This window comes from Balaenoptera acutorostrata, chromosome 7, assembly GCF_949987535.1.
Source record: "Balaenoptera acutorostrata chromosome 7, mBalAcu1.1, whole genome shotgun sequence".
NCBI lineage: Eukaryota > Metazoa > Chordata > Mammalia > Artiodactyla > Balaenopteridae > Balaenoptera > Balaenoptera acutorostrata.
This window is the reverse complement of record NC_080070.1, coordinates 111,350,592-111,638,949: the sequence shown is the minus strand read 5'-3', so window position 1 is coordinate 111,638,949 and position 288,358 is coordinate 111,350,592. Positions and strand designations below refer to the sequence as shown.

At 45.6% G+C, this 288,358-nt stretch overlaps 1 protein-coding gene across 3 annotated transcripts; it reads left to right on the top strand.

Annotated features, from left to right (window-relative positions):
• Positions 1-50,194: 50,194 nt before the first annotated feature.
• EGFR (epidermal growth factor receptor) lies at positions 50,195-246,292 on the top strand. Of its 3 annotated transcripts, XM_057549505.1 has the most exons (29): positions 50,226-50,452; positions 178,695-178,778; positions 181,991-182,142; positions 183,008-183,191; positions 185,893-186,027; positions 190,707-190,775; positions 191,596-191,714; positions 193,022-193,163; positions 194,552-194,668; positions 198,045-198,171; positions 198,267-198,340; positions 199,113-199,203; positions 201,456-201,655; positions 202,639-202,771; positions 204,867-204,957; positions 206,420-206,577; positions 211,366-211,404; positions 213,423-213,564; positions 214,322-214,444; positions 215,079-215,177; positions 220,364-220,549; positions 230,349-230,504; positions 231,337-231,412; positions 234,358-234,504; positions 235,932-236,029; positions 237,506-237,673; positions 238,051-238,098; positions 238,802-238,907; positions 239,556-246,292. In XM_057549505.1, the coding sequence occupies exons 3-29, from the start codon at positions 182,062-182,064 to the stop codon at positions 239,915-239,917; spliced, it is 3,471 nt and encodes a 1,156-aa protein (XP_057405488.1). In that variant the 5' UTR covers positions 50,226-50,452; positions 178,695-178,778; positions 181,991-182,061; the 3' UTR covers positions 239,918-246,292. The 3 variants fall into 3 exon arrangements, with proteins under 3 accessions (XP_057405487.1, XP_057405486.1, XP_057405488.1); XM_057549504.1 differs by lacking the exon at positions 178,695-178,778 and having other exon boundaries at positions 50,195-50,452; positions 238,805-238,907; XM_057549503.1 differs by lacking the exon at positions 178,695-178,778 and having other exon boundaries at positions 50,195-50,452.
• The last annotated feature ends 42,066 nt before the right edge of the window (positions 246,293-288,358 follow it).

The window sequence follows — 288,358 nt, the reverse complement described above, 5'->3', positions numbered from 1 at the left end:
GTGGTGAGACACTGAATATAGAAACAGTCAATGCAAGACCGTATGTAAAAATAGAGCTCTGACCCCCCACCTGCTGCAGCCTGCACAGGGAACCGACCTCTCATCCACAGTCCTCCACAGGAACCAGCCCAGGAATCAGCCTGCTGTCTCTAGTGACAATGCAGAAAGTCAAACAGTAACCCCTGCAACATTCAGCCCCAAACGCCCAGGACCTGATGAACGACTGATAGCATACTTTTGTCCCTACTAACGACTTAGGACCAACCAGAGGAAGCCAAATATGTCCCTCTGACAAATCGCATAGGATGCCCCCGTCTAGTAGCCGCCTCCAGCCAGGGCATGACTGAAACCTCCCTTTTTTTTTCCAGCATGAAGCTTTCCCACTCCTCTGCTTGCCTTTGAGTCTCTGACCAACCAAGTGATGGTGGTCGCCGCCCTTGCTGCAGCTGGCTCTGCATAAATAGCCTTTGCCTGTTCTCACGTGAGTGGTCTTCCTTTATTCCCACAGTCAATGGTGGAGGCCCCACCAAAATCCAGTCTGCACTGCGTGTCATCACGGATCCTGGTCTTCAATCAGGTGTGGTACCCACAGAGGCTTCTCTTGCCCTGCTCCTCATGCACGGGCTGTTCAGTATGAAGACGTGGTAAGTCAGCACTGGGGGAGTCTGCTGTCTTTGTGGTTGAGTTCCTCAACTACATATTCTTAATTTGGTACCTGGATTTTTTTTTTTTTTTTTTGGCCACCCCACATGGCTTGTGGGATTTTAGTTCCCCAACCAGGGATTGAAACTGGACCCTTGGCAGTGAGAGCACAGAGTCCTAACCACTGGACCACCAGTGAATTCCCGGTACCTGGATTTTGTCATTGGTTCCATTTTGCTTAGCATCCTTGGTGGAATCAAGCCATTCTTCTTTTTTCCATCTGTAGCGTTACTATTTTGTGCTGTGCTGTCTTAAGAAGGAGAACCATAATACAGAACACAGGTAGAGGCCCTATAAGTCTCTTGTTAAGTCAGCCTCACAGACCAGTGGGTTTTCGGAAACCGGCATCCACTTAGACAAACGTTGCTGTAGATCAGTAATAATGCTGGATGACTCCTCCTTCCATCCTAATTGTGTGTTCTGTGAGGTTGGCTTTGATTCAGAGATAGCAGTCTCTCTGGATTTCCACCTGCCAAGGGACACAGATTGTCAGGTCTGGGGTGAGGGTGGCCAGCTGTCAGTCAGGTGCGAGCCCTGAGACACAGGTACGTGGGTTTCCCTTCCTACTGACCCTCGCCAGCCCTCCTGGGCTTGTGTAAATGCAAATCCTCTCCTCTACCAGGAAACACTCCTGCTTCTTATGTTTCTGTCATTACAATCCTAATTCTTGTGCTTATCTTTCCAAATGCATAACTTCACCAAGGATGATGTGACCCTTCATTGGCCACTCTGGGGAACATTTGAAATTGGTCATTTGAGAGGTGCCTTAGAAAAGAAAGGACATAACATTTTGCAAGTCCAGTAAGCATCATTTTTGATTGGTATGTGAGGACTCCAAATAAAATCCTGAGTCAAAAAGTGCTTTACTAAAAGACCCTTTGGCCAATGTTAGTGAACCCGTTCACAAATTAAACAAGAACAAACTAGACTCGTTTCCTTCTTTGTCCTCCAGGTGCTCCTATATCCAGCTGTCCTTCTTCCCCCTTATCCTTCTGATTGCTCTCCTTCTGCACCTCCTCTCACGTCTTCCCCTTGTCCAGACCCCCTACATGTCCCCAACAACTCTCTTGAAATACCAAAATGCCAGTTGCCTCTAAGGACCCATACCGCTCATGAGCCAGGTAGGCAGACAACTATAGAAGTTAAATCTTGGACCCAAACTGAATTAAGGTCTATAATTAAAGATTTCCCTAAGCCCAAATAAGACCCACAAACATTCATGGAAGATTTTAGAATCCTTTTGGGTACATATAACCCATAGTTACCTGACATATGTCAACTTGTACACGTGTTGGTCTGAACCTCAGATGCTAAATCTTGGAGAGCAAAAACTGATTGTACTGACCCAGAAAGGGACCCACAGGACCCCTCGTTCCACAATAAAGCTGAGGGTCAAAAAAAGGCTATATGAGTAGGCCAAGGTGTCCTAAAACCATACATGAAAATTTTCCAATAAAAAATAAATTGGATCATCGCTCAATCATGAAAAAAGAAAAACATGAAAAAATAAGAGATTTTCAGGATAGACTAGACAACTTCTGAAGGTAGTTAAGGAAGTTAAGGAAGGCACTGATGTAACAACAGTCCTCTCATCTCCTTTTGTCAAAGGAGTTAAACCTGAAAGTGGAGACCTAATTTGAAAACAGAAATTAGAATAAGTAATAGCACGTTTAGCTGAACTACAACATCTGGCAGAACATTTTGAAAGGACTTTAGAACAAAAACAAGACAGGACAGAAAGTAAACTTTGGCCCTGCAGACCAAACATGCTCACTCCCCGACAAAACACCTTCAGTCTGCAAGGACGCTTGTAGATATTGTAAACAGAAGGGACACTGGAAAAAATATTGCCCCATCTTAGGAAAGAAAAACAGAGACAAAGATCTATTCAGATCAATAAGGGTGTTCTGAGAAAGGGAAAAGTGCCCAATGTCCCAACATACCCTTAAACACTCAAAGGTGAGTTAACTGTAAATGTAGATGGTCAACTTCATCAATTTTTGGTGGATACAGTGCTTTCTGCATTAAACCTTGCCACCTTTGCTCAGCCTCTTCCTTGGAATAAACATACTGCACAGGTGGAAGTTATTTCAAGTAACCCACAGATGTTTCCCTATGTCCCAGACCTTAACCATAACCCTTGGGCCCTTGACTGTACAGCATTCCTTCCTGCTCTGTGATACCACCCCTATGAATTTAAAATACTTTGCAATGCAGCTGTAATATTAAATGCACAACAGAAGGACTATATCTTGAGGTCCCAGAGAACTCCTCCATTCACAATGTAGTTGTGTCTGCCATGGATAAACTTTTGCCTGCTCCTTTATATTTAATACATACCCCAAATAAAGATCTTTAAACAGTACCTGACTATGAGCTAAAATTTCTACTGATACAGGCAAAACATTGGGCTGGCCAAAAAGTTTGTTCGGGTTTTTCATGTTACGAAAAACCTGAACGAAATTTTTGGCCAACCTAATAATTGTAGCCAAACCTATAAAAGTTCAGCTAGATCTTATCAAACCACTACCTAACCTTCTCCAATATCCCTTGAAGCCACAAGCAAAGGGAGGGATCCCACCTATAGTTGAAAGTCTTATATTCAAAGACTTCCCATGTCCTGCACTAGCCCTTGTAACACTCCTGTCCTGCCAGTAAATGAACCAAATAGATGAGGATATTCACTAGTTTAAGACTTCAGGACTATCAGCAAAATTGGTAACACTCACTACTCGGTGGTACCCAACCCAAATACCATCCTGCCATCAATTCCCTCTGAAGCCGCTTGCTTCACTCTAGAGGATCTTTGCTCTGCCTTTTCTGTGCCTCTAGACCAAGAGAATTAATATCTTTCTGCCTTTACCTGAGGAGAACAATAGTGCACCTGGACAATTGTGCCCCAGGATTCACTGAAGACCCTCCTACTTTTCCTAAGTCCTCAATCAAGACTTTAAAGATCTAAATTTCCTTTGTGATTCAGTTCTGACACTGAATGTGGATGATCTCCTACTTTGCTCAGAAAACGAGGAAGCCTATAAAAAAGATTCCATTTACTTGCTCTCAGCCTTAGCAGGAAAAGGACATGCAGTTTTAAAAGATAATTACCATGTTTCCAATATACAGTCCATTATTTAGGGTTGACCTATCTACAGAGGGAAAAACACTCTCTCCGAATAGACTAAAAGCTTTCCAAGCTTATCCCAGACCCATGGCAAGATGACATTTGAGAGGATTTCTAGGCTTATCTGGATATGGCAGACACTGGGGGCCAAACTTTTCTGAGGTTGCAGTGAATTCACTAAGTCCTCAGTCCTAAGAGACCCTCTGCTCTGGGAACCAAACATGAACAGGCCTCTGGAATCTGAAAGAAGCTCTTCAACAGTCTCCTTCCCCAGGCATCCCTGCAAAAAGCCCTTTCGTCTATTTCTGCATGAGAGATCAGACAGTTCCTTGGGGTTTGAACTCAGCTTCATGGGAACATCAACAACCCATTGCTTGCCCCTAACCCTTGACCCACTGGCAAAGGCTTATCCCCTCGTCTTAGGGCAAGAGCTGGCCCTTCATAACTCGTTGATGCTTCAGCTGAACTAGGTCTGGGCTCCCCGCTTCACCTCATGGATTCATCCATCACGGCATGAATCTTGCCTCTCTCCCTGCCCCTGACAGAATGAGGGGACCTCATGACTGTCTTACTCGCTCACTCATATAGAGACTCTCCTTTAGAATACAGTCCTCCACCTGAGGTAAAATCAGCCCAGATGGCGGAACTTATTGTGCTTCCTAGAGGATGTCAACCAGCCAAAGACCAGAGAGTAATCACGTATGCAGATGGCAGGTATGCTTTGGGGGAAGTACTCGACTTTGGGATGCTTTGGAAACAAAGATGATTTCTCACCTCTGCTGCAAACCCCATCAAAAATGGACAGTAAGGGACTTCTCTGGTGGCGCAGTGGTTAAGAATCCGTCTGCCAATGCAGGGGGACACGGGTTTGATCCCTGGACCTGGAAGATCCCACATGCCGCGGAGCAACTAAGCCCGTGCGCCACAACTACTGAGCCTGCACTCTAGAGCCCGCAAGCCACAACTACTGAAACCTGCATGCCTAGAGCCCGTGCTCCGCAACAAGAGAAGCCACCGTGATGAGAAGCCCGTGCACCACAAAGAAGAGTAGCCCCCGCTCACCACAACTAGAGAAAGCCCGTTCACAGCAATGAAGACCCAATGCAGCCATAAATAAATAAATAAATAAATACTAACCTTAAGTCAACATTGTTGGGCAACCTTTAAAAAGATAGTTGAGGTTAGTTTTCAGGTCATATGTCACCCACCTGTCAACAACATAATCCTGGAAAAACTGTAAAGGTGAGACACAGCCCAAAACCAAAGCCTCGAGGCCTTTTGAACACCTTCAGCTGGATTTTACCCAGCTCCCAGCCTCCGTGGAATCTGAATCTATTTCAGTTATTGTGTGTCTGTTTTCAGGATGGCCTGAAGCATTTAGTTGCCAAAAAGTTTCAGTCCTTACAGTTGCTAAAAGGCGGCTTGATTTTTGTGTTTCTTTTATATCAAGTGATTGAGGCACAATTTTATGGGAACCATATAAGAGAATTCTGTAAAATATTATCCCTTACTCAGACACTACGCTGTACTTAAGACATGCAACCTGGAAAAGTTGAAAGGACCAAAGACATCCTTAAGTCAAAATTACCAATAATTTCAGAAAGCTTTGAGTACCCTTGCCCAAAGATATTCCCTCTAACACTTATGGCCATACAGCCCACACTCTGGGGGACACATTGGTTATCCATCTATGAATTAGTGGCTAGAAGGTCCATGAGTCTAGGGATTTCACCTCCCACACCAGACTCTGCTCTGCTGCATGCAGACATGGCAAAATATTGCAAGGGACTCATGTCCTATATCCAGTTCTCTCATCAACAGTTAAGGCCACCTTTCTATGTCTCTTTATGATCTTCAAAAGGAGATTTGTTATTGGAACAGACATCAGAGAAAAATTGCTCTTGAACCTTGCTGGGAGGGACTCTATCAGGCACTGTTATCAATAAATATCGCATTGAAAGTCTGAGGCAAATGTGAAATGTGAATCTTTGGATCCACATTTCACAACTAAAGAAGAAATTCAGAACCCCACACAACTGGAAGACTATTCCAATAGGGGATTTCAAACTAAGGATTGTCAGAGATCCTTCAAAAGCAGCCAATCTTCAGAAGCAAACAGCTGACCCAAGACCTTCAGAACAAATAGATGACAATGGATAGTGGACAGTTTCTGCCTAAGACCCCATATAATTCCTGTTTTGTTGCTTATCTACTCACTGATAATCATTCTTCTTCTCATTTGCTATAGATTCCTGTCACCATCCACCCATAATGAACTTTTTACTCTTTTCTTCCCTCCTTGTAATAAGTGTTAAGTCAGAACATACTCATTCTGAAGCCATCCTTACATGATCCCAAATAGTAATCACTGCCTTCATTCTTACTGAATGCTGTGTATGCCATCCCTCACCAGTCCTCCATGATCAAAACCTCTGGGCAATTCCACATTTGTGAAATGAGACCATAGACAATCATAGCTGATGGCATTTCCACTTGCACCTGCATGTACAATTGACGCTACATAAATCAGTCTATTACTTTGCTAGTGACCCTCTCTCCCAGAAGAGGAACCAAGTATTCAAATCTATTGATCAGACCTTAGATAATTCTAAATATGAATTCAAAAATCTTTGTAGGGACTTCCCTGGTGGCGCAGTGGTTGAGAATCCGCCTGCCAATGCAGGGGACACGGGTTCGAACCCTGGTCTGGGAAGATCCCACATGCTGCGGAGCAACTAGGCCTGTGAGCCACAACTACTGAGCCTGTGCATCTGGAGCCTGTGCTCCGCAACAAGAGAGGCCGTGACAGTGAGAGGCCCGCGCACCGCGATGAAGAGTGGCCCCCACTTGCCGCAACTAGAGAAAGCCCTCGCACAGAGACGAAGACCCAACGCAGCCAATAAATAAATAAATAAATAAATAAAAATTACATTAAAAAAAAAAAGAATATAATGACAATTTGGAATGGAAAACCTAAAATGTTAAAAAAAAAAAAAAATCTTTGTAGAACAATGGGCCAAATACTACCTGGCAGAGACTAATAGAGATTCGAATATGTAACCCAGCTCACATAAGATCTTGGTTCCAACCTCATGCTGTGAACAGCTCCTTTTTTCTTGGATGTCCATGTGTCTCAACTGGATACTATTTCCTTTGTGTCCAAGATGCCTGGTCCTGTTTGTCTCAAACGAATACTTCATTCACTTTGGGAATAATATTCTGAGACTTGTTTTTATATAGAGACTCTAATTCTGTAACTCAAAAAGCTTGGAAATTCAGATTCAGATGTGAGTTCCAAAATGAGGCTACGGTTGATTATTTCAGGTACACTACTTGAGAAAATTACTGACTCATTATTTATGCAAGCAATTAGAGCAGTGCTCCCATCACTGGGATCATACAAATAGAAAAGGCTAGAGGAAACCTACCGCTAAATATAATGACACTATCTCTGCTCTAAATGGATCCATCTCAACTCATTGGCACAAGTAGTGATGAACAATTGCATTGCTCTAGATTTCTTGTTCCTTAGTCATTGTAGGTCTGTACCATTGCCAATACTCCTTATTGTTCTTGGGACAATGAAACAAGCAAATCTGAACATTGTTTTAAGGAAAAAGCTATTTGGCTAACTAAGGTTGATCCTTGAGGCCCATGGGATTTGTTCTCCTGGCCTGGGTTGGGCAATTGGAGTTCCTGGTTTTGAAGAATCTTACAAGAACTATTAATCATTCTCATTTTTGCCACAGCAGTTATGAAAGTACTCTGCCTTATTTTCTCTGGAGTCTTAAATGCTTCTAGGTAGCAGCTCTCTCATCAGATGATTGCCATGATGATACAACAAAAGGATCAGGAAGATCTTGCAACACAAGTGATTATGAAGACAACTGGACAATCTCCAAGTGGCGAAGATCTGGATCTCTAGTTCTTCCTGAATTGGTGGTCAACCTCTTGCAAGTAAAAGAATGACCAAAGGGGAACTGAGAAACTGAATATAGAAATGACAATGACCTATATATAAAAATAGAGCTCTGACCCACCTGCTGCAGCCCACACAGGGAGCCAACCTCTCATCTACAGTAACCAGCCCAGGAATCAGCCTGCTGTCTCTAATGACAATGCAGAAAGCCAACCAGTAACCCCTGCAACATTCAGCCCAAAATGCCCAGGACCTGATGAACGAGCGACAGCATACTTTTATCCCTACTTCCAACTTAGGACCAACCAGAGGAAGCCAAATATGTCCCTCTGACAAATCGCATAGGATGCCCCCATCTAGTAGCCTCCTCCAGCCAGGGCACCTTCTATTTCTGAAACCTTCTATTTCTTCCACTATAGAGCTTTCCCCTTCCTCTGCCTGCCTTTGAGTCTCTGACAAAACGTAAGGGAAGATCGTTGACTCTCTTGCTGCAGCCAGCTCTGCATAAATAGCCTTTGCCTGTTCTCACGTGGGTGGTCTTCATATATTTTCACGGTGGGAGACATCAGTTCCTTGACACATGGCCCTCTCCACAGGCAGCTCGCAATATGGCAGCTGGCTTTCCTCAGAGCAAGTGACCAGAAGAACAAGAGAGGGCAGGCCAAGACAGAAACCACAGTCTTTTTGTAACCTAATCTCCAAAGTGACATCCAACCACTTCTATTCTTAGAAACAAGTCACTTGGTCCAGCCCACATTAAGAGGAGGAGATTACACAAATATGTGAACACCAAGATGCAAGGGTCATTGGGGTCCATTTAGAGGATGCCCACACCTAGTGCAGTCACTGAAGTACTTAATACCATCCCGTAAATCATTTTATATTATTCTTTTTGTTTTTGTCTTTTTTTATGTTTTTAATACCATTTCCACATGATTGTTCTGAATTTTCACTGTACAGTTCCATTTCATTAATTGTAGTTTTCCTTTCTATGTTCTCAGAGATACATACGATGCTATTTTTTAAAAACAAGGGACCAGCTATTTCCCTCCATGAAATTCTATTTCATCACTATCTCGTCACAGAAGAATGAGGGTTCCTTTAAAATAGATTCACTTCCTCACCCCTTAAGTCTCATCCTATTGTGACCTTTACAACATGGTGGGGGGTGGGGATGAAATGGGAGATTGAGATTGACATATAAACACTATTGATACTATGTATAAAATAGATAACTAATGAGAACCAACTGTACAGCACCGGGAACTCTACTCAGTGCTCTGTGGTGACCTAAATGGGAAGGAAATCCAAAAAAGAGGGGTTATATGTATACATATGGCTGATTCACTTTGCTGTACAGTGTAAACTAACACAACATTGTAAAGCAACTATACCCCAATAAAAATTAAAATAATGATAATAAGAATAAAACATGGTCATATGCCCCTCTCTCTGCCCCACCCCCAGGCAACTCTAGTGTGTTGCTAGTATAATTTAGTACTTATTCGGGTTTCCCTCAGGGGTTGTCTCTTTGTTTCAAGAGTTGTCATTTATGCCTCTATTTCCTCTTCCTAAGATGCATAATCTTATCCACTTACACATACACAAATACACACACACACATACACATAATTGCCAGGTTTATTTTCCACTGCTCTTTCCCGTTTTTGCAATCTCCCATCTGAAAGTCTCTGTTCTGATGGTTTGCTTTTATAGGTTTTCAACTTTTCATTGAGGTATGTGACACATACAGCAGAGCACACAGATCAAAAGTGAACAATCTGATGACTGATCACAAAGTTTACATACTCACATCGCCTTCACCCAGGTCAGGAAATAAGATTTTGCTGGCACTCCAGAAGCTCCACCCAGGCCCTGCCGGTCACTACCCTCTCCATCCACTCAAAAGGAACCACCATGCTGACTTCTAACACCAGAGATTTGTTTTACCTGGTTTTGAATGTATATCAAAGGAACAATGCAATATTTATTCCTCTGAGCCTGGTCTCTTTCACTCAACATTATGTTTGTGAGATTGACCCATGTGGCTCTAGTCCTTCATTCATTTAAATGAATAGATAGCATTTCCTCATATGAATTACCACAATGTATTTATCCATCCTACTCTTGATGAACAATTTGGTTGTTTCTAATTTGGAGCTATTACAAACAATGCTGCTATACTTTGTGTCTGTCTTCTGGTGCACACGGGCATGAATTTCTGTCAGGGCTATATCTAGAAGTTAAATTTCTGGTTCACAGGGAATGCATTTTTCACCTTCAATAGATAGTTCCCATTTCCAACTGTTGTACCACTTCAATTCCCACCAACATTGTGCAAAAGTTCCTTGGTTAATTTGTTTTGTTTTGTTTTAGTTAACATGTGTTAAGTTTAATAAACACATTGAATATTTGCACCTAAGACAAAAGGATTTCAGAACATAATTCTACACTTTGCAATTATTTACCATGATTTTACCAGTATCCTCAAAAACCAAGACCACTGCTATTGTACCTTGTGTGCCCAGCCCAGTTAAACACAAAGAATAGGGTCAATCAGAAAACCCAAAGAACCTGATGTTATGGTGGTCAGATTATTTTTGCCACCTGGAATTTCTTTTATTTCTTCTTCCCCATGAAATTTCAATAGTAATTACAATAGTTAAAATCTGGCAGCCCTAGAAGCTTAATGAAGATAGCTATATTCTTAAAACCAAAATTACTGGACTATAATGATCCATTCATTTCAGCAATTTGCACAGTGAAAAGAGATTATTAGTGGTTCACTTACTTGATTTATATATGAGCAATTCAGGAAATGATGAAAACATCAAATAAATTCTTTAATGGGTCACTCAGCCATGGTTGTCAGAGCCAGTCTTGGTTATTCTTTTAGCTGATTGCAGCCACTATCATTTTCTGAGACTTCTGCTTAGTAAAGAAAATAATTTATTTGTTAAGTTACTCATTTGTTCAGTCATTGAGGAAATGCTGTCTGCCCATAAGTGGACCTGAACTTCAAACCCACGTTGTTCAAGGGTCAACTCTATTTGACTATGTAGATTAACCCAAAATAAACACATTCAGGAAAATCCACAGCAAGATACAGCCAGTGAAATGACTGTATTTCAATAATAAAGAATTATGAAAGTATTCAGGTAGGAAAAACAAGTTACGTTGGGCGAGTTTCTATAATAACTAGAAATGCCAGAAGACAATGAAGCAATGCCCATCAGAATTGAGGCCAAAAATATTCTCAACCATGTAAGACTATAGGAACTACTACACCGATATGATTTTTCTTAAATAAGATTTTTAAACACAAGGCACAACGGCAAAAGTGCTTAACAAAATCCATCCACCTATCTAAATGCAGCATTCATTGGTGTTGAGTTTTCAGTCTATTGAAGAATACAACTATAGGAAGAAATAATTGTGGTGAATAGTGATTATAAGAAAAGATATAAATATTATTGCCATGGACATCCAAAAATAATATATGATAATAACAAATGCTTGCAAGGATGCAAAGAAACTGAATCACTCACATATTGTGAATGGGAATATAAAATGGTACAGCCACTCTGGAATATGGCAGTTTCTTACAAAACTAAGACATGTTGCTTACCATACAACCAAGAAATTCATTCTCAGGTGATTTCCCAGAGAAATGAAAACATGTTCACTGAAAAACCTGTACATGAATGTGCATAGAATTTTAATTTGTGATAGTCTAAAACTGGAAATAACCCAAATATTCTTCAGTGGGTGACTGGTTAAATAAACTGGAGTCCATTCATACTATGGGTAGTAGTGATAAAGAGAATAAACTATGATACACACAACAAGTTGGAAGGATGTCAAGGGGATTATACTGAGTGGAAAAAAAAAAGGCAACATCAAAAGTGTACACAATGTATGGGTCCATCTATGTAATATTCTTGAAATGACAAAATTACAGATATGGAGAACAGATTCTTGGTGCAGGAGTTTGAGGGATACTTGTGGTGGAATTATTCTGTGTCTTGACTGTTTTGGTGGTCACACAAATTTACACATGTGATAAAATTACATAAAACTAAACACACACACACAAGGGCATGTAAAGCTGGTGAACTCTGAATAAGATTGATGGATTGAATCAATTTTGATTTCCTGGTTGGGATAGTGTATATATGTGAGATGTTATCTTTGAGGGAAACTGGATAAAGGGTAGACAGGATCTCTCTGTATTGTTTCTTACATTTCTTTGTAGATGTGAATCTACTATTATCTCGAAATGAAAGTTTTCAAAATTTAAATAATAAGAAAAATAAGAAAAATTTGGAGTGTGGTAGAATAAATAACTAAAACCTAATGTTGAAACATTTATTTAACTCAAATAATCACTTTGATCTTTTAAGGCTTTTTACAACCTTTTTTTAAATGTAAAGAGATTATTTAGAATTATTAGAATTTAGACAAAAATAAATTTCAGTTCTTTCAATTTCACTTAGTTTCTTTTAAGTTCAAATAAAATTGAATGTAATGTAATTTATTTTGAAATAGAATAGGTAATTTGATTCTATTTTTCTAAAATTATTTCTGTTCAATTTTTCTATCTTTATATCTGCAACTACATATTGAGATGTTTAGAAAAATGTGCATCTAGTGCCAGAAATCGCTACTTCTCATTAATGGTAAGTTTTTTAAAATTTCTTTTTGTATTTTTGTATGATTTTTAAATTGTGGATATGTGCCATTTTTAATCCTAAACAAATAGCAACCAAAAAAAATTTTTCAAGAAGAACAATAAAAGCGCAGTTCCTGAGCTTGAAGAGGTTATCGTCTTGTAGGATGACAAGCAAGTAAACGAAAGATTTAGAAGGAGGGTCAAAGTCTCCATGAGAGACACCAAAGGACGAAACAAAAGCTGCCTTAGCTCCAGAATGAAAGAAGACTGCCCAGGAGTGATGAAGCATTTTATAACATTGTTTTTTAAAACCTTCATTTCTTGGTAATTTTACAAGTTCTGCCTGGAAAAGGCACACCGTGGTAAAAACTGTTTCAAGTCAGACTTTCCACTGTAAAATCCCCTTTGGTTAGTTTTGATAGTTTATTGACATGACTGTGTAAAAGGTGAGAAACTGCAAGTGGAAGAGCATGGATTTGGAGGCCAAGGTGTTGTTTATTTATTTTAATGAAGAATAGTCTAATAATTAGAACCTCACTTGAATTTTTACTTTTTCAAAAATTCATTTTCACCATTTAAACCATCATTGTCTTTTTATCTTTGTAAAAGATGCTATTAAAGCCAAACACTGCAATGTGCTAGTAACCTACTTTTTTCATTTATATATGAAGTGAAAAAGAGCATTCAGATGTTTAATTTTCATAATTAGTTGGGAATTTTCCCAATAATTAAGGAGCTGGTATTAATTTGTCACTTGATTTTAATCTCTGAACATACAACTCGTGTATTTTTACTCTGGCCTTGGTGCCGCACCAAGAACTCTTGTAGTAGCAGGGAGACAGGCTGTCCATCTTTCACTGAATCTATGTCTAATATTTGTACAGTTGACTGTGCATATCACCATCTATTTACATGTCTTAATTGTGTAATAACATAATTGGCCATCATAAAGTCATGGAGTAGGGCACTCGTCAGGCCAATCTTGCCCACAAGCCTAGCTACCCTGACATATGGTCACTCAGCTCCTGCCTAAACACCTCCAGCTTCAGGAAACTCACCATCCACCAGGTGCTCAATTTGCACGGTTGCAAAGTTCTTCACAATCTAAATAAAAGATGTTTGTGGTGTTACTCATTACTCTATAGGCAGACCTTGTATATTTTATACTATTGTGTGTAATTTAATCTTGCTAATTCAATTGATTTTCCCTTTTCCACTGTTGCCTAGTGGACTATTGGCCAGACACAACCATTGCTTGTAAGCTGCTCGCTGGCAACGCCTGTATTAGACTCACAATTCTCGGTCAACACAGTGCACATGTAGTCACTTCATGCCATTTTGTATAACAATGAAAATGTGGTCTGAATCACTTTCACAAGTTAATAACACACGAGCAACATATAATTGCAAAATTGTCTACATACCACATAAAAGAACTGTCATTGTGAAGACCAGATGTGATGATGTTTGTGGAGTACTTAACTCAGAATACATATCATGCGGCCGAGCAGTGTTTATGAAAGCCTCATGTTGTATTTCCCAACGTGTGTATGTAAATGTGTCTGTGTTTTGGAACGTACATGTTTTCATTTCTTTTATGGATTTATAAAAAATAAATAGCGTGGGGTAGGGACAGAAACAAGGACCTATTTCACCGTATAGTGACTGGTTGATGAAAACCACATTTTAATACAAATATTATTATAGAAACTTAATGTGTTTGTTCATTAAGGAACAATATTTGAATTTCACCATCACAAGGGGCACCCAGACGTGCTCAAGAACAAGCACAGGTCACCTCAGTGTCAACTTTTCCATGTCCCTGGCAGCCTCTGCTGTTTTTCCTGGGTACTCACTCACTCACTCCCCCACCTCCCTGGGTCTCACAGCTCCTGCCTCCTAGGTCCCTTCTCCTCTGAAAGAATGTAGCCCTGACCAGGGCATTTCCCCAGGACTTCCAAAGCCACAAACCATTTCAATACACTCAACCATTTTTACTCACTTCATTCATTTCTTTCTGCTTGCCCATGCTCCACACTGCCAGGGAATTATTTTATAGAGTTACCTTTTAGAGTTAGAGTCAATCTCTCTCTTATTTCTTGCAGTGACAGAACTCACAGAATATATACAAGTTCCTTAGAAAGGATATGCACGCCCATCAGGACACAACCGTTGTCTTCCTCTCTAGCTGTATCTCCTGCAACTTCCCCATCCCTAGAAACTTATGGTCTAACAATACCAAAAACCTTGCAGGTGCTTCCATCCCTCTTTCCTTTGTGCATGCTACCCTTGCCCTATCTCCAACTCTGTTCCAAAGGAAGGGCTGGACGTTCACCTCCTCTATGAAGACTGAGAGGATCTTGGAGGAAGATTTAATCTTTCCTTCCTCTGGACCCTACGGTTTGTCTATGGTACCTAATCAATTGCATTGTTTATTTTGCTTTGTTTTTAATTTAGATCTTTCATACTAGCCTTCTCTTCATATGCTCAGCCAATTTTAAAATTCCTTTGGAAATCCCTACCACCTTGCAGAGTGCCTGACACGTAACTGACATTCCATGAACAATTGAATGAATGAATGAACAAATGACATTCATCAAAAGAGCTTGGTCTGGAGGTGCCCATCACCATGGGGCTCTGTGTGGATTGAGCTGAGGTTGCCCTTTAGACCAGCATTGAGATCTCTGGGCATCATGGATGTCACAAATGACTTAAGAGGTAAGAGTGCCTGGAGAGGCACAAAGAGCAGTGTCACGGGAGCCGGTCATCAGCCTCCGTCCTCTCAGTGCTTACTCATTGCAGGTGCAGCTGCTCACGACCTAGTTTCATTTGTGCTTCCATCCTCAGTGGTCTCATTAGCTCCTGGCAGCGGTCATACCCCAGAGCATCTCTTTCTCCAAATGCTCTAATGAGAAGGCCCAGCAGATCTCATCATTTGGAACTTAACAGAAGCATTGGACAGAGAGCAAGTGCCCACCCCCTCCCCAAAGACATCACCTCAGCCATCCCTCAGGGAAAAGAGAGAAGGTTTTCAATATACTCCCCATCAGAGAGAGAGAAGAAACATTTCCCCACCAGCAAACCAGGGAGCAAGAAAGTCTCACTGGGGCGTTCAGCGGGCAGTTGAAAACTTGAAATGAAATCCAGCCTTCATATTTTGGTGGTGGGCAGTAGCAGGAAAAGGGTTAGAGCTAAAATTAGAATAACAAAAACTAACTTTATTTGAAATATAGAGTGAAAGAAGTATTGAATAAGAACCACTGTAAATAACAAAAAATGAGGAATTTCAAACCAAAATGAGAGTTTAATGACCCTTTTACTGCTAAAAAGAACTGAGTCTTTTTTTCCAATTTCTTGTCCTACAAAAGAAACAAGTATGTGGAATATCCAATGCCAAAATTCCAGCAAATCATTTTAACTGCTGAGTTTTCTAAGTGTAGAGGATATCTTTTCCAAAAGGCAATTTCATAAATTCTGCTAAATAGAAGAGTTTTCTTATTTTCGCTTCCTGTTACCACTGTGGCCTATGAAATTCAAATAACTCACCTAGATTAAAATATTTCTGAAAAGACTACAAAACTGAATCTTGCCTTTGCCTCAGATTTTTCTGTTAAAAGCAAGTTTTTGCATAGAAATTAAATATCTAATGCAAATTTTTAGGGATAGATGTGAAACAGTTTTCAGGATTCCTTAATTTGGCCCAGACGCCACAGTAATTTTGCTGCTATTAATGTTGGGCATAAAAGATATTCACCTTGTGCTTCAGTACAATATGTTTCAAAATACTAATCACGGGGATAGCTTCAAGATGGCAGAGGAGTAAGACATGGAGATCACCTTCCTCCTCACAAATACATCAGAAATACATCTACATGTGGAACAACTCCTACAGAACACCTACTGAACGCTGGCAGAAGACCTCAGACTTCCCAAAAAGCAAGAAACTCCCCACGTACCTGGGTAGGGCAAAAGAAAAAAGAAACAACAGAGACAAAAGAATAGGGACAGGACCTGCACCTCTGGGAGGGAGCTGTGAAGGAGGAAAGGTGTCCACACACTAGGAAGCCCCTTCACGGGTGGAGACTGCGGGTGGCGGAGGGGGGAGCTTCGGAGCCACGGAGGAGAGCACAGCCACAGGGGTGCGGAGGGCAAAGCGGAGAGATTCCCGCACAGAGGCTCGGTGCCGAGCAGCACTCACCAGCCCGAGAGGCTTGTCTGCTCCCCCGCCAGGGCGGGTGAATTAGTCCCAGGGTCAACCATTGCCACTGGGCCTCTTGATTGCTCTCTGCATTGCCCTTCCACAGCACTCACTGCCTGTCAATCATTTGTCACCAAAATTAGTGTCCAGAGGGTGAGGGTCCCTGAAGCTCTCCCAGTCTCCCACACCTCTTTCTCAGTTCTTGGGCTAGGTTGGCTTTTCAGAGAGTTGTTACAGAAAGAGTACATAAATACTACATTTCTGTCTTGAATTCACAGATAGTTTCTGCAGACTTGTCCTGTAACTCTTGAGCCCTCTCTGGGGATGAACTCTTCATTTTCTGAGAGGGAGACATACTCTGTAATTCAACTACAAAATCAAGAAATTCATTCCAATAGTGAGAATAAAATCCCAAAATTGGATCTATCCTTTGTTCTTCTGTCTCTCTCATTGGCCCTGACTTGAAGTTATCTGAAGAAGGGCTGGTATTCTTGGAGTAGAAGAGATTCTAAAAATAAGAAAACACTATCCTGCATGGGAGATATTGTAACAAAGGAGCAAGAAACATAGTCATTCCCATTTCTCTTTAAGGTTAGAAAATCATTTTAGGACTTGCTTCCCTTTTTCTCACCTCCCCATCACCAAGCTCTCCTGTAGGAGGGGAAAGTTAATGCCATGTGAAACTGTACACCCTGGAAGAGAGGGTGCTAAGAAAACACTCCTTCTAAGACTTTTCTCCAAAGAAGACATACAGATGGCCAATAAGCATACAAAAATATGCTCGTCATCACTAATTATTAGAGAAATGCAAATCAAAACTACAATGAGGTACCACCTTACACTAGTCAGAACGGCCATCATTAAAAAGTCTACAAACAACAAGTGCTGGAGGGGGTGTGGAGAAAAGGAAATTCCTACACTATTGGTGGGAATGTAAATTGGTGCAGCCACCTTGGAAAAAGGTATGGATGTTCCTCAAAAAACAAAAAATAGAGTTGCCATGTGATCCAGAAATCCCACCCCTGAGCATATATGCAGACAAAACTATAATTTGAAAAGATAGATGCACCCCTGTGTTCATAGCAGCACTATTTACAATAGCCAAGACATGGAAGCAACCTAAATGTCCATTGACCGATAAATAGATAAAGATGTAGTATATATATATATATATATAAAATGGAATATTACTCACCCTTAAAAGAAGAATGAAATAATGCCTTTTACAGCAACATGGATGGACCTAGAGATTATCATACTAAACGAAGTAAGTCAGACAGAGAAAGACAAATACCATATGACATGACTTATATGTGGAATGTAAAATACAATACAAATGAACATATCTATGAAACAGAAACAGACATAGCGAACAGACTTGTGGCTGCCAAGGGAGAGGGGGTGGGGGAGGGAAGGATTGGGAGTTTGGGATTAGCAGATGCAAACAATTATATATAGGATGGATAAACAACAAGGTCCTACTGTACAGCACAGGGAACTATATCCAATATCTTGTGATAAACCACAGTGGAAAAGAATATGAAAAAGAATATATATATATATATATATATATATATATATATATATATATATATAACTGAATCACTTTTGCTGTACAGCAGAAATTAATAAATCAACTATATTTCAATAATTTTTTTTAAAAACAGCACTCCTTCTATTCTCTCTTCTATGTGCCTTTTCAGACTCAAGTTCAAATATATAACAGGCAACTCTGAGCTTCTGAAGCAACCCCTAGGGTCTTCCCTGGTGGTGCAGTGGTTAAGAATCCGCCTGCCAACGCAGGGGACACGGGTTCGAGCCCTGGTCCGGGAAGATCCCACATGCCGCGGAGCAACTAAGCCCATGCGCCACAACTACTGAGCCTGTGCACTAGAGCCCGCAATCCCCAACTACTGAGGCCCACGTGCCTAGAGCCTGTGCTCCGCAACAGAAGAAGTCACCGCAATGAGAAGCCCACGCACCGCAACGAAGAAAGCCCATGCGCAGCAACAAAGACCCAATGCAGCCAAAAAATAAAATAAATAAATAAATAAGTTTATTAAAATAATAATAATAATAAAAATAAAACAACCCCTAATGATCAGCCTTGACCGTGACTTAGGAGGTGAGGCACTTGGGCATTCCTCTCTCATCCTTTTTCCTCTCACTCCAAACACAGTTCTAAACTAAGCTGTCTGTCCAGAGGAATGCAAAGATAGAGGTCCTAATGAGAGGACACCTTATCATGTGGCGGAAGTGACAGCCATTAATGGAGGGACCGAAAACCACAAAATCAGAAAGGTAACTAGTCATTCTATTTACCCAGGGCCCTCCCAGGTTTACAGTTAATCCTTTGCACGCTAGGGCTCTATGCAGATTCAACTGGTCCCCTAATTTACAAAGATAACATGTCATAATTGCTTATGTTTGCACAGCATCACCTTTCTTGCCCAGAAGTCACCTACTCTGAACCCTGCTTGTCAGAACTTAGCCAAGACGCCAGAAGCAAAACTGGCCGCCAAGACACTTGATGAGTTGGTGCAAAGTTAAGGCTCTGAAGTTTAGGTACTTTACTCGTAAGAGAGGACTCATCCAAAACCAATTTCATTTTCATCTTTGTGTGTCTCTAACCAGCATGATTCTAAAATTTCTCAGCCCACAAATAGATTAGAAACAGCATATATTTAAAAGGTGATTGACTTGATCAACTGACAGATGGTGAAGGAGAAAGAAAAATACTACAAGTTAATAAGGCATAGCCGCCTAGATGTGGATTCCGTGTAGAGGCTAATGTACCAACACACTTCATTAGTTCCTCAGGGATCTCTGTGTTATAACCCAGGCTCTCAGTGAAGGTCAGAATGACAAATGTCCTTCGTTCCTTCATGTCCTTCAGATGGCAGCTTACACATCAAATGCTAAGAAAAACCTTCTTCCAATGACTCCACTTGAAGCAGCCCTAACCCATCATTCTGTTTCTCAGCGCCTTTTATATTTCCTTCCCAGCACCTATCAAAATTTACAATCATGTTATTTATGACTTTACTTTCTTGTTACATTGTCTACCTGCTGCACTAGATGATGAGTTTCATGTGGCAAAGAGCCATGTCCTTTTTGATCATTATTGACTGCCCAAATCCTGGCTCTGTGCTTGTCACATAAAAGGGTCTTGGGCTTCCCTGGTGGCGCAGTGGTTGGGAATCTGCCTGCCAATGCAGGGGACACGGGTTCGAGCCCCTCTGGGAGGATCCCACATGCCGCGGAGCAACTGGGCCCGTGGGCCACAATTGCTGAGCCTGCGCATCTGGAGCCTGTGCTCCGCAACAAGAGAGGCCGCGATAGTGAGAGGCCCGCGCACTGCGATGAAGAGTGGCCCCCACTTGCCACAACTAGAGAAAGCCCTCGCACAGAAACGAAGACCCAACACAGCCATAAATAAATAAATAAATAAAATTTAAAAAAAAAATCTTAAAAAAAGGGTCTTGACAAGTAAATGTTGGGTGAAGAAAGCAATGTCACCAGGGAAGCACCTACATTCCCTGATTACAATATATCACTTTAGAAACATTTCTTTAAATTTAGGAATGCTCCTTAGAAAGATGCTTAAAGAGATGTTATTTCCTGAAAGGACAGAAAAGTTGGGGGAATGTAACTACCATTTCTTGAGCAACCATCATGTACCAGGAATGCTAATCTTCACAATGACACAGTAGAATAGGTATGATTAGTCCTCACTTCACTGATAAGGAAACTGAAGTTAAGCAACTTTCCAATTCTGTGCAATTAGTGGTAAAACCTGGATTCAAGCCTGAGGTCCACATCTCATTACTTTGATGGGTAAAGCTTTAATTATCTTCACTTAAGGAGTCGCTTATGTGTTGTCTGGGATGCTGGCTGGACGAGAACCAAGAATTGGGTTCCAAAGGGACAATTAGGAAAGAAGGAAGGTCTTGTAGATTGGGGCTGAGTCAAGTCTGATAGTCAAGACAGGGAGACCAGGTTCAAAGGGCAGACAAGGAATTATAAAAGGACAGAATCAAAAGTCAGGAGTCCTATGAAAACAGGATCTGAGTCATGCTTCAGCCCACTTAAATCTGGCATCCACCCCCCACCCCCAGACTTTCCCAAAACAGCTCTCACTAATGTTACCAATGACTTTGACATCACCAAATCCAATGGGTAATATTTATTCTTTATCATGCCTGGCTTCTCCGTAGCATTTGGCATTCTGATCATTTCCTCCTCTGTGAATCATTGTTTACCTTTGGCTTCCCCACCACACTCTCTCCTGGTCCTTCTCTTACGTATCTGTCTGCTCCACGTCTGTCTCATTTGCCACTTCACCCTCCTCCACCTTGACAATAAATGTGGGGTTTTTTCAAGATCAAGACAAGACTTCCTTCTCTTTTGTCTCTCGGTCTTTACTGTCTTCTCCCTGGGTAAACTCACGAATTGCCATGGCTTTAAATATTATTGATAGGTTGACAACTCTTCAGGCATTTATTTCCCATTCTACACTACATTTCTGAACTTCAGGCTTGATGTCCAAATTTGCCTACTTGGCATTGCCGTTTGGATATTTTAAAAGTAGCTCAAATGTAATATATTCAAATACAGATTCATCAGCTCAGTCCCGATGATTGAACCCATGCATCCACTCAAGCAATGCAGAAACTTGGTATGATTCTTCTTATCTCCCTCCCCCTCAACCCTCACATATAAACCTACTAGTTATCTTTTTTTTTTTTTTCCTAGAACCACAGCTAATTGGTCTCTCCACCTCCACTCTTGTTCTCCTCCAATTCATTCTCCATGTTGCCACCAGAGACATCTTTTTAAAATACAAATCTCACTACATCATACCACTAACCAGGGTAAAACTCCATGCTTATACGGGGTCTGTATATCCTTGAATAACCAGACTTCTGCCCGCCTTTCCTGGCCCACGTGAATCTATACCAATTCTCTATTTCTGGGTTTCAGCCACCAAGGACCTTCTTTCAGTTTGTAGAATCCACGATGCTCCCTTTGGCCTCAGAGCTTTGATGTATTCTATCCTTCTTTCTGGAACATTCTCAGCCCTGCGATCACCCCTCATCTGGTCATCCTAAGGTCACAACTCACATGTGACTTCCTCAGGAATCCCTGTACCTTTTGGATCCCACCCCACCCCCCTCACACACGCACACGCCAACACACTGGATCAAGTTCCCCTAATACCTAATATTCTTATTCACCAGTACCTACACATTGTATAATTTGATTAATGTCTCTCTTTCTCAATGAAATGTAGGTTCTGAGGGGGCAGGGGCTGTGGAGATGGCTCATCACTGAAGGCCAGGGGCCAACACAGTGCTTTGCACAAAGATGATTTACAAGTATTGGTAAAATGCAGGAAGGGAGAAAGCAGGGAAGTAGTCCTGAGAGGACCTGAGAGCATTCATAGCTCACATATATCAGGCAGTCCCTAGGCAGCATCCAGGTATGTCCGGCTTAAAGTAAAGGTGATTTGGTGTTATCAGCGGAGAATTCATGTAATTTATTTATAAGGCAGTAAACATTTTACTTCATCTTTAGATTGTTTTGACTTTACGACGTTGAATTATGGCTAACACATTTTTATTGTTGAGACTGTTGCTGTTTTGCTAAATCATATTTCTCCATTAACTTTTAATTCCGAATTTAAGATATATTTCCATTAGAGCAGTTTGCAATAAATTTTTCATTTTTTAATTTTTTTCAGGATGCATTTTATTTATTTCTTTACCTATTCATTTACTTTTAATTGAAATACAGCTGCTTTACAATATTATATTAGTTTCAGGTGTACAATATAGTGATTCAATATTTTTACAGATTATACTCCATTTAAAGTTATTATAAAATATTGGCTACATTCCCTGTGCTGTATCCTTGTAGCTTATTTATTTTATACATAGTAGTTTGTACCTCTTAATCCCCTACCCCAATCTTGCCCCTCCCCCATTCCCTCTCCCCACTGGTAACCACTAGTTCGTTCTCTCTGTATGTGAATCTGTTTCTTTTTTGTTATATTTATTCATTTGTTTTATTTTTTTAGATTCCACAGATAAGTGAAAACATACAATATTTGTCTTTGTCTGATTATCTCACTAAGCATAAAAACCTCCAGGTTCATCCATGTTGTTGCAAATGGCAAAATTTCATTCTTTTTCATGGCTGAGTAAGAGTCCATTGTTTACATCTACCACATCTTTTTTTTGGCCACACCACACAGCTTGTGGGATCTTAGTTCCCCACTCAGGGATCAAACCCACGCCCCCTGCAGTGGAAGTGCAGAGTCTTAACCACTGGACCACCAGGGAAGTCCTATACCACATGTCCTTTATCCATTCATCTATTCATGGACACTTAGGTTGTTTCCATATCTTGGTTATTGTAAATAGGGCTGGTATGAACATTGGGGTGCATGTATCATTTCTAATTAGTGTTTTCGTTTTCTTCAGATGTTCACCCAGGAGTGGAATTGCTAGATCATATGGTAGTTCTATTTATAGTTTTTTCAGGAACCTCCATACTGTTCTCCACAGTAGCTGCACCAATTTACATGCACATCAACTGTGTACAAGGGTTCCCTTTTCTCCACATTCTCACCAACATTTGTTATTTGTGGTCTTGCTGATAATAGCCATTCTGAAAGATGTGAGGTGATATCTCACTGTGGTTTTGAAAAACCACAATGATTTCTTTCCTAAAAACCAATTCTTGGTTTCATTGATCTTTTCTATTTTGGGTTTTTGGTGTGGTTTTTTTTTTTTTTTTTTGGTCTCTATTTTATTTATTTCCTCTTTTATCTTTATTATTTCCTTCCTTCTGTTGACTTTAGGCTTCTTTTTTCTTCTTTTTCTATTTCCATTAGATTGTAAATTAGGTTGCTTATTTGAGATTTTTCTTGTTTCTTGAGGTGGCTTGGATCACTATAAACTTCCTTCCTAGAACTGCTTTTGCTGTGTCCCATAGATTTTGGAAAGTCGTATTTTAACTTTTATTTATCTCAAGGTATTTTCTCATTTCCTCTTTTCTTTCTGCATTGACCCACTGGGTCTTTTTTAGAACTATGTTTTTTAGTCTTCACATGTGTTTTTCCCATTTTTCTTCCTGTAATTGATTTCTAGTTTCATACTGTTGTGGTCAGAAAAAATGCTTGATATAAGTTCTATCCTCTTAAATTTGTTGACACTTATATCATGGTCTAACATGTGATCCATCCTGGATAACCTCCTATGTGCACTTGAAAAGAACGTGTATTTTGCTGGTTTTGGATAGAATGTCCTGTAGATATCTAATAAGCCCAACTGGTCTAATGTGTCATTTAAGACTACCATTTCCTTATTGATTTTCAGTCTGGATGATCTGTCCATTGATATAAATGGATGTTAAAGACCCCTACTATTGTGTTATTGTCAATTTCTCCCTTTATGTCTGGTAATATTTGCTTTATATACTTAGGTGCTCCTGTATTAGGGACATATATGTTAGCAAATGCTATAGCCTCTTCTTTTATTGATCTCTTTATCATTATATGATGTCCTTCTTTGTCTTTTGTTATAGACTTTGTTTTAAAGTCTAATTTGTCTGATGTGAGTATGGCTACTTCAGCTTTCTTGTTGTTTCCATTTGCATGAAATACCTTTTTCCATTCTCTCACTTTCAGTCTGCATGTGTCTTTAGCTCTAAGGTGAGTCTCTTGTAAGAAGCATATAGATGGGTCTTGGTTTTTTTATCCATTCAGCCACCCTATGTGTTTTGTTTGGAGCATTTAGTCCAATGACATTGAAGGTGATTATTGATAGGTATGTACTTATTACCATTTTGTTACTTCTTTTCTGTTTGTTTTTGTAGTTCTTCTCTGTTCTTTTTTTTTAATTTTATTTTAACATCTTTATTGGAGTATAATTGCTTTACAGTGGTGTGTTACTTTCTGCTTTATACAAAGTGAATCAGCTATGTGTACACGTATATCCCCATATCTCCTCCCTCTTGCGTCTCCCTCCCACCCTCCCTATCCCGCCCCTGTAGGTGGTCACAAAGCACCAAGCTGATCTCCCTGTGCTATGCAGCTGCTTCCCACTAGCTATCTATTTTACATTTGGTAGTGTATATATGTCCATGCCATTCTCTCACTTCATCCCAGCTTACCCTTCCCCCTCCCCGTGCCCTCAAGTCCATTCTCTAAGTCTGCGTCTTTATTCCTATCCTGCCCCAGGTTCTTCAGATCAACTTTTTTTCTTTTTTCTTTTTTTTTTTAGATTCCATAAATATGTGTTAGCATACAGTACTTGTTTTTCTCTTTCTGACTTGCTTCACTCTGTATGACAGTCTCTAGGTTCATCCACCTCACTACAAATAACTCAGTTTCATTCCTTTTTATGGTTGAGTAATATTCCATTGTATATATGTGCCACACTTTCTTTATCCATTCATCTGTTGATGGACACTTAGGTTGCTTCCATGTCCTGGCTATTGTAAATAGAACATTTACAATGAACAATGAATATTGTGGTACATGACTCTTTTTGAATTATGGTTTTCTCAGGGTATATGCCCAGTAGTGGGATTGCTGGGTCGTATGGTAGTTCTATTTTTAGTTTTTTAAGGAACCTCCATACTGTTCTCCATAGTGGCTGTATCAATTGACATTCCCACCAACAGTGCAAGAGGGGTCCCTTTTCTCCACACCCTCTCCAGCATTTATTGTTTGTAGATTTTTTGATGATGGCCATTCTGACCAGTGTGAGGTGATACCTCATTGTACTTTTTTTTTTTTTTTTTTTTTTAATATATTTATTTATTTATTTATTTTGGCTGTGTTGGGTCTTCGTTTCTGTGCAAGGGCTTTCTCCAGTTGTGGCGAGCGGGGGCCACTCTTCATCGCGGTGCGCGGGCCTCTCACTGTCGCCGCCTCTCCCATTGCAGAGCACAGGCTCCAGACGCGCAGGCTCAGTAGTTGTGGCTCACGGGCCTAGCTGCTCTGCAGCATGTGGGATCTTCCCGGACCGGGACACGAACCCGTGTCCCGTGCATTGGCAGGCGGACTCCCAACCACTGCGCCACCAGGGAAGCCCCCTCATTGTACTTTTGATTTGCATTTCTCTAATGATTAATGATGTCGAGCATTCTTTCAAGTGTTTGTTGGCAATCTGTATATCTTCTTTGGAGAAATGTCTATTTAGGTCTTCTGCCCATTTTTGGATTGGGTTGTTTGTTTTTTTGTTATTGAGCTGCATGAGTTGCTTGTATGTTTTGGAGATTAATCCTTTGTCAGTTGCTTCATTTGCAAATATTTTCTCCCATTCTGAGGGTTGTCTTTTCATCCTGTTTATGGTTTCCTTTGCTGTGCAAAAGCTTTTAAGTTTCATTAGGTCTCAATTGTTTATTTTTGCTTTTATTTCCATTTCTCTAGGAGGTGGGTCAAGAAGGATCTTGCTGTGATTTATGTCATAGAGTGTTCTGCCTATGTTTTCCTCTAAGAGTTTTACAGTGTCTGGCCTTACATTTAGGTCTTTAATCCATTTTGAGTTTGTTTTTGTGTATGGTGTTAGGGAGTGTTCTAATTTCATTCTTTTACATGTAGCTGTCCAATTTTCCTAGCACCACTTATTGAAGAGGCTGTCTTTTCTCCACTGTACATTCTTGCCTCCCTTATCAAAGATATGGTGACCATATGTGCGTGGGTTTATCTCTGGGCTTTCTATCCTGTTCCATTGATCTATATTTCTGTTTTTGTGCCAGTACCATACTGTCTTGATTACTGTAGTTTTGTAGTATAGTCTGAAGTCAGGGAGCCTGATTCCTCCAGCTCCATTTTTCTTTCTCAAGATTGCTTTGGCTATTCTGGGTCTTTTGGTTTTCCATACAAATTGTGAATTTTTTGTTCTAGTTCTGTGAAAAATGCCAGTGGTAGTTTGATAGGGATTGCATTGAATCTGTAGATTGCTTTGGGTAGTAGAGTCATTTTCACAGTGTTGATCCTACAAGCAACTATATGCCAATAAAATGGACAACCTGGAAGAAATGGACAAATTCTTAGAAAAACACACTATTCCGAGACTGAACCAGGAAGAAATAGAAAATATGAACAGACCAATCACAAACACTGACTGAAATTGAAACTGTGATTAAAAATCTTCCAACAAACAAAAGCCCAGGACCAGATGGCTTCATAGGCGAATTCTATCAAACATTTAGAGAAGAGCTAACACCTATCCTTCTCAAGTTCTTCCAAAATATAGCAGACGGAGGAACACTCCCAAACTCATTCTACGAGGCCACCATCACTCTGATACCAAAACCAGACAAAGATGTCACAAAGAAAGAAAACTACAGGCCAATATCACTGATGAACATAGATGCAAAAATCCTCAACAAAATACTAGCAAACAGAATCCAACAGCACATTAAAAGGATCATACACCATGATCAAGTGGGGTTTATCCCAGGAATGCAAGGATTCTTCAATAGATGCAAATCAATCAATGTGATACACCATATTAACAAATTGAAGGAGAAAAACCATATGATCGTCTCAATAGATGCAGAGAAAGCTTTCGACAAAATTCAACACCTATTTATGATAAAAACCCTCCAGAAAGTAGGCATAGAGGGAACTTTCCTCAACATAATAAAGGCCGTATATGACAAATTCACAGCCAACATCGTCCTCAATGGTGAAAAACTGAAACCATTTCCACTAAGATCAGGAACAAGACAAGGTTGCCCACTCTCACCACTATTATTCAACATAGTTTTGGAAGTTTTAGCCACAGTAATCAGAGAAGAAAAAGAAATAAAAGGAATCCAAATTGGAAAAGAAGAAGTAAAGCTGTCACTGTTTGCAGATGACATGATACTATACATAGAGAATCCTAAAGATGCTACCAGAAAACCACTAGAGCTAATCAATGAATTTGGTAAAGTAGCAGGATACAAAATTAATGCACAGTAATCTCTTGCATTCCTATACACTAAGGATGAAAAATCTGAAAGTGAAATTAAGAAAACACTCCCATTTACCATTGCAACAAAAAGAATAAAATGTCTAGGAATAAACCTACCTAAGGAGACAGAAGACCTGTATGCAGAAAATTATAAGACAATGATGAAAGAAATTAAAGATGATACACATAGATGGAGAGATATACCATGTTCTTGGATTGGAAGAATCAACATTGTGAAAATGACTCTACTACCCAAAGCAATCTACAGATTCAATGCAATCCCTATCAATCTTCTCTGTTCTTTTCTTCTTCTTTTAGTTTCTCCCATACGGTTTGATGATTTTCTTTAGTGGTATGCTTGTGTTCCTTTCTCTCTTTTTTTTGTTTATCTACTGTAGGTTTTTGATTTGTAGTTACCATGGGGTTCATAGGTGTTGAGCTAAAACTATAACTACTTGTTTTAAACTGATAGTCATTTAAGTTCAAACACATTCTAAAATATCTACATTTTTTACTCCCTTCCCCCACATTTTGTGTTTTTATGTCATATTTTATGTTTTTGTGTTTATCCCTTAACTGTTTGTTGTAGATATAGTTGATTTTGCATTTTTCTTTTTTAATCTTTATATGTGCTTATTGAAGTGGTTAATCCACAGCCTTTATTATATATTTGCCTTTTCTAGTGGGATTTTTCCTTTCCTATGGATTCTTATATCTTGTTGTAGCCTTTTCTTTTCAACTTAGAGAGGATTTTTTAACATTTCTTTTAGGGTTGATTTAGCATTGATGAATTTGGTTTTTGCTTGTCTGAGAAGTTCTTTATCTGTCTTTCAATTCTGAGTGATAATCTTGCTGGATAGATTATCCAAGTTTGTAGTTTTTTTCCTTTCACCACTTTAAATATGTCATATTAAATATAGCATGCCACTCGCTTCTGGCCTGCAACGTTTCTGCAGAAAAATCAGCTTATAGTTTTATTGGGGTTCCCTTGTATGTGACTCTTTGTTTTTCTCTTGCTGCCTTTAGGATTCTTTCTTTACCTTTTCCCATTTTATTTATGATATGTCTTGGTGCAGGTCTCTTTGGGTTCATCTTGTTTGGGACTCTCTGTGCTTCCTATACATGGATATCTGTTTCCTTCTTCAGGTTCAGGAGGTTTTCAGCCATAATTTCATCAAGTACATTTTCACCCCCCTTCTCTTTCTCTTCTCCTGCTGGGACCCCTCTAATCCAAATGTTAGTATGCTTGAAGTTGTCCCAGAGTTTCTTTCAACTGTTCTCATTTTTTAATTTATTTTTCTTTTTTGCTGTTCTGATTGGGTCATTTGCATTATTCTATCTTCCAGATCACTGATGCATTCTTTTGTATCACCTAGTCGGCTCTTAATTCCTTCTAGTGTGTCTTTCATCTCAATTATTGTATTCTTCAGCTCTGACTGGTTCTTTTTTATATTTTCTAGTTCCTTGTTAAAATTCTCACTGTGTTCATCTATTCTTTTCCCAAGTTCAGTTAGCATTCTTATTACTAATGCTTTCAACTCTTTATTTGGTGAATCATTTATCTCTGTTTCATTAGTTATTTTTTCAGGGCTTTTTCCTTGCTATTTCATTTGAAAAAAAATTCCTCCATCTTCTCATTTTGTTTAACTTTCTCTGTCTCTATGAAACTCGGTGAAACAGTTACCTATCTTGGTCTTGAAAGGGTGTCCTTATGTGGCAGCATCCTTATACAGACTGCATGTGCCCAGTGGCTTTGGTGGGAAAGCTGGATCTGAAGTGGGCACAGGTCACATTTTTCCCCAGGGTGTCACCATGGTGGGAGGTGGCCCTTGAGATGGAAGGACTGGAGCCCGAGCCAGGAGCTGGGGCTTCTGCTATGCTCAGTGCTGTCACTGCCCTATCAGGAGTGGAGTGAGTCCCTAGGTGCTGGAGCAGAAGCCCTGAGGGTCAAGTCCAAGCTGATTCTGTTCCTTCTAAGTGTGTGCTCTTCCCCAGCAAATGCACCTTTGCCCCAGTTGAAGCTGTGCTAAAACAAGTGGGGCTGGAGTGGGTGCCCAGTGCCGGCTAGGGTGTGAGCACTGGGACAGTCCCAGGATGCCAGTCAGAGCTCAAGCCAGCTCCCCATCCAGCACCTCTGCAAACGCCAACAAGGTGCTTACAACTGGGTCAACACAACCGTGCTCTCTCCACAGCAACAGCAGTTTCACCCTCGTGGGGAGCTGCGCCGGAGCTGGAGGGGCCAGGGCAGGTGCTCAGCACAGGCAGGGGGCACACTGGGACAGTCGTGGGAAACAGGCCAGAGCCCCAGGCAGTTTCAATCAGCTTCCTCTGCCTTGTTTCAGGAGTGAGCAGGTGTGCGCACTCTTCACAAGTGGAGTTTTGGTTTCCTACAGCCTTCCTGTAAGCCCCACTGGTTTTCAAACCAGCTAAGGGGGCTCACCTTCCTGGTGTTGGATGCCAGAGATGGGGTGCCCAATATATGGCTCGAACCCCTTGCCCAGGGAGGATCCCCAAGCCTGTATAATCCCCTCTTCTTCTGTGTCCCCTCCTGGGGTGTGGGTTCCAACCTCATCACTTCTCTTCCCTTCCTACTGAGTCCATGTGGATCTTTCTTACAGCCTTGGTTGTAGCAGAGACTTCCTGCCGGCCTTCAGGTTGCTTCAGTGAGAACTGTCCCACGTGTAGATGGATTTGGTGTGTGCACGGGGGGAGGGGAGCTCAGCATCCCCCTACTCCACACTCTTGATCTCCTCCAACTTTTAAATTTTTTTAATTTGGGCAAGAGTGGAGTTAAAACGTCTGACAATTGTGCACTAGATGTAGGGCTGGAAGCAATTTTGTGTAGATCTAAGATGGATAATTTGATCAGCTCCTGACTGTCTTTCCTATTCTTGCCCCTACCTTTTCCTTCCCCCATAAGAGAAGTTTCTTCCAGACCTGAAGACCACCTGCAGTGGATTCAGATTGGTCCAGTATCCAATGCCCTTTCTGATAATAGCACCTAAACACACTGTCTCAGCATACCAGCTCTACTCGATCTACGCGCTTGGGGTGGGGCAGATCCACCCCAGCTCCACGGGTGGGCAAGTGACCCAAGTCTGGGCAGTCAGAGCACATCCCCTGGCCAAGATGACTGGCACACAGATGGGCACAGTCAGGCCAGTGGGAGTCAATCTGGTTCACTGGACTGCATGAGAAAAAGAAACTCTTCTTCCTCTTTCCCTGGCTGAGAGAATAGGAAGTAAGTGTGCTTGGCTTTCTGCCCTTTGTCCTCACAAGAGGAAAACGTAGCCACACACAGAACAGAAATAGTGGGAGATAGTGAGATGACGTCAGTAGAATAATTTGAGTGCTGGGGCCATCGTGCTTCCAGGGCAGGAGTGAAAACTTCTGGAAAAGGGCTAACTAGTAAATAAGTTAGGCTTAGTGGGCCTGTGGACTGTACTGTGACTACTCAGCTGCCCTCACAGCACAAAAGCAGCCAAGGACAACATGTAAGCTACTGGGCAGAGCTATGTTTCAAGACACTTTTATTTACAGACACTGAAATGAGAATTTCATTTTTTTTTGGCTGCATTGGGTCTTCATTGCTGGTAAGGGCTTTCTCTACTTGCGGCGAGCGGGGGCTACTCTTCGCTGCAGTGCGCGGGCTTCTCATTGCGGTGGCTTCTCTTGTTGTGGAGCACAGGCTGCAGGCACGCGGGCTTCAGTAGTTGCAGCACATGGGCCCTAGAGTGCATGGGCTTCAGTAGTTGTGACATGTGGGCTCAGTAGTTGTGGCTCACAGGCTCTAGACACACGGGTTTCAGTAGTTGTGGCACGCGGGCTCAGTAGTGGTGGCTCACAGGCTCTATAGCACACACTCAGTAGTTGTGGCGCACGGGCTTAGTTGCTCCATGGCATGTGGGATCTTCCCGGGCCAGGGATTGAACCCATGTCCCCTGCATTAGGAGGCAGATTCTTAACCACTGCGCCACCAGAGAAGTCCCTCATATAATTTTTATGTGCCCCGAAATATTATTCTCTTTTGATTTTTTCCAACCATTTAAAAAGAGCAGAAACTGTTCTTAGCTTGCTGGCTTTACAACAGGCCATCGGCCAGAGTTGGTCTAGACTACATTTGCCAACACGCACTCAGTTTTTCAGTAACCCAGCCTGTAAATTCTCTTTTTTGCCTTGAATTATTCCAGGTTTGAGGGGTTTTTGTTTTTTGGGTTTTTTTTTTTCCCTGACATTTGCAAGTGAAAGAGTCTTGAATGTCTTATCCCTTGTTTGGTACCTGGGCTTTAGTTTCTCTCCTTCTGAGCCTGAACAACTGAGAGGTCTGAAAAAGCTAATAGAAGTGCTGTCTGAGAAAGTCTTTTCACATTTGCTAAGGCAGAAAAAAATGTTTGATAACGTCTTAGTCATAGTAAAGCTGGGACTGAATGCATTGCTTTGACATCAATACAAAAAATTCATTAATAAAAATAACCAAACAGTTATAAATTTACTAATTTCAAAGTCTGACATTTAATGAAAAGAAATTAGTTGAGAATGGCATATTAGTGTTTGACTCTTCCAGATTGATCTCCCATGACTAGAAAATATCATATTAGACTTTAATATTTTTTGTCATTGCCTCAGGTGGAATTTATTACCAACCCAGAATATAGTGTTTTTAGCAATACCTCATGCGTTTATTCCTCACTTAAGTTATCTAAGTCAACCCTCCATTTGTCTCTCTTTCTGCTTGTTACCTCTTTATTAGTCATTAAGTTCATTCTTAGTGTTTTAAAAACTGATCTTTAAATTTAAAGGAAAGTAGCAACAAAGAGAGATGAACAAATAATTCTAATAAGCTGATCTCTATGCCACTAATTAACCCAATATTACTCTACAAGCTTGAAATACTTGCTTATAATTACCTTTGAGAAGAGGAGGTTGACTTTGTGGCCACAATGCACACCTTAAAGTTGACACTTTACTCAGACGTGCAAACTAATGATCAAAGGAGATTTGAATCATGCGCTGAAACACTGAGGAAGTCTTAACTTTTTAAAAAACATCTAATAATGATATGGTACTCTCTGTTCCTCTACCCTAACAAAATCACTACTTACATGTTTGCATGTTATCTCCTAAGAAGATAACTTTTACTCTTACGTTATTGTAATCATTGCATCCAAATTGCCCTGTATGTTTCTATTTTAACTGACACTGAAATTTTGCATTGCCTTATGTTTCTACACAGTCTCCATAGTGACCATTTTATTGGCAACATTATATTATAGCACAAAATATTGCAGTTCCTTTATATACCAGGCAGAAAGATTGTATTTCCTCGATGCTATAGAAAGTGCATCACTGAATATTCACATGTGTGTATTTCTTGGGGTGTCTGAATCCATTCAGTCTCTGAAGACCACTAAAGAGTTCCTTTCCCATTTCCTTTCTGGATATTAAACATTTCCTTCTTGATTTAGTAACTGCCTTATTCTCTCCCTTCTAGATCATATAGGTTTGTTCATCCACTTTAGGTGTATACCAAAAACAAAAGTAGTAATTCCATATCCCTTAGCTAAACATAGACTTTGCTTTCAACTGAGTGCATTTGTTACAGCCAGAGTAGCGGGTGCACAGGGAAGACGGCCTCCAGTTTGTGGGAAACTGAGAGCTCTGTGACTTTGCAAGTGCATCCTCTTCTCCCTTTCTCTCCCCTGCCCTGCAGTCCAGGCTGTTCAGACGTCCAGCCGGGAGGCCAGCCACTGAAGCAGCAGCAGCCTTGCTGATCTGATGTCTGGAACCAGAGTCCCTGAACCTCATAAATACCACGGTTTCTTTCACTGGGTCACTTGTAAACGTTTCTGTGGAACTAGAACACTGTTCAAGCTCCTCTAGCCTCTAAACAGTCAGAAAGGAGTTGTGAACAGGCTCTAAGCATCAGGGGAATGAGACTGAGGCTTCATCCCACACCAGGAAGGACAATCAAGGCCCTCCCCACATCTCTGCATAAAGGCCAGCTTACTACACTGCAGACTGACGCTTCTCCCTGAGAGGTTAGAAGGCAGAGGGAGGGCGTTGGAGTGTCTATTTGTCCATACCTTGGAGGTAGCATTTGGATGACTGCTACAGAATGAATTCCTTTAAGAGTAAACATGGCAGCCCTACCAAAATACATCAGCTTTATGGTGAACATGACTCAGCAGCAGAAGGGAAATAAAAAGCAGGACAACGTGCATTTGCCCTTCAACTCAGCATTCTCCTCCTGGGTATTCACCCAAGTGAGATAAACACATATGTCCATCCAAGGACTTGTACGTGAATATTCATAGCAATTTTATTGATATTGATAATAGCCCCAAATTGGAAACACTTCAACGTCCAACAACTGGTGAATGGATAAACAAAACGTGGTATGTCCATATAATGGAGCACTAACTACTAACTCAGCAATAAAAGGAGCTACTGATAAAACCAACAGCATGGATGAATCTCAAAATCAATAAGCTAAGTGAAAAAGCCAGACACAGAATACAGGTGACCCTTGAACGTTGAGAATGGACTTGAGGACACAGGGCGGGGGAAGGGGAGGCTGGGATGTAGTGAGAGAGTAGCATTAACATACATACACTAGCAAATGTAAAATGGATGGCTAGTGAGAAGCTGCCGCATAGCACAGGGAGATCGGCTTGGTGCTCTGTGACCACCTAGAGGGGCAGGATAGGGAGGGTGGGAGGGAAGTTCAAGAAGGAGGGCATATGGAGATATATGTACGCATATAGCTGATTCACTTTGTCGTACGGCAGAAACTAACTCAACATTGTGAAGCAATTATACTCCAATAAAGATGTATAAAAAAAAAAAGAACAACACAGGGGTTGAAAATTCACATATAACTTTTGACCCCCCAGAAATGTAATGACTAATAGACTACGGTTGACCAGAGGCCTTACTGATAACATAAACAGTTAATTAACACATATTATGTATGTTATATGTATTATATACTGTAGTTTTAAAATAAATTAAGCCTCTAGCTTAATATAAAATCTTAAAATAAAATCTTATTAAGAAAAAAAATCTTATTAAGAAAACCATAAGGAAGAGAAAATACATTTACAGCAGTGTACTGCATTTATCGATACCATAAGTTTACATTGCCTGTTTACAAGATGAATCATCTGTCTGTCAGTACCTACATGATATTGGCTTATGCAATAAAAAACACTGTAGATATTTTACATACCACTAACACTAGACATCAAAAATTAAAAGATAATGTAGAAAAGAAATTCATATGTATTTACAGGTATAATGATTCATGCATTGATAATGAAACAGCAGCAGTATGACTGCTTCATGGTCGCCTAGTGTAATCAATGGCAATTGCTTCATGGTAACCTAGTCTATACACTAATGAATAAGTTGTTACAAAACTTTTATGGCATACAGTAGTACAGTCATATTCATAATGCAATATTGGAAATGTTGTTACATTTTTTTAAAAAGACCCTTACCTGTGATGATAGGCTGATACATAGTTTCTCCGATTATAAGAGAGAGAGGCATGCTGTATGGTAATGTAATTCTTTGAAAGCAATGTTATAAAACTGCAAGAAAACCAACACATCATTAATTTTGTATTCATTATCTCTCACCTTCTGCTTAGGTAAGGATAGCCTATCCACTTCATTACAAGTCTTGCACATGATGTTCTACACGATGAATACTCAGGCGATAATGATGATGACACAATAAAAGTCTCATATAGTTCTTGCCGTACAGTTCTTAGATTTTCACACAATGACACTCACACGCATACATAGTTAATAAAAAGATAAGTTTATTAACTGTATGATACGATGATGATTTACTATTCATTAAGTGGAAGTGGGTCATCATAAAGGTCTTCATCCTTTCCGTCTTCACATCGAGTAGGCTGAGGAGGGGGAGGAGGAAGAAGAGGGTTGGTCCTGCTGTCTCTCGGGGGTGGCAGAGGCTGAAAAGGTGGAGGAATTGGAAGGGGAGGCTGAGAGGCAGGTGCGCTCGGTGTAGCTTCATGGAAATTCATCTTAATTTCTGTCTGGCTTTTTTGCTTTTCCACTTCTCAAAACATGTTTCTGTATAATACCAATCCTTCTTTCACCATTTGCTTTAGTTTCGGTGCCCGTATCATAGAGGGTCCAGGCTGTAAAGGTGTTGAAATCAGTCCTGAGTAATCAGAGCCCTTCTGCCAGGTTGTCCAACATCAACTTGTTTCCGGGTGCTGCTTCTTCCACGTCTTCTTCCTCACCGTCTGGCCCAGGTTGGGAAGTGCTCTTCTCCATCTAGTTGTCTTCTGTCAATACCTCTCATGTGGTGTCTATTATCTCTTGAATTTCTCTAGGATCCGTATCTTGAAACCTTCCGCCTCCCACCCTTTTTGCCATATCCACAATCTCTTTCATGATTTCCTTGACTGGCTCTGTCGTAAATCCTGTGAAGTCATGCACAACATCTGAACGTGGTTTTCTCCAGCAGAAATTTATTGTTTTAGGCTTGATAGCTTTCGTGGCTTTTTCTATAACAATGATGGCATCTTCAGTAGTGTAATCCTTCCAGACTCTCATGACGTTCTTTCTGTTGGGTTTCTCTTCCATAGCTTGACGATCCTTTCCATAGAGTACCATGTGTAATAAGCCTTAAGGGTCGTTATGACCTCCTGACCTATAGGCTGAATTAGAGACATTGTGTTTGGGGGCAAGTAGACCACCTTAATGTCTTTGGTGTTGAACTCATGGAGTTCTTGGTTGTCAGGGACATTGTCCTATATCAAAAGAACTTTAAAAAACAGTCCCTTACTGGCAAGGTACTTTGTGACTTCAGGGTCAAAGCATCAATGGAACCAATCCAGAAAAAGTGTTCCCACCACCCAGGCCTTCTTGTTGTACAACCAAAAGCCTGGCAGCTGGTGTTTACCTTTTCCTTCAAGGCTCAGGGGTCAGCAGATTTACAGATAAGGGCCGTCCTGATCTTACTTCCAACCGCATTTGCACAAAACAGTTGAGTTAACCTATCCCTTCCTGCCTTAAACCCTGGTGCTGGCTTCTCTTCCTTACTAAGAAATGTTCTTTGTGGCATCTTTTTTTCCAGAATAGGGCACTTTCCTCTGCATTACAAACCTGTTCAGGCAGATATCCTTTCTCCTCAGTGATTTTCTTAAAAGCATCTGGTAACTCATCTGCTGCCTCTTGGTGGCAGATGATAGGCTTTTCCTATTATCTTGACATTTTTAAAGCCAAACTTCTTTCTAAAATTATCAAGCCATCCTTTGCTGACATTAAATTCTCCAGCTTTAGATCCTTCACCCTCCTTTTGCTTTAAGTTTTCATATGACTTCGCTTTCTCTAGAACATATTAGAGTCTATAGGTATGCTTTTTTAATAGCAATCCTGCACCCACAGAAAAGCTGCATTTTTCAGTACAAGATAAAAAGGTATTCCACAAAAAGTGCAAGGTTTTTGAGCCTGCTGGAATAGCAGCAGTGAGAGTTTCACACATTTTTGTTCTCCTTCTTCTTTTTCTTTTTTTTCCCACAATGGTCCTTACACTGGATTCATTTGTCTTGAAATGGTAGCAACTGCAGCTGCAGACATCAACCTACAGTACATATCAAGCAATTCAACTCTTTCTCTATGTCCAGCATCACTAGTGGCACTTCATGGGTCCCCATTGTGTTGTTTAAGGTTTACGGCATTGCACTAAACATGATGAAAAACACAGGAGAACCCTGAGAGATCACTTTTTACTGAGATACCCAGTTTACTGGAGAGACAAACTGCTCAGGGGGAGCTAATGGGCGTCACAGGGAGTTTTAAGCAGATACAACACTTGAGCTCACGTGAAAGCAACAGAAGGCGCTCCAAAGTATCACAGTAGTACAGTGTGTACTACAGTTAATTTTATGCAGCTTTGATTTAATGCTGCATCTTTACATTTGTTTACGTTTCTCTTAACTGCGAATGGTGCCTGTGTGTGCATACATTGTGTTAGATTTTAACAACATTTTTTATAATAGATTTGCTTATATTTCATGGTAGTAAATGATAAAATAGACTAGCATCTACATATATTTTATGCATTCATGGCATATCTTTTTCTTAATTTCTTTGATTTCTCTAGGCTACTTGGTTTGTCTGCAAGTTTTTACAAATTGTTGCAAATCTCAAAAAAATTTTCTGATGTATGTACTGAAAAAAATCTATGTAATATAAGTGGACCCACAAATTTCAAACCAGTGTTGTTCAAGGATCAAGTGTACTTCATATGGTATAATTCCTTTTGAAATTCTAGAAAATGCAAACTAGTCTATAGTGCTGTAGGGGTAGATCAGTAGTTGAGTGGGGCAAGGGGCAGAGAGCTGGGGTTTGCCAAGGAGCATGAGAAACCTTTCGGGGTGATAAAAAAGTCTGCATCTTGACTGTGGTGGTGATTCACAGGGCTTGTATTGTACACTTTGAACAGATGCAGTTTATTATATGTAAACAATACCTCAATCAAGTTGATAACACTTTTTTCCTTTTTAAAAAATCTTATTGGAGTATAGTTGACTTACAATGTTGTGTTAGTTTCAGGTGTACAGCAAAGTGAATCAGTTATACATATAGATAATACATTTTTTTTCATTGGCAAGAGACTTAAAACAGATACTTCACAAATGGCCAATAAATACATGAAAAAAAGCTCAATACCATTAGACAATAGAGAAAGGCAAATTTAAACCATATAAAACCATAAAAACATGCATTTCATTTCATGTAAATTATATGTTTTGTTTTTTTTTTGAATTACAAATTGATCTTTAATAGATTAAAATATGCTAGGTATCATTCATAACCTGAGAAACATGAATTAGAATTATACTGAGATGTCATTTTTCACTATGAGATTGTCAAAGATAAAAGATAAAACTTTGAGAGCACACTGTGTTGACAAGGGAAACTGGAGTTTTCACACACTGGTTGTGAGAATGCAAATTTTTTTTTTTTTTTCCACACACACACACTGTATTTTATTTTTACAAGAGATAGATAGACTGACACCAAGCATTGTACATGGATGACCACAACAAAAGCAACAATGATTGCAATTACCAAACATGAAACACACTTATACTATGTCATAACATTGACATTCAGTCCAGTAATCCTCCACTGTAACAGCTCCTTTACTTTGCAGTGAAAATTGATTTGTATATTCTTTTCCTCTAAGTCCTTGTGGGATTTTTTTTTTTTTAATTCAGACAGAAAGTCACAAAAATTATACTCATCCTCATCAGTTCACTCAGTCCCATGTAATTAACATGTAAATTATATGTTAATTTTTAAAATGCAGATCTTAAAAAGAGAATAAAAATAAATTTTATTTTTAAATCAGAAACAAAACACTCAGAAATTCCACTTGCAAATGCATAAAACCAGTGCTATAGGTTATTCATTGTTTGGAAATATTCTAAATGTCCTTCAATAGGGAACTAGGTAAATGAATTATAGTACAAACATAAAAGGAAATACTCTACTATGGAAAGAAAGAATGAGATGTTAAATACTGATGTGAAATAGTTCCACAATGTATTATTACATATACTTTTTAAGTTAAGAAAGAACACTGTGTATATTGAGAGTACTGGAAGAACCATTCCTGGAAGGAAAACCACCTGATTGGGAGAACAGGGGTGGGACAGAAGATTTTCACTCTACACATTTTTAATCCTATTTATTTAATTTATTTTTTTTATTTTAGGCTGCGCCAGGTCTTTAGTTGCGGCAGGTGGGATCTTTGTTGCAGCACGCGGGATCTTTCATTGCGGCGCGGGCTTCTCTCTAGTTGTGACATGCAGGTTTTCTCTCTGTAGTTGCGGTGCACAGGCTCCAGAGCGCATGGGCTCTGTAGTTTGTGGCAAGCGGGGCTCTCTAGTTGAGGCACACAGGCTCAGTAGTTGTGGCTCGCAGGCTTAGTAGTTGTGGCTCACGGGCTTAGTAGTTGTGGCTCGCGGGCTTAGTTGCCCCATGGCATGTGGGATCTTAGTTCCCCGACCAGAGATTGAGAACCCGCGTCCCCTGCATTGCAGGATGGATTCTTTACCACTGGACCACCAGGGAAGTCCCTAATCCTATTTAATTTTGAACCATGTGAATTTATTTACTCAAAGTTTAAATTAAGTTCACTTAATAAGTGGACACAAACAGCCCACCAATCTTCACACCTAAGTGTATCAAAATCCATTGCCTTTTATCAAGGGTCCTTGGAACTCTCACCTCCTTCCAAGCCAAGCCAGTGAGCAGACCTCACCCGCCCCCCTCCTTTCTCCTTCCCCCTCCCAGCTCCTTCTGATGCTTGGATCTGACACTTGTTCTCTCCCAGACCTTCTGGCTTCCATTCCCTCCAGTAGTTGCCCTGAAGGAGTAGCCCGGGCCCTCCCTCTGCCCTCCTTCCACAGATACCTTTCAGATCCCAGCACAGCAAAATCGTCACTTGATGTCTGCCTATGAAATAAAGGGGGGAAAAAAAGACATACGAGTGGGAAAACGTTATTTTTCTGAATGTGAAGGGTTAATATTATCAGCAGGTGGATAAAGTATTTTAAAGAGGTCAGTACTTCTTAAATATTCCTATAAATTTAACAAAATTTCAATCAAAACCCCACTCCAATCAGACTCTCGCCCCACCACTCTAGTGAAACTTCTTCTTGACAAGGACACCAATGACATTCTGGTGCCAGATTCCACTGAGGGATCTGCAGCTTTTGATGCAGCTGATTAAAGCCTCCTCTTTGAAGCCCCACTTGCCTCCAGGACAGTAGATCAGGCCACTCCTCAGTCTCCTTGACTTCTTCCTCCTTATCTCCTGTGTCTCTTCACAATGGAGGCCCCAGGGCTCAGGACTCTAATCACTTCTCCTTGCCGTTTATATTTTCTTCTAATCCCTTTATGACCTTATTCAATCTCGAGACTTTAAGTAGCATCTGGACATGGATGATCACAATTTTTATCTCTTGCCTGGATCTCTCTCCTGAAGCTCACACTCATAAATCCAACTACTTCTCCAGTATCTAAAAGTATCTCAGACACAGCAAGTCCCAAATCAGACTCTCAGATGTTCCCTTCTAAAACTCCCCTCCCATCTCAGTAAAGACTACCATCAACCCCTCGCTGACCAAGACCTTGCGGTCATCCTTGGCTCTTGCCTTTCTCTCACACCCAGATTCATCATTATTTTGTGCCAGCTCTTACTGCCTGCCTCTCCTCCGTGCACTCAGAGGGTCCCTTTTCAGGGAGCACACCCCACCCTACCCCCACCCCACCCCGGTCACCACCACCATCTCATTTCAAATCCATTGATCTTCCTGCTCCTTCCTTCCTCCCTTCATTGTTCTGCACAGCACTTATCCTAGAATGCCCATGTTGACTGGCAGCCTTCCACCCACTGCAATATGTGCTGAGTCCGGTCCTAACAATTGGGAGATTGAGCAGTAAGCAGTGCCCAGCACACAGCAGTCTCTCAAATAATGCATGCACGCAAGTATGGTGACTGAGGAGTTTACTACACAAACTAGACAACTTCACATTTCATTGGGGCTAGCTGAAGGCCATCTTCCACTCACTTTTCTCCTTAACCCCAAACAAGTTGTGGGAACAAGGGCAAAGGTCAAATCTTCCTACCTCCATGTCCCACATCTGGTGAAGAAGTGACAAATCAATGGGCTGTCTTGGAAGGTGACCAGAAGCACATTCTGGTTACTGCTGGAGAGAAAGAACTTGGTGATTCTATAAACTGCCTTGGAGAAGGCACAGCCTGCTGGAGCTGGTCCTGGGTTAATCCAACAGTCTCTTTGGTTAGCAGAGGCATAATTCCCTGACTCAGGGTCAAGTAACATTTCCTAGCTGGAATCCTATGCCCAGGAATGCCTGCAGGGGCCACGAGCAGCTGGAACTTGACACGAAGCAGAGGATCTGCTTTTTCCAGAATATTTTATACCCCTGGAGGCCCCCTTAGGTTCAGGAGAAGGTAATCACTGACCAGATTGGTGCATGAAAGCTGATGCCACAGAATCTATCTTACTCTTTATCTAGAACTTGAGGTCATTAGGTGTCCTAAGGCTAGGTAAAAGTATCCCATCCAGTAAAGACACTGTCAGCTGACCTGTGGGAGGGCTTGCAGTGTGGGAACTGCCCCGATTAGATGACAAGGAGCAGGTGAGAGCTTCTGCTCTCACCAGGTTCACTACAGGGGTGTTTGCTTCCTTCAGAAGACATGGATCTCTTCAAGGTAGCTCCAGCCTTGGTCAAATAGCAGTCGGTTTAGAGGGATTGTGCATGGGGGTGACCAGGATACTAAGACAGGAGGGAAGAAGGCAGGGCACAACCTTTAAAAGAATGACAAAGCCATTAAAGATATGACACAAACTGGTTAGAACCAACTAGGTCCAAGATGCTGGGAGATTCGACTTCCAGTGGACCTTGAGCCTCATTATACACTCATTGTAATACATCAGCATCTAAATGACACACCCACAGGTGCCATGACAGTCCCAGGGAAGACCGCGAAAGGCCAAAAAGTGGGCAAAGGCCCAATTCCTGGAAATCCCCACCCTTTCTCCAAGATAGCTGTAATAGCCCTCCCTCTTGTTAGCCTATGAATTGCCCAGCCCATAAAAACTAATCACCTCCACACCTCCTGCTTTTCGCCTTTTGAGACAGACCATGTTCTGTCCATGGACCGTGCATCCCCCAGGGCCGCCTCTCGCCTTCTGAGCAGGCCCACACTCTGTGGAGCGAGTATCCCTCTAAATAAACCTGTTTTCACGTTACTATGTCTCCCTTTTGAATTCTTTCCTGCGCAAAGCCGAGGACCCTCACTTGGCGCCCGTCCCAGAGACCTGGTACAGGAACATTCTCTTGAGCCCCATTCTTTCCTGCAACACTACCACGTGGCACTTCCGTTGACAGGACTACGTCCAAAGGACCAGGTCTGTCCCATCACACCTCTAGGAGAAGGAGGTGAATTCGCTCCGCCCGGCGGGGCTGGCCGCTCAGCGCCGCGCCTTCCTTCCCAGCTGCCGGCAGAGCGAGTCCAGCCAGCCTCCCCAGACCTCGGCGGGTCCGGGCGGGGGTCGGGGGTCTCTGTGGCAGGCGCCGGGCACAAGACATCGCGGGAGACCTAGCTCACTGTTTGAAAAACAAACTTGAGAAATATCCGCAAATCCCAGAAAAGAAGGGATAAGAAAAGCCGCCAATATTGCCCTCCCTCGTCCTGCTGAAATCATGGAAAACCCCATTCTCACGCTAGCCCCGCTTCCAAGCCCGCATTTAAAAGTTAAATTTTTTTTTTAAGCACACAAAAGTTAGGATAAGGGTGGGGTGGGGGGAGGCGAGAGGGCAGAATAGTAAAAACACGCAGTTACAAAGAAATCCTTACGCGCAAAATCACAATAAACGGTCAGACCATCATCTCTGGTCAAATCAAAGAGCGCCGCACGGGCAGCGCATCCCAAAGCCTCCCAGACGCGGGGCCGGGAGAAGCCGGAACAACCCCAAGGGCGGCCCGCCCCGCCGCGCGCTCCCGAGCTCCGCGCGGCCTCCCCTGCCCGAGCCAGGCCGCCGCTGGGAGGCCGCGCGGGGCTGCAGTCGGACGGCCCTCGGCGCCGCCACCGCGAAGGGGGAAGCGGGGCGCGGGGCGCCCGGGAAGGGAGGCGAGGGGAGCCGCTGAGCGCCGCGGGCGCCGGTGCACCTGCAGAGCCGGCCGAGCGCACGGCGGGCGCTAGCTCGGAGGGTCATTGCCCGTTTCCCCCTGCACCTGCCGCGACAAATAGCAGTTCTTCTGAAGGCAAGGAACACCACTGGTCCTCCAAGTTCATAATTAGAAATCTCAGGGGAAAAAAAAAATCATTGTTGCCAACTTGTGCCATGGGGAGGCTGAAGGGGTCTTTTTTTTTTAACTTTTAATGACGAATTCTATGTTTAGATTGTTTATATGACCATGAAGACTAGCTGAAGGGTAAATCTAATGCGCTGCGCTCCACCGACTGGGCCCAGAGCTGAGCCAATTAACTGTGTTTGTTTATGGCTCTGTCTGCATATGAGGAAGGCTTAGAAAATCTCCAGGGAAATGAAAGAATGTTATACATACAGCCCATAGCTCTGAGAAACACATGCACACAGTATATTCTTTGTCATTTGCTATCTGCTAGGTGCCTTACCTACATGAATTCAAGTCATAATAATCCTATGTGGCAAGCATTAATGACAATTTACGGAGACAAAAACTAAGGATTTTGGTTGGAAAGACTGAATAAATAAAACATGCTCAAAGTCACATTTAGTTAATGGCAATTTTTAGATCACTGTTCATTTGGTTACTTCACACTCCCCCCACCGCCCCATCCAGTATATATATATGTGTGTGTGTGTAAGTGCATGTATAATATACATTATACAAAACACACATGTATAATATATATGTATGAATACTTATGTATCAAATGTAAAATAAATAATTTAATATAAATTATTCATAAAATATATCATTTAAATATTTAACTAGGGGTTGAAGTCCTTCTTGTATAAATTAAGTAATGCCAGGGTATAACGGAGTAAGAAACAACCTGAACATCCAGGTAGCCGAACAAAGGTGAGTGTCTCTTCCACTCTTCCTGTCCATCGTGTAGATGTGACCAGCTGAAGGGTCTGCTCCCTGCCGTCGACCTTACTCCAGGCCCAGCCTGAGAAGCAAGCCACTCTCTGGACCATTACCAACCAAGGTAGAGGAAAGGGTGTCACAGGGAAGTGTACCCCACTTTTGAGAGTCTGCCCAGAAGTGACATGAATCCCTCCATTAACATGTTATACAAGTCGAAGGCTGATTTCCAGGGGACCAGAAAGTACCATCCTCCCAGGGGGGTGAGGGCAGGCAGATCCTGCGGGACACACTACTTTTCTCCACTGGGCTACAGTGAACTGGTCTCAAGTGAGACTACTAAAGAGGAAAGGCAGCAATGCACTTGCCAAATGATCTTAGCATGTGACAAAACTAAATGCCACCATCAGAACAACTCACTAATCTCTAGTGACACAACAGTAACTTCCCTAAATGCAGGCATTGAGAATTCTAGTTATGTTTGACATTTATTTTTATAGTGGAATAGTAAAACATCCTATTTTTTTGGTGGCATTGAGAAATCAGTGAAATTGGTGAAAAAGAAAGAATAGAAAGGTTCCTATTCTTACACACACGCAAACACACACACACACACACACACACCCCTAGTTAGTCTAGCTAATCTTTTACAGGCTGACTGTAAGTTCTAGGAGGGCAGGAACTGGTAGCTGACCTCTGTCTCCCAGCCACTTTGTACTCAAGAAGTGAGTATTTAGTAAATGCCACTTATTCCAACTCTGAATTTTAATAAAATTGCTAACAACCCTGAAAACATCTATGTGTTTTATTTTATTAACAAAGTATTTTTTATTATTCCTTTCTCTCTCCCTGAAACAATTCTTTCAGACAAGGTGCTTACCTGTCACCTAGAAAATGGCAGGGCCATATCTCCAAGGTCCCTCTCACTTCTAAGTTTCAACCTCAGGCTTTCTTGTGGCTCAGTTCTACAAAATTAACACGTGCAAGAATTTCTGATTTTCCATTCCATTGCAGAAATAGAAAAGCAATTTACCTTGGATTTCTCTAGCCCTGGTAATCATTTTTAACCTACAATATTCTCCCCCTTGCAGACCCTCTAGATCTACCACCATCTAAAATGCCACTTTGAATCTAACTTCTGGGGACTTTCTCAAAAGTGGTCTGCTCCCTTTCATAGTACTTCTCTTACTTAAAGACAACAACCTAAAGGAAGTAGTTTTCCTGGCCATTTTGAACTCTTTGTACACAGTGTCAATTTGTTTGAAAGTTGGGGGTGGGGGGAAAATCTCAACTAAAACATGAGAGAACACTTTAAGACTTTCAAAAAATTTCCCTGCATCTATATTCTTTGTGAAGAAAGATAAACTGATACCATTCTCTCTCTTTAGTCTCTTTAGTTGTTTCCTAAGAAAGCACACATTCTGTCATTTGTTACCGTTTACTATAGACAAACTAGTCAGACAAAACTTGCTGACCTGCTAATCCTCCACGTCCTTCCCTGGGCTTTTCCTCCATCACCAGCTCAGGGTCTGCTTGTGCTCATCACACACGTCCCATCACCGAGAGGTAGAGCCTTCTTTCTCGGCTCTACGACAGGGCTGCATTTCTCCCCAGCAGTTTTTAATTGGGTTCAATTAAATTCTATGCCTCAAGAATGTCAACCATAATAATGATAGGGTATAATCATGAGCTGTGATAAACATCTGTCCTTTTACATTAGTCCATATTTGAAATATACTCATTTAAAGTAAGGTCTGTCACGGTATTCAATGCATCATGACCTCTGGACCAAAATCTCTCAACAAATAGATATGCACACACAGGAGATGAGCCAGAATGAGTTGGAGAGAGAAAGGAAGGGAGAGGTGAGAGGAAACCACACCTAAAAAGTGGCAGTAGCACTATTTAACCAGGAAGGCTGAGGCTGCAAACGCTCATGCCTATAGTAGCCACGCGGGCCCCATAAACTGGTGGGTCAGGCTCAGTGGTGTCGGTGTGAGCTGGAAACCCAGTGTCCTTTCCGAAGGGGACCGTTATCACCCCACCAAATGCCAGCTCGCATGAAAGCACACCCAGTTGGCGAGCACTTTCCATTTTTCAAAAGAAACACAAAATTCACATTTTATATACGAAATCTCCTGATTTTTAAATGCTGCTATTAATTCAATTAGAAGAAATATTAAATAAGCCCCACAAAACCACATCTGTATCCTGAACTTGGTCTGCCGGCCACCAGTTGAAACCTCCAGGCTAGTGTTTCTAGTTATAACTATTCCCTGAGACAAGTGGTGACACCCTGGACAAAATATTTAGTGTCAGTTTGAAACCCTTAACATGGGCAAGGCATTGTACAGAGTCCAGAAACCTCCTACAAGATCCCTGTGCAAAGTAATTAACAAACATCACAACAATGCCAGAAACTAGCATTCAAATCGCGATCCTGCTTTTTGAGCATTACGTAACCCTCAACCCTAGAGATAAGGAAGAATACTAATAACATATAATACTACTAAGAATACTAATGATAAATGAAGGCCTCAGCACTTTGGTGTCAGCATATGATCCCTGAAAAAGAAGCTGCTTTTTTCTATTCTGCCAGAGATAGGTCTCAACTCAGAGTCAAATGCAAATAACTCGACTCAAAGGGAGAGGAAACCCGGAAAGCCTGCCACCAGCACCGCCCAGGAACCTCGGCAGGGTTTCTGAGTGCACTGACTCTTACCTCTCAGGAGCAGGTGATGCCTGCTCACAGTGTAAAATTGTAAGTGTGTAAAAGGACAGACATTTGAAAAGCAAGTCTCCCTCTAACTCCTGACCCCCAGCTACCTAGCTCTCCTCCCCAGTGACAATTCTTGTGTCTTCTTAAAATATATCTTTAGAAGAGCTGTTGAGTGCGTGTACATTGAAATGGGAACCTGTTTTAGACATGCACGTTCTTAGAGAATTTTAGGATTGGAAACGATCTGGTTCAGCCCTTAATTCACAGCTTCCCCTCGTGCTCTTTCTGCACACAAACCTCTCTGTGGATGGAGAAACACTTTCCACTTGGAGGCAGCTCAACCCACTTTTAGATAACTCCAGTAGTTTACAAAAGATATTTTTTTTAATTCTGAAATCTGCCACTCTGGTGTTTCATCCTCTTCAATTCCTGCTTTGACCTCAAAGGCCAGAGAAAACAGGTGGTCAAATGCCTTTTGCCTAAAATGGAACTTAAAATATTTGAAGCCCTCCCACTGTCACCCTGCCAAATAACCCTGGCTTCTCCTCCCCTTCCACAGGGTGTGTGGTTTCAGGGGATTCACTGCCATGTTCCTTCCAGAAAGGATTAAAGTCTTATTTAAAATACTCAGAAACTTCTTCAAAGAGGAGAACTGCTCATTAGAGGAGGGGAAAAAATTTCTGATCTATCGCTGGCAAAGTCATGAACAGCCTGTGTTATGAAAATGGATGGACCACAGAAGATTTAATGTGGGATGTACTACAGTCTCAGTGCATACTTGGTGTGCACGGATGCTTTATGTAGGAATTTTGGGGCCAAGTAGAAATTTTTGGTTGTACCTTCTCTAAAAAGTTTCCAAGATCTTCTGAAATAGAATTTGGGGGCCTGAAGTCTCCATGTGTCTCAGGTCTGGAAAAGTGGCAGTATGAGAGTGATGAAGGACATGGCCAAGGTTTGAGTTCAAGGCTGGCCTCATGACTAGCAAGGATGCTTTGGGACTTTGGGCAAGTTATTTACTTAACCTTTCCCAGCCACGGCATCATCTTGCTATAAAAGGCAGACAAAAGCGTAACCTAGCTCATGGGTGGTCAGATAAGCTAATTTCTGATCAGTACTTAATACAGTAGAGTCAAGGTTGCTCCTGCTATTCCTGTGGTGGTGGTAGGGGCAGCTTTTGCTTGGGATATGGCCCGGGATGTGACGTGGGATCACTTCTTGCAGAGGCTGGGTGCCCGAGCATCCTGTCTACAGGGCCCAGTCTGGGCAAAGCTCCGTTCTCTCAAGAGGATGTCATTTCTGTTAGATCAGCCACACAGTTTTTTTCTTAACAAGTAACACATTCATAAATACACTCCACTCCACGTACCTGTCAAAGAGCATAAAATCATCCTGAATGTCACCCCTCACATCACAAGCTCAGAGGAGAAACTGAACCTTCACATACATGTCCCAAGAGGATGCTGAGCTTTCCCGTTCCTCTCCAGTCACTGGGACCAATCCCGTATTGGTTCGTGTGCCTGAAGTGTCACCCTGCCTCTTCAAGTAATTGTTCTCACAAAGCTCTGCTTCTTGAGATGCCATCAGGTCGTATGGAATGATGCACTATGAAGGTAGTTGCTCTCTCCTTTTGGGAGAGTCATGGGAGAAATCCCTGTGCAGTCTTAAATATTTGATGTAGCTTGAATAGCTTGGTGTTTTAATGGACAGTATATTCGTGCTACCACACAAACGTTTCCTTGACAATGGCTTAGGGCCCAGTCTGTGGCCCTTGTTGAGTAAATGCACAGAATTTCTGTGAGCAGATCTCTGCTACGAGACGCACCCTTTGCTGCATTCTGTGCCCCCACTGCTGTGTGCCTTGGTGTCCTTCTCTAGCAGGTTGTCCTTTCCTGAGGTTGTTTCTTTACAAAACCACTTTAAGTCCTTGTTTGGAGTGTGTGGAGGGGACCGAAGCCACAGACTGCAGAACGTACACAGCCCCCTTCATCCAGGGGCTGGATGAGTTCAGCAGGCTCAGTGGTCGTCCTGATTCATTAAAACAAAGAAACAAACACAGATGACTCTAAATTTAAAGAAGTCCCAGGTTCCATGGACTTGCTGCCTGGGAAGGAAAGATGTAAAGTTCTGCTCCTCCAACCATAGGAAAGGTCCTGCTTTAACTCTGCTTACTGTAGGTTTGTGATTCCTCTTAAACAGCAGGGAGACCAGAGCTGAACCGCCTGAATGTCACAGTGGACCTGGTGAGGAGAGGGAATCCGGCTGTAGACAGGCGGAAGACGTCTGTCCTGTAGGAGTTGGAGCAGTAGAGTAAGGCGGCCTTTGCTGAAGGAATTTAGCTAAAACGTTCCTGCAGCCCGAGAAAGCCTAATTACTTCTAGCTGAGTCCTTAGTGGGTTTCCCTGGCTTTTCTCCTGCTTGAGTTACAGCGTGGTTGTCTCTGGGCAGAGGGGCACCTAGCTAGTGTTTGTGCTGAGCCTTTATTCTCAGCGCTTGACTCTTTTAAGTGATTTACTGCATGTATTTGCTCTTCAAGTACTCCTGGCACATGAAATGCTGCGGGCTCCTTCGGTGCCCATGCACTCGTTCAACACACATTTTTCCAAGGCTAGTCTCTGTGTCAGGAGTTGGGTGCCCTTATTTCAGACGACTTCGAGGGTGCCTGACGGGATCCGAAGGACCCTCGGACTTGAGAGCGCATCTCAGAGGCCAGGCACCCACCGCATCCACGCGGGCGCGGCTAACTACCTTCTTGGAGGCCAGGCCGCCGATGACCCCCCACTGGGATCCCGGGGTGCTCAGAGGAGTTGGGGGCCAGAATAAATTGGTGGTTTCCCCCTAAGTACCATCATCCGGCCTTGGCCTAAGGCTCGGCCAGTTTGCCCGGAGCTAGAACAAGTTTGCTCCGCAAGTTGGAGGGAGGAAGAAGGGAAACGGGAACCCTGGCACATAAGTGGCTCGCAGTAGGCTGGGTCAACGAGACCGCAGGGAAGTCCGCGAGGACCCGTCCCGAGGGACAGCGCGGGGAACGCCCGGCTCCGCAATGAACTCCCAAGGCCTCGCTCGGCTCCGCACGCCCCCTTCCCAGGCGCCGGGCTCCCGGGGCCGCCGCTGTCCGCCTCCCCCTGTCCCGCCGGCCGACGCTCCTCCCGCCGGTTCCTCCTCCGCGAGGCGCGCCGTCCGCCCCTCCTCCCGGTCCCTCCTCCTTCGGCTCGGCCTCCCAGCGCCCCCGCCCCCGCCCCAGAGAGCTAGACATCCTGGCGGCCGGCGCAGCGCGCAGCCTCCGCCCCGGCTCGGTGCGCACGCCCGCGGCCCCGCGCGAGCCCCGTCCGCCCCGCGCCGCCGAGTCCCGCGCCCCGTGCACGGCCGCCGCTGCGTCCCGACCGAGTGCGGAGCCCGGCGCGATGCGACGCTCCGAGGCGGGCCGCGCCGTGCTCCTGGCGCTGCTGGCCGCGCACTTCCAGGCGAGTCCGGCGCTGTTGGAGAAGAAAGGTAAGGCTGCCCGCGCCGCCGTCTTTCCCGTCCTGGGCGGCCGCGATTCTGCCGGGCCGCCGAGGAACGCGCGCCTCGGTTCCGGGCGGCGGGGCACCTCGGGCGCGAGGCGCGGCGGGCCGAGGAGCCCGGAGCGCGGCTTTCCCGTCCGCTGTCCTGCCCTCCGCCGGGTGGACGCCCCGGCGAGCGCTTGGTGCGGGGCGGGTGCGTCCCGGCACGTGCGTCAGCAGTCAGCCCGGGCCCGGGGGCCGAAGAGAGGCGCGGGGTCCATCCCGCCCCCTCGGACCTCCGGAACGGGAGCGGCCCTCCGCACCCGCGCCCCGCCCCCGGGCCGGCTCTCCGACCCCGCGAGCCCTCCTCCCGGCGCACCCTTGACCCGGAGGCTCGGGAGCTCGTCCCGGACACCAGCCACCTGTGCTGCGCGGCTGGGAGGGCCGCCCCTCCCTTCGGCACGGCCCGTCCGCTGCCCCCCTGCCGCCGCGAGCTGCCCCCGGCCGTCTGCGCCTTCCCAGACGGTGGTCTCTCGTGAGTGGTGGCTTCCCGGGACTGCCGAGACTCGCCCCCACCTGCAGCCTTTGGGCCGCGTGTCCGGGCTGCGCGGTGGAGTGGACAGAGCGGTGGGACCGGCCCCGGCGCGACAGCCGGGTCCTGGTGCGAACGCCCCAGGGGCGGAACCCATCCTGGCCGGGGCCCCGCGGTTTCAAAACAGGACTCACAGCAAGCTTTCCTCCTTAAAATCCAGAGATTTTTCTCTTTGGGATGTGTCTTCTAGCTTTTTGAAGAATTTGACATTAGGCCAACCAAAATATTAAACTTAACTAAAAAAAAAAAAAAAAAATGGATTGATGTCCATGGTTCACGTGTGCCCTGTCCAGACCTAACATGAGCGAGTCTGGCTTCGTGACTACCGACCATAAACCCACTTGACACGAGAAACATGCCTCAGAAGGTTTAATTGCACAATTTCAAGATCGAGCAGCCCGGGTTCCGAGAGTCAGGTCTGTACTTGCTGTTGATGTCATTGGCACAGGGAGTTGGGTTTGGGGCTGAGCGCCTTTCCTGTGGGAGTGCTAAGGCATAAAGCAGTGGTTCCCAAACTTTGCTGCAAATTAGAATCACTTGGACTTTACAACAAAACAAAACAAAACAAAAAAATGACGTCTGGCTCCCACCCGCAGACTTTCTCATTTCTCTGGTCTGGGGTGAGATCTGGCATCTGTATTTTAAAAAGCTCTTCCGGTACTTTTGTTGGGCAGCTGGGTTTGGGAATCACTGGCAATAGAGGTAAAATCTCTGGAGAGATTATCTGCCAATTTAAAAAGCTCTTTTGGAACATCTGGAGTTTTAACAATCTTGCAAAAGTACGGGAAAGAGGACGTGGGGGTGATTTCAGTAATAAGAGATTAGTCTTTTCACTGAAAGCTTCTCCTCCTCCGAGTCTGACGGGCTTCCCTACTCTGGCTGTGAACCCAGGAGGCTGTGGTCCTGCTCCTGAATCAGTTGACAGTAGGGTTCTTTTAGGCAGGTGACAAGGGGACCCCATCCTTATTTTAAATTAAACTCTTGGAGTGCCTCCAAATCATCACTTTTCTCACTGCAGAAATGTTCCCAGCTCCTCGCTGTTAACCCCTTTGAACACTACTGTTAGTGCTTGGAGATTTGTTTCTAAGAAATATATAACTACCACTGAATTTGCCTGTTAGTCCCGTGTTTGTTTAAAACAGAATCCTCCTGAATAGAATAGTGAGAGTAGGTGAGCAAACGTCATTGGGTTAAAGTAACATAAAAAGACCAAAGTGTAAGGGGCAGATTATTAACAAAAAGTGTGAAAGACCCATCTCAGTCAAATGTGGTCAGTTTTGTTCTAGAAAATTTACTCATTTTAGAGAGATTTGTTTGGTTCTAAGATACGGTGTCTTTTGTTCTTACTGCACTTGGTCCTGTCAGACACCGTTTTAAGTGTCCTCTTAATCCTTACATCAACCATACGAGGTGGGTCCTCTCATTATATATGGGGAAACTGAGGTACAGGGAAGTGACTTTCCCACAGCTAGCAAGAGGCAGAACCTGGATTCAAAGTCAGGCCTTCTGGCCCCAGAGCTTCCCCCCGCCCCTGCCTGTGCTGTCTTGTGTGAGTTCTGGTTTTGGGGGAGCCCTGTGGGTGTGTGTGATGTAGGAAGCTGGCAAGGGAGGAGGAGGACCGGGGATGGGGAACCCGCCCGGCCCGTGGTCTGGACTCCTGCTCCCGGTACTCAGGGAGCACCTTTTGTGGAGGAGCTCCATCACCAAGCGAGCCGTGACCATGGAGATTGCTGGAGGGATGTTGAGCAAGCCCCTTGCTCTTGTAAAACGGAAAGGTGAAGGCGCTACTCCGGAAGTGATCCTGGGTGGTATTCCCAGCCAAGCCAGCCTGCCTGGCCCCTCCTCTGAGGACATCCTTGGTTCAGTAGGTCTGGGCTGTATTGACGAGGACAAACTCGGGGATTCCAGATTGTATCCAGAGCGAACCCTCCTTCCTCTAAGGAGACCAGAGGACTCCCACTCAGTACTGGCCCAGAGGCCAGGAGCCTGTGTCCTTATTCCCGCTCTGTGTGAAGGTGGACATGTCCCTTGCCAGCTCCAGCTTCTTGAGTCCTCATTTCTCAATTCAACGAATATTTATGGAGTGCACAGAATGTGTCAGACATTATGAATTCAAAGGGGCAGGGGTAATCTTAATGGTTTCTGTTGTTGCTTCCGGAGTGGTTCTTTGGGCCACTAATTAAGTATGAGTAGATTGCTTTTCAGATCTGAAAAGGAAACCAGCGTCTGTGTGTCTGTCATCTGTCCACACCCGGGTAGCTCCATCTAGCAGTAACAGGCTGATAGCTCCCATCGGCTTTGGACTGCCATTTCAGGCTTCATATATTTAGTTTTATAGTCCATAGATTTTCAAAAACTTATTCTGAAGTTTGAAGAAGCCGATTGCCAGAATCCATTGTGCTATGTAATTAGACTCGGTCCATGTGATGGCACTAACATGTTTTTAAATGTTTTTAGAGGTGGTGTTAGTAAAGAGGAAGAATTCTGCCCTGTTTAAAAAGAAAATACTCTTTGTTTTTCCTTTGATCAAAGCTCCAGGACCAGCAGCTAGTATCTGAAACTTTCTTGACAGGAGTGGCAAGCCAGCTCTAACATTAAATTGATGATCATGGTGTCTAAGAGAAGATAGCCCCATGCTGGTGCCCCAAGCCCTGATACGGGGGCAGAATCAGAGCGTTGCGGACACACGGCTTGTTGAAGGACACCTAAGAAATCGGCTTGCACTCGCCCTGTGGCTTGCTGTGAAAGTTGTGCTTGTGTGTGTGTTTGTGTTTCCATTTGGACTTAGTATAGTAGAAACGGGCTTACGGTTTTACTAATAGAGGTATGTTTTGAGAAAAGGTCCAAGTTCTAGAACATGGCTCACCCATGTGTTGTTTCCTTGTAGACACAATTTAAAAATTATATTATGCCCCTCAGATTTCTACTGAACAAATCCCATTTTAGTTTTCTTCTGTCACTTGTGGACATTCGAAATTATGATAAGAAACATTTTTGGTCTCAGTTAATTATTACTGGTTTATTTCTGAACCATCAACACCCATGGAACAGAACTTACATCTTAGCTTGTTCTCGTAGGTCATTCCCATTTGCATCGGAGCTTCTGCCCATACCTTCTTTTTCATCTCCCTTCTAAAAGCTTGTCTTTTTTGAGAAAATTCCTACAGTTGTCTCTTTGCACAGCATCTAAGGATAGTCTGCCATCCAGCCCATGGGCGTAAGCAGGTGAGCTTGAATTCGGGCAAGGATCCAGGCTTTGAGACTTAATGCCAAATAACCGGTTTGACTGAAATTTTCACATTTTCAGAGTCATCAGGTCCAGCTTCCTTACAACAGGCTTAGATACAAACACTCGATTCAGTTGTCTAGAAAGTTCCCTGAGCCAGCTGGTGCAGGAGGGGTAGCTGGGGCCGGCGAGCAGTGGTGGCTTGTTTACTTAGCCTCATTAGGAGCTAAGAACTGGATTTGACGTTTTAATCTCTGAAGACGCTGAAGTATAAGATCAAATGTCTGACCCTGCTGACTGAGCATCTGTGAGTTGCATATGCTTAAAATAAACTTTACTCCTACCAAATTTCAGCAGCTTGCTTAAGAAAGTCGTCTGTGAAAGCTTGAGTGTGGGGTAGAGTTTCCTTCTTTGCCCCACATTATATCCCATTTTGGTGGTTTCTCATGGAAAAACCCAGAGTCCAAGTATCTCTTCTGGCTATATCTGGAACTTGTCATTATCAAGAGTCTCAAATTGCAATTTAGTGGACTAATGGTTAGGTGAGAATGCCTTGTACATAGTTCTTGTTATAGCCACAATTGCACCTGTTACTAGGGGGCCAGCAAACATGGCCTTGATTTAGTTCATTTAATTTAGTTTATTTAATTATTATTACATAAGGTAACCACTATTGTTCTTCCTTCGAATAAAAGGATGAGTATTACTGTGTATTACAGCCTTGGCTTTTATTTGCATTTTTTTCTTTACGTTCAAGCCATGGTGACAGTGTGTGCTGTTCCATCCACATTTTGAACTCTAGGAATGAATCTGACTTGATACTTGCCCTTAAGTGTCTAGAAGTCAAGTATGGGAAGAGAGATCTATAGATAACAAGTGTGAAAATGTCACAGAAGCGATGATAGAATTCCATGCAGGATAAAGAAGTCTTCTGGTATTTAGTCCTTGCTTTGAATTCTACCTGGAGAGGGGGCCAGGTATAGCCCCAAATGGAAGGGATTACTCATTTGAGCCTGCAGAGAGCTATGGGTATTTCCCCAGAGACTATGACGTATGATGTGAAGGGCATTCCGAGAGAAGTGCCAAGAGTAGCAGAGTCCCGAAGAGCACTGGTTATTCAGTGTGATGGGAGGAGAAGGGAGAGTTGATGAGCCTGCAGTTCGTGGGGAGCTGTGTGTGAAGGGAGGGGCACCGTGGAGTTCGAAGCTAGGAACTGGCGTGATGTGTTTGGTGTTTCGGAAAGATGACTCCAGCAGGATTGTGGGGGATGGATTATAGAGGCAACAGTAGCACTAGGGAGATGGGTGACTCCTGCGGGTGAAATGATGTCTCAGGACCAGTGAGGTTGCAGAACAAGAGACTCAGGCAGATCTGGAGGTAGAGCTGATTGATAGTTGTGTGTAATGAGTATGAGAAATGGAGAACCCCAGGATGCCACACAGGAAGCCTGGACAAATATAAATCCATTCACGGAGGCTGCAAACGCTCCAGGAGGGATGGAGTCGATTGGTGGGATTTGCAGCGCTCAGACGGAAAAGTCCAGGAGGCAGTAGAGCGTACAGGTCTGGAGCCCAAGAGAGCCGTGTGGCCTTGAATTGTTGTTCTATTAGACGTTTCAATGGCAGGCGTTGTTTCTGGCTGTAGGACAACTCGCCCCAGCCTGTTTTATGCTCACTGCACTGCCGCCATCCATACTGAGCCTGGCCAGGTTGTAGATCACCAGCTGCTTTTCGGACTCGGCTGCTGTGGTGAGCAGCCCGATGAGGTGCAGTTATCGGCAACTGATGAATAATATATCGTGGATCGAAGTACGCTGGGAACTGTATTGGTGTACTGCTGTGCACGTCCTCAGATGGGAATCTGCCGTGTCTTATTTAGGACAGCATCGGATTACTTGGTTTTGTACACTAGTGACTGAACCGAAAAGACCAGGAGGTGACTCCTTTTTTTAAAAAAAACAGCAGCCTTTCCACTTTGAACATTCCTTAGAATCACCAAGAAGCTTCTGAAAAACAGGATGCCTTGCTGCACCCTAGGCCAGTCCAGTCCAAATTTCTGGAGGATGGAACACCGGCACATACTTTTGAAAACTCCCTGGGGGGTTGTGATGAGTGGAGTAAGTGGTGTGTATAGCTTGTGGCAGAGAAGAAATGTTGTCTTTGTTCTCTGATTCCCGTGTTTTACTCATTGCATGGGCTTCCTCAAGAGTGAGGGGCTGGTTTATATTTCATTAATAAATGAGTCTCAGAGTTGCATGTTTTTCATGAACTGATACATGAGAAGTCTACTACAGTGGCTCTCAGAGTATGTCCCAAGACAGCAGTAGTAGCACCTTGAACTTAAGAGAAATGCGCATTCCTGAATCCCCAGCCCGGACCTCTGAATAAGGCACTGGGGGTTGGGGCCAGGGTTCGAGAACTGCTAAGATGCTGCCCGCAGGCCTCGAGCTGGGTTCTGGGTACACACTAGAGGAACGCGGGAATTGTGCTCGGCCTTACTGGATGCACAGTTTGCAGGGCTGAGCGGGGGGAGGGACACGTGTAGCACAACATCTCGTGATAGATGTGATGGGGGTTTCGGTGGGAGCCCAGAAAAGGGGCTGCGTCTATCTCTGGGACAGCGGCAGCGTCTCAGAAAGAGGACATTTAGCTGGACCTCAGAGAATGAGGTTTTGCCTGGTCTCCATGCGAAGGGAAAAGAGGGACATGATACTGTGGCTGGTAGTCCTGCAACAGCCCCGCCATGGCTGGCCACTTCCTAAAGGCACAGGTGAAGGCTTTAGCATTTCCTGCTTCCTTTTCTAAATGAGCATAAGGAAACTTACCATGTCAAAAGCAAAATGCCCGAGAGCTGATGCATTTTATATTTAAAAAATAAAATGGTCATTTGGTCATCTTCTTAAAAATTAACCAGATACGAAGGATTGAACTAGCATCTGGATTATAGTTCATAGTTTTAACATTCTCCCCAGTAGCAAGATTTGTCCCTAAAACTTGTTGTGAATAAGAAAAATAACTTCGTCCGATACTTTATTTAACTCCTACTACAGAAAGCAAGGAGAAAATGGCAACAAAAGTCTGCATGATTCTAGACACAATAAATACATGTTGAATCACATTGAACTCAGAAAATCTCTCAAGTTAATCGAGCCACTATCACTTATGAATTAGAAGACATCTATTTCCTGATTCACTGTTGAAAATTGCACAGGTTTACCTGTTTATTTGCAGAGGTCATTTGGAAACAACCAGGCGGATTTGTAACAGGGGATTAATGACTGCAGATGCTCCCTTGTGCACTCATTCCTGCCTTTAAGTGGAAGGAAATATGGAAGTGGTTCTAGACCACTGTTTACTTAGCAGTTGTTTTAAGAGCATTTATGAAGGATTTTATTTTAATCGCAGAAATGTGATACCTGAAGGTTTTACTACTGTAGACATGCAGGCCTGCACATGGTGTATGATGTCATGATGGCCTTAGCAGTTGTAGGCCTTTGCACATGCTATCATTATGACCACTTGCGGAAGTTCCTTTCTTTTACTCTAAGTTTTGGAGAAAACTGATGCACTGCATATAGTCTCTCCAGTTTGACAAACTGAATGTATGTGACAAACTGCATGTTGTAGTTTCTTTGCCCTCACTCATAAATTCATCTCTACTTTAGTGTCTGGAATAAAAACAAATCATTTATTGAATCTGTGCAAGTCCTTAAGGACAGGCAAGTGTTCCCAGAAATCTCTTAAAATTGTAAATGGGATTTCAGAAAGTTTTGCAAAAAAATTTTTTTATATCACAAACCTGGTTTTACTTATTTACCAGCAAATGTGGAATACCTGAAGTCTGTAGGGAGATTTTATTGCCATACCCTTTCTGCATTTACACAGTATCTCTTAGTTCATTTGTATGCATCATAAGCTAGAGTAGATGGCTAAAATTGTGCTGAACAAGATAAACTATTTTAAGTTTCTTCTAGTACTAACTTGTAAGATCCTTTCTTTTTTTTTAACTAAAGTATACTTTAACATAATATTAGAAAGTTAAAAAATTATCACCTCTTTCACAAGAAAAGAAAAAAACACCCCACTACTTTTGATTAAGTCCAGATGAATGACAGAAAAGCAAAAGGTGGTAGTCTAGTCGAAGCATTATTGTATCACCTGTTGGTATTTAAGGTATTGATTTTTAAATACAATGCATTTCAGAACTTTTTGTTGGCTTTGATTTGCTACAGAGTTAATAGAGAATCAGAAACCTTTCCATATAGTTACTTCCTGATTTTTGTCTCTTGCCATTTCCTGATACTTTAATAGACTTCATGCATGGAACATATTTATGAGTGAGAATAATGTATTAACTTAATCTGTCCTCCCTCCCTTGCCTTCTTTGCGTCCTTCCTTTCCTCCTTCCTTTCTCTCTTTCTTTTTGGAAGCTGTTATGAATAAGCGTTTGCAGAGAAAGAAAATTTCCACAAAAGATTGCAGTGAAAACCTTTGACGAGTGACTGCAATAATATACTATGTAATTTTTTTAAGTTAGAAAGTATCAAAGACATTCAGTATTTATGATTATTTTTTGTACAAATAAGCATATTCTTATATCATTCCTTAAAAGTGGTGTTGCTAAAGTTTTCCTTAGTATGTAGCTTAATGTATTTTTCCCCCAGTAATCTGTTGTTAGTTACAATAGGAAGAGAAAACAGATTAGAATCTACCTTCCTAGTTTCAACTTCCAAAAAACAACTAAACCAGATGGTTCTGAGCCTCCTGCCAGCTGGAACTGTCTCTGAAATTAAAAGCAAATCTAAATGCATGCAAGATATATATTTAAACATGTCGATAATAAATGTATTGTCCCTATAATTTAAATGCTAAAACATTGATGTCATAATAATAATAACACGTTGCATTTATACAGCACTTCACAGTTTACAAAATGCCCTAATATCCATCTTTCCCAGGCTCCCAACAACCCAATGGGATGGAGATAATTATCCACATTTGGAGGTGCGGGACCCAGGCTCACAGGGGTTCTGCAGTTTGCCCATGGTTACTGGGCTAGTCAACACTTAGGTGCCGAGAGCTTTTCCTGCTTCACAACACACGCTGTCTCCCGACACGTGTGACAAATCTGACACAGGTGACGCATCTAACATGGGTCACACATCTGACATGGGTGATGCATCTGGCACGGGTGACACATCTGGCACGGGTGACACATCTGGCACGGGTGACACATGACACGGGTGACTCATCTGACATGGGTGACACATCTGACACCTGTGACACATCTGACACGGGTGACATCTGACACAGGTGATGCATCCGACACATCTAACGGGTGACACATCTGACACCTGTGACACATCTGACATGGGTGACACATCTGACACAGGTGACACATATGACACCTGTGACACGTGTCACACGGGTGCTGCATCTGACACCTGTGACACATCTGACACGGGTGACGCATCTGACACCTGTGACGCATCTGACATGGGTGACACGCTGTCACCCGTGTCAGATGTCCTGCACACTCTCCATACCCCTCCTCTGAGATGTCCCTGGTTCTTCGCTGTTGATGCTTCCTATCATTTTTAGTCCTGTTTGTGAATCAAAAAACTAACATAGGGCTTCCCTGGTGGCGCAGTGGTTGAGAATCTGCCTGCCAATGCAGGGGACACGGGTTCGAGCCCTGGTCTGGGAAGATCCCACATGCCGCGGAGCAACTGGGCCCGTGAGCCACAACTACTGAGCCTGAGCGTCTGGAGCCTCTGCTCCGCAACAAGAGAGGCCGCGATAGTGACAGGCCCGCGCACCACGATGAAGAGTGGCCCCCACTCGCCGCAACTGGAGAAAGCCCTCACACAGAAACGAAGACCCAACACAGCCAAAAAAATAAACATAATAAATAAATAATAAATAAAAATTAAAAAAAAAAAAAACTAACATAGAGCATTCCTCAACATTTCTGTTATACATCTATTACTTGTTTTTAATGCCCCTCAGAATTCCTGCTCTGTATTGTTCCTTTCCCACTTTTCCTCTTGTTACGAAGTATTTTTTGAGAGTTGTGTCTTATATATGTGTTGTAATAGCCTGTTTCATAAGATACAGGCATTGAATTTATGAGCCTTGAAGACATTTACTTTAGAAATTAAAAGTATAACTTTATTTTAAAGAGTCATAAGCTTATGTAAATTTGCCAGACCTGTAAATACTTGAAGAAAAAATGAGGGGAGAAAGCACCTTGATGTAGCAGTTGGGTCAGTTCACAATGCGTGTGGCAAAGTGTGCTAATTTACTTACACAGTTGTGCAAAGCATCATATGCTGTGATTTAAATGAAGCATATACTTCAGTTCATTAGGGTGTGTAAACAGCTATGATGAAAAGAGACACACTTAACAAACAGTGTGCTTTCCAGGGATGCTCACGTCTACGTCACACCCTTTAGACAAAGCCATTCTGGCAAGTATCATCCTTGGAAGTGTGGACTTTGAGGAGAATTTATTACAAAAGTGAAGTTGTCGCACTTTGAGGAGCTTTGTCGGTTAAATGGATGGAACAAGGAACATGACAGTGGGTGGGCCCCTCATTGATGGAGAGACACCTTTCCTCAAAGAATCTCCAGATACACTGTTCATTCTCCTCCATTACAAAGGAAAGAGCTTTTTTCAGTTATTGTTTATTCCTAACATAGTGGAAACTTTTAGTACTCCAGCAGAAATTCCCCAAGAGCATGTTTATATTTCATAATTATCAAGTGAAATAGGGAAAAGTTCTGTATGTAAGCTGAATAATTTTGTTTTACTTTTTAATATTTATTTATTTAGGCTGTGCCGGGTCTTAGTTGCAGCACACGGGATCTTCGCTGCAGCGTGTTTAGTTGCGGCACGCGTGTGGGATCTAGTTCCCTGACCAGGGATCGAACCCAGGCCCCCTGCATTGGGAGTGCGGATTCTTACTCACTGGACCACCAGGGAAGTCCCTGTAGGCTGACTAACTGATCTGCAGTTGCAGCCTGTGTACTCAGATGTAGGGGCTGTCACTGAGAACGTGATTTTTTGCAGCCTGAGGTGGCACAAATCCTTACAGTGAACAGGCAGCTAGTATATTGATCTCAGGGCCACTTTAGTAACTGAGCCTCTAAGTCTTGCAGAAGTTACTTGGGCAAAAACTATGCCATTTCACCTTCAATCAGCAAAGTCTGCCCAGCCAAGGCAGAACAGACAGTTAAGCAATTTGGTGAAACGGGACGATGTAAAGAGTCAGTCAGATGAGTTGCTCAGATTTTCACTTCACTTTCGGCCTCCAGAGACTTTCTCTTGTTTAAATGCAAATTTAATGATGTCCCTGGCTGGGGGAGGGCATTAAGTGAGAAAGCCCCAGGTTGATGGAGGACGTGGGTGGGTATCTGAGTCCATGTTCCCTCGTGACATAGGGATTGTCCTTAAAGTCTTGGCTAGAAAAGCTAGGTTTTTAGATTGTTGAGCAACAGCTACTAAATAGTCATAATGTTGCCCAGTTGCAAAAACAAAACATTCAAACTATAGCCAGGGAAATAAGTAGTCAAAAATTCAAGGTCTGAACCATGCTAGGAGCCAATGAGAATGGGGTGTTTGATGCCACGGCGGGGACAGTTCTCCGGAGTGCATTCTTCTGTTGCAGTTTTTCTTTCTTCCTTGGACTTCATTTTGGGGAGAGGTTGGACTTTATTCCCCTTCTAGACTTGCATCCTCTCATCTAGCTGACAAGGGAGAGGTGGACCGAGGCGGCAACCGCAGTGCAATGCAACGGTGGTGAGCGCAGGGATGCCGAGTGCGTGTTTCTTGAAGTTCCACAGGCTGGGTGGCTTCTGGACACTATGTACAAGGTTGCTTTTTAATTGAGAGAGAACCACTGGGTACCACATAATGTAGTAACAGTATGCAGTCCTGATCTCATGACCGTCACATGTCCTGTTCACGAGGTGTTCCGTCGAGCCAGAAAAGGCCCAGGCTGAGTTTAAAAGGAGCTTTAAAAGTAACAGACGATAATTAATTAACACCCAGTGGTTTTGAAATGAGCCATCAAAATGCCAACTCAGCAGCGTCTCTCAGAGATGGGGAGAGGGTGGGACGATGAAGTCCGTCTCTGTCTGAGGAAATGGCTTCGTGCAGTGAGCTGGAAGCTGAGTGTGGTCTCGGGGGAAGAGCGTGTCTATAGATGAGTTTCCCCAGCGTTTGATCGGTGAAGTTTCGTTCTGCGTAGAGCTCCGCGTGCACACACCTCTGCCTCCTGGTGTGGCTTGGCTGGCCCTGACAGGTGGGAGTCGTGTGCATCCTGACACACGCGGCTGGGCTGTTTGCAGGTCGGTACGTGTGTGCCACCTCCAGAGACGTGCGACCACTGCCCTCTGGCCGCCTGTGACTGTCCTCGCTCTGTTGTTGGTGTCATTTTGCCGCAGATCTTCTGGTCACTTATCAGTTTGCTGTGCCCACTGGTTGGTATAGAATTGATTCTCCTGAAGAATGTGTATCCGTTTATATTTTGGGCGCTGTAAAGTGGAATGTGTATGTCATTTATTAAAAGGTCATTATTAAATGGGGAAAATGTTCTGGGGTTTCTTGACTCAAACAGGGAAAGAGGACACTTCCTCAGCCAAGAATTGACTACATTTGTGGGGTGAAGAGGACTCACCAAACCAGAGGTCGAAAAAGCCACACGTGCCAATCGTTCAGGGCTCTTGGAGTAACTGCCCCCAAAACAAAGGCTTCCATTAGGTGGATGTTTGTGAATTTCACTGGTTCTGTGTCCAAAATGATCATGTCTATGAGTAATTTTTCCAATCTAAACGTTATTATAATAAGCTAAAGAATGCATTCGACCAGTGATTCTAGGACTAATCATCACCAACATTTGACGGATGACTTTTTCATTCTAGAAAAGGCGATAATAACGTTCGTATCGCTATCATCTGTTTGATGTTAAATTTTTTGTAAACAGGAAAAATAAAATGTGTACATGGGACTAAAATATAAATATACAAAACAAGGAATATATCAGAAAACCTCTAGATCTGCTGTGTGGTTCTTTTTCTGGACAAAAGTTACTTACAGAGGCTCTGCATCCTGCACGCTCACAGGACGGTGTGGGGTCTGGATCCGTCTCCCCTTGGTTGCTGGGCACGTTGGCCAAGTTGAGTAACCCCGTGAGTCCTGTTTTCCTCATCTGTGGAATGGAGACAGTAATGGTGCTTATCTCCTGGGGCTGCCCAGAGGATGAAAGGAGATGGTTTGTTTAGAGGATGGAGTCCGTTCCGGAAGAGCCCACTGTTATCACTGTGTGAAGTGCTGCTGACTTGCACTCTGACCTCTGACCCTCACCACGACCTTTATGATCCCTGTTGTAGATGGGCAACCTGGGGTGGGGCAATGTCACACCACTTACGGAGCTCATCCGCCCAGGCAGCGTGGCCCTGGCGCCTGCCCGGGAGCTGGTGTCCTCAGCAGTTGCAGGTCTCTGACCCAGATGCCCACCCTGGCTCGGGGTCCTCAGGAGGCCATGGGGTCCAGGCAGGGAAGGCTCAGTGCACCCACTCAGGGCCTCAGTTTCCCTCGGAAGAGCACTGTTGCTGTTTTGTTCCTGTACAGCCCTGGGCCGGTTTTCAGAATGCTCCTGATTTCATTGTACAACCTGATGATTTATTTCTGTGCTGTTTTCGCGTTAGCACGTTTATCACAGCCACTGTGAAGGCCCATTTCTCGTCTGTTTTGCCTGCTGACCCTCCTTTCATCACTGCAGCGCCCATGGCACTGATGGCCACACACGTTTCCCCAGCCTTTATGTCTTCATGGTCCCCTGGACAGATGCCCTGCCAGGAGCCCTTGGCCCTTTCAGCCACAGTTCAGTTTCTAAAGAAAGACAAAAATGGGTCTGTGTTCCCCCTTTCAATTATCATTTGCTCTGAAATTAAGCTGTTTCAGGTAGTGCTTAGTGCACGTGTGGTGGGTCCCGAGCTTCTGCAGATGTCCTGCCCAGGGGCCGCTGCCTTCATCTGGGGCACCAGCCTCAGAGCTTCCTTCGCTTTCCGGTTCTTCACCAGGTTTGTACTAAGGCCTGCAGGTGCTCTTGTGGAACCAGGAAAATGTACCAATTCTCTATCTGTCTATCATTTTATTTACCATTGTTTTTGAATTTGCAAGATAACAGACTGGTCATGAATGAACATGCTAGAGACTTGCTATTTCCTAGCAGCAGCCTATAAAAGTTATTTTTAAAGTTGTTTTAAATCTGTGCGTAAAAATAAATTGCTTTTGCTGCAAGAAACACCAAAAATGGAAAAGCTTAACGGTCCAGAGACGATAATTTATCTCATAGGCATTGTTAACAGCGTAGCTGCTTTAAACAGTGAGAAGATTTATGAGACGCTTGATTTACAACTGGGTTGAAGGGCGTTCTAACCTTCGTGCCAGGTCTCGCCATCCTTGAGCTTTTTGGAGGCACACGGCACAGTCGTGGAGACGTGGCTTGCCTGTGAGCGGGCCATTTGAAAACAGGCAGGACACACAGGGAAGCAGTGAGCGCTCCTGACACGTAAGCCTTTGGGAAACAAACATTTATTTTCTTAGAAAATTAACTTTATGGTTAGCTCTTTTTTTTTTTTTTTTAAGCATGGGAGAAACGAAAATGTGCAGTTAGGAAGGTTAGGATTAAGGAAGTAAACTGCTGTACCTTCCCTAGATAACGTTTGAGAGAATAAGTTCTTCACTTTCAAGACACACTTTAGGGCTTCCCTGGTGGTGCAGTGGTTAGGAATCCACCTGCCAATGCAGGGGACACGGGTTCGAGCCCTGGTCCGGGAAGATCCCACATGCCGTGGAGTAACTAAGCCCATGCGCCACAACTACTGAGCCTGCACTCTAGAGCCCGCGAGCCACAACTACTGAGCCCGTGAGCCACAACTACTGAAGCCCATGTGCCACAACTACTGAAGCCCACGCACCTAGAGCCCGAGCTCTGCAACAAGAGAAGCCACCGCAATGAGAAGCCCGCGCACCACAACAAAGAGTAGCCCCCGCTTTCCGCAGCTAGAGAAAGCCCACGCACAGCAATGAAGACCCAATGCAGCCAAAAATAAATAAATTAAACAAATAAATTTTTTTTAAAAAACACACTTTAGAGTAGGTATTTGTCTGAACTTAGTATTTGGATCTTATTTTTTTCTCAATAATTTTTTTTTTTTTTTTTTTTTTTTTTTACTTAATAGAGATGTTCAGAAGACTTTTGAAATTGTTGTAGTCCTTAGACTAAAAATAAAACACTGACCACCTTATGTAAATATGAATGGTGGTTTGCTGCAACAGCAAAGCTTTTTGTTGTTAACTTTTTATTTTTCAAGAATTACAGATTCACGGGAAGTTGCAAAATAGGCACAGGGAGGTCCTCTGCACCCACCCACCCCCAACTGCCCCCAGTGGAACATCTTAGCAAAGTTTTAAATATTTAGTTTGATGTCTTTATCTAAGCTAGGCTAAATGCTCACTATTTTAATTAGCTAGTAAGGTGATAATATAGAAATCATAGCCTTCACAGTACTATTTAGAAGTTAATTTTTTTTTTTAAATTTATTTCTGGCTGTGTTGGGTCTTCGTTTCTGTGCGAGGGCTTTCTCTAGTTGCGGCAAGCGGGGGCCACTCTTCATCGCGGTGCGCGGGCCTCTCACTATCGCGGCCTCTCTTGTTGCGGAGCACAGGCTCCAGACGCGCAGGCTCAGCAATTGTGGCTCACGGGCCCAGTTGCTCCGCGGCATGTGGGATCCTCCCAGACCAGGGCTCGAACCCGTGTCCCCTGCATTGGCAGGCAGATTCGCAACCACTGCACCACCAGGGAAGCCCTAATTTTTTTTTTTTAAGAAAATTTTTGGTCTTTAAATTTGGAAGCCATGGAGGCATGAGGAAGGAAATGGAATGAGGGATGGAGGGAGAACATAGACAGACAGAAAAACAGAGAAACAGAGAGAGAGAGATAGAGAGATAGATTGCTTTCTTGCTTGATTGATTGGACAAGCCAAACATTCTCTTCTAGTTTTTGGGTTAATTTGCCAAGTTTATATTGTGTTCAGATCATAAGTGGTTGGGTTTTTGTGTGTGTACCGTTACGTCCATCCCATGTTTATTTTCCTCTGTTTGGTCTATTTTGCCTTCTTTAATTATCGGTGCCCTAGATGAGGGTCTTCTGGATCGCTGGTGATGTCATGTTTCTTGATTCACATGCTGATTCCACAGATGGAATCACTCAGTGAGGGATTCATGGACCTGCATAGTTTTGATTTGTACACTTTTCTACATGTACGTTATACTGTACTAAGTTTAAAATACTGGCCTCACAGTCACTAGGTAGAGAAGATAAAAAACCTATAGGGAAAGCCAAGATTTTATTAGAAAATTCAGGATCTCAAAGACAGTATTGGACTTCCAAGTCAAGGCATTGCATCTGTTCTTTCTTTTGGTATAAATAGCAAAAAGATCTCTTCAACTCAAAGTGAGACTGCTCCTCCTGTTACTTCACTTTAAGTTAATTACAAATCATTTTAAATGTAGGGTTGGAAAAGGATAGCATCAGAGTGGCATACTCCTTCTTCTTACACATATATAAAATCCCCCCCCAGGAGAAAGCCTCTTTTAACAGGTACTCACCAACTGCAGAATCCTCACAGAAAGACAGTGTCATTGGAGGGTAACCACATCTTCCTTCCCTGTCTGTTACCTCCCAGTGTCAGGGTCTCATGGAGCTATATTTAGACCCACACAGGGAAAGAGAAGAGAAAACCAATCCCATGGTAAAGACAGCTAGCTCCCAGTGTACATAACAAACGCATTCCCATACCGCAGATCCTCTTGTGGGAGTCTCTAGAGATTCCCAGATCTCCAAGCACGCCGAGCCCTGGTTCTTACACCTATTCCATTGCACAGCCGCAAACTGTGCTCGCAGTACAGCAGGGGCGCTTTATCTTAATAGATCGGTATAATTTAGCAGAATCATATTCATGTTTCATTTCCAACTTTTCAGTTCAGTTCAACTCAGTAGGCATGCATTAAATGTTTACTGCGTATATTGTATACCAAAAAGCTGCTGGGGCCGGGTCCCATAGTCAGAAAATGTAGTCTCTGCCCAAACGAGCCTGCAGTCCAGAAGCCCATTCCTTCCGTCAGGTTTCCGAAAGTGAGAATTTGGTCTCATGTCGTTTGTGAGTTCTTCAGAACTGGAGTGGCAGTCGCAGGAAACCTGAATGGGTTCGCTGGGATGCTGGTGTGTGGCTGTGAATCAGGACGTAGCTTTCAGAGCCCCTCACAGCTTTCTCAGAGCCTTTGACACACTTTATCTTGTTTGAATAATCATGCAAGAATAGCCTCATTTCGGGGACTTCCCTGGTGGTGCAGTGGTTAAGAATCCGCCTGCCAGTGCAGGGGACACGGGTTCGAGCCCTGGTCCGGGAAGATCCCACATGCCGCGGAGCAGCTAAGCCTGTGCACCACAATTACTGAGCCTGCACTCTAGAGCCCGTGAGCCACAACTACTGAGCCCACGTGCCACAACTACTGAAGCCTGAGCACCTAGAGCCCGTGCTCCACAACAAGAGAAGCCACTGCGATGGGAAGCACATGCACCGCAACAAAGAGTAGCCCCTGCTTGCCACAACTAGAGAAAGCCCACGCGCAGCAACGAAGACCCAACACAGCCAAAAATTAATTAATTTTTTTAAAAGTAGCCTCATTTCCCTTTTTGATCTCTTTGTGAGGGTGATCCAGTAGATTACAAGCCCCAGCTTCGGTGTTCACAGAACCGAATTGGTTCAGAAAATCTCTGAACTCTTTTCACGTTTCTAAGTTGACATCTAAAATTGTTTCCCATAAGCTTAGTAGTTGTAAGAGGTAAAATTTCAATCCTTTGGTGACGCTGCCAGAAAGATGCTGACGTCTGTTTCCTGGTCAAAACACTTGTTAATACTTTCCTTAAAAGACCTATCTCAGTTCTGAATGCCGATTCTAAGATGGATATTTTGACACTTGATGGGAAGTTGGGGCAAGGAGCCGTCAGGGACCGGCTGCCGGGAGGGAGTCGGCCAGGCTGTCTGCAGCATTTCAGTGCTGGGTCCAGCACCGTGCACGCGGCCGTCCTTTCATGTGGCAACCTGGAAGGGATTTTACAAACGGGGCCTGAGATGGGCCAGGAGGGTGGTTGTGAACGGAGAACCTGGGTTCAGGTGGGTTGGCTTTAGGAAAGAGCATACACAGGCGGGGAGACCCTGGGAAGTCCGGGTACCATGGGGGCCACCACCCCGGTGTCAGACTAAGGACAGAGCAGGCAGGAGTGTGAAAGTGACAGTCAGGAAACTGGAGGAAACACACGTGCCTGCAGCCTTTTCCTAAACAGTGAACCTTCCTCCAGAGGGAGGGAGGGGGCTGTGAACAGCACGACCGTTCGCAGGAAGACGGCTGAGCAAACCCATCACAGCGCAGGTGCGCTGGTCCCTATGACAACGTTGAGCCCACTGTGCGTCCCCGCCTGGGGCTCCTGGGGAGCAAACCTGCCCTCTGTCTTGAGCTTAGTAAGTAGTGGCGGCAATTCCGAAGCTGCTCTAAAGTTGCTTTCTCAAACTTGGGGGCCACAGATGTACCCTTTGGGGGAAGTGCCTGTGGACTTTATGAGATTTTTAAATCTCGTCTATTCATTTTGAGGATAATCTACATTCCTTTGAACTTATGTGCAGACTGAACCATTTTGTAGCAATAAATCACAACCCGATGGTACGCATGTGTGTAGGTAAACCTCACCCTCCAGTGATATCTTAACAGTCACTTGTATATTAAGGAAATTAAGAGGAGAAAAGGAAAGCCGTTATTTTATACTGACCCACCCCATTTACCATGCGTTTCCCTTCTCTTCTGTCGTTCAGGCTTGCACTGACCAGTGGCTATTGCCTGACAACAGTTGCCTCCACTATTTCACTCCGTTTTCTGGTTGTTTATAGCAGGAGGACAGTCTAGTACCAGTTACCCAGAAGTGGCCAGAAGCAGAGGTGTGTGGATGGAATTTTTATAATTTCAGTGTTTCTCCAATTGGGGTCCAGTGGAAATTGTTTTTCTGTAAAAAAAAGGCCCATACAGTATTAAATGTGAGAAACCTCACTGTAAATGAAGGAAGCTGAGAGGAACGAACAGGTAGGTGTCTTGTTCAACGTCCTGTACTGGGGACCTGATCGCCAAACACTCGGCCGATGCTGGGTAGCAGACCTACGCCAAGTATCAGAAGTTCTGTTTGTACACGCCACGCTTTAGGGGGAACCTAGAAAACAGGTGTGAGGGGCAGTAGAGACGGCAGGAGAGTGTGGAAGCCTGAAGAACAGTTATAACAACCGAGGCTATGTAATGGGAAGGAGAGGAACTTGTAGGGGCCACACCTGCCTCTTCAGGTTGACAGGGAGAAGAGAGAGCAGGGATGAGAAGGGACAGCAGAGGCCCACAGAGGCACAAGTCATTTCAGCTCTGTCCAGAGAGGAATGTGCTTGGTTGAGGCAGAGCCCCTCTGTCCTGGGGGTGGTCGGAGACCGAGCAGTCATTTGTGGGGTTAGTACTGAGGTGTTCGTTTATAGAGAGAGTCTAGGAATGCTTGAGTGTGTAGATACTTAAGAAATAAATTCTGCACATCCCATGTCTTTTCCATACTCTGTCATGCTGTCACAGTGGTTGCAAAGGAAGCACTGCCTGACATGAGCCCCCCAAGGCCTGGGAGCAAGGAACTGTCCCTAAACTACTGAGAATGAAGGAAAGAGATGTGTCCTCTGTGGGTTTGCTCCCAGCTGATACCTTTCTCTTTCTTAGGCCAACTGATTAAGCTCTGACATATGACTGTCCTCTTAACTAATACACTGAGAGTGAAGCAGAAATTCAGAGCTCCCTGAGGGTCACAGGGAGTTTTTAAACAAGTTTTGTATGTGGTAGGTCCAGCCTTGTGTCCACTGGCTCTTGTTACAACAAAGAAAGCTGCTTATCAAAAAGTTGTGTTGTAAGGATGCCTTTCTGCATCAAGCTTGGAATCTGGCCACGTGGAGGTGGGAGGAATGAGTCCCCTAGGGAGGTATAAAAGACGGATTATGCCTCTATAGCCATAGTACCTGTAAGATTTCTTCTGCACAGAACTACTGTATATGTATATACTGCATTTCTTCAGAGAAATATTAATCCTGAGACCCGCAGTCAAGTAGGATCCAGAGAGGCTTAAGAAGACGGTGAGCTCGGAAGATCTGCGTGGTTACCTCTTCTGTGTGCTGTGACAATGTGCTCCATCAGGGAAAAGCTTTGGTAAATACAAAATGGGTGAATCAGACCTTTGCGATGCCTTTTACTTACGCATTGCTATTTTTATTTCAAGGCCGGTTTGAACTATTACAAAGTAATGTTTAAAAGTGCTTTCCTCACTCTTCTTTGCTCTGCGTTTCCCCATCGGATCACTACATAACTGGAGAGAGATGTTTCTTTGTTTTTGTTTTTCAGTGTCTACTTATAAAACATGTTTTTTGAACAACTGTGTTTTAGGGACAGCATGCCTTTTCCCAGAAAATACCAGGTTAACATTAAATAGGCACTGGATGTTTATCTGATCTTGTTTATGGGAGCATGAGAAATTCGGTAACCTTTGTATATACTTTACGCTATTAACTAGGTAGGAGGTCATTGGAACGTTTAGAATTCCACTGTAAACTTCTAAAATTATCAGGTGATAATTTTATTTGCATTGCATCTATATCAGAAGATGTTTGTTATTCATCCAGGAATGAAATTAGCTATGTGAGAAAGAATATGTGTGGTTCTGTTTGGAAATCTACATTCAGTGACCAGCAACTGCATGTCCTTCAGGAGTTCACAAGGCCATTCTGCACCGTCCACCATGGTGGACGCCTTAGTAAATTAGCCTGGGCCTCTGTGGTGGGAAGTGTCATAACTACACCCATGGAGTCAGACACTGATGATGGAAGAAGTTACATATAAAACCATAGAGTGAGCCTGAGGTAACCTGCACTTCTTTTATGACATTCTAGATTATTTATGTTCTGGTACAAATTTCTCACTAGATTGTCAGCTCTGTGTGACAAGCAGCTTCTGGTTCATTCAGCCCATAACTCCCAGCACCATGCCAGGTACATAGTGAGCAGTAAATAAATACTGGCTGCAATGCATTGAACATATCTAGGGTACGATTGCATTTCAAGTAAACTTCTGAAATCTGAACACATCTTTTTTCACTAAGAAGCACGAATATATTTTTTAAAAACGGGGGAGAGCTTTTTAAACCAGTAAATGATTAGATTATAGTGATCTCAATTCGTAAAATTTCTCACTGGCCTTCTTTATACTTAATTTGGAGTACATAGAAAAACAAGCATGTCTGAAGGAGAGTACCAAGTGTTTTCTTATTTTACTTTTCAGAGCATTCATCTCTAAAGTAAAGAACATACATTGGTTTAAAAGTATTTTTAAGGAATTAGTAGTTGGATTAAAATTGAGTTATCAAGGAAGAACATATCTTAACTTCATGCATTCATGATTAGACCTCTTCATATAGAAGGGTCTGAGATTTATGTGCTGTATTCACCATCATCCAAAGAACTCAGGGGCATAGATTTTTTTTTTAATTAAAATTAGTAGAAATTGGCAGGCAGTTAGAGTAATATCTGATCTTCAAAGCTCCCTTAGCAATTAAAAGAAAACTAATTATTTTTGCATGGAATACGATAAGGTGACTTTAAGTGCATATTAAAAGGTCATAACCATGACAACTCTTAAATATTACATCCAAGAAAAATAAGTTTGACTTTCATTTATTTTGGAAATAGCTATTAACTGTAACCCAAGAAACATTATGAACAGTGAGTTTGCTTCACGCCAGAGTGTTGTGAAAGTCAAGTGGCTAGTGGTTATTTATTACTGACAAGAGGCAGAAGTCATGTCCTGTCTGTCTATGTGTCTGGATCTGCCCAGAGTTGGTACACTGATGAGAAGACCACAGGTACTAAATGAGGGGCTTCAATGAAATAAAATTGAATTTCAAGGACAGGGAAAGCAAAGTTCATTGAATTCTGTGACTCATATCCCAAGTGTCATATGCTTTCTTACACTCAGTGCAGGATTCCTCTGTTGCATTTTATATTTCCATGTAGCGTGGATGTGGGTGAGAGTCTCCTTTACAAAGGCGGTTCATGTAATTTACTCTATGTAAGTGTATGAGGAGATTATAAAATTTTGAACCATCAACCAGATAAATTTTTGAATCTTCAAACCGGAAGACATAAAATAGAGGGAATCAGAAGAACTATGTAAACAAAATAATGATAGCAGGTCAAACTTTGCTGCCACACATGAGTCTGGGGAGGCGCATTGGTCTTGACTTTGCATGTACACGCTTCACAAATAGTTCTTTCTTCCTTCCCATTTACCTCTGGAAATGGAAATTAGCGTCGTCAGTGACTTTACTGGGAAGTAGAAGCTGTCTGTGAACTTCCTTTTGTTGTTTTTAAAACAGACTATCACATTTAAATGTCAAATATGATAAGCTGGCATCCTTTAGGAGTACCTGTTTCAAATCAAATGGTATCTATCCTTCAAACTGCCATTTAATGACTGACTACTATACACAAGGTGTTACCTTCAAACTTAGGACTTAAGCTGCAAATCAAGTTAACAGATTTCAGCAATATGCAGATCCAGACCAGTGGTTCTCTACCGGGAACGGTTTTGCTCCCTGCAACCCTCAGTCCCCTTCAGGGAACATTTGGCAATGTCTGAAGCAGTTGTTGGTTTTCACACTGGGGTGTGTTATAGGCATCTAGTGGGCAGAGGCCAGGGCCAGACCCCGCCATAAAGAACAGTCCCCAGCCCAAAACGATAGTGGTGCCAAGGTGGGGAAACCCTGGGCTAGGCCAAGCCAACCGTATTCAGCTCTTACTCATCCCTCTTTTTCATATCACACCAGCACACACTCACGGGCTTTATTCCTGCTGGCTTTGGAGCTGATTCTGCCTTCGCCTGGGTTTTCTGTGCGCCCGCAGTGCAGCAGCCGGCTTGGAGTCTGGCGTTCCTGACGGTTGCACTCGAGCCAGCATCCCACCTCCACCTGCAAAAGCCTGTCCAACCTGAAAGCCTAGCGAGTGAAAGCAGGAGTCATGTGAAGACGCCTTCATTATACCCACCCATAAACTTGCTTAGGAAGGAATCCATGAGGTCCTGGAGTCAGAAATTGGCTCGGGCTTCCCTGGTGGCACAGTGGCTGGGAGTCTGCCTGCCAATGCAGGGGACACGGGTTCGAGCCCTGGTCTGGGAAGATCCCACATGCCACGGAGCAACTGGGCCCGTGAGCCACAACTACTGAGCCTGCGCGTCTGGAGCCTGTGCCCCGCAACGGGAAAGGCCCGCGCACCGTGATGAAGAGCGGCCCCCGCACCGCGATGAAGAGTGGCCCCCACTTGCCGCAACTAGAGAAAGCCCTCACACGAAAACTAAGAGACCCAACACAGTCATAAATAAATAAATAAAATAAATAAATAAAGTATTAAAAACTATTAAAAAAAAAAACTTATAAAAAAAAAAAAAAAAAAGAAATTGGCTCTATCCCTGTTGTCGAAACAACAGAAATTGAACAGAAAACACGTGCTTTTTCTTTTCCCTTCTTCTGTCCCCCTCCTGGCAGTGCAAGAGCGCCATTAGGTGAAGAAATCTCTCCCCACGCCACTCCCCAGAACCAGAAGAAAACCCAGCTTGTTCTAGCCCAGCTTTGTCATGGAGAGAAGGCAGCTGCTGCATTCTGAAATAGCCTTTCTCTGATAGCAGCCTGCCCGAGGATGAAATGCGTTTAAGAGTTTGAATTACACAATGCGCAGTGAATGCGTGCCTGTTTCTGCTTTATGGTACTTGCAAGTGAGGCTGTGTGCGCTGAGGTTTTAGATCACGACACCTAATGGCCTAGCAGAGGGGGAGGAAACCTTCTGCCAGGCAGGGGTCACTGCATCAGTATCAGGGTGCTGGCCCACCAGCTGCCTGAGACTCCCGAAAGGGCTAAGTCACCGAGCTCTTGGCCGTGCCTAAAGGGAGTTACTAGAGTCTTGGAACAGGGCCACACACCTGTGGGGTGTTCCCTGGGCATTTGGGCAGGGCAGGTGACCAAGGGTCCTGTTGGAGTTGGAAGCCAACTTGAAAGCACATCTGGCTGTGAGCTCAAGTTCAGTAACACTCCCCCCCCCACCCCATAATTCATGTGTGTCATAAAACACAGTAATTTCTTGAACTTTAAAGTCATGCCTGTAATAGTGCCTGGCATACAACAGGGGATCCATAAGTATCTGTTGAGTGAACGAATGAGTTCAGAACTGACGGGCTCTTGGTCCAGCTCTCACTTCACAGAGAAAGAAACTTGAGGTCCACAGAGATTCTACGATTGCCAAGTGAAAAGGTTGCTTTCGCGGGCATGGTTTGCAGGGCCCTGTGGGTTATGTGCTAATACAGACCCCCAGGAAAACACCCACTCAGCAGACAGTGCTGCCTTGGGCACCCTCCCGCTCCTGCTCCCAGCTTTCTTAAAAAGAGCCTCCAGGATTGCTTAGGCTTCGAGCTCCCCCAAATCTGCATCACCCTAGTTGAGAAAAATCAAAGAATAAATAGAATAGGGCTGAAGGCCTCGCCATAACTATTCGTTCTAAAACAATGAAATAGATATTTTCAAATGTAAGACTTTTTAAAAATGTTTATTATATATATTAGTTCTTTTTTTTTTTTTAAGTCTCTAGTCAGGAGAGTTTTGTCTTTTTTTTTTTTTTTAAAGAAATTCACATTCTTTTATTTATTTATTTATTTATTTATGACTGTGTTGGGTCTTCGTTTCTGTGCGAGGGCTTTCTCTAGTTGTGGCAAGTGGGGACCACTCTTCATCGTGGTGCGCGGGCCTCTCACCATCGCGGTCTCTCTTGTTGCGGAGCACAGGCTCCAGACGCGCAGGCTCAGTAGTTGTGGCTCACGGGCCCAGTTGCTCCGTGGCATGTGGGATCTTCCCAGACCAGGGCTCGAACCTGTGTCCCCTGCATTGGCAGGCAGATTCTCAACCACTGCGCCACCAGGGAAGCCCCTATATTAGTTCTTGCTCTCTCTATATGAATGTAATACAAGTGTCGCTCTTAATAAATTAATAAATTTTAGAGAACCAAACTGATAGTTTTTTATAAATTAGACACATTTAATCAAATTTAGTGTGACTACACCCAGCTACATAACTGATTGAACGTAATTTGAATTTCTGTATTATATGTTTTTTCCCAATAATTGACCCCAGTTTTCCCATCTGTAAAAAGGGGTCAGACCTCACGGTAGCTAAGGTACCTGCCGAGTTTAAGGGAAATGGCCCAAAGGGAGGACTCCGGACCATGTCCACAGAGGGTCCTGCGGCCCCAGAGTCAGCACCATCGCTTAGTGACTGTGTGACCTTGAGAGGCACCTCTTTGTGCCTCAGTTTCCTCACCTGCCAAACACCAACACAATGGCAGCCAGGGCTTAGGGCCATGATGAGAATCCAGGGAAGTGATGCATGAAAAGTGCCTGCCATGTAGAAAGTGCTCAACAAAAATTAACTATTTTATTGCTGCTGCTGCCGCCGCTGTGGTTATTAATGTGGTTTCTAGACCTTTGCCATCCAATAAGGTAACCGTGAGCCCCATTCAGTGGCTTTTGGGTGCTTGAAATGTGGTGGCTTGTCCGAACTAAGAAGTGCTATGTGTCTAAAGCACGTACTGGATTTTTCAAAATTTTAAAACTAAGATTTTTCACATACTTTTCCTTGTACTAAGTCAGGACAAGAAAAAGTATGTGAAAAATCTTAACACTTTTTAAAATTAAGTACACATTGAAACAAAAATATTTGGGGTATATTGCGTGAAATAAAATACATTATTAAAATGTATTTCAGCTGTTTCTTTTTACTTTTTAATTACTGTGGCTACGAGAAAGTTGTAAGTGACGTATGTGGTTCGAATGACAGTACTGGGCGGTGCTGTGGGTACTGTGGGCGGCCAGGGTCCCAGGACGATGCGGCAGGTTTTGTCACAACTTGACCGTAGCTTCTGGTCTCCTCCACCCGAGCCCTCGCAGTGTGGGCCTGAATTTTCAGATTGGTAGGCTTTATCTCTCGGAAGGGTTGGCCCAAATAGATTGAAAAGAATAAGCATCTAAGCCACTGTGAATTTAATTTGCTCTCTGACTGTTCTGCTCTGGCCAAGGGGAGGCCCTCTTTAAGCATCAATCTACCCCCAGTAAATGAAGGGTGATCTTGTCCCTTGCTCCTGAGAGGGTCCACTGAGAAAGCGTCACTGACCTTGCTTACGGCTCTGCTTTCAAGGGCAGCACGTGGCCTGGTGCTTCTTTAGTCTATGGTTCCCGGCTTTGTTCCTTAGACACATGTTAGTGTTAATAGTTCTTGGAAAAAAGTCTTCAGTGGAAGGCCCTGCATGTACCAGGCCACTTACTGTGCACATTTGATGTTAAGGACTCTGGGTAGTCCTGCAGTAAGGAGGCCTGTCTGATGTTGTCATGACCCGTGGTCACTCAAGTTTATTTGACCGCAGAATCCTTTTCAAAGAACACCTGTGAGACACACCCCACCTGTAAGGCACACCCCAGACTGAGACAGTTTCAAAAACACTCTCTTAATGAAAAGGGTCCTTTCACCTGAACAATGTTTTCAGGGAAGGCAGGCTGAAACGGTCCCCCTGGAAATGTGAGACTGCTGCTTACTGATCGCCTTTGGCTGGAAGAAATCGCCGGTAACTGTGCGTCTCTAGAAAGAGTGAAGGGGGGAAAAGTAATTGCTCTTTTACTAGTGTGTCAACCTGTGATTAATACCTTTCTTATTTTTGGTTTCTCAAACAATATTGAAAGAACGCCTTGTTTAGATCAATAAAATAAGGGAAAAGTTACAAAAGGTTTGCCTTAAATTTATATGTATTTATCATTAGTCTATTTCCTGAAAGTAGCTGAGACATGAGAGTTGCAAAAATAGGGCCATTCCAGCGAAACTGTAAAGTAAAAAGAACACAGCCGTACAGGCAGGAGGCGACCCGGCCGGAGACTGCAGGCTAGTGGGAGTCATGCAGCCGGGCACGAGCACCAGCTCGGAGCCTCTTGGCTGCAGGGAAGGCCTTTGCAGCTTCATGGTCCCAACCCCAGGCCTGGTAGACGGCTGCCTAAGTCATAGCAGCAAGGCCAGCTCTGGTCGGGGGATCTCCAACATCTGGTTACTGCAGATGTCAGTTTAGAGGATTATGCGTTATTGGAGTGTTGGTATACAGAAAAACTTCTTTATAAAAAGGCCTGAAAAGAGAAAACCTAATGTAGTCAATCCAAATGTTTTTTAAATGAAAAAAATGTATTTGTGTCCTTGATCTGGCTTGCTGCTTTTAAAAGATTAGAATTGGGGTGAAAGAAGTCTGTGTGCAACCATATGTCTGATAAAGGGTTAATTTCCAAAATATATAAGGAATTCATACAACTAACTCAATAGCAAAAAAAACAAGTAATCCACTTTAAAAATGGACCCAAATAGATATTTTTCCAAAGAAGATATACAAATGGCTGACAGGTACATAGAAATGCAAATTGAAACCACAACGAGTATCACCTCATACCTGTCAGAATGGCTATTATCAAAAAGACAGGAAGTAACAAGTGTTGGCAAGAATGTGGAAAAAAGGGAACCCTCGTGCACTGCTGGTGGGAATGTGAATTGGTGCAGTCATTATGGAAAACAGTATGGAGGTTCCTCAAAAAACTAAAAATAGAACTATCACATGATCCAGCAATTCCACTCCTGGATGTATACCCAAAGAAAACTAAATCAGTATCTCAAAGAGATATCTGCACCCTCGTGTTCATAGCAGCATTATTCACGAGAGCTAGGTTGTGGAAACAATCTAAATGTCCATCGATGAATGAATGGATGAAGAAAATGTGATACAGTGGAATATTATTCAGCAATAAAAAAAGAAGGCAAGCCTGCCATTTGCAACAACATGGATGAACTTAGAGGACATTATCCTAAGTGAAATAGGCCAGACCGGGAAAGACAAATGCTGCATGATCTCACTTATGTGTGGGATCAAAAAAAAACAAAACCAAACACTGAGTTCGTAGGACCAGAGAGGAGAATGGTGGTTGCCGGGAGCTGCGAGGAGGGGAAAGTGGGGAGATGCTGGTGAAAGGGTACAGACTTTCAGTTGTAAGATGAATAAGTTCTGAGGATCTAGTGTACAGCATGGTGACTATAGTTAATAACATTCTATTGTCTACTAGAAATGTACTCAGAGAGTGAATCTTAAACTTTCTCACTACACACACAAAAAAGGTAACTGTGAGGTGAAAGAAGGGTTAAAAAAAAATCATCTGAATACATATTATGCATATTATCACAGGGCTAGAAAATAATCAGTCAAATAAAAATTCATTAACTAGGAAAATCGTCCAATGAGGAGCAGAAACTTCTATTTAATTTTTATCTCATCATTTTCTGTTTCTTAATACGTAACATGTTTTAGTACAACTATCTATGTGCATTGTAATTAAATAATCATTTATTATGGGGATGTTCTCAATGCGTATTTTGCTAACAGGGATGCTGATCCAAACTATTTTAGGCCTTCCTGCTCTAGCCTCGTCCACTGGTTTTCCAGCAGTAATGAGGGGTATTTAAAATAATTTTTTGTAATGACACATGGCTTCTCTGGGCCAGCGTGTGCGTAGTGGGTGACAGCCGTGTGCCTTGTCAAGCTGTGTAAGCTGGCTCCAGGGCCCTGCGTGGAATTTGAGTTACAAGTGCTGATGAAGTTGGTGAAGTTTAGGTAAACACAGCTGGGACTGCCCGATGGCCTTTGCGTGACCTCGGACATCGCTGTAATTTACCTTTGGAGATGTGCATGTGCATCTTCCCTGGCACGATAGGACCTTCCATGATGCTTTTAAAGTGGTTTGGTCTGTGTTTTCTTGGTTACCAGACTTTCATGGAGCCAATAGAAGACAGTGGTTAAAGGCATCTCTTTATAGACAGAGTGGGCTCAAACTGGCCGTGGGACCGTGGGCACGATCCCGCGTCAGAGTCCTCGCTTGGGACTGAGGGTAGAGTCTCCACCTCTGTCAGAGCACCGAATGGGACACTGCATGCCGAGTAGGTAGGCACTCACAGCAATAACTCAGTGCCATCTGGGGCACAGGTGAAATATGGTAGCAGCTGATCCAGAATTCATACAAGGAGAAAAGTAAACTAAATGACCTGGAACGGATTTTCTTCTTTTGAATGTCTCTATAGCATAAAATGCCGGTGATTCTCAGGAAGGAGCTATATACATGAAATACAAGCTGTCTCTTAGTTAAAGGAAATCCAGACTATTAGCACAAATGGTGTGAACAAGCCGTTAATACACAGTAAACCACGGCCCAGCAAGGCTCTCCTTTTTCTGTTAGTATTTCCCAGACTTTCCACTCTGATTTTTGGTGCAGACACCAAGTAACCCTGGTTGGTCTGCCCTGCTTTCAGAATACTTTGTAAGGATCCACACCAAGAAGGGAATCATTGGTTTTATGAGCTGGGTGTTTGGATTGCACTATAACGTGGAAATAAAATCATCAGACCTTTGTTGCCTGAAGTTGGAGCCACTACAGGTAAATCTTTCCCACGAGTATTTTGCTGATGCTGGTTATAGCCTGGCTGTTGATGCAGTGTCTGTGGAACATACAAAGGGTGACTCTGTATTGAAAATCAACCCCAAACAAGTTTTTGTTATCCTTGTCCTTGGAGGCCCCTTATCCTCTGAATGGTGTCACGGTAGGGGGTGTCGTCTTTTTTTTTTTTTTTTTAACATCTTTATTAGAGTATAATTGCTTAACAATGGTGTGTCAGTTTCTGCTTTATAACAAAGTGAATCAGTTATACATATACATATATCCCCATATCTCCTCCCTCTTGCGTCTCCCTCCCTCCCACCCTCCCTATCCCACCCCTCTAGGTGGTCACAAAGCACAGAGCTGATCTCCCTGTGTTATGCCGTTGCTTCCCACTAGCTATCTATTTTACATTTGGTAGTGTATATATGTCCATGCCACTCTCTCACTTTGTCCCAGCTTACCCTTCCCCCTCTCCGTATCCTCAAGTCCATTCTCTAGTAGGTCTGCATCTTTATTCCTGTCTTGCCCCCAGGTTCTTCTGACCATTTTCTTTTTTTTTTTTTTTTTTAGATTCCATATATATGTGTTAGCATGTGGTATTTGTTTTTCTCTTTCTGACTTACTTCACTCTGTATGACAGACTCTAGGTCCATCCACCTCACTACAAATAACTCAATTTCGTTTCTTTTTATGGCTGAGTAATATTCCATTGTATACATGTGCCACATCTTCTTTATCCATTCATCCGATGATGGACACTTAGGTTGCTTGCATGTCCTGGCTATTGTAAATAGAGCTGCAATGAACATTGTGGTACATGACTCTTTTTGAATTATGGTTTTCTCAGGGTATATGCCCAGTAGTGGGATTGCTGGGTCGTATGGTAGTTCTATTTTTAGTTTTTTAAGGAACCTCCATACTGTTCTCCATAGTGACTGTATCAATTTACATTCCCACCAACAGTGCAAGAGGGTTCCCTTTTCTCCACACCCTCTCCAGCATTTATTGCTTGTAGATTTTTTGATGATGGCCATTCTGACCTGTGTGAGATGACTTGTGCTCTAATTGATCCAACGCTTAAAATTGTTCTCTGAGATTAAATTTTACAGGAGTCATATCACACCTTTCCAAATGCTTACTGTGTCAGTTTTAAACAGCATACCTTTCTGGAAAATTTAATCTATATTTAATATTTTTTAAAAAATGAAAGTACTCTGTTACGAGTGTTTGTTATGTCTAAGACTTATTCGCCTCACCCCCCCTCCCCATGGTGTTAAAAGTAAGCAAGCGTGGTTATGCCTGTGATATGAGAGATATTCAACAAGTCCCAACTATTATCCACACACACGCTTGCAATTCACCAAGAATAGTAAGTCTGAGAAGCAGTTTGAAATTCTCGTATTAGAAAAAAAGTGCTGTGTCAATATTTTAATTCCCTGTGAATGATCGGTGGAGGTGTGTAGACAGAACCACCAATGCTTTCAGAGCTTTTATAGAACTGGGTGCTGTCTGAGGCACTGGTGTCCATAGGTAGCATGGTCGGAGGACCATGTGACCAGTTAATGGAGCGTTGGAACCTACCCGGATCTTTCAACCTCAGTTGCTTCTGTAACACCAGAAGGAAGAAAGCCAGGCTAGAAGGTTAACAGGAAACAGAAACCAGCTAGCTTAATTCTCACCAAGAAGATGTTGAAATGGGACAGATGCCTGAAGTGGCTGTGCTTTAATAACTGGGAACACAAGTGTCCTACAGTACAATGAAGATAGAACTCGAAACTCAAAATGCTATTTTAAAATAATATTTTCAACCCTTTAAAATAAGTGGAAGTGTTACTTACTTTTAGTATGTATGCTTTAGCCACATGAAGTATTTTGATGCCGTTGATGCAATACAATATTCCATGACTTTTTCTACCCAAATTAGCTAAGTATGAATTCCATCCTCATTATCTCAATAAACTTTAATACGATCTTTACTGACTGTAGCAATACGTGGGGATGATCATTGATATGTGTATAGAAAGTTCCACCCCAGCTTCACAACCCCCAGTGGGAGGCCCGAAGAGAGAATAATTTTAATGTACCTTCTATTAGGGAAAACCTGGACCCACCACTCCCTCCCGGCCCGTGGACCCGTGAGCGCTCAGCCCCTTGTCGCTGTTTCACAGGACACACCACAGGCCACCGCTGCACGGGCAGACCTGTCAGCCCTTAGACGGCTCTGGGGAAGGAAATCTGATACTTGACCCACAGGTCACGTTTGACAGTTGGGGATTAGCTAGCTGTTCTCCTTGCTTCACGCGTCCTCCTGCAGACCTTCCCCTGGCAGCCTGGCCGCGGGCCCCTGGCCATCCCTTGTGGCCTTTCCCGGGGCCGCAGGTGCAAGGCTCTGCACGGCGTGGAGCCGACGGGACGGGGTCCAGCAGGGCCATCTCAGGAACAGGCCCGCAGGGAGCCAGGGGCTCTTTCACATATGGAATGATAAACTCAAACAAAATCAGGACTGTGTGTCCACAAGCTCAGAGGAGTGCAAACCCCTTGCTTACGTGCATCATGGTGGCAGATTCTAAGTCAGCCCGAGTGGGAATCTGCCCATCTTACCTGCAGAATTCCCACACGCCCTCACGCCCATAGACTCCCACGTGGCCTCTGAAAATGCTGCTTGAATCGCCCCTTCACCTGCTCCCACCCCGACCCAGCTGTCACTGCGGGCGAGCGATGGACAACCTCCCCAGTCGTGGGCCACGTGTAGGGGGTCCAGGCATGATCAGGTCCACCCTGCTCCCTCTCTCTCTCTCCAACTATTTCTAACTGTGACAAAACATACATAACACATTTACCACCATAACCATTTTTAAGTGTGCAGTTCAGTGGCATTAACTACATTCACATTGCTGTGCAATCATCGCCACCATCCATCCCCAGAACTCTTTTCATCTTGCAAAACTGAAACTGTGTCCCCAGTAAACAACTCTTCATTCTTCCCTTTCCCCAGCCCCTGGCAACCACCATTCTGCTTTCTGTGTCTATGAATTTGGCTACCCTAGAAGTCTCATATAAGTGTAATCATACAATATTTGGCTTTTTGTGACTGGCTTATTTCACTTAGCATATCTTTAAGGTTCGTCCATGTCATAGCATATTGCAGAATTCTCCTCCTTTTTAAGGCTAATAATATTTTATTGTACATATTTACATTTTGTTCATCCATTCATTCATCAGTTGACACTTGGATTGCTTCCACCTTTTGGCTGTTGTGAATAATGCTGCTATGAACATGGGTGTCAACTGTTCTCTTCTAAAGCCCAAATCTGATGAAGTCACTCCCCAGCTTAAAGTATTCCCCAGCTCCCTGTGCCCGTGGGGTAAAGGCCAGGGTCTCCTGTAGTTTTCTCCTGCCAGCCCTGCCCTGGGTTGTCTGGCCCATCACTGTGGCTGGGCCTTGCATCTCCATAGTCCTCTGCCTGTGTCCATACTCTGCCCTCCATCTACAATGTGGTCTCAACATCTCTACCTGCTGAAATCTTGTTTCCTCTTTCAAAAAAAAATCCAAACCCCAAAATCCAAAGAGCTCAAGTGTCCTGGCCTCTGCCTGGGGTTCGGCACATGCCTGCTCCCCTTCCCTTCTCCTGTGTGTGTCTGTGTGTCTGTGTCACCTGTAGGATCTGAGCCCCTAGAGGGTGGGCACTCCGTCTGGTTCAGTTTGGAAATCCTGGTCTTCCCTAAGTGCCTAACTTGCTGGAAATGTCCCTTGAGCAGTGTGACAGCTCCTGACCCTCAGGAGAGCCCTGCTAAGTCATTCCTTTGCAGATTGCTGATGCTACCCAGGTCACAGCTCTTTGCGTGAGTGTATCTGGTCCCCAGAGAGTGACCTGTGGGGCAGGCACAGCCCTAGGAAGCCTTTACACAGAGATGAGGCTCAGCCTTCTTTGGTCCAGTTAGGGTCACGACCCTCTGAAGTCTGCGTGTCCAAGGTTAAAGGGTGCTTATGGAGAGCTGCGCTCATGCACATGTCCCCACCTATTCCCCAGTGTCATGTTAACCCACTGTCCCCCGGCTCTCTCGGCTCCAGCCTCACTGGCCACTGCTTAGTTTCTCAAACTGAAGCTCTTACTCCCCCGGGGCCTCTGCACAAGCTGTTCCCGCTGCCTGGACAGCTCGTTCCGGATCTTCCATTGTAACCTCCTTCTCACCTTGTGGAGTATTTGTTTGCTCTTTAAATGTCTCTCCAGCTGGACCACGAGGGCAGAGCTCTCACCTGCTTCCTTCACCTGTGTACTCACAGATCCCAGCACCACTGTACGTTGACTGACACAAAATGCACTGAGAGCGAAAAAAACCTGAATCCCAGCTCCGCAGCGCTTGCTTCAGCTGAGTAGGTTTGCTCAAGTCCCGTGTCCTCCCTGGGCCTTAGTTTTCTCTCCTGTAATACGATGAAGTTTCCCCTTGCTGGCGTGTCTCGGGGGACTACACAGACAGGCACTGAGCCAGCGCCTGCCCACTGACGATGAGAAACAGCTCCGAGCCTTGCAAAAGAGACTTACACACCGTCCTTCCTCGGGCACAGTTTATTCATCATTCATTCATTGTGTTGAGAAATGGGTTCTGGGGGAGCGATATGGTGTCCACAGCCCTGATCGTGCACCTTGGTCTCTGATGGCCTGGCCTGGACCCTCACATTTAAGCCCTTTCTATTCTTCAAAAATTAGACTTCTTTCGATAGTTTCAGTAATCAATTAATCAGTAGTAGTAGTAATAATAATAACGATAATGAGTAATCCTGCCCCACGCAGGCCGTGCTCCACTGAAAGCAAGCTAAATGCTGCTCTCCCCAGAAACCTCGGGGGTCTGTCCCGCCCAGGAATGCGGCTCTGTGATGGAACAAGGGAAGATGCCACCAGGTGGAGAGGTGCCCCTGGCCGCCCAGGCTGGTAGCGGGGGATGCTGGCCGGGCTCTTGCGCACGCGAGGGCTGACGACGTCAGTGGCCAAGGTGCAGATGCCGGGCAGGCCGTGTGGAAAGGGGCGAGTCCACGGCTCCCGGTGGGGATGCAGTGGCTGCCATGCGACGGAGGCCGGCGGGGGGCCGGCCTGGAGGAAGGGCCGGCCGGGGCGAGCGTGGGCTCTGACCCCCGGAGCCCGCTGCCCCCAAGCCGCTCAGCTCCCGGCGACCCTGAGGACAGCGCCACGTGGGGACCGGGAGAGGAGCCAATGAAAGAAAGCGTGGGTTCCCAGCACCAGGAGAGGCCCTCCTCCAACTGTGCAAACAGTGCCCTGCAGGCGTTTTAGGGATACGGTTTTGAGGAGAAGTATGTTATTTTAGCTTTCTTAGGTCAGGGAGAGAATGCAGCCCGGCGCACATTCCTCGGAGCAGACTATTCTAATTATTACCAGTTTAATACGGGTTCTGCTTATCTAGGGAAAATCCCTGTGGTTCCCTGACATGTTTCACTGTCATAACTAAGTGTTGGGGTAAATAAGACTTCACGGCCCGGCGCCTGGAGGAACTCAGCCCTCGGCGCTGGGGGCTGGGAGACCTCCGACCCCGGCAAGTACGGAGGCGTCCCTAGAAATGAGCCCAGCACCGCGCGGCCCGGCTGCGAGGCGGTGCCTGGTGGGCCGGCGCGTGCGCAGCTTGCCAAGCTGCTCTGCGGCCCGGGAGTCCCCGAAACGTCCCGGCCTGCGGTCGCCAGAGCCGCCTCCCGCCTGGCCACGCTTTCTCCTCCCGGGGTTTCCCACTTGATCGCAGAGCGCTGCCTGTTTCATTCAAAGCTCGGCTCGCACTGCTTGCCTTTAGAGACGGCGCTGCTTTCCCCGGCGGCGGCAGGGCGAGAGCGGAGCTGCAGCCCCTGGGGGGGAGGCCGGCGGAAGCCCTGGGAGAACCATGGGTTATACGGTCGTTTGCTAGCTGCCCCGGGGCCAAAAAGCAAGTTACAGTTAAAATGCAAAGGATCTCACACCGGTCAGAATGGCCATCATCAAAAAATCTACAAACAATAAATGCTGGAGAGGGTGTGGAGAAAAGGGAACCCTCTTGCACTGTTGGTGGGATTGTAAATTGATACAGCCACTATGGAGAACAGTATGGAGGTTCCTTAAAAAACTAAAAATAGAACTACCATACGACCCAGCAATCCCACTACTGGGCACATACCCTGAGAAAACCATAGGTCAAAAAGAGTCATGTACCACAATATTCATTGCAGCTCTATTTACAGTAGTCAGGACATGGAAGCAACCTAAGTGTCCACCAACAGATGAATGGATAAAGAAGATGTGACACATATATACAATGGAATATTACTCAGCCATAAAAAGGAACGAAATTGAGTTATTTGTAGTGAGGTGGATGGACCTAGAGTCTGTCATACAGAGTGAAGTAAGTCAGAAAGAGAAAAACAAATACAGTATGCTAACACATATATATGGAATCTAAAAAAAAAAAAGTCATGAAGAACATAAGGGCAAGACGGGAATAAAGACACAGACCTACTAGAGAATGGACTTGAGGATATGGGGAGGGGGAAGGGTAAGCCGTGACAAAGTGAGAGAGTGGCATGGACATATATATACACTACCAAACGTAAAGTAGATAGCTAGTGGGAAGCAGCCGCATAGCACAGGGAGATCAGCTCCGTGCTTTGTGACCACCTGGAGGGGTGGGATAGGGAGGGTGGCAGGGAGACACAAGAGGGAAGAGATATGGGAACACATGGGTATATATAACTGATTCACTTTGTTATAAAGCAGAAACTAACACACCATTGTAAAGCAATTATACTCCGATAAAGATGTTAAAAAAAAAAAATGCAAAGGTTGGCAAATCCGAGAGGCTCCTGTCCCAGCCCAGCCGCCCCTGTGTCCCAGGCCATCTGGGGTGGGCGGGGACCGCATCTCTGTGGACACCTGATGCCTGGCCGTTCCTTCAGGTGATTCACATGGGCTCGCACTCTTTGGTTTTTTATTGATTGATCGATTGAGCTCTTAACTGATCTGCTTTACAATAAGCTGGTTTTGTTGGAAGCAGACAAACCCAGTTCCTAAGGGACATTGATGATTTCTTCAGTCTCTGAGGAAAAGTTTTCATTTCCCTCAATTTGTGGAAAAGGCAGGTGCCCTCCCTCCCCCTCGGTGGACAATCTCCACACCCGTCAACGGGTGCCGAGTGCCGCGGCATGGGGCCTTGCCCACCCTGGAAGAGGAGAGCCTGCCCACCGGGCTGCCTGTTGCCCGTCTGTTCTCTGCCCGGACTCGCATCCGCCCTTTCTGGAAGGTCTGAAGGCCTGGCGCTCCACACGTCCCTCCCTCTGACCGCCTGGCCCAGATCGGGCGGCTCCTGGGCCGAGCGCCCAGCCTGGAGCAGGAACCTGGCCATCCAGTTTCCCCCCACCTCAACCTTCGCTGACCTTGAGCAAGTTTCTCAGGTTTCACCTTTGATGAAACTTGAGCAAGTCTCACCCCCAGGTCGTCCTTCCGTTGGTGTGTGCGGGACCAGGTGGCGTTGCGTGGAAGACAGCTGACGACGGGAACCATCTGGCAGGAAGGGTGTTTGCCCGGACGGGAGGGGCGCAGGGCTGGCGGGCCGGGCTGCCTTGACCAGGCCCAGAACCTCGTGCCTGCCTGTGCCCGGGCCTCCTGCGGGGACCCAGCTCCCCAGCACAACCGCTCTGGACGGGTCAGCGAGGCTGTTTCACACACTGATGTCCTTTGTTCCCCAAATGGGGGCCCTTAGTCTCAATCACAGCTTGACAGCGAGCCCGGATGTGTGACATCTGCTTGGGAAAGTCTGGAGCACCTGGTGGCCAAAACCCTGGGCGCAGTAGGAAGCCAAGCACCTCTGCTGTCACACCCCTGCCATGGTGGCAGGGCCTCAGGGCAGCGTTGCATTTCTTTTCATGCCGTCTCCATCCTTGTCCCTCCCGCCCTCCTTGTCCCCAGTGCTCTTCTCCGTGCTCACCGTTAAAGGCCCCTGCCGACCCCGGATGCAGAGCCTTCACCATGGCTGGGCCTCACGTCTGCGCACGTGTGTATAGAGCCCCTTGGAGGTTGCACTGGCAGCCCCACAACCGCTTCAACTTCTGTTTACACGTGCACCAGAGTCACACACCAGAGCCGTCCTAGACGTCCCCATTTTCCCCACTGCGTCCATCCTGTCCTTGGTCCCCACGCCAACCTCTTGGGTCGGCCCTCACCATCTCCCGTGAGGACAGTGTCATTGCTGCCTCCTTGCCTCCCTCCCTTGCTCTTTCTTAGAGCTTCTCGTCACGGCTGCCAGAGCCATCTCTAAAACAGTGGTTTGAAACCTTGGCTGCACATTGGAATTGCCTGGGGAGCCTTAAAAAAGCCCAGCACTGGCCCCAGTCCCTGGTATTCTGCTGTAATTGGCCTGGAGTGGACCTCATAGGTGTTTTGTGAAAGTTCTCCATATGGTTTAGCTAGAATTGTTCTGAAATGTGCTAAAATGCTAATCGCATCAGGTCACGAGCTCCCTAACTCTGTTAGGTGATCCTTCTATCTGATGTTCAAAATTGAACATATCTGGACTCAGTGTACACATTTACACTTGTGTATTAACTCATCCAGCCCAGGGACATTATTTAGGAACTGGTTACTATAGTTGCATATGACACATGACTGTTTTCCTCATAAGCGCATGACCTGCGGGTCTGTCCTTGAAGTAACCACATTTAGCTGTGCAACTTCTTCTCTCCCCTGCTTTCCCTCCTCTTACCCTAGCAATTCCTCCCTCCCGCTCACAGACACACACACAGACACACACGCACACACACCAGGATCAGTGTCATCTATGCTGAACCGCATCGTCTGCATTGTGAACTCTTCTGAGTTTGAGTGACTTACTCTTTTGTTCACTGTTGTCTTGTCAAGTAGACTTCCACCTACTCGAGGTCAGTTCTTGAGCTTTGTGTGTTCACAGGGCTTATCAGCACAGAGCTGAACATGCCTGAATGAATCAGGGTGCTTCTGGGAGCCTCAGTGTAAGAAAACATTGGGTTTCTCCAGCTCTGAGCTTGAGTTTGCTGTTAATAATTGCATGATACTGTGACAGTTTGTTGGTTAAGAAGGGAATACAAAAGGTGAGTTAGACCCTTGGCTCCTGAAAAATATTCACAAAACATGGAAAACCAGATGGGTGAGGGCAGAGGGAATAAAGGCATCTTGTAAGCAACATTGGTAGCTTAAGAGTTTAAGGAAAACTCATGAGTGTTTCCACTATTTAAGTAAAACAGTAGGTCATCCTGTATTTATGTGTAGGGTAATACCTGGAAAACTAAGGAGCTTGTCTGATGTGTCAGAGTCAGTAAAGCAGCTACGAGTGCTGCTTACATAACTTCTAAGAATAACATTTTGAACAAAAAGATGTGCTTTCCACTGATTTTCAAACTGGTGACAGTCAGGATCTGACTCTTTCTCAGCAGTATACTCTGTGCCCCTCCAAACACACGCGTCTGAGCATGAGGGTGGGACGTGGTGGGACTTCACCTCATCGTCTGCAGTGCCCCCTCCCACGTGACACTGGGACTCTGCGTGGCTGCTTTGCCTTTAACAACTAACTGATAATAATATAGTTAACTTTTAACATGGAAAAATTTAATTTCGGGTTCACTTGTAGGTCAAAAGTCCATGTGTTTCCTTAGTCTGTTTGTTGCCCAATCATCTTATGGAAAATTGTCCGCTTTTGGACATTTTTTTCTTGAAGGCACTATTTGTTGAATGACTGGCAGAATGACAAAGCACCAGTTATGTAAGTGTGAAGAGGATGGGGTGTTTTTGTTGGCTCAGGTTAAGTGTGAGCCAACAGCAGTGTGGTGTGGATTCAGCAGCATGTTGGTGGAAGCGCAGGGTCCTGACCCCACGAGGTGATGGTCCAGTGCCAGGTGCTGGGCAGGCGTGAGTAGACTCTGCTGGCTGATTCAGGGCATATCTTAAAGGGACCATGGCGAGTGGGAGTTTGTGGAGTGGAGTGTAGCCAAGAGGAGAGTTAGAAACCACGCATGAGCAGTTCAGCTTGATGGAAGGACTCGTGGTGATAACAGCCATCCTCAGTGTTCACGGTATCGATATGTATGGTGTTAGGTAGGGTTCTGATTTCATTCTTTTACATGTAGCTGTCCAGTTTTCCCAGCACCGCTTATTGAAGAGGCTGTCTTTTCTACATTGTGTATTTTTACCTCCTTTGTTATAGATCAGGTGACCATAGGTGCATGGGTTTATCTCTGGGCTTTCTATCCTGTACCACTGATCTGTATTTCTGGTTTTGTGCCAGTACCATACTGTCTCAATTACTGTAGATTTGTAGTATAGTCTGAAGTTGGGGAGCCTGATTCCTCCAGCTCTGTTTTTCTTCTCAAGATTGCTTTGGCTATTTGAGGTTTTATGTGTTTCCATACAAATTGTAAGATTTTTTGTTCTAATTCTGTGAAGAATGCCATTGGTAATTTGATAGGGATTGCACTGAATCTGTAGACCGCTTTGGGTAGTATAGTCATTTTCACAATATTGATTCTTCCAATCCAAGAACATGGTATATTTCTCCATCTGTTTATGTCATCTTTGATTTCTTTCATCAGTGTTTTATAGTTTTCTGAGTACAGGTCTTTTGCCTCCTTAGGCAGGTTTATTCCTAGGTATTTTATTCTTTTTGTTGCAATAGTAAATGGGATTGTTTCCTTAATTTCCCTTTCTGATCTTTTGTTGTTAGTGTATAGGAATGTGAGAGATTTCTGTGCATTAATTTTGCATCCTGCAACTTTACCAAATTCACTGATTAGTTCTAGCAGTTTTCTGGTGGCATCTTTAGGATTGTCTATGTATAGTATCATGTCATCTGCAAACAGTGACAGTTTTACTTCTTCTTTTCCAATTTGGATTCCTTTGTTTCTTTTTCTTCTCTGATTGCTGTGGCTAGGACTTCCAAAACTATGTTGAATAAGAGTGGCCCGAGTGGACATCCTTGTCTTGTTCCTGATCTTAGAGGAAATGCTTTCAGATTTTCACCATTGAGAATGATGTTTGCTTTGGTTTGTCATATATGGCCTTTATTATGTTGAGGTAGTTTCCCTCTGTGCCCACTTTCTGGAGAGTTTTTATCATAAATGGGTGTTGAGTTTTGTCAAAAGCTTTTTCTGCATCTATTGAGATGATCGTATGGTTTTTATTCTTTAATTTGTTAATATGGTGTATCACATTAATTGATTTGCATATATTAAAGAATCCTTGCATTCCTGGGATAAATTCCACTGGATCATGGTGTAAGATCCTTTTAATGTGTTTTTGGATTCTGTTTGCTAGTATTTTGTTGAAGATTTTTGCGTCTATGTGCGTCAGTGATTTTGGTCTGTAATTTTCTTTTTTTGTGATATCTTTCTCTGGTTTTGGTATCAGGGTCATGGTGGTCTCGTAGGACGAGTTTGGGAGTGTTCCTCCCTCTGCTATTTTTTGGAAGACTTTGAGAAGGATGGGTGTTAGCTCTTATCTAAATGCTTGATAGAATTCTCCTGTGAAGCCGTCTGGTCTTAGACTTTTGTTTGTTGGAAGATTTTTAATTATAGTTTCAATTTCATTACTTGTGATTGGTCTGTTTATATTTTCTAATTCTTCCTGGTTCAGTCTTGGAAAGTTGTACCTTTCCAAGAATTTGTCCATTTCTTCCAGGTTGTCCATTTTATTGGCATATAGTTGCTTGTAGTTGTCTCTTATGAGAGATTCTCTTAGTCTCTTTGTATTTCTGCAGTGTCAGTTGTAATTTCTCCTTTTTCATTTCTAATTTTATTGATTTGAGTCCTCTTCCTTTTTTTCTTGATAAGTCTGGCTAAAGGTTTGTCAATTTTGTTTATCTTCTCAAAGAACCAACTCTTAGTTTTGTTGATCTTTGCTCTTGTTTTCTTTGTTTCTATTTCATTTCTTTCTGCTTTGATCTTTATGATTTCTTTCCTTCTACTAACTTTGGGTTTTCTTTGTTCTTCTTTCTCTAGTCACTTTAGGTGTAAGGTTAGATTGTTTATTTGAGATTTTTCTTATTTCTTGCAGTGAGATTGAATTGCTGTAAACTTCCCTCTTAGAACTGCTTTTGCTGTGTCCCATAGGTTTTGGATAATCATGTTTTCATTGTCATTTGTTTCTATGTATTTTTTAATTTCCTCTTTCATTTCTTCAGTGATCTCTTGGTTATTTAGCTGTGCACTGTTTAGCCTCCATGTGTTTGTGGGGTTTTTTCCTGTAATTGATTTCTAATCCCATAACACTGTGGTCAGAAATGATGCTTGATAGGATTTCAGTTTTCCTAAATTTTCCGAGTCTTGATCTGTGACCCGAGATGTGGTCTATCCTGGAGAATGTTCCAGGTGCACTTGCGAAGAAAGTGTATTCTGTCGCTTTCCGGTGGAATGTCCTATAAATATCAATTAAATCTATCTGACCTATTATGTCATTTAAAGCTTGTGTTTCCTTATTTATTTTCTGTCTGGATGATCTGTCCATTGGTGTAAGTGGGGTGTTAAAGTCCCCCACTATTATTGTGTTACTGTCAATTTCCCCTTTTATGGCTGTTAGCATCTGCCTTATGTATTGAGGTGCTCCTATGTTGGGTGCATAAATATTTATAATTGTTATATGTTCTTCTTGGATTGATCCCTTGATCATTATGTAGTGTTCCTATCTCTTGTAACAGTCTTTATTCTAAAGTGTATTTTATCTGATATGAGTATTTCTACTCCAGCTTTCTTTTGATTTCCATTTGCATGGAATATCTTTTTTCCATCCCCTTACTTTCAGTCTGCATGTGTCCCTAGGTCCGAGGCGAGTCTTATATATGCAGCATATATATATATGCTGTCTCTTGTAGACAGCATATATATGGGTCTTGTTTTTGTATCCATTCAGCCAGTCTGCGTCTTTTGGTTGGAGCATTTAATCCATTTACATTCAAGGTAATTATCATTATGGATATTCCTATTACCATTTTGTTAATTGTTTTGGGTTACAAATGAAGGATCAAGGTAAAAACCTACAAGACCAAATAAATGAAGAGGAAATAGACAACTTACCTGAAAAAGAATTTAGAGTAATGATAGTAAAGATGATCCAAAATCTCAGAAATAGAGTGGAGGCACAGATTGAGAAAATACAAGAAATGTTTAACAAAGACCTAGAAGAACTAAAGAACAAACAAACAATGATGGACAACACAGTAACTGAAATGAGAAATACACTAGAAGGAATCAATAGCAGAATAACTGAGGCAGAAGAACGAATAAGTGAGCTGGAAGACAGAATGATGGAAATCACTGCCAAGGAGCAGAATAAAGAGAAAAGAATGAAAAGAATTGAGGACAGTCTCAGAGACCTCTGGGGCAACATTAAACACACCAGCGTTCAAATTATAGGGGTCCTAGAAGAAGAGAAAGTGAAAGGGTATGAGAAAATATTTGAAGAGATCATAGTGGAAAACTTCTCTAACATGGGAAAGGAAATAGTCACTCAAGTCCAGGAAGTTCAGAGAGTCCCATACAGGAGAAACCCTAGGAGAAACCCACCAAGACACACATTAATCAAACTAACAAAAATTAAATTCAAAGGCAAATATTAAAAGCAGCAAGGGAAAAGCAACGAATAACATACAAGGGAATCTCCATCATGTTATCAGTAGATTTTTCAGCAGAAACTCTGCAGGCCAGAAAGGAGTAGCAGGATATATTTAAAGTGTTGAAAGGGAAAAACCTACAACCAAGATTATTCTACCCAGCAAGGATCTCATTCAGATTTGACAGAGAAATCCAAAGCTTCACAGACAAGCAAAAGCTAAGAGAATTCAGCACACCAAACCAGCTTTACAACAAATGCTAAAGGAACTTCTCTAGGCAGGAAACACAAGAGACGATATATTATTATTAACTGAAGTTCACAGTTTACTAGCGTTCACTCTTGGTGTTGAGCATTCTATGGGTTTGTACAAATGTATAGGGACATGGCTCAACCGTTACAGTGTCAGACAGAATAGTTCCACTGCCCTAAAAATCCTCTGTGCTCCACCTGTTCTCCCTTCCCTTCCCAGAACTTGTGGCAATCACTTGACCTTTTGCTAAATGTATTTATTCCTATGCTTTGTGTTATTCTATGCTTACCACATTCTGATCATGTGAAATTACATGACCTATAGTAGTGCTCCATAAATATTTGTTGAATAAATATTTGCATGAATAATCAGAGTTTCACAAGATTTCTTATCCATTACATCATCATTATGAGAAAACAGTGTTTTCACAGAGATGCGCTGAGGGGACACTGGGCACGTTCTTGACCCGGAGAACGTCTGGGCGGAAGTTGAGCTGGAAGCACGGAGGTCCGCGCTCTGGTCCAGGTGTTACTGGGCCTCCAGGAGCCTGTGCTGGGTGCCCGCTGGTGGCTCAGGGGTGCAGGCTGAGGTGGGTTCCCCGCCTGCCCCGAGCACACAGGGGGTTCTGAGGGGGACGTGCAGGGGCTGCTTCCACCCCACAGAAGAACAGCCTAATTCTAATTTATTTCTGTCATTCTAAGTTTTCTTACCTTTCCCAGTGAGCAATTTTATTACTCTTAATCACAGAATTGCCATTTAAAGTCATATGATTTTATTTCATTAAATTTATGTATTCTAGTTTGTTCAACCATTCTTTTACTGGGCCAGTTTGTGTGGTTTCTTGATATTTCTTTTTTTATTAGTGCCTCAGTAGTTTTACACAAAATTATTTTTCTCTTTTGGATTATTTCCTTCGGGTGTAGTTCAGAAAGTGAAATCACTGCAGTCTCATGGTAAATTTTTGAATTTCACAGTGTGATGCTGATTTTTCAAAGTCCCACATTCTACAAAAAAATGTAATGAGGCACACCTTTTTAAATTTAATTTAATGTTTTTTATATAGCACGTTCTTATTAGTTATCTATTTTATACACATCACTGTATACATGTCCATCCCAATCTCCCAATTCATCCCACCACCACCACCCCCGCCGCTTTCCCCCCTTGGTGTCCATACGTTTGTTCTCTACATCTGTGTCTCTATTTCTGCCTTGCAAACTGGTTCATCTGCACCATTTTTCTAGATTCTACACATATGCATTAATATACGATATTTGTTTTTCTCTTTCTGACTTACTTCACTCTGCGTGACAGTCTCTAGGTGCATCCACGTCTCTACAGATGACCAATTTTGTTCCTTTTGATGGCTGAGTAATATTCCATTGTGTATATGTACCACATCTTCTTTATCCATTCGTCTGTTGATGGACACTTAGGTTGCTTCCATGCCCTGGCTATTGTAAACAGTGCTGCAGTGAACATTGGGGTTCATGTGTCTTTTTGAATTATGGTTTTCTCAGGGTATATGCCCAGTAGTGGGATTGCTGGGTCGTATGGTAGTTCTGTTTTTAGTTTTTTAAGGAACCACATACTGTTCTCCACAGTGGCTGTATCAATTTTCATTCCCACCAACAGTGCAAGAGGGTTCCCTTTTCTCCACACCCTCTCCAGCATTTGTTGCTTGTAGATTTTCTGATGATGAGGCACACACATTTTTTTAAATAGACCTTTCCTTAGTATCTTTTCTGTCCGTTTTTGTAGGGGAGTGCCAGACTGTTTCAAGAACCCAAGACCTAATACCATCCCCCCATGAGCAGGGCCACAGTGAGCTTCTCATTACTTTGTCTCCGTTTCAGGAAGACATTGTAGAACTTTTCATCTTGTGTTTTGGGAGCCATAGAAGGTTATGATAGACACCATAGTTTAGAAGGTTATTTGGGCTTGTTCCCAATGTAACAGTGCAGTTCCCTCTGAATAGTAGATGAGCAGGTTTGAGGACTCAGGATGCTGCGTGGCCTGGAGAAGGAACCTGGCCTTGGAGCTGGAGAGACCTGGTCTCGGTCCAGCTCTGCCTGTTACCAACCACGTGACCATGTGAGCCTTCGGAATGATGAGCATGGCGTGGGAGCCCAGCAAATTACTGTTTTTTTCGATGATGTTAAGCAGACATGGCCAAATCTACTCTACTCTAACTTCTGCCACATGTCAGTCTTTTAAAGTAACCCTAAAGAAGGTGAACAAAACATTGGGAGACACTCCTTGCTCTTTAAACAAGACGGAAACTACAGCCCAGGAACCCATGCACGCCGCTCCTGACTGTGTTTCCACCAGCAACATTTGGGTCTAAAAACAACACAGCCCACTCTGAATCACTTAACATGAATCCAGTGGATTTCGTTCGTGATATTTAGTAGGCCCCGTGGGACTGGACATGTAGGTCTCTTGTTTGGATGGGATTCTGTCTTCCATGTGTTGCTGTTTAGCTTGAAGGTCCCACCCCTGGGAAGGCTGCAGGGCCTTTACCAACTCGCCCACCCACACTAAGGAGAGCAGCATCCAAATGTGGAGAGTTTGCTTCCCACTGTTCTCAGCTGCTTCCAATTAGCCCCGATATACATAACCCGGGTTGTGTCTTTATCAGTACAATTCTCCCATGTCCGTGCAGATTCTGAACCACAGAGCGGGGGAAACAACCGTGGATGTTTTTTATAACAGAGCTCTCCCCTCCCCTCACTGTGGTACTCACACTGCACGGATTTCTTTGCTCTGATGAGACAACGTTTCACATCCCAGATTTGCTGTGAGAGGCACACTTCTCCCTACGTGGGTCTCAAAGGATGTCATATATAAAAATCCCTATAAATATACACATCTCTCTGTGTGAAAGGTCATTGCCCATATGTGGATTGTTGGAACCAAGACAAATGAGCTTAGCCAAGAGACTGTAAAAGGTAGACCAACTATGATCTAATCTCCTTGACCTACAAAGCATTTTATACCTTGATTGACACAGTTCGTGCAGCACCTAAAAAGTGAATCTGTTTAAGCCTCACAGACACCACTGTCTCTATGTGGGTACGACTGCTGGAGATGCGGGGCTTGGACCGACTGGTCCTCACAAGCTCAAGCACGTGGTGCGTACTGTCACTCTGGGCGGACCAGGGGCTGGGGATCTAATTGCTGAGGGTTATGGGACTCTAATCTCAGCTTCAGGGGAATTTAGGGCCCCGGAGGAGGAACTAAAAAAACCCCGTGAACCAGGAGAGGGACTGATGCTGGGGAGATGTGAAAAGTAAGAAATCTAGCCTTTAAGAATGAGGGAGCCCGAGGCTAAAAGCCGGAAGTGGAATAATGGGGGAGCGAAGGACTGTTCTAGAACTAGGTCCCAGCTCTAGCAGCTCCCAAGACATGGTGGAAAAGGAAACTTCCTTTTTGAATTAAGATTGATCTTCAAAGACAGGCGGGGGGATTTGTGGTTCACTGTGTGAGAAAGAGGCATGAGTTCTGGCTTCCAAAGCATCTGAATTAAAGTGGGAGTAATAGGTGGCCGTGAAAGGGCGGAACAGGAGAGAAAAGGACTCCACACCCCAGGTACCCTTTCTTAACCCTTTACTTAAGATCATAGAAATGACCCTAGAAATAAGTTACGATAATTGACTGTTGATCATTTCTACCTATTGCTTCAACAGTCATGTTTTCTCTTTCATCACTGCTTATTTGCATGGAAAAGTGTACATGGGTTTCTGAGTATAATTTTGTGGTGTTCCTCTCCACTGTATTTGTGCCATTTGGATCATATTTGATAGGCAGGCAAACAGTATTATTCAGTATTCGTCACAGTATTATATACAGTATTATTCTTATTCAGTATTATTTCCCAGTAGCTTTCTTTCCTTCCCAGTTCTTCGGAAATAATCAGGAACTGACTTGTGGCATCACTGAAGAGCTACTTAATGTAAAGCTGTGCTCTGAACTTGACAAATGTACTTTTAATACCAAGTTAACGGAGCCCGTACTGCTCGTGTGAGATGAATCTTACCACGCTGTGCTAGCTTGCCCCACGCTAGGCACCGTGCTTTAAGCCTGTGTGCTTAAACTCAGCCTGCAAGAGAAACATCATGGCTCCTTTTCACCGGTGAGGACCAGAGAGGTGGAGTGACCACTCCAAACCCACAGAGCCAAGCCCGAGCCCTGAGCTGTCTGCTGCCAAGGTCGCTCTGCTTCTCCACACCACACTGCATCTCCATTCTCATCACTCAGGGTCAGATGGAAAGAACAGATGGGGTCAAGTTTCAAACATAAGAGAAATTAGGAAATCTATGCCCGGAAGCCAGAACGACCGGCCTCATCAAACTGGTCCAGTCGCCTCCTCTCATCTCCAAACTTTTCTGCCTTTGGCAGATTTTTCTCTCCCCCGCTTTTCCTCCTTGATCTTCCCTGGTGAAGTCATTAAGGTCCAGGCTTTGTTTCACTTTGGTTCATAATTTAGATGGACCCACATGGGCCGATGCAGTTGGAAAGGTGTGGAATTCTCTGGACAGCGGTAGAGTTGTGGACGGATCCAGTGTGTGTTTAAGATGAAAAGACCAGGCGTGGGGGAGGAAATAGAATGAACAAAAAAATAGATGTTTTTTCATGAATACTAAACCTACACTTAACGGGAAAAGTTCTCTTCCCATGAGATCCCCCCAAAGTATTTTACCATCAGCGCACACAGAGCTTACTCAGAGATGGGGCCATCTTGGGACCATCTGGGCCGCACGTGGCATCGGCCTGGGCAACAGAAGTGCATCGTGAGCCCGGCAATGGGTGCTCTTTGAAGGGCTGGGTCTGCGCAGCGAGGGGAGCACGGCAGTGGGTGGGATGGTTCGTGAGACACGCTCTCTATGAGGGTGACGTAGAGCAAGCAGAACGGTGCCCCCAGGACTGGAGGGACTTCTCAGCTTGTCCTGGGATGTAAATGCCAACTGCTCGCTTCTTCAACTGAGAAATAAGGCTGAATCAGCCAGCACAGGAGTTCCCAGGCTTCTTTGCTTGGTGCTGCACAGTTTTCTTGTTTTCCTTGCCTTTCACCTCCACATGCAGCCCTCAGGGAGTGAAAACCTAACATGGAAAATAGAGGTTTTAGTACATTTTTGTCATCTGAACACCACTGTCCTTCACTGCTAATGGAAAGGCAGTTCCCATCAACCTTCTTGTTTCAGCAGTGCTTCATGATGTGCGATGCACAAGAAACCAGAAAAATTGTACCAGGTGTTTTGGGTTTATTTGCCTGAACATAATAGGAGATTTTTTTTTTTTCTTTTAAAAGAATGATCTTCCCTGGACTAAAGGAAAACTGCAAAGCACAAGTAAACATCAGGTTTTGATGTATAACAATATATTTCTTCAAACTATGTCTTTAATATTCAGAGTTTAGTTTAAAAATGCATGCAGGCTTACGTACGAACCTATCGATATAGAATGAATGTTTAATAGTAGGTCGTGTGTATTATTCACAGGCCTGTTTGACTGTCAAGTAGAAGTAATTCCAATTCATAATAATTGTGTCAATTATTCTTCTCCACCAGTAAGCCAATTTAATGGAAAATAATTTAATGTAGTGTCTGTTGGTTGTAATTTCAAAAATCCAGAACTGGATATTTTTCACAGAGCAGCCTGTATTGCTTTGTTAGGAGAACATATTAGAATCCAGATGTCCAGAAAGGGCCCCTCACTTTCTCAGAGTCCATTTTCCCTTTTTTGAACAACATGGGGGTTAGGGTCACTGACCCCCGCGCGGTGGAAAATGTGAGTATAACTTTACAGTCGGCCCTCGGTATCCGTGGCTTCTTCAACCAACAGCAGATCGTCTGGTGCTGTAGTATTTGCCATTGACAGAAACCTGCGTGTAAGTGGACCTGCACAGTTCAAACCTGGGTTGTTGAAAGGTCCACTTTACAGACAAAAACACATAAATAGATGCAAACCAAACAGAGATCTTAGAGTGATCCCACTGATGTTTATGTACTGTTTTTCCCTCATTCGGTCCTTCAAATTCTCACTCAGTGGCTATTTGCTCTTATTTTAGGGACAATTTAAACCTAATTAGAAACCAGAAGCTCTTACATGTCCATAAGGGATTTTAAAAGTTTGACAGCAGCAAGAAAAAATAGTGTAGCAATTATATAGCAAGGTAAAGGCTGCTAACATCACGAGGATAGAATTTCTCATTGATCTTAGACTTCTGAATTTAGAACTTCTCATAACAGCCTCTAGAACAAAGAAAAAGTCAATGAATAAAGGACATGAAAAGAAGACATAAGCCTAGTGGGCAGGTCATCTGTGTGACAGCAAACAGCCCACACAGGCCAGAGGCCAAGGAGGTTGGTGTGTCCCAGCATTGTCTACAGAGGGGGTCACCTACACGCTGCACCACAAACCAAATATGGTGACATCGGAAGGCTTAGAGCAAATGTTTTACAAATATTTATCCAAAAGCATTGAAATAAGCATTCTCAAGGCTTACAGAGGTCAACCTGAGTTATCTGGAAGGTGATGACATTTTTTTGGAGATTGCTTGATCCTTAATAAATGGGGGACCAGATGAGGATTTTCCCGTCTACTGTCTCAGAAATGTAATTCTGGAATTCCTTAGCTTCCTGGAGATTCTTGCTGCATTCTGGGCTTTTCCTGTATGAACACTTAGATGTTCTAAGTAACTCCCTAGGGAGGAGAGGGGTGCGTGAGGAGTAACCTTTGCTGATGACTCATGTGCTGTGTGGAAATTCCCCGTGCAAGTGAGCTGCCCTGGGCGAGTCTGAAGAGTTAATGCACTTTCAAAAGCCTCTCATTTATTATCCGGGAGAGTAATTTACTCACCAGAAGTATCTAGGTGATACTAACACACTTGTAGCCTTTAAAAGATCAGTTTTATTTTAAGATCAAAAGTACAGAGCAAGGGCTGGAAAGTCATTAAAAACGGACAACCAGTTTCCCATTTTTGAAAGTATTCATTAAGAAGTTCCTGTTGCAAAAGGAACAAGAAATAGCTTGGGATCGCGGCAGCATGAATCGTGTTGTCAACAGGTTAACTCCGGCTGGAGAGAGGTCTGCAAATCAAGCCAGAGGTTAGACGAAGCGTCACCAGAAGGGTGCTGTGGTGTAGGGCACGTGGACTGTTATTTCCCCACCTCTCTCCACTAACATGTTCTGATATTCATAGCAGGGGTGAAGGCACTGGGGACACAGAGTAAGTGACCTAATTTTTCTACAGAATGAAGTTGAGTCATATAGCCTCTGTCATTCCCAAACTATTCTCTGCTGCCGCATTCCTCTGTAACTCTGGAGAGGGGTTCCGGAAGTCTGTTCCTATCATGGATTATGAAAAAGACGAACTGTTCCAAAAAGCTGGAGATCGTTTCTAGCCTGTGTTTTCCTAGCTGTGGCTCATGACTGAAGTTCAGTGCAGACGGGACATCTGAATAAGGTGCTGAAATGTCCCCATGAGCGTGTGGAGAACCGCCCTGTGGAGGCTGGCTCCCTTCTTGCTTCTCTTTTTTGCAAGTTCACACATTCCTGCGATTTGGAGAGACTCCTTTACTTTTCGTTAGGTGGTGTTCTTACCTTCAGAAATATAAAATAAAATTGGCGAATCACCGTAATCTAGTTTGACTTTGGAGAATTAACAGCCCAAGTTTTAGAAAATCACAGAATTGATAACTGAAGAATCACAATATTGTAACACTGTGGTTAAAATATTGTGGCATTTGATAGAAAACGAGTTATCGCCATGCCTCCGTTATTTTCAGACTTTCGCAGCCCCTTTTCAGCACAGAGACTGTTCTGGTGGAGGAGCCTGGGCACGGTGGGTGGGTGGGTGGGTGGCAGGTGGCTGAGGCAGGGGGTGCCCGGCGGTGCCCGGACGCGGCGAGCGCTGGGGCGCGTCTGCGGGAAGAGAACCCAGATTCTGCAAGAGATTAGATCAGAACGCACGATAGCGGACTATCTTCACGACCACATGGAGGCATCTCTTTTCACCGTCAAGTTTGCTTTGCTGAATCACACACAAAAAAAGGGCAGGTCAAAAAAACTTTGATTTTTTAGATTGATATTAGGAAGATAAGATAAACTGTGCCCGGCAGGTTGTTCCGGCTGCTCCTGGGGTCGGTGTCACGTTCCTCTTCTTTGAAATGGACCCCAGCAAAGACGAATGATGTGCGCGCCGTTCCTAAGCTTGGGAAATGATACAGCAAGAAAAAATACGTGATTTCACGCTCACGCAGAAACTTATTTTTAAGTTTCAGACGTTTCACGCAGAAACGTCTGAAACTTAAAAATAATTAACACGTTCACGTAGAGTTGAAATGACAGAACTCGAGATTGAGTTGGCAGATCCTGGAGCAACATGGTGAGCCCCACGTGGCTGCAGGGTGACAGCGCCTGCTTGGGCTCAGCTCCGCCGCCTGCTGACCACGGGATCTTAGGCCGGCTCTGTACCCCTCAGGGTCCCTCTCCTGCAGCCCTGCTGCGGGATGCTGTGAGGTGAGGATACTCGGCACCTACTCAGTGCCTGGCGGGGGGGGTGCATCAGGTAGCTACAGTTCTGTGGCATCAGAGTAGATGAGGAGGGTCCGAATTTAAAAAGCTGGAGCTGGAAAATGCTGTTGTATCCAAAATGCTTTCAAGATTAATTAGGGACACGAATGAGGAGAGAAATGGAACCCACAAGAAAGTTATTTCAAAGTATCACATGTATTAGAGGAAGTCATCCGAATGGAAAATGTACACTAAAGCAAAGAAATGCCTTAACAAGCAAGCAAAATAATGATAAGAGTCCCTGAAAGGTTAGTTACTGGTCCATGACGTTCAAAACTTAATGTGAGGACCCCTCATTGCTCTATAGTCAAAAGAACAGTCATTGTTTTGCCTTGGCTTTTGTTTTGAAATATCAGAACAATAATAGTTTTCCACGGACAAAAATCCTCAATCAGCACCATTGTTCTGTCTCATACATTCTTTTCTTTAAAATTTTATATTGAAGTAAAGTTGATTTACACTATTCTGTTAGTTTCAGATATACAGCATAGTGATTCAGTTACTTTTTTTCAGATTATATTCCATTATAGGTTTTTACAAGATAATGGGTATAATTCCCTGCACTATACAGTGTATCCTTGTTGCTTATCTATTTTATGTATAGAAGTTTGTATCTGTTAATACCACACTCCTAATTTGTCCATCCCTCCCTCTCCCCTTTTGTAACCATAAGTTTGTTCTCTATATCTGTTAGTCTGTTTCTGTTTTGTATATACATTCATTTGTATTATTTTTTAGATTCTGCATGTAAGTGATATCATATAGTATTTGTCTTTCTCTGTCTGACTGATTTCACTAAGTATAATATTCTCTAGGTCCATCCATGTTGCTGCAAATGGCAGTAATTCATGAATATTTATGGCCGAGTAATATTTCATTGTGTTTGTTTGTGTGTGTGTGTGTGTATTAAATCAATCATCTGTTGATGGGCACTTGGGTAGTTTCCATGTCTTGGCTATTGTATATAGTGCTGCCATGAACATTAGGGTGCATGTGTCTTTTCAAATTAGAGTTTTTGCCTTTTCTGGATATATGCCCAGGAGTGGGATTGCTAGATCATATGGTAGTTCTTCTATTTTTAGTTTTTTAAGGAACCTCCATACTGTTCTCTATAGTGGATGTACCAATTTACATTCCCACCAGCAATATAAGAGAGTTCCCTTTTCTCCATGTCTCTCCAGCATTTATTATTTGTAGACTTTTTGATGATAGCCATTCTGATTGGTGTGAGGTGATACCTCATTGTGGTTTTGATTTGCATTTCTCTAATAACTAGCAATGTTGAGCATCTTTTCATGTGCCTGTTGGCCATCGGTATGTCTTCTTTCGAAAAATATCTATTCAGGTCTTCTGCCCATTTTTATTAGATTGTTTTTTTGATATTGAATTGTATGAGCTGTTTGTACAATTTTGGATACTAGCCCTTTGTCAGTCACATCATGTGCAAAATATTTTCTCCCATTCTGTAGGTTGTCTTTTTGTTTTGTTGATGGTTTCCTTTTCTGGCAAAGGTTTTTAAGTTTAATTAGGTCCCATTTGTTTACTTTTGCTTTTAATTTTTTGTGCCTTGGGAGACTGATCTCAGAAAATATTGCTACAGTTTATGTTAAAGAGTGTTTTGCCTGTGTTCTCTTCTAGGAGTATTATGGTGTCACCTCTTACATTTAGGTCCTTAAACTATTTTAAGTTTATTTTTGTATGAAGGAGTGTTCTAATTCCACTGTTTTACATGTAGCTGTCTAGTTTTCCAAGCAATACTTGTTGGAGAGACTGTCTTTTCTCCATTGTGTATTCTTGCCTCCTTTGTCATAGATTAATTGACCGTAGGTGTGTGGGTTTATTTCTGGGCTGTCTATTATATTCCATTGATCTATGTGTCTGTTTTTATGCTACTACCATGCCGCTTCGATTACTGTAGCTTTGTAGTATAGTCTGAGGTCTGGGAGGTTTATACCTCCAACTTTGTTCTTCTTTCTCAGGATTGCTTTGGCAACTTGGGGTCTTTTATGGTTCTACATAAATTTTACGGTTATTTATTCTATTTCTGTGAAAAAATGTCCTGCATATTTTGATAGGGAGAACATTAAATTGTAGATTGCCTTGGGTAGTATGGCCATTTTAATAATATTGATTCTTTCAATCTAAGAACATGGGATATATTTCTATTTCTTTGAATCATGTTCAGTTTCCTTCATCAGTGTTTTGTAGTTTTTAGTGTATAGGTTTTTCACCTCCTTGGTTAAGTTTATTCCTAGGTATTTTATTTTTTGATGTTATTTTAAACAGGTTTGTTTTTACACTTTCTCTTTCATTGTTAGTGCATAAAAATGCAGCAGATTTCTGTATATTAACCTTGTATCCTGCGTTCTTGCTGGATTCATCTATTAGTTCTAATAGTTTTGGGTGGAACTGTCTCACATAGTCCTCATAGACTTCAGGCTCGATATTGAAATTTTTTTTCTGAAAATAGAGAAGGATACAAAGACAAGATTCAAAACAATCGATGTCAGGCCCCTTCTCTTTTTTATCTTGTTTCCTGCTCCCTCAGCTTTCCTTGGGGATGGTGTTTCTGGTTATTTCTGGTAGCAGCACGTCCAGATTACACAATGGTTTTCTTCACAGATAGTCTGCAGTGAGACACTGAACGAGGTCAGAGCAAAGATTGCCCAGCACAGTGATGGTCAAGTACCTGGACACTCCCTGGGGACTTGCCCTGGGTGGTTACCGTCCCCTCCTCCTGCCAGCCCTCACCGAAGCCGTGACCACAGTGCACGGTGAGAGTCAACGTGTCAGTGCCTTCGGCCAGGAGGCAGTATTCTGTCAACATCTAGGAGCAAACTTGGAAGAGCTGAGGGAAGAGAGAAGCTCACCTCCACGCTCGTGTTAGAAATGTATGGACGTGAGCAGATGAGCAGGGCTGGGGCGGGGCAGCAGGGGAAGAGTGTTAGGACATGTGTTCCGAGAGGAGAGGTCTGGCTTTGTTACGGAACTTCCAGGGCCCTTTGGGAACAGTAGCCGCTTCTTTTTGCTACTGTTTCTTTAGAGAAAGGTCGTGAGACTACAGTCTCTTATGAAGCAGTTTTGAGACATTCAGTTCCAGACTGATTACAGAGATGAATGTATGAAGCTTATTTTTACTGTATTTTTTTAATGGCGTTCTCATTTCAGGAAAGGCAAAGAAACCCGTGAGAGCTCTGCAGTTAATATTTCTTCTAAAATCAGATAATTAAGACACGTGACACTCCTGACACTGCTGAGCACGTGAAGAGAAAGATTTACGCTGGTGGCCCTGGAGTTCCATGTGTTCAGCTGCAAAAGGAAGTCACTTATTATCACCTATTTTAGCCCTTGTCATGGCTCTGCTCTGCTACACATATATGTCCAATAAGTGTTTGTTGAACGAATAATAAACAGCCTCGGAAGAAGAGACAGTGGGTGGTACCAGGTCTAAAAGAACCCCTCGCTCCGCCCATCCTGACTCCCCCCCGGGGTTCCCACAGGCCTGACTGGGCAGACTCGTCAGACCTAGGTCTTGCTCAGTCCTGGGTGCTACAGAGCCCAACAGGTACTCTACCCGCCAAGACCACACTCCCTACTCCCTACTCACTTTGCCCTCCTCTCAAGGATCGGAGACCTTCTAGGGCACAATACTGTGATGAGCACCCACCGGCCTGTGACATTGCCGACTAGAGTTTAAATATTAGACCACCGACAGTGGGGTCGGGTAGATGCACTGAACCCAGGAAGATGCCTGAAAAGACTTGCCTAGTGTTTGAGGAGAAAATCCTTACAGGGCATGTGCCCCAAGCTGATCTACCTGCTACCTACACCAACCACAGGGGTTCGATTACACACACAAATACACATTCTCTCTCTCTCTCTTTCTCTCCCCACCAACCTCCCCCACAACCCCGACACACACACACACACACACACACACAGAATCTTGTTGCTTAAGTTTCAGATAGTCTACTTTCAGAAGAGTTTCCAGAAATACATCATGTACCAAACGGAGATATTACCTGAGCTTCTTTTTAGTTCTAAGAGAGAGCAACACAGGCTGCATTATTTTTCAAATATCACGCTTGAAAAGCACAGACAGGACACAAATATATTTAGAAAAATAGGTTATTAAAATTATTTTAAAAGGAGAATAACGCTACATGCCTTATCCCGCCTTTCTCTGAATGTGACATTTCTCCCCTGTCCCAGGCTGCATCTAAGAAAAATGAAAGGGAATACCCTATGTCTTTTTTTTTTTTTTAGTATTACTGTAATGTATTTTTATTTTTATTTTTATTTATTTATTTATTTTTGGCTATGCTGGGTCTTCGTTTCTGTGCGAGGGCTTTCTCTAGTTGCGGCAAGCAGGGGCTACTCCGCATCGCGGTGCGTGGGCCTCTCACCATCGCGGTCTCTCTTGTTGCGGAGCACAGGCTCCAGACGCGCAGGCTCAGTAGTTGTGGCTCACGGGCCTAGTTGCTTCGCGGCATGTGGGATCTTCCCAGACCAGGGCTCGAACCCGTGTCCCCCTGCATTGGCAGGCAGATTCTCAACCACTGCGCCACCAGGGAAGTCCAATGTCTTCTTTTCTGAGTAATGAAGCCCCAGTTTTCCCCACCTTTTCAGTGCATAGCACCTTCTTTTATTTCTGGTCAGACAGGCGTAGGTTTTGACCCCTGAAGTTGTGCTCTCTGAGTCCCCTGATATCACTGACTGACTTATTCTCATCTAGGTGATTGTAAGAATCACCAACTTTCCTGCCTCAGCACAACCTCCACTGCTTGAAATATAGCAAGCTTATCCATTTTGGAAAGGACCACCATGACTGGAGTGGGAAAAGAACCAAAGTGTTGAACTTCTTACCTAATTTCCATTTAGAGTTCTGGGATTTAAATACATACGTGCACACATACCCACATGCAAGAAAGTGGCAAAAGCATTTTATTTTTTTTTTAATTAATTTATTTATTTATCTTGGCCGCATGGGCTCTTTGTTGTGGCACGCAGGCTTCTCTAGTCGTGGTGCGCAGGTTTCTGTAGTTGCGGCACGCGGGGTCTAGAGCACATGGGCTCAGTAGTTGTGGCGCGTGGGCTTAGTAGCGGTATGTGGGATCTTAGTTCCCCGACCAGGGATCTAACCCCAGACCCCCTGCATTGGGAGCATGGCATCTTAACCACTGGACCACCAGGGAAGTCCCGGCAACAGCATTTTAAAAAATGATGAGGTGCTGGAATTAGAACAGGACTTTTCAGTCTCCAGTTCAGTGCTCTGCTTTTACAGATGAGAGAGTTGAGGCCTGTGCAGATGGTCACTGGCAAATGATCCTCCAGTCTTCCAGTTTATGTCATAATTCACAGCGAGTGCTGATTTTAGAAGCAAATAAACAAACGTGCAGGAAGAAATCCACACAGACTGTGGCTTGGGTAATCTCCTATCTTGGTAGGATCGTTGATCAGTGTTGCATTCTTCTCATTCCCCCACGCCAGTCCCACAGAAGGGCAAGGAAGTGGAGAAGAGAAAAAGGAATGAACAAAGCTGATGGGCTTTTGGCCCAGAAGAATCCTATTTAATCCCAGCTTTATAAAGTTTTGCTTTATTCCATGGCAACGTGGGTGTACACATCCCGCTGGATGTTTCAGTCGCTTGGAGCAGGTGAGGTCTGTGCCGAGTTCAAGCAGGAGGCAAAGTGGAGACGGGCCCCAGAGGTAGATGCCGGGCCTGTCATCCCGTCTGTGCCTCGGCCTTTGCTGTGAGATCCAGAAGGATCCCCTGATGCTGACCATCGAAGCAGAGCCAACGCTGTGTAGGCAGTTTCCCACGTGGCCAGGAAGGAACCGGGAGTCTTGTGTCCTGTTCACAAGCAGGAGGTGAAGAGGCTGTCCCACCCCACTAGTTGTGTGCTGCAGTGGAGAACTTATACACGATGCACTTTCCAAAATTGACTTTGTATGTTTTGGGGTTAAGGCTTTTGGGGGCAAGAGGAAAGGAACAGTTGTTTTGAATATATACTTCCTTTTGCTTCTGTTACTTAGAATTGTGTTTTGCCTATTTTTAAAAATTCAGACTCTTCAAGAAACAGATGAAAAGTTCTCGCAGAATGTTTTGTTTGAAAGGAGAATTGAAACCAGAGAGCCTGAGGGTGTCCGTTAAACCAGGGCCCGATGACTCTCTCCTCACAAGCCACCCATGTGTGTTGGCAGAGTCCTGGCAACTCTGTGGCTTCTTGGGTCTCTTCATCTCTTTCAGACTGTGACCCTCCTTCGCTTCTAACCACTCTTACCCATGTGCCTGTGTGTGCATGTCTGTGTGTGCTCACGTGTAGCTCACAAGAACTCTAAAGAGATATATTTCTGCTTAAATACTAGTATGTTTGCAGTCTACATTTCAAATCAGTATGGAATCACAGGATTCTCTCCAAATTGTAGTTGAAAGAGAAAGAAAAAACAATTTATCTTACACATATACTCATAGCACATTCAGTTCACACACACAGAGATGTTCCAGAATGTAGCTTATCTCTTGAGAGACAATTGACATGGTTTTCTGGGCAAGGCAAGGCAAAATATTCAGTAACTTAGCAACATAAACAGAAGAGAGCCAGTATTGCAGCACACTTTTCTCTTGGACTGGGCCAGAAAGTAGCACAGAGAAAACAGTGTAGAGAAAGCTGAAAGACTCCTGCAACCGGTGCTGGGATTAGCGCTATCCCCACAGTAGGGATTCCGCCAGGTGTGCACCAGTTCCAGCACCTCCTTGACCACGACATTGAGTGCAGCTCTCCCTTGGTACGTGACCTCCAGGAAAGTGAAATGGGTATGCTTTATAAAGTTCCAGTGCCTACTTAACTTGTTACTTTACAGAACATCAGTCCAGGTGTCATAGCTATTACTAGCAAAGTAATTTGGGAGTGACTTCCTCAGGGAACTTTGTACAGAGTTCAGCACATACAGCCCGGCACATGGTGTATTGACCACTATCATTAGTGGTGCTGGTTTCCCTTTTTAAGGAAGTGACTTTGCTATGCAAAGGCACCAACTACATAAGGACAGCTTCCTGTCAGCACACTTGCCCATTAATTGTTTCCACTAATAGGACCAGGAACGGTTGTTCAGCCTTTTTATGACTCATGGATGCACCGTAGTCAAATTGCTTGGATGTGTTTAGATAAATACTGATAAATGCTTTAACAATGTGCTGTTTTGTCTCCTTAAAGAGGTCCTTGAAAGATGACAGCACAGGTGAAAAGATGTCAGGAGTTACCTGACATCTCCAAGTGAACCTGTTTTCTTCACTTGTGAATTTGCCAGCTTCTAAAATGTCATATACCTAGGACTTTCATTAATTTTTTTAGGCACGTGGCTACAGTTCAGTTTAATTCACCATCTGGAAAGTTCCCCAACAGTCAGACTAAAATTTCTCATGTTAACGTCTCACTACTTGTACGTAAGCACTCAGGCTTTGCTCTGTAGGATCACTCCCTGATCACCTTGTCATCATTTTCCTCCCAACCCGTCAGTCTTTTTTCTGTCATTTAACCACTTAATGACCTATGATTTTTCCAAAAACTGAAGGAATTCCCTCAGTTCGGAGAGTCCAGGATCAATGACGGGCTGACTCAGTCCTGGGCAGCCTGAGTGGTGCTGGGTGCCGTCGTCCCCATCAGCCTCGCGGGTCTCCCATTCAGCCTGCTCCCTCGTCTGTGGAAAGCTGTGCGTGTAGTGCCTTCCTACTGGGACTTTTTGTGAGAATAAAATCAAAGACTCACTGGCAAACTTTAGCACAGTGAGCGGGTGAGGCACGTACCACCGACGGAAGGGGTGTGCAGTGTGGATGCCGCAGCCATGCACACACGTGTGTCGCCCCAAACTCCCCACTGCGACTTTTGAGTGCAGCTCACACTTTGTATGGGGCCTGTGGGGACGTGAAATGTGTATTATTCCATAATGTTCAAGTGTGAACTCAGTTTTGAATTTACGTAACATTATGGGCTCTTAGCTGCTGTTTAAGAGCGTTCATATCCACTTTGTCCCATTTTTCCCACCAGGAAACCAAGGAGCAGAAATTAGAATACTTTCTAGAATCATCTGAACCACATCCCTGTTAATGAGAGAGACAGGCACACCTACATCAGATTTGGTTTTCTCCACCTCTTAAGATGTTATCAGCTTCATTTAAAAAAAAAACGGGGTGGGGGGGGGTGGCCCTGGCGGTCCAGCGGTTAGGACTCTGCGATGTCACTGCCGAGGGCCCAGGTTCAGTCCCTGGGGACTGGACTAAAGTCCCACCACCCTGGCGTGGGGTGGCCAAAATGATTTTTAAAAGGCAAATATGTTGTCTACTCTCACTTAGTCAAGCAATTATAACATATTTTTCTTTGAAGACTGTGTACTTACTGGGATGTGTATCTTCCACAAGGAATAACTTTTAGGCAAATTATGGTTAAAATACTGTTTGCATCTTTTCCCCTTTAGAATGGAAATGATCACGTCTTAGATTGAGTTAAACTAGCTCTTTCTGAGCGAGAGTGAGTGTAAGCCACACCCTTCGCCTGGCCTGGAGAGGCAAGTGGGCGGAGCCACTGGATGTGGGCGGGGCTCCTGCGGCGCTGGGCGTGGCCGGCAGTCCCTGGCGCGTGCTCTCTCTGGTTCCCTGCGGGTCCGCCAGAGGTACCGGCTCCGCTCCTCCTGAGGGGCCCTGGCTCCGTCTAAGGTGCTCACTATTAACCCCAAGAGAAAACCAAGAGGCTGGCTCCCCGCCCTGCCCACTTGCTCTGAGGCATGCTGAAAACGTTTCAGAGTATCTGTTTTGACCATGAGTCGCCATCCAGATCCACAAAAAAACTTCTGTAGGACCACGTGTTCACTGTGAGATCCCATTTTGAGTCTCCTCCTGGCTAACCAATTACGTCATGACTTCAATACCTTGCTGCGTTTACATCCTGGTGGTCTCAGTTAGAGCTGAAAGTTATGAGGATGTCATCAAACTAGAGCCCTGGTTTACAGCTGATTCCCCTTGTCTGGTTTGTGTTTATAAAATAGAAACAGAAAGAGTAAGTAGTGACATTTCTTTTTTTAACATCTTTATTGGAGTATAATTGCTTTACAATGGCGTGTTAGTTTCTGCTTTATAACAAAGTGAATCAGCTATACATATACATATATGCCCATATCTCCTCCCTCTTGCGTCTCCCTCCCACCCTCCCTATCCCACCCCTCTAGGTGGTCACAAAGCACCGAGCTGATCTCCCTATGCTATGCGGCTGCTTCCCACTAGCTAGCTATTTTACGTTTGGTAGTGTATATATGTCCATGCTACTCTCTCACTTTGTCCCAGCTTACCCTTCCCCCTCCCCGTGTCCTCAAGTTCATTCTCTACGTCTACATCTTTATTCCTGTCCTGCCCCTAGGTTCTTCAGAACCTTTTTTTTTTTTTAGATTCCATATATATGTGTTAGCATACGGTATTTGTTTTTCTCTTTCTGACTTATTTCACTCTGTATGACAGTCTCTAGGTCCATCCACCTCACTACAAATACCTCCATTTCATTTCTTTTTATGGCTGAGTAATATTCCATTGTATACATGTGCCACATCTTCTTTATCCATTCCTCTGTCGATGGACACTTAGGTTGCTTCCATGTCCTGGCTGTTGTAAATAGAGCTGCAGTGAACATTGTGGTACATGACTCTTTTTGAATTATGGTTTTCTCAGGGTATATGCCCAGTAGTGGGATTGCTGGGTCATAAGGTAGTTCTATTTTTAGTTTTTTGAGGAACCTCCATACTGTTCTCCATAGTGGCTGTATCAATTTACATTCCCACCAACAGTGCAAGAGGGTTCCCTTTTCTCCACACCCTCTCCAGCATTTATTGTTTATAGATTTTTTGATGATGGCCCTTCTGACCGGTATGAGGTGATACCTCATTGTAGTTTTGATTTGCATTTCTCTAATGATTAGTGATGTTGAGCATCGACATATTCTTTCACTCAGTGTGAAAGGCCACTCAAAGTCTTTTCAAAATTATTTTTGAGACACATATGGATTTTTAAAAAAATATCTAATTATTTTAAACATCTTCTGCCTTTTCCCCAAATGCATGATGTTCTTACCTAGGATGTATCAGGGAGGTGATAATTTCTCCCTACCCCTCTTGAGTTCTTTAGGCTGGTCTAATAACTACATTGACACAAGACAGATTAACAGGAGGAAAAAACCAATTTAATTCATATGCATGAAGGTCTCATAGAAATGGGACCGCTGAAGTGACCAGAGCAGATTGTTTTTATATCATTTTTAGACTAAGAAACACTTGTGAAGGTTTAACAAAGGGGCTTGTGCTTGGGGCAGCAGCCTAATGAAGAAATGGCCAGAGTTTGTTTATACGGCTTTCTTAACCTTGATTTCCCTAAATCCGGTGCTAAGTATGCCCTTTATCCTCTTGGTACAGGAAGGACACCGTCACATGGGAGATTATTTATCTCCCACTTTCTGGGGAAAAGAGGAGTGTCAGAGTGTGGGGTTTTATACCTTTTTTTCCACCAGCTGTTTGTTAAGTAACTTCAATTCAAACTAATCAATATGCCTTTGAGGCATGTTTTGGGGTGGCCTGCCCTGGGGCCCAACAGATGTTTAATATTACTAAAGACTATCTAATATTTAGGAATGCATATTTTCATGTTATAAAGTACTACGACTACAAATTGACCCATTCATTGAAGTCAAAAGAAATTTGTAATCAATGAGTAAGCTTGTTGGCTGTCAAAATCGAGGTTATGTTTTCTTAAGGTAGCTAACCTATCACTCTAATTACCAAATAAAGAGCTCTCTTCCGAAGAGTATTTCAACAACACCTTTCCGTCCAGAATTTGAACCATGAGATTGTATTTCAGAAGTCTGTTTTAGACAACTTCGGTGAAGATTCTAAGAGTTATGTTCATGGAAAACCGATAGAAGAACAACCTCAAGAAGACATTTCACAATACTAGTGAGGTTCCTTTGTCACCCTCTTAAGACTCTTACAGAACATTTGGAAGTCCCTGAGTGGGGGTCAGAGGTGCCCAGGTAGCTGCGCGGTCAGCCCGCTGCTCGAGCAGGGTCGGGTAGCTCCAGCCTGCAGGCTCGTGCTTGGCACGCTGAAGACAAAGCTCAAAGGAACCCGTGCCAACTTCACCAGCCGGGACACCACCTCTGACGACCTGGCCTTCCTCGCCCGCGCTTCCTCGGCACCGACAGCCACATTCCTTTCGCTCAGCCCTTCTCCTGGAGGTCATTCTATCAGCTGAGTTGTAAGCACCGTGGCAGAAGTTCTCGTCTCAGGGCTTTTGGGATAGAAACAGTTTTCAGACCGTGCTCACGGGGGAGTGGACTTAGCAACGACAATAACACAAGCAAAAAAGAAACCCGTGTATCTTGGAACAACGCATTTGGCAATCTGAATTTTTCCCCAGATTCGGTCACGCTCGCGTCGCAGCTGATTCATAGCCGTGACCCTCCCAGATCTTGGGAACACATCATCTTCTTGAACTTGCTTACAAACGGGCTCCCTGAAACGCGGGCTCCTCTGACAGGGACGCCCCAGGGCAGGGCCAGAGGCAGCGGGGAGGCGAGGCGGGAGCTCGGGCCCATCGCAAGTGCGCTGCAGCTGCCTTGGCTGGCAAGCGCCGAGCTACACGATGTATTCCGGGATTGGAACCCTTTTTTTTTTTTTTTAAAGTTGGTTTGTAAATAGGATTGCACAAAAATCCATGCAAATCAACTCTCCGGATCAGAGTTTGCTGAGCTAAGAAGACCATTGAATCAGAGGGGCTGTTTTCAGTGGTGGGACTGACAGAGTAGCTCTGCAGGGCAAGGCTTTAGAAAGACAGACAAGCTCACCGCACGGTAATTTCCAGTAACCTGGAAATGTCAACACTGTTTAGCTCGATTAATTGTCTTTGTTCACTTGTCCAGCCTAGCAGTTACCCATTGCTAACTAGAAATGAATGGCGTGTTTGCTGTTAGAACATCTCATTTAAGTAAGGTACTGCTACTGTTTATCATGACATTCTGTTAGCCATGTTTCATCAGCTTGAAAGGTATCACAATCCAAACTCTGTGTGAGCTTTATTAGTTTTTCAGGTGGCATACCTAGCTAAAATTCTAATTGAAATATGATTTTCATCATGGTTGAATAAATAACCGAAATGGTAACACATGTTAAATATCCGTAAAACGTAAGAAAGACCTGTAAGTTCCTTCAGTCTGAGGGGCACTACAAGACAGTTTTGTTATCAAGACTCAGGGATCCCAGTAAAAGCTGGATGCATCGGTTACAGAGAATCCCAATAACCCCTGTGCTTATTCACTTTGATGATTGAAATTTCCAGTATGTTCTGTGGCCTGGACTTAGGAACACAATTAATGTCGAGAGACTAATTCTCCTTTTTATTTCTCTCATCTAGTTCACCTGTTTTCACACACACCAGCCAAGAACAACCAAGCAAACACACACACACACACACACGCACGTTCACCTTTTTCATCTATATCAATTTTTCAGAGCTCATCTCAATAAGACCTGTTTACTACTTGATCCCTGCTTCTTCCAACAGTCTCCCCTGCAAGGAAATAGTTTCTTCTCCTTTGTATTTCACTTGTAGAGGATTCATTCACCCTTGAGGAAGAGTTACTTGGGCATGCATTGTCCCTCCCCTGCTAGAACATAACACCCGTGGAGCTCTGGGCACCCCTTCATTTATTTTGGACCTTTGTAATGCCACCCCATCATTGGCGTTGCCATGTAAGATGTCAATAAATATATGATGAATAAAACAGAGAATGAGGGAAATTGACTAGCAACCAAAGTCCTGAACCTTCTCTGCTTTGGTGTTTGAAAACCGAGTTCACTACCATCACAGGACATATAAAGGCAGAATGAAAACTGTGCAAAAATCTGTGTTGGTACCAATGTCTGCACGGTTGTTGAACAAACACCCATGTAGTAATAGAGGAGTGGCTAAGTCATTCAGTGTCTTGGTGAGATCAATTACAGATTATTATTTAGACTCAAAGATTCCAAAGAAGATATTTGGATCAAATCTTCATTCTTTGTAAAGCTAGGTGGAAGTTGGCAGTTTAATATTCTGTGCTAGATGTGGTATTTTTAAAAACGTTATCAGTGTGCCTGGCATAGGACCTTGGCCACATAGAAATTCCTTGATAATCGTTGAGTAAAAGTTCAGTGTAAAAGATCACATTAAGACTGTGAAATTATTTTCCTGGGTGGTTAAAATAGTAAATAACTAAATATTTTGCACAACATAAGCTGTCGAACAACTTCATTGCTTAATTTTCTAATCTCAGTCTTGGTATTTACTTGGAAAGTAAAACTTTGGCTTCCTTCTCTTTCTGTAACAGTGAAAAAAGCATGTATGTGTCATGTGCCCTACTGCACACTTCCCAGTCTAATATCTAGATCGATGATGCGTGATTGTGATGTAATTAAATGACAGAAATGTTGACTCGAAGTGGAACCAACCCAGGGGAAGCCAGGCTGGGCAGCGTGTAGACTAAAAGATCCAGGTCTGCCAGAGTGCCAGAAACAGGCCAGAGCAGGAACCCACGTCCCTGGGCAGGAGTGGAAACCTCCTGTGAGGCCGCAGGGGCTCTCGGGTGCTAGATTTAGTGAAATGCTCTTGCAAAAGAAGGCTTGGAGAGGTGCTATTCTGGGTGCACCGTCAGCTTTTCTTTTCTTTTTTTTTTTTTTTTAACCTCTTTATTGGAGTATAATTGCTTTACAATGGTGTGTTCGTTTCTGCTTTATAACAAAGTGAACCAGTTATACATATACATGTGTTCCCATATCTCTTCCCTCTTGCATCTCCCTCCCTCCCACCCTCCCTATCCCACCCCTCTAGGTGGTCACAAAGCACCGAGCTGATCTCCCTGTGCTATGCGGCTGCTTCCCACTAGCTATCTATTTTACATTTGGTAGTGTGTATATGTCCATGCCACCCTCTCACTTTGTCACAGCTTACCCTTCCCCCTCCCCACAGGCAGTGACAGAGAGCTGGACGTTCTCTCCTGGGCTGGGGGCTGCAGAACAGGCTCTGACGCCCTCGGGCTCTGCTTGGTTCGGCTCACAGAGCTTCACAGGATCGCAGTGTTTCACCAGTTAAAGGCGATGGGTGGTGAGCCAGGATGCTGTGGGTGACGGAGGGAGCGGGGCGGGCACCTTAGCTGCCTCTCTTGGGGTAAAGTACACAGCGGGCCTGCCTTTCCTCCCTGGGCGGGAGAACAGCCTAGAATAGGCTTCATATGTTCCTCCTGGCTTTCTAGAAACTCTGGAGTGTTTACCCTTCCCCCGTGGGTATGTTCCAGTCCTGGGGTGTCCCCTCGCCTGTGAGCACGGGGGGAGGGAAAGGGGGGGGCAGCTTGACAGCTGTGGGACCAGGGGTGGGAGGGCGGATGAGGGCCTGCCCTCCACGCCGGCGCGGCTCCCTAAAGCCCACAACAGTGCCAGAAAGGTCCCTTCTCACAGCCATACTTTAGGTACCCCGCTTTTCCAGAGGTGCCGCACTTTTAGAGAAATACTTTTCTTTTGCTTTATTTTCCTTAACGCTTTAGACTCTATGCTGATCGTACTAAGTCAAACAATACCTAAGTGTGCAAAGAGTGTGTAAGCTTCCTCCTTCCTTCATCTGGTCCCAACCCCCTGAGGAGAACCGTTCTTACGCGCTGTTACATGTCTTTCCACCTGTAGAAAATGTTTATCTCTACCTGTCAGCTTGGAGACCACACTGATGCTGCAGTTGCTGAACCTGTCGGATTAAGGAACTGCCAACGTGGCTGACGTGGTGAGAGCCTGGAAGCCGTGATGGGTCCACGGTGCGGGGCTCTGCCCACAAGGACGGAGGCGTGGGCAGCCGCAGGCAGCACTAGGTCTCTGGGTCCCAGAGTATCCCCTCCATCACCTGGGCGTCCTCCGCAGAGACATGGAGTAAGAAAAAGGTTCAGGAGCTCTGCTGTTTCGTGCAGCCCTACATCCTTGTATGGCCTAGAGCGTGGTAACAAGCACAAGGCACCAGACCCTCCTCCACCTCCAGGTACCAAGTACTTATGTTCAGTTTTGGTTTCAAAAGGGAGAAGAGAAAATAAGATCGACACATAGGGGTTCTTCACTCTTTCCTGCCCTGAGTGACAGGCTGTTGCCAGAAGTGAACATTTGTAGATTTTGAGAGCTCTTCCTACGTTCTCTTTATGAGTCCTCTGTCAGATATGTGGTTTGCAATGTTTACCCCCAGTCCGTAGCTTGTCTTTCCAACCCCTTAGAAGGGTCTTTGCTGAGCAAAACGTTCTTGTTATGAAGTGCAGGTGATGCGTTTCTTTTTATGGATCATGCTTTTGGTGTCATATCTGAGAATTCCGCACCAAAGCCCAAATCCTGAGGGTTTTCTCTTACGTTATCTTATAAAAGTTTCATAGTTTTGCATTTTAGACTTAAATCTTTGATCCATTTTGAATATAAAGTGTGAGCTTTAGGTCGCCGTTCGTTCTTTTGCCCCTGAAGTCTAGTTGCTCCTGCACCATCTGTAGAAAAGACGCTACGCTATTTCAAGACATATTACACAGCTGTAATAGTCGGAGTTCTTGTTTCTTTTTGTTTTGATAATAAATGCCGGTCACTGCAATGTGGACATGGTGGGGACAAACAGGGGACGTTCCTCCCTGTGACACTGTGACCTCAGGGTGACCCGGAGGTTGGGGTGCTGGTGATTGATGACAAGACCTCCCCACAACCCAGCCACCAGACACTTAGAAAAATGCCCACAAAAGGTGCGCTGCAAAGCATGAAAGCTCAATCCTGGACTTTAAATGCTTTAAAAAAAAGTACATGGTTACCCAAATGTAAAGCTGATAGCTAGTGGGAAGCAGCCGCGTCGCACAGGGAGATCAGCTCGGTGCTTTGTGACCACCTGGAGGGGTGGGATGGGGAGGGTGGGAGGGAGACGCCAGAGGGAGGGGATATGGGGATATATGTATATGTATAGCTGATTCACTTTGTTATACAGCAACAACTAACGCACCATTGTAAAGCAATTATACGCCAATAAAGATGTTAAAAAAATAAATTTAAAAAAAAAAGTATATGGTTACCACGTTTATGTCAAACAGTTTTTCAGGTGGAATTTTTCCTAACGTAAAACAAAAGCAATTTGAACAGAAAGCGTTTTGAAACGTGCTTTTGGTGGGGCTCCTTGCAGATAGGGAGTGGAAATGATTAACAGGACGGTTATCAACTGTGGACTTCCGGCAGCAGAGGCAATGTTATTTTTTGACGTAGTGTGAGCCTGAGGCAGGCACATACCCCAGACATTCGATTTTGTGGACAGTCTCTTTCCTCGTCCATGGCAAGGAGCAGGAGGAGAATGCAGTGCTGGCAGAGGATGTGCAGCTTTTTCTTGGTCATTCCTGCTGCTGGTAGGAAGCAGACATATTTAGCCTGGCTCTGCTTTCTTCTTTGCTATGTGTTGCAGAACCCCAACAGAGGCCAGGTCCCCAGGAAGCTGGGGTGTGGGTGAACTCGAGCTGCAGTGCCGGAGCGCACCTGCCCTTGGCCACGGTGCAGAGCGGGGCGGGGGGGCAGCCTCTAAATTCCCCGTGGGCAAAGCCTCCCCTTGGCGAGCAGGCCGTCACCAAGTTACTCACCAACCTAGGGTAACAGTGGCTGTTTCTGCACAACTCCTTGGTGTTGCTGGGAAGAGAATGGGCAAAGAGATCATTCTGGAGTAGTGAATTTTCTTTCTTTTTAACCTTCCAGCTCTTTTCCTCTCTTCAGAACATGCTGTCAGTGTTTTCTTGTTTATTCTATAGGAGATTTTGAAGCCAGTCATAGACTCACAAAAAGTTGGCACAGGAAAGGTGTCAAGATAACATTTGGTTCAATGGCTTTCAAACATTACCAAACTGAGAAATTCATTTTAAAAATTACAACATTTACACATGACTATATATGAAGTTTCATGAAATAATACCGTCTTTATAGTATCACTCTGAAACTGTCCATTTTCTTTTCTTTCCATTCTATTTCTTTTTCTTCTCTGTTATGCTGGTCTTAACCCACTAAGATGATTTCACAACACTGCTGGGTTGAGACCCACAGTTTGAAATAGCATCTAGGGCATGACTCTCATGTACAGAACAGGAAACTGAGGCCATTAGTAGATAAGTGATTAACCCAAAGTTGTTTAAAGCTAGTTACAAAGCGGCAGAATCTGGGTTAGAACTGTTTTGGCATCAGGAACTTGGGTCGTTCTTGGTACTTCAATGAGTAGAAAGATAGTCTTTGAACCTCACACATGGATAGAAGATACATTACCTTACATTATTCCCCACTTTCCTTTTCTCCTTTCTGCCACCAGTCATTGGATTAGGACCCACCCCAGTCAGGTATGACCTCATTTTAACTTGATTACATCTTTAAAGACCTTATTTCCAAATAAGGTCACATCACAGATACCAGAGGTCAGGACGCGGACACCTCTTATTGAACAGTTCAAATCACAGCACACAGTCATCTACATATTCCACTGGGAGACTTTGCTCTTCGTGGTCGTAACCACTGCAATGTCAGTGTCGCAGACAGCTTGAAGCATGTGACCTCTGAAATGCATTGAAAACATTGTGTTCCCTTCCTTAGTCTGCAGTCAGTCAGCCTTGAACTCCAGTGAAGGGCTTCCTTTGGATTTTCTTCATGACTCACTCCACTGAGCCCTCCCCATAGTCCAGAAGGACTGTAGCAGATACCTTTGCCAATGGTCTAGAGCCCTCGCTGAAAGCTTTCTTTGATGAATACAATATGAGAATGACACACAGTAGGTCACTCTTGCAGAGGAATGACAACTTACCTGCAGTATAACAAAAAGAGTCATATGGTGAGACACTATATAAATCCCAAGTTTTAAATTACAGCTAGGCTGAATGGACATCTCTGGTGGGTCTACAGATGATAACAAAGACGAAGGAAAGGGAATCCTTTTTTGCCCTTCGAAAATTGCAACTCATTAATCAAACTTGTGTTTTAAAAATATGTGAAAAGGAGATCAAGATGGTGGAGTAGAGGGATGTTGAGCTCACCTCCTCCCACAAATACATCAAAAATACATCTACATGTGGAACAGTTCTCACAGAATACCTACTGAAAGCTTGCAGAAGATCTCATACAACCAAAGCTGCAAGAAAGATCCCCATGTAACGAGGTAGGATGAAGGGAAAAAGGAGAAGAGGAGGAATCGGGAGGGGACCCGCACCCCTGGGAGGAAGCCGTGAAAGAGGAAAGGTTCCCTCACCCTGGGAACCTCCCTCACCAGCCAGGAGGTCAGCCTGGACAGATGCGGAGCTTCAGAGGCTGGAGAGGAGAGTGTGGGAGCTGGCCTGTGGCCCCACAGGGTAGAGAGAGACCAGGACAGACGGTCCTGGCCACATCGCTGCACTTCCCAGCCCGAGATGGGCACATGCTGGTGTGTGCTGCAACTGGCTTCAGTGGACAGACGCAGGGAGAGGACTTGGTTTGGCCACTCGGAGACAGCCCAAAGGGTCTGGAGTGTGGCCACGGAAGGGAAGAGGTACGATTGTCATTATATGTAGATTTCTATATACTCTATATAGAAAACCACACAAAAACTATTAGAACTGATAAATGGTTTCAGGAAGGCAGCAGGATACAAGATTAATACACATAAATCTATTGCAGTTCTTTACACTGACAATGAAATATCAGAAAGAGAAAGTTAAAAAAAAACAAACCTGTTTAAAATTGTGTCAAAAAAATAAAATACCTAGGAATAAACCAAGGAGGTTTCTGAAAGACTTATACATTGAGAACTATAAAACATTGATAAAGGAAATCAAAGATGATTCAAGGAAATGGAAAAATATCCCATGCTCTTGGATTGAATTAATATTGTTAAAATGGCCATACTACCCAAAGCAATCTACAGATTTAATGTGATCCCCATCAAATTACCCATGATATTTTTCACAGAACTAGAATTAATAATTCTAAAATGTATATGGAACCACAAAAGACCCAGAATTGCGAAAGCAATCCTGAGGAAAATGAACAAAGCAGGAGGCATAACCCTCCTGGACTTCAGACAATACTACAGAGCTACAGTAATCAGAACGGCATGGTATTGGCACAAAAACAGACATATGGATCAATGGAACAGAATAGAGAGCCCAGAAATAAACCCATACACCTACGGTCAATTAATTTTCGACAAAGGAGGCAAGAATATACAATGGAGAAAAGACAGTCTCTTCAGCAAGTGGTGTTGGGAAAGCTCGACAGCTGCATGCAAATCAATGAAGTTAGAACACACCCTCACACCATACACAAAAATAAATTCAAAATGGCTTAAAGACGTAAATAGAAGACATGCCACCGTAAAACTCCTAGAAGAGAACATAGGTAAGACATTCTCTTAAATAAATCTTGGCAATGTTTTCTTAAGTCAGTCTCCCAAGGCAATAGAAATAAGAGCAAAAATAAACAAATGGGACCTAATCAGACTTATCAGCTTTTGCACAGCAAAGGAAACCATAAACAAAACGAAAAGACAGCCTTCAGAATGGAGAAAATGTTTGCAAACAATGTGACTGACAGGGGCTTAATTTCCAAAATATACAAACAGCTCATACAACTCAATAACAAAAAAACAAACAACCCAATCATAAAATGGGCAAAAGACCTAAATAGACACTTCTCCAAAGAAAATATACCGATAGCCAATAGGCACATAAAAAGATACTCAGCATCGCTAATTATTAGAGAAATGCAAATCAAAACTACAATGAGGTATCACCTCATACTGGTCAGAATGGCCATCATCAAAAAGTCTACAAGTAATACATGCTGGAGAGGGCGTGGAAAGAAGGGAACCCTCCTACGCTGCTGGTGGGAATGTAAATTGGTGCAGCCACTATGGAGAACAGTATGGAGGTTCCTCAAAAAACTAAAAGTAGAGTTACCGTATGATCCAGCAATCCCAGTCCTGAGCATATATCCAGAAAAGACGAAAACTAATTTGAAAAGATACATGCACCCCAATGTTCATTGCAGCACTATTTACAATAGCCAACACATGGAAGCAATCTAAGTGTCCATCAACAGATGAATGGCTAAAGAAGATGATGTGGTGTATATATATACATATATATATATGTATATATACACACACAATGGAATATTAGCCATATAAAGAGTGAAATAATGCCATTTGCAGCAAAAAATAAGATTATCATACTAAGTGAAGTAAGTCAGACAGAGAAAGACAGATATCATATGATATCATGTGTATGTGGAATCTTAAAAATAGTACAAATGAACTTATTTACAAAACAGAAACATAGACACAGAAAACAAACATGGTTACCAAAGGGGAAGAGAGGGGAGGGATAAATTGGGAGTATGGGATTAACAGATGCACACTACCATATGTAAAATAGATAAACAACAAGGATTTACTGTATAGCACAGAGAACTGTATTCAGTAACTTGTAATAAACTGTAATGGAAAAGAATAAAAAAAATATATAGATATATACATATATATGTATTACTGAATCACTTTGCTCTACACCTGAAAGTAACACAATATTGTAAATCAAGTATACTTCAATAAAAAATTTAAAAAATAAATAAATATGAACTATAATGCAGACAGCCGTTAGTTAAGTATACTGAGAAGTCTTTGGTGAAATGAAATCCACTGTCTCTGTATATTACTCACGCGAGTCAGTAGGCGACATGCTGGGAATGATTGTCCAGGTTCAGTAAGTACCCAGGTTTTTCTAATACAAGAAATGAAGAGGGATTCGAATATATGGGTTGGCAAGATCAGGACCCTAAAACACGAACCACAATGAGTGGAACAGCATTAGGGAATTCATTAACAGCAAGGTCAAGGCAGGGCCAACTGCAAAGACACAGGATGGAGGAAAGCTGGCTTAACAGATGCACGCATTGAAGGTGAGGCTTAGTTTACCATAAGGAAAAAAACAGCCCCACCTGGGATGTTGTAACAAATTACTGCAAGTGCTGTGGCTTAAAACAATACACATGCATCGTCGCCCTGTTTAGTGCCTGGGTTCTCAGGGGCTCACAATGCTGTGATCCAGCTGGGTTCTCATCTGGCGCTCCCAGCCCTCCTCATGCTCATCCCGGTTGTTGGCAGAATATACTTCCTGGAGGTTGTAGGACTGAGGCCCTTGGGCCCTAGCAGCTGCCTGCCCATTCACAGCAGGACTGTTTGCTTCTTCATGACCACAGTGTCTCTGCCAGGAGGGACATTTGTTAAGAGCTGTCACCTGATCAAGTCAGGCCCACATAGATTCTCTCCCTTTTGATCTGGGACCTTAATGACATCTGCAAGATCCCTTTGCCTCTGACTTAAAACCTAATCACAGGAGTGATATCCAGCATGCATTTGGATCAAGTTGTATTAAGGAATAAGCAAGGGACATAAAACTGGATAAGCTTATGTTGATTGGAAGTACTCAGCTCCAGGGCTGCACTTGGGAGGGATGTTTGCAAATTGAAATGGGCCAAAGGGTGGGGAAGGCACTCAGAAAAGTCACAAGGACAGATGAAGATGGCCTGGGCCTGCTTGTTTGGGAGAAAACTAAGGGAGGATGTAATAGTTATCTTCAAATATTTGAAGGGCTATTATTGGGAAGAGGAATTTGACATACTGGCTTTTGGCCTTTGGAAAGGCACGATGAGACATCCTGAAACATCTATCCCAGCCCAGCACTCGCCTGCCACATTCCTTCCCGGCTCCCCAGTTCAGTTGCTTGTCTGAATTCCAGAGGAGCACAGCCCTGGCTGTAGTCTTCAGCAATCACACACATTGTGGACACTCAGGAAATAGGGAAGTAACCATGGCAAAGGCCCATTTCCATCAGAATGATCTACTGAAGGGCATGCTCCAATCCAAGGAGGGTGTGTCCTCCCCATCATTTCTCTCAAAGGGTCAACTAGCACCAGAAAATCAGGACACCAGAAGCCTTGAGAAGTTTCCGGTGCCTAAGTGGACAGCTGCCTAGAATAAAAAACATCCATACAGGTATTCCGTATTTAATCATATAAAGAATACATACCACCTTGAAAAACTGCTGCAGGTATGTCTTAGCTGAGGCATCAGAGTTGGCATTCAGTTGCCCCTTTCCGCTGTATTCATGCAAATTCTTTTAATATTGCAAAAACTCAGTGTCATTTCCATCTTCTTTAAGTCTTCTGCGTGTGTCTGCTTTTCCATGGGGTGGCGTGGCGGAATGGAAAGCCGGTGGGCCCTGGGGTCAGGTGAGCTCTGGTTTCAGGTCCCAGGTCACCATGTGCTCCTGGACCCGTAGGCATCTGCTCTGTCGCACTGAGCCATTTTCTTTCCTATAAAATGGGGATGATTCTGTCTCTAAAGGAGTCCGTGAAAACCTAACAGAGCAACATAGAAAGAATAAAGTATATAGTTGGTGCTTTATAAACACTTCTACTCTCTGAAAATTACTTCTGAAATAACTAGACAAGAATCCTTGAACATGTAGAATTTTCATTTTAACCATACCATAACGTCAATAGTGTGGTGAAATTCTGCTAAATGTGATCTGCTAAGTATCAGGCAGGGAGAAGAATTGACACCCAGGGTCCCTGTGTCTCCTGGCATGGTGCTGGGTTCTTTACCCAGCGTGTCCTTGATTCTCACAGGTGCCCCTGGTGACACAGTGGCAGATGCGATGGCCGAGCTCATGTGTTTTGGGATCCATGTTTTGTCCACTGAACGTGCTGCCCTGAGTCTGACGACGTGCAGGGCTGCGTAGGGACGTGCCTCTTGCCCCTGGGGAAGGTGACCCTCTTCCCCTGCTGACTCCTTGTGCGTCTCACACGTAGTTTAAAACCAGTATTGATAGTATTATGGTAGCTGCTGTTTACCAGGTACCAGGCCCTGTGCTGGGTAACTATTATGAATTATCTAATGTCTATATTGCCTCACAATTTTCCTGCTTCAGTATCTCCACTTCACAGGTGAGGAAACTGAAGCTCAGAGACTGAATAACTTGCTCTCGTTCACGCAGCCGGTCAGTATGAAGCCAGGGCTTCCAACTCAGAACGTTCTTAATGTCTTAAAACCAGTCATTACAGGTTGTAAGATTTACCAAAAAAAAAATGACGGTCTGTGGTAATCCAAAAAAGTGAGATTATTTGGCTCCCGTGGAGGAAGAAAGAGCGCTGGAAAGACGTATCACCAGAGCATGGGAAAAGTGAAACTACGGCTTCTCTGTGAGCCAGTTTTTCCTGGCAGCGTCTTGGAACAAAACCAACTATAGCAGAATTTTCTGTTTTAATATGAGCTGCAGGGTGACCTTTTTTCTTCATGCTTCCACCTCTCTCCCCGTCTCTGCCTAGTTAATTCCGAGGAGCCCCTGCCTGGCCCACTGGACAGCCGTGCAGCTCGCAGTCCCCGGGGCCAGCCTCCGAGGCACAGGGACCACTGGCCTCTGCTCCCGCCAGGAGGCCCGGAGGCCCGCACAGCCCAGAGGGGGAGGCGGCAGCCGCTGGCCGGCCGAGCAGGGGATGAGCTGGGGGGTGGATGGCCCACGAGAGAACTGAAGTCTTTCCTTTCTTTTTGTCTCCCCTTCTAAGCCGTGAATCGACCCCAGTCTCCCCCCACTCTGTCCCCTCTGGCCCCTCTCCGTCCGTGCCCCGCTGCAGCCTCGCATTCTGTGTACACAATGCTGTCCTAATATTTCTCTTTTCTCCGGGCAGGAAATGAGAAACTCATTTTTTAGAGCCATTCAGGAAGTTGTCCAGAGTTATAATGGCCCATTATCTAATGGCCAGAGTTTACTTAGGCTTTCACTACTTCCACTGCCCACTTGAAACAAGGAAAAGTATTTCCCCCGCTGCCGCGAGCGTGCTATTGAGACGGACCACGGGCACCCGGACGCCCTGCTGCCCAGCAGCGCGCTCCAGGCTCACCCTCCTTCGTGCTCCTTGGAAGAAGTTTCTCGGTTATCTCTTCTAGTCTGTGCTCTCAGCGTTGGGCTCACAATCCCCTTACTGAACCCGTCATTCCTTAGAGAGTCGATCAGCCCGAGCCGGGGCACTTTTAAAAATGCGTATTCCTAGGCCTGCAGAGGGAGGGGACGGTGGGTCTCCGGAATGCTCATTCTAAGCCTTATTCTCTGCACCCAAAAGAGGCAGAGTGTGCACGCTTTAACGAAAGGTGGTTTGCGCCTGAAGCGCGTAAAGCATTTCAAATATGTGGCAAAATGCGTCTGATTGGCACCAAAGATTTTTTATTTTTATTAGGAGCATGAATGACAAGAACAGACTTTGAAGGAGGATTAAGCAGCCTTTTCTTACCTGCGCTTTGTGCTGTCGGGACAAGTCGGAAGCTCCCCTTTCGGGTTCATCAGTGCCTGAGCACCCACGCCCCCAGCTGAGACCCAGCCCCGTGGGCCGTGCTCTCACCCAGGATGTGGGAAGGCCTGGCCATGAGTCAAGGCTTACAGGAACCCATGCAGGTGAGCGGGGAACATTCCAGCACCTGGTGTGCAGCTGCCGCTCCCAAAGGCACTCCTCCCTCTGTGCAGCACAGGCCGCGGAAAGGAACCCACAGTAGTAACTCTGGGTGTGTATGTCCGTAGCTGCTCGAGATGGGCCCACGGGGGAGGTGATACATGGAAACAGGGATCTCCTTCCTCAGATCCTGGCATAACGCAGGGAGTGAAAGTGCACCCGCTCCCACATCCTTGATACCTGCCACACCTGCTCGGTGCCCATTCCTCTCCCGTCTGGATGAACAGCCCCACAAAGCCCGAGGTACCGAGAAGGGAATGAGGTGGCCACCTCCGCGGAGAAGAAAACCTGGTTTCAGACTCTGCACTCACCTTCCCCTGCCCTGCTCTGAAGGTGGGATCCATCAGGGCAGGCCCCCTTGGCACAAAGGACCCCGTGAAAGAACCTGAAACCCAATCTGTAAAACTGCAAAACAGATGCCAGCAATGTTCCTAGGACGTCTTCGTGAGTCAGAACACAGGTGCCTTCAAGAACATTTAACTTCTCGACCAGTGTGCCCTGAGTATGTGCACTCTCCCTGGATGGAGCCCTGGCCACACTTGTGGTTGTTCAGATTACAGGGGTAATTTTAGAGTAATTTAGAAGTCAACTGCCGGGCATCTGCACTTGCAAACTAAATGCCTGGCACATGACTTGGTTAAGGTCATTACAGTACAAATGACAGGGGCGTACCTGGGCGACCTCCACGTTCATCCAGCTCCTGTGATTACCAGGGGCCATCACCCTCCCTCTCAGCCCTGATGAAAGCCTCCATCCTTCTGCCAATGGGGCGCAACCCTGTTTTCAGCCACTTTTTTTTTTTAATGCTGACACTGTTTTCCTTCTGGAATGAAAGGCCTCTGCCCACCTCACTCCCGTCCCTTTGAATGTGAAGACAGCAAGCTCCGGAGGTTTGCCAGCGTGCCTTCCTGCATTCCACCATCCTTCCTCTTCTCTCCCTCCACCATTCTTATCTGTCTCCATTTGTTTGTTTGTTTGGCTGTATTTTAATTCCTTGAAACGAAAACGCCTTCTCCTTGTAAAAAGTTCAGTGGTCGCAGAAAGTCAGAGAATAGAGGGGGTCTTGCTCTTCACCTCCCAGATCCCACTTCCACTGGCCAGAGTTTGGGAGGTGCCTTCCAGAATTTGTTCTCTGTATTCTACATACAAACATATGCACAAATAAAAATACTTTAGGTTTGGTTTATAGTTTTATACAGTGAGTTTATGTGATGCAAATTGTTTTGCTACTTGCTCTTTTTTTTTTTTAAACTTCACTTTAACTGAGAGCTTTCCAAATTGCAATCCGTATGATCTGTGTAACTGTTCCTCGTCCTCAGGGTGACCTGCCGCTGCTGGTGGGCATTTAGATTGCTTTGGGTTTGTTAGCCAGAACAGTGAGGGCTGTAGTGAACAAGTTTACACAGTTTTTCTCTACACACAGGAAGGAGTTTTCCAGAAGACAGCTAGAAGGGGAGGACCATTCAGTGGATTTTTCAATAAATTGTTTTAAAAATTTCCATTATACCCAGAAGTTGTAATACACATCCAGAGCCCCAAATCATCAAGATTATTTCACCATCTACCCTTTCATTTCTGAAAAATTTTTAAGCCAGTCACGTCACACCAAGAAATAATGTCATTTCACCACACCATCCTTCATTATGCATCCCTAAAACCGCGAATTTTCTGTCATCCCAAGGAGAGTGGAACAGTTCAAGGAATGCTCAAGCTGTTGGTCAACAGAGCCCGGACTGTGTTCTAAATGTGGCCCTGAATAGTGGCCAGCGGGAGTCCGTGAGTAGTACTTGAACTCTATCAGAGCTTGCCTTAGACAAGGTCCCTCGGCCTTCTGCAGAGCTACACACAGGTGGCAAGCCCCAGTCCTAACTTGGTGTGCACACCCATGACTGAAGTTTGGCAAAACAACACGTACAACACACACCCTTCATGACTAAGCTGCCTCTGTTCTCCCACTGTGCCCATGATTCCTGCTGTGCTGGGAACAGAATGGCCTGAAACACAGTATTGTGGGTGAAATATCGTAAACTGTCCCTTGCTTCACTTTGCATTTGGCCTGACAATTCCAGTAGAGGCTGAGGTCTGCAGATGTATTTGAGGAGGCCAGGAAATGCCCTGGAGGCCGAGATTAGGTGCTCCCTGTCGAGGAGCAGTCACCTTAATTGCTGCAGCAAGGTCTGCATCAGGAGCATCAGCCCGACCCCACTGCAGCCCTGCGGTGCAGTGTGCCCCGCGGAGGCTCCAGTGTCCTTGCTACCCCGTAGTCGGGGTCACTTGCAAATCCAGGCCAGCCCGAGAGCCCAGCACACTCACACTTCACCTACCCCCGCGATCGCAGCACATAAATGATCCCATTTTTCATCCCCGAGGACTGCTGTTTTTTCTATATTTATTACAGTATAATTGGTTCCGAAGAAAGTGTTCAAATTGTGTATCATGTGGAATACGTTTATGGAATCAAGTTTATATACCTTTTTCACCGGTTCACAAGGAGCTGTCCTAGCAAGTGTCACCAGGCATAGTGACGAGCAGGTCACGTCATCCCTGTGCCAGGCTAATAACAGCTGCCTGCGCTGGCGTCAGCCACCGGGCAGGGCCAGCTGGTGGTGCATCTCCAGCAGTTTGCAGATCATAAGTGTGGTTTTCATGATGTTGCTAAAGATCTGTCAGTGTAGAGAGGGATCAGAGATTAGGAATTTGGAGGGCTTCTGTTGCTAGCATTTCTACAAATGACCAGTTAGAGGACTGAGTCCAGCCTGCACACATATGTGAAAACCTGTAATGGACAAGGTTCACTTAATTGGTTACTTTTTTTTTAAATTTATTTATTTACTTATCTTTTTATTTTTGGCTGTGTTGGGCCTTCATTGCTGCACACGGGCTTTGTCTAGTTGTGGCGAGTTGCGGGATGGTGGCTTTTCTTGTTGCGGAGCACAGGCGCTAGGCTCATGGGCTTCAGTAGTTGTGGCGTGCAGGCTCAGTAGTTGTGGCTCACGGGCTCTAGAGCACAGGCTCAGTAGTTGTGGATCACGGGCTTAGTTGCTCCGTGGCATGTGGGATCTTCCCGGACCAGGGCTCGAACCCGTGTCCCCTGCATTGGCAGGCAGGTTCTTAACCACTGTGCTGCCAGGGAATTCCCTTAATTGGTTACTTTTATGTGTCCCATCTTTCTAACTTGCCCAACATTTTCACATGTTTTAATTTTAGTCAAAAGAATCCAAACTAAAATGGGACTTTGAAAAATTATTTACCTTATGTGTGTCTTAATTTCCTCAACTGACTTCTTGGAAAAAGAAGATGAGCTAGATGGTCCCAGGGGTCCCCTCCAGCGTGTGTGCCTGTCAACTCCTCACAGTGGGCAAGCCTTCAGGGCACTTCTGTTGGTCGTGTCCTGTGAGAACAGATTTACCTTCTACCCTTTTAGTTCTACTTTCCATGTTTGAAATTATAGAGGTCATGTGTCCAGGCTTTTCAAATGAAATCGCCTTTGTGTTGGTGGTTGTATTGGTCATTTTTTACTCCACTTAGTTTTGGAATCACTAGCTTGGCCAATTTATAACCAAAAACTGTAGTTTACAGTTAGTAATAAATCCCGCAGATGACTGTAGTAGCCAAATCCATATTCTCTTTCCACGACTCATTTTCAGGTCTTAGTCCTAGTTAATGATAAACAGAAACAAGAACATTTCTCACCCAGATTGTGCAGCGCCTCTGTACTACTTTTCCTAGTCCTTTCATGGTATTACACAATTTTCTCTTCTGGAAACAGTAATTTCTACTTATATCTGTGGACAATCAATAATGAAAAAATGATTTTTTTCAAGGAGGAAACTGTATTTATATCTACTCTAATTTTGATGGAAACTTTCTCTGGAGACTGGGGTTTTGTTTTTAAAGTTTTTTCTTTTAAACATAGGAGAGTTTTTGCATCTGTTATCCAAGGATTAACCTAAGTTTCTCTTAGGCGGTGTGATTTAAGGCTCAACATTTGAGGCCAGTCCACTCCTGGAGGCGGTGTTGGTCTTCCCGGTCACGCTGTGACTGTTCCTGGTGGCCCAGGGAGTGGCCAAGGAAGCATGGGAGGTGCCGACGGACACGGAGCAGTTGTCTTCATAAAACGTCAGCTGTATCGCAGATGATGGCAGAACCAGGACAGGAAGTGCATCCACCAAGAACTTAACAGTACAGCCAGTGTGAGATGCGCATAACATATAAAAAATGAAACTATTGTACAGGTGCAATGCATCGCGTAGGCTTGTATGTTTTCCCCATTACAAAGGAAAGTTTGTCTTCAAGAGGGTCTGCTTGACAGGATGACATCTGGCGATAACATTTTTCATTTGGAAGTTAACCTTAGAAGCCAGTTTCCGTTGACTGGTGAGGAGGAGAATGAATTGTCCTAACCCAGCATCCAGCACTGCATCCTCGGGAGAGAGAGCTCTTGGTCGGTCACGAGAGGCAGCTGCCTTGTGTCAGCACCAATTCTGGGAGGTTTGCCTAGGGCTCTTCCTGAGCATGGCAAAAGGGCCTCGTGGACGTGGCCCTCCTACCGTCCAGATGATCGTACAGGACAGGCTAGCCTGTCACATCAGGAGGTCCAGTCAGAGAGAGGTTTTCAAGCATCTAGTTTGGGGGCAGTCAATAGAGCAGTGCTTGGAGACTCCTTAAGTCGGTGACCAACATCTAGGTCATAGTTTTCTACTAAGAGTCCATAATGAAAATAGGAAGAGGAAGCTACTCCAGAGCATTCTAACAATTTTCTTTCTCACTTCATCTCTCACTAATGCTAGATACTCTAAGACTTTGCATCCATGCAGCTATCTCAGATTGGTTTTGGAAGAGGGTAAAAGAAGGAACGCATAGTGCTTTAGGTTGTTTCTGGCCATCATAATTGCTCAGCACTACATGTTCACGGGCGTTTATTTTGCAGGCTCTAGACAGACCCTGCTCTTTAGCAGATATGTAGTTATCCTTGAAATATTAGAAAGGTCCCAGCAACTTAGCAAAGGCATTTTGGATCATTCAAAACCGTGACTCATAGTAATGCAAATTCATGACTCTGACTTCAGTTGAGCAAAAGACACAGAGTTCTGTGGGGACATCCAGACTTGAGAAGTTGCTCTGAAGGCCTTAGGGACTTGGAGAGGGGGCTCTGGGCCTCCTCCTTCAATGGTTCTTTCACTCCCCTTTCCTCAAATTAAGGCTCAGTGTCCCAATAATTCTGAATTGTCCTTTATCCTTTTCCCGTTGAAATGCCTTGCAAACGTGTACCAAAAGATGGTCATTTCCCTGAGGATACTGCTTGATCCTCTTATTCTTTTGTAACTCCTGGTGCCCAGGCTTGTGACACGGAGGGCATGGTCTCTCCAGCCCATCGCTGTGCCCTCGAGGGTGCATTCCCTTGGGAAATGCTGGGGGAAGGAATTCGTCACCTTGGAAACTTAGAGCTGCCTCCAGCTAAACAGGAAAGTCAGCGGTGAACACAGGATGATCTTGGGGCTACATCCACTCTTTATGTTGGTAAGGGATAGATTTCACAGGGAAAGGAGAAAATAGTATTTTAAAACTCAAGTTTGTATTTTCTTTTGCTTATGATTCAGTAAAATCTACAGAGGAGCCTTAGAAGTCACCTTGTGGAATTGAATGTATTGTTTTTCAGTTCCTGGTGGCACCTATGGAGCCATCACCACTTTTGAGAAAACATCTTGTTCAGGCCTCACAGTGGCCCTTCTCACTCGCTCTGCCTTCTGTTCCTCTGCTTGAAATCACTGACGTTCCCCTGTGTCACCCACAGAGCAGATATCCTGTCAGGAAAGCCCTCACCAGCAGGTCTGCCTGGAGCTCCTACCACCCTTTCCTGGATGAAAAGTCAGGGTGCGGCAGGGAGCAGCCCCAGGGCCGGAGGGAGCAGGGAGCTGGGAGAGCCGGGTCCCCTAAAGAGACGGTGATACAGACACGGCGTGGGTTCCTGGGGAGCGCAGCCAGGGGCCCGCTCCTGACTGTCTGTTCCTGCCTCTGCGCCCTTCGTGGTGCTCGGTGCCCGCCTGCACTGACCCCACCAGCCACGGGCACGCGCTGTCTCTGGTCTTGTCTGGTATCCACTTTTCCCTCCATCATGCAGAATTCAAAAGGTCAGATCACTTCACCTCCCTAGACTCAATGTCCTGTGCCCTAGAGGAGGAGAAGGCCGGCGGCATCACTGCCTTGTCCTCTCCCGTCTCCCGGCGGGTGCAGCGGCCACCTGGCAGTGACCACCCTGCTCAGCGCACTGGCCCCAGCGCAGGGCAGCTTCCCGATTTGTGCAGTGACCACAGGGTCCCGCAGGCACGTGTGGGCGCACACACACACACGCACGCACACACGCACACACACACACATGCGCGCACACACACACACACACACACACACACACACAGAGGTAAGGCTCCTAGTTAAGGAGGAGAAAGTGACTCTCACTCTCTCCTTTTTATAGAGGGGGAGATGGAGACTCCATTTGAGGTGAGAAAGCACAGAAGTGAATCCCGGCCTCCACCTAAAGCCTTTTCTCCATGAAAGTTTCCCTCACTCACACTATACACATATTCAAATATTTTTTAATGTTTTTTTTTGTTTGTTTGTTTTTTTAAATTTTGGCTGTGTTGGGTCTTCGTTTCTGTGCAAGGACTTTCTCTAGTTGCGGCAAGCGGGGGCCACTTCATCACAGTGCGCGGGCCTCTCACTATCGCGGCCTCTCTTGTTGCGGAGCACAGGCTCCAGACGCGCAGGCTCAGTAGTTGTGGCACACGGGCTTAGTTGCTCCGCGGCATGTGGGATCTTCCCGGACCAGGGCTCGAACCCGTGTCCCCTGCATTGGCAGGCGGATTCTCAACCACTGCGCCACCAGGGAAGCCCTAATGTCTTTTTTTAAACTCTTAGTCCTGTATGGTCTGATAGCAAGAAATGATTATAAGTATGCAGCTTACCTCAAAGGGGCTGAGGATAAATGTGATAAGAAACCCAGCAATGTCTGCGGGAAGAAAAAGTCAAAAGAACTATGAGAAGAGCACCAAAGGCTAGATCGACAGCAGGGCATTGTGAAAACAAAATAATTACTTATTGCCTCTATCCTCATAATTAAAATACACATGCTCACCCAGGCAACCTTGTTTAAATCCTGGGCCCACGTAACATCCGGCAGCCGGGAGAACACATGCCGGCTACTTCAGTGGAGCCCAGTGGAAGGCGGTCCGGGGTCAGGCAGCTGTGCTCCTCCCCTCAACAGCCCTCAGCTCCGTGGTTCTCAACGCTGGCTGCTCACTGGAATCATCTGAAGAGCTTTCAGACACCTGTGCTGCCCCAGAATGATTGATTTGCAAATAATATTTTTTTAAAACCTCACCATGACTTACTGAATATCTGACCCAATGATTTGGTCAATAAGTTCTTTCCCTTTAATTTTCTTGTTTGTAAATGCAAGCTTCCCACCCGTGTCTTCTAGGTTTGGCAACTTTGGGTTCTGTTTCATAGCAGTGCTGGCTCTGTCGATCAGAATTCACCTGTGACTTCTTTCTAGAAAATCATGGGGGACGGAATTTGCCTCCCCAGCAAGTATTGAAGGGTGAACTTGTGCATCCGTGCATCCGTAAGTTTCTTCTTATTGTCTGCAGCTGTCTGATTCCTGTGCAGCAGTTCCGTTTCTGAACGGTTTACGGTAACGTCGGGTTAAGAAAACGTGTCAGCACACCCTGAGGTACCGTCAGTGACGGCTACTGAAGGACCCGTTCACTCGCTCATTTATTCAGCAGGTTTCTCTCAGGGGTCTGCCGAGTGTTTGCTGATGGTTGGGCGCTCAGGCACGAAGCAGGTACAGCCCGTTCGTCTCCCTGGTTGGTTCAGTTGCTCCGTGAATTGACTACACCTCTTGGTACCATGACCAGGCTTATTCTTCGCTCCCTTGCTTGTTGTCGACCTGAACCTTACCTTTGGGGCTCACTTTCTTCATACGTGACATTTAAATGCTAACAGATGCTGCTGGCGGGGGCCTTTACCTGCTCTGTACACATCCCCTGGTCCATGCCCCCCAGCTGCCTGTCGTCTCCCCCTCTCCTGCTCTGACTGCTAAAGCAGCCCCTCCCCAATCCATTTCCCTGTGTCTGTGCCGCCCAGGCCCACATTAAATCTTGGACATATTCACTGACCACTGCCCCTGGCCCTCCTCTGAAGGGCTCCCCAGTCGCTGCACCGTAACTCATATTTCGGGTACCGAGGTGCAAAGAGGGGTGCGTGGCATCTCAGAGCTCTCAGCTGCTCTCAGTGGGACAATCTTAGGTACCCACTTCCTCATCCTTGGGGTTTATCACTCAGTGCCCTTGAGAATGACATTCAGAACCCCAGAGATCTGCACCTCCAAATCACCTTTCCTACCTACTCCCATGGCATTGGAGCTGTTTCACCTCAGAAATCTTGAAGCCTAATATCAGAAACCGAAATTTAATGCTCGTTTTACAGCGCTTTGCTCTATCACGCTTCCAAGACACTGCATTTTTTTTTTTTTTTTACAAATTTAAGGTTTGTGGCAACCCCACATCAAACAAGTCTTTCGCTGCCATTTTTCCAACAGCATTTGCTAACTCTGTGTCTCTCTGTCACTTCTGGTAATTCTTGCAATATTTCAAACTTTTTCATTATTGTATTTGTTATGGTGATCTGTGATTAGTGATCTTTGATGCTATTATTGCAAAAAGATCTCAGGCTCAGATGATGGTTAGCATTTTTTAGCAGTAAAGTATTTTTAAATTAAGGTATGTACATTGCTCTTTTATTTATTTATTTTTATTTATGGCTGTGTTGGGTCTTCGTTTCTGTGCGAGGGCTTTCTCTATTTGCGGCAAGTGGGGGCCACTCTTCATCGCGGTGCACGGGCCTCTCACTATCGCGGCCTCTCCGGTTGCGGAGCACAGGCTCCAGATGCACAGGCTCAGTAATTGTGGCTCACGGGCCCAGTTGCTCCGCGGCATGTGGGATCTTCCCAGACCAGGGCTCGAACCCGTGTGCCCTGCATTGGCAGGCGGAGTCTCAACCACTGCGCCACCAGGGAAGCCCCATTGCTCTTTTAGACATAACGTTATTGAACACTTAAAAGATTATGGTATAGTGTAAACATAACCTTTGTATGCACTGGGAAACCAAAAAAATCTGTGTGACTCGCTTTATTGCGATTTTCACTTTATTGCAGTGGTCTGGAACCAAACCCAAAATACCTCCAAGGTCTGCCTGTTCTCTGGTTTAAAAAAAAAAAAAAAGCAGCTAGGGTTGCACAAACACCTCATGCTATTTTATTTTTTCATAATGAAGCCTCGTCCCGTCTTATAAGAATGTCGCCCCTCTTCTCTACGGGTTAAATTCTCGTGTTCCTTCCGGTCCCCAGTCTCTCGTCATCCTGTTTCCAGATGTTATAGGGCAACCTTCCTTTGCAGTTTTGGTGAAGACTAAAACCTGTATGCAGGTAACTTACCATCACCGGTTTGGAAACAGGCCTGTCTGGAGCGCAATTCCTCCCCGTGTTCTCGGGGCACTGCCTCTGTGTCTCTGATATACGTCTGTGGGCCGTGTTGAAAGTGCCCCGGTCCGCTAACTGCCGAGTGAAGAGGCGGGTTTGGACGAGCTGACCAGACACGTCTGCTGTGCTCAGCTGCGCAAGCATGGTCACAATCATTGTCATTCCTCCTGCGGTTTGAAGCCCTGTTTTTTTCTGCTAATTTAGAGAAAATTTCCTTTGCAAATCCTTGATAAAATGAAGACTTTAAACTTGTAGTTGATCTTCCAGTTATGTAGTTGTATTGACCAAAGTTCTTGGTACCAATTCAGAATCTTGTAAAACATACCCATGTGTACGGAGATCTGTTTTTGAGTTAACTCTGGCACGCCAGTGGACGAAAGCCTAAACCGTGTCATGGGGGTATAAGCTGTCTTTGCCATTCATGCTCAGTTTTTCTGCTCATTTATAAAAAATTCTATCAAGCAATGGGAATTAGATGACAGAGATCACCTGTTACTTAAAAAGAATTCTATTTATGGATTATTTTACTTGCAGGAACATGTGAAGCGTCATGATCTCAGGGACCAGGAAACCAAACTATTTTTCCCACTCGGACATAAATTGATTGATCAGGTGTTCCAGGCCCAGCTGCTCCTTATTCAGCTTCCACTTTCACCTTTGTCGACTAGGAATGTATAGGTTCCCTTGGAAAAAGAGACCTCTCCTTTCCCTCGCACTGGTGACAGGGTCTGTGCCGCGTTCTTGCCCACCCGCTCTGGAGTGGCTGTGAATGGTAGCTGTGTCCTTGCTGGGGCCAGGCAGAGCACTGGGGTGGCAGTGTTTCTTGATGGTTCCCTTCCTGAAGTTACTGGAGGTTCTGCCTGTATTAGATATTAATAAAGCTGCCCTGTGCCACGCTTGTGCAACGGAGCTAATGGAATGGAATGAATGTAATGTGAATTCATTACCCCAGCCCCTCACCAACCCTCCAGATGCATATTATCATTCCTCCTTTGCCGGATAAAGAAAGGGAAGCAAGAGAGAGTGTGACCTTCCCAAGGCCGAGCCTGTGCTCTTTCTGGAGCTTGAATAACTGGTTCTAGAATGTTAGCATGCAAAGAAACTCCTGAGGACGTTTGTCAAAACGCAGACTTCTGTGCGCCGCCCAGATCTACAGAGCCAGAATCTCCCTAGGGGGCTTGAGCCACTTTCCTGGAATGCAGAACCGAAGCCTCCACCTTGCTCCTTTCCTGATGGCCTGAGGGCTCTCAGATCCACCGGGGAAGGAAGGCAGCACAGCCACTGTGAGAATGACCTCAGCTGGCAAAGCTCCCTCTCACATCTCCCACCCAGTATTGTTTTACTAACACAACAAAACAGAATAAAACTGACCAGCCCAAATAGCCATCAAAGAACAAATGGATAAGTAAATCACCTAGGGGGAATTTACTATAAAGCTAATGAAACTGAAGCTCCTTCCAAGGCCCTGGGTGGTCCTAGCAGTATGCTGGCAGGGTCTTAATGTTTTAGGAAATTTACATAAGGAAAGCATCTTGTGATTTTTCATTCCAAGTATTCACTTGCACTTTGTACCTAATTTTATATGCGTAAGTCTCAGGGCCCACAAACCCTGTGTCCACCTCTGGGGCCACCTGGAGGATACTGCCCAGCAGGAACCAGATTGCAGTAGATCACAGTGTGTCTGGTGAGCGATGGCCAAGATGGGGTTTGTACTTTGCCCACAGCACCCATAGCACAATCCCATTTGTGAAAAAAAAGGAAGTGATGTATTTGTGTGCACCTAAGCACCTCAGAAAAATTTTTTAGCCCTATACTCTTCTGTACTCTTGATCTTTCCCCAAACTTCAAAAATGGTATTGATTCTATTATTTCTCCTAAATCGAAAAGTATCCATTTTTATAGGAAGCTTGAAAATAATTAAAAATGTGATGAGAAAATATTCTCAAATCATGCCTCACCGTAATAACTACTGTAATGTATTTAAAATTGGCGTTTCTTCCAGGATAGACCCCAGAGCTGCCCTATGCCTTGATGGTGTAGTTGCTGAAACAAAGAATCCCCTTTACTTTAAAAAACGAGGGTGTAGATAGCCTTGTTAGAAATGGAAAGCTCGTTGATTTTTTTTTTCCACACCTAAACAACCTGTGTTTCTTTGAATAACCGATTTGTGACCCGGCTGGGACCAGGGGAGGGAGCTCTCCTGTTCACCTATGGCGAGCGCGGCGGCAGACCTGAAAACATGCATGGGCTCCAACAGTGGAGGACCCGTTACATATGTAACTTGACGCTACATGATGAAATACTCCTCTGCCAGTAGAAAGTATTTTGTAGATAAATATTTATTAAAATAAAATACTTGGCAGTCTATTAAATGAAAAAAGGCAAGTGAAAAATTATGTGTAGTAGAGTCGCATTTTTATAAATAAATTCCTTACCTACCCGCTATGCATAGAAAGAATTCTGAAAATACAAATACCGTATGAAGATCATTGGTTTTGTCTTTTTTTCCTGTTTGCTTATCTATAAGCCAGTTATGCTTCAAAGAACATGTTCCTCCAACAATATAAAAATGAAATAATTGAATTATTTTAAACAAGGGCAGGCAAACCTGGCCCTCCAAGCCATCATCCTTCTGTGATTTGAAACTTCAGTTTTCTCACTTGATAAAAAGATTCAACAAGGTATTGAAATAATATGTGAATAAATAAACCATAAAAGGTGTGGAGGTGTTGTCTGTGAGCCGAATTATTAAGTGATTTGATTCCTCTGAAATCGCAGTCTTCTGATTGCCAGGCAGCAATGGCTGCCCCAGGAGCTGCCGTCTCCAGGGGCAGCGGGTGAGCGGGCCCGAGAAAGGCCCCCAAAGCACGCGGCCCTCCAGCCTCTTCTCAAGTGCCTGTCTTCTCCCCTTCTCACTCCTCTCTCCCGTGGCCTCAAAGAGGAAATGGAAATCATTCGAGAAATACCCCGGGGTTCTCTCCAACCGGTTCAGCTCATGTGCATATATGTGGCTTCCTCTGTATCCCTCTGTTGATTTATTCTCTGGAAATCAGTGGATCGCAATCCCATTCCCGGCACGCTGTGAAGATTGTGGTGAAACTTCCCCACATCTCATCAATTACACAGACATTTCAGATGAGCTAACAGATGCCCGTTCTAGGGTAGGGCGGTCCCATATGACTCTTTTTTTGTTTGGGGCCGTGGGATGGGTGATATTTTTTTTTAATGCTACATTCTTTTAAGCATTAAAGACCACCATTTGACTTTCAGAATTGGAAGTCAGTGTGATGGTACAAGCCTTGAGCATGAGGGCAACGTTCCTTTCTGTGAAGAGATGAAATAATTGCTTGGAATAGCTGAGCAGGACACTTGGTCCCAGAGGCACGGGAGGAATTCAGGCGCGAGGTAGGAAAAGAGCACTTTGCACTTAGCAGCCTTGAGGGCTCTGATCAGCCACTGCAGGACCTGCTGCTGCCAAATGCCAAAACCACCTTCTGGAGGGGTGCCCTGCTGTCACCAGCTGTGGCTCTCCCCCGAGGGCAGTCTCACCAGGCTGTGCCTGCACCAAGGCATGCCAGGGTGGGAGACGTCCTCTGCTGACAGCTCTGTGGGCCCCCTCCCAGGATCTGATTCATGAGAAAGCACGGATTTCACAATTCCTCCCAGTGTCTTCTGCCAACTTCTGTGAACAGATGTGGAATTTTAAAAAAAAATTAAACAAAGGATCTCCATTCTCAATAACTGGGATTTTTCTTATATATATATAAAAGAAACATAAAATGTGTGTATATATATATATAAATATACATTTTTAAAAATTTATTTATTTTTGGCTGCACTGGGTCTTCGTTGCTCTGCGCGGGCTTTCTCTAGTTGCGGCGAGCGGGGGCTACTCTTCGTTGCGGTGCGTGGGCTTCTCATTGCGGTGGCTTCTCTTGTTGCAGAGCACGGGCTCTAGGCACGCGGGCTTCAGCAGTTGCGACACGTGGGCTCAGTAGTTGTGGTGCCTGGGCTTAGTTGCTCTGCGGCACGTGGGATCTTCCCGGACCAGGGATCGAACCCGTGTCCCCTGCATTTGCAGGCAGATTCTTAACCACTGTGCCACCAGGGAAGTCCCAACTGGGATGTTTCTGATAGAAGAAAATAGGCTAATGATTTGTTTAAAATCTCAGAGATGGAACTGATGCATTAAATGCACCAGTGTTTACAGATTCGGGCAGACCTTGTTTTATTGCAGTTTGCTTCATTGCACTTCAGAGATACTGCGTTTTTTACAAATTGAAGATTTGTGGCAACCCTGCATTGTAAGATGATGGGTAACATTTTTACCAATAAGTACTCTTTAATTAAGTACATTTTTAATGTACATTTAATGTACACTTTTTAGACATAATGCTATTGCACACCCACTAGACTACAGTGTAGTGTAAACGTAACTTTTATGTGCACTGGGAAACCAAAACACTTGCGTGACTTACTTTACTGCCATATTCGCTTTATTGCATGGTCTGGAACGGAACCTGCAGTATCTCCGGGGTCTGCCTGTGTTACAAGGTGGGCTGCTTATGATTTTAATCTTTTCTTTTAAAATTTTTCTGAGAGCCGCTGGGTCTAGGAGCTCTCCGTGCAAGCCAGGTTTGTCAAAAAGAAGTGGGCTTTCATTGTGGCCTCGGTGGCCAGCGTGTATGGCCAGCCAACCTTGCAGCACCTCCAGCCCTTCCCCCGGGGGACATGCTCCTTGAGCGGAGACTTGAGCACCCTCCCGTGCTCCTCGAGAAAGGAAAGCACCAGAAGATCACAAGCCTTCGCCAAGCTGCCGCGGGCCTGTTTGCTAATGTTAACTACGTCAAGTGCTTTGAGAAGGCCCCGCTCCCTGCACCGTGGGCTGCCCGTCGCGAAGGGCTCCAATCACAGCTGTGCCGTGCGCGCCCCATCCCCTCCGAGCCAGGATGTTCCGTGTAAACAGTGGTGTTGATTCCATCTGGCCAGCTCCCCCGGGTTCGGTGGGCGGGCCCCCAAGAGAGCCGAGCCTACAGGACCTCCCCTCCCCCCCCAGCTGTCTGCTTTCTAAATTGTCTCAGAGCCACCACAGCTGTGCACCGCGGTGACCCTGCTCACAGCTGCGGTGCGCGAGGCCCAGGAGGGGGATCGCGGCTTCCGCCCTCTTAGAGCGCGGAGTCCTTGGGGTCCTGGACTTGCGGGACACGCGACAGGAAGCAGCAGCCTGAGCGGCTTGGGCCTCAGGTCCGGGAGGGCTGCCCGGGGCCTGAAGTCCGTGAACCCTGCCAAGGGCAGGGACCTCACCGCTACCCGAGACAATCTGTGTTCCACCTTTTTCAGCAGCTCTAATCATTTTTAAAAAAAATTTTGTCATTAGTACATTATCTGTGTCCCCGCCTCACCTTTCTCCTGGCCCTCCGACACCACATGTGACGCCTTCTTTCCTCGTGCCAACCCCCCAGTTTAAAGACAGCTGAGCGTCCTCTTCCCGAGGCCGAGAAGCCCCCTCCCTGCAACCAGCTGATGGCTCCTGCCACACTTTGTCACTTGCCCAAGGGACCCCATGCTTCCCAAGCAGCCCCCCGACCACTCCTGCCCTCTCCCAGCTGCTGCTTGCTATCCTGGTATGTCGGGGTTTGGGAACCTAAGTAAAGCGCTTGTCATTTGCCCCTTTTAAAATTAACGCTGTTATCAACACTCCTTCATTCTAGCTTCTTGACACCTGGGATCCGATCCTGCCACCCGGCACATACAGTTCCAAATCCCGGTGTTTCATAGTGATTTCTATGGCTTTATTTACTGGATCGTGGCACAGATGTTGACCAAGGCCGAGTTGTACATGGTTAACTCCGCTACCCTCATCTGCTTAGAAATCAACACTCTGTCAACAGGCTCTGTTTACCCAATGGGAATCCATGAAATCCTATCAGCCACCACATCTTTGCTAATTAATATTATGGTTTAGTTAACTAGATGGCCTCATTGCACTTCATAATTTTAATATGCCTTAAAATGTCTCTACATTCCTAACACTCTCTAATGCGTTCTTGTAAAGATACCCTTGCAAAATTAACTGGACATTCACGAACCTGTAGTGTCACATTAAGAGAGGGAGTGAAAGCTGGCATATTTCACCTGAAGCTCAATCTAAGGAAGAAAGTTTGTACAGACAGAGCTGTGTAGGTAGCGTGCTTTGGGAAGAACAAGGTACCAGTGGATGGTGGTGTCTGAATCTGAGCAAGGAATATTGTCAAGGAAGTTGAGACATCAGACTACATTCTTCCAAACACAAGAATCTGTAGAATAATGTCCTGCAGGAAACCTATAAATATTCTGGAACCTGTCTCTTGATTGGGAGCTATTCATACAAGTTTTGTCATCTCTGGTTACAAGAATAAAGGATAATGTATGGGAAGTTCACATCTTTCAATTCACGAAAATTAATTTTTCTTGAATGATATAGTTTCTAAAAATTTATTACTTGCATTACATTGTTTTATTTTTATTTTTTCATGCCCGAGGGTAGAAGTGCCTGTGCTCATATTAGAAACAGCAGTGTTAATCTCTGCCTGAATCAAAACCCAATTTATAGGCTCTGTAGTGCTTATGCCCACCCAGAAGCACCCATGGACGTGCTGAGGATAAAAGAACATCTGTAGCTAATAGGAATAGGAAATGTGTATCAAATGCTTACTGTGTGATAGGCACTGGCATGTGAGCTTCAGGGTCTCATTAACAACCCTTTGTGGCAAAAAGCATTGTAAGCAATTCAGCAGGAGAAAACGGAGGCATAGAGAGTCTAGGTAAACATACCAAGGCCACGGAGGTGACGACCTGCCAAGCTGGACTGAAGCCCACGCACATGGGTTCCAGCTTTTCTGCATGGCTGCCGTGGATGAGTGACATCTGGGTAGATGGAGTTTTGAAGTCACATAGGATGCTGAGACAGGCTGGGTTTAAATCCCACCCCAGCTGCCTACATGCTCTGTGACCTTGGCAAGGTCATTTTCTTGAGTCTCGTTTTTCTCATCTATAAATTAAGAAAAACTAGGGCCAGTTGTGGAGGTAGTTATCTTAAGAATTCCAAGGATGTGCATGGTACTCGGTACCCGGTACCCGGTATACGCTACGTGATCCACGGTGGTTAGCACCACTTTGTATTCTCGGGGCAAAGATGCTGGGTGTGTTGAATCGCAGCCAAGTGGGCCCGTCTGCCTTCTCCTCCCAGCTCCCGCCCCACGGTGAGGCAGGGCTCAGCCCAGCAACTCTGCGGAAGCACTGACTCCTTCCATTCAAAACCCGTGTTAGTGACCCTGTGGAGTTTGTTTTTTTGAGTTTTTGTTTTGTGTTGTTTTTATTTTTGTTTTTTTTCTGTTGCTTTCCAGTGAAGTAGGAAGTGGGCAGCCTGGCAGGGAAAGTGATTTAGAATCAATTTATTGTTTATGCTTTGGCTTCATTTGATCTAAGACAGATCAGCTGCTCTCAGAAAGCTACTCAAATGGAAGAAAAGTGGGGGGGGGGGCAGGGAATTTGGGTTAGTAAACTTTTCCATGATAGAAATAGTAGTAATGATTAATAACTTTTTTTGGGTTAATATGGTCAATTTATACTACAGTGATGCCCCTTTAAAAGTGAATTGTACAATGGATGTTTGCTCTTGATTTGGGGATTTGGAGTATAATTGGTATTTTAAGTTATTGTTATGATCTTGCAGTTGTTGCATCCTTCCCCTTAGCGCTCATTTTTAGCTGTCTCCCCTGATGTCAAACACTCAGGCAGGAATAACACATTCGATTACCACGTGGCTACACGTACCTCGGGAAACCAAGGACAGGGTGTGCCTTCACTGCTTCAGGTACCAGAGGGGGAACTAGTTCACCTGCTGTTTCACTTTTTTTTAAATCTCATTCTAAGTGGTTTTGTCAGTCAGTTTCCTGTTGTTACAAGAGAGGGATTTACTCTATAACTTATTTGTAAAGCAGAGTGTTAGACATGCCTTCTATGATGAAAGAGAAATTGGGTCAGAGGGAGGGGGAAATGGGGAGATGTAGGTACAGACTTTCGGTCTTAAGAGGAATTTGTTCAGAGGATCTAACGTGCGGCTTGGTAACTGCAGTTAGTAACACGGTATTGTATACTTGAGATTTGCTGAGAGTAGATCTTAGGTGCTTTCGTCACACAGACAAGAAAAGAGTTTAACTATGGGAGGTGATCTTGATCTTGGTAATCATTTCTCAATGCATATGTATATCAAGCATCACATCATACTCTTGAAATGCATGCAGTTAGATTTGCCAGTTATTCCTCGATAAAGTTGGCGGTGGGGGTGGGGGGGGTGGGGGAAGGGAGAATCTGGGTCTAGTCGTTTCAGTGCCTACATGTAGACATGAATTGTTTCTCTCCTTTTCACCATGAAAACAGCTCCTGCATAAGTGGTACATGTAGTGAATAAGGCACGGTCACAGCATGAGGGGCCCTCGGAGCCCTGGGCGCAGAGCTGGACCACCTGTACCTGTCTCTAAAGGGGCTGACAACATCCAGGTAAATCACAGAGCATAGGTTCACCCACGTTAGAATGCAGAGCCCATGCATAGAAAAGGAATCCTGATTTTACTCTAAAGTTCATTTATATTTAAGGTTATTCCAAATGTATAAACTTTTTTTTAATAGTAATCTTTTATTTATTTATTTACTTATTATTATATTTATTTTTGGCTGTGTTGGGTCTTCGTTTCTGTGCGGGGGCTTTCTCTAGTTGCGACGAGCGGGGGCCACTCTTCATCGCGGTGCGCAGGCCTCTCACTATCGCGGCCTCTCTTGTTGCGGAGCACAGGCTCCAGACGCGCAGGCTCAGTGGTTGTGGCTCACGGGCTTAGTTGCTCCGCGGCATGTGGGATCCTCCCAGACCAGGGCTCGAACCCGTGTCCCCTGCATTGGCAAGCAGACTCTCAACCACTGCGCCACCAGGGAAGCCCCCAAATGTATAAACTTTTAATTTAGCTGTTTTGGTAGAAAGATCTATTTGATAAGACATAATTTAAAATAAATGTTCATTTGATGAGTGGGTTTTTAAAAACTAGTTATTTTTATTCTTTCCTCTGAAAGAAGTAGGATGGTGAGAATAAGTAATAAAAGTTTTAAGCATGAAATAAGAAGGCTGTCACGTGAATTTCTTAGCTCTTTCCTGATAACAACAAAATTCAAGACTTCGTTAAAGGAGGTATTTGAGGTAGTTCATAGAGGCCCCAGGAGATCCAGAGACCCAGGTCAGGGCCGAGCTAGACCACTTCAGTAGAAAGCCAGGGCCACGGCCATTCTGAAGAGTAGGTAGAAGCTTTGTGTCCAGATGCGGAGCCCAGAGACGCGGGTAACTCTGGTAGTACGTGGCTGGATAGCGAAGATAAACATAGATGCTTACTCATCCCCTCCCAGCACTGGTCGGGGGCTCACTGTTTGTTCACGCCCACTCTCAGTTCAGGGATGCGCTAGAGCACTTCTGGCCCTGAGTCAGGAGTCACCAGGAGTGTCGTCCTGCCTAGATGTCCCACCAGTGGGCCATGCCCATCTTTTCCCTTCTTATTTGCACCTGTATCTCTGTATTTCATGATGCATTTTGCCCTGCTCCTAACTTGAAGTCGATCTCATTTCTTTGGGCACCAAATGGTCCAGTGGTTGTGTATCAGTACTCAGTCCTGTTTCCTTTAAACATCACTGTGCACGTCCAGGGATGCACTGTGTACTCCACAGTCCACAGGCCTGAGGGAAATTTTACCTTTTATCAAAGACTTAAAGTAAAACCTTTCAAATTAATCATCTCATGTGAAAGTCTAGACTTGATTAATACAAAGTGACTTTCCAGACTTTAATTCTAAGACGTTTTCCCCAAACTCTGGAATTTTGTTGCATCCTATCAATACGTATCCTTAATGCAGCAGTTTATCAATTATTCCTCAACACCTGCATTGTAAAATGCATATTTTACAATCAGTTTTTAAAAAGTGGTGTTTAGAGATCTTGTTAAAAGTCTAGGAGTCAAGACATTACCCTATTAACCATGGAATTGTCTTCAGTTCTAACTCAAATGTTCCTGAATTCGTTTTCATAATAACATGTTAAATATATGTATAATATATTTGCATATAAAACATGCATATGTATTTCCAACCTTGTGTTTTTCTAAGTAAAATTACGATACAGGAAAAGTAAGTCTGCTTTGTCAGAAAAAATATATATTAAGCATAATCTGGCAGCATCTGGTTTATTAAAGCCCAGGCATTCTCATTGTTTACACAAAATAGTTCATGTTGTAACAAATGTCTTTCCTCCCATATGTCACTTCCTCTTTCTCCCCATTTTTTGTTCCTGATACTTGGTGTATATTTTTTTTCCTATTTCCGTTGGCAAGCTACATGACAAGCAAATGATCACTAGAAGAATATGTTTCCTCAGTGAAGGAAAATGCCCATTAGGTCTTGTTAATTAGTGATATAGACTATTTTCCAGTTTTTTTGTTTGGTTTTGTTTTCAGTAGCACCTACAGAGTTAAGTGATATAAAAAAATCTCTTACTATTTCAGGTGTTCATGTTTAATGAATTTCATGTGAAATATTGGCATTATAACCCAAAAGAAAGGGACTATGTGAGGAGTGAATGCTGCAGCGAGTGGGAAATATCAGAGTTCCTATTTTTCAGCATCTTGTAATGTCCCAGCCATGTCCTGCCAGACTGAGTGCATCATAAAGCACAGGAGTGAATTCCGCTTGTCCAGAGTACATTTGACTTCCAAATTCCGGAGGCCACAGGTTTGGAGATAGAACAGTGTTTGCATATGAAATTGTGGGATGATTTTTGCACAAGTGCCTATACATTTTCTGGAGAGAATTTGCCCACTCACTAGATTCCCCCCCCCCCCATTATCTGAAACAAACTACTGAAAAGACAGGCGTACTTGCAAAATAAATGATTTGCAAACTAAGAAAAATATTTAAAATCCATGCAAACGGTTACACTGTGTTACACTATGCATAAAAATGTCAATAAGCAAAGAATAACTGGAAAACAACTCCACTGCTGTGTAAATGAAACATCTTTTTACTGGATCCCACTGGGTTTCTTACAAAGCTCTGTATTTCCTCTTCAGGCGTTATCCTTGAAAGATGAAGTTGAAACAAAAGTTCTATTCTTTTTAAGTTGGCAGAACTTCTGAAAGGTGATTCTTAGCTGTACTATGACTCATTCCAAGTACAAAATTCTCTGACCCTGAGCTAGTCTATTTTTCATGTAGGAGCCTAGAAAAGCCACGAGCGATAGGAAATGGCTATATGTCGACTCTTCTGAGAAGTGCGGGCCGGGAGGTGGACAGACCAGGAGTTGTGGTTGCGTGCAAGCTTCGTGCAGACTTACTCTCTGCGTTCCAAAACACACCTTGAGCACCTCTTATGAATTAATGGAAGGATGGCTGGTGTTCAGAGCAAACGAGGAACTGGTGCTGGCCTGCTTCCCTTGCCAGACCTCTCCTGGAGTAACATTTTGCTTTTCTGATATTCCAAGTAACCTTATAATTATATATACATATATATTTCTAAAACTTCAAAAATTATAGAAATATATGACATAAAGTAAAAATCCCCATAAACCTATCCCCACACAACTGAGAAATAACAAGTTTATAGCTTTCCCCCAAATTTTGCCTTTCATATAGCATATACGTGTGTGTATGGAGACATATTATATATGTGTGTGTGTATGTATATATGTATATACGTGTGTGTATATATATATAGAGAGAGAGAGGTGGGTATACGTAATGAATTTTCAACAAAAATAGAATCATATCCATGCTCTAACCTATAATTTAGAGTTCGTAACTCATGTTTGTAACCATGTTCTAAAAGTTCCTTTTTTCTTTTTAACTTCATACTACAACTTGAGCAGATTCCAGGTGGATGCATTCTTTTAATAGCCGCCCTGTATACCAGGATTAGAATGTGCCCCTATTGTTGGATATTTGGCTTATTTCTAGAAGAGGTTGCATCCTTGTTCATACATTTTTATGCACTTAGGTAAGTCTCTGTTGGATAATTCCTGGAAGTGAAATCTGGTCAAAGGTTTGTGAGAGTTTTAAGTGTTACATTTTAAGAAGGTGCGAAACTAGGCTAAGACTGAGGAAACGTAGCCTGCCCGGGATTCATGAATAATAGTTGAAAGAGCTGAGGCTATTTAGTCCTGACAGGAGAGATGGGGAGGGGCCTGCAGACAGGACAGCCATCCTCAAATCTTCAAAGAGCGTTTCTCCAGAGCAGGAACGGACTCCACCTGCAGGGAGGCGGGGCTGGGGGTGGGCGGGGCCGGGGCCAGACTCCAAGCTGCGGCTTCTGTAGGCTTAGAAAGGACGCACAGAGCACCCTGGCAGCAGGATCACAGGCCTGGCCAGTTGCCTGCTCTCGTGGAGCTTACATTTTAGTTCGGAAAACAGAAAATGCAGAGGTAAACTTACAAAAGAAAAAGGAAATTAATGATACTGGTCAATGATCGTTGAAAAAAAAAATAGGGTACTGTGATAGAGAGTGACTAGAAGGGAAGAAGGATGAAGGGCAGCATTTAATAAGATAAACAGTAAAGGCCCAAATGAAGAACAGCCTGGCTGCCTTATTAGGCAAGTAAATTCCACAGCCTTGGAAGTTAGAAAGGGAATATATTAATGTACACAGAGGATGAAATTATGGGATCTGCAATGTTATTTAAAGTCTCTTTCAACATAAAATATATGGATGTAATCCAAACAAAAGGTATCCTCAAGGACTCATGTTCTTCCCAAGGATCAAATTTTACTGTAGTTACACTGGGAGACTTACATCCGTGTCGGGAGAATCGTAAGGAATATCTAGAGGATCTTCGGGCATCGCACTGTGTTCCCAGATAACAGTAACTTCAGGCTGATTTCTGCCTTGAGGTTGTGGCCTCATGGCCGTCTTCAAACAAACCAAGGGCCGGTACAAGGCACAAAGCAGAGTGCTTGTTTACAAGGGATCCTATGGCCGGAGACCAAGCAGAAAGCAAGATGAGACAGGTCCTGACGCAGTAATGCAAAGCCTTCCTCTCTTTCCCATATGAGTCATTGTTAGTCAGAAAATTACCTTTGCAGAAGGACTTAAATCCTTTTCAGACCTTAAAGTGATTCTTCCTCTTGGCTTAGGTGTAAACTTTTGTCTCAAAGGATAGATTCTATTAATCTGTTGAGCCTAGGACTGTGGATGTGTGTTTATTTGCATGACAAAGAGGCCTTTGGTATTTCAACAAACAAAAACAGGCATATAAAAACATTCTCTTTTTGAATGAGTACCGAACTTGTTCTCCAGTGAACTGATGAAGGAAGAGAAAACCTGGGTACTACTCCAAGGCTGGTTGTGTATTTTCCTTGCAGGAACTCCGGCAAGCTAGCCCTCCGCTGAGAACAAGGTCACCTAGATAACCAAATGTGGAAGTATGTTAGGGGGTGTAAAAAGATAGCAGAAATTGAGAGGTATAACAATGTAAACAGATATCAAGAGGAGTGATATTATCACTGTAAGAGTCTGTGGGGGAAGAGGGTAGGAGAGAAGATTTTCTATGAATCTCATGAGAATTTCCAGAGAGAGACGAGGGGTCTCGATAGAGAGAGATGGCTCTGTGAATCCATCCCCACTAATCCCCATTAGGTGATAGCACAGAAGTGTGTGTCTGTGTCCCTGCAGCCAAGCCCGTCCAGCCTTGCAGGGACAGGCCGGCCGCTGGGGCAGCCCTCCCAGCCCCACCAGGGGAAAGGCAGCAGAGATTGGGCACAGCCCAAGGTTTGCATCAGCACCGCCCTCAATCATTTATAGGCCTTTGTCTTAAATCTTAAGTGTCTTAAGATTATTTAGTTATATATAGAGAGAGAGAGCTCAATTAACATGTATCCATAACCTAAGATATTCATAAGAGACTGTATGTGCATGAACAGAATCAGGGACCGAGGCCACTCTCAGTCCTGTAATTACTGCATTTCCATGTTGCTTCCTGTTCACACCTGGAAGTCGAATTTCAAATACTGCTTTTCAGACTGTATTTGGGACCAATTTTAGCTCCGCTTTCCTTTCTCTTGCCTCTTTCTGGCCATCAGCCACCAGACTCTGCACAATGACCAGCTGGCCCCTGGCAGATCTTGGGCCCAGGTGTGAAGTAGCTAGAGAACCGTTTCAGAGCCAAGAAGGGAGTGATTTCATTTTCCATTGGCAGTGTGCAGAACTGAAGGGGATTCAAGTGCCTTCAGAAAAGCTTCCTCCCAGTGAGTAGAGTTTTGGGGAGTTTCCAGACTTACACTGCTTTTATTCTTGGAAACATCATTGCCCCTTTTCCCCCTTCCATTTATATCCCAGGAACTGATTCAGAAACCATAGCAATTGGATTTGGACTTGCTGAATGCTAGCAGACAGCTGCCTGCACTCTTCCCAAGATTCCTGCCAGCTGGGTTAGGTACCAAATGCGAGCACCCCTGAGCTGGCCGGCCAGGTCCTCCAGCTCCACCCGTCCAACAGCAAAGTGACCAGAGCTGCAGTGCTGTGCTTCGTTCGTTAGACACTTTGTGGTTTGGACTCAATCAACCAGGGTATGATTTCAACCCCCAGTAACGGGTTTGGGGCAGCTGCCCGGTGAGTCAGGTTTCTTCCTGCTTCCTTGGCTGTTTTTTCTTACCTCACACCTTTTTCTTATTAGACTTGGATTTCCGTTTCCTGAGCCTGCTGTTTCCACGGATTCAGACAGGCTCCCAGGAGGACCTACCAGCCTTCTTGAATAAAATGCGGCAGTGAATGTCTTAGGTTTAAAATTGCCTAAAATGTGGTCCAAAAGCACTAAAAATATTGTTACCATCCGGATTGAATAAAATCCTATAGAGATGAGTTCCTTGGCTTGAACCGTTAGGTGTGCTGGCCTCACCTCAAGAGTCAATGTGTTCAGTTAAATAAGATAAGCTCAGGGCTTCCCTGGTGGCGCAGTGGTTGAGAATCTGCCTGCCAATGCAGGGGACACGGGTTCGAGCCCTGGTCTGGGAAGATCCCACATGCCGCGGAGCGACTAGGCCCGTGAGCCACAATTACTGAGCCTGCGCGTCTGGAGCCTGTGCTCCGCAACAAGAGAGGCCGCAATAATGAAAGGCCCGCGCACCGCGATGAAGAGTGGCCCCCACTTGCCGCAGCTAGAGAAAGCCCTCGCACGGAAACGGGGACCCAACACAGCCATAAATAAATAAATTAATTAATTAATAAAAAAAAAAAAAAAAAAAAAGATAAGCTCAAATAGAGGAGTGTTACCCTGGGGAGCGGCCTGGCCTCTTACGTCAGCGGCCCACCAGGTAAGCACCGTGGAAATGCCACATTTCGGAGGCCTTAGGATGGTGCTGCTAAAAGGAAAGGTTGTTTTTTTTTAATTCTTTTTATTTATTTATTTTATTTATGGCTGTGTTGGGTCTTCGTTTCTGTGCGAGGGCTTTCTCTAGTTGTGGCAAGCGGGGGCCACTCTTCATCGCGGTGCGCGGGCCTCTCACTCTCGCGGCCTCTCTTGTTGCGGAGCACAGGCTCCAGACACGCAGGCTCAGTAGTTGTGGCGCACGGGCCCAGTTGCTCCACGGCCTGTGGGATCTTCCCAGACCAGGGCTCGAACCCGTGTCCCCTGCATTGACAGGCGGATTCTCAACTACTGCGCCACCAGGGAAGCCCGGAAAGGTTTTTAAAACAGGGAAAAAGTGAAAGGTGTACCCCAATCATAGTTCCCCTGTGCCAGGCATTGTGCTAAGTGCTTTTGTCCACATCGTCTCCCTCCGCTTGAGGGCACCCCAGAGCTGCTGTTAGGGGGTGCAGGGGCTTGGGGGGATGGGGTTGGAGGGGCGGCTTGACAGCTCGCGCTAAGGCCTGGCAAGCTAGAGCTGGACTCGTCCGTGACCGCTGCCAACCCCGGCCTTACCTGAAAGCCCTCTGCTGAGCAGTGCACAGGATTCATGGGCAAAAGGGCAGCTGCCCTTTACCTCCTCCTTTTCAGGCTGGAAAAAGCCCACTGCAATAACAGCAAGCCTTTAACCTGTGTGCCACAGTGACCTCCCAGAGATATATGAAAAAACCCGCACAAAGTGAGTGTTCCACCCGTCTGCATCTCATGGATATTCATGGTGACATCAACACGATCTTGGGGACATTCTGACAGCTGCCGCTCAGTGTCCTCCCTGGTCCCGTGGTCACGGCGGGCAACAGAATCTTGGGCCAACTATGGGGACACGACAGCCTGGTGACCAGGCAGCTGGTGGGAGGGGGCCATTGCTCAAACCCATAATTCGCAGTCAAAACAAACAGACGATTAGCTGGGGGTTGTCACTTTCAATCAAGGCCTTTAGCATCGTCTGGACGTGGCCTCAGAATGAGCCCCGTGGGGCTCCGTGGCAGGCTCTGCGCAGATGGGGAAGCGTTGAGGAAGGAAGGGCTGCACGGATCCGAATCAGAAAGCCCACCTGGGCCTCGGTCACCTCCCATGAAAGGTGAGAGGGGGTCTTCCTACGAGGCTTGCTACTAGAGTTGAAAAACAAGAAAGAGGGGCTGCAAAATACTGTCTAAAATGTGACATCACGACGATCCTTGTGAGGCTATGAAATTGCTGTCCAGAGGGCTTTTGTAACCGGCCCAGGTCGCCCAGGCACTTCGTGGCAGAGCCAGCCCTGGAATCCGTCTCCTGACCTTCAGTCCTGTGTGATTTTCATCAGACGCACAGCCTGACAGTCACGCAGGAACTGCTGCCCAAGTCCCTGGGTTCCGGTCCCATCTTCTAAAGATAGGTATCATTTTATCCTGGTGATCCTGGGGCAGTCATCAAAGGAAGATAAAATTATGCCCTGTAGATTCAGGATGTCCATACAATTTTTCCCTCCAAACTAGCACACTTTTGCGAGTGAAATGAGGGGATACCTGGACCAGACCCTGGAGCCAAAGCGCTGAGAAGCGCCTGGGCGGGCAGAACAGTGATTCCCTCGCACACGGAAAGGTTCGCGTGAGTCAGGTTTGTCACTCAGCTTCAGTTACGTGGAGAGTTCAGTGAACTGGGCCAGCTCATTCCCTAAGCATTCTGACTACTAGTGACCCAGTCCGATAGTACTGCTCACCCTGTGTCATGGTCGTGGTGACTGAATAAGATAGCGTGTGGGCCTCCTGCACAGGGAGTGCTCGGTAAACGTGTTCATCCCATGAAAACGCTTCCTAGTCAAGTCCCCTGGCATCCAGGCAGTCGCTCGTCTTCCAGGTGAAGTGCACAGTGAGATGTATGCCCAGCTCTTGCTCTCCTGGGTGTTGGCAAGGGGGTCCTTTTGGTCTCCTTTTTCCTCTGAAACTGTGAAAAGTCTTGGATGTGTATAAACGTTATGTTTTTGCCCTGTAGACAAGTAAATCACCTTCTTTCCACATTCCCGGTATTTTTTCAATGGACGTCCTCCATTAAGGAATCAATAAGGGGAAATTCATTGAAAGCTTTAATTAGGTTCACTATTGATCCAAAAACATACCTCAGAAATCCAGCTTTTGTTCAACATTCTAGCCCCGTATATTCACAGAACTTCAATTCTGATACAAGCAATTTATCTGCGACAGAGACCCCAAGGTGAATTGGTAAGAAGCAGGGCTGTGAATGGGCTCTGGAATGTTTTGATAGGAGTTCAAGTCCCACCCAAAGGCCCGCAGACCTCTGGAAAGCAGGACACATGCCTTACGGTGGTAGCCTGGGGCCACCTGGGGAGCTTTGAAGAAACGCTGCTGGCCCAGGCTCACCCGACTCGCTGTTTCCCAGGTCTGGGCCCTGCCTTGGGGCCGGGGTTTGAAGGTTCCCGGGGTTGGGGGGGGAAATGCCCCCCCAGAGACACTGAGAATGGTGCTTCCCTTTCTCTCAGCACTTAATACCTTGTCTTCCATTTAAAAAGTAAGACATGGCCGTCCTGGAAAATGGCCATGTAGTAAATAAAAACCTTGGCGTCCAGAGACAACCACTGTTAACAGATTAGTATGTATAAGTGTTTTTTACTCATTAACAGTATATCCTGAGATTTTTCTGTAGCACTTAATGTTTTAAAAAGATGTTTCATTGTTAGAGCACTCAATTTTATATCTATGCGCAATCATTTATTTATAATAGTTTCTTAATATTGGACATTCAGCAATTTTTTAAACAAATACTATTTTAAAAAATGTCCATTTCTAATTTTTATCATAAGGAACCGTTGGATTTGATGTAATTGGAGGATTCATTCTCTTCTATGGCACTGTGTCCAATAGACTCGAAGTCTTCATATGTGTGTTTCTGGGGGGTTTTTCCTGGCCTTTCAAAAAGAATGAAATACATTGTTACAAGCTATGTAAATATCAGCTTTTGAGAGAAGGAAATTTCATAGAAATAATGAAACATTGCAGCCTTTTATTTATTATTCTTTAAGTTCACATGAAAACCTAAGATGATTTCAAAAAATACCCTAAGTTAAAATATCACCAAGACTCTACTTAGACAAAAGTACAATAAAAGTGCATCAGGCTCTTGACAGGCATGATCTCTTAACGCCACGATAGGCTTGTTGTGAAGCAGGATCTTACCTACCAGGATAACTGCAGAAACACCACGCACGGTGCCCACACAGAGTACATATTCAGTGGTTGCTGTTTTTATGAATTCTGTTTAATAAATGTGTATTGTCCTGTATCACATTGAAGAAGTTATATTTATCATTACCTAAGACTTTAACGCTTCTGTCTTTTAAAAATAGATTCTGTAATCAGTCACAGGGTTGCAGAGTGACTCACAGATCTGTAAATCTGAAGGGTTTCCTGGAAGGCTTCTCGGAGGTGGAGGCTGTTAGGAATCCCTCAGGCCTGGCACAGGGGCCCCTGGGACCACGGGACGCGGGTTCCTGAAGGTTTCACTCCCCACCCACAGGTTCCCTTCAGACGCTCAGGCTACTGCTAATCAGACCCGGGAATGTATTTACATCAACTCCGTCCGTTACATGGAGAACTTCCTGTGTGCCCTTCCCTCTTCCACGTAACTCCATTTGCACAACGACATGCTGGTGTCGTTGCTGGGCACTTAGACTGGTTGACCCCTGGACTGCATAACTGGAATGGAGATTGACCTCAGTAAACTTCATAATCCTCAGAGCAATCATGTATTGTTAAAATTTTACGTTTTAAATGACAGCAGGTGTGTGTAGGAAGATGCACAGGGTCCCAAAACACAGATAAGCGTCTGAAGGTGGAAAGAAGTGTCCGCAAGTCAGGGTTCAGGGTGTTTTATTAGCTTCCTCAATTTGGAAGAGGGGGCAGAGTGTGTGGGTCCATGGTTATTGTTATAACCTTACTTGTTTGACACTTGAAAATACAGCTTAATCATGCTAGAAAGGAGAGATTGCCCTGGGAAAAGGGAGACTTGACGGCATGGATTTGAGAGAACCATGCGTGTTCTTTGTTTAAACACCTCTCCGTGCAGGTGGATCCCTGATCTCAAGTGCGGGGAACGTCCAGGCCCTCTCTGCTTCCGACCCAGGGTAGGTGAGTGAGATTTCTGTGCCCACACTGTGCTCAGAACTGCAGCCCTGGCAGCTCTCCTCTTTTGCAGGTGACTTGGTGAGAGGCCGTGAAGGGTCCTGAGCTCACCGCACTGTCCTGGCCCCCGCGGGCATCTCCTGTTCGTGTGTTCTGCCAGCCCCATGCATGGCCCCTTCGGAAAGCCTGATTCCTGACGGGGGATTCTGTTCAACCCAGGCAGCTTTTCTTATAGGGAGCAGCAATCCCAGAATTTTTTCAAGGAAAATTTCAATTCACGTATCACGTAGAGTCAGAAAAGTGCCCAGATCAAAGGGGTGCGATTCGATGAATTTCACAAACCAAACCCCCCTTTGTAACCAGCACCCAGATCAGGATGACAAGCCTCTTGTGTCTCCTTCTGGGGCATGGTCACCACTATCTTAATGCTAATACCATGGATTGGTTTTGCCTATTCTTGAATTTTGTATAAATGGAATCATCCAGCAAGTACTCTGGTGGGTCTAGTTTCTTTCACTCAACATTATGTGTTCAGAATCGTCCATGTTGTTCTATGGAGTTGTATTTCTCTCCTTCGCAGCTGTATAGTCCATTATGAGAGAGTTCTACGCTGCATTTGTCCATCTACCATTGACAGGCGTTTGAGTTACTCTCTTTTTTGCAGTTATGAGACAGTGAATACTATCGCACGTGTTTCTGGGTGCACTCCTCTGCATTTCTGTTGGGTACCTAGGAGAGGAATTGCTGGGTCGTCGGGTGTGGGTTTGCTCTACTTTAATAGATATTACAAAAAAATTTTCCGAAGTGGTTTTAGCAAACCATACTCCACCCGCAGTGTTTGAAAGTTTCAGGTGCTCTGGATCTGCCCCGATGCTTATGTTGTCTGATTTTCTTATTTTAACTATTCTGATGACTGTCCTCCTGGAAATCTAATGGTGAAAGTCAGTATTCATTAACCTTCTTAAAATTAATTAATTTTCTTAAATTTATAAATATAGCCTTTATGCCAAGGAGGCAGCATGGGACCTGGAACAGGCTATAAGGCAGAGATGGGCTTGAATATTGCTTCTCCCTTTGTCAACTGAGTAGCTTATCTTTAAACTTCGGTTTCTCCTTTCGTAAAATTGGAATAAAGGACAGGATTAAGTGAAGATTAAATGACATAATGTCAGAAAACAGAAAAGGCCTGAGGCACTACATTCAATAATGGTTAGTTGTTTATACCCCACTCCCTGCAGATTTTTTAAAAATTCACATTTGCTACAGAAAAGCTTGTATTCTTCAGCAAAGCGTGAGGGTTGTGTAAGGCCATGGGCCACAGTCAACTCTGGCCAAGGGCCATGAGCTGACATGTGGTCTCTTTGCTTTGTTCTCTCCCTAGACGATATGAATCTTCACACTTTTCCCAGGGCCATTCCCTAAATCCTAGAGGATGACACTTAAAAGAGAACGTGGGGACTTCCCTGGCCGTCCAGTGGTTAAGACTCCATGCTTCCAAAGCAGGGGACAGGGGTTTGATCCCTGGTCAGGGAACTATGATCCCACATGCCGCACGGAACAGCCAAAAAAAAAAAAAAAGCGTGGAAATCCTCCAGCGCAACAATTCACTCCATTAAACTGTAACTAAGCCTCAGGAGGTAGAATGACTCTCTCGAGACCCTACAGGTGGTTGTGGCCTGGATGCTTCTAGAACTCAGACCCTCTGATTCCAGAACTAGTGCTGGTCCCACACCGTTTGGTGCCTCTAGTCAATACAGCGTGGATCTGTATTTAAGCCGTAATGAAAATGAAAATAACTTCTGACATATGCAGTTAATATAACTTCTATCTTGTTCACAATAAATCTAACACCTCTCGTACCAATGACAACTATTCAGCAAATTCGAAAGGAAATGTATTTGCTCTTTTGATTCCAGTGGTTTATAAAGTGCGAGAGGGGTGTGGTTAAAGGTTTCCTTGCCCCCATTTTAGATCAGTAAGTGTTTATTGAATGAATGTGTGAGTGGAAGAGAGATTCATGGCACCCAAAGAAAGATGTAACATTCTAGAAGGGAGGGGCATGTCCTCTGGGAAAACCCGTCCTCTCTAACTTCCACGATTAAGAAGCATGTTACAGTTAAGCTGCAAGAATCAAACAAGGCAGCTTGTCAAAACGGAAAGCCTTTTGGCCGCGGCTGCTGCGTGGAGGAACATTTGGTCCTAGGAAAGCCAGGGCGACCCTGGAGACCGGGCACTGAGTGAGGGGACACGTGCGTCCGGGTCACGGCCCTGTCCTAAGGGAAGGAGCTCTGTGGAGTCGCCCAGACCCTCCGCAGCAGGTACCGTCCGTGGGCCGCCTTCTCAGACTGGTCCACAGGCGTCTTGTAGGATGCCCTTGACGGACACCAAGGAAATGGGCTGACGCCCCCCCCCCAGCCTTCACGTCTGTAAATCCACGTTGGAACCGCACGTGCGCTCTCACGTCGCTGAGAGCTTCGCAAGTCTCCAGCACACGTTAAGTTTTTATTAATGAATCCTTTATTTGTCTTCATAAAATACTTAGAAGGAAGTTCCCCCTGCAGGTTTTCAGCAGAAATGCTAGAGCAGGGTGGGCCCAGCAGGTCCGCCCACTGCTGGGGAAGCTGCTTCCCACTGGGTCAGCCTTGTATCAGCTGCCACCCTCCCCCGACCAGGTGTCAGTGACGCAGCCGCAGCAAGTCCAGCGGACACAGTGCCTGCGCCGCAGAAAGTTCACATCCACCGGTACACGGCAAGTCAGGCAGTCACTCACAGCCCTGGCGTCAGCGGTGTGAGCTGGTCCCTCGGGAAGGCGCCAGGGGTGGCGGGACACCAAAGTGGCAGATCAGAAGGCCCAAATCGTCCCCATAAATGTGCTCTCAGTGCCAAACTGGCAGGAAAATTGGTGGTTTCACTTTACAGATTCTTACTGGAAAGCTAGAGTTTAAAAATACACTCCAAAAATGTTTTTATTTTTATTTTTGACAAATCCTACCTTTGCTCCAAAGGCAAGGAGAAAAGAATAGAGGTCCATGGGGAGTTCAGGTAAGCCTGCAAACACTTGCCCCTTCCCCACTGCTCATTTTACAATTAAAGTGTTACTACATTTATTACTGCAAGAAAGGTATCATTATTAAGACCTTAATTTCATAATGTTGTCTAATCTGATAAGAATATGAATGCTGTGAAATGCAGGCCTTTTGAAGGCCTTCTCTAATGCTAATACTTCTCTAATACTCTGTTCTCTGCATGCACAGTCTGTGTGATGGTCTGCAAGTCCTTTCCCATGAGATGTAACACAGTGAGATTACAGGCCCAGAATTCAACATCAGACTCTCCCTTTCTTTGATAGGATAGGATATGACCTAAGTGTGTGATCCCAACGCAGCCTTTGGAGTGTTTAAAAATGCATGGTGACTATAGATAATAATACTGTCTTGTGTGCTTGAAATTTGCTAAGAGAGTAGATCTGAAGTGTTGTCACCACACACACACACGCACACACACACACACACACACACGGTAACTCTGTGAGGTGATGGATGTATTAACTTAATTATGGCAATCATTTCATCACATGTGTGTTATTAAATCATCACATTGTACATCCTAAATAGATATACTTTTACTTGTTAATTATGCCTGAGTAAAGTTGGGGAAAATATATGGAAGTAATGTTGGCTCTCAAGTTGTGTATCTCCAACAAATGTTTAATCCTTGGAAACTAGAATTTCAAATTGCAGTGTAGTCAGAGATGGTCTTACCCCAGCAAACGTGAGAAGAAACTGTCACTGTGCATTTTCTCCTCCTAGCCAGTGTGTGCATTTCCTCAGAATATAATCCGTGTGTTCTCACCACGCCACTGAAACTCATCTGGGAAAGGTTCGGAGACTGCCTCTGTAGTTGAGATCTGGTCCGTGCCTTTCCTCTTACCTGCTCCAAGCTTTTGCAGCTTTGGACAACGTGGTGTCTACTTTTGCCTCGTGGCCTGGGGGACCGCCCTGGCCCAGCTCTCCCGTCTCCTTCATCTCTCCTTGTTGGTGGTATATTTTAACAAAATCTCAGGTAATTCATAGGCCCTCCAGGGCTTGAGAAGCGGTGTCCTGAGCTCCTGGAGTCTGATTATTGCTGAGGTCAGTGCTCTAATCGGGTGGCTAGATATGACTGGGGACGCTTTTTCTTTCGTGTGAGCCTGGATGGGCTGCAGGCCATCCACCTGGCCGGAGCAGGTTTGCGTTCTGGGTTTCTCCCTCGCATTGTTGTGTCTCTCCGTCCTCCCGCCGTGTGTGACGGGGGGGCTGCAGTGGCTGCACTCCAGGTTAGGGGCCCGCAGGGCTGTTGGGCAACTTGATTAACGGCAAAAGGAAGTGCTTGCTTTCTCGGACAAATAAGCGCTTCCACTCTTTCATCTGAAAGTCGTTCACATTGATAGAGAAAAGAATGCATGACCTCCATGAGGACATTTCTGTGGCTACGACCCCTCTGGAAAGGCATCTACTCATTGCCCTGCAAATCAGTAGTGGTGTCAGGAATCCCCACCTGTGTTTAGTGTCGGTCTTTCTTCCCAGACTGTCAGCTCCGTGAGGGCGAAGACCGTTCACCCCTCCAGTAACAAGCACGAGGCCTGGCACGCATTTGGGGCCAGTGAACGTTTGATGAATGACGCAAGGGCTCGTTCGTTCTCCTGGGAACTCCGCTGGCAATCTTCAAACACTCATTCGGAACAGAGGCTGCTTGTCAGGAAGCCAATTGTTATTATTTTATTTTCCACTGGTTATGGAGGCTTCAGACTTAAAAGGCATTATTAATATTGCTTGTCAGAAGAAATGTTGATGGAAACGAGTCAAATGGCATTATGGTTAGAAACTTGCCAGGTGTCATTTTTGGGAGGTTAGATAACTGTGTTGTCTGGTAGAGTGAATTGCCTGTTTGTTGCAAGTTAGGACTTTGCTGGACTGGTTTACGGGGCTGAGGGGAAAGAGATAAGTGAATCTTCTAGTGAGAAGGTCATCTGTTTTGAAAGTGGGGACGATTCCATGAACCCGATCCAAGTGTTACAACATAGGGAAATGTCTCAGACCGTTCAGGGTAAGGAAGCCCCCAGCTGAACGTCAAAGCAGAAATTCTTCACGCTGTCCTCTTTGGAAAGCCCATGCAATCCAGACCTCTGAGTGCACAGCCGTGAGTAGATTTGGGGATGAAGGTCTGATACCAGAGAAGAGGTGAGCTTCTTCCATCAGGCACCCGAGGACGGGGCTGTCCTGCTGTCCTTGCCGCTGGCGTTCAGAAGCTGTTTCAGCAGAGGAGGTGAAAAGCAGACGGGACTTCTCCTCCCCGCACCGGAGCAGGGCAGGTAGGGTGCGTCCTCCCCATGGCATCGTGCCATCCCTTCCTGTCAGGTAGTGGCTTGGCCATTCGAGGAATGTCTTGGACATCTTGGCATTTTCCATGACAAGAAGAACAGAAGATCCTGCCCTTCTAGAGATTGCACTGGTCCCCGTAGCCAGCCGGCTGGGCCATGCTTTCTGCTGCTCTGTCTTTTCGCTCCATTCCCCAGCCCGGCCACCACCCCTATTACTTTCTTTCTCTATCTGAATTCCATTCAGAGAATCACCATTAAAAACAGACTAGAAATACACCACTCTGCAGCATAATGGGTGGTTTTTATCTTTTGTTTTAGATTACCAAGCTTTCCTGGATAACGTCATTTAATTGAACTTCATATTAGAAGGCCTTCCCCTTCACCAGACTAAAAAGGTATTTCAGTGATGCAATCGAGTGTGTGCTGTAATTAATTCAGCCGTCTAGTAACAAGTGTATTTGTCGGGGTCTGTTCTGTGCAGGGGGCTCCTTGCTGTCCGATCCCATCGAGTCACGCTGTATCGTGCGCTTAAAACCGGTTTGGAGGATAGGTCTCACGTTAAGTGTCTTAACACGATACAATTTTTAAAAATTAAATAGATAACACTGTTAGATTTTTTTAAAGTCAATTCAGACCCTTAGAGTCCATCCCCAAAAGATTTAGAGGGTGGACCTGAGCCCACTTTCTGAAAGAAACGATATCAATTTACTTAGGTACTCTGTGAAACAAGCAGTATGGGAATCTCCTCCCTAAGAGCCCTCGGAGACCCCAACACCCACACCTCTCACTGGCCTCCTTTGCTCCCAGCCCTCAGCCTCCCTTGTGGCACCCGTCCTCCCTGCCCTCTGGCAGCGCGCACGGTGATCTGGTGATCGCGGCCCCTGCCTGCCTGCCAGCCACAAGCCCTCCCCCCACTGCCAGCCCTTTGTGTGCTCCTTCCTCCTAATCAGTGCCCGGCTCACTTCTGGAGCCGCTGTTCCGGGCTGGCATCAGGATGCCGGCTCGCTCAGCGGATGGACCTGTGTCTCCCTGCTTCTTCCCGCCTCCTCCGAGTCTTCTCATGTTCTGTTCCTCTGTTCTGTCTCCCCCTTGTTCCTCTGCACAACGAAAAGCTGCTCTTCACAATACACTCAAGCAGCAGCTCCTTTAGGAAGCTTTTTTTTTAAAGGTGCCCTCTATCCTCGCTTAGCTGAGAATTAGCAGCCTGAGCAGTTGCTGTAACTTCTTTCCAGCATGTCGCGTCCTGTCTCTGCCATGGGCGGAGTTCCTTCAGGGCAGGGGCCAGGGCACAAGTGCCTTGTGTTCAGTATATGGTGACAGATGAATTGACTGGTTAATTAATTAATTGTTTACAGTAGCACACCTTCGATGCAAAGATCACATTAACATAATCCACATGCTGGGTTGTTTTAGAGTGATGGCCTCTGATCAGGAAAGAAGTCACAAGACTAGGTCACAAATTCCTTTTTAATCTACGGGCTTCCTCTAGAAGATATTGAAAATGACCCACCTGGTTCCTCCAATTTTACCAGGCTGTGCCTTAAATTTCCTGTATGGAAAAAATGTGATGTGCGGCTACAGACCCTTCTTGGTGTGACCTAGTAAGTCTCAGGTGAATTTGTGGAATGATGGTGATGCCGTGGTGAAAGCCAAGGGGTAAAAGAGGTATTTTTTTGCACATAAATATCTATGCAAGCAATTAAGAAATTAACATTCAAAATCCACTTACAGTAATCAGCATAACCATTCCTTTGATAAACAAACATGAAGAAAACTTAACTAAAAATACTGCATATTTCTGCTCAAGATTATATGCCCAGAAAGGATATATTCTTCTTAAGGTTTTTGGTTTTTACTTCCTGTTTAGAATAGAGTCTGTGGGAAAATGCATTTCTTCATACTTGAAGTGTACCTCCATGTAAAGTGTTTGCAGAGGTTACTTATGTAACAGACGACTGCTGGTACCGTCTTGAAGAGCTTCATCCCATCTTTATCATGTGCTTCATTTCATGAGGCTCTGTAAGAGGAGCTTTAGAGCTGCAGTGTCTCACTAGTATGAGTGTCAGTGTCAGTTTAAATCTAAGATGCAGTTTCTGAGAAGGAAAGCCTATGGGATAAGACAGAGAGGGATCAAAATATGGGGGGAAATGTAATGAAAGACTAGAGCAACTGAACTTTCCCAGCTCAAACACAGACTTAAAGCTGTGTGTGTGTGTGTGTGTGTGTGTGTGTGTGTGTGTGTTTCTAAAGCCTAATTAGAGAGGGTGCATAAAGGAATAGGGACATGAACAGGAAAGCTATAGCTTCAGTTACAGGAAAACTCTGCTCTAGATCAGTCATGGTTTTAAAATGTCCAGACTTGTCGATATTTTCCCCCTGTGCTATTGGCACAAAATGTCCCTGTGACATTCCATACTACTTCAATCAAATCTAAAAGCTTTGTTTCAGCATGTTTTAGTGAAATCAGTATGTTTCAGATCTCTACCAGGTTTTTGTATAGGCACACGTAGGCCTTAAATTGACTCAGTTATTCACGATGGAGGCTGAACCCCGCATAAAGTGTGGACCCGGGCTCTGGAGACTTGTTTGACATTGTTGGTGTTTACAGAATCTCAAAATTGCGAATTTAAGCTCTACAATTACGATGTTGTTCAGGATATCCTTTGGTTGTGGCCTCCAGTTAGAAAGCTATAGGGGGTCCTGTGTGAATTCCATGGATCTGGGGACTTTTTTGAAGTCTGCATTGTCATGATACGCAGGTTTGGACTCGGCGTAACTAACTCAAAGGATGGACCCTTGTGGGCAGTGCACTTGGCTGACGGTCGGGAGCCATCACCACCTGCTTGTCCCTAGGATGCACCGCTGTCATCTGCAGCCCGAGCAGGGAGACTGGGCTTCAGGCAAGGCGGGCAGCCCCTCTCGCCCGGTCTGGACTGAACTCAAGGTCTTTCCCTATTATCTAGGCCTTTCGTTTTTCCTTGCTGCCATGACGAGCTCAAACAGTCCAGATGTTTACTTGGAAAGGCCTCTTCTGTGCTTCTGTAACAAGCTCTCCCCAGTTATGTGGAGTCAAACTCCTTAACACCTGTCGGGGTTGCCCGTGACCCTGCCACCATGCTAGTGCCGGGCTCGGAAAGCTCAGTGCAGGGGCGTCTCCTAGAGACCTGGTTAAGATGCACATTCTGATTCTGTGAGTCTGCGATGGGCCCAGGACTCTTCATTTCTAACAGGCTCTCCCAGGCGAGGCCAATGCTGCCAGTCTGCAGACCCCACTCTGCGTCTTGAGGCTCTAGACTGTTCTGCAACTGCCTAACTGGTCTCCCCACACTGCTCAGGAGATCTTCTGGGCCCATCTCCACGGGGCAGTAAGGCCTTTTGTTTAAGTTAGAAGAGGGAGATTATTTAATTTTACGAAGGTGCGACATGGCATAGAGAAACATAATTCTTGTGCCCCGTAGAAACCGCACGCTTGTGTAGCACAGGAACTCTACTTAATGCTCTGTGGTGACCTAAATGGGCAGGAAATCCAAAAAAGAGGGGAATCTATGTATACATGTTGCTGATTCACTTCGCTGTACAGCAGAAACTAACACAACATTGTAAAGCAGCTATACCCCAATTAAAAAAAAAAAAAAAGATATGGTAGTCTTTTAAAAAAAATAATGGCTTTCCTCTTTACAAGAAAAAAATCGCAGCGTTTGAAAATTACAAGCTATTGATATCCCACTTAGAGGTGAAGAGTCCGCTGTCCCCAGGGCACCGCCAGAAGCCAGGCTCATTGCCCCCAGCACTGGGTTCCAGCCTAGGGCTTTGGCTCTTCCGACAGCTGACACATTCTAAGGATGACAGTTCCTGCCAGACTTCTGCCTTACAGCTTGTGCTTCTGAAAAAGTAATGCAATTAAACTTCTTGTTTTGGGAAAAGTGGAAACTCACATGTTGTAAGAACTGGCACCGAGAAGCCCCGTGCAACCTTTTATGTAGTTTCCCCAGTGGGGCATCTTGCAACACCAGGATGTTGGCACAGAGCGTCCCCTCCCACAGGACCTCGTACGGACACGCCCTCTTCGGGTCACCATCTAGGTCCTGCTCCAAAAGGCAGCAGGTTTTTCTTTCTTTAACATCTTTATTGGAGTATAATTGCTTTACATTGTTGTGTTAGTTGCTGCTGTATAACAAAGTGAATCAGCTCTACATTTACATACATCCCCGTATCCCCTCCCTCTTGCGTCTCCCTCCCTCCCACCCTCCCTATCCCACCCCTCTAGGTGGTCACAAAGCACCGCGCTGATCTCCCACAGCAGGTATTTTTTAAACACAAATCTGAGCATGTTCCTCCTTGTCTGAAACCTGTCGGTGGCTTCTCGTGCCTTTAAAATGGAACGGAAAGTCCTCAGCAGCAAGCCCTTCGGCGGCCCCCCCTGCCTCCCCTTTCGCTGCTCTCTGGGCTGCATCTCTGCTAGACACACGTCCTGCCTGCCAGGGAGCCTTCCCCAGTCGCAGCTCCTGCTGCAAGAAAGCCCCCCGAGCCCTTCCCCGCACTTGGCCAAGCTCCTCTTGTCCTTAAGAGCTCAGCTGTATGGCCGTAGCTCAGGGAATCCTGCCAGGGCCGCTCTGACTGAGTCAGGGTCAACCCTCTACACCCTCCCCCAGCCACGCTCCCAGCCACACTGCAGCACCGAACTGATCCATGATTTGGTGGCTGTCTGTCTCCCCACTGGAGTGCAAGCTTCACGAGGCAGGGACAGTGCCAGACCTATCTCAGCCGTGTGCCCGGACCTCACGTGTGCCTGACACACACGGATGCTGCAGGGACAGTGCTGATGACAGTGGTAGCAGCGATGGCCTCCGCGAGCAGACACGGTCTTGCAGATGTTAACGGTTTCGTCCTCACACTGACCCCAAGAGGGTGGCACTTTTACCCCCATTTTACAGAGGAGGGAAAGCGAGGCTGAGCCAGGAGTGATTTGCCTGGGGTGACCCCACGGGTCCCCTCAGAGCTGGCTCAAAGGCAGGCATCGGAGCTGGAATCCTTGCACTCAGACAGGATCATTCACCACAGGCAACCTCTGCGCTGGTCCCTACACACGGTGGTCAGGTGTCCAGCGGGCATCTGCCGTACAAACGCTGGAGGGAAGCGGTCCCCGCGCTGCCCTCGCTAAGCGGGGTGTGGTCACAAGGGGCTTTCATCCTAGTGGGCTAGATTCTCAGTAGTTTCCTTATTAGGTTGATTTTCTTTAGTAGCTTAAGTATTAGGTAGAGATGAATTAGAAAGTTGAGATTATTTGCAAGTGTGAAGTATAAAGCGTTTTGTAAATGTAATTCTGTTTGTAAGTGGATGAGAGTATAATGAATGTAACATTCATTATATGTAAAGTATTGTGGGATTTGGGGTATAAAATTGACTTAGGAATTGTCCTATGAAACAGCCACAAACATCCAGTAACACCCAAACACCCCCTTTTAACCTAAAATCAACACTAAATAAGAAGTGACTAGACTTAAGTGGGGGGGGGATGCATGTGTATTTCTAGTGGTAAAAACCATTCCCCAGTGAAAATTAAATTATTATCTAGTTAATAAGAGTTCCCCTGTCCCTTAGCACATTAATACTTGCTCCCAATTGCTATTTAATATTTTTGGTTTTGTATGTCTTTTGCAAATTGAGCTAGCATTTGATGAATGGCTAGGTTCTGCTACCCCAACTTTTGGACTGTTTCCCACATAAAAATTACAATTCCAGATAATCATGCCACAAAGATCTGGGTCTCATTAGGAGGGCGGGACGCTGGGAGGTGGCCCAGTCTGGCCTCCCCCAAACCAAAGAGCTATGGCTTTCTCTCATCGTCCTACAAACGATTCAAATTTTTTAGTAATTCTAAAACCTGATGTGCTTTTTCCATGAAAGGAAGTGTTACGGCATTTTCCAAAGGGGGAGGATCTATATCCTTGCTCCTTTACCCTCTCATTCCCACCCCCTCACCAACACCCACACAACATCTGTAGTTCTTAAACTAAAAGCACAAATTATTGTAAAAGTTAATTGAGCTTACAAAGAAATGTTTGTGTAGGAAACTTTCTCGGCTTCAAGGAGAAAAGTCTGGTTTGCGTGGCCATTCCACAGGGTAGAAATTGGTCCACTGGAGGCATTCCTACAGCCCCACTGGGTAACCCCTTCTGCTGCCACCAGCCCCTTTCTGCAGATTTGACAATGTACCAGAATAAACAGCTTAATGATGAGTCCTCAAAACGTAAAGCACACACTTACAGTTTTTCACTTCTCTGGTTACTGGCCTCAATAACCAGATAGTCAGCTTAAAAAGCAAAAAAATAAACCAACCAAAAAAGTACTTTAGGTTACACATTACCAACTCACTGAAATATGTCCATTGCACCTAGGCCCCCCCGGCCATTTTAAAAGACCTTGGACACCATCCTCACACAGCACTGGCCTTGCAGGGACCTGCAGGGCCCCGGGTTGCCAGGAATGACTTTATCTCTGTCAGCATGTTCTGTCGGATTGAATGGGACAGCCCAAGAATCCGGGGCTGGCACAAGAACAAATAAAAAGTTTTCCCATCTCCTGGAGTGAATTGTTGAGCCTGAATTTGGTACTTAAGACATATAGCGCGGGTCAGCAGCTTTCACTTGCGGTGGTTTTCCAGACCCAGGTACTTGGCTTCAGCCCCCATCACTCCACTGCTCTCCCTTAACCACCAGGAGTCTCTTAGACTCAGAGTCACAAGCACATAGGTGGAGGCCATCTTGGTGAAGCCTTGTAACTTCACTTACGGTACCTGCATTTTGAAAGACACTAACAATGATCAAAAGCCGCATATGTGGCTTCTGGAGATTAGTCTCCGATTATCCCCAAGGGGAAAAAAATCCAAATAGTTTCCCACTAACAGATAAGGAAACCCCACTCCAGGATCCTTTGGCATAGAATTATTTTCATGGTGGAGCAGTTTCACCTTGGTCATTGAGCTTAAATGAAGGCTATTTTAGAAAGCCGAGCAAGGAAGAGAATTACAAGATGTCTTCTGTGAGCAAGAGAAAAGCAGAAGAGAGAAGTCGAAGGTAGGAATTTTTTCAAGAGAAGATATGAAGTATGTTTTGTGAATCCCCTGTGTGAGTTATTTTTATGTATTCCCTTGGGTAATAATTAATAACGCAGCAAGGATGGCAATGATAAGTTTTCTTGTCTGTTATTCTAACAGACCATGTTTTTGGAAGACGTCACTCTGGTTAAATCCCAAATACATTCAGTCAGAAAGTGGGCTTTCAACAACAGAATTCTGTACCTGCAGTCAGTAGCAAATCCAATTCCATTAGGCCAGGAGGATGTAATTGAAAGTAAAACCTAAGAGAGACCCGAGCAAGGAAAAATACTTCCTCATCCAAGCCTGAGAGGAATTTACGGTCAGCCCTACTATTAATAGATGCAGTGGAGATTCCATTTTCATTGCTCAACTGCCATTTTAGTGATTAAACTTAAAGAAGTGAATCAAGTCTGCTGAAAACTCATATATGATGTTAGTACAGATATTTTGGTAATTTAGCAATATTTATTCATCCCTTATTGCTTGCTGAATTTCTCAGTGTAATAAACTAAAGGGAAGCCAAAGGAAACGGCATGTTTGCTGTCGTTCTCAGCTGACATATTATTCTTTAAAGAGACAGGATGTGCTGTGAAACAACAGAACGCTTTCACCACCCAAGTATGAGCAAGTGCACATCCATGAGAGGCAGCCGGGGCTGAGGAACCAGGAGGGAGGAGGCTGATGGGGCAGCCTCTCTGGAGGGCGTAGCTGTGAAGGGAGACCACACACGTGGAACTCCCAAGAGCGCTTCGGAGGTGGAGTCGGGGTGGGGAAAGCACTGCGGTGAGAACAGCAGTGAGAGACTGCTGTTGTCTTCAGTATCTGCAGGGCCGGTTGCATCTGTGTTAAGTCAGAGGAAATTATCATGGGTCTAGCTTCACATCAGTGTAAGGAGTAATTCTGGGATAGAGCTGTAAGTCAGGAGTGGGCTGCTACGCAAACTCGTAGCAAGATTAAAACTCTTAGTCACGCGGAAGGCCCAGCAGGACTTGATAACCATTTGTCGTGAATATGGAAAGCCAGGATTCCTGGATATGGAGTTGGATGTCCAGTTCTTTTTTTTTTTTTTTTTTAACATCTTTATTGGAGTATAGTTGCTTTACAATGGTGTGTTAGTTTCTGCTGTATAACAAAGTGAATCAGGGCTTCCCTGGTGGCGCAGTGGTTAAGAATCCGCCTGCCAATGCAGGGGACACGGGTTCGAGCCCTGGTCCGGGAAGATCCCACATGTCGCGGAGCAACTAAGCCCGTGCGCCACAACTACTGAGCCTGCGCTCTAGAGCCCGCGAGGCACAACTCCTGAAGCCTGCGTGCCTAGAGCCCGTGCTCCGCAACAAGAGAAGCCACCACGATGAGAAGCCCACGCACCGCAACGAAGAGTAGCCCCGGCTCGCCACAACTAGAGAAAGCCCGTGCACAGCAACAAAGACCCAATGCAGCCAAAAATAAATAAATTTATAAAAAAAAAAACCCAACAAAGTGAATCAGCTCTACATATACATCTATCCCCATATCCCCTCCCTCTTGCTGATGTCCAGTTCTAAGAGTAGATGACGTAGCTTCGCACAGAACCGTAACCTCACTGCCCCAAACACTTAAATGACAGCTTCCAGCCCCGCACTTCCTTATAAGTTCTTAGTACCGTATATCTTCAATTCCTGTATTTAGCCGAGGATAAAATAGGAAGAGCTTAACCCTAAGAAAACCCTTCTGGAGGTTGGCCTTGGAGCAAAATGACTCACTTTAACCAGGTTTATCCTCTAGAAAGTACAGAATAGAGGGAATTCTAATCACGTGCTTCCCCACCTTCTGTCAGGCCTTCCTCTAAAGCAGAGATCGGCAAAGTACAGCCCAGGGGCCAAATCCAGCTGCTGCCTGTTTTGCAAATAAAGTTTTATTGGCGCACGGTGGGGCCTGGCTGGCATTGTTTGTTGTCTGTGGCTGACTTTGGGCCACAGCAGGATTGAGGGTTGGGACAGAGGCCCTGTCATCTGCAAACCCAGAAATATTTACTCTGGCCGTTTTCAGAAAAAGTTTGCCAGCCCCTGCTCTGGACCAGCATACAGGATGCTTCAGACTGTATTTTCTGGACTCAGACCTGCAGGGTGAGAGGCAGCTCTGGTTGGCATCACTCGTTCATGCATTTTTCCAGGCACGTGACCCATCTAATAGCAGATGGTTCTGTAGGAAAACTATTACCTTGAATTGCTAGCTCCTCGTGGAGAGCTTATATGTTCTAGAAACAGTAGTATCTGAGCAAAATCAAGATTCTTCTGTGGCAGAAAGTTGGCTCAGTCTTCTTCTTAGTTAACTTAGAAGTTTTTAGTGATTTCTGAGTCAGTATTTCCTAGTCACTGAGCCCAGGAATTGGGGTGGGCTTTGGGTCAAACTGCAAACCAAGGAAAGAGAGGCTGCAGGCCTCCACCGCTGGGACCATTTTAAAATGAAACTTAAAAGCAATATTTAAATTAAGTAGGAGTAAGTGAAAAAATTGTTCATTTTAAAACAAGCGTTAATTAAAAACATGTGCATACACACAGCACACAAATCCAACTGCACTTACAAAACCACCACAAAGGGTCAGGCGAGGCTTTCTTCTAAATGAAAAATAACAACGGGAGAGAATGTTCTGAGCAGAGAGCTGGAGGTCTCCTCAGGGAATTCTTCTAAAAGGCACACAGTAGGTGTGGCCTCCTCAGCCTTCAGTGCCCGGCACAGACCCCCTGGCCAGATACAGGCCCAGATGCCCCCGCTTTCAAGGCCTGGGCTCGTCCCCGTGGCCGGTCAGCTGTGGTCAGGAAGGTCACTGCTCCTTCCCTCAGTACAGGAGCCACGGCTGCTCACCAGGCCACAGACAGCCACGTGAGCAGAGGGCAGAGGGGTCAGCCTCTGGGAGTGCTTGGAAGGAAGGAAACAATTCATTCGACTGGACCCGGTCCAGATTTAACTCAGGTTCAAGTCGTAGTAATATTTACTGAGCCTACCATGTGTCACTGAATCCTCCCAAGAGCCCCTATTTTATAGGTGAAGAAAAGGAGCCTCAATGTGATGGAGAAGTGACCTCCATAGCGGTGGGACCAGAGTTCTTATCCAGTCCTTGTGGCTCCAAGGCCATTGGTCATTGACAAGTCATTGTAAAAGTCGCATGCTATTGTTCTGTAGTCAGAATGGCAGCGGTGGAGGGGCTGGTTAACTTGCCCCTTTTCTGACTTTTCAAATCCTTCATGACCTGAGTATGAAGCACTGGTTCAAATAGTTGTGCCGAGGACCTGACATGTTTCAGTAACTTTAAAAAAAAAAAAAAGCAAGCGGCAGACTCTGCTGGTGGGTGAAATCAAGCCCATCACCTTTTTAGGGAGATTACTTTCCTCCTTTCACGGCTTCTGATTTGTTCCCAGCAGCAAAAAGGATACAATGACTCCCCCACAGAGAGCGATTCCAGCCTGAAGCAGCACAGTGCAAGCTCAGACTCGAGAAGCGGCCTAGAATTCTCAGCCGTGCTAGCTTTGTCCCCTCCACACTCCCCCCCACAATCCACGCTTTCCCAAGCAGCACCCCCGTAGACCGGCCTCCTTCTGCACCTCTGCTTCCTTCCCCTGCTCCTCGTTCCTGTGGGTTCCCCCGCAGGAGTGTCAGAGGTCCTCTGTGACCTCCTGCGTGTCGTCTCCTCTGGGCTTTCCTGCGGTTCTGCAAAGGCCGCCTTTGGAAGTCTTCACACGGCAAAGGCCGGGCGGATCCCAAACACCACGGGCCAGCTGAGGAACTAGACCTAGCCTTACGGTGGCCCGTGCTGCCCAGGGAGCAAAGGGACGGGTGCTGGGAGCATCTTGGTTTTCAGAAGAAAACACTGGTGTCATGGCCTCTCCCGGTGTCTTAGTGATTACTCCCTTGTTTGGATTTTTGTTGTTGTCATTTGCTTTGGGTTTTTGTTTTTTGTTTTTCGTTTTGGTGGGGGGTAGTGGCTATTTGTGTGTTTGGGTTTTTTTCTGACGCTCACGAGTAAACCAACTTAAATGTGTGTATGTTTAGAGAGGTGACCTTGAAACACCACTGTGCACTAGAGACCGATTTCTTTAAAACATGAGTGATAATAGATGAAAACATTTAAAAGGACATTCAAACCATCTTGAGGTGGAGGGTAGGCATGCACAACCGCATAGCACCCAAACACAGTGCTTCTGCAGGGAAGTAAATACTTGCCAGAATGGTCCTTACCCCCCGTTGTGGATTGGAAATCTTTTATTTCCTTGCAAATTACAAATCTTTTCCAGAATTTCCTTCAATAAGAAGAATGCATGGAGAAGTGATTCTTAGAGATAACTATCAAGAACCCAGGAAGGATAACTTGTAACCCCAGGTGGCCCAGAGGAGGGGAATGCAGGGGGGGAAGGAGAGATGGAAGGAACCTTACTTTCTTCGTGTAGCAAATGGTGTGACTGGGTACAGTGAGGTCACCAAGCCCAACAGCCGGCACTTGTAGGCAGCCTGCTCTTTATGGGAACGTGGGGTAGCGTGGCCTCATTTGCTTGACAGTGAGGAGTGCGGGCAGCGTTCCCAGGTAGCTCGCGGTCGGCGACTTCTCCTCTTGCCGACCTGGGTTCCTTTAGCGGCTCTGCACCGCTTGGCTGTGGGATGTCCTGTGACTATTTCATATGTAAAGTCATCTCCCCAAAGGACGAATACATTTCTTCAGGGCAGTGAGCACTTCAGATTCATTCCTGGCAACGGCCGTAGAACCATTTTATAAAATATGAAATATGTTTTAGTCGAAGAAGTGAATGATCAGAAGAACAGAGAGCCCTCGTGGCCCTGGTGCGGACCACAGAGCAGGAGGGAACAAACCCTCACGCGGTGGCCAGCGACCCCCAAGGCGATGATGGCTCCCCAGGCCAGGGCGCTCCTAGGCCGGGCTGGGATGAGTTCCAGAGGGGCAGCTCCCACTGTGGGGCGTGTTACCCAGCCTTTGTCATTAGAGGGAGTTGTGCAGGCCTGAGCAGAATGGAAAGCAGAAGGGATGTGAGTCGGGCGGGGACGTGTCAGCCTTGCCCCGCTGTACCTCCATGCCATCTTGCTGGGAATGACACCGATTGTGAGCTCGCCACAACCTTCCTGCTGCCTTCAGCTCACCAGGTCTCTGCCGAAGAGGGTCAGGCCAAGTCAGAGGTGAAAGGTGGGGAGGGACAGCGGGCAGTCTTAAGTCAGACTCTGAACCGTCAAGCCACACTTTGACCCTAGTTTCAAGCAGTGGTCTTTGACACCAACCCCATCTGGGATTTCACATTTCCCACTTCCTTAACCAGCCCTCCTCTGGGCTTTCCTCTGTGCTAACCATCCGTGTCCCCTTTACCACCCCGGCCCGCCCCCTGTCCTGCCCTGTTCTTTCAAGTCTCGTAGCTTTCAGATGGGCAGACCGTCCCATTCCAGTGGGTGCTTCGGCGGTGAGAGAGGGTAACCAGCTCTTCCTCATCCAGGGGACAGGCAGGTCTCCACTGTTGCCTTCTTGAGGAAGAGCTTTGCAGACTGTCATTGCAACTGTGCAGTGTCAAGTACTAATCTTATTGTGGACTCTGTGCTGCCCCACACCGGTCGGGCTGAAGTCATCACCTGAGAACGCAACAGGGCTCTGAAGAAATAGGTCAGAAGCACCAAAATCGCAGTGCGGGCAAAGCATCCAAGCAGTGGTTTGGCCAGCGGACCTTTGGAAGGGAAGTGGCATTACTCACTTCAGAAGTATGCCTGTGTGCAGAGAGAGAACCCTGAGCATGAGTAAGCAATAGTCCCCAGCTAGGAGATTAGAAAAACAGAACCCGAGTCGGGAAGAGGCGCTTACTCACAATATATCTAGAAAGGAACAGCCAGACTCACTAAATTCACTCTTGGTATATTTTCACACAGAGAGATTTTAAACCAAATCCAGCATTCTGTCCTTTCCTCAGTGCACCCTGCTCAGCATTCAACATTCAATCAAGGAACACTCCAGTCCCATAGAGGTCTAGTTCTATGTTACCTGATACAGATTCTGATGTATAATCTGATATGTATCATTCATCTATCCATGAATTTTCATTCAGTACATGTCCGTGTATTTAAAATACAGATGACCAGAGAGAGAACGTGTTGCCAAGTACTCGAAAGAGATTTATTGGACTTGAATGAATAAAAGATCAGTATGGCTTTCTGAAATCTTCTCCGGTCCAAATCCATTCCTGATAGTCCAAAATAGGTAAAATTCATTTCTGATCTACCAGCCATTCAACTACCTATACAAATGGAGTTGATGGCCAGCCCTGTGATTCAAGATTTTTCATTTCCGTTGTCAGGACCATTCTCTGGACTGGACAGCATCCTATAAAAATGAAAAGTGATGTCTTTAATTTCAGAATTTTAAAGCATCCCAAATTACAGCACAACTCATCAAATTCTGTTGAGTGCATTTAAGAAAGAAATCCTGGGCGGGTAAGCAGGGGGATAGTTTGCTGGTATCCTTGAAGACACATAGGCAGAAATAGACTGCAGTGGTTTGGCTACTGTGAATACTGCTATGGTGAAGCCGTAGTGTCAGACATGATTTGTATTTAGAGAGATTTGTGATTTATGAAGCACGTTCATGTCCACGATCTCGTTACTTCCCACAACTACCCTGTCCAATGCATCAAGCTGGTCTGATTTTAACCAGTGAGAACACCGAGACCCAGAGAGTTGCGATAACTGGCTGGAGATCATCCCATAACGATACATCACAATCTTCACACTGATAGGGCAGATGTTTGATGCGGTCCCTGGAAACCTTCCACAGTCCCTCCCAGAACTGGCCTTCCCGGGATTCATAAACATCAGTTAACTCCCAAGAAAGTGGATACAATATGCACAGGTGTCCTAACTCAGTATATTTTTTAAAAGTCATAAACTGGGCTTGGGCTTATTTTAATGGCTAGGAGGAGAATCATGGGGAAGGAAATCAACCAGTTTTGGTATTCTGTGCCCCGACTCAAAAATAAAATAGGTGTAATTTTAAAGTCTTCTGCTTGTTAACTTAATTAGAGTTACCTGAGTTTGCAAACGTGTTGGACGTGCCGAGGCTTGGCATGTTTAGTCCAGTAGGCATATTATAATGCACATGGCAGATTATCAAGTATTTAAGAGGACTTTTTGAGTATTACATGTGCATATTACAAGTTGCAGTGTAGATTGAAATTCAGTTTGACAGCAATCTTTGGATGCCTACAAACTGAGAACTATTTATTAGTTATGAAATCAAATATGATAAAATAAGGAACTACTGATAAAATATAAAGTTTTGGAAAATAAAGAAAAATCTTTTTCAAAATTATAATGAGACTTTTCCCCTTCCACAAAACCTTTGATTAAACAACAGTGAAAATTTAAATACTATTTTGTATTTACTCTTATTATTTTCCCAATTACTTCATTATAACTGAACTGTAGATCTAGTTTCCTACAAACTGTTGTGTGGATTAAATAAGTTTCACAGGCTATTCTGGTGCCGTAATCACAATTTATAACATTTTTCTATAGAATAAACTTACTGTCTGCTCCCTGAAATGGAAAAATGTATTGATAGATCAGGAAGAAAATGGAACTTGGGAACTCTTCAGTTCTGTCCTCATCTGAGGAGAAACCATGTGTGTGCAATGCATGGCGTTTCCCAGGGGCTGCCATATGCAGCTGTTCTGAACAACACTGACGTGCATAAGCTGCAGTTTACTTGCCCTTCTAACACTTTCTATATATAGTACTTCATTCAGTTATTTCTAAGTTTTAAACCACTTTCATAAAGCCGTTTAACATGCAAAACTTTGAAAACCATTTCTTCATTTTTGTGAAGTGTATTTTATTTAAAATGTCCTTCTTTTGGCCTTGTTCAACACAGATTTTTGTAAATTATCTCCTCGATAATGTTTTATTATAAAGAAATATATGGTCACTATAGAAAATTTGAAAAATGGAGAAACTATAAGGAGGAAATAAGAAAAACACCCAGAATCCCACTATTCATAAAAGACTATTGTTAACAGCATTTGGTGTATTTTCTTCCTGTCATATTTCTGTGCATTTTTGGATAGTTGAAATGTATATACATACACATTTTGAAATTGCCACCATAATACAGTTTCAGTAAGGCAAAAGAAATGATAAATCCTGATACGATGAAACCTCTAGCAAACTCTGAGTATCTTTTCCTTATTTATTTTTAAATCCATTATGTAAATATCTTATTTGAGATTTCCTTAAACCTTTTCAGGATGAAAGTGGGCAGAATCTTCCTCTGGCTTTTAAAGCTTAATCAAAGATGTTACCTAGCCTAGAAAGATTTTACGATAACCCTCCGGAAAGTTGTGAGCACTGGCGCTCTTCTGAGACATCCTGCGTCCTCCTCCTCCTCCACCACCAGACACACGGAAACAGGAAAGGCAGAGGGACCCAGGTCAAGTCATCCAAGACTTTGGTCACATGGCCACCATTGACCCATTGCTTCCACGTCTAAAATGTAAACGCAACATGTGTATTCACATCCCAGCGGTCAGTCCAGCGAGATATATCTGTACATATTCCATCTCTCCCCATTCTGTGTGTGTATTTGCATAAACAAATAATAATTTTAAGTAGTGATAAATGCTAAGAAGAAAAGAAATCAGGAAAATGTGATAGAATGCAATGGTGGGGACTTAAGCTGTTCTGGTTCCAGAGGGGCTTTTCTGAAGGAATGTCATGTCCGTTGAGTTGGAATCTCAGTGATAGAAAGGGAGACAAAGATGCAAAGAGCTGGGGAGAAAGGGAAGAGCCTTCCAAGCAGATGGAACAGCCCTGAAGGGAGTAGGAACCTGGCACCGGGGAGAAACGGCAGTGGGGGTGTGTGTCGGGGTGGGGAGAACGTATGTGGCTGGGCCAGTGGACGGGGGAGGGAGGCTGAGAGGAGGTGGGGAGGCCGCGGGCAGGGGCCCGTCCCGTGTTCTGATGATACTGGGAAACCTGGATCGTTCAAACCAAGAGCAGTGCAATGTGATTTCTGCTTCAAAATGAGGTGCTCTGTGGAAAACGGGGTAACAATCAAAACAGACAACTTCGGAGAAGGGGATAGATTGGCAAGAATCCAGTGACTTTGGTTGCCGTTGAAGTGTAGAGAAAACAAATTAAAACAATTATGAGTTTACTTAGGCAATTCCACAAGTGTCTAAGTGGATTTGGAGAAATCTGGAGAAACCTGTTTTCATGTTGTGTCTTAATCAGCCATACAGATTTGCCCAGGCTTGTGGGCAAAGAGAAGGGCCCACTCCCACAATGACACAGGAAGGCCACAGGCTCTCCCCCTCACATCAGGGGTATCTCAAGACTTAAAGGAGGCAGATTGTTTTATTTTCAGTTAAGATAATTTGGGGGGGGTGGTTCTTGAGAAAAAGAACAGCCTGACTCTGGATCAGCCCTCAGTGTCCAAGTTGTAATACGCAGATAACTTCCCATAAGACTCCCTGGAAGCCACGTGAAGCCCAGCACCAGGATGAATCTCAGAAACGCCCGCTGTGCGGGGGACCTGACACCAAAGGACGGCGCTGTGTGATTCCAGGAGCACGAGGTCCCCAAACAGGCAGAACTATTCTAAGTGAAAAACAAATCGCGCTGTGTGGTGTCCGGGGCAGGGATTGTCTGGACGGGGCCGTGAGGGAGCTCCTAGGGTAACCGTGATGTTCCAGGGGTAACAAGTTACACGGATGCATGCATTTGTTGAAACTCATCAATGCTACACTTAAGACTGATTATCTCACAGTTTGTGATGTTACCTCAACAACAGCTGTCTACTCATCTTGAACTGTAATCAGTGGCATGTCAGGGTGAAGGTACTGATACCCGTACCTTACTTTAAAATGCATCAAAAAAAATAAGATGGATAGATACATGATAAAGTAAACGTAGTAAAATGCTACTTTAAGGATGTTCACGGTACAATTCTTTTAGCTCTTCTGTCCATTTATGAATCGTCGTAATAAACTGTGAAGGTGAAAAGCTAAGTGCTTTGCAGGCCCGGCTGCTCTTGGTTCAGTAGGATTTGTCTTCACATTTGCAGGAGGGAGAGCAAATCCCTAGTATGCTGTACGGAGCTTGACACAAACACTTTTAATTGTCTGGTTTTCGACTTCATAGCCCTAAGGTAATATTAAATTTCTCTTTGAATAAATTGCTTAAATATGCCTAAATGCATATTTTAATGAAATTCTTAAAGTACAATGTATTTCTTTTCTCTTTCTTCTTATGATTGGATAAATATTCTTCAGACAAAGAATGAAGTAACTGTTTAATGCGCAGTATTTGAGTAAGCCAATCGGCAGATCCAAACATGCCCAGTTCAGACAGCACCTTAGGACGAGGACACGTCCACAGAGGTCCCCAGTGCCTGTCCAGAGGCACCTTATGTCAAACACCTGTCACAGTTCCCAGTAGTTAGCTGTAACAAAAGAAAGTTGAAGCTTTTGTGTTCATTCAATCCTCAGAACAATTCTGGGAGGCCAGGATTGTTTTCACCAAGTCTGTACTTGAGGAAAGCGTGGCGTAGAGCTTGGGGAAGTCGTTCAGTGTTGCATAAGGAAGAAGGGCTGACCAAGAAACTTTCTCCTGGCTGAGCTAAGGGCTCTCACTCTTGCAGTTTTGTCTTAAATCTGCCTCACTAGTTAGTGATTTTTACTTTTTAATATTACTGATTCAATAGCCTCACATTTAAATTTTCTCACTGCTTTATATTACATAACATGAGATATTTGGTATAAAGATGGAACCAAGATTATACTTTGTTCAGTCAAGAAGCCTAGGCCAGGCCATTCCCGTCCTCACCCTAGATTTGCTGTCTCCTTTTGGGCATATGACAGGGGAAGCCTCAGAAGAAACAGCCTTGTAAAATTTTCTTTTGATACTTTAGTAATTAACCCCAGAATAGAACTCAAGATGGACTTGCCTTAAGCTGAATCAAATAGTGTGTCAACTGCTTTTTCTCTAGGATAAACATGTTGGACAGTTGGACAATTTTTTGCCATTATTAAAAAATAAATCAACATCTTGCCTGACAGTTTAGGTCTATTTCCTCAAAATAGGTTTTCCAAAGTGGACTCATCATGACATGGAATTTAAGCATATTTATTTTACACAGGTTGTCCAGTTGCTTCTCAAAATGTTTTACAAATTAACCTTCATATCAATAATGTGTAATGTTGCTATTATCTTCCAGATACAGGATCTTTTATGAATGTAAAAGTAATTCATACTAATTGTAAACAGTGAAGGGTCATAGTAGGTATTCATCAAATAAATACTCATTCAGCACTTTTTGAAGGAGTGAATGACAACACAAGTACAGTCTTTTTGCAATTATTTTCTTCTATAACAGGCTAAACTGACATGGCATGTTTTCCTTTTCTACTGATGAAAGTCACTTTTGCGTGATTTAATAATAAGAATTCTTTGGTTCAGCCAAGAGAAATTTACAAGCTAGTACCCCTGATCCTTTAAAATGAAAGTAGCTGGGATTGTTTTCATCCTTCTGTGTACAGAAGAAACGCTTCAGAAATGTGCTCCAACACCCCGTTCTAGTCAGTACTGGTCACCTGGCTGGTGTGAAGGGCATGATCAATACTTGGGGCTCCCTAGACCAGAGCTGACCAGTTAGGCTGAAATTTAGAGACCATGGTCTGTCAGCTGGAAGGCAGCTTTTGTTCCAAGGTGTGCCGACGGAAAGGTCACCCTTTATCGTCAAAACCCTGTACCTCCATTGGTGGTGGCATCTTTAAGGACCTTAGAATTGGGAAATCAGTCTGGCCCCGTCCACATGCATTGCAGCCAACTGTGTACAGCGGTTCCAACTTGAGGTTGCCGTCAGAGCGGTCCACACTCCTGGGTGAAAGCAGCCAGAGATGTTGGGTCCGTCCCGTGTTATGGTTGGAAGAGTGATGGAATCACTGTGCCCTGGAGCCAGTGCCGGGGGGGCTCTGTCTTGTGGGCCGTCGCAGTTCCCGTGTGAACGTTCTCTCTACCACCAGATTTGAATGAGACCACAGAAGGGGAGAAGAGGGAAATCCCCACACAGTTAAAGAGGTTGCTTCATATTTACTGTTGGTGTAAATGCTTTGCACTGATTGTGTGGTATCTGAACGTGTGCTCGCTGCCGTGGCACTAAAATGCAAGAGCAGACGGTGATCCTCTTCAGAACACTTCTGTGGGGAGGGGACAAAGGACCTATCAAAGAGAAGTGCAGACTCGGCAAGAGTTCCTGAAGGAAGTCCCTGCATATTGACTCTGGCCTTGGTGCGGTCCTCAACCACCTGGTTGCAGATTGCATCCGTGGAGGAGCCTGGCCTGGTCTGAATCTAACCTCCAAAGCCAGGGGCCATATTTCTTCACTTATGATAATTTGGGTTCAAAGTACAGTCCCTTAACAGCTCCCTGCTTCAAAAGCCCCGAACCTCTTTGTTTTCTTATACTTGCCTGTACATGTTGTTCAAAGAGCTAGGTTTATAAACATGGCTTTATTATAATCCTCTCCTTTGCTTTTAAAGATAGACTACCAAATGCATTTTCATAGTCAAACTTTGTCCCCTAATTTTAAATGTTTTCGTATATTAAGTTTGATACCTGAAAACATCAGGGAGTTAACCGTGCCAAGGCTGCATCCCGACGGGGGATGCGAAACCCTTGCACCTGCGCCTGGGTGGGTGGGCTCCTTGGAGTGTGGGCAAACACAGAGGCATGTTGGTTTCTCAGGAGCTGAGCGTGTTTTTTAAATATATGTTTTCATGGTGTCATTTTCTAAATGTTATATAATATTTGATTTGATTCTTTGGTGCATTCGTTTAGAATATTTTTCATCTCCAGCCAGTGGGTTTTAATTTACACTCTTGTCATTGATTTTAGGTTGTACAGTGTTATGGTCAGAAAATATGTTTGTAAATATTCTTTGAGCACGCAATAATGTGACATGCTATTTTTTGCAAAGTCAAAAGTTCATTATACAGTTGTTAACTCATCATTGTAATGCTGAGTTGCATATTATGATGTGTATTTTTTGTTCACTAAAGCTCTTATAGACTGTTTTATCTTAAAGATTTTCATAGAATTCCCATCTATTTCCCCTTGAACTTTTAACAGTTTTAAACAATTCCATGCATTATAGAGATGAACTAGTCCTTATAATGAACTGCACCTTATATAAACTTTTAAACATTTTTCGTCACAGTTGTCCTGAGTGGCCTTCGATCAGAATTTCTGTCGTAAGTCACTGAAGTGTGCAGTTAGTTGAAGATTGCGAATATCGTTTTATTTTAGTTTTGCTCTTCTACTTGGCATTTCACGTGATACCTTTTTTCCTCTTGTTTCCAGTTTGCCAAGGGACAAGTAACAAGCTCACCCAGTTGGGCACTTTTGAAGACCACTTTGTGAGCCTCCAGAGGATGTTCAATAACTGTGAGGTGGTCCTTGGGAATTTGGAAATTACCTACATGCAAAGTAGTTACAACCTTTCTTTCCTAAAGGTTAGTTCAAAGAATTTGATTCTTACCCAAATATAGTAGAAGTAAATATAAGTAGATAAAGGCCTTGGCAGAATTTAACTGGCAGTGTATTTACTTTTGCTGTGGCAATTATAAGTCCTAGGGACCTACACATGCAAGTTTTATGAAAAGGCCACTTTACCAGCTAGTGTCAAGTTACAGCTATAAAAGAACAACAAAGAGAAACAGATTAGTCTGGCATTCCGCTATCATCGTGGACACTAATCTTTTAACCGTCACTTCAGCCATGGTATCCTGACATACTGGCTCTTTAGAAAAAAAAAAAAAAGAAAAAAACTCCGGCTTTGTAGCATTTGACTATTTCCTTGGTATAAATACCCCCACCATGGTTGATTTCCAGCTACCAAGAGTTTAACAACTCATTCACAAAATTCCCAGATGTGTCACAGTAACCTCTAATGAGCCAATGGGAATCAGCCCTGAAGGCTTCTGAGTTTGGTGTAAACTTAGGATTTGATTGGTTTTCTTCTGGGGTTTTTTGTCTTTTTTTTAATAGGAAAACCTGCAAGATAGATAGAAAATAAATTAATAAAACATTTCCATTTTCATCTCAGTGTGTTGAACAGCAAGCAAAATGAAAGTCACAGCATTCCTAAGTAATACACATGGTCCTTTGTTATTATTATCAAGCTCAAGAGGCAAAAATGCAGGAATCATTGTAAATTCTGTCACCTCCCATGGGATCCAGTGGTAATCACCTACATGCTTCGCATCTGTCAACCACTCCTGTCCAGCTAGGTGTCCTGGGCTCTCTGGACCCATTTCAGATCTTGCATTCGTGAGTTCCTCAAAAGAGAAATAATACGTTTATGTTTTATCTCCTTAGACCATCCAGGAGGTTGCTGGCTATGTACTCATTGCCCTCAACACAGTGGAGAAGATTCCTTTGGAAAAGCTGCAGATCATCAGAGGAAATGTGCTCTATGAAAACACCCATGCCTTAGCGGTCTTATCCAACTACGGTGCAAATAAAACCGGACTGAGGGAGTTGCCCATGAGAAACTTACAGGGTGAGAGGCCAGGGAATGGGGAGGCTGTAAATGCAGAGAGTGACCACGGATGGTACTCAGCAGACTTGGTGCTTTTCTGAATTCCATTCAGAGAAGACTTTTATTCATCAGACACAGATGTATTTGCGTGCCAGCCATGGGCAAGATACAGCAGGTGGAAGTTGCTAAGGAGATAGTAGATGGTGGGGTGGGAAGGGAAGATTTAAGCCAAGTACCAGTTCTCCCTGGTTCACGGAAAAGTATCCAGAGAGTTCGTAAAAAGTGGTAAAGGTTCTGGAAAAAAGAGAGTATGACCAGGTGACCGGAGCTGGAATGCTTAGGCAGTCTGCCGGTCTCACTACCTGGACCTCAGGTATAAGGGACATAACGTTAAAAGAATCAACCCTTATCTGAGACATTTTCCAGATTAATGCTGTTATCCGGAAAGCCATTTTTAAGTTAAGGATAGGGAATAAAGGTATTACAGGAGAAGTCTGAATTCTTGTGACTAGGGCACTTGTGTGAGCTCTGTGAGAGGAAACTACAGAAGATGAAGAAGAGACGTCAAGTTGATTTTTAAAAACTGAAGGTAACAGTGATCGTGCCCTCGCCACGTGGCAGGTGCAGTGCCAGCCGTGTTAAACTGGTAACTTCATCTAATGCCCACAACCTTCCTTGAAAGCAGGTGGTAGCTCTGCCACTGTACAGATAAAGAAATGGTGGCAAAGTAACCCTCCTGAAGTCCCACATGAGCGAAAAGATGGCCGGGGATGGCCACCCAGTCTGTGCCCCCAGAGCCCTCGCATCTTCCACGCAGCTCTGACGAGCGAGGGGGCCGACCCCAAATGGGGGATGAGAGCAGAGGATGCACGACAGGGTGAGGGTGCTGGGCGGGGAGGGGCCTGGTCCCAGGCCGCGGTGCTGGGATGGCTGAGCGTCCAAGCCCCGTGGAGCCCGACGTCTGCTCTCCAGGTTGGCTCCTGGGCTCTGCCTTCAGGAGGCGGCCTTAGGGCTTCTCACCCCCTCACCTGCTGGGCGCAGCCCCGGCGCTGGGTCTTGCTGTCCGCGCTCGGTTGTGCTTGGCCCGCCTGGACGCCCATCCTGCCTCACACTGTCGCCGTCTCGTGGCGACAGGCAGAGGCGGGTGGGAGCGGACGGTCGGGGTCCAGCCCCGGCTCCGTCGCTCACCAGCCAGGCACCCGGGAGCGTGTTCCCTGTGTCTTCAAACATGGGGATGAACGATGGTGACAGACTTCCGAGGATGGCTGAGAAGACTCAGTGAATTGCTCCAGATAAAGCGCTGGGCAGCCGTTTCTTCGCTTGGTATTATTTCTGTTGTGGGTATTGGGGTAGTGTCAATCCCGATTATTTAATGTTATTAAATAATCCTCTATTGTGGGTTACTGGGCGAGAATTACACACTGTTATTGACAACTAACGCGGGCCTCTGCTGCCCGCGGCTTCTGTCGGGCCCTCGGCCTCCCCGCTGGTGCTCTCCCGGCCCCTGATCTGTCGTCCCGAGGGTCCCGCTGCCCTGACATCTCTCTTCTGCGTCTCCAGTGCTGACCTCTCATCAGTTTATCCCTTGACTCTGGCTCCCTCCTGGTGAACGTTTTCACTTGGTCGTCCTGCTGCCGTCTCTGACTTCGCATCCAAAGCTCCCTTTGCGACCCCCCAGCCTGCCTCTGTGGCCCCCGCCGCCGCCCCGGCGCCCACCCTCCCTCGGGTTCCTCCACGTGCTCCCATCAGCCTTCAGGAAATGTCATCCTTTCCATCAGCCTCAGAGAGCTTCCCAGGGAGAACCCTTCCTCTGCCACGTCCTTTTCCCGCTGTGGGATGCTGGGCATTAGCTACGTATGTAGATTTGAGTTACAGTCAGAGGACCGTGCGAGGATTAGCTCAGGTCACACGTATAACCCAGCTGGCCCCAGCCCCGTTGTGAGTCGTGGTCCTCTGTGGACGTGAGGTCATTAACTGTGTGACGTGTCCCCCACGCATGTCGCCTCTTAGAAAGGGACCAACAGAAATCACTCATCTCCGCTGACCCCGCAGCTCTTGCTGCTGTGCTCTGTGTACACAAGTCATTCAGGAAATGTTTACACAAATGTCACGGAGGAAACACTTGTCCTCTGCTCAGGCTTGACTTTTCTTACCACCCCTGACTTTCCATGTCTTCCCAGCTCTTCCTTTGAACAGTTGAACAGTTTTACACCTTGGCATTCCCGGTGCCCGTCCCGTCTCTTCCTCACATGTACATATCCTCCTGCTGCACCTCACTCCCACCCCCTTTTCTCCAGTGAAATGCTCCCAAAGCCCCTCACAGCATATTCCCTTCCACCCGCCCTTCCTGTCGCGTCTGCCCTTTTCACATCGTCATCACACGGTCATTCCGGTCCAGCCCAGACCAGCCCCCCCCGGGAACCACCGACTCACTGTACACGTGTCGTTTATGCTAAGTGACTAAGGCGTTATCTTCTTTCCTCCCCATATTTCGAAATTCTGATCATTCATGGTTCAAAGACCCAGTGCAGGGGAACCCTGACTCTTCCACAGAGGAATCCATCAGGCCATTTTCCACGGCCCCCCAGTGAAGTTCCAAGGGGAGTCTCGTTAGCAGGTGGCCGTCTTACAGCAGGAGGCAGAACGTGAAGAGACGCATGCCTACCTCAGGAGAATTGAGGAGGGACGGCACATTTGCTCATGGGGTTCCTTCCTCACGCAGAGATCCTGCAAGGTGCTGTGCGATTCAGCAACAACCCCGTGCTCTGCAACATGGAGACCGTCCAGTGGAGGGACATCGTCCACGCCGACTTTCTAAGCAATATGTCGATTGAATTTCAGAACCAGCTGAGCAAATGTAAGTGTTCCACAGGGACCCCTGCCCCCAACCTGCAGCTCCTAAGGTGGGCAGAGCTGTGGGGCTAGGGTGGGGATCAGAGAAGGCAGAGCTAACACTACGTTACATTAATCTAATACAAAAGTAAATATTGATAGTAAACAGATTATATGCTCACCGGAAGACAGAGGGGGGAAAAAAGTCTGTTTTTCATGGTGACAGCTCCCCTGCTGGCAGATCACCCACCCCCCCCACCCCCACCACCCCCCCACCCAGCACAGCTAAGCCCTCATGTGGCATTAAGAAGAGCCTGTCATGTCAGCCCTGGCGAGGGGGCTTCTCATATCTTGTGTGAGGGGACTGACTAGACTTTTGTGAGCTTCTGACTTGCTACCGAGGCTCAAAGTAGCACCAGGCCCTCTGGAAAGCTTTGGGGCTGAACTCTGCCCTCCTGCTGATGGGCCTGGGCACTCCCACACGGAGCCCCCAGCAAAATTGGGGAGCATATGGGGACGCGTTTGTCCATCTTTAACTAGTGCCCGTTACCTAGTCCCTGCCATTCATCAGTAAAGCAGCCCATGCAAGGGAGAGGCTGGCCGGGGCCAGGCTGCAGGTCAGGGCTGCCCCATGAGCGCTGTTGGCAGTGGGAAACTGAGGACCCTGAGCTCCGCTTAGCCGGCTGCCTTCCTGATCTCCCTGACCTTCCGGTCTTGAAAATAAGAAGCCATCATCGTTTCCTGCTTCTCTGTTTCCCTACAACTATGCAGTGGATGCAGGGGTGTGTTTTTGTTTTTGTTTCTTGGGGGTTTTTTTGGTCTCAGAATTTGGAGCTGAGGGCTTCCCTGGTGGCGCAGTGGTTGAGAGTCCGCCTGCCAGTGCAGGGGACACGGGTTCGAGCCCTGGTCTGGGAAGATCCCACATGCCGCGGAGCAACTGGGCCCGTGAGCCACAACTACTGAGCCTGCGCGTCTGGAGCCTGTGCTCCACAACAAGAGAGGCCACGATAGTGAGAGGCCCGCGCACCGCGATGAAGAGTGGCCCCCGCTCTCCGCAACTAGAGAAAGCCCTAGCACAGAAACAAAGACCCAACATAGCAATCAATCAATCAATTAATAAATCTTAAAAAAAAAAAAAAAGAATTTGGAGCTGATATGGATCTTAAAAATCAACTGGAGCTGCTTTGTTTTTTGTTTTTTTCTCTGATTTGATTGATTGATTATGATAAAATACCCTTAACATAAAATTTACCATCTTAATCATTGTGTTTTTTAAATAAGGACCTTTTTTCCTTTTGTGTATTTTTGTGGTGAACTTTTTTTCTTTAATTTTCTTTATTTTATTTATTTATCTTGGTTGTGCTGGTCTTAGTTGTGGCAGGCGGGCTCCTTAGTTGCGGCTCACTGCCTCCTTTAGTTGCGGCACGTGTGCTCCTTAGTTGCGGCTCACAGGCTCCTTAGTTGTGGCATGCGAACTCTTAGTTGTGGCATGCATGTGGGATCTAGTTCTCTGACCAGGAGTAGAACCCACGTCCCCTGCATTGGAAGGCGGGTTCTCTACCTCTGTGCCACCAGGGAAGTCCCCATCTTAAGCATTTTTAAGTGTGCAGTTCAGTAGCATTAAGTACATTCACATCGTTATGCGGCCATCACCACCATTTATCTCTTTGCATCTTGCCAAACTGAAACTCTGTCCCCATTGAACACTAACTCCCCACTCCCAGCCCCTGCATCCACCATCCTACTTTCTGTCTCTATGAATTGGACGACTTTAGGTGCCCTGTAGGAGTGGAATCACATAGTATTTGTCCTTTTGTGACTGGCTTCTTTCACTGAGCACAGTGGCTCTTCTTGAAGAGCCATCCAAGTTATAGCATGTGTCAGAACTTCCTTCCTTAATATGGCTGAATACTCTTCCATTTGTTTATTCATTCATCTGTCGATGAACACTTGAGTTGCTTGAGTTGCTTCCACCTTTTGACAGTTGTGAATAAAATGCTGCTGTGAACATGGCTATTGAGCCCTTTGGTTTTGTAAATATATTATTCCAACAGACACTCAGCATGATACCTACTATGTTTGCAGGAAGCCAAAAGCTTTCTTTTACAATGCAAAATTTTATATTATCCAGAGATCGAGGTTAGCCTTTCCTCAGCTCTCTGATGGACAGTGGGGGAGGTTAAATTGTGTATATTTATAACAAGAAAAACTGATATGGAAAGGCTGTGAACCTAATACGGGTTTGCCATGGACCAGATCAGGCAACCCAAAGCGACACATCTGCCCTCTCACACCACAGCTGTGGGAAAGACCTGGCAAGAAAGTGTTGGGAAAGAAGAATGGTGGACAGGTTTATGCAATAACAAGATTCGAATATTACAAAGCTATGAACTCTAAACCAATATGGTATTGGTTTAAGAGTAGGCATATACAAATAAGAATAAGATAATAAGAATAAGCCTAACTGTATCAAATGTCCATAAAGAAATGACATTGCAAGCAAATAAGAAAAGAATTCATTATTCAATAAATTGTTCTGGAATGATTTCACTACTAAGGGGAAAATATCAAAGTGACAGAACTATTAAGGGTTTTTTTTAAAGGATCTAGGGATATTAGGTTAGTCACATTGGAAATTAAGTGATGTAGAAAAATATTTTTGTTCAAGAATGTTCCTTACAACCTTGTTTATAATAAATTTTGAAAGCAACTTATGTATCTAAAAAGAAGAGATTGGTTAAATAAATTGTGGTTCAGCCATGCCATTAAAAATTCATGTTAGGTAGAAAGATATTTACTTTTTTTTTTAAATTTATTTATCTATTTTTGGCTGCTTTGGGTCTTCGTTGCTGCACACGGGCCTTCTCTAGTTGCGGCGAGTGGGGGCTACTCTTCGTTGTGGTGCACGGGCTTCTCATCGCAGTGGCTTCTCTTGTTGCGGAGCACGGGCTCTAGGCGCGCGGGCTTCGGTAGTTGTGGCGCACGGGCTTCAGTAGTTGTGGCTCTCAGTCTGTAGTGCACAGGCTCAGTAGTTGTGGCACATGGGCTTAGTTGCTCCGCAGCATGTGGGATCTTCCCGGACCAGGGATCGAACCCATGTACCCTGCATTGGCAGGTGGATTCTTAACCACTGTGCCACCAGGGAAATCCCAGAAGGATATTTAAAGGCATGGAAAAATTGTCATAACGTTTTATCAGTTATTTTTTAAGTTATAATACAGTGTGTAGTGTGATATTAATTCTTATATGTAGATATACTTATATGCCTATATTGATTACCTCTGGATGATTCTCATTTCTTCTTCTTGCTTTGTTCTATTATCCGTATTTTAAATAATGTCTAATTCTTTTTTGGTCACAAAAGGTTAAGAATAGAATCATAAGCAGACTTTGAATTCCTTGATTGGCAGATGTTTTCCTGTGTTACAGAAAGATGCCATTAAACGTTTTTATTTTAAATATTTTCTTTTATAAACATACTATATGCTTATAATAGAAATTTGGAAAATATGGGGAGGTATCGGGTAAAAACGAAAGATATCGTGATATCATTGTACAGACACAGCCACTTTGAACATATCTATGTGTTACTTTTGCTCTTTCCTCTTAGTTTCTTTCTTTCTGTCTCCATCTCCATCTGTCTCTCTTCACAATGTACAACCCACAGCATCCATCTGGGGCTCATCCCCCCATCCTTCAGGGTTCTGAGAAGTACCAGCATTGCACTAATGCCTTTCGCCCCGGGAGCGATTGTAAACCTTGTCGGTCTTATTGAAGGGGTGCCCTGGTCCCACAATCACTTGGCAAACCGTCAGCTCTTCTGTTTGAAACCTAAATTCTCCCAGAGACTGAATTCTTCCTGACTGTGGGAGACTTTGGGACACACGTTAAGTCCCTTGGTTACTGTGTCTTTGCAATGGAAGTGATCGGCATGGCTGATCTCTTTCTAACAAATTTGGTGGTCAGCTCTTCTCTATGTCTGTATATAGAACACTCGGTCTTCAGATTTCTTAATGCCGATGAAGACAAAACACAACTGATGAGATTAAAACCCTTAGTAGCTGTCATTTATAGTCAATCATTTACAAAAACTGCACGAATGGATTGATCAATTACAGATAGTTTCAGACAGTAACTTGCAAATTAATAGCTGAAGTTTTAGATAATCAACCAGGTGACACAGAACATGCACGTCCTACCCTTTGTGTGGCATCCAGGCCTCTCTCTCTTTGGCGTGGAGTCTAGGAATATTTATTTACAGGACCCCAACTCCTGGGATCACAGAGGACTGGACACGGCACGAATGTGGTTGGTGCATACCCATCCCCCCAGATGAGTCATCCTTAACATCATTGTGGGAGATGCTGGAAAATTCTCCGAGCCTAAGCAGATTTGAAATCTGGACCCACGAGTCCATTTAAATCCCAGTTTTCATGGCCTGCGACAAGTCAATAATCGCTCTCCTCCTCAGTTTCCACAACTGAAATGTAAATAAAAGCAGTACCTGGTTCTTTTTTTTTTTCTCATGAGAGTCTTTTTTAAATCATCTTACAAACCAACCAGTTGAACAAACAGAGAATAAGAAATTTGAAAGCACTTCCTTGTTTCTAGGATGTGGCTTTGCCTAGGGGCTTGAGAAGGGGCCATCCGTTTCTTGTTCCCTTTCCCTGAAATATGAATTTAACGATTACTTTTATATTTTAGGCCCAAAGTGTGATCCAGTCTGTCTTAATGGAAGCTGCTGGGGTGCGGGGAAGGAGAACTGCCAGAAAAGTGAGTCGGGGAGCAGAGTTTCACTGGCCATCTTCTCCCCTTAACACTTGCATTTGTTTTCCCTTTGAAGACTCCGAAAGCATTGTTGATTTTAAGGCCAGATGTTAGCAGTTATGTGAATGACAGTCTTGCAAATCTCCCCGTGTGCAGTTAGTCCAGCGCGGGCTATTGTTGGCACTCCAGCCTGTCATAAGTCAGTGCAGGTGGGCCACCCGTGTACCAGCCATTCTCTCTGAACAATGTGTTTGGCAGGTTTTCCTGGGAATGGGGGCTCGTCTGTGTTACCTGAGTCATGGCATCCCTCCCTCTCCTGAGTACCCACCTCCAGAGAAGCAAGAGTAGCTTCTCCTTCAAGGGGGTTTTGCTGCGGGAATCCTAGTTCGGGAGCATGAACGGCCAAGGAATCTGGGGACATGTCAGCTTGAAAACTTTAAGTCTAATTGTGATGCGACTGTTATGTCCTTTTAAACACTACTTTCTGACAGACGTCATGCTCTTTGTACATGCTTTCTGTTACCCCCCCACACTCAATTCTCATCGGTATCTAATTTAGCAGCCTGAAAGTCCAGAGTTGATCTGAGTCAGTTCTCCTAAGTGATGAGAAACAAGTAGGAAAAAAAAAAAAAAAAAAGTACAGTAAGAAAGATCAAGACTCAGTTGAATTGAGCAGAATGTGAATGTTTGGGAACTCAAGCCACAGAATCACCAACGTGATCCATCTTTCATCCGCTGTTTGCAAGTGCTCTGCGAGGTCCCGGGGAAGACATCCTTCCTCCCTCCCGGGCCCTTCAGCTCACGGGTGGCCTCTGCTTCTTTCCAGTGACCAAAGTCATCTGTGCCCAGCAGTGTTCCGGGCGCTGCCGCGGCAGGTCCCCCAGCGACTGCTGTCACAGCCAGTGTGCCGCCGGCTGCACGGGGCCGCGGGAGAGCGACTGCCTGGTAATACCCACCCCAGCGGCTTCTCTGGCCCGAGATTCAGAGAGCCTTCCTGTGATTGAAACGTACTGACTGACGTCTGTAGCCGCAGGGGTGACAAAGCATCTTTTAGTGTCCTGCCTTCCTTCACCACTTAACTTGGTGACCTTGGGCAACTTACGTGACCTCTCCGTGCCTCGGTTTCCTTGTCTGACAGTGGTGGAGAATAAAGTGCCTACCTGTTAAGTGGTCTAAACGGCACAGTGTGTGTGGCGTCCATACCCAGGCCCTGGGCATAGAATGAACCAAAACACGGACTGTGTGTTATGGGCCCCTAATGTCTCTTGGGGCCAGCACCAGCCTCGTCTCATGTTTATCGTTCCACTCGATTCTCATTGCAGACCTAGGGCGTTGATGCCGCAGGGACCCCTAAAATGTGTACAGCGAAGGTAAGGGGCCACACAGATCCCGAGTGGCAGGACAGCTGGGGCTTCGTTTGTGCCTTTCGCCCCTAAAGCCTCTGCTCTTTCCACCTCGGCTCAGAGGCCTCCTGCACATCCCTCCACACCCACGCCCCGCCTCCTCGCCCCCCGTGGGGTCCCCATGCCCTCGCTGTTGTCCCTGTTGCTGCAGAAAGCTCAAGCGAGACCTAGTGTCCCCGTGGGCCGTGGGTGCCACACATCTGATTATGGGCACCTTGTGAGTCCCGAGACGCCAGGGCGGACAGACGGGGTCCCGAAGTCAGAGCTGAGCGAGCTCCAGACTGGGAGACTCACCTTGGATGGGATCCAGAAGAGTCTGGTTTTCAGGGACAGGGGGGCTAAAGTTCCAGAGGCTGGACAGGCCCCCAGGCTTTGGACTCGGCTGGTCTGGGCCGGTCCTGATGTGCGGCTGGAAGGAGACGGCCAGAGGCCGTTGGTCAGGACCCCTCTGTGCGTGGTCTGGTCCCCTCTGCACGACACCCCCGAGTCCAGGTTCTCTGCGTTTGGCAATAAATTCTAAAATGTGTCCTCAAGTGTTGTTGAGGAGGGAAACCTGACGTAAGTTAAGCTGAAGAATAATTTCACCGTAGAGTTAACTACTCTCATGTGTGTACTCCTGCCTCGTTTTGAAAGTTAACGGAGACGTGTTTTTCCCTCATCATAATCCGTAAACTCTGACAGCTGGGACAGTGGATTTAAGAAAAACCATGCTTTTAAGAGAAGGGCCTTCCTGACTCTACCGAGAGTACTTTAGTAGACGTGTGTGCTCTGACCAAACGCCGGGACGCGGAGAACCGTGGCCGCGGCTCCCCGCACGGAGTCTAACAGCCGCCCCCCCTCCCCTGACAGGTCTGCCGCAGGTTCCGGGACGAAGCCACGTGCAAGGACACATGCCCGCCACTCATGCTGTACGACCCCACCACCTACGAGATGAAAGTCAACCCGCTGGGGAAGTACAGCTTCGGCGCCACCTGTGTCAGGAAGTGCCCCCGTGAGTGCCCCTCGTGGAGACCCTTTCGTTGTCAGGCACCCCGTTACCTGTTCTATCTCCTGCTGGCATCCCCGCGTCCCCCGCTCACGCGTCCTTGGGTCCCTGTGTTCGCCTCAGCGTCAGGCAGGTGAGGGGACGGCTGCTACTCCGGCCTCGAGTCAGTTCTTGTGTCCTGAGCCCCAGCTGTGGTCGCCCAGAATATCCCATCGTCTGACTGGCACAAACCCATGACCACTGGGCCATTTTCCCGTTTAGCTCTTTGCAGGTATTTAAAAGGCCCAAGTGAGAGAGTAGTTAGAAGACCTGCCTTCTTTAGTGGTTAAAAGTCTGGTGAAGGTTGTACCCTTAGGAATACTGCAGAGGGGTTTTTGCTTGTCAGTTGGTTTTGTTTAATCATTTGGGTTTGGGTTTTGCTTATTTCTATTTGTGCTTTACAGATGGCTCTGGTATTTAGGGAATTGGCAACATGAATTATTTCATGGTACAGGAAGTGTAGAATTGTCTAATTAAATTGTTTTAGTAACCAATCTTGATTTCCAAGAGGGAAGATTAAGGAGAAAAAAAAAATGTTTAAGAACAATTATGAGGGGGAGGTTTGCCCTACCAGATCTGTGAACATGAAATTTTATAAATTTGGAACAGAAAAAGGAACATACAACTAGAATAATAAACCACTGTAAGGTAAATGACGAGCTAAGAAAAATTCGCCACAGTCGTGACACAGGTAGACTCTTTGAGAGACAGCTTAACAGGCAGAGTTTAAAGTCCACAGGAAACCACTCAGAGCCTCAGAGAACAAAAGTAGACAGTTTTCAGAAGGAAAATGACAAATGCCCAGCAAATAGGTTTGAGGATCCACTTGGGAAAGTCACAAGGAACCCATAGAGTTCCTGAAAAGTATAGACTAATATTTGTGTTAATAGGTTATTAACACAAACACGTGTTTGCACCGGTGAGGGCAGCCGGGACAGTGACCGGCGTCGGGGCTGGTGCGGAGCGTGGGCACCGCCCCCCGCAGTGGCCGGAGGGGGCGAGGGCAGCCCCGGCGGAAGCGTGGTCTTTGTGTAGCTTCGCATTTTCTAATAAATAGTCAAGCTTCAACCACAAGTCCTGAAGGGAGACCCTACGGGAACACAGGCTGCAGGGAGGGAGGGAGGGAGCATTGTGACCAGCGGGCGGGCGGCGCCCCGGGCAGCCCGGCTCCTCGCCGCCCCGCGCCTGGCGGGGAGGCCCTGAGAGCCCGTGAACCCCGCACCCCTCTCTGTTCGCAGCCTTTCATTCTTTGTCCTTAAAGTAAACAAAACCAGAGGATCCGCCCGTCATGGAGGGCCGTGAGGCCCAGGAACACCTGGCGCCGCTCTCGTCACCTTCCTTTCACTGTCCCCCAGGTAACTACGTGGTGACGGACCACGGCTCGTGCGTCCGCGCCTGCAGCTCGGACAGCCAGGAGGTGGAGGAGGACGGCGTCCGCAAGTGCAAAAAGTGCGACGGACCTTGTGGCAAAGGTGGGAAGCCGCCCAGTGCGGGGGAGGGGTTCTCTCTGGTCCCTGCCCCCAGGCCTTCGGCATCACGCTCAGACGAGACGTGAGGGGGTCTCCAGGCTCGGAGATGCGTCCCTTCCTGTACGCTCTGCCCTGTTCCTGGGTGTCCTCAATGCCAGTTTATCCCTGCTTATCCTGTACTTTATCTTTTATCTTGAAATTTTTCAAACAACACCCAGAAACGTTGCAAGAATAGTGTAATGAACACCCATGTGCCCTGCACTTAACTTTACCAATTTTCAGTAATCGCCACATTGTGTCTGTGTGTGTGTGTGTATGTGTGTGTGTGTTTTCTGAGCCCTGTGACAATTACAGGTGTTACAACACTTCACCCTACATTCGCCAGCACGCTTTCCTACACACGGGACATTCCCCTAAGTAACAAAAGATGGCTTCACTCTCATCCGGAGTTTAACATCGATTCAATGCAATTCTAGTTTTCAGATTAATTTCAACTCCCCCACTGTCCCAATACGTCCTTTTTAGCTGCTTTTCGATCCAGAGTCCAGCTGAGGGCTGTGGCTTCCATGCTCTTCGTTAATTCAGGACCATTTCTCAGCCCCCTTTTCCCCGATGTTGTGCAGAGTTGAGGCCGGGTGTTTTGCAGGACGTCCCTCGTCTGGCCTGGGCACGGTTTTCCTCCGGGCGGGACTCAGGTGGGCAGGAGCATTTCCTCTCATTGCGTCCCACCAGGTGGCACAGCCATTTCATCCCGTTACCATGACGACAAATTTGATGATTTGCTTGAAGTAGCATCAGTCAGATTTCTTGGTGGTTATAAAGGAGTGATTTCCTATTTCTATCATTTCTTCTACATTTACTAGTTGACATTCTTTTCTAAAATAGCCTTTTTAGTACCTATGTGAGGTCATTGAATCCTTTTTTTTATTCAGTTTATGGTAATCCCTCCTGTCATTATTCACTTTGATGTCCAGACTTTCTCCCATGTGGCCCGTGGGAGCCTCCCCAGTTGGCACCTGGATCCTTTGGGCACGTGGCAGGCCTAGACCACGTCTTCCACTTCCACAGAAGATGCATCTACACTCTTTGTACCTTGCCACTTAAACTTAGCATACCCTGGAGATCACTCCAGATAACTTCACATGAATCTTCCTCATCCTACTTTGCAGCTGCTGGGCACTCCCCGAACCCTATCCATAATCCCCTATATCCTATCCCCTCTACCGTAATTTATCCAGCCAGTCTCCCTGTATATGGTCATTGAGATTATTTCCACTGTTTTGCTGTTACAAAAAAAATGCCTCAATGAGTAACTGCTTATCTTGAACTCAGATGCCACCTTCCCTAAGAAGCATCTGTGATTTCAGCTGAAACTGATTACCACCTCTGTGCTCTTACGTGGCACGTGTGTTCTTTCACAGGGCAAACTCAGCCTCCGTGCTCCACGTCATCGAGTCCCTCCAGCCCCTCTAGGGGGTCTGTGCCGTTACGATCCCCGCTTTACAGACCCACGAGCTCCCAGCGGGTCTCTCTGGCCACCTGGCCTTGTAGCTCCTATGTGGCAGGGGTGTCGGGGCCCTGAGAGATGAGTATCCTTTGGCTCCAGGAGACCTCCCGGCAGAGGGGACGTGGAAGGAAGAAAATAAGAACGTGGGGCAGTGCCTGGCACAGAGGAAGTAGAAGAGTTAAGCCCCTGAAGAGAGAGAGGGTTACTCTCAGCATCCTCAAATGGATCAATAAAATCAGAGATTATTTTTGTCTCTGTTCTGTTAGTTTTGTGTTCAACAAACATTTCGATTCTCCTGTAATCATTATGCTCTATTTTCTACCCACCCCCAGTTCATATCCTGGAGTAGTGGCCAACTCAGATCCCTTCGGGTATAGGGCGACGCCAGGAAAACAAAGTTTGGAAAACGCGTGTGTTGATGGTCCACAACTTCTCCAAATCTGATCGGTCTAGGGGTGAATGTGTAATTTTTCTCCAAATTTAGGAATTCAGGTAACCCCACCATCACCATCACACCTGAACAGAGAGAGAATGGATATTCTTTCAAACATGTGGAATTCTCTTCCGAACCCGTAATTAAACGGCAAGTCCCCGTTGGCAGGCATCTGCCTCGGGGCTTGTTTGGCCGAAGCCGCCTCACTCTGTTGTCAGCCAGAGCCTTGGAATACTAAACCAGCCTCGCCCTCACATTCCCAAACCCACAGGAGGCAGATGCAGCGCAGGGCGAGCCTGGAGGTCCAGGGGGGCTGATGGGACAGGCCCCACTGCCAGGTGGCAACCCAAGCAGCAGGGACTCCGGACAGAGTAGAGCAGAGGGAGACGGAGTGACGGGAGGGACCTTGTCCCCAGGGAGGCCTGGGTGAGGCCAGGGGAGGACCTCATCCTGAACAATGAGATTTTCCATGATTATTCTTCAAAGTGAGATACAGTCTGAAAGAGAGGTACCAAAGATTGCACTGTGAATTCTAGAAGTAGAACCACAACAGATAAATGGGCTTTCGAGGGAGCTGGCATTTGAGATGGAAATTCGGGAGTGAACGTAAATTAATAAATGGGCTCAGAGTGTGGAAAAAAGGCATCTGAGACTGACGTCACAATAGGACACAGATCAAAGCACATGGCTTAAGTAAACACTGTGGAAGAAAAGCAATTTATCTGATAAGAGTTATTCCAGTATTTCTTATGATGTAACATCAGACGGCCATTAAAAACCATGTTTGTGAATGGTTTTAATGACAGGACAAATGTTCACAGCATAACAAGTGGAAAAAAAAAAAAAAACCAGCTACGTATCTAGTGTGACATAACCATGGGGGATAGCTAGAAGGAAATTTTCTAAAATATCAAAGGTACACAGTAGAATTGCTTGTCATTTTGTTCCTCTTTATTCTGTGTTTTCAAGGTTTTGTCAGATGAATGCATCTTGCTCTTTTCGTTAAAAAAAAAAAAATCTATGCATATTGTTTCTTTCAGTTAGAAGACCAAGCCGCAGGCCCAGTTAGGCGAGGGGAGGCGTTGAGGGGTAGTAGGGGCACGCGGGTGGGCACACAGAGCGTAGGGCATACTGCCATGGAGAGGAAGCTGGAGTCCTCAGGAGCAACTGTACTCTGGCCCAAGTGGGGAGAATGAGGAGGAGAAAGCAGGTTCCTCGAGGACAGCCATGGCGTCTCCTGTAACCACTGCAGCCCCAACCCTGCCATGGTCCCTGGGCCCTAGCAGGCCTAGCAGTGTTTGTTGAGTGAATGAATGACAGCATGGCGGCAGTAGTTCCCACGGCTGCAGTTTCCTGCCTGCTCCCCTCTGCCTGTGGAACGCTAGCTATTCTTGATTCAGCAAATGCGAGTGGAATAAACACCTCCCTTATCTTTACAGTTTGTAACGGAATAGGAATTGGTGAGTTCAAAGATACACTTTCCATAAATGCTACAAATATTAAACACTTCAGAAACTGTACCTCGATCAGTGGAGACCTTCATATCCTGCCAGTAGCATTTAGGGGGTAAGTAAAGATTAAGTGACTGATATAATAGAAGAAAACGAAATCAGCTTTGTTCAGCGGCAGGTTGTGACTGATCGTCCTGTTACTTGTTTCAGTGATTCCTTCACACGTACTCCACCTCTGGACCCAAAGGAACTGGACATTCTAAAAACTGTAAAGGAAATAACAGGTGTGTGCCGCTAACATATCATATGAACATTAACAGGAAATCAGTGTTTTACAAAGAGAACTTTTAGCAGTATTTTCTTCTCCTTTGGCATAAAAACATTTATTCTGAAATTCTACCATTAATGAATAAGTAGTTCTTCAATATTTTTCAAAAATGCAGTTTCCCCTGCACTCGAGAGGTGAGCTCTTTAAGCAAAGAGTTAGGTCATTCATGACGTGGTGTGAACACGTCTGATCTCTCACCGCCCAGCCCAGGCCAGCCGTCCGAGGACCAGCCCAGGATGTGGTGGGTAGAGGGAGGGGGGCAGCGGCGAGCGGACAGCAGGCTCCCGGGCCTGGAGACGCACTTCACATCCTGCTCCGCCACCGGCAGACCTGGGCCCGGGACCCGTCAGAGCTCCACTTCTTCCATCCCTAAAAAAGAAATAATCAGACTAAATAGCAAGGTTGTTTGGAGAATTGGAACTAAATAAGGATAACATGTCAGGCTCCTTGTGGCGCTACAGCTCGGCACTGGCCGCTGTCATTGAGCGCGGCGGCCTGCTTGGGGTCTGGCCCTTGGAGCACAGCCTGCGGGGTGGGAGTCGGGCGGTGGCCCAGGGGCAGCGTGCCTGGTGCACACCGACGCGTGCGTGCGTGTGCTCAGGAAGACGACTGGAAGGACGTTCACCTCCCCTGCTCGTGGACACGCTCCTGAAAATCCTACAATACTGTCTCATACAAAATAGAAATTTCTAAGTGGTGTGTGTCTGAACCTTCCTTCTGCCTTATAGGGTTTTTGCTGATTCAGGCCTGGCCTGCAAACAGGACTGGCCTCCATGCTTTTGAGAACCTGGAAATCATACGTGGCAGGACGAAGCAACAGTAAGTTGACCCCAGCCAAGGCCTGGTAGACCCTTGTTTTTTGTTCTTGAAATAAGACTTAGAGAAGTGCTACAGAGACAGTGCAGAGAGTCCCCACACATCCTTCACCCGGCTGCCCCGATGGTGACACCCTGCATCAGCGTGACACAAGAATCAAGTAAAGAAATCAGCAGTAACTGAACTGCAGACTTCCTGGGATCTCGCCAGTTTTTCCATGAACGCCTTGTGTGTTCTGTCAGCCCACACTGCATGCGGCTGTCACGTCTGCTTGGTCCCTGCAGTCGGTGACAGTTCCTCTGTCTTCCTTGTCTTTCATGGCCTTGACCCTTTCAAAAAGTATTGGTCAGGCATCTTGTAGGATAGCCAGTGTTTTCTCCTGATTCAGCTGAGGTTTTGCATTTTTGGCAAGAACAGCGCTGAGGTCACACACCCTTTTCAGCAAGTCATTTCAGGGGACCTGAGAGGCTTTTTAACATTGAGTGTTTCTTTCAGGATTTCCACTTTTCCAGTTCCAATAGTGAAATACACACACACACAGACACACACACACACACACACAAGCACCTTTAACGTAATAAGGGTAATGATGAGTTTTGTGGTGAGGGGAAGTTTGGGACTTTCTTGTTCAAACCTGCCTTGGAAACCGTCTGGTTCTGAGAACTCTTTCCCATAATTGACCCCTAAGAGGGCTACATAATATTGTGCAATATTAAAGAAAGTCAGACGACAGTACATGTAAAATAAGCATCACTCTCCAAAAACCGTCTTGGCTTTGCATCTCTGATGCAGCTCATATCACTTCCCAGAAAGGCCCCTGTGCTCTGAGTTCTCAGGAGTACTTCTTTTGCCCAAAGTTCATACAGAGATGACAGATTTAGGTCAGTTTTCTTGGGTGACTAGCATGTACCTCTCAGCTTAGTTTTAGGGATTTAAACAAGATAAAGATGACTTTTTTCCTTTTCACATTTGCTGAGAAGCCCAATGATGCACCATCCCTCCTGGGGCAGTGTGACCCCTGGTTCTCAGCAAAGCCAAACCTGCCCTGCAGGGAAGACCTCAGCTTTGTCCCTGCTGGCTTGCCTCCCCTGGGCACAGTTTGAGGGGATTCCTAACAGCAGGGGCGCAGGTCTAATACACAGGAGCCAGGCTGTGGGAGGACAGAGGGAGGAAAGGGTGGGGAGAGAAGAAGAAACAAGGAGAAGAAGGAGTCTCCAAATTATGCTTTGACTTCTGTCATCTCACGCCTTCATTATCTCTCTCTCTACTGTACTGTCTCAACTGGCCCATTCCACGTCCTGGTGTCCAGTGAGCTTCCTAAAAATGCAAATCTCCTTCCTGTCGTTTCCCATCATTTGCAGACAAAAACCTCCACGTGGTGTCTAAGGTGGTCCATGCTCTGGCCTCTTCCTCCCTCCCCAGGCCCCCCTCCCAGCCCACCCCCACCTCCAGCAGTAGTTCATGGTTCTCAGTGCCTGTCACGTGCTCCTCCAGGTGGTTCAGGACTTCCTTCCCTTTAGTCGGAATAACTTCCATCTGGTCACTTGATGAACACGTACTGATCACCCCATAGGATCCTAGCACAGGGTTGGGTAGCGAAGAAAATATCATAGTTCCTGCTCCCAAGGTCCTGACAATCAGGCATCACCACTTCCGGGAGACCCCCTCCCCAGACTTGTTTAGACCCCTACTCTTTGCCTCCGTGGTACCCCTGCTGGGTTAAAATTATCTGCTCATATGATTGTGTCATCACTAGACAAAAGGTTTTTTGAGAATAGGAAACACACACTTAACCTAGAATTAGAATAGAATTAGTCACATATTACCTCAAATGTTTGTTCAATAAATGGATGGGTGGATGGACAGATGGACGGATGGGTAGACGGATGGATGGAAAGATGAACCTATGATTTTTTAAGTGTATTTGGATATTTGAGAAGTTAGAACATGTTCTCAACTCCCAGGCAAAATTAAAATGCAGCAAATCAAATAATGACATTAAGACATTTATTCAGCCCCTAGTCTGCCACTGGGATTAGAGATACTAAATGAACAAGGTACTAGCTTTTCCCTGAACTAGCTTTAAAAAGCACTTGCAATTTTCCAAAGTTGCAATACATACCTTCCACAACATGACTTACAACCTGTGGAAGGCAGTTTGTGGTAAATCTAAAGTGGTACAGAAAAGCAAAGTTTTTAGTGATACTGTGTTTTCATAATTTTTCACGACATTGTTTTTCTTCTCTCCAACTTAGTGGTCAGTTTTCTCTTGCGGTTGTTGGCCTGGATATAATGTCCTTGGGATTACGCTCCCTCAAGGAGATAAGTGATGGAGATGTGATCATTTCAGGAAACCGAAAGTTGTGCTACGCAGATACAATAAACTGGAAAAAACTCTTTGGGACCTCAAATCAGAAAACCAAAATTATAAACAACAGGAGTGAAAAAGAGTGCAGTGAGTCATCACTTTGGTCGATTGTGGAGATGGTTCCAGTGGGTCATTTATTTTGATTTAGACTATTGAAGAACCATTCCCAAACATTAAAATTACTTTTTACTTTTGTAAAGAAGTAAATTAAAAGAAATCTGTATATTCTTAATTGTGAAGTTCATCAGAATTGTTTCTAGATCATTCTCATTTCATAGGATGAGCTTGCCTTGAAGTCTAGGCTATCAATTACTGGTAATTTACAGAACTAAATGTAGTATTAATTATATTGCATTTTTTAATTTAATTTTATTTATTTCTTATACAGCAGGTTCTTATTAGTTATCTATTTTATACATATTAGTGTATACATGTCAATTCATCCCACCATCCCGACCCACCCCTCTTCCCCCAGTTATATTGCATTTTAGCTGTGTGTTGCTCCCTTCTCATTTCATCCCCAATGACTATAGCTAGACACACACGTGCACGCGCACACACACACACCGGAATGGGATGAGTATTTCACACGGGCATTTCCAGTTCTGAGTTTAGAGCCATAGTCAGCTTTTGAAGTGGGGCCTGCACCGTAGCCTGTGCTGAGACCCTGGCCACCGGCAGAAGCAGACCTGAGTTCACATCGTGGCTCGAGCCCTTCCTAGCTTTGAGACCTTCGTCAGTTTACGTAAATCTTTGGGCTTTGGCTTCCTCATCCATGAAATGGAGGTAATAATGATTCCCACACCATAGTGCAGTTGAGAGAATTGGTGAAATTCTGTGTGCCTTGCACATGGCAAGGAACCACACGCTTCCCGTGCTGTTCCGGCAGCTGAGTGTTTCATCCAGGTACACTCAGGCCCCAGCAGGGCAAAGGGGACTTGCAGTGGGCCTCCGGAAGCCCTTTTTTGCATCACTGCTTCTTCCAGGGGGCCCAGCATGTGTTTGAGCACATCACCCACCCTTGGCCACTGTTCCTTGGCTGACCCGTGTGGCTCACCCTGTCTTCACAGAGGCCACGGGCCACGTCTGTAACCCGCTGTGCTCGTCAGAGGGCTGCTGGGGCCCGAAACCCAAAGACTGCGTGTCTTGCCGAAACTTCAGCCGTGGCAAGGAGTGTGTGGAGAAGTGCAACATTCTAAAGGGGTAAGAGGCTTTGTTTTTTAATCCCTATGGTTTTTTGTTTTGTTTTGTTTTTTAATTTATTTATTTATCTATTTTTGGCTGTGTTGGGTCTTCGTTTCTGTGCGAGGGCTTTCTCTAGTTGCGGCGAGCGGGGGCCACTCTTCATCGCGGTGCGCGGGCCTCTCACTGTCGCGGTCTCTCTTGTTGCGGAGCACAGGCTCCAGACGCGCAGGCTCAGTAGTTGTGGCTCACGGGCTTAGTTGCTCCGCGGCATGTGGGATCTTCCCAGACCAGGGCTCGAACCCGTGTCCCCTGCATTGGCAGGCAAACTCTCAACCACTGCGCCACCAGGGAAGCCCCAATCCCTATGTTTTGATTAAAAAAAATAAGAGTTTGGTTTTATAGGTTTATAGTTAATCAGTCAGATTATTTTCCTTTTTTCCTTTTCCTTCGTTTTTGTTTGTTTGTTGACAACTGTTAATCACAAAGGGAAGTGAACAAACTTTTTTCATTACTTAATCCAATCCAATTTATAGAGTCTCTTTTTATCTGGAAATATCTTATATTTTTCCTAGCTGCACAAAGTTCCCAAGACAAACAGAACAGTCTTCCATGGTTCAGATGGCCAAGACCACGGCCACTGTAGCACAGCATTCCTGCTGTGTCAAAACACAGCTCCTGGTTAATTTTTGTTTATGTTGAAGACACACTGAACAGTGCAAATAACTTCAAATATACCCATGGACAAAGAAATAAACAGTTGTATAACATTTGTTGAATTTATTGCAATCAATAAGAAGTACAGTCTGTTGATTCTACAGGAATTTTGATATTGAGTAAGGCTTTGAATGACCACAAATAATGACTAAAATAAATTAATAGGAAAGTGAAATGGAAGGATAGAGACTGGCAGAGGCAATTTTTTTTTTTAATTTAAAGAACAAGAGAAATTTCATGATAGAGAAGAACGTAGGAGTTACAGATGGCTCTAGGAAATCTTCCTTTCTGTTTCACTATCAGGGCTTGGGCTACAGCTCAGATCAGAAATACTCGGAAGCAGGATGAGAAGACCAAGTTCAATTCTGTAGGAATCTTTAGCTGATAGGCTCATTAGCCTAACAGAGTAATTTGCATAATTGATAGTATTGTTTCAACAAGTAAGAAATATTGGTGCAGTCCTTACAGCTGCAAACAGACACTAAGCTCTCATGTCTTCAGTGCTGACTTCTCTTTGAAGCGACAAGGTGATTAAAATAGCCACGGCGGTGGCACCTGGGTCTGCCCATTAGAGAACCCCCGTGTCCAGCGGCACCTCCTCCAGTTGCGAGGCTGGCTCCTGCAGTAGGTGTGGTAACCCAGAGAAGAAGCACAGGGAAAAAGTCCCGCGGCATATTTGGTTTAATTGATGCCGTCTGCCTGAGAGGACTCAACGGACCACGTCTTTGGGTGTAAACACTCCTTGTTCACTGCCTAGTTAATTACCAGTCGTCTTAACAGCTGCCACAACTACAGTGTCTTTTCAATCAAACATCAGCTTGTCGCTTAACGTTAATCTAAGTTTGAGGAATGGTTAAAATAGTACAAGCAAAATTTTTCCCGCCTGTGTTCCCTACTTGCTGTTTTTAGGAATAACCATTGAGGAAACTTTTAAGAGCCGTCTTTCCTTTTCCCAGGCATTAGTCTAGATACCATTTCTTTGCAGCTTAATTTAAATATCCATGAATCTGATATTGGAGGGGGTATCTTCTATCTTAAGGACTGATATCTTAACGGCTGTTTTCTTCTTTTTTTTTTTTTCCCATGTGGCGCCTTGCTTATCTAATATTCAAAAACTGTGCCTGGAGAAAAAATGTAGGGAAGATGTTTTGATTATAACGGAAGCTGATGTTTTTTGTTCCGGGAGAAGATGACCAAAGATTCTGCTGACAAGAATCAGTCTATTACATTACAGTATAGTCCTAGATTCCCGGCCATTCGACTTTTACCTAAAACTGTTTTGACTTTCTAAGAGAGGTGATTTGTGTCATCTGAGCTCTCAGACAGGTGAAGCCAGACAGCATCCTGCAGCAGGGTCTCCAGGGACGGCACTGACCAGTTTCCCGTCTTCTCCCGTCAGAGAGCCCAGGGAGTTCGTTGAGAACTCCGAGTGCGTGCAGTGCCATCCGGAATGCCTGCCCCAGGCCATGAACGTGACCTGCACGGGACACGTAAGGAGCATGTTTGATGTCACCCCCTACACGTCAGCCGTAGCCCGCGAGGCTGACCCTCACCCCCGTCACCCTGTGCCTGCGGGGACACACATCCAGCGCACTCCCCGCCCACACCTGAGGCCATGCCATCTCACAGCCGTCGGGGGCTGTGACCGAGGGGAAGTCAGCACACACCCTGCCTGGCACGGGCATTCCCCTTCTCTGTCCAACCCCAGATGCACGTGGTGACGCCCGTCCTCACACCACAGAGCAGGGCGCCCTGTGGACGGGGCACACCCACGGGCAGCCTTCAGTGTCCCTGACATCTGTCATCATTGCTTTATCGTCTTCATCAGACATCACCAAATTCTTATTTGACATGAGTTTATCGTTATTTGAAGAGTGTTCTTTAATCGCAAAGGAAAGGTTTTCAAAATTCAGTTTCACATCTACATGTTCAGTAATAATCTTTTAGAGAGTGTGAGATTGCAGGTCCCTCTCACACCAGAGTGCTCATGTTGTTAATTCTCAGTATTATTTATATGAGGAGCTCTGTTTGGATTTGAATTTCAACAGCCATATCTAAATCTAGTAACGGAAAACATTTTTCAGAAGTTCTTTAAATCAGACAGAAGACGGTAAGGCTCAGTTTTGAGGTACAGGCTGCCAAAATGGCTGGTTACAAAGGAAACCACTGGTTTTTAGGTTGGCGTTCAGTTACATTTTCATCAGTGAAATAAAATAACTGGTGATGTTGACCGACTTAGTCATCTGATTGTTCTGGCTCTGGGAATACTCAGTCTTTGCGACACGAGAGCAGTGAGCCAACAGGCAGACCCTCCCCTACCCACGTTATTTCAGCCCTTTGTGAAGTGTGTGGACACAACCCAAGCAGCCCCAATGCATTCATTTCTGTGGGTTTTACCGACGCATTCACATTCGACCAACAGAATCAAATTTAGCATGCTGCACAGTTAATTATGCAGCCAACACTGCATTTACACGTGCCACCTTCTCAACGCTGGAGAAATGTAGTTGTGGGTTTTCTCATCTGGGCCTTTGGCGAGTACAGCTTCCCACTGAGGCCCCCTCAACTCCAAACACGATTCACAAGGAAGTCCATCTGACCAATAAGGATATAAATATACATGTAGGCCAATCAAGAATGCTTTGACAAGGAAAGATGCCCACAGTTTATTAAGTAAAATGTAATAAAGCACATAGTACAGTTTCTTTTATGTTTTTATATATATATATATGTATATAAAATACACGTTTAAAGTCAAGAAGGCTTTATTCTCAGCTGTTAACAGTGGTCACATCAGGCAAGTCACAGAAGAGCTTGTCCACTTTAAGAACTTCCAGGTCGTTTGATTTTTTTCATGATAAGCATTTTAAGTAAAAAGTTACTTCATTCTGAAAAAGAGAGAGACATAAGTAAATGTTTGATTTATGAAACGGTTTTTCCACCTCGGTGCAGGGACCAGGCAGCTGTGTAAAGTGTGCCCACAACATCGACGGCCCTCACTGCGTCAAGACCTGCCCTGCTGGAGTCACAGGAGAAAACAGCACCCTGATCTGGAAGTATGCAGATGCCAATCACATGTGTCACCTGTGCCACCCCAGCTGCACCTACGGGTGAGTGCAGAAAGCTCTGGGTCTGCAAAGGAAAAGGCAGAAGAACAGGGTGCTTCCCATCTTGCAAATTCGTAGATTGAAAATGTCTCCAGACTTTCCAGTCAGTCAAGTACACAGGTTTGTATTTGAGTCAGTTCCTCCAGGTGTTCTGGTCCCACGGCCACGGCAGCAGCAATGATACGCTCGTGGGCAGATCATGGTGCTGGCGGGAGAGCCTCTCAGCCTCTCCAGGTGTGTCTCGTGCCAGGGTCCTGTTCTGCAGTGCCAGCATGTCCCAACAAGAAGAATAAGGGACAGGGGGAACGAGAGCAGAGGTCCTGCCCCGTCCCCAAAGGTTTATATATATATATATATATATATATATATATCTATCTTTCCAGATGACTGGGATTCCTGTGGGAATCTTTTATTGGTTTACAATTAATAGAAGATAACATTGCCTGGAAATGTTGCCTAAAGATGCTTTTTCTTTTAGCTAGTTGATTGCTAAGCTGTTAATAGGGAAATTAAAACTATTTTGACTGTAATTAGCAGAAGCACTCAGAACGTATATATCTTATTTACTAAAATGATAAATTTGACAATGAAATGGGACTACTAGAAATGAGAAGGAGAAGTTGTCCCATATATTTCACATTCCCTTCTCTCTCTCCTAATCCTCAACTTTATTTGGCACCGTTACTCTTCTCTGGAGCCCTCTCTTACTAGCTGTGTGGACTTGGGGAAGTGTCTTAACCTCTCTGTGCTTCACTTTCCTCACCTGTAAATTAGGATAATAAGACTGCATTGCTCACAGGATTTTTGAGATCTTGAGTGAATACGTGTACTGTACTTAAAATAGCGCGTGGACCACACGAGCAGTCAATCAGTGATTGCACAGATGGCGGTGCGGAGCTGGTGGCGAGGTGGCAATGACGATGGTGGCGGTTATAATGCTGGTGAAGGAGGTAATGGTGCCTGCGCTGCTGGTAGTGACGGTGGTAATCATGACCGTGACAGTGATGGTTAGTGTTCTGAAGGGGTGCAGAACCTTTCAGTTAGACTTCCAAACATCAGGAGTCTTGAAAATTTTCCGAGTATGTCCTAAGTTTTTCCAAAAAACCTATCTTAACTGCATTTATATGGAAGAGCCTGGGCCTGGAGACAAGTGATTTGGGAATGACTGGTACCCTGGTCAACTTCCATCGTTTCACCTTCCTTCTTGAGTTTCAGCCATCATGAGGGTAAATGGAAGGGCTCTACCATTCCATGACCCCGTGGTCCAAGAGCTTCAGTCCCAGGCCGCTGATTCCCCAGCTAACGTGTAGGAAGCCAGGGCATTTCCTGTGTGGTTTGCATGTGACTGTCTTCTCCCTCTAATCTTAGTCTAAGCCATTGGTGTGTTGCAACTGACCTGGAATATTTTACCAAGTTTAACACACACACACACATACACACACACACACACACAAACCCCACTAAAGCCAATTAATTAATTTGAGTAGGGCTAACATTTTTACAATATTTTGTATTCCCAGTCAGGAAATGATAATTTCTTCATACATTCAGATACTCTTTTTTTTATATTTCAGTAAAGTTTTAGTTGTGTTCTTTCATGTTCTGCCTAAACATTTTGTATTTATTTTTGCTACTGTGAAATGGACCTTGTTTTCTAGTATATCTTCTCATTTATTATATCTAATATATAAGATAGCTTTTGATTTTTTTTTTGGCCGAGGTGTATATTCATCTCGTATTGGTGGTCTCTACTGAACTTCCTTTGAAATTAGGGTTTTAGTTCATGGTCTTGGATTTTCCAGGAAAACAATTATATCATGTCCAGTAATGGTATCTGTATCTCTTTTCCAAAAGTTTCAAATCATATTACAAGGGCCAGAATTTCTAGAATAATATCAGACACAACGGTAGTGGAGATCAGAATTTTATATCTGATGGTGGTGGGAATGGCTGTAATAAATCACCATTAAGAACAATATTTGCTATTAGTGTGAGATTCTTATTATCTTGTTAAAGAAACAGTTATCTATTCCTACTTTTAAACTCTTTTTTTAAATCCAGAATGAATTCTGAACTTTACCAAATACCTCCTTGGTAGGAATTTCAAGATTTTTCATATTTTTCCCTTTGGGTATACCAGCACACTGGTTATACTGACCACTCTGCAAACTCTACAAAACATAGTATAAACTGTAATTTGCTAGTTTTTCACTTAGTCTATTTTTTTCATATTACCCAAAATAAGCAATTTCGGAGCAGATTCTCTAAAATAGAATTATATTACCTATATCAAATAAATATATTTTTCCTGTTTTTTCTATCTTTGGGAAATAAATGTGTTTCTATATGTGTGTGTGTCTGTGAGCATATAGCATTGGTAGAAAAATATATAGTTTTCCGTAATCTTGTTATTAGTATCTCTATCTTCTCCCAAAGGAATTACGTACTAAAAATGGATTTAATTTTTTAAATATGGAGAAATATTGATGGGGTGAGGGGAAATAAAAAACATTTCTTTTACTGTGTATCTGCGATGTGCACAGCATCATGAAACACATAGTCTCAACGATGACTAAGAGCGAACGCGCTGCTTTCCCCATTTGTATTGTTAAGGAAACACTTAGAAAGGCTCTGGGGTCACCACGACTCATCAGCCAGCAGTGACAGAGCCCAGGTTACAAGCGCATGCTTGCTTCCAGAAGCCGTGCCATTCCCACAGGGCAGGTCTGCTTACCCCAGGGAATGGGTCAGCAAACTTGAAGCAAATCCACTTTTTAAAATTTATTTATTTATTTATTTATTTATTTATTTTGGCTGTGTTGGGTCTTCGCTGCTGTGCGTGGGCTTTCTCTAGTTGCGGTGAGCGGGGGCTATTCTTCGTTGAGGTGTGTGGGCTTCTCATTGCGGTGGCTTCTCTTGTTGTGGAGCACGGGCTCTAGGCACGCGGGCTTCAGTAGTTGTGGCGCACAGGCTCAGTAGTTGTGGCTCACGGACTCTAGAGCGCAGGCTCAGCAGTTGTGGCTCACGGGCTTAGTTGCTCCGCGGCATGTGGGATCTTCCCAGACCAGGGCTCGAACCCGTGTCCCCTGCATTGGCAGGCGGATTCTCAACCACTGCGCCACCAGGGAAGCCCGCAAATCCACTTTTAATGGAATCACATTTTATAGTAAGTCATCAGCGGAAGGTTTCTTTGAAATTTTATGCCAATTAATTAAACGAAATAACATGAAATTTTGCCTATTTTAATTACATGTAACAAAAAAAATGATAAATCGAGTGAGAGACAAGGAATAATTTTTCTGACAAAATTAAATGATAGCATGATATGGCCTCTTTTGCTTGATATCTGACAACAATCATTTCTGCAGAATTATGCAGGGCACCATCAGCTTTCCCAAGGACCTCTTAAGCCTTTGATACGCAGATGGTTCCCTCTTAGGGCACCTATCCAGTCCCTACCCATGTCCATCATCTCTGCAAATGTAAACTGGCCGAGCTCTCCCTATGAGCGTCTCCCTTGTCCACAGCTTCTTGCTAGAAACCCCATAGGTTTCCCAGCAGCACTTTCAGAGGCTGCAAGAAACCCTGCTTCTTGTCCAGAGTTTGCAATTCCAGTTTGCACCACTATGCATAGAGTTCCCATTCTATTACGGTCTGGAAACCAAACAGGCATTATGGGGAAATATGAAAACACTAGTGAGGAGGGATATTTTGAGGAGGGGTTAATTTTACCAATTTTTATCCATTAGCGAATGTTGTCTCTGACGATTATCCTAGGAGATAAAAGATTGTGAAAAAAGGAGAACTCCTCGTGTGTTCCACTGCCTGAAGAAGCCTATGTCGGGTGTAGGGATGAAGGCCCGAGGCTTGCAGGGCCGAGACTGCGTTGTCTGACACCACGGAAAAGAGGTCTCAGACCCTCAAAACCAAGAGGAGTAGAGTATAGAGATCAGAGCCCTTGGAATGAGACAGAAAATGATTAGAACCAGTTGACAGTGCGCATCCAACAAGCACCGGGCCTCTTCACATACCTGAACCAGGCTTCTTCATCTTTCCCCAGGCTGTGAACATCAGTCTTCCCCATTTAATTGGAATATTTTATTTTCCTGTTGACGTTTTTATTGACAATCGTTGCTGTCCTTCAAAGCCAACTTAGTCTGCCTTTTCAGCCATCATCCTGTAATCAAAATAACAGATGGTGGTGCCCCACAGAACGGGAACCCAGCTGCTGAGGGGTCACGTTAGGACAAATGATGTCCCTGCTTGACGTACAACATCGCAGTTGTGTGGAAGCGGATGAAGCCAGCCCCTGGCTTTCTGCGTCTGAAATCATCGTCCCCGTTTCCCTGCCCCCTGAGATGCATGTCGTCACTCGTCTGCCCCCCCCCACCCCGCTCCTTAATCAGTGTGCCCCAGGAAATGGTTCTGGTCTCAGCTCCCTGTACCTCCTGCCCACATTGATGTTCTAGAGCCAGCTGTGGGCCAGCTGAACCTCTGGCAAATGGAAGCCGTGAAAACATGTCAATAATACAGACCAGAAATGTCTACTTTGTTCAATGGTAGAACAATCCCTATCACAAAGCAGACACTCAAAAATACTTGCTGAGTGAATGAACAAATGAATAAATGCATAATAAACAAATGCTTAAGCACTATTGAGACGCACTGCTATTGTAATGATCTGAAAGTAATTTAACACACATTGCCTTATGATTTAATAAAAACTCTCCAAGAAAAAGTGCTAAAGAAGTAAAATGATCAAAATGTGTATTTCTCTTTCAATTCCTACAGCTGTGCTGGGCCAGGTCTTCAAGGCTGTGCAGTGAATGGGTAAGTGTGACACTTTGTATGGGATGACCCGATCAGAAATGACCAAGAGCGCTATGGGCGAGGGTAATGCTTTCCCTCTTTTCCGACTGCCCTCTGCCTTGGCCAGTTCTCACTTCACCCTGGGCCAGCCTGGGCATCCCTAGCAGAGCTCACCCTGCCCACGCTGCTGGCTGTGCTCTGGGGCCGGGGGGCGGGGGGGGGAGGGGGAGGGCAGGACAGGAGTGCAGGGCCTCCTCCATGCGGAGCCGGCCTCTCTGCCCAGCGCTTCACATGCAGTCCTGCCCCCTAGGTCACCAGCGTTGCTGGATCCTTCTCCTCCTCCAGCTTCTCTTCTCTTTCCTCGCTGACCCAGCTGGCCCCACCACAAACCTGCGTTTGAATGACCTTTCTGTCCAATGACAGAGCTCCAGCTTGGGAGAATTTCTCCCCTTACTTCCTTTTCTAAACACAGGACTTCCTTCAGCATTTCAGTTGTGATCACTTTGCCGTCACTGCCTGAAATGCTGCACAGAGAAAAGCAGAATTGGGACCTCCTGTTCAGACTCATCCGGAAAGAGTGATAATATCCATTAATAATGTCTATCGAAGAATCAGAATTATACACAAGACACTGACCAGATATCCCCAAACACCAGCCAAACATCCAGGAACCTCTGCCATCTCCAGTAATGTTTACAAAATTCCTCCCCTCAACAACCTTCCTCAATGCTAGCTGAGCCAGTCAGCTCAGTCTCTTGCCGAAGAATTAGCCAAGATAACTGATCCCTCCTACTATCAAGTGAGACATTAAAGACAAATAGGGCAGTTTCTCAAAGATAAAGATTTCCTTTTATGCCCCTCTTCACTTGAGCCACGAGGACACCAGCAAGCTCCGTCCTCTCTTTGTGCTTCAATCAGCGTCTTAGTAATGAGGTTTTCCGTCACATCCCCACCCTGAAACCAATCAACGACCATTCTTTGTTGTATTTACCCTTTTAATTTTTTTCTTCTCTTTTCACTCCCCCTACTTCCCATGAAACACATACTCTGTACAAATTATTCCTGACATCTTTCAACGTCCCCTTCAAAATGGTAAAAACCCATTAATTCAAACTGCATTAATTGGGAAGATGGTGTAACTCAGGAGATGACTTTTGCACTTGCTAAGAAGAAAGTGTCATATATACTATTTACGTGAAGTACCTTTGACCCACTTATGAGAAATCCGTAAGAACTATGGCGCATTTTTTTAGGTGCAAACAGTGCTACTGATTAATCTTTGATATTCGTTAACATTTCTACCTGAAAATATGAAGTTTGCCAGAAGCTTAGATGGCACAGGTGCTAGAGAAGAAAAGCTTTATGAAGATTCTAAATTCAGAATCTACTAATTCAGACGGTTCTTTCCCCGTGAGCTTTAGAACCCGAGTTTTGGGTGTTTGCTGGTCCCGAGCCCTATGGGGTGGCGGGGGTGGGGGGCTGCAGGATGACATCACTCATCCATGACAGCTCTGCTGTCCGTGTGGAAATCCTGTCACTTCCTCACCGCCTCCACACTCATGCATACAGCTCTTGAACGCCCCGGACCCCTCGGGCAGTCTCCACAGGTTTGAAAGGGTCCCTCCTTCCAGCCTGGCCAGCAGACATCGCAAGTGTCACGTGCGGAGGGCGTGCCTCAAACGCGTGGAGACACTCCGGGGAGACACACAAATTCACATGAAAAGCATGACTGAACTCTGAGTTACTTTTTAAATGATGTGTTTTCTTAATCAGCAGATGAAAGTATGATCGCTATAGGGACAAGTCCAAGTGATACCTCAGTGTAAAACATGCGACAAAGCAGGCTCCTATACTGAAGGAAGTTGGAAACCCTGCCCTGGGGCTCGAAGTCCGCCCTCCTTTCTCCTTTACGAGCTGGCTGCGCCGTATCCCACTTTCTGAGCTAGCCCTAAATGACGTCATGCTATCAGAACATACGGGAACTATGTGAAACGCCACCGTAACAAACCTCACCCCCTTGCGTGTCCACCTCGTTCCAGGCCCAGGATTCCGTCCATCGCCACCGGGATCGTGGGCGCCCTGCTGCTGGCGCTGGTGCTGGCCCTGGGTGTCGGCCTCTTCCTGCGCAGGCGCCGCATCGTCCGCAAGCGCACGCTGCGCCGGCTGCTGCAGGAGCGCGAGGTGAGCGGCCAGCGCGAGGGGGCGGGCAGGCGCGGCAGCCCGGAGGTTGCGTTTTAAAGATGTATTACTGTGCTCTATTTATCGCGAGGAAAGAGCCGGAAGAATCTCTGAATGTCCGGTTCTAAGCAACTACATGCACATGTTAGTACTTGTACCCAGGGGAGTGCAGCTGTGTCTAGGGTAAGTCCCACAGCCGGTTACCACGCCGGGGCGCCCGCTGCCCACGTGGGGTGGGCGCTCGGGCCGGCCAAGGGGAAGGCTGGTGCGCAGAACTGTGAACTCACGAGGTGTTACTTTGGAAAATGCCATTGTCCACACCAGCGGCCGCTCCCTTTGGAGCCACGTTTGTGACCGTGTTGTCCGTGATTCCTCAGCTGGCATCCGTGTCTGACAACGTGTCAGAAGCCAGAGGCCCTGGGAAGAGGGACCCACCGCAGCTGCAGCATCATGGCTGTGAGGGGCCCGACCGGTTAGCAGAGTGACCACCACAGAACACTGCCCTTCCCCAAGTGTTCTCGACCCAGACACAGAAATAGAAATTGCACTTATTGCAAAGGAGCTGTTCTGTTCAAGGATGCCTTTTTTTTTGGGGGGGGGGGGGGTCAGTCCCTGTTCCTTCCGAGTGTCTCACCAAGTTCCTTAGAACAGGCGTCCCTGTCTCCGGAGTGAGAGCCGCGAGTTCTGTCCCCTGGTGTCTGGACCTGCCACCCCTCTCCCCGGCCCGGCAGGCATCGTCTCTTCCTCTTGTCTCTCACAGCTTGTCGAGCCTCTGACGCCCAGCGGAGAAGCTCCCAACCAAGCTCTCTTGAGGATCTTAAAGGAGACGGAATTAAAAAAGGTCAAGGTGCTGGGCTCCGGAGCATTCGGCACGGTGTACAAGGTGAGCCCCCCCCACCCCGCGAGTACCAGGCACCTTCCGCTGTGGTCTTTATCGTGGTCACGTGCTCTTTGTGTCACTGAGGGTTTAGGAAATTCCAATGTTTTTCTCAAGTTGTCTAGAGGAAGTCTTTTATGATCACAGTGACAAGTAAGTGGTCCAGTGAGATCTGTACACAGGCACAGACATTTTCAGGAGGACGGCGTGAGCTTTCCGAGGGGTGGGTGGCACAAGTCAGTCTGAAAGAGGGTTGCCTGTCACGGCCCAGCAGCATCTGAGTAAAGCCCAGCTCAGAACAGCTTCCTGTTCATTTCTTTTTCCTACATCCCTATTGCATAGTCTGATTTCAGTTAGGCCTAGACCCAGAATCTCAGAATTCTGGACAAAATGACTCACGCTGACTGTGTAACCGGTACGAGCTTAGGGGTTTTGTCTAACTACTCTGATTCCTGGAACGTGATCGCTGAAGAGCTGCTGAGCTATCGTGACTCCCAGCACCGGCGGCCTTGGGTGCAGGGCTGCGCTCGAGCCCCTCGCCCTCTGGGGTGGGGTCACTAACGATGCCCAGCCGGCCTAGGAGCCTCATCTTACGTGTATGATGATGGCCAGCCAATGTCTTCCCCTCTCTTTGTCACAGGGACTCTGGATCCCAGAAGGCGAGAAGGTTAAAATTCCTGTGGCTATCAAGGAATTAAGAGAAGCCACATCTCCAAAAGCCAACAAGGAAATTCTTGATGTGAGTTTCTGCTTTATTCTCTAGCTATCTGCACGCCTGGAAGCCAGAAGCCACCTTTTTTCGTGATTGGCAGCACATTGCTCTGTTTTAGACTCTGTCATCACCGCATTCTAAATGGTCACTTTTCCTGTCTTTTTTTTCCTTCTGGCTATAGTTGGTATAATTCTCTCTCGTAGAGAAGACTCACTCTTCCATTCTCTTATTGGCCCCCAAACGTATGGAAGCCTGCGGTCCCCAGGCATCCACCAGGGGCCGTCCCCGTGCTAGTGGCTTTACCCCTGCCGTCTCAGTGACCGCCCCTGGCGGGCCTGTGCTGCTCTAGGTGTTGTGCCCCCCAAGCCTTCAGTGAAGAAACGGAGGCATGAAGCAGCCCTGATGCTCAGGGTCGCGTGGCTGGGGTAGGTTTCCAGCACATGGTTACTTCTGACTCTGAAATGCATGTTCGTTTTCTTCCACCAACTAGCTCGTCTTTGAAATGGCTTTGTAAAGGTGCCTAGGATTAACAATATGATGCTCTATGAACTCTATAATCTGTTGCTCACCTTCTGTACTTTTTCTCAAAGTAATTTAAATGTTATTTCCAGCATCCGCTGATTGCTACTTTATGGAGTCTTTGAAATACTCCACAAGATTATTGTTACATGTTTTTACTTGCGATTGTCTTGAACTTTTTCCACCTTCCCTGGACCCTCACTAGCCAATGAGGGAGCTGCACAGTCTCAGAAAGGGGCTGGATGCAGGAGGGGCCAGCCTGGAGCTGGGCAGAACCCTCTGCAGGTAGAAGCTCAGGAAGCTCCAGTGGACGCACCCTTGGGGTCCCGGGCTAACATCGCTGGCCTCCACTTGCTGGGGTGGATGTGGGTTTCTCTTGCTCTTGTCCCAAAGCAGAGCCAGTGAAAGAGGAGCTGGAAGGGCTCAGTGGTGAATTAGGGAAACAGTCAATGAAAAAGGAAAACGACTGCCTTTACTGAGTCAAAAATCTAGAGAACTTAGTTCGTGTTACAGCCATGAAGGACAAAGGTCAGATATAACATTTCCCCACTCTTGTATCTAACCCACAGAATATACAGTAAGCAAAGCAAACATGGGCCTTTCTTAAAAAGCATTCAGACAGTGAGCGTCCCAGGAGCGCACTCTCTCCAACCCCATTTTCTCCAGGCAGCCTCCTCTCCTTTCATCGCAGCAGGAAAGTCCCAGCCCAGTATTTTCTACATGAAAGATGATGTATTAACACAGTGCAACAGAAAGTCTCACACACTGATGATAGCTCACCAAGCAAAGTTATCTTTCATTTTAACAGTTTACAGATTAACGTACAGTCTGTTAACGTAGGGTCGACTCCTCTTTCCATAGCCACAAGAAGTACAGCAAACAAGTGATTTGTGAAGTCTCTTCACTTTCCACCTCCTACACTGTTTAAAAGAAAATCTTTTTGCAGAATTTGCTTCCTTAATTCATTTGTTACTCATTTAAGACATTCTAATAACTTTCACAAAATGGTGTTGAGATGTGAATTTTAACAATATTCACTATGTAGAGTAAGGGCGATTTTGAAGACAGTAGCTATACTTTGGGAAGGAAGTAGCTTCACTGAGAAGGGCCCTCCAGGCCCCCTAAAACTGGAGGAAATCTGCTTTCGTGGGCCAGAGTTGGGGTGGAAGATAGAGAAAGGAAAGACTGACAAGGTAGAAAAAAAAAGAAGTTTAAAGTCCCATTTCGCCTCTCGTGCTGTCTCTGTCCTGCTCTCCTTCTCTCCCTGCGTCCCGCCCCTGGTTTCTTTTTTCTGCTCTAACACCCGTCCTGCGGCTGTAACCAGAGGGATGGCAGCCCGAGGCCTTCCGCCTGCTTTTCCCGAAGCTCCGTCTGCCCCGCGCGCACCGGGAGCCTGTCCTCGCAGCGTGGGCGCCGTGGGGAGCCCCTGAGGGAAGGGAAAGCCAGTGATTTGAGGGCCAGTTTCATCAGTGAGTTAAAGGGTAAGTTAATTCTGTAACAGGCGGCCCAGGGGGCTGAGCGTGGGCTTTGAAACACTCACACGCACTTGTAAATGGCTCCAGCAACCCGTGCTCTTATTCCCCTGCCCAGGCCAGCACTGAGGTACAGCACACACACACACCCTCTAGCCCTGGCGCACGCTGCGGTCAGTGGTGGCTTAGTTACTGGGACACTTTCAGAAATATTCTTAAAGTGAAGCGTCTGCCTGTCCTGAAGGAGTTTAAAGTCTAGTGGAATCCTTTTTTCCCCAATCTTTGTGAACGTAAACTAGTTCACAGATGAGGGAGACGGCAAGAAGGAAGGCCCCCCAGATTTCAACGGTTGGACAACATAATAGACTTTCAAGGTCACCGAGCCTCAGAGGCCCTCCTGCCACGTGACTCTGACCTCAGCCATGGGAGCCTCCGAGCGTGGGCTCTGCCTGCCGGTCTGCACGCCCGGCGGGGGTGGCCGATCAGAGATGGCTGGGCAATACCAAGCGTTCTTGCCGTAGGTCACGGTGCACCTTTGAGATTCCAAGAAAAACAAAGCTAAGAACAAAGCTCACGTTAGCTCCTGCACACACTGAACAGGACACACGACCAGACGGCATCCCCATTGTGCCTGGGCTTCGGGGTGCAGAAATCTGTGGCTGTACCGGATTTTCATAGGAGTGGGGACCTGGCAGGGCTCCAGGCTCTGTGTGGCCGGACACCCACGCCCATGCTCTGCTCCCCGAGCCCCAGGTCAACTCCTCACGGCCCACAGCAGATGGGCCGCTCAGACTGCTCTGATCTGCAGATTTTTCTCCCCTCTAAAATGAACACAACATGTTTCCAAGTCTCAACCAGATCTTAAGAAAATAAGAACAGCCAGAGGATTTCTTTGGTGTTATGGTTGTACAGTTTCCCAGACTGGGGGAGAGACGTGTTTTGTCCTTTTCTGGCGATCGCATGGCCTACTGATGTTTCCATAGACTTTCCAGTTTAAATTTAGGGCAGGCAACGGAACGAGAATGCAAAACAGATTTATATACGTGCTCTTTCTGTGTCATAAGGTCTAGAGCTTTCTGGTAGCCCATCTGCCGGAGCACTCAACAAGGCCTCACGGCGCGTGGGGTAAGCGGGGGAGGACCAGGAGGGCCCGGGTCGGGGGAGATCCGGGTGTGGGCCCTGCCCTGACATACGAAATGTGGTCTCTGGTTGTCATTCACTGGGCCTCAGTTTCCTCTTCAGACAAATAATGGCTTGAGAAGAAACCACTTGCAGGCCTTTTCCAGTTCTAACTTTTTATCAGTAGCCCTTCTCAAAGGTGAAGAGCTGTCAGAAGGTCCATAGTTTTAAACACCTGCTCTGCTGTTGTGATGCTGCGTTTACAACACAGACGAGGAGAAAGGCCGACTGCCCGTGAGAGCAGGGCATCTCCACTTAGGGCAGCGTCCAGATGGACGGTGCTTCTGCAGCGGATGTCAGAGCTGTGGGTTTCTTTCCGTAGTGCACGTGGCATGGTCTCTGTGTCGTATGATTTCAGTGTCTTTCAGCCGTGGTGTTCCTGAGGCAGCTCTGTGCCTAGAGATGTGTTGGGCACCACGGGAATGACGCAGCAGGAGCAGGTGTTAGGGAGGTGAGGTGATAAACAAGCCCCAGCTCCGTGCATCTCTCACGGCACACCTGCCCGGGCAAGGCCCGAGGATTGGCCTCTCTGGCAAGTTTGCAGGCCGTACTCAGCCTGCTCGCCCGAGGGAAAAACTGCAAGATGCCAGGAGAGTTCAACTTAGATTGGGGTTCAGGGAGGCCCTCTGAGGAGGGGTCAGCCAGGGAAAGGGGAGGTGGAAGGGCATTCCAGACAAAGGCCCTCCCAGGTACAGGCGAGCAGAGGTGGGGAACAGAGGGCAGGAGGACCGGGGGTCTGTGGGAGGAGAGGCTTTGCAAGCCTGGCGGGCTTCCCAGGAACAGTGAGGCCAGGGGAGGGGTTCAGGCCAGAATCTGGGGCCGTCACGTTTGTGTTTAGGGATTTGTGTGCGTGCCCCTCCACCTGGCTGTCACCACTGTCACCTCTGGCTCCTGCGGTGCATCCCCCAGCGTCCCCCTCGCGTGCCTTCACCTGGCCCAGGCTGTGTTCCCTTCTGCACAGAGGGCCCACACCCCGAGCACAGCAGCGGTCAGATGGGGAAAGGCGCCTCGGAACTTTCTCTTGGAGACCAGGTGATCTGAATAAAATGTCCCCCCACCCCTTTGCATTCTAAAGGGAAAGAGATGGAGTTTATTGGTGGAAATTGAGGATTCCCTGATTCTTAGTCAGACAAAAGCCAGGCCCAGTTGTGTGCATGGTTGTAAATGAAATCAGCTTCCTCTGCTCAAGGATAGCAGAAGGGTTCAAATGAAGTCCATGGCTGTGGGTCTGTGTCAGGCTCCCACCCCATTAGCAGGGGCGGGGCTGGGGGGAGTGGGTTCTGCAGAGCAGCATGGATTTCCCTTCCCAAGGCTGAGGCGGGGCGACACAGACCCCCTCTTCAGAAGTGAATCCTGGGCCAGCGGAGTCTGCGAGCGCTGTAGGTGTGACATCCTCCATCCGGTTCAGAGCCGAAAGGGCTTCTCTGCCGTGCGTGGCATTGGTGCCCGTGGCCCCGGCAGTGCCAGGGGGGCGCCCCCTCTCTGCCCCCGGCGCTCTGTGGAGAGGTGAGGTCCCCCTCCCTCTCCCGACCCCCCAGAGCTCTCAGCATCTCCCACCATGGTGCCCACGCCGGGGTTCCGGAGTCAGCGGGCAAGTCTTCACCAGGGTGTGGGCCCCAAGCACGGGTTCCCACCGGCCCTGACACCATTTGAAGCGGCGGCATCTTTGGCTTCGAGGTGGAGGTCTTCGTAAGGACTCAGCAACGCCCAAACTTGGAGACATCAGGTCTCATTGTCACTCAGCACTTTGCCGATGGCGAACGCTGCCTGGGCCTCTGTGTGTCGCAGAATCCGCACATGCGCTCAGAGGACGCCGTCTCCCATCAAGCACCTGGCCACTGCACAGCCTTGCGTGCAAGAGAGCCTGCGGGAACGTCCACTGCACTAGACGTTTCACGGGCCCCCTTGTCCTCCACACGCGCGCATTTCCAAACTCAAAATCACGTTCGACTTCTGTACCCGGAAAGGGACAAAAAAGCCTGCCCGTTCCGTTAGCCACGGCGGGGAGCCTTTCTGATGCACCCCCCCCTCCTCTGCCCCCAGGAAGCCTACGTGATGGCCAGTGTGGACAACCCTCACGTGTGCCGCCTCCTGGGCATCTGCCTGACGTCCACGGTGCAGCTCGTCACGCAGCTCATGCCCTTCGGCTGCCTGCTGGATTATGTCCGTGAACACAAGGACAACATCGGCTCCCAGCACCTGCTCAACTGGTGCGTGCAGATCGCAAAGGTGAGTCAGACGAGGGGCGCTCGGAGCAGGCGCCCGGCTCTGCGAGGAGGGCAGGCAGGGCCACGAGGCAGGGCTGGCGGCTGCCGTCGCTTGCCGCTCCGCCCTCGCCCCCCGGGATGATGCGGTCCCTGGGGAGAGCCCCGGAGCCCGGCGGCAAAGGGGAAATAAAGACAACCAAGAAGTCAGTAATTACGTTCTCCATCCTAGGACAGCGCAGAGCGTGCCAAGAGGGCGTGTGTGTGTGTGTGCACACGCGTGTACATGGCATGCACGCGTCTTTAGTTTGGATTAAATTGAATCAATTGTCTGTTGCATCAGATCGGTGCCTGTCCCACTGCACACTGAAAATCTAATTATTCAGCTACATTTGCACAATTTTCTCTGTACGGGGGGCTCTCAGTATGCTTGACATTGGTGTTCTCATTTCCCTGGCATTCTTTTTGTTGAATACTGTGGTAATTTGTAGCAGAGGAGGAGGTGTGGCTTTCACCCAGGCAGGACTTGATCACAAGGCCAGCAAACCAGGCCAGGGCTGTCAGGTGACAGAGTGGCCGGGCGGACACACAGGTGCTGGCTCTGACGTGCGGTGGCAGGAGGTGAATAGATGTTTCTGCTGCTTCATGGAGCTCCGTACGCGTCCCCCTGTTGACAGGCTAGATCTGGAGCGAGGGAGGGGCCGAGGGGGCGGACAACGGCCAGGTGGAGCTGAGGCCAGGAGCAGAGCGATGAGCCGGGTATTTAGCTGCTCAGATGGCCTCACAAGGACTGTTTTTCCATTTCAGATCTCTCTCTCTTTTTTTTTTTTTTTTTTTTTTTTACAGATGACTTCTGCAGTGGATTTGTTATTTATTTATTTATTTATTTATTTTTATTTATTTATGGTTGTGTTGGGTCTTCATTTCTGTGCGAGGGCTTTCTCTAGTTGCGGCAAGCGGGGGCCACTCTTCATCGCGGTGCGTGGGCCTCTCACTATCGCGGCCTCTCTTGTTGCGGAGGACAGGCTCCAGACGCGCAGGCTCAGTAGTTGTGGCTCACGGGCCTAGTTGCTCCGCGGCATGTGGGATCTTCCCAGACCAGGGCTCGAACCCGTGTCCCCTGCATTAGCAGGCATATTCTCAACCACTGCGCCACCAAGGAAGCCCCAGATCTCTCTCTCTCGATGCCAGTAGTGCATCAGTTATCTGCAACCCAACTTGCTAAATTCTGTTCCTGCTGACAGTGGGTATACCTTTCACTCAGTGGAACGAATGGAATCTGTGGGCAGGCCCCGCCCTCAGCCCCGGGGCGGGTGTTGGGAGCGTGCAGGAACCAGGGAGGACAGGGCGCCCCTCGGGCCCCGGGCCCCGTCCAGGTCCTGGTTGCTCGCCTCACCCAGGGCGGCAGCACCGTCGGTCCTGCAGATTTACTCCTGAGGATGCTCCGGACTTGCTCGCTCGACCCCCAGCAGGCGTAGAAGGTGACTTCAGACAGACGAAAACGTGTTCTGGGCTCCGCTCAGCCAGCAGCCGCCTGAGACGCTCGCTCCAGGACGGGCTCCTCTGGGGTCAGCGGTGCAGGGTGAGGCTGGCAGTGGGAGGCAGCCTCTGCCCTCTTCTTCCAGTGCCCGCCCGCCGGGGTCGCTGTCTCAGCCCCAGCCCCGGAGGCTCCGGCACCTGGCAGTGCGGGCGCGCCTCTCGGACCCCCGCCCATCGCATGGTGCTCTCGGCGCTCTCACAGCTGTAACCCCAGTCACAGGGCAGAGGAGTCACGTGGCCGCTGCTAGGCAGTGGTCCTGGTAGAGCCTGCGTGCCTCACGTGCTGTGGTCTCATGAAAAGCCTGGTTATTTCTGTGTCTGACCGTGTTAGTTTCCTAGGGCTGCCACCAAAAGGCGCGACAAACTTAGTGGCTTACCACAACAGAAGCTTACTCTCTCATAGTTCTGGAGGTCAGAAGTTCAAAATCAAGGTGTCAGAAGGGCCGTGCCCCTCCCAAGGCTCTAGGGGAGAATCCTTCCTCCCTCCCCAGCTCTGGGGGCTCCAGGTCCCTCCCACCTCTGCCCTGGTCTTCACGTGGCCTCCTGCCCTATCGGCCTGAGTCCAGATCACCCTCTCTCTTAGCAGACACCAGTCATTCCTAAATCCAGGATGACTTCATCTCAAGGTCTTTAACCGATTAGATCTGCAAAACCCTATGTCTAAAGAAGGTCACATTCTGGGGTGCTGGGTAGGCATGAGATCTGGGAGGATGCTTTTCAGCCCAGAACAGAGGCGGGTGTCGGGGCGGAGGTCGTTAGCCCCAGGTAGGTCTCGCTGAATATGGCATTTTTCCTGGAGGTTTACTCGTGTCCTGACTCCCGTCCCCAGAAATTCTTCTTTAGTCTCTTCCCTGATTAGCTAAGGCAGGAGAATCACCAAAGCTATCCCCCTCCACCCCAGGCAGCCTCTATCACCTTGCTTAACTCGCTTTATTTTTTAAAAACACATCTTGCTACCTGCGAAGACCTGGTTTATTTACTTGTTTAACTTGAAACGGGGAGGTGAGCTCTGTCACAGCCAGGCCCTGGCCGCTGCCCCCGTCAGGCAGGGCATCCAGAACTCTGCACACCTGCCTGGGTGATGAGGCCCAGCTCACCAGAGGGTGCCCGGATATTTAGCATTCTGATTATCTTGTGTCAGTTGGCAGCTCCACAAAAGTGACTTCTTACGTGATGTGACACATAGCCTTGGCAAGTTCTGCCCGGTACGGAACCGGGCTTGTGACTCTGGGGGATTCACATCTCAATTCTGGCTTTTCTTAGGCGGGTTGTCTCTCTGTGGCCGCGGAAGGGCCTCTGCCGTCTGTCCTCCCGGCAGCGAGAACGGTGCTGGGTAGCCTCTGTGGGGTGCCCACTCGGGCCCCAGTAGGCACCCCATGCTCACCTCTCTGGTTTTTTCCCCATATTTCGACTACTTTAAGTTAGATTAGTGACGAAAATCTAAGCTGAAACATTGTCTTGTTCTAGTTCTATATCGACTTTCTCTCCCTAGAGCGGCGTCTCCTATTTCCGGTCCCTCTCTCGTTCGTGAGCTTTTCCCCTTCTCTCCTTGGCAACCCTACATTCAGATCTGCCTGCTCACAAGTGTCTGCATAGATGGAAGTTTATTTGACCCCAAATATCAGTCTTCTGCCAGCACGAGGAAGAAACAAACACCTGACCACGGCAGTGCCCACTACAGGGCGAGTTCAGCTCTGCCCGGGCCCTGGTCAGCCATGAGTTTCCAAAGTCCCTGAGTTGAGTTTCCAGGGCCTGCAAGTTTTCCAAGATAGTGCTCTATATAATATTACTCAGAATTTCACCTTGTTATTTCAATCCACTGCTCTGCCTGTTGAACTTCGTTTAGGTTCGCTCTCATCCAAAGTCGGTTCACGTTGCAGCTGTTCGATTTGTCTGCGATGGAGCTGCTTTCTATTTCACAAGGGAAACCTAAGCCACTGTACTTGAATAGCTGTGGCGATGCAGTGTCTGTCCTTGCAGGGAAAGGAAAATAATGGTTTCTTCAGCTGTAAAGACAGAAATTTGCTCTTGGGTTAGTGACTGTTTACCTAAGTACTGAACAGTTTTCTCTGTAAAAGTTAGAAGTGAAACTACCCAGAAACACTTAGTGGCTGACCAGAAACTAAACCTGCTGGCGTTTTCAAGGTGGGATTTATTGACTTACGAATGTCCTCCCTGATTCACAAAGGCACAGGCTCTCTTGGGAAGTTTTCCAGTGTTCACGGAGACCTGGGTACCATTACGTAGGTTTATTGTCCTGGCTAAACTGCTAGGAGGACAGATAAAATTATATCACGGGCAAAAGAAAAAAAGAAAAAAAACAGAGGTGGCCTAGTGGGGAATCTTGCTGGGGTCGGGAAAGCAGAGGTGCGCTTCCACACAGGGTGAGAGTGGATTCTAGACTCAAGTCTCAGGAGGCCGTGGAGACATCACCTGCTCCCTCATCACCGCTTCCTGAGCTCCTGGCTCGGGAAGGTACAGGGGGCTCTCACTCACGGGGAGTAACTTAGGTGCTTCGGAAAGCGTGTGCATTCTTCCTGGCTGCATAAACCAGCTAGTAAATCCCAAAATAATTAGACGGGATAATAACGTAGTAAAATGTTAGAATCCAAAAGATGCTGTCTGTCATCAGTTCAGTTTAGAGAACACCGCTGCCATGCCAGGCTCTTTCCTCTTAGAGCACCGCAGAGCACATTACTGCCGAGTCCTGCATAAATCAGCTCTCTAGGCTGTGATTGATTTAACATTTTCACAAACCTTTGGGACCACAGAGCTTTCTTTCACCTAACCTGGATTAAGATCTCACAGAAGTGAGTTTTTAGAGAGGCGATATACGTTTCAGATACTTGACCAGGCCCTGGTGAGATCTGAAGGTAGCTGGGGGCCGGGGTGGAGGGGTGGGTGGGTGGATGCTGTCAGAAGGAAACCGACCACAACTTCAGAAGCACCGAACTACGCCTAGTTCATTCTACAAGATGAAACTTAATAAGGATGAACTTCAGAAAACATTCCATTCGAAGGATCCATTTTTTAAGTAGATGGGATACTTAGTTTGGTCTAAGTTCATCTGAAAAAGCCCCAGCGTTTTCACTGCTCACACATTTATAGGCGCTTTCAGGGCACAAGAGCAGCAAAGAGAAGACCCATCGAGGTGAGGAGAGGAAGGTGGTCCTGCTGATGACGTAGCAGAGCGTGCTGGCCCCTCGTGTCTGGGTCTAGGTGCCGTGTCATGACACCCACATCGACAAATTGTGGCCTGGTCATGAGGGATGAGCAGGGGTGGGAGAGAATGAAAATCATGCTGGAAGAGGGGCCGGAAGAGGAGACGTTGTCCGTCAGCCTCGCGCAGCCTGTGGGGGCAGCGGGGAGACACTAACTGCCCTGTGCACGGCCTCCTGTCTGGGCCCAGGTGGCTCTGGCCCTCGCGCCCAGGTCTGCTCCGCGCCCCCCCCCCCAACCTGGCTTTCCTGTGCTCCAGATCAGGACTCCTGAAGGTGAGGTTTCAGGCAGCAACCCCCCCGCCCCACCGCTGACTAACTGTGCAGCCTGAGGGTGGTGATTCAACCTCCAGCCTCCAGCCTCCAGCCTCCATCCACGCGATGGGAGAGGAAGGCGCTTCCTAAGAGCTGATTCAGCTGCAGAGCAGGTACCTGTGTAAAACCCTGGGCAACAAGACCGCAGACGGGGACAGAGCCCCACAGCAGATCCGGTTACCAGATATTTCAGTTATTTGAATTATTTTTTTATTTATTCTCACATCGTTCCACAAGATTACAGTTGAACTTAATCAACCTAAATGATCACTTTACAGTATGTCACTATAAAGCCAAAAGTTGCTGTACTGTTAAAGCATGTTCATCAACTTTTAGTCATTTCACTTGGTGATTTCTTGAGCATTTATCTGTCAGTGTCAGGTATCATGTGAAATACGTATATAAAGAAGACAAAATTTCCCATCTCCCCAAACTTGCACACAGGTGAGGAAAACAGATCCATACAGAGGTAACAATGCAGCAGGAAATGAGTGGGTCAGAGCAGGAGAGCTGAGGGACCAGCCTCCCAGAGGCTGCTGTACAAGTCACACGGGGACAGCAAAGTGGGCTCAGTCAGCCAGCCGAGCGCCAGGTGCGGGGACGGCAGTGGTGAGGCAGCCGCCCTGCACCCTCGGGAGCCTGGACGTGGCTGTGGTGCTGTGGACACGAGTGAGAGCCCGTCCCCGTCCTGGGGACCATCTGAGGGAGCAGTGAGAGGTGACCGAGAGACACTGAGGGCTGCCGAGGGATGAGGGGCAGGCCGGAGGGGAGGGGAGGCCCCGCAGGAACCTGCAAGCGCGGCTTCATCACGAAAGCGAAGGGTGCCACGCGGGAATTTATTCACGATCAGACTTTGTTGGGAGGTGTAGCAGGACGTGGCAGCAGCCTAATTCAAGGTCATGGCAAAAGGGGTAGAGAAGAGAGGATGGATTTGGCATTTAGGAGGAAACGATAATCACAGCGCCGAGGGAGGGCTCTCCCTGGGCACCGTCCGAAGTGCTCCATGTGGATTAACTCATTTAATCCTCTGAGTAGCCCGTTGTACATATGGGGGAGAGTGAGGCAACGGGTGTTGAAGTAACTTGCCCAGGTCTCAAGCTAGGAAGTAGCAAAATCAAGATTCCACCCCAGGGCTCCTCGCTCCCAAGTCTGTGCTTTTCCCCAGCACGTGATGTCACGGGTCAGAGTGGAGCCCACAGGCTGGTGAACCTAGCAGGCCTCCTGTCCCGACACAGCAGGAGGTTGGTGCCTGGGACAGGAAATTCTGACACTTCCCTGCCTCTTCTGAGGGCAGGGGTGCAGTGGTGTGGACGCCATGCCTTGCTTTACTCTGCCAGAGCCCTCCACCTACCCCTCCGCTTCCTATTCTGCCACCTCCAAGGTCACCAAGTCAGCGTCTGTCCCCCGTACCCACCACTTCCCCACATGGTGGTTAAGAAATACACTAGAAATGCAGCTCGTTCCTGCCTCTCGCTCTGGGCTCCTCCTAAGAGTTGCAGGATACTGCAGTGCCTGGGAATACGGTCCGTACATGTCACACCCAACCCAGGCCTCTCTTCTCCCCCGGGTGTTGTGCGAGGAAAGTCTTTAAAACCCTCGTGGAAGCAATCCTGTGTCTCCTGTGCATTCAGATCCCAGGGCGGCTCTTCAGATCCCCTTTTAACCTCAGTATTGCAGCATCCATCCTAGCCGTCCTGTGTTAACTAGCAAAATAAATACGTTCCATTAAATTAAAGTGAGGCTCTCAGAGAGAAGAATCAGGGAACTGCGTTTCCAAGAGGCCCCCACGAGGCTGACGCTGATAGCGCTTCCTGCGGGTCTCTGTTTGGATTCTGAGAGTTCACGAGCGATGTCAGGGCTCTTATCTTTGGTGCTGGTTAAACTATAACTCTGCTGGGCCTAGAACTATAACCGAGATGGCCTTTCAAACTGCCATATTGTGTGGGACAGAGACCAAGGAATAGAGTTTTATCTAAGTTCAAATGAGTCTAATCTTGTCCCGAAATTATCTCTGATTTAAATCCCTCTAGCTGTGTGCTCCAGACACGTACTGCTCTTTCCTGCCCTTTCCCAAGCCTTCTCTGAAGGCTGGTGTTACGAGAAAACGTTGCAGTTTATTGCACAGTTGCTCTGCTCCTTTAAAAAAATCTGAGGGGGGGAGGGGCGGGGGTGGAGCTACTTCCATTGTTAGATTCCCATCCACCTGCCCTTGGGCACGCTCAGCGGCACCTGGCCAAGATGCTGGGGTGTGGCGTCTAAAGCAGTCTCTGGGTCAGCAGACAAGTCTCACTTGGAGGCCCCAGCAGGAAATTAAGGGCACCGTCCCAGTGGTGGCCTCAGAGCCCTTGGTCTGTGAAGCAGCACCAGCCCAGATTCTGGGCCCCTGGGTCAGCTGTCAAGGCTGTTGTGTGGGTACCAGACCTCCCAGCACCGAGAGAGGCATCTTCGCAGGCGTGTTTGAAATGCCGGGCTCGGAACTGTCGGCCGCTATTACCATTCATTCATCCCTTCCTTCCTTCATCTTCAACAAGCTTTTGTAAAAAATGTATCCAGTGCACCAGATCCTCTGTTAGGCATATAAAGAGGCAGAAAGAAAGTTCACGACGATAGTTAAATGTAGCTGGAAATGCTCTCTGAAGTCCTCCTTGTGGGCTTAGTGAACCACAGGGGAGACGGATGCTGCTGAAAGGAGCCCCGTGAAGGGGCGGGGGGGTGCCAGGGAGTAGGAGGTCCTCCTCTGCTAGGAAGCCCTGCTTCTCTCTCCCTCTCCACACTCCATCCCTAAGGAATGACTCCTAACCTGGAAGTGCTATTCCAGGGAAGCACCTGCCCACTTCCTCTTGAATAGACATGAGCCCATTAACCTTATTTCCCGGCACCTGAGACATCTTAGAAAGGAACCATTTAAATCAAACAGCATCTTAAACATTCAGGAGCTTTCTAGATAATACAGTGGACACATGGGAATCATTTTTTTTTTTTTCCCCAAGAGAAGAAAAACATTGAAGGCCTCAAAAATAGCCCTCAAAGACTAATTCCTGGTAGTGTCTTTGTAAGATCCTCTTTTCCTGTGATGGCTAGTTTAACTCTAGAAGGAAAATTTGTAAACTTCGCTTTGATGTGACAAGTTAATTAGTAATTTTTACCTAATATCTATGCAAAAGGAAGCAATGAATTTGCCAGAAAATTTGGGATCTGTCCTTAATCTGCAGGTATTCCCTGCATTTGCACTAAAATGAAGAGAGCTACATGCAGAAAGCTCGAGGGTAATGCAGAGTTGGTTTCGCCCATTCATTTCCATTTTGTGCCCTTCGGTAAGCATGTCTGTGGTGCCTGCCCTTCACTGGGGAGTTCGTGAGTGTCAGCTGTAAAGGAGGCTGGAAATGTGGTCCACCTCCCTGGCTGGGGAGAGGAGAGGTGCCTTTGTGAGCAAGGAGGAGAACACGTGTTTCCAGCCCCACAGGCCGTGTGCAGAACTTGACCCTCCGGCTTCTCCTGCCTGCCCGTGTGGCCCTGCACAGGGGCAGGGGCTGCCAAGCTCATGTCTACGGGTTAGAGCTTGCGAGGGTCCAAGGGAAGCTTGGCTCAGCTGGGCAGGCTTCAAGCCAGGAGTAGGGGCAGGAAGTGAGCCCGCCTGTCAGGGGAGAAAGGGCAGGTGACAAAGACACCAAGGAGGCTGTGGACAAGGGCTAGAGGTGAGGGGTCACACAGTTAGTCCTTCGTAGCCGCGGTTCTGCATCTGCAGAATCAGCCAACCGTGGATCAAAAACGTGTGGGAAGAAAATTCCAGAAAGCTCCAAAAAACAAAAGTTGAATTGGCTGGGCACAAGCAACTGTTTACATAGCATTTACATTACGTTTACAAGTATGTACATTGTATGAGGTGTTATAAGTAATCGAGTGGTGATTTAAAGTATGCAAGAGGATGTGTGTAGGTTACAAACACATACTTGCTCCATATTTTATAAGGGACTTGAATAACTATGGATTTTGGTTAGGGGGGCAGCAGGGAGAGGGGTTCCCGGAACCAGTCTCATGGGTACCAAGGGGTGACTGTACATCCGAGAATTCGCTATGTGTCGGGCACTGTGCTGGGTGCTTCTCAAGTAGTCTGTCTTTCTTTCTCTTCCAGCCTTGATTCTGATTACAGCAGTTATGGAGGCAGCCAGGGAGGGGGTAGGGAGTGGCACCTTGTATCAATAAAAGGAAATTCAATATCCATGTGATTTCAATTTAAAAAAGAGAAAATAAAACAGGACCAAAACCTTCACTGGCAGTGAATCATGTAAGATGGTCCAGGAAAGCGTGATGAGAGCCCTGGATCCTGGGGAGGTGGCGTCCCAGACACGCTGGCGTGGGGAAGGCGAGGCCGGGCAGGTGGGGTCGGCCGTCCGGAGCAGCGTGCGGCGTCTAACCAGGTCGCGGCCCGACGGCGGGGCTCCTGCTCTGTCACTGGCCTCTTCTATTTGTTCAACTGAGTTTGAAACTTGAGTAACCGGATGGCGATAAGTTAGTAAGTCAGCAGCTAGTTATGTCTTCATCTCTTCACCTTTTCATCCGTGGAGCAGATAGACTCTGGTCACTGATGTTACCAGGTGCAAGTCACTGTGTCCGTGGAGGGCAGTCGGTCCGCAGACAGGCTCCGGCTCTGAGGCTGTTGCGTACGTGACACCGCACCCTGCGCCGGGGCGCCCGCCCTCTGCCTGGTCCCCGCTGAGCACCCACCCCTCACCGCGTGGCCCCGTGTTGCAGGGCATGAACTACCTGGAAGACCGGCGCTTGGTGCACCGAGACCTGGCGGCCAGGAATGTGCTGGTGAAGACGCCGCAGCACGTCAAGATCACGGATTTCGGGCTGGCCAAACTGCTGGGCGCCGAGGAGAAGGAGTACCACGCAGAAGGGGGCAAAGTAAGGAGCCGGCTTGTAGAAGGGCGAGCACTCCCCCGCCAGCAGGCTGACCAGTGGGAGGGCCGTCCTCAGGACCTTCTGGGTGAGGTCACAGCTGCCACCAGCACCTGCGTCTAGCCAGGCCCTTCTGGCCCTGCAGCCAGAGCTGCCCGGGGAGCAGGATTTGCTGGGAAAGTGCATAAAGGTGTTTCTGACACATCCAGAAGCCAAAGGCAGTAAACGTGAGTTCAGCTCCATCTCTAGGTGACCATTAGCCAAGGGTAGGTTTCAACCTCCCACTCCTGGGTGAAGCCCCTTCAGAAGAACAGCTGGGAGAGCATCCCGGAAAGGGCCCCGTGTTGTTCCAGCAGCTCCCGAGGGGCGCCGGCCGCGGCGGCATTGGCTTCTTCCTCTCGGACGGGCCTGGGGCTTCTCCAGGGGGCTCTCCCAGCGGCGAGGGGTGCGGGTCTCCTGATAGGCCCTCCGGAACGCTCTGGATCAGCTGCTTCTCTCTTCGCTCTCACCGTGGCCCGCATGGCTCCAAGCCGCTAGCCCTGCAGACAGCCGCGGACGCAGGACACAGCCAGGGCCCCCAGCTGCCAGCACGTGCACGCAGCTCGGCAGAACAGCCCACAGACCCAAGGCCCTCAGCTCTGGGCCTGACAGAGGCCCTGTTTGCTACCAGACTAAAACCTCTCCCCCGGCTGGGAAGGAACACTGGGCCCGGGTTGGGCTGGGGGTGGCCCAGCTTCCTCACCTTTGTGGCTTGTAATGTATTCCAGTGTGATTTACTTTTTTTCAACCGAGGGAAGCTAATTGTTGTCTTATTACTTTTCTCTCTCATCATCCCAAGGTGCCTATCAAGTGGATGGCCTTGGAATCAATTTTACACCGAATTTACACCCACCAGAGTGATGTCTGGAGCTACGGTGAGTCGAAATCCTGAGGCTGATTAATCAGGGCTGAGGCTTCACTGGCTCGTGTTGTCGATGTACATGATACGCTCTGACGTCCAGGGCAGTGACTAACAACCCCGTAATCATCGCCGTCTGTCTGTTGTACTGGGAAATGTGAAAAAGGAAATTGAGTGGAACTACCGTACCGGGTGTCACTGGAGAGAACAAGGAGCGTGTCAGGAGAGCGGGTAGTGGGAGGGAAAGAACTGGAGCCTAGGAGACGCCTGTCCCCCAGAATCAAGCCAAACGTGACCTCTTGCCCTGAATTTGAAGTGAACCAAAGGGAGATGACAGATCAGGTTTCGTGGGGAAGAGTTTCCCGGTAGAGAAATGTGGTTTTACGATGGACTGACTCGGGGGTTATGGTTTCATATAGTGAGTGGTCATCTTTGTGTATCAGAGAGAATGGCTTCATGAAACGCACTGTGAGGGTGTGTGTGTGGGGAAATATGAGGAAAGGGAGGTAGTTACTGTTTCCAGCTCTCGTGAAGGCCGCCTCGTCAGGGTCTGACTCTTCTTCCTTCCAATGAGAACAGCTCAGACACACCTTCCACGTTCCCGCCTCGTCCTCTGTACAGAGCGTTTCCTGGGTCCACAAGGGCCTTGCCTTTCAGGAAGGCACTTCCACTGGCTGCCGTGCTGGGGTGCTTCCGCCTATGTTACTGCAGGCAGTCTCGCTGTCACCCAGAATCAGCCCAAAGGTTGCAGAACACCTGATCTGCATTGACCTATGCATTATCAGCCTATCCCAGCTATCAACGCAACGGAGGTGAAGGGAAGGAGTCACCCACCTCCATAGAAACGCGTATTTGGAGAGAGCAATAGTAAAAAGAATCTCCGAGAGGAATTTAGTCACTATCACAAAAACAAAATCATTCAGGATATTGTCCACTTAGCATTTCTTTCAGAGCATTATTAACTTCCTAATATTCCAAATGCATTTTTAAAACTGTCATGGGTCTTTGTCTTTTCTGCTATAACGTAAGCTTTACAGAGACGGAGATCTCTGTGAATGAATAAGTGAATTTTCATTTATACCTGTGAGCTAGCTGCTCACGATGAATGAACTAGATAAGGAAATAAAGCTATTCTGATGCCTTATTTTCAGTCATGTTCAAGAAATGTCTACTCCCCCAGAGGGATGGGAAGAAACGCCGCTTTCCCATTTGTGGTCCTGCCCAGAGCTGTCATTGTCATTGTCACAGCCCAAGCCACCCCCCCTGCACCCCCAGGGACACCAAGCAGGGGCTCCTCCTGGGTCTTCTCTGGGCTTGTTTTACACCCACTCGTCTATTCTCCAAACAGCAGAAAAATCTTTAAACCACATTAGACGTTCGCTTCTCTGCTTAACATCCTTCTTTGGTTTTCCAAATATGTTCCAGATAAAACCTGAACCCCTAACCGTGATCAATAGGATCAAGAGTGGTCTGGCCCCCTGCCTTTCCCAGCCGCCCGGCTGCGTTCTCCCCTTGCCCTGTGTGTCCACTCGCAGCCCTCGCAGCCCACGCTTGGGCCACGTTTGTCCAGTAAATGAAAACTCTCCGGCTCAGTGACTTAATCCCTGTGAATGATTACAACCGGCATCAGAAAGCCAGCATCACCACGGGGGCTGTGTCTTTCGTCTCAGTGGAAATCGTGTTGTCAGTGGTTCTAATCTGCTGTCCTGGCAGTACACCGGACCTGTTACAACATGAACCTGAGTTTTTAGTCTAAAAACATATCCTGTTACTCCACTCTCTAGGCTCCAGTCAAGGCAAAATATTTTAGTCAGTTAGGGACCTACGTGTTCCACTTAGGAGTTGAAAAGAGAGAGAACTCATAGCACCTTCCAGCCCCACTTATACCCCACAACCAGGTACACACACCGCCCTCTTTCACCGTTTGTTCCGAAACCTGAAAAGCTGCCTTCCCGCAGGGATTCATTGTGTGTGTTTAAACGCAATGTCTAAACCTAGTTAGAGCAGGGCCAATCGACTTTAAAGATCTGGACATGAGATTTTCTTTCTTTCTTCAAGTCAATATTGATTCCGTGGTGGGCAGGACAGAAGAATCTATTTTCTTGTCCCTGGACCACTGCTTTTCTTCATTCTTCAGCCTTGCATTTTGCCTGTTAATTCAGGTCATTTGGTTTGGGAATGACCTCTGGAAAATCTATGCAGATGTGTGGTGATACGCATTTAGAAGCCAATCTCAAGAAAAGGGGTGGTTAGACTAGCTGGAGACCAGGAAGGCCCCGGGTTCCTGTGTCTGGTCCCTCCCTGTGTGGTCTGGGGGCATACTCCCCACGGCATTTGTGTGTTTCTGGAGCAGAGAACTCCATCAAGGGAGGCACGGAGATGGAAGGACCATCAGAACTTTGGAACGGTCTTAAAAAACACCAATTCTAAAATTACTCCTCCTCGGATTTTTTTTAATCACGATGATTGATTGATGTTGAAATTAAAAGTATGGGGGTTTTATATTTATCAAAGGGAACACAGGGGGGTTTTCTTCCAATTTTTTTACTCTTTAAAAACACAGGCTTATAACCTTGCCGGTAAGTCATCTGCGGCCGATGATGTCTGGGTGTGTAACTCCAGCTCCACAGACCGTAATCCGTATGTTTCAGAGTGGTGGTATTCTCTTTGCTGTTATTACTAAAGTTTACTATTTATTGGCCACTTACTGTTTGCCTGGGATTGTCTGAACGTTGCAGTTGTGTTATCTTGTTTGATCCCCACAACTGTCCTATGAGGCAGACGCTGTCATCACCCCCCCTTTACAGGGAGCTTGAACTGAGACTTCCAGCATCAAGCAAATTGCCCAAGGCCACAGAAACATGGGTTTTTAAACCTTAGACACAGTATGTCAACAACGATGACTAAAGACAAGGTGCTGTGATTATTATTGACTCATACAGCAACGCTTCTTCCTCTTAGGAGTCACCGTTTGGGAGTTGATGACCTTTGGGTCCAAGCCTTACGACGGGATCCCCGCGAGTGAGATCTCAACCGTCCTGGAGAAGGGAGAGCGCCTGCCTCAGCCGCCCATCTGCACCATCGACGTCTACATGATCATGGTCAAGTGTGAGTGGCCGGCTGCACCTGGCCCTGGGCTGCCCTGAGCCAAGCGCCCCAGGCCGTCGACGCCCTGAAGACATGCTGTCACGGTCGTAGGCAGGCATATCTGTAAACACCCCCCTCAGACACTTCTGAAAGCACTTACCTGACGCACTGAACACTGTGAGCTGACGTTTGCCCATGTTCACAAGCAAACGAGTAAAATCAAAGTCCTCCATAAGCCATTACACCAAAATACTCTTCTCTCTGAGTTGCTCAATGTAAAAAAAGCTGCCCCACTTTTTGAAGCCTGTTACTAGAGAAACTGTTTTTAAATGCCTAACGATGAGTAACCACAAGAGGTTAATAGAATCGGCATTTCTGCTTTGACGTCAACCTTTTCAGATAGTGGATTTATGTGAGGACTTCTGCAGTGTAGCAAGTAAACATTTTAATCCAAGTAAGAGTGTGTAGCTTGACTGTGACACTACCGCGCCCTCAGAATCACAAATTCAGTAGGCTCTGGGGGTAACATTACATGTATGATGAGCATTTATACAGAAGGTAGCACAGGGAACGTGACAGAGTTAATGTAAATATTAAGCCTTTCTGAACTTTAGACCACAGAGTTAATCAGTTTTAACGTCCTTGCTTTAGGTTGCGGAAGCTGGGATCCAGAGAGGTTACATGATTTGTCTAAGGTCACATAGCAGTCTGGCCCAAAATAGCCTGACATCCTGCTGATAGAAAATAAATAAGAACCCTCAGGAATCATGAGGATTTCCAGTCAATAGCTGTTCCTCCAGCATGTTTAATCTAGACTTGGATCATTGTGTAGACTTGGATCATTGTGTACTCAAATGCACTGGCATGGTTGACAGAAGTATTCCCCCCCCCCCAGGAAAGGCACTGAAGCACCCCTGTCACGTGCACATGTGATTGCTTGAGTGTGTAATACAGTGAAAGCACCAGGGTGTGGAGTTCCCAAACGCTGAGGTTCTTAAGAAAGTCCCTAATTTTCCCTACACCGAATCTGGTTTCCAGCTTACTAGACTGCCGAGTGAATATGGATGAGGGTGCATGTCAAGGGAGGACTTTACTGAGAGACTGGACCCAGGGTGCCCTGCAGTCAGAGCAGTTCACAGAAAGCAGTGCATATCGTACAGCTGCTGGGTCACTTAAGGCGATGACACCAGAATGCTGGCCCTTGGAAGGGGAGGTGCAGAAAATTAGAGCATGTTATTGCCATTCTGGCTCAAATATGTGATAGCATGGTCTTTAAACAGTAATCAGTGCTGGTTTGCCAAGACTGAACAACCTGTCACAAAGATTAGGTTTCGTCCTCATTTATTTGTCTAAAAGAATCTCACTGTAAGTGCTTTCTTTCAGCGATGCCATCTTTATCACTTCTTTCAGGGTTCTAATTGCACTGACTTTCCTCCTTCCTTCCCCAGGCTGGATGATTGATGCAGATAGTCGCCCAAAGTTCCGTGAGTTGATCATTGAATTCTCCAAAATGGCCCGAGACCCCCAGCGCTACCTTGTCATCCAGGTACCAGCTCCCAGTCTGCACACCCACTGGGAAAATCCCTCTAATAAGCATCAAACGTCACTATGCTCCGTCCGGTGCCGACACAGCCTCCCCGTCTCGCAGGTCACACCATTAACCCTCAGTGCGTTAGAAGAAGCACAGCCCAAGCTGTGGACTAATTGGAGCGCACCATGGGGCCCCCAGCTCCATCTGCCATCTCTGTGAGCCCCTCACGCTCGGCCCCCGTCATTTCATGGTCCCCTTAGCCAAAGCCTTATGTCGCTCTCATGGAGAACCAGGGCTTTGGTGTCGGGCAAACCTGGCTTCAGATCCCTGACCCTGTACTTACAATGTGAGGTTAACAAAACTAAGCTCGCAGAGCTGCTTTAAAGATTCAGTGAAATAATATAAGCAAAATACTTTGCAAAGTGCCTAAAGGTTCTGCTCAGCAATCACAGGGTGTGTGTGTTGGAGGGGAGGGACCCCACACCACCAGGCAAGCAATTCTCCATCACCAGCTGGTGTCCTTCAGTTCAGCTCAATCTGACACTGTCCACCTGGAGACAGCGTCAGATCCCACAGTCCTCCAGGACCGCTTCCCCTCCCCACCCCCCCAGTTCAGATGCCCGTCCCAAGTCCAGGTTGTTACCTGGGCATCTGACCATCTGGCAGAAGGTTCCCACAACCCCCTCCTTGGGTTCCATTAATTTGCTAGAGTGGCTCTCAGAGCTCAGAAAATCTTTTTACTTACTGGATCACTGGTTTACTATAGAAGGATATAACTCAGGAACAGCCAGACGGAAGAGATGCACAGGGCAAGGCATGGGGGAAGGGCGCAGTTTCCGTGCTGTCTGGGTGCACCACTCTCCCCGGATCTCCAGGGGTTCACCACCCCGAAGCTCTGAACCCTGTCCTTTCGGGGTTTTATGGAGGCTTCATTACATAGGCATGATTAAATCATTGGTCATTGGCAATGGATTTGACCCCTAGTCCCCCTGCCCTCCCTGGAGGTTAGGGGTGAGACTGAAAGTTCCGACCGTGTAATCACATGGTTGGCTCCACTGGCCACCAGCCCCCATCTTTAGGTGCTTCCAGAAGTCTCCTCATTAACATAAGAGACACATAGGGAATTCCAAGGGTTTAGGAGCTCTGTGCCAGGAGCAGGGAAGAAGACCAAATGTGGATTTCTCATTGTACACAGCACAGCACTCAGTAAATGCTGTGGCTTTGGCCCTTCCTTTTTCCTCCTGAGCCGTTTGCATTTCCTTTGAGGACTTTGAGACATCAGGGAATTTTCAGCGTCTTAATTCCAGGTCGGGGGAAATGGAAGGAGGAACTGTACTTCCCAGAACCGGGCAGGGGGAGGGGGGACGAGTGTATTAGAACCCAACTGGCAAACGCACAAGCACCTGCTGACAGCAGACCCGCCTCGATAGCCAGGGGGGTGGAACGGCAGCTCGCCGGACCTTTCTGATGGTCTCACAATCTCTGCGCCAGGGGGACGAGAGGATGCATTTGCCAAGCCCTACGGACTCCAACTTCTACCGCACCCTGATGGACGAAGAGGACATGGAGGATGTCGTGGACGCCGATGAGTACCTCATCCCCCAGCAGGGCTTCTTCCACAGCCCCACCACTTCCCGGACGCCCCTCCTCAGTTCCCTGGTACCAAAGTCACTCTTGCTCAGGCTCTGCCTCCTGGTTTGAACAGATTGAGTTTTAGCAAAAATATGATACCCATCTTGTGGAACTCAGGTAGAGACAAAGAAGTAAACATTAAGCAGATGGTAAAGCCAAAATCAGAATGAATCAATTCAGTGTATTATTTATCTTACTGCATTGCAACAACTGGATCATAATCTTTTTTGGTCCACTAAGGAACAGAGTTAAATCAGAACTAAACCTAGTTCTTCTAAAGCTAATGAGTCAAGACGAAATCAGGCCCCTTTAACTGTGCCCACTCCCGGAGGCCCCCCGTCCTGCTCTCAGTGGGGGTGGGTGAGCGTCCACGTGCACCATAAACAGCTGCGATTCTTTTTCAGAGCGCCACCAGCAGCACTCCCACTGTGGCTTGCGTTGATAGAAACGGGGTAGGTATCAGCTCCTATAAACCAGAATTAAATCACAGCTCTGTACCATGGCTCTATTAGACATAAAAAATGCCCACCCTAACCCAGAAAGCTGTGACTTTCCTTCCTGTATTGTTTCATCCCTACCCTACGGCCAGCAATTAGCTATCGCTTATCAAAATGCTATTGAAAATACAGTTGATAGACCAGCAGCAGCATGCAGTTCATGGACCTGGCAGTCTGTTAGAAATGCGAACTGTCGGGCCAGCACCCCAGACCTCCCGACTCAGGATCTGCGGGGAGGGGCCTGGCCGTCTGTACTTGAGCCCACCTTCCAGGTGACGCTGTGGCTAGACGTGTGAAGCCTTGATTAGACCCACACTCACCAACGTAGCAGCCACTAGCCACACGCGGCTGCTTAAATTTACATTTTCGTTAATTAAGTTAAAATCTAAAATTCAGTTCCTCGCACCTGTGCTTAGTAGCCGCCACGCGGAAGAGCACAGATTACAGAACATGTCTGTCATCGCGGAAAGCCCCGCTGGACGGCCCCGGCCAGGGCCGTGCCGCCTGCCCTGTGGTCTGTGGGCCACCCCTGGGTGGAGCGGGTCCTCTCCCAGACCTGCTGAATCAGAATCTGCAGGTTAACGAGCTGTCAGGGGTCCTGATCCCCGCCGAAGCGAGCGGCGCTGGCTGCAGTAACCTTGCCTAATCTCCTCCCCAGCAGAGCTATCCCCTCAAGGAAGACAGCTTCTTGCAGCGGTACAGCTCAGACCCCACTGGCACCTTGACCGAGGACAGCATCGATGACGCCTTCCTTCCGGCGGCCGGTGAGTGCCTCGCCCTGGAAGCGGTCATGCTCCTCGGCCTCCATCCCCGGTGCCCCGGCCAGCTGCTGCTTTCCAGCTGGTCCAGAGGTGGGGCCCGTGGCACGCGTGCAGACACGATGGATGGAGGAAGAGGCCGATCAACAGAAACCGCTAGGCAGGCGCACGGGTCTCTGAGGGGCTCAAGGCGTGTCCAGGTTGTCTTTAGAATGAATCTGCACATTTTCTAGAATTGGAAGCAAACAGCAGAGATATACATGTGTGAGTGTATGAGCATGTGTGGGTGGGTGTGTGACACATTTGATCTCTGTTCTCTCTCCTGGCTCCGTTCTTGGCCTGTGAAACATGTATTTGCCTAATCTAAGCTTTATCCCCAGACAGACCCAACCATCACACACACACACACACACACCCTCAAGGGAGGCTGTCCCCTGAGAACTTTAAATTGGCAAAAGATGAACGTGCCCATCGCTTTGAGAAGGACAGAAAAGAACACAATTTATTTTAGCCAGAGAGTCCTCTCCCCAGGCTTCCCCGCTTCTGTCATCCATTGCCTCATTGAAGAATATTCACGGGTTCGGAATGAGCCGTGGAATCCTGCTTATTAGGACGATGCTTTGCTGATTACGTCTGATTTCTTTTCAATTTCAGAATACATAAACCAGTCGATTCCCAAAAGGCCCGCGGGCTCTGTCCAGAACCCCGTCTATCACAATCAGCCTCTAAACCCGGCTCCAGGCAGAGACCCTCACTACCAGAATTCCCACAGCAATGCCGTGGGCAACCCTGAGTATCTCAACACCGCCCACCCCGCCTGCGCCAGCGGTGTGCTCGACGGCCCTGCCCTCTGGGCGCAGAAAGGCGGTCACCAGATTAACCTGGACAACCCTGACTACCAGCAGGCCTTCCTTCCCAAGGACGCCAAGTCAAACGGCATCTTTAAGGGTCCCGCCGCTGAAAATGCGGAATACCTGAGGGCAGCGCCGGCAGGCAGTGACCTTACCGGGGCCTGACCACGGAGGACGGCCTCAGCCCTAAAAATTCCAGCCCCTTCAGCCCCCAGGACCAAGCCACGGCAGCTACTCAGTCCTGCCAGCCATACTCACGTTCACTCTTGGACCCGTGGACTGGTTTGGCCACATCTGCCGTGATCAGCCCATCTTTCAGCCAACAAGTGCCCCCGACTCGGATGCACTTCGGGGAACTGCAGGGACATTCCTTTGTCTTCAAACTGTGAGGCTTCCACAAAAGGCATCCAGAAAGAATGTTGTCCGTTTGGGCAGAAGTTCACCTTTCAATGAGGTATATTTGAAAAACACTAAATATGTTTAAGGAGTTTTATTGCTTGGGGACCTCTGCGGTTTTAATTGTCATTGATTTTGCTCTTAATGGACTTTTCCAATGAGGGAAAATCTTGCTCGTAGCACCTGTGGCACTGAGTTGACCCAGGCCCACCTGTGACCAAGAAGCAAGGGTCAGTCTTCCAGCTAACACTTGATTCCCTTGGCTCTGCTTGGAGACTCTTCCATTGCAAGACAGTTGAATAACGAACCAGTCCTCTGGATCCTAAGCAGGCCCGATTGGTACTATATCAAATCACGGCAGGTGCAAGAGGATAAGCCACTTTGAACTCTTCCTGGGCAAGGAAGAAACAGAGGGGGTAGAATTCTTCCTCAGACTTACTTTTATATAAATGTCTCCATGGTACTTAACTCTCCATTGGTTGACCAGTGTTCTCTAATTACAGGTATTAGATTTGTTTCTTTTCCATTCCATTGTTTTGAAATTCAGTATGCTTTCCCTGTCAGCAGGAGGAGACGGTAACCAAGATCAGCTCATATTTGATTCGTCAGCATTCAGACCAGTTGCCTTTAATTGAGATGGAATGACAGTGCAAAAAAGGAACAAATCCCCCAAATTTGAGTCTCAGAGGAAATACATCAAGTCCTTTGGGGGTCGGGGGACAGGCATGTATCGGGAGACTGCAAAAACGAAGCTGCGCTTAAAACTTTGAGCTCCCCCTAACAAAAAAAAAAAATTGTTTAAGCTACTCATGGAAGATAGTTTTCTTTTTATTTCACTTCAAGGGTTTTTTTACTCCAAGGGTACTTTGCTCCTCACTGGTAAGCTGCCCCCGAAGCTCCTCCTCGCCCTTGGTGAGCTGAAGGGTCCAGGCTCTGGGGCAGCTCTGCAGACATGTCTCGCCCTCACCACTGCTGGCATGTTTTAGACTACAGACAGCATTTTGTGTCGTGTGGAATTCAGGTGGTAAATATGAAATTTGACTTTGATGATAACTGCCTTCATAACATCTATAGGCATGTGAGAAGAAGAAAACAATTTCCCCTTAAAATAACTCCCTGTAATTGGAGGACCTGCTGCTTAGGACACCAGCATTTTCTCAGCTGTGTCCCCGCACCCTGACTGTTAACACACTTCTTTGTAGACAGTGTTATAAACACTTAGCATCCACCTCAGCCAGGAAGAAATGCTTCAGACAATATTTTCAGCCGCCCATCCCACATCCCACATCCACGATTTTCCTTTAGCTTTTATTTATTGACTCGGATCAGGGCCCCAGTTTTGTTACCAAAGTATTTTATTTTGTCTCAATGGAAATATAAACTATGTTCAATTCCATCACATCATGTTCTAAATACCCTTGAACACCTTACCAGCCTGGCATAGGTACTGAAGATAAATAAAACATAATCCGTGATTCCACGAAATTCACAATTTAGCGAAGAAAATTAACTCACAAATACCAGCCTTAAAACGATATGACAGATGCCAGACATGACATGTCAGCCCAGCACCGCGACAGCACAAAGCAGGGAGTAAGGGGGGACCGGGTCCTGGAGGAGCCGTGGTGGAGTTGGGTTAAAAGACCCCCCAGGGTGTCAGCCGCTGGAAAATGGAAAGTGCATTCCCAGCAGAGGGAGCGTCACCCACGAAAGCATCTGCCACAGGAACCACTCATGCAGCCAGTCTACAGGCCCACTGCCCCTTCCGGCCTGGGAGTTACGTTCCCCAAGGGCCCTTCGGGTCCGTCCCCACAGGGGATTTGAAAATGATTCGAGGAAAGATTAAACAACATCTCTTAAGAGTCTGAAATTTTATGTCCTTGTCAGTAAACCACTTTCATTATTTATTCACCTCAGAACATAAATACTTTAGCCCACTATTTATCCAGCACTGAGAAACAGAACGATTCACATTCTGCTGTCACTTATTTGTCAGGAAACAGATGGTGAGGGAGGACCACGACATGCTGGTCCAATTGTAGCAGTAAAATCCTAGTATTTTTGTAATTTGAAATGCTTTAACATAATAAAACAGCAAGAACTATTCAAGTTTTTTCTTCTTTGTATTTCAGTTTTCCTGCGTAAAATGTAGTTGCTAAATTCTCTTAAAGATTGTGTTTCCCAAAATGGTCTCACTGTGTCTGTCCAGGGAGGTGCAGGGGGGCCTGTAGATGCTTCAGAGCCCAAGAGAGCCTGAGTCCAGCCCGGGGGTCCCTGGGCAGTCAGGAGGGGGGCTCCCAGGGCTCCAGGATTCCCACGTCTTGGCTCCGACTGGCTGGACCTCAAAGCTTAACGCTCACCCCTTTGGTTTCTCCTAGTTGACACCAGGCCCCGAGGTCCCACGGAGAGCCTGTCTTATGTTTCCTCCCCAGCCATCCCTGGAACCCTTCCCCACGGCCCAGCCCCAGACCAGGCCTTTGGAAACAGGTCAGGGGGAAGTAAGAGTTAGAGGCTAACATTTACAGCTGACCCTTGAACAACATATGGGTGCGGGTCCCCTTAGACGTGGGTTTTTTCACTAGTGAACGTGACAGTTCTACACGAGCCCCAGTTGGCTGAATCCTCAGCTAAAGAACCGGAGGCTCCAGCGCGCCGACTTACTGTAAGTTACTGGCGGGTCCACTGCTCAGAGGGTCAGCGCCCCAACCTGAGTCATTCCAGGGTCAGCTGTCCAGTGGGCCTTACACACATCTTCTCACATAATCTTTAAGGAGTCCCCATTGTCACACTCTACGAAAAATTGTTCTGTCACCTCAGGAAGACAGAGATGAATCTTCCAAACTCTAGGTTTGCTCTGGTCCAAGTTGTCACTGATTTTACAACTAGGAGCACAGTGGTGGAGACAGCAGGTTGCATTCCAGTTGACGATAAGGCTTAGGTATTTGTTGAAAGTTCTTAATTTTGAGCTTTAGCCCTCCCCCGCCCGAACTGCAGACATACATGAACCATGAACTGCAGAAGCACAACGATAGTGGTTCTCAGGCTGGCTGCCCTTGGGAGTCTTCCTGGGTCCCAACCAAAAAGGGTCTGAATGTGTCTCAGGTGCAGCCTGGGCCCAGGGATTTTCAGAGCTCCCCCAGGTGACTCTGACGAGCACCAGAGTTTGGGGAGCAGCCGTGTAAAGGCAAGGCTCTGCAGGGGAGACTCAGCCTTGGGCTGACGGCCTCCCGCTCACGGCGCACTCAGCGTGTAGGATGCGGCTGTTGGGTTTCAGTGACTCGCGGTTCTCACCCTTGCTGCCCGCCAGGACCGCCTGTGAGCTCAAAAGGACCAACTGAATGGGAATTCTACGGGCTCCCCATGTGGTTCTAATGGGCAACCAGAGTTGAAACCCTCATCTCTAAGGTCACCTTCCCTTGTACAAGCCTAGGCATCTACACCGTGCCCCCAAGTCAGGGCAGAATCAGAGAAACTGTGTGTGTGGAAGAGATTCCTGAGGCAGGGCCAGAACGACCCCGCGGTCCCTGGTGTGCCTGCAGACTCAGCCACTGGTGGCCATTCCAGAAGCCTCTAATTCCTTGTCACCAGCAGCTAACTCATCCTGAAAGTGGCAGATACCCAAACCTGAGCCTTGAGAAAGCCCTGGACAGTTTCATTTTCTAAGAAGTATTAGAAAAAATCCATCTCCCGCTGCAGGGAATGAGCTGCTCACCCAGAGTGACAGCTGTTGAAATTGCCCTTAACATCTATTCTGCATTTCTTCCCTGGTGATGAGTGCATTATTACAATGTAATGATCTTTGTTTTTTCTTTGCTGGGGCTGTAAAACCTTAGTGAATAGAAACCCCTACCTCTATCACCAATCACACCGGCTGTATCAGGAGCACAGATTTTTTACTATTGAAGACACATTCCAACAAGATTTTTAAATGTAAGCCTATTTTTGTAACTTTTTTGAGCACTGAACTTTGTAAGGTATATTTATAGGAAAACTCACTTTTCTACTAAAAGAAATAGCTTACTTTAGAAAGACTGCAAGAGAATCAAAATTTGAAACTGAAATTTTTGTTTAAAGGAATTTGACTGAAACAAGAGAAAATTCTCTTCTCTCTCATAAAAAGGCACAACATCATTGCAGAGCTAGGTTAGGTCGTCTTGATGAAGAGGAGACTCGTTTTTATATCTATAAAGTGAGAAAAAGGTGGAAAGCACATTTAGTTTCTTGGTCTGAAGGAGGTTCATTTGACTCTGGCGCAAGTCAGTGGGAAAGCATCACTGTTACAACTGAGACACAACTTCAACTGCATGCCGTACTCCACCCATCTGCCAACGGGACCCTGTAAATGTGAGAAAAACAATAGCGGGGCACTTTGCTGGTTTATCTATCCCAATCTGATTTTGATGCTAAGTATTTTATTTTTGTATTTACAATTGATATGCGATTACAATATAGACTAGAAATACCAGCAGAGCCCTAATAATGTTTAGCATGTTAAATGTATGCCACCAACGGTCTTCCAAACTAAGCCGTTCCCGCACCCTAGGGATGGGGCTGTCAACGCCGGCTGCACAGTGGAATCGTGGGGGGAGCTTTTGAAAATCTTGAGGCCCAACCGTGCCTCAGGCCAGCGAAACCCAGGATTTATACTTCGTAAAGCTCCTAAAATCATTCTGATGTTCAGCCAAGGCTGATGAACCACCAGACTAGGGATTAGCCACAGGTGTGTGGACTTGCAGGCAGATTCTGCAGTTGTAGACACCTGAGGATTGAGAGAAGTCCAAGCACAAAGACCCCAGCATCGGACTTCCCTGGTGGTGCAGTGGTTAAGAATCCACCTGCCAATGCAGGGGGCACGGGTTTGAGCCCTGGTCCGGGAAGATCCCACATGCTGCGGAGCAACTAAGCCCGTGCGCCACAACTACTGAGCCTGCGCTCTAGAGCCTGCGAGCCTAGAGCCCCTGCTCGGCAACAAGAGAAGCCACCGCAATGAGAAACCTGCGCAGCGCAACGAAGAGTAGCCCCCGCTCGCCGCAACTAGAGAAAAGCCCGCGCGTAGCAACGAAGACCCAACGCAGCCAAAAATAAATAAATTAAATTAATTAATTTTTTAAATAACCCAGCATCACTCGCTGAGCGTCAGGAACCTGGATGGACGGGGAGGGTCCAGGGCACGTGCCCAAGCACTAGAGGGGAGAGGGCCAAACCAATCGATGAAGAGGAAATACAGAACAGACCCCCGTTTTCCATGTCTTCCATTAAAAGTGGGCTGATCGTGAGCACCCTTGCTGCTTGTGCAACCAGCTGGCTGCCCTGCCTGGAGCCGCTGTGCATCCTTTATTGCCCAGGGAGAAAGGAAGCAGTTAGCCGCAAAGGGAGCCGGCAAGGAGATTGCAGGAGGAGTTGGATGGCGTTTGTAAAAACCAGAGCCAACGAGAGGATGCTTGCTTTAAGAAACACGTCTTATTTTTTTTTTTACATATTATATCTGGGATAAAAACTGAAGCAGTTAGTACTATTTTCTCTTCCACAAGCACAGTATGCCTTCCGAGATTACACATTCCTATCTGAATTGCCAGCAGAAGTACTAAAAATCCCCACCCTATCACCTGGTAGATAAAACTACACATTTTTAGCTGCGTTTACTTGTTTGTTTGTTTTTTAAAAAAAGAAACCCTTTTGACTTAATTTGGCTAGAGTAATCTTGCTGTATAATATAAACTCTTGGAAACAAAGACATGCTATGGATCTGATGACTGATATTAGAGGTGATGATGTAACTGATTAGCCTCGGACACCAATAACTTCGTTTTGAAACAAGCAATACTTTTTATAGCCTCTATATATGGTACGTTTTAACATTGTAAAGTTTTGCTATGATGAAAGCAATGTTTGTACAAATGGAAAGCAAGGTTTTCTTTTATATGGTTTACACTGTTGATCAAAACATGTTGATTGTATATGGAGTATTAAAAAATTAGATGTATACTATTCATTGTTCGTTACTCATACTTACCTTATAAAAAATAATATTGCATTCTTGTTAATGCAGTGTTGATATTAGTTATTAATCATAATCTGACCTACTGTGGATGTTCTTTCCTGTCAACTTTTTAACGCTCATTAATAAACTTTATTTTTAGAGCAGTTTTAGTTTCAACAACTGCAAAACTGAGGAGAAATTGCGGAGAGTTACCGTATGCCCTCTGGTCCCCTGGCTCCCCGCTCCGCCGTCCACACCGTAGGGCCTGATACGCTTCAGCGAGTGGGGCCGTCTCAATGCCGTGCTGTGCAGGGCACGCCTCCCAAGATCTCCCCTTCCCAGATGTCCTCCGAGAGAGGCCTCCTTGCGGAAGAGTCCGTAGCAAGGTTGCGTTTCCTCAGGACACCAGAAGTTTGTGGTTGTGACTCTGCTCCGTAATAAACACTGAAAGTCAGAGACGTTCACGAACCACAACCTTGTGCTAGGGCGTCGGGCCCAGCTGCTCCCACTCTCTCCCCGTCACCCCCCGTACCACGGCGAAGACCTGCCCGCCCTGAGCCGTTTCCTCACTCGCCCGTGGAGGAAACCAGCAGCGCTGAGGGAAGAGGCTGTGTTGAGATTAAATCCTTGAACGGCTCAGGGAATCGGAGGAGGTTTGTCATCTGAACTGGCCGTAAGGGGCAGCGGGCGGTGGGAGGGAGCACCCAGGCAGGAGGCGGCAGTCACCTGGAGCCGTCCCACCCTCCCGAGGCCACCGCCCAGGCCCACCCCCCCCCCCCCCCCCCCCGTGTCACAAGCTCCCTAATGCTGGCCGCGTAGACGCCCATCACTCCCAGGGGAGGTGCAGCTTTATTTGGTGTGGTGCATCCCAAAGATCACTTATCACCTACGTGCAACACAGGCTGAGGGGGACCTGTCATTCAGGTGGCAGCAGGACTTCAGGTTCCGGAAGCAGAAGCGGGTCCAGGGACCTCTCCGGGTCGCTGTGGGACCCCCAGGCCTCCCTGGCCTCCCGGCCTCCCGAGCCCCCAGCCCCTGGTGTGCTCGGTGCCCTGGGAGGGGTGAGCCTCTTAGAGCTCCCCGCCTTCCATCAGGGCTGAACCCTCACGGAGAGAAGGGTGAGGCAGACGGGGACAGTGCTGGGGCCCCGGCTGCCTGGAGCCTGAAATGTCGCCCCCAAGGCAAGGTCGTGGCTTCCATACCCCCCTCAGGGCAAACGCAGCAGCACCCCGCTTTCCCCCCACCCCGCCCCGGAACCCTCGCTGAAGCTCAGTGCACGTGGGGTTTCAGCTTGAAGGGATTCTGCCTCTGGAATCACAAAGGCCAAGTCATCACAGCTCTCTGGGGAGAGAAAAGCTTTCCCAAGAATAGGAGGGTCTGAAAAAGATGGGTAGACGGTTCTTCCCTGGGTTTTCCGCTTGTTCAGGGCGTGGGCAAGTCCTCCTGAGGCCGGTTCTCCAGGTTGTGTCGTATCCTGGCTCGTCCTCCAGGCCATCCCGTTCCTTCCTTCACACCCGGGAAAGGACATTTAAAAACTTGGGTAGAAAAGCCGTAAGATCACATCTAATTTTTGCCCTGGCCTCAAAAACACAGTAAACAAAATATAATAAAGAGCCCGTGGGCATCCATTCGTAGTTTGTAGATGTGTGCCTTGAAGGAGCCTCGCCCTCCGGCCCACCAGGCAGGCATGGCGCCCTGGGAGACTCAACAGTGCGAGGACGGCCGGGTCCACGCTGAGGCCCCGCCACTGGTTCTGCCTGCAGCCTCTTCCTCCTGCCCTGGACACCGAGCTAGAAAACCTGGACACTAGGTTCTAACGAAAACAAAAATACATCCTTTACATCTTTTACTCCATTCCTGAAAGTTAGCCCCGATGAGCCCAAGCACAAAGCTGGCCCGTCAAGGCACACCACGCGTGCGGGTCGCAGGGCAGGACAGATGGGAGCCACTCTGTCTCACCTGTGGCTCAGCCCCACACACAGCAGGCGGCCCCCCACCTCTCCAGGTGGTCTGCACCGTGAAGGTGCTGTCGGCCGGGCCGCTTGCCCAGCACCTGAGCATGAAGAGAGAGGGCAGGCTGCAGGGGGGCTCTGCCTACCTCCTACCCCGCCCCCAGGAAAGGATGTATCCAGGGGTCCGAGGGTGGCGAGGCGGAGGGAGCTAGAGAACACTACAACCCAGGGTCCCCAACACCTGGAAGCTGGTGTGGCCCTAGCAAAGGGGACCTGACAACTCAACAGGGAGTGGAAAGCCCAAGGTTTCCAAGAGCCTTAAATGCCCATCAAATTTTCCAAAGTGCAAAATCCCTTCTTTCCTTGAACCAATGATGCCCTTAAAAAATCCAGCCCTGGGCTTCCCTGGTGGCGCAGTGGTTGAGAGTCTGCCTGCCAATGCAGGGGACACGGGTTCGAGCCCTGGTCTGGGAGGATCCCACATGCCGCGGAGCGACTAGGCCCGTGAGCCACAACTACTGAGCCTGCGCGTCTGGAGCCTGTGCTCCGCAACAAGAGAGGCCGCGATAGTGAGAGGCCCGCGCACCGCGATGAGGAGTGGCCCCCGCTTGCCGCAACTAGAGAAAGCCCTCGCACAGAAACCAAGACCCAATACAGTCATAAATAAATTAATTAATTAAAAAAATTAATTAAAAAAAAATCCAGCCCTGCTCCTTCTGGGTGGAAGTAGAAGTTGGAGGGGTACCCGCCCTCTTTTCTACTCCGGAGCAGCTCAGGACCTCTCCTTACCAGTTATTTTATCTCTAAAGAAGAGCTTGCCTTTTCTGCCTTTTCTGCTTCTCCTCTGTCTTTCCTTATTGTATAATTTAACCATTCCGGAACTCAAGCAGAAATGGGGGAGACATTTTAACCTATGACAGGTTTCTTCTGCTCTCACATCCACTCGGCCGACCAGTTTCCACAAGAGCAAGTCTAAGTGGAATGGATCCCACGCAGCACACAGGCTTTAGCCATCGGGGACAAAGAGGTGCTGGGAGGACCAAATAACAGAGGAGATGGAAATGGCAGAGCCCGTCACTGAAAAAGTTCACTACGCCCAAATAATTTCTGGGTGTTCCAGCAAACCTGCAAAGAATAGTTAACTTTGATATCATTTAAAGTATTTCAGAACATAAAAAAAGATGGGAAGTTTCCCAATTCATTCTACAGAAGTTAGAATAGTACTAAAAAATCAAAGAAATATTACAGAAAGAAAATTATGGCTTCATTTATGAATGTAGATATAGAAATCCTTAATGAAATATAGGAAATGGAATCATTTCTTCCATGAATTCAAGGACAGTTCATTATAAGATATTTTGTTTATATTCATGAAGAAGTAATAGGGAAAATGTGAATATTAAGAGATACATGGCATTTGCTAACATTCAATCACACTGCTGTTAAAATCTCTTAGTAACCTAGGAATAGATGAAAACACTTTTAACTGGGTAAAAATATCTGCCAAAAATTTAATAAGAAACATTGAACTTAATGGTGAGATACCAACACCTCAATAAGAACAAGACAAGAGTGACTTTTATCATGCCTATTATTCAACACTCTTCTGAAATCCACTGTTTTGGGACAAGGAAAAGCATATTATTCATATACAATATATTTGCATCCTTAGGATACAGTCAGCAAACCCTGTCCCATGCCCAATAGTCAAATCCAGCCAGCAGCCTGTTTTTGTAAATAAAGTTTTATTGGAACATGGTCTCATCTATTCCTTTATTGCCTATGGCTGCTTCCACACTGCAGTGGCAGATTTGAGTAGCTGCAACAGGGCTCCTATGACCTGCAAAGCCAAAAATATTTCCTATCTGTCCCTTCACAGAAGAAGTTTGCTGACCCCAAACAACTGGCTGAAAACATTATTAACAAACATTAACAAAATAAGAAAACTCAGTAGGGTGGCCATCTGTGTCATTAATCCTACATACCATCAATCATTAATTAGACAATGTAATGGAAAAGAATCCCATTTAAAATAGCACTAAAACTACAGAATAGCTGGATATAAACTTAAATGTGCAAAAACAGTATGAAAACAAAAACTACAGAACTTTGCTGAGGCATAAAAGAAGACTTAAAAGATATACTGTATTCATGGATATGAGGACTTAATCTTGTAAAAATACCAATTCTCTCCTAATTATTATATAAAGACAATTGAAAATTTCAATCATTATTTTGGGAAGTAAAGGTTTAGAACTTGGAATCCAAAAAAGAAAACGCACGACAGTAGCCAGGAACATTTGGAAAACAATTGAGTAGTGATATCAATGATATAAAAATACACTACATAAAACTAAAATAATTAAAGCTGCATAGGACCAATGTAGCTACAGGAAATAATTAATGGAAAAAAATTAGAATTTTTGGAAACAGACATGTACATGGAAGTATAGCATGTGATAGTGATGACATTTCCAGATAGTGGAGGAATAAAAGGCTCCCCAATGAATGATTTTTGGAGAAAAAAATTTTTTTGGAGAAAACTTTTATACATTTAATTATAAATAAATTAATTAGAAAATTAATTAGAGCTCTATTTCAAATTCCAGATGGACTAAAGATCTAAAGATAACAAATCAAAACAATCAAAGTATTGGGTAAAATGTATGTGGATATTCTAGAATCTCAGGAAAGGTGATGCTGACGCATAACAACATAACTCCAAAGCCGTGAAGAAAACGACTGGCAACACGGCCACCTAAATTTTTTTAGGTGTTTTTTTTTTTTTAACATCTTTATTGGAGTATAGTTGCTTTACAATGTTGTGCTAGTTTCTGCTGTATAACAAAGTGAATCAGCTATATGTATACATATATCCCCATAGCCCCTCCCTCTTGCATCTCCCTCCCACCCCTCAAGGTGGTCACAAAGCACTGAGCTGATCTCCCTGTGCTATGTGGTCGCTTCCCACTAGCTAGCTATTTTACATTTGGTAGTGTGAATATGTACATGCCACTCTCTCACTTCATCTCAGTTTACCCTTCCCCCTCCCCGTGTCCTCAAGTCCATTCTCTACATCTGTGTCTTTATTCCCGTCCTGCCCTAGGTGCTTCAGAACCTTTTTTTTTTTTTTTTAGATTCCATATATATGTGTTAGCATATGGTATTTGTTTTTCTCTTTCTGACTTACTTCACTCTGTATGACAGACTCTAGGTCCATCCACCTCACTACAAATAACTCAATTTCATTTCTTTTTACAGCTGAGTAATATTCCATTGTATATATGTGCCACACCTTCTTTATCCATTCATCTGTCAATGGACACTTAGGTTGCTTCCATGCCCTGACTATTGTAAATAGTGCTGCAATGAACATTGTGGTACAGGACTCTTTTTGAATTATGGTTTTCTCAGGGTGTATGCTCAGTAGTGGGATTGATGGGTCATATGGTAGTTGTATTTTTAGTTTTTTGGGGGTTTTTTTGTTTTTTTTTTTTTGTATTTTTAGTTTTTTAAGGAACATCCATACTGTTCTCCATAGTGGCTGTATCAATTTACATTCCCACCAACAGTGCAAGAGGGTTCCCTTTTCTCCACACCCTCTCCAGCATTTATTGTTTGTAGATTTTTTGAGGATGGCCATTCTGACCGGTGTGAGGTGATATCTCATTGTAGTTTTGATTTGCATTTCTCTAATGATGAGTGGTGTTGAGCAGCCTTTCATGTGTTTGTTGCCAACCTGTGTATCTTTTTTGGAGAAATGTCTATTTAGGTCTCCTGCCCATTTTTGGATTGGGTTCTTTGTTTTTTTGATATTGAACTGCATGAGCTACTTGTATATTTTGAAGATTAATCCTTTGTCAGTTGCTTCATTTGCAAATACTTTCTCCCATTCTGAGGGTTGTCTTTTCGTCTTGTTTATGGTTTCATTTGCTGTGCAAAAGCTTTTAAGTTTCATTAGGTCCCATCGGCTTGTTTTGGTTTTTATTTCCATTTCTCTAGGAGGTGGGTCAAAGAGGATCTTGCTGTGATTTATGTCATAGAGTGTTCTGTCTATGTTATCCTCTAAGAGTTTTATAGTGTCTGGCCTTACATTTAGGTCTTTAATCCATTTTGAGTTTATTTTTGCGTATGGTGTTAGGGAGTGTTCTAATTTCATTCTTTTACATATAGCTGTCCAGTTTTCCCAGCACCACTTATTGAAGAGGCCTTCTTTTCTCCATTGTATATTCTTGCCTCCTTTATCAAAGATAAGGTGACCATATGTGTGTGGGTTTATCTCTGGGCTTTCTATCCTGTTCCATTGATCTACATTTCTGTTTTTGTGCCAGTACCATATTGTCTTGATTACTGTAGCTTTGTAGTATAGTCTGAAGTCAGGGAGCCTGATTCCTCCAACTCCTTTTTTCTTTCTCAAGATTGCTTTGGCTATCCGGGGTCTTTTGTGTTTCCATAGAACTTGTGAAATTTTTTGTTCTAGTTCTGTGAAAAATGCCATTGGTGGTTTGATAGGGATTGTATTCAATCTGTAGATTGCTTTGGGTAGTAGAGTCATTTTCACAATGTTGATTCTTCCAATCCAAGAACATGGTGTCTCTCTCCATCTGTTTGTATCATCTTTAATTTCTTTCATCCGTGTCTTATAGTTTTCTGCATACAGGTCTTTTGTCTCCTTAGGTAGGTTTATTCCTAGGTATTCTATTCTTTTTGTTGCAATCATAGATGGGAGTGTTTCCTTAATTTCTCTTTCAGATTTTTCATCATTAGTGTATAGGAATGCAAGAGATTTCTGTGCATTAATTTTGTATCCTGCAACTTTACCAAATTCATTGATTAGCTCTAGTAGTTTTCTGGTAGCATCTTTAGGATTCTCTATGTATAGTATCATGTCATCTGCAAACAATGACAGTTGTATTTCTTCTTTTCTGATTTGGATTCCTTTTATTTCTTTTTTGTTTCTGATTGCTGTGGCTAAAACTTTCAAAACTATGTTGAATAATAGTGGTGAGAGTGGGCAACCTTGTCTTTTTCCTGATCTTAGTGGAGATGGTTTCAGTTTTTCACCATTGAGAACGATGTTGGCTCTGGGTTTGTCATATATGGCCTTTATTATGTTAAGGTAAGTTCCCTCTATGCCTACTTTCTGTAGAGTTTTTATCATAAATGGGTGTTGAATTTTGTCAAAAGCTTTTACTGCATCTATTGAGATGATCATATGGTTTTTATCCTTCAATTTGTTAATATGGTGTATTACATTGATTGATTTGCGGATATTGAAGAATCCTTGCATTCCTGGGATAAACCCCACTTGATCATGGTGTATGATCCTTTTAATGTGCTGCTGGCTTCTGTTTGCTAGTATTTTGTTGAGGATTTTTGCATCTATGTTCATCAGTGATATTGGCCTGTAGTTCTCTTTTTTTGTAACATCTTTGTCTGGTTTTGGTATCAGGGTGATGGTGGACTCACAGAATGACTTTGGGAGTGTTCCTCCCTCTGCTATATTTTGGAAGAGTTTGAGAAGGATAGGTGTTAGCTCTTCTCTAAATGTTTGATAGAATTCGCCTTTGAATCCATCTGGTCCTGGGGCTTTTGTTTGTTGGAAGATTTTTAATCACAGTCTCAATTTCACTGCTGTTGATTAGTCTCTTTATATTTTCTATTCCTTCCTGGTTCAGTCTTGGAAGGTTGTGCTTTTTTAAGAATTTGTCCATTTCTTCCAGTTGTCCACTTTATTGGCATATAGTGGCTTGTAGTAATCTCTCATGATCCTTTGTATTTCTGCAGTGTCAGTTGTTACTTCTCCTTTTTCATTTCTAATTCTATTGATTTGAGTCTTCTCCCTTTTTTTCTTGATGAGTCTGGCTAATGGTTTATCAATTTTTTTTATCTTCTCAAAGAACCAGCTTTTAGTTTTATTGATCTTTGCTATTGTTTCCTTCATTTCTTTTTCATTTCTTTCTGATCTCATCTTTATGATTTCTTTCCTTCTGCTAACTTGGGGGGTTTTTTGTTCTTCTTTCTCTAATTGCTTTAGGTGTAAGGTTAGGTTGGGTTTTTTCTTTTGAGATTTTTCTTGTTTCTTGAGGTAGGATTGTATTGCTATAAACTTCCCTCTTAGAACTGCTTTTGCTGCATCCCATAGGTTTTGGGCCATCATGTTTTCATTGTCATTTGTTTCTAGGTATTTTTTGATTTACTCTTTGATTTCTTCAGTGATCTCTTGGTTGTTTAGTAGCGTATTGTTTAGCCTCCATGTGTTTGTATTTTTTACATTTTTTTTCCTATAATTGATATCTAGTCTCATAGCATTGTGGTTGGAAAAGATACTTGATACAATTTCAATTTTTGTAAAATTAGGAAGGCTTGATTTGTGACCCAAGATATGATCTATCCTGGAGACTGTTCCATGAGCACTTGAGAAGAAAGTGTATTCTGTTGGTTTTGGATGGAATGTCCTATAAATATCAATTAAGTCCATCTTGTTTAATGTATCATTTAAAGCTTGTGTTTCCTTATTTATTTTCATTTTGATTGATCTGTCCATTGGTGAAAGTGGGGTGTTAAAGTCCCCTACTATTATCGTGGTACTGTCAAGTTCCCCTTTTATGGTTGTTAGCATTTGCCTTATGTATTGAGGTGCTCCTATGTTGGGTGAATAAATATTTACAATTGTTATATCTTCTTCTTGGATTGATCCCTTGATCATTATGTAGTGTCCTTCTTTGTCTTTAGTAATAGTCTTTATTTTAAAAGTCTATTTTGTCTGATATGAGAATTGCTACTCCAGCTTTCTTTTGATTTCCATTTGCATGGAATATCTTTTTCCATCCCCTCACTTTCAGTGTGTATGTGTCCCTAGGTCTAAAGTGGGTCTCTTGTAGACAGCATATACACGGGTCTTGTTTTTGTATCCATTCAGCCAGACTATGTCTTTTGGTTGGAGCATTTAATCCATTCACGTTTAAAGTAATTATCGATATGTATGTTCCTATTACCATTTTCTTAATTGTTTTGGGTTTGTTATTGTAGGTCTTTTCCTTCTCTTGTGTTTCCTGCCTAGAGAAGTTCTTTTAGCGTTTGTTGTAAAGCTGGTGTGGTGGTGCTGAATTCTCTTAGCTTTTGCTTGTCTGTAAAGGTTTTAATTTCTCTGTCGAATCTGAATGAGATCCTGCTGGGTACAGTAATCTTGGTTGTAGGTTTTTCCCTTTCATCACTTTAAATATGTCCTGCCACTCCCTTCTGGCTTGCAGAGTTTATGCTGAAAGAACAGTTGTTAACCTTATGGGGATTCCCTTGTATATTATTTGTTGCTTTGCCCTTGCTGCTTTTAATATTTTTTCTTTGTATTTATTTTTTGATAGTTTGATTAATATGTGTCTTGGCATGTTTCTCCTTGGATTTATCCTGTATGGGACTCTCTGTGCTTCCTGCACTTGATTGACTATTTCCTTTCCCATATTAGGGAAGTCTTCAACTATAATCCCTTCAAATATTTTCTCAGTCCCTTTTTTCTTTCTCTTCTTCTGGGACCTCTATAATCCAAATGTTGGTGCATTTAATGTTGTCCCAGAGGTCTCTGAGTCTGTCCTAAATTCTTTTCATTCTTTTTTTCCTTTATTCTGCTCTGTGGTAGTTATTTCCACTATTTCATCTTCCAGGTCACTTATCCATTCTTCTGCTTCAGTTATTCTGCTATTGATTCCTTCTAGAGAATTTTTTTTTCATTTATTGTGTTGTTCATCATTGTTTGTTTGCACTTTAGTTCTTCTAGGTCCTTGTTAAACGTTTCTTATATTTTCTCCATTCTATTTCCAAGATTTTGGATCATCTTCACTATCATTACTCTGAATTATTTTTCAGGTAGACTGCCTATCTCCTCTTCATTTGTTTGGTCTGGTAGGTTTTTACGTTGCTTCTTCTGCTGCGTGCTTCTCTGTCTTCTCATTTTGCTTAACTTACTGTGTTTGGGGTCTCTTTGCAGGCTGCAGTTTCGTAGTTCCTGTTGTTTTTGGTGTCTGCCTCCAGTGGGTAAGGTTGGTTCAGTGGGTTGTGTAGGCTTACTGGTGGAGGGGACTGGTGCCTGTGTTCTGGTGGATGAGCCTGGATCTTGTCTTTCTGGTGGGCCAGACTGTGTCCGGTGGTGTGTTTTGGGGTGTCTGTGAACTTAGTATGATTTTCGGCAGCCTCTCTGCTAATGGGTGGAGTTGTGTTCCTGTCTTGCTAGTTGTTTGGCATAGGGTGTCCAGCACTGGAGCTTGCTGGTCGTTGAGTGGAGCTGGGTCTTAGCATTGAGACGGAGATCTCTGGGAGAGCTCTCGCTGATTGATATTACATGGGGTCAGGAGGTCTCTGGTGGTCCAATATCCTGAACTCGGCTCTCCCACCTCAGAGGCTCAGGCCTGATAACCAGCCAGAGCACCAAGACCCTGTCAGCCACACGGCTTGGAGGGCTTGTACACAAACAGCATTACAACAGCAACTTTAAAGACCTCTCTGCTTAGATAGCCTTTGTTATCTTCATCACATGCTTTAAATACTTCTTGTGTTCTGACCGGCTGGCTTCCCACATCCACAGCCAGGTCCTGGCCTTGTAAAACCCCACAGACTTCGTGCTGCTGCAGCCAAAGAGGATGGACTGCGTGGACCTGGGCCGACTCTGGGGAATCCTCAACCCTGCAGGTCCCAGAGGATGCAGAAAACATCTGTTGGGGATGTTGGCAGGGCACCCTTCTGGGGAGGTGCATGCTGGGGGCAGGAATCCCCTTTTTTTTAGTTTTTAAAGAAAGAAATAGCAGTAAAAAAAATCAAAATTCATATAAGGAGAAAAAACTGAGATATATCAGGGATTAATATCTTAAAATATGAAGAATTCCAATGGACTCAAAAAAAATAGTTAAACACCCTACTAAAACTTTGACAGCGTATAAATGGACAATTCATGGAGAAATTACAAATGACTCATAACACTTATGAAAATATATACTCAACCTCACTAACAGTCAAGAAAATGCCAATTAAAATGAAACAATAAACCCTTTTCACCACACATTTTGGTAGGAATATAAAGTGTCAAACTTTTTGTAAGACAATAAAAAGTTTAAATGTGTATATCCTCTGATATGGCAATTTCACTTGTAGAAATAAACTCTATTAAAATAGTGTTATTGACTGAACATCTCTCCCCCCCAAAATTCATGCTGAAGCTCTCGTTCTGGAATTTGGAGATGGGGCCTTTGGGAGGTAGTTAGGGTTAAGTGAGATCAGGAGGCTGAGACCCCATAGCGGGATTAGTGTCCTTACAAGAGGAGCGAGACCAGAGCTCACACGCTCTCTGCCACATGATGACACGGCGAGAAGGCAGCCGTCTGCAAACCAGGAAGAGTTCCCACCAGAACCTGACCACGCTGGCCCCTTATCTCACACTCCCAGCCTCCAGAACTGTGTGAAATCCATGTCTGTTGTTTAAGCCCCCAGTCTGCGGTGTTTTGTTTTGGCTGTCTGAGCTAAGACAAATATTCAAGCAACTATACAAAGATAGAGGAATGAAAATGTTCACTAAAACATTATCTGTAATAGAGAAAAAAAAATTTTTTTTAATGCTTAATATCCATCAAAAGGGAAATTATTAAATAGATCATGGAGCATCCATAGTATGGAATTCTGAGCAGTTGTAACAAAGAAAAGGATAAATCTTCATGACATATAGTTCTAAATGAAATAAAGCAAATTGCTGAATAACATTTTTGTTATTTTTAAAAGCTTATGTTAGTGTACATACCTACCTTTGAGTGTGTGTGTGTATGTGGGTGTGTGTGCACACAATCTGGAAACCGTCTGGAAATATTAGTGTCAGCCCACTAATGATGGAGACGGGTGGTGAGTAGGGAGCAGTATGTGAAATAATAAAGTGGCGAGGAGAGAATTTCACTTTTTATTTTCTATATTTCTGTGTTGTTTGGCTTTTATAATGAATATATATTACTTTGGCAGCTGTGTTGGGACAAAATTTAATGTATGTCAGTTCCCTTCCCTCCACTCACAACAAAACATTTAGCAATTTCTTGCTTTGTTTTCTCTTCTCCCTGCTCTCTCTCCCCAGAACAAAATCCTTGTGGCACTGTCTCCTGGGAACAGGTCAGTGGAAGGAGAAAACAGTGCTGGGGCGCTGCGGGCAGCGGGAGGATGTGGCCAGCAGGGAGTTGGGCTTAGCACGCAGGTTCCTGGATCACTGAGGATGGGGTGACAGAGCCCCTCCACAGTGAGGGCGTCTTAGTCAGCTTGGGCTGCCATAAAAACACACCACAGACTGAGTGGCTTAAACAGCAGACATTTATTTCTCACAGATCTTGGGGCTGACAAATCCAAGATCAAAGCAAAGGTAGAGAGGCCTCTTCTTGGCCTCACAGAGAGCAGCCTCCTCACTGTGTCCTCATGAGGCAGACAGAGGAAGAGAGTGAGTTCTCTGGTGCCTCTTCTTATAAGGACACTAATCCCGTCACAAGGGCCCCACCCTCACTACCTGACCTAACCCTACCTCCCAGAGGCCCCTTCTCCAAACACCATTGTAACTGGAGGTCAGGCTTTCAATGTATGGATTGGGGGGGACACAAACATTCAGTCTATAACAGAGAACCTTCTTCACTTTAGGATGCAAGAGGCTCGGGGAGGATAGAAGACTTTAGTGACAGCACATGTACTCTACAGTTTAAGTGAGATCCAAGTATGCTCTGGAATTTCTGTTTGGATCTTGTTTCTTTAAATGAGATACTGATCTAAGTATCTAAGCCTTTGCCATTATAGGTCAAAGTTTCAATATATAACTTTTTAATGCTTAAGAAACAGAACCATATTTTTAAGTTTACTGGCTACAGGAACTGGCAACAGAAAGATTTGGAATGTGTTTTAAAAAGTGAGTTGGAGCAGGGGGATGTTAGGAAGAGTTTCCTTAAATATATTCACTTCAAGCAGCACGTCCCAAAGCCAGTCTCCACCCAGTTCCACAGAAGAATTTAGCCTTAATGCAGGAATCCACTATATGTAACAAAAAACTTCTCCCTGCCCTTCTAGAATTGTGCAGTTATGCACCATCCTTGGGAGAATCAAGACAATAATCGCTTAGATTTCTTCCTATAGAGCTAAATTCTCTCTAGGTACCCAAGTTGAAAAAGGCCTGCTGACATCCAAGAGTAAAAGAGGATTCCAAGCTTCACCCATTACACTAACCAGAAGGAACACACTAGTAAAGTGCTAATTAATACTTGGACTAATGAGAGAATTAGCTAAAGAAACAATAATCATTGGTAATATATATTGATTTTTAACATAGATCAGATGCTGTGCTAAGTGCATATCTACTCAGAGAGAAAAATGATTTTCCCATATTACAGATGAAGAAACATTTAAAATGCTGCATTATACTACTGTTTTGGACATAGGAAAAATCACGTCAGCCTTGTTTGGGACCAGAGCCCACCGAGCTGGGGTGTTTCCTGGGGGTCAGCTGCATACTGCCTGGGCTCCAGACACAAAGTCAAAGCAAGCAACCCTGGGATACGGTCATTCTGGGCCCCCTGAGAATGACAGGCCCACAGAGTATACACCAGCAATGAAGGACACTGGTTCATTGCAGCAAACATTTATGGCTCTACTCTGTGCCAAGAAAGGTGTTGAGAGCTGTGAAGACACTAAGGCTAGTGTCCCACAGCAAGTAAAGTTGAAGGCACGTGCACACACACACGCGCGTGCACGCGCACACGTGTGGGACCATACCATCAGAAAAAGGTACGGTTACACTATGGAATACTATGCAATATTTAGATAGAATTGGCTGAATTTCTATGTCATAATGGAGAGAGGTTTCCAAAGCATATTGCTGAGGGAAAAGAGCAAGCTACCGAATTATAAAAAGAGGAACTACCCCTCCTCACCAAAAAAAAAAAAAAAATCCATTGCCATCGGCAATGCCATACCATCAGAAAGCTGGCCAGAAGCCACACGTGGGGACGCCTCGCCCTCAGCTGCCAGAGGACATTCTGACAACCTGAACGGTTACGGCCAAGGTGAAACCACACAGCCTGACAAAGCGCAAGCAAATAAACAAAACAACCAACGTGGGAGCTAAGATGATATTCTTTAGTCTAAAAAGTACAGACTGGAACGCAGGAGATACAGAAGCAGAGCATCCTTTGAAAAAAATAAAAGGATCGTCCCAAAGGAAAGGGAAGTGCATTTTAAATAAATCCTGTATTAGCCGGGTCGCAACTATTTGTTCAGATCTTACCACTAGGAAGTTGTCATTCATTCATTCATTCATTTGTTCAACAAACATTACTGAGCACCTACCACGGGCCAGGAACTGTCCTGGACCCTGGAAATGTGATGGGAGCAAAGCTAACAAGGCCCTGCTCTCCCCCAGAGCGTACAGCTTGTTTCTCATGCCCCCCCTTTTCCTGTGATGACACAGATGATTTTAAAATACCTAAATCTGAAGGCCCCCAGGAATTCCCAGGACAGCCACAGTGGATTCTTCAAGTGGCTCCCTTGTCTCGGGGGGTATTTACTTATTCTAAGGACCCCCGAAACCTCCTGAGTTTCCCTTTTACCAGCCCCACAGGGCTGTGACTGCTGTGTCACTGCACTCCTGTCCCTGAATAAACGCTGCAACTCTGGTAGACAGCCTTTAATACTATACCCAGGTAATATGAATTCATCCCTCTTTTAAAAGAGCAAAATATCGGGCTTCCCTGGTGGCGCAGTGGTTGAGAATCCGCCTGCCAACGCAGGGGACACGGGTTCGAGCCCTGGTCTGGGAAGATCCCACATGCCGCGGAGCAGCTGGGCTCGTGAGCCACAATTACTGAGCCTGCGCGTCTGGAGCCTGTGCTCCGCGACAAGAGGGGCCGCAATAGCGAGAGGCCCGTGCACCGTGATGAAGAGTGGCCCCCGCTTGCCGCAACTAGAGAAAGCCCTCGCACAGAAACGAAGACTCAACGCAACCAAAAATAATTAAAAAAAAAAAAAAAAAAAGAGTAAAATATTGCCGATGGCAATGGATTTTTTTTCTTTTTTTTTTTTTTGGTGAGGAGGGGTAGTTCCTCTATTTATAGTTCAGTAGCTTGCTCTTTTCCCTCAGCAATATGTTTTAGAAACCTCTCTCCATGATGACATAGAAATTCAGCCAATTCTATCTAAATATTGCATAGTACTCCATAGTGTAACCATACTGTTTTTTTTTTAAAGCCACTGTCCCTTTGTTTATAGCCCTTTGGTAGCTTGTTTCCAGTCTTTCACTTTTTTTTTTTTTTTTTTTGGCTGAGTTGCATCTTTGTTGCTGCATGCGGGCTTTCTCTAGTTGTGGCGAGCGGGGGCTACTTTTCGTTGCGGTACACGGGCTTCTCAATGCAGTGGCTTCTCTTGTTGCGGAGCACGGGCTCTAGGCGTATGGGCTTCAATAGTTGTGGCACGTGGGCTCAGTAGTTGTGGCTCGCGGGCTCTAGAGCACAGGCTCAGTAGTTGTGGCACACGGGCTTAGTTGCTCCGCAGCATGTGGGATCTTCCTGGACCAGGGCTCGAACCTGTGTACTCTGCATTGGCAGGTGGACTCCCAAGCACTGCACCACCAGGGAAGCCCCTCAGTCTTTCACTATTACAAACAATTTTGCAATGGACATTATTTTATATGCCCTCCTGTGCACCTCTGCAAGGCTCTCTCAGGGGTACGGCAACAGGGAATTGCTTTGTCAGATCATGGGATATTTTAATTTAAATACATACTGTTAAATTGCCAGAAGAATATGAGGGGCCTATTTCTTAACATCCTTGCCAATTCTTAATATTATCAAACTTTATCATTTGTGTCAATTCAGTGAACATTAAATAGCTGGTTTGTTTTTGTTTTTTACTTTTCTTTTTTTTGGCTGCGTTGGGTCTTCATTGCTGCACGTGGGCTTTCTCTAGTTGTGGTGAGCGGGGGCTACTCTTCATTGTGGTGCGCGGTCTTCCCATTGCAGTGGCTTCTCGTTGTGGAGCATTGGCTCTAGGCACACGGGCTTCAGTAGTTGTGGCATGCGGGCTCGGTAGTTGTGTCTCGCAGGCTCTAGAGCGCAGGCTCAGTAGTTGTGGCGCACAGGCCCAGTTGCTCCGCAGCATGTGGGATCTTCCCAGACCAGGGCTCGAACCCGTGTCCCCTGCATTGGTAGGCGGATTCTTAACCACTGTGCCACCAGGGAAGTCCTGTTTTTGTTTTTGCTTTGTTTGTGGTTTTGCATTTTCCCAGTGAAGACGGGCATTTTTAAATTTTTATATCTGCATATAAAATGCTTATTGTAAGTAAAACATATAATAAAGGTAAACAAACATTAAAATATATATATATATTTATTTTTCTTATTTTATTAAACATTCAAATTTTGTTTGCGACCTTTTTCTATTGGGTTGTCTGCCTTCTTTTTATTGACAGTTAGGAGTTCATTACATACCCTGGATTCTCATTTTCAATTTTCTAATCACATACATTTTATATGGTAACTATTACCATTGGTAAACATAATTTTAACTTTGTTTGTACAAATTTATTTTTTCTTTATGGTTTTTGCTTTGTGCATCTTATTTTAGGTCTTCCTTTCCCCTGAGGACATAAAAATGTTTTCCCATATTTTTGTCTGTCTCCAGGGTATTTTTACCCTCAGCTTTATGAGTTTCAACAGCGTAGCTCCCTCTCTGGTGCTGGACCACACATCCTCCCCATGAGGCAGTTTCCTTAGCCGCACGCTCCTCAGCTGGCACTTCTGGGGCTAAGGCACACCCATCAGGTCCGCTGCCCTCATCACCGGCTGCTCACATCCGCCCTGCAACCTCCCAGTGCACCCAAAGTCCCAGCACTTGGTGAGATAAGTGAGGGAAACATTCTGAGTGGCCCTGCCGCTTTTGGTTTCCTGGTCCTGACTTCATGGCCCCAGTGATGAAACACCTCCCACGCCACCCACAGAGCCTGGAAACCCAAGGAGCAGCCCTGGGACTTAAGTGGTAGGAGGTTCATGGGATTCTTAACAAGCCTTAAAAATGCTTCTCTGGTTTTCCTGGCAGACTAACACATCCCCATACAAATCAGCAGGAGGCGGTGGCAGTGAGGGCTCTGAAAAATCTTGGCAGGTTCTGCCATAGCCAGGGCCATCTTTCCGAGAAGAACTCATGGATGCTGTTGGCTGCCAGGGTGGTACTGAGCCGCCTCCAGACTAGAGAATCAACCCACACGACCGTGTCTTCTCCTCCGGGGGCCAGAGGAAAAGTGCCCCACACCCCGAGTGCCTGCCAAGCCCGTCAGGGTCCCCCTTCCCCGGAGCCGCGCAGGCTTCAGACCACCACACGTTTTCAGCAGGAGACACCTTCCCCTCTGTCGAAGACCTTCCCCTTTGTCAGAAAACAACCTAAATTCCAAGACTTCCAGGCCTCAAACAAAAAGGAGCACCAGACTCTCCCTTCCAACAACAACGATCCTCATGGTGTTGGCTTTCATTATCATCCTAGTTTGCAGGACGGCTGCTATACCTCCAGGTGGCAAGTCAGAATTCCAGGAAAGAAGGTGGGGAAAGGGTAAATAGGTAAACAGGAATGTCAAATAAGTGCCTTTGGATCAGAAAGGCTAGATGTTTGATTGTATATTATCTGTCAGAACACTGACCGAGGGCAGCAAGAGTACCAAGACCTTTCTAGGGCCATCTTGTTTCATCCATTTGGGCTGGAGTAGTCGCTCACCCTCCCAGGATCAAGGAATCTCTGCCACCTAAACAACTGGGCTACTATAGCAGAAAATAAGAGAGAGGAGATGCTGTCAGATAGATAATAGCCAGTGCACGCAACAAGGAGAAATCTGTGGGGAAACAGGACAATGGGAAAGGTACAAATTCAACAGGGCGGTGACCAGGAGTCTCATCACAACTCCATCAGGCCAGGTGGCAATGGAGGCTTGATGTAGGGAGTGCCCAATGGCTGGGATGTGTTCCCAAAACGTTGGGGATGCCAGGGATGTTGGAATCCTACAGTTACCCAGCATGTTCTACCCAGTGTGGAGCAGAACCCTGGAAAGCTAATGGTGATAATGAAGAGCAGAGTCCAACCCATAGAGCAGGGACGGGAAAACTGGAACAGGGTGTGTGGGCCCAGCTACGTGGGTCAAAGAAGTGCAGGGCTAGGCAGCAGCCTCAGGAGGAAGCTAGAAGGCAGCCAAGAAACCAAGGCACAGCTGATTGCATGGCCCAGGCGGACGCAGCCAGCATCAGAGAGGAAAGCTGGGACTTAGGAGACATGCAGTGACCCAGAACTGCCTCCAGGTATAGTCCAGGAATTCTGAGAGCAAGGCTCAGAGCAGGACAGCTAAGTCTAGCCTCCACCCTGGGGGTGGGGGTGAGTCTCTCTAGACCACCCCGCCCTTGGTGGACGTGACCAGGTCCTGTCAAAGCTGACCCCAGTTGAGGCAACATGGCTGGAAGGGGAGCCTGCAGCCTGGGGAAGAGGGGCTAACACGGTCCTCACGGCTCCTACTCACCTCTGCTTGTTCATCAGCCTCCTCTGCATCCATCCCTGTGATGGGGCAGACAGCCCCACCCCCTCCACCTCCCTGCCCAGGTGCTTCTCTACGTCTGTGGTTCTAGAGGAAAGGTCAAGAAGAAGGACCCTCCCTTCTTTTGCTCCCTTCCCGTTCTCTTGACTTGGGTTTGAATTCTACTCAGTTGTGTCAGACCTGGGTACCCTCTGGGTTATTCCTGCCTCTTTCCATACAGGAGTGCTCCATCCACTAGAGTCCGCAAATTGTCTGTGCTTCAGGCCCCAGCCGGCTGGGCCCACTTCCCACCTGGAATTCTGACTTGCTGCCTGGAGGTGCAACAGCCATCTTGTCAAGCACCTTAATGCATTTATTCACTAAAAACAAACTTAAAAACAAACTTCCTCTTGTGACTTTGTCATCTCTTGAATACTGCAGCTCAGCTTTCACTCTCTACCTCTTAGTCTCCCCAACTTACTCCATCTAACAGAACACAGCATGAGTAGTTATGATGACCATTTACTACCGAACAAGAAACGAGGAGGCACTGTGCCCATGGCCTCATGTATTTTGGAGTTTTCATTCCTAAACAATATAGAATAAAGAGCATCCTCTTGCTAGTAAACTGTCTGAAATTGTTGGAATAAGACATCTTGCTTAGTAAAGACTGCTACCAAGTCAGAGGTTCTGTCCAGAAGTTGGCTTAATATCTTACCCCTCCCTGGCTTTTCCCCAACTTACAAATAAGAACATCATCAATCTCTTGCATCTTTCCCATCACATCCCCCTGCAGCCTTCTCAGATGTAAGCACCATCCGGAATTGTGTTAATCATCCTCTTGCTTTTTAAAGAAGTAGTTTTATCACAAATGAATGAATTTCTAAACAGTATATTATCTCATTTTGCTTGATTTTTACTGCTCTAATTTGGGTGGTCTCCTGGGGCTGCTTTTTCCATTCTACATTATGTTGGTAAGATTGCTCGTGTTTGTTAATTCATTTTCAGTGCTGTAGTTCCTTTTACATTCAGGCAGGAGTTGATGAGAAGTACAGCCCTGTTCCTCCTGCATTCAGCCTGAGTGGCTTTCTGTCCTCCACGACGGACTTGGTGATGGCTCATCTCATCACACTGCATAGCGTCAGGGTATTTCCCAGCCAGGTAGGTGAGGGCTGCTGCGTGCATAAGGTTTGCTAGGAGAGACAGGAGCAATTTTTGTAAGTCAAAAATGATGTCATTGCTCCTCTGGTTTTAAATAGCTCTGCAGAAAACTGAAACGGTCATGTTGTTTCTGAAGAGTGCATTTAGTGGGCTCTAAAATGACGTCATCACAGCCTATCACATCACGGGTCTCATGATGAGACACATTTCTCTTGATCTTGAATGCATGTGACTGCAGCCTCAAATCGCCTTCCATACGGTTTTAATAAACAAACTTCAGCAAGAAACGTGAGCGCTTGTGGCACTGCAGGTGTGGAGCGTCACCTGCAACAGGAGCTACAAGCTCTGGTCTGGTCCGGAGCCTGCGAGCCATTCCCTGTGTGCCCTTGAGCGGGTTTTCCTCTCTGAACACAGTCTGCCCGTCTCTGAAAGGAGGAAGCTGGACCACACGGTCCTTTCTGGCTCCACAATTCTAGCATCCTTTAACTTAGGAAAAATCCAAGAAAGCAGAAACATTACTGGCAAACTCCAGGGTGAGAGAAGTGTTTACGCTGTACTGCCTGTTCCTCCTGCACATTCCCCGACGTGTTCTCAGCAGCCAGAGATGTCCCATCCCTTTACTAACGTGATTCACCAAGCCCGGGTCTGGGTTGGAGGTAGACCAAGACTAGCTGCAGGTGACAGGAGCTTCAGACTGCCTCTCTTCCCAACAAAACAACAAAATCCCCTGTCTGAGTCCAACCCATCCATATGCATTTTCCAGTAACAAAGGAGCTTTAAGGCAGCTTCAAAAGTATGAGCTCACGCAGACTCTACAGATGCTAAAATTAGAATGCAAAAGAAATCTCTGCACCTATTTCATCAGTGAGCGTGGTTTTATCTCCAGGATGGACAAGGAACACACCTTCCCCTCCTTATCTGAGGGGCTCACCTGGGCTCTGCTACACACTGCTGGGTATGACCTTGCGTGAACCCACATCCACCCTACAATGAGGGGCTGGGTTAGACGGTCCTTAAGGCCTACCACCTCTAAAGTCCCAAGATCAGACAGTCTGTCTACAATAAAACAAACAAGTGTGGATACCTGTTTTTGGAGAGGGTTCAAAGTACAGAAGAAGAAATCTGGATCCAGATGTTACCTTCCTCTGCATCTTGGAGCTTCACTGCGCTTCTGTCCTGTCCTGGATGCCGGCCTCGTGTCTTATACATCCTGCCAAAGTCAGCACCTCAGTGACATTGTTCCCATTTCACAGATGAGGAAACTGCATCTGAAATACAGTAGGTCACTTTCTTCAGGATTCAATTACTTGACACACAGCTACTGGACGTCAGTGCCAGGATTCGAGCAGAGGCCTGCTACACAGTGCATGCTGTGCAAACACAGCACAATCCTGCCGGGAGACAAAGCACAGAGCTGCTCCGCTCTTCACGGGGTCCGCAAACCATCTCAGCACAGCCCCTGCTTTGGACGCCAGCATCTCTCCTGTCCTCCCATTTTAAAAGTACAAGGGAAGGACTTCCCTGGTGGCACAGTGGTTAAGAATCCACCTGCCAGCTCTATTTACAATAGCCAGGATATGGAAGCAACCGAAGTGTCCATCGACAGATGAATGGATAAAGAAGTTGTGGTACATATATACAATGGAATATTACTCAGCCATAAAGAGAAACGAAATTGAGTTATTTGTTGAGACGTGGATGGATCTAGAGACTGTCATACAGAGTGAAGTAAGTCAGAAAGAGAAAAACAAATATCGTATATTAATGCATGTATGTGGAACCTAGAAAAATGGTACAGATGAGCCAGTTTGCAGGGCAGAAGTTGAGACACAGATGTAGAGAATGGACATATGGACACCAAGGGGGGAAAACTGCAGTGAGGTGGGGATGGTGGTGTGCTGAATTGGGCGATTGGGATTGACATGTATACACTGATGTGTATAAAATTGATGCCTAATAAGAACCTGCAGTATAAAAAAACAAACAAAACAACTAATACTAAACTTTTATTGGGTTATTTGTATGGAAATATGTTAATATAAATGTTTCAGACATTGCATGAAATTTCTAAAAATCTTATATTTGTATTTGTATGGAAATATGTATGGAAATATGTCAATATAAATGTTTCAGACATTACATGAAATTTCTAAAAATCTTATATTTGTATTTGTATGGAAATATGTATGGAAATATGTTAATATAAATGTTTCAGACATTACATGAAATTTCTAAAAATCTTATATGTTCTGGTATAATGTTATAAGTAATAATCCTAGTTATTACTTTAAAATGTATATCTCAGAAATAACTAATTTTCTTGTCAACTGCATTATTATGAACTTTCATCAGATCTTTAACCGTGGTCATTTTTAAGTCTTTTGTCATTTACAGACAGTTCTGGGTGTACTCTGATGATTTTGCAAATATGTTCCTATAAAAGGGTTTCATCTTCAAGAAATTCATGGAAAAGACTCTGACAAGTACAGGTTTCTGGTAACTGACTGTACTGCTGAACTGAATGAATAAGCATTTTCAGAACTCTAATGAAAAACTGATGAACTCATAAAAGTGCTAACAAAAGATCAAGATGAAAAAAAAAATTAATTACATGGGACTGAGTGAACTGATGAGGATGAGTATAATTTTTGTGACTTTCTGTCTGAATTAATAAAAAAAAAAAATCCCACAAGGACTCAGAGGCAAAGAATATACAAATCAATTTTCACTGCAAAGTAAAGGAGCTGTTACAGTGGAGGATTACTGGACTGAATGTCAATATTATGACATAGTATGAGTGTGTTTCATGTTTGGTAACTGCAATCATTGTTGCTTTTGTTGTGGTCATCCATGTACAATGCTTGGTGTCAGTCTATTTATCTCTTGTAAAAAAAAAAAAAACTGTTAACAGAGTTGGCTCTGTTGGATGTTGGTATTGGCAAAATCATTGGTAAGTTTTGCCACTTCCGTTTGTGTGAGCTGCACAATGGCACCAACATTGTTACACGTGTTTTGTTAGTTCATGCTGATCCTTACAGGGTTTCAAATTTCTTTTCATTTGGAGAAAGAAATGTAAGCAAGTGAGTTACTCTACCTACGTCTTGAATCTTTTTTGCCTGGCTGGGTAGTTCCAGTATTAAATACACAGCAGAAAATGGGGGTCTGTAATTTCTCTGTCTAGAAAATTGCCAAAGATCAGACAGCCATCTTGGCCTATCCAGGCACAGGCATAAAAGCTGGAAAAATCTATTGAGAAGTATCAAGCCTCAAAGAAATATCAACCAAGGAAGCTGTTATTTTTCTTTTCAACTGAGAAAGATGATAAAAACTTAATTTTCACCTAGCTTGGAAGATGACTTTGTGATTAAAATGACTTAGGCATCCCCCAAAGGTACCAAATATCGAAATTCCATCTACTGTTGGACAGTTCTTCATCTGGCAGCCCAAATTTCCAAATAAAATCTATCAAAGACCAAAGAGCATTCCTAGGACTCCTGACATCCTAATGAGGTATTTGTCCCTCTTTCTGTGCATCACAATAGTCTCTGTGTGCTATATCCTGCTCCAGTGATCTGCAGGGTAACAAGGTACAAGAGACATCCTTTGGTAGAATGGAGAAGGCTGCATTACCCAGGGGAAATGTAACCAGCACAGGGACTCCTGTGATGTTGTTTAGTCTTGTGCCTGTGTTTTTTGATGTAATATGATTGGCTCTTGTTAGTTTAGTCAATTAAGGATTGGAAAGGTGGAACTTAAATCATAAATGATTTTGTAGTCTGTATCTTTTTACTTAATAAGTCATCCAAAGAGATAATAAATACCCTGTTTGTGAAATTTAAAAAAAAAAAAAAAAAAAAAAAGAGAAACAAAATGGAGTTATTTGTAGTGAGGTGGATGGAGTTAGAGTCTGTCATACAGAGTGAAGTAAGTCAGAAAGAGAAAAACAAATACAGTATGCTAACACATATACACGGAATCTAAGGGAAAAAAAAAAAAAAAAGGTCATGAAGAACCTAGGGGCAGGACAGGAATAAAGACGCAGACCTACTAGAGAATGGACTTGAGGACCCTGGGAGGGGGAAGGGTAAGCTGGGGACAAAGTGAGAGAGTGGCATGGACATATATACACTCCCAAATGTAAAACCGATAGCTAGTGGGAAGCAGCTGCATAGCACAGGGAGATCAGCTCAGTGCTTTGTGACCACCTAGAGGGGTAGGATAGGGAGGGTGGGAGGGAGGGAGACGCAAGAGGGAGGAAATATGGGGATATATGTATATGTATAACTGATTCACTTTGTTATAAAGCAGAAACTAACACACCATTGTAAAGCAATTATACTCCAATAAAGATGTTAAAAAAAAAAAAAAAGAAAGAAAAAGAATCCACCTGCCAATGCACGGGACATAGGTTCGAGCCCTGGTCGGGGAAGATCCCACATGCCGTGGAGCAACTAAGTCCGAGTACCACTACTACTGAGCCTGCACTCTAGAGCCTGCAAGCCACAACTACTGAAGCCTGCACGCCTAGAGCCCGTGCTCTGCAACAAAGAGAAGCCACCGCAACAAGAAGACCGCACACCACAAGGAAGAGTAGCCCCCGCTCACCACAACTAGAGAAAGTCTGCATGTAGCAACGAAGACCCAACGCAGCCAAAAATAAAATAAATAATTTTTTTTTTTTTAAAGTACAAGGGAAGAAGGAGCTGAGGACTTCACACAGAGGGTGGGAAAGCACTGTTTTGCTTACCTTGTTTTATATTCTCTGGAAAAAGGAAGGAAGCCTGCTTGGGTTATAACCCGAGGAGCCACTTTCTTGGCAGTGAGAGCCTCAAAGTAGCCATTAACATGACTTACAAGCTCATGTGAAATAAACGCCAGGCAGACAGGGTGCTTCTACAAAAGTGCAATGATTCTATGGAAATGCGCTCTATCATTTTTAAAGGACTCATCTCCAAGAAAATCAGGCTTTTTCATCTACAAGCACAATTATTTTCTCATCGATTCAAAGTAAATATTTTATAGAATGCCTGTTCCCAAACATGAGGAAGCCATACGCTGTAAGGGGACCCCAATGTCATGTACAGGATTATGTAAAATGAGATTCTCTTCCTATAAGTTCGGAAGATGTACAAGTTGAAAGAACATATAGCTATCTGAATGTCAATTTCGGGAAACAAATGTCTTCCAGGGTGACTCACATTCTGGTGAAAAGTGATAACCAAGTTATGACAGCAGAACAGTGAGTCAAAACTGAGAAGAATAAGAGGCGATGGCTGCCTGCCCTGCTTTCCCGTCCCCTCCCTTGTTCCCCTGTCGTCTGGCCATCACAGACACACAGGAGCGGGCAGAGCCGCAGACGCGGGCCTGGGAGGCGGGCCAGACCAAAGCCCAGGGCTCCAGCTGGGATTCTGGAACAAGGCTGAGTGTCATTAGCTGATTTCCTGAAGGCAAAAGCGTCTCGACGAGGTGACAGGAGAGCCAGGTGGCCCTGTCCGTGGAGAAGAGCGGGCGAGAGAGGCCCGCTGGCGGCCGCTCAGCCTCCCTGGACCCCGGCCAAGGCCTCCAGCCGCCCGCCTGTGGCCCGCGGCCCGCGAGAGGCCGCGGGGACTGGTGCCGAAGGGCGGGTCTGTGGGTGAAGAGGAGCTTTCTCGGAAGAGACAACTTCTTGCCCTTTTTTCCCACCCACCCGGGCTCCCTAGTTCAGGCTTTCCCCACGGCCCCTCCCCCTGCCACGCTCAGCCCTCCTCTCCTTCCAGAAGCACGTGCATCGGGGCGGCCGCGAGGAGAGATCGCCGGGCACACGTGGGGGCTGGAATCCTGACGCAGCCCCACGGGGGACGTGCGCTCGCAGCCGCTCGTTACGCATTTCAGCGCGCGCTCCTCGCTTCCAACAGACACGGACGGCCGCGGCACGAGCTGTGGCCATTCGGCGCGGACGGCCACTGCTGTCCTGGCCGCCCGGCCGCTCCTCCTTCGGAAGCGATTGCACCGCTCTCCGCTCCCCGGATGGCCCAGTGGCGTCCTCACGGCTGTCCTGGAGCACGAGGGACAGACAGTGCCGGCCGAGGGCCGCCCGGGTCAGAACGGCCCGGCGTTGCCACCTGTGCTCGGCGGCCTGGCTCATCGGCCCGATGCCAGCCAGCTCCACAGGCCTTGGCCCCGTGCCAGTGCCCATCCAGCTTTATCCGTGCTGCGGGGGCTCCTCTTTGTGATGGAAAAGCGTCATAAGCCGGGAGCCACCAGCACACACCTGGCAGGTGTAGTGCATGTGAAGGGCCCAGAGCAGGACCTTGTCTGTACTCGCAGGTGCCGGGACCTGTTACTTTCCTAGTTTGTCATTACTTCTTCACCCTTGTCCATGTTCAGATGTCAATGAAAACTAAATAATAAAGAAAAACAAACAGAAAAGAACAAAATGCATTAACCAAAAGCTCCCCTCTTTAGGTGTATCTGCCATGTCTCTTTCGCAACTTACTCTCTGTGAAGACAGTGACTGGTTCATTTGGTTTGGCAAACATAGCCATTAATATATTATAAACACCCGGTCTAATGTCAATACGAAGGAGAATTTAGAAACGTCACCTCTCCAAAAGAAACTCTTCTAGGTAAGCATCCAGGTCTCGTGTTGAGTCAATAATCTGTGGAAACAAACTTTTTAGTAGTACCTGGGCTGAAATTCCAAAATAATATAAATATTGATGTATCTCCTGAAATGAAAAGACTCCATTACAAACTAATTCCCTTCCAGGCAAAGGCCACGTGAAGCTGAAGGCTGAAAAAATGCCATAAGTGACAGAGAAAAAGACATCACTTTCAAGCTGAAATGCGAGGAGAACTTGTCATGGCCCAGAGTCCACATGGTCTTGCAGTTTCAGGGCTAGTGGTGACAGGCACAGGACACTAAGCCCATGTGTGATGGGAGTGTGGGGCAGGAAGAAGCAGATGAGAACCAGTTTCAAGAGATTTCCAAAGCTGTAACAATTTGAACAACAAAATAAGTGATGATTGTAACAGATTATAACTCATTGAATCAATAGGAGTTCATGAGTCCACAGCCATGTAAGACACATAAATAAGGAGAAGTGAAAGCTCTTCGTTAAAGTAGAGCACCAACTCAAAATACAGAATAAAGATGGAAACCTCAGTGTTGACACTCACACTGAGAGTGCAAACGCAGTGCGCCTAGAGCCTGCTGGAGTCTTCACACGCATCAACGCACCAGCTGCAAACTGCCAGCAGCCATGCGCTCTCCCCGCCAGGCACGCACAGTCATGAATAAAGAAACGTTAACACCAGCGACAAGTGATGTCGGGTTCTCTTAAGAATGTTCTAGATAAATTGGTTAAAAAAAAAAAAACTATTAATTTCATTAAATCTTGGCCCATTAATATATGTCCTTTTACTATTGTGTGAGATTAAATGAGAAGGCGCGTGTGCTGTGTGCTGAAGGGTGACAGTCAGGGCACCGAGGAGCCAGGTGCTGGATGGGTTTTGTGGGTGGAGCTTGTCAGCTTTCTCATGGACACCAGTTTTACTTGAAAGAACAACTGATAGACAAATATGTATTCACACATGGGTATTAGGCAGACATTTTCTCAAAAATGGACAAACCAAGCCCGATGCTTCAAGGAAATAACTGAGAGTAAGTGTTGCCAGTGTGAAAATTCAACCTTTTTAACAAAAACTAGAATTTGGAAAACTTGAATCTGCCACCATGAGCTTGACCGTTTCCCATGACCTAGTAACTTCTGTAACGAGATCAGTGGTGATAGTAACAGATGTGATTTTTTGGTACTGTATAATGAAATGTGTCAACATTTGATAAATTTCACAACTCAAGGATCCAGCATTTTCCAAATGGCTAATGTCACAAAATGTGACAAAATAATACACAGATAAAACATCTATCCTAACTGCAAGATAGAACAATGGATTTTAATGTAACAGAGCATGAAAATTTAATTGACATGTTTCAAATTCCACATTGCAACTAACCTTTAAGAAACTGCTATTGTTGAGTTTTGGTGTAGTATCAAAAAAGAAGACCCATAATTATCCAAAGTGGATATTTAAATACTCCTCCTTTTTGTGGATTTTCTGCAAACATTTCCGCCATAAGACCATACTCCAACAGATCACAGAGGTGTGTAAAAATACGAAACAGAGACACTTTTCTCACTAAACTTTCTTCTGAAAATATTATGTTTCATAAAATTGTTCATTTATGTTAACATGTATTTGGTTTATTATTGTTATTTTTAAATGAATTAGTAAATACTTTTAAAGTTTCCTACCTCTAATTTCTTCTTCAATAAATATAGATAGATCTAAACCATATTAACAAAAGCTTTTTGGAGCCCTTAGGACTTTTTAAGAATGAAAAGGAGTCCTGAAATTAAAAAGCTTAAGAATTGCTACCTTGGGAAAAGGTATGCTTGGAGAAAAGGTGTTTTCTTTCTTGCGGATTCCTCAAAAACATTAAACTGCTAATGAATTGGAACTCTGCAGGGCGCCGGGAGAGAGAGATGGGCTATTTAGCGCTGTTCAGACTTATCTGACCCCACGGACACCACTGCACCGTGTAGGCATCTCTCCACAGACAAGAGCCCTGGAGACGGGAACCCAGGCTCTGCCATGAACTTGCCATGTGGCCTCGGTCAAACCCAAACACTTTCTAAATCCAAACCTAACACCCTGTAACAGGGGCCCATCAACATTCCCGCTTGCACGTGGCTTTGGACTCCAAATTCATATGTGGAAGCCCTAGCCCTGAATGTGGTAGCATTTGGGGACGGGGCCTCTGGGAGATGACTGGGTTTAGATGAGGTCATGAGGGTGGGGCCCTCATGGTGGGATTAGTGCCCTTGTAAGAAGAGACAGCAGAGAGCTTGCTTCCTCTCCCCTACACGTGAGCACACAGCCAGAAGGCAGCCATCTGCCAGCCAGGTAGAAGGCCTCACAGGGAACCGAATCTGCTGGCACCTTGATCTTGGATTTCCAGCCTCCAGAACTGTGAGAAACAAACGTCTATTGTTGCAGCCCCCCAAGTGTGGTGTTTTGCGATAGCAGCCTGAGCTGACAAAGACACACACACCTACGACAAGGCGGCATAGCTAAGGAAGCCTGGCAGTGCCGTGCAGTTATGTATATGAGCCCCATGGTCCCCACTCAATTAAGCCTTCTAACCTGACCTCTTTTCCAAATGTTTTAAATGTATTTTCAATCAGAATAACATGTACACGTTTTCTAAAAATCAACTAAGGAGAGACACTGATAAAGAAAGCCACTTGTCCCTGCCTGCACCCCTACCCTCAGCCCTGCTCTCCAGAAGCAACCTGATTCAGTCATTTCTGATTTGGTTCTGTGGTTGCCTCTGAAGTTCCCAATAACAAGCTCACAGAGCTATTTCTGGATTTATCAGCTCTACATATTATCCACTGTTATGCTGAATGATGGTTTAGTTTGCTTACACCCTCAATATCTTTCCCCATAACACATTCACCTACTACATACATACATATGTACATGAAATATAGGTGTATGTTCAATTTATCTATTTGTGGCCTTTATAATTTTTAAGTTGCATCTTTACATCTCTACTTCTTTCTCCATTAATTATAGACAGGTGGTATTTCTTTTTTAAAACATCATCGCCAATGCTAATTTATTAATCCAAGTCAAACGGGAAATACATCTGCTCTGATTTATAAATTAGGATTCCTAGTTGTCAGAGATGGTGTTTTTTTAAGTCTACTGCAAAGTGTACATTATCATAGTGGTGTGAGCTTTTGATGACCCATATGCATAGACTGGCCATCTATGGCTGGGATCTTTCACGGAATCCTTTGGGCATCTTCACGATATCCACAGCCTGTGTTTTGGAGAAACATATGCGTGTACTCCCGGAGTCCCCTTCTTCCAAATCTGTGAAGACGTGCTCTTTCTAGGACTGAGAATTGCTGTCTCCCAGGAGCTCTCTTCAGAGCGCTCCTGAGTTGGACCCACTGTTTCCTAGACTCCTCAGCTCTCTTTTTTTATTTGCTCCTTGTTTTTGCTAGAGTACAGCCTTGCAGTAGTTTCCCAGGACAGACACAGAGGAGTTAAAGTGGATTTACTGTGCTGTTCATGAGCCTCTTCAAAGGGCCTGGGAAGGAAGGGCCTCTGCCTTAGAGTCACATGATTGTGTGTTTTTATAAATTCTTCAAAAATCAGACCCTTCAACAGCAACCGTTTAAGGCAACATCTCTCTCCCGCCTGCCCTTGGTCACATTCCCCACATTGCTGGGTGGCGGTGAAGCGGCCCCAGCGCGTGTTTGTAATCTGGCTGAGGGGAAGCTGAGTGGGGAACACACTGAGCTTTGGCACCTCCATCCCCACGCAGAGCTGGGTTCTTGCCAAGCCAGAGAAGAACGGCTTCCACGAGCCACCCCACTCACCGTGTCACCTCTCTCCCCAACAGGCCGCGCCCCTGCAGGCCCTGAGGTCATATCCCAATATGAACACAGAGTTTCCTATACTATCAATAAGAAATAACAAATTTTGACCAACCATAGTAGAGAAAGGACTGAATGCTTCTCTTCTCTCCACAAAAATACTATAAAACTGTTGTCATATGAAGAAGCAACCAAAAAGTATAGGGAAAATACAGGATCAAAGTATAATAGAAATCAGTCAGTGAATCAAATTTTTTCTGGATTTTATAATATTTAAGGCTAATCTTTGTATTTAGTTGTGATTTCTCGTATGATTCTAAATAACTACTCACTTTGTATCTAATTATATAGTAGTAATTTTTAATGTTTTTCTGAAAGAGAGGCCCCCCAGATTGTACAGGCTTCACGCCCCACCAAACCTGAACCCATCCCTGCATTGCAGGTACCTTTCCTGAACCCTTGCAATTCTGAAAATAACTTGTATTTGATAGATAATGCGGCTAAGTAAAAAATTCTAGTTTGAATTTTTGTTTCTCAGATAACCAAAGGCACTGAATCAGTATTGAGAGTACCATTTTGATTCGTTTCCCTGCTTTGGTGGAGTGGGATGGGAAGCAGGCAGGACGGAGAGTCAGCTGGGCCACACGAAACACAGCCACACCTGCTGCTAAAATACAGAAATTCTTTTGCACCAGTTGGTACATGGTCAGCATCCTATGACCCCCAGCCCCGGCCCTAGCCCTGGAATGTCCCAGCATCCTGCAGACTCTCCTCTTGGACCTTTAGACCTTTCCACCATCCAAACAGCTAAAGGGCTAATACCCAGTAGAGCAAGAACCCACTTGAGAGCTACTTCCAGCGGCATCCATTCTGATGGGCCAGTGCCCAGGCCATACCAAGTGTTAAATATTTTGAATCCGACCACCGGGTGGTGGGATTTCGTTCTCATTGTTGGTATTTATTTTACTCTGGAAGCCATTAATATCTTCTTTTGTCGTGTGAGTTCCTAAATTTCACAGTAACGTGGGCTGTATGAGCCTCTTTCCTTTCACTGTGCTGGGTTCTCTACCCTGGAGGTGTCCAGTCAATCTGGAAGTCGCCCTGACCCCTCTCCTGCAGGAAGGCTTGCTCTGATTGTGATACAGGGGCAGCCTGTGATGGGACTTTAGATTCTTTCCTTAGGGAACTGCCGTGAGGCTGACCGTCCAGTTCACTTCCAGAAATCACTGCGCACAATCAGGCAGGAAGCTGCGTCCTCCCACGGGGCCCCCAGCCCTGCCTCACCTTCACCAGCCAGCACGCGCTGCCCCAGCTCACGCCCACCCTCTTCTCCCTCAGCATCTCTTGTGCTGTGGTCTCCTCACGTCACCGACAGGATGTGGGTCCTGTCACTCCTAAAGCACCTTTGTATTTTGCTCTTTCTTCTGACACACACAAGCTCATCCATCACTTTTTTCTTCCAAAATTATACAATTATACAATTAATTATAATGTTATAATAATCCTAGTTATTACTTTAAAATGTATATCTCAGAAATAACTAATTTTCTTGTCAACTGCATTATTATGAACTTTCATCAGATCTTTAACCGTGGTCATTTTTAAGTCTTTTGTCATTTACAGACAGTTCTGGGTGTACTCTGATGATTTTGCAAATATGTTCCTATAAAAGGGTTTCATCTTCAAGAAATTCATGGAAAAGACTCTGACAAGTACAGGTTTCTGGTAACTGACTGTACTGCTGAACTGAATGAATAAGCATTTTCAGAACTCTAATGAAAAACTGATGAACTCATAAAAGTGCTAACAAAAGATCAAGATGAAAAAAAAATTAATTACATGGGACTGAGTGAACTGATGAGGATGAGTGTAATTTTTGTGACTTTCTGTCTGAATTTAAAAAAAAATAAAAATCCCACAAGGACTCAGAGGCAAAGAATATACAAATCAATTTTCACTGCAAAGTAAAGGAGCTGTTACAGTGGAGGATTACTGGACTGAATGTCAATATTATGACATAGTATGAGTGTGTTTCATGTTTGGTAATTGCAATCATTGTTGCTTTTGTTGTGGTCATCCATGTACAATGCTTGGTGTCAGTCTATCTCTTGTAAAAATAAAATACAGTGTGTGTGTGTGAAAAAAAAAAAGAAAGAAAGAAAATGTTCATATAAATTGTTCACAAAGAAAGTTGTAATATAAGAGTAGATATAAGAGAAACATGAATTGGAGCATTCATTAAATGTGAATTTTATTTCTTCTGTAAATACGTTTATAAATGCATTATTCACTATTTAAAAATTCCTAGAACTCAGAGTTTAATAAAGAATTTTTTTCTCTCAAAAAAAAAAAAAAAAAACAACTGCCCTTTGCATGCAGAATATTGCCTGTAGGAAGTAGCCCCTGTCTGGTGTCTAGATCTGTGTGACACCATCCCTCCCACCAGCGCCGCCCACACCATCTCCTACTCCAATCCCTGCTCGCTCACGGCCTCCAGAAGCTGTGTTCTGCCTGGGATGACCTTCACCCCGCTCCACCCTGCAGGATTTAACTCACACTCCACCTTCTCTCTCAAGTTCTCACAGAAGCAGCACACACCCGCCTCCCATGCCAAATAAACCTCTCACTTAGCCAGGCCCTCCTGGGTGTGCGTGGCGTGTAGCCCTTAGCTTAGCTGTCTCTCCTGGGTTCCAAGCCCCTGCACCCAGCTGTGAGCGCAGTGGGTTGTACATTACATAATAGTTACCATTCAGTTTGAGAGACTAGGAAGAGAGATGGTTCTGTGAAAAGAACGGAACCTCCTTGGGTAAAAAAGGTCTAGGAGAGCCAGAGAACCAGAACCTTGCATGTTTTTTTTTGTAATAGAGGCCTGATTGTATTTTGGGTTTGCTAAGGCTTTGCACCTCTGAATTTCAGAACACCAGAAAAGCTGGGTTAGGAAGAGCCTTTTACTCTGGTTGTACCAGATCAAGTATGATTGCAGAGCTGCCTCCTCTCAGTCCGTGACCCAAGGTTAAGGTTAAGGGAGGAAGGTGAGGCAGAAGGATCACTCCTCACCCCACTAAGTGAAAGGAGCCCGCAGACTGTAGAAACAGGGGGCTGGCCGGCACCGTCGAGGACCGCGGCCGTCGTCCCCCCCCCCCCCCACCCCAGATGGTTCCACATGCTTTAGGCCTCAGAACTTGGAGGCCAGCCAAGGAGAGTCTGTCTTCCCACCCCGAGTCCCACCCCCACAGGCAGGAGCCCTTGGCCTGCGCTCTGAACCCCGTCCAAGGGGCTGGGCCCAGGCCTGTCTCGTTGTTTTGTCTAAGTTTGATCAGGAATGAGTAGAAAGCCAGCAACTGCGTTCTGCCCAGACAAAAACATTTTATCCGCTTTTGGAAAAGCACGACCGTGGAAAAGAACTGACTTTCTTCTCCCTCTGGGAATACCCCCTGCGCCCCTCCACCCTAATCTCTGTCTCCTTTGCTCCTCACATGTTGCTGTCAAGGGAAGTCTCAGAGTGCAGCTACTTTACAGGAGAGCAGTTAAACGGAAGGCTCAGTTAAAGATCTGAACATCTAGAGACAAATGAGGTGTCCAAATCTGACCTCTGCTGCCAGTACTCCAATAACCTTTTTTATCAAAACAGTGGAATATTTTAAGAATCAAATTATCAACTGTTTTATTTATTTTCTTAAGTCTTGAGAGAAACTAAAATTGTAAATAGGCCTCAAATCATGGAATTTAAGGTGTTTTCCAATCGTAAACATAATGTACGTAGGAAAAAAATACGATAAAGAAAATTTTAGGAGTTAGTTTTCCTGGGTCTCTCCTGTGTATACATACTATTCAACTTTGTTTTGAAAAGAAAACTTAAAATTGTTTTCATTTAAATAGAAGTTTTAATCGTCTATCGGGGCCCGTTTTCTCTCTTTCGTGGCACCTGGCGTCCTCAGCACACAGCTTTTAACTCTTCGTCCAAGATTGCTGTTCTAACTCCAGCCGTAACACCCACATTCCAGGCAGAAAGGAGACAAAGGCAGGGAAGGGTGTGCCTCCTGTCTTGGGGGACACCTCACAGAAGATGCGTCCACGCGCGCCCACAGCCCCTGGTGCCCCGTCCTCACAGAGCCGCGCTCGCTGGGAGATGGGGTCTGCTGTGCTGGCCACGTGTCCCGCCGAACACCCTGAGTTCGCTTACTGTAGAAGAATGGGAGAACAGACATTTGGATAGTACCGACAGCATCTGGTACGGGGAGTAAATTCCAAGGAGAATCCTTTTGAAATCAGCAAAGGGATGAAAGTGAGGATACAAATGACGGAGATCACGCTACATAAGAAAAGAGATGGTGTGAAGGAGTCTGGGAAGACAGGGCTGAAGCCAGCCCAGCCAGAGGGGCCCGGACACGCTGACTTCTAGGTGGGAAGATGAGGCTGCTGACTCCAAGAGGGAGAAAAAGAGAAAAGGCAGAGGGTTTTGTAGCGAGCGGGTTGTCACGTGAACTCTCTAAACCGCCGTTAAGTGCTGACACGGAGTGGAGCCGGACCTGTTTGGGAGAAGCAGCACATCCTGCTTTCTGGGGGGGTGCAGCAAAGCACAGCTGCTGGCAACACCAGAGTCTGCAGGTTTTCTCGCAGAGGGTGCTGGACACGTGCAGGCAGAGATCCTTGAGCGGAGAGCTCTCCCCAGGGCTGGTCCCCGGGAGGAAAACAGGGCACGGAGCGTGTCTGCAGCCCACGCTGCCCACACGTGTGTCGGGAGGTTCCTTCTGGTCGGGCACGGGGCTCCCGAGCACCCGACGGGGCTGCTGCTTGGCATCCCGGTGGGTGTGGCCGTCGTCCCGCTACAGGCAGCCGGCGGTATGAACCCGCGTACCCTCCACCCCTCCCTCCTGTGCTGAGACGCGGGGCGGGGAAGGGCACACAATTCAGAACTAACTTCCTAACTGGCCTTTCTAAACAGTGATGTGAGTCAAAGCTTTCCCGGGAATGTGGGGTAAGGTCTTCTTTTGCTCTCTCCCTACAGAGCTGTTGTCCATTTCCGTCTGTCGTGGATGCTCACGAGTTTCCTATGAGAAGAAAGGAAAGCGCATCTGTGTTGTGCATCGGGCATCCCACAGCCCGAGGGCAGGAATTGCTGGGCTGTGGGGAGAGCATTCTAGGCGGAAATAACAACACGAGAAAAGGGAGTTAGGAAGGCAAAGCCCCAAATCAGGAATTAAGAGCAAAGGGAGGACATGGGGTGCAGTAAACGGCACGTCTAGAAAGATCTAAGGCTCTGTTCAGGTGCCAGCTCATCAGCTGGAAGCAGCTGCCCTCAAGGGTCTGAGGCTTGTGAAAAAGAACGCGTTGATTAGCTAACGATGTTGGCCCCAGGGGTGCAGAAGGAGAAGAGGCAGGGAAGGAGCATGGGGACTTCATCACAAATCCGAGACAAGCGTGTCCAGGGCCTTGGAGCCACACGAGGAAGTGTGCAGCGTGTCTGAGGGATTTGCCTTAGAGCAAGGGCCAAGCCCCTCTAAGGGCTGCAAGGTCCCAGGCTGCTCTGGCCTGAAAGTTCAGCACAAACATCCCTCTCTTAACAGTCAGCCAGAGGAGGCGGTGGGGTGAAATGCAATCCCTGGGGCTGTCCTTGCCTCGGGAAAGCAAGGGAGAGCAGGGGCAGGGACACGAGGGACCACGGCAGACATGGCAGGTGGAGGGGAGGTCTTTCAGCTGCTTGCTTGGGTGACGATGATGATGATAATAATGAAGAAGCAAGATTTACAAGCAGCTCATGCAGCTCAATAACAAAAAAACAAACAACCCAATCCAAAAATGGGCAGAAGACCTAAATAGACATTTCTCTAAAGAAGATATACAGATTGCCAACAAACACATGAAAGAATGCTCAACGTCATTAATCATTAGAGAAATGCAAATCAAAACTACAATGAGATACCATCTCACACCGGTCAGAATGGCCATCATCAAAAAATCTACAAACAATAAATGCTGGAGAGGGTGTGGAGCAAAGGGAACACTCTTGCACTGTTGGTGGGAATGTCAATTGATACAGCCACTATGGAGAACAGTATGGAGGTTTCTTAAAAAACTAAAAATAGAACTACCATACGACCCAGCAATCCCACTACTGGGCCTATACCCTGAGAAAACCATAATTCAAAAAGAGTCATGTACCAAAATGTTCATTGCAGTCCTATTTACAATAGCCAGGACATGGAAGCAACCTAAGTGTCCATCGACAGATGAATGGATAAAGAAGATATGGCATATATATACAATGGAATATTACTCAGCCATAAAAAGAAACGAAATGGAGTTATTTGTAGTGAGGTGGATGGACCCAGAGTCTGTCATACAGAGTGAAGTAAGTCAGAAAGAGAAAAACAAATACCGTATGCTAACACATATACATGGAATCTAAGGGGAAAAAAAAAAAGGTCATGAAGAACCTAGTGGCAAGACGGGAATAAAGACACAGACCTACTAGAGAATGGACTTGAGGATATGGGGAGGGGGAAGGGTAAGCTGTGACAAAGTGAGAGAGTGGCATGGACATATATACACTACCAAACGTAAAATAGATAGCTAGTGGGAAGCAACCGCATAGCACAGGGAGATCAGCTCTGTGCTTTGTGACCACCTAGATGGGTGGGATAGCGAGGGTGGGAAGGAGGGAGATGCAAGAGGGAAGAGATATGGGAACATATGTATATGTATAACTGATTCACTTTGAAAAAAAAAAAAAAAAAAAAAAAGAAGCAAGGCTGCTCTGAGAAGCCGGCAGGAAGGAACTGAAGAGGCCCAGACAAGAAATCGCATTTCAGGACTCCCCCAGCATCTCCTCCACTTCCCCACGGTGGTTACAGGGGAGCTTTCCCACCCAGGCTTCAAATCTTCAAGCGACCTCAGGCATTTGAAAGGTAGCTTTGTATTCCAGTCTGCTGTCCTTTCTGTGAAAGAACTTAAGGCCCACTGGGGTTGGGCTGATAGCACCTAAGTGTCACCATCATGTTTCCTAAGTGTTCTTTTCAAAAGCTGGTATTCCTGGATGAGATCCATGAAATTCCATGTATTCCTAGAGATTCTCCCTCACGCCCAAGGGTAAAGCAGCTTTTATTGCCCCACCCGTGTCCATGGATCTTACATCAAATGCCTGTGAACCCTGACTGTGGGTCCTCACACACCCCCCACCGGCCGTTTCTCAAAGACCTCAGGAGCTGCCGTAGAAAACCTTCTCCTGGCAGCTGCCCTGACAGCTCAGGCTTCCTGAAATGTATATTCAAAAAAGAACCCTCACCTAATAGTGTGACCTTAGAAATGTAACCACTTGAACACTTCACATTTCAATTCCTCTATCCATCCGAAAATTTTTTTGAAGATCAACAGTGGCTTCAAAAGTTTGCCTACCTGTCATAGACTTCAATCCAACTACCTGATACTGGCAGAGTCCCTAGAAAAGACACTGAAGACTTCTTAAAACTAAGATGTCTTTTCCAATGAAAAGATGAATGGAATTCCTTGTTTATAGTGGAAGCCATGCCCCCTTTGCCAACAGTGCCCTTTGGGACCCATTCGGTATCCGGGTCCTCATCGCCCATCTCCACCGTGACAGGATCCCAACCGACAGCACCACCCGCAGGTCCGCCTCTGGCCCCGAGGCCCAGTGTGAACGGGAAGTGGTCTTCGCTCCCTCTGTGTGCTCACCCCACACAGAGCCCGAGGGCGGCTGCTGGGCTCTGGAGCCGGGTCGCTGACCCCTGCACTGCCCTGTTGGCCCCCCCTCGGCTGATGGGGGGCCCTCCTGATCAAGCACAAGACTGTGCCCAGCAGGTCTCCCGCGGTCCAGGCGCCGGGCCTCCTGACTCCGAGACCACATTCCCATAATCTGTCAAACACCCCAGGGGACTGGCCACCTCCAACCCAAGCTAGTCCCTAAAGGCCCTCACCTGAGCACAGGTCCCCTTCACTCGGTCCTCCCTGCTGTGGGCGGCGCGCTGGGCATCTGCACACAGTCTCGTCTTGTTCCTGTGACGGCCCTGCAAGGTGGTCTCATTGTCACCAAACCTAGAAGCTAGAAGGCGCAGGGCAGAGTTTCACCCCAGCTGTCTGCTGCCCTGCCCTGGGTGCTGCGTGGAAGCAGTGCCCTGTTTTAATGTGATGCATTGCTCTCGAGAGGGAGTGAGCCCGGCATGTTCCACCTGTTTTATCTCGGCACAAAGGGCAGTGAGTTGTTGTGCCTGGATGACAAGGACAGAACGTTCAGTGACCCCTGAGGAGCTCAGCCAACACGGACGCTTCTCGAAATCTGGTTTTCAAAAGAGCTCCCCCTTGTCCCAGCTCTATCTATCTCCACGTTAGAGCACGTTGTGATGTTTCATATCCTTTTGTAAAAGCCAGCGTCTTCAAATAGTTCTTTTTTTTTTTTTTTAATTATTTATTTATTTTTTAATTTTTTGGCTGTGTTGGGTCTTCGTTTCTGTGCAAGGGCTTTCTCTAGTTGCGGCAAGTGGGGGCCACTCTTCATCACGGTGCACGGGCCTCTCACTATCGCGGCCTCTCTTGTTGTGGAGCACAGGCTCCAGATGCACAGGCTCAGTAATTGTGGCTCATGGGCCTAGTTGCTCTGTGGCATGTGGGATCTTCCCAGACCAGGGCTCGAACCCGTGTCCCCTGCATTGGCAGGCAGATTCTCAACCACTGCGCCACCAGGGAAGCCCTTCAAATAGTTCTTACAATCCGTGAAGGCAGTATCCCCATATTATATGGTATTCAGTCTTAACGCATTCTCCATAATGCCTGGCCTAGAAACCAAAGCTGTTGAAAACACCCACAGACTAATGGTGCCCTCTGCTGGTGGAGCGCAGCAGTACAGCACAAGGGATGCAGGCCGCAGTCTAAGGATGCTGAGATTGACAGCGCTCGCTTCTCCAGTGAAGAAGCTGAATTCCAGCCCCAGCTCTTCTGCCGACTGACCAACTGGCATCGTGTAAGTGATTCCCCCTCCTGGGCCTCGGGGGTCTGTTCTGGAATGAAGAGCTTGAGCCGGTGCTTCCACATTCCTACCTTCCTGGATAGCAGGAGAGCCAATCCAAGGTTTGGGAACCGGACCCTTTCACAACCTGGCCTAGAAGCAATAGAAGTCCCTGAACCACCATAACCTCCGGTCAGTAAAACATCACCTACTTCATCTTGACTTTTCAACTTCGTACGAGAGCAGAGAGAACCTGGGGCAGAGACAGAGCTGCTGAGATGTCCAGCTCACGTGCAGCCGGCGCACCCCCAGTCCTTCCCGCAGTCCCACTCCCCTCCCCCAGCCACGGCTGGCCCACTGCTGCCCTTTACTTGTTTCACTTACAAGTGTGCGGGTTGTGCATTATCTAAAACCTGAGACGCACTGCCGGTGAGGGTCACTGACAAGCTGTCCTGGAGACAGCACTGGGGTTAGTCTCTACAAGGGGCATGGTGATGCCAGAGGCCAGAGTCAGGCTCCACCTCTGCTTCCGCCACGTTCCAGCTGGGTCCTGTGTCTCCACTCCTGCATTGCTGAAAAACAGGGGTTTACTGAGGACCAAAAGAGAAATGAATACAAAACTGCCTCATCAACCCTGAAGAATTGTGCACATAGATGTGACCATTAGGCTGCGAAGCCATCAAATAACAACCTGGCAGGACTTCCTTGGTGGCACAGTGGTTAAGAATCTGCCTGCCAATGCAGGGGACACAGGTTCGAGTCCTGGTCCGGGAAGATCCCACATGCCGCGGAGCAACTAAGCCCGTGTGCCACAACTACTGAGCCTGCGCTCTAGAGCCCGCGAGCCACAGCTACTGAGCCGGAATGCCACAACTACTGAAGTCCACGTGCCTAGAGCCCATGCTCCACAACAAGAGAAGCCACCGCAATGAGAAGCCCACACATAGCAACGAAGACCCAACGCAGCCAAAAATAAAATAAATAAATTTATAAAAAAAAAACAAAATCAAAAAAACAACCTGGCATAGTTAGGTAGTAGAGAATGAATCGACGGCAACTGAAAAGGAAAATCCAAATTTATGCAAAAAAATAAATTAGGAGGTCTTGAACTAATAGCAAGATTATCTCAGGGCATGATTTCTCAAAATAAAACTCCCTTGAGATGCTCCAAGGGGAAAAAAAGATTGCATGGGCTTTATTCCCTCCTGGGAGATTCACAATGCCTGTCAGATTTTGCTGCCAAATTTCTTACTAAAAATGCTCAATTTTTAGAGCTGTTTTGGATTTCAGAATTGCAGAATTTTGATACTTGTAAACCTGTATCAAAATCTACAAAAAAAATTCCAGTCTGAGTGGCTCCTATGTCTCTGGTCTCTTCAGAAGGAATTAGTTCAATCTAGTTTTAGTTTATATCGTTGTCAGTAACTTAGTAGTCAAAATAATCCTACCAACTAGGGTTGCTTTAGGACTAAATTGCCCAATGTATACAAAGTGCTTATCTGTAAGTGGGCACAAGAGGGTTTAATACTTGTGCTATAATCACCATCTGTCATGGAAGCATTCCTTCTGGCTCCAGGTCACTAGGAAAGATACTGCATGCACCAGTACCACCTAAGAAAGGACCCAGGCCGCCACCTCATACTGATATTCTGAACCTCAAATTAGGACTAACGATCTGACAAGTATAACAGTAAGAATCACAGGACAGACTATTTGAACTCAGGACTGCCATAGAACATGTAGGATGCATAGATGACATAAGAAATGCATGAGAAAATGGGATCAATTGTCTTAACAACTGACCCATCCTGGAATGTCAGATTCCCATCTGTTATATAATTCTTACTTATTACACAGGCTGAAGGAGGACGGAGAAGGATGGTTCTATCGGGTGAATACAGTGAACGGCTCTAAACTTTCATTATCACCGTGTGCTGCGTCGTATTCTACAAATCAGGGTCTTTTTTCAGCCAGCACACACTTCCTTGTCCTGAGAACACTGAATATAGGACCAGAAGAACCACTGTTCCCCAGTCGCGTCGTGATCATACAGGCGTGGGCCCAGTACTCAGCTCCCCACGTGCTCCTTTGGCCTGTTTGTGGGTTCTCACGCCTGTACCACAGAGTGTTGATTACTGTGGCTTTATTAGTGAGTCTTGAAATTGGGCCATGTAAGCCCTCCAATTTTGTTCTTTTCTTTTTTTCAAGATGGCTTTGGATATTCTAGGTCCTTTGCATTTCCATGTAAATTTCAGACTCATTTTGTCAATTTCTACAACAAGCCCTGCTGGGATTATGATTGAGATTGCAGTGAATATCTATTTGGGGAGAATTGATATCTCAATAATACTTTCTTCCAACCCACAAACATGGTATATCTTTCCCTTCATTTAAGTCTTCTTTAATTTATCTCAGCACCATTTTGCAATTTTCACTATAGAACTATTGCATGTTTTTGTTGATTTATTGCAAAGTATTGTATGTTTCTGTTGTTATGGTATATGGTTTTTTTTTTAATTTCATTTTCCAACTGTGTACTGCTATATATTAAGTATATTAACCATATACCCTGCAATGTATTATCAGTTCTAGTAACTTTGTAGATTCCTTAGGATTTTTCTATATAAACAATCATGTCATGACTATAAATTAAAAACCAAGCCAAGCTGTACCCATAAAATTAAGTCTCTCTTTGGAGCCTAAGAAAAATGAGGAGAAGTAAAACTTAAGATGCTTCATTAATGAACTAAAAGTTTACATCTATATGACCCACAGAAATGACTGCCATAACACAAGAAGGTGGACCAGATTATCAAATTTTATGTCACTTGATTGTTATTTCCTTTGATTTATGGAGGGGGAGAGAGAGAGACAGAGGGAGAGAGAGGGAGAGAGGTGCTAATCTCATCCACATTCGGGTAAATTCTCATCTACTCCCCAAATAGTGTTACTATCAGTAAAGATATCCAGAAAGTATTTGTCATACATTAAATAATGACCTGCATTAACTGCTGTAAGATAATTTAAAATATAGGGGCTTCCTTGGTGGCGCAGTGGTTAAGAATCCACCTGCCAATGCAGGGCACATGGGTTTGAGCCCTGGTCCAGGAAGATCCCACGTGCCCGCAGAGCAACTAAGCCCATGCGCCACAACTACTGAAGCCCGTGTGCCTAGAGCCTGTGCT

Bases quoted from the DNA above. Each gene is read 5' to 3' on its own strand.
- EGFR (XM_057549503.1), top strand. From the start codon at position 50,365: ATGCGACGCTCCGAGGCGGGCCGCGCCGTGCTCCTGGCGCTGCTGGCC. The intron at 199,204-201,455 runs GTAAGTTGACCC...TCTCCAACTTAG, and splicing joins CGTGGCAGGACGAAGCAACA to TGGTCAGTTTTCTCTTGCGG. The intron at 215,178-220,363 runs GTGAGTTTCTGC...CTCTGCCCCCAG, and splicing joins CCAACAAGGAAATTCTTGAT to GAAGCCTACGTGATGGCCAG.